Consider the following 288358-nt stretch of genomic DNA (forward strand, 5'->3'; position numbering starts at 1 on the left):
CTGAATGCACTGTAATGTCGCTCTTGGTATAAAAAGCGTCTGCTAAATACGTAAATGTGAACAGAAAAGACCATCACATTTACTGACATTCCCTCAAGTCCCCACTAAGCAGATAATGTAGCTGTCAAAATCCAGCTCCATGGGTTTGTTGCGTATATCGCATGCAAATAATAACATACAGCTGGTTGTTGAGTTGACAACCTGAGGGACAGAGAAATATCTCAGGGCTCAGCCCAGTAAGAGCATTCCTCATCTCAAAACTGCTGATCGTACTGATTTGTCTGTGTCAAAACGTGTGAACACCAGCTGAAAATATTGTACAGAGAAACCGTATGACTTTGGCTTTATCATTTGTTGTAATAGGTATTTACAAACTGAACATGAACTGGACATGCTTTATAAAGGCGAAAACAGTGGCATACCTTCCACTTTTTTTTAATCTTGTTCCATAAGTGTTTAAACTCTTGCAGGTTTAGGTGGCCTGTTCCATCAGTCTAATGTGTCGTGGTTAAGTTACATTGCTGAGCCTTTGTACAGCTGTGCCATTGTGCATGTGACAAATTTTGAACTTGAAATAACAAAACTATTTGTGACAAATTATCCAGGCAACAAGGGGCACCATTCACATGCTTGAAAAAAGTAATTTCAATCTACAGAGAGGAAGATGGGAGAGGGATGTGTAGCGGTGCGTTCCAAATGGGCCCTTCAGAGTGAAAACAATCATGGCCGTCATATTGAAGGGTCATTCCAAACTGAAGTGCTCAAAACTGCGCCACTTCAAAGGGCCCTTCGGAATAGAAGGATTTCGAAGGGTACAGCTGATGGACACTTTCGGCGTCCCCATGATCCTTTGCACAGGGAAGTTATGTTTGGCATCACAGTTTTCAACTTCACCTATAAATGTATGTACTGTATAGTATTTTTTCTGTACTACTGTAATATATTATACGAGTTAGATTTTGGTACATTATTATGGTCAAAACGACATTGTACTTCAACAAAAATACTTTTTCTGCTACCTTTTATCAGTCCATTCAAATGTTTCAAATATATAGACACCCAATATACATTACAAATAACATATACATTACATATACAAACTATACACTGGGGGTCAACCAGCATTATAGGATTAAATGAGTTGCACTCAATGTCCACACATATATTTTTGGACCATTATAAATGCCTGTTACTTCTTTTCCAAATAGTGCATTATTATGGGAGTGATTTTGGGCATGATCATAGTTTGTTTATTCATTTGCTGGTTTAGGCTGAGTAATGATTTTTTCTTCCATGTTCTTACCTAAATTTTTTAGTAGGCAACCATTTTACAAACCCATTTTTTTTGGTTGCCAGATTTCAGTCTTTTTTCATACTACCACTGATCATCTAGTGGCTCTTGTTTTCTTTGCTTTAGAAACTGTTAAGGTGCAGTCCACATTAACCATTGTTCAGTGAATTTTCGAGGTGGTCAGTATCCAATAATTTCAAAGTTATCTATGCGATTATGAATTTCATTTGAAGGCAAAAGTTTTTCCCATGCAGATTTCCCAACAGGTTAAAGTGGTCCATGTGAAAGTCGCTGTGATTGTGAATTCGCACTGACCAACAGAAAGCTGCTGTTGTCTCTATGCTATTCGCCAATAGCACAGAGTGTATTGAAGCACTAATCACATGGAATGGATAGATAACCAAAAACCCTACAGACATGAGAGAATACAAAAGAGAATCACTAGCAGCGCAATAGATTTTACTCACGTTTGGCAACCACTCTATTAGGGATATGCCGTTATCAAATTTTCCTGTTGCGATTAATTGATAATGTTTTGTCACGGTATGCGATATTATTACGGTATGAAATTAAGCTTTTAAAAAAAGTGGTCATAATACCAGTATAACAGGTTAACTAACTTTTTTTTTATAACAAAAATAACTACACATTTGAATACAATAACAGCAATACCAAAAAATATATTTAAAATAAAAAGTTTTACACCGATTAAAGTGCAAAAGCAGTATAAAGACCCCATAGGTACCACTTTCCAATAAGACGTCATTATTAACCGTAGTTAACCTGCAGTAACAGTCACAATGAGCAATCGCTACCTTTGCTACAGAAGTTATTAATCTTTGTTGTAAAAAAATTCAAGTCTTAGCTTATGTTAGCTCATTTAATAGCAAAGTTGCAACTTCGAATTACAAATGTGTTATTAAATACTGGAATAACCTAAGATGAAATGTCAGCAGAATTTCTCTTTTTGGCAGTTTTTTTGTTAATAATGAAAGCCCTAATGTAAAGTGTTAATGGACAATAGAGAATCAAAACACTTTCAAACAATTTCTAGGCATGTTGTAGTCCATATTAAAATGGAAAAAATTTTATGGCAAATATATAAATATTAATTTTATATTATTTAAATGTTTAGAAAGTAGCAGCTGCTTTTATTTATGGGGGTTTCCAGGGTCAGGGCTGCATTTTCTGCAGTTTTAGCGCCATCTCTGTCAGAGAGTGCATGTGCTTTTCATTCAGGCGCGTCTCCAGTGTTGTTCCCCCATGTGCTTCTCATCCCGTGCTGTTTACCATCAGAGCGCACCACGCATCTTTAAGCAGCATGACAGCGGTGTTGTGCATTTTTTGACCACTTGATGGGAAAAGTAGACTTAAAATGCATTCCAACCTTCGGAATAATTTGTAATATAATGAATTATTCTCGGTATTTAGGAAGTGCCCACGATAACAATACCGTGCATATTCATTACCGCGATGTATCGCATTACCGAATATCGGCACATGTCTACACTCTATTAAGGACAGTTCTGAGTTCATTGGCGTTAATCTGCATGTCCTCGCAAGCGAAAGGGTGTCACAATGAATGTGAAGTGAAAAATGGTATTCAACATGTATTTCCATTTCAATCTCACGTCTCCAGCTAACTGCTGAAAGATGGCTCGACACTGCTTTTCCTCTTCAGTCTCCTCCTCCTCAAATGGCTGAACATGAGTAATGAGAATTATATATATAAAGAGCAAATCCACTTTACTCTTTGCTTATAAATGGTTTTCTAGATTAGAGTTTTAAAAATTGTCCTTTTGCTGTGGCCGTTGGCAATAAAAATACATCTCACCAAGGGAGTTTTGTGGGGATTATTATGATTTGGAGTGTCATTACTGAATTATAGTTTTGACACATACTGTACCAGCTCATGCTGTGCACATGCTGGTTGTATTACGTGAAGCACGACTGAAAAATAAAAACAGAGCTGCATATATACAGAAGGGCAGCAAATTAACAACAATCACAATGATTCCTTTCCATCTTTTAATCTTGTTTTATCATTGACAGGGCGGACATCGAATATCAAACAAGAAAGGAAAGAAACTGATTGAACCATCTCCACATACCATATTTACGCTGAGTTTTTCTTGAATTCATCCTTGATATCGTTGTTGGGATAAAGGAAAGTGACCCATTAGTTGGATAGAAAGTAATTTATCGTCTTTTTTATTTCTCGCTTGTTTCGCTTATGCAGATGAAGGAGGCAGAGAAGAAGTAATCTGGGTTTGTTAATTGCTTTGTTCGTTGATTGTTATTTCTAATTATACTTATATAATGATTGATCTTATGAGACTGTATTCAATAGACCTAAACTACTTGGATCAGTGAGTTTTTCCAATAGACAAGCATTGCATGGATGAAGTTTTTTAGTATGATGTGCCGTTTTAGAATCATGACAGACAGAGACAGGTGTGGATTTCTCATCACAAGCGTTCCGCCTCAATCTTCTGCATATATAACCATGCTTGACAGAAAATCCATGCAGCTGTCAGCCAAATGCAGGAGCATTAGCAGGTCAAGAGGTTCTTTCAGAAACATAGCTGACTGTAAAAAGAGCTTAAATATGAAAATTAATTAATAGATAGATAGATAGATAGATAGATATTAAGGTTGTCAATCAATTAAAAGTGGTAATATAATTAATTACATATTACCCACAACAGATAATTTAAAGTCATTATTGTGTTACATGAGAAAAGCATGAAATATATACTACAAAAATTAGATTTAGAAAGATTTTTTTTATTATTATTTTAAATGAAATTGAAATTGTGAATATTTTTTTATGAAATATTGTTTTATTTTTTATGAATATTTTTCTTTTTCTAGATTTTTAATTTTTTTTATTATAAGTTTTTGTTTTTTTTTTTTTTAATGAAATGATTACCAGTAGGTTGCAGTAAATAACTTTATGAATAAGTCATTCATTCTATGTTCCTTTCTTTCGATTTTCGGCTGATTTATTCAGGAATGAAGTAAATGGCTCTGTCTTTATGAGGAACAGGCAGATTCAAATCATTGGTTCACACCCCCATCCATTTAAAAACACAGATTCATTCATAAATAGTTGTTGCTTGGTGACACACAAAATTTCTGCTGTGGCTTTAAGATTCACTCTGAGGTGCTCCTGTTCTCAGAGAGAAGACTGGTGAGCAGAAACTTACTCTCCTGGATCAAAGGGGGATGGAATATTGACATACTCGCCTCGGTTTCAGGCAAAAACGCTCCGTACCTCACACATGTTGACGTTAGGACTTTGCAGCAAGCTGTAGAAGCATTATAAAATGAAGAAGTTCTCTTGGCAAGCTGCTGTTGATTGCCCTTCATCTAAAATCAGGATAGCAGATAGAACATTTCAAAACAAAGACATACATGTGTACTTTTGTGTTTTATTATAGACTATAATTAGAGTGAAATGGTTTTATTGAATATGGATGAGAATTTCATAATGCTTATTTATTTATTTTACTAGCTGTTATTATTATTCGTTGTTGGTTGAATGTTTATAGTTTGGTTTTGAACAGATTTAAGGACTTAAATTTAATGAAATACGTGTAAACAACAAAGATATGTCTGTTTATATGCAGTCACACTGACATATGATATCATCACTGCTGTCTCTTCATGATGTAGTCATACCTCGTTAGGAAACTAGGAAACAGTGGTTGAGAAATCAGCACCATGGTAATTAATTGAAAACGAAGTAAGTTAAAACTGCTAACAAATACAGGTCATTTAGCTTTGCACATTTAGTCCAAAAATAAAGGGTCAGCCAATGCTACGTGAACAGTTCTTTTTAATAATTCTTTTTTTTTAGTGTGAAGAACATAATCTTTTGAAGAACCTTTTTTCCACTATAAAGAACAGTTTGTGCATGCAAAAGGTTACACGGAACCCTAACAGAGTGTTGATTAGCATATGTAGGCTACAGTTCTATGTAATGAGGGTGTGTTTAATTGAGCGCACCTCATAGATGGGGAAGCCAATGTTTGTGAAGCGCGGCAGCACCTGAGCAGCGCTCTTTTCTTCTGCATTAAAGTGCCCCCACCACCGTCACAGGTGGTTTCTTGGCGGCCGCACTTCCAGAAGAACCAGACGCAGAACTGAGGGTTCGTACAGTATGTTATGTGACATGTAAAATGGACACAAAGAGCTTTGATTTGTGGTTTTGTTACTTTTGTGGGATTATGTGAAATTATATTTAAACTTTTTTTTTTTTTTCTTTAAACTCTTCTCAAAGCACAATCATCTGAGTGAAGAAAAAATTGCCAAAAATGAGGGACTGGCTTCCATTTATGAGTTATTAAATGAAGTGCATAGACTGTTTTGAGACTTTCTGGAAGCCGGATGGTCTTGTAAAAAGCAATGAAAACTATCCAGAACTAAACTGCTCTGTAGGCCGGCGTCTCTCTCCCTTGTCCCTTCTCAGATGTGGCTAGTGCAGCCTCCAGTCAACTCCCCAGGGGTCCTCTGCACACATTGAACCAGACAGATAATAAGGTCTTTACCAGCTTTACCTTTACCCTGGGAACAAGGTTTTTGCAATTGCATTGAAAGGTGTGTATTGTAGATATGCGAGGACCAAAAAAAAAATTACTTGGAAATAAAGTAAAAATGAAAAAAAATAAAATAATAATAATTTCATAGTAGGTGACATTTCTCTCTTGAAAGTCCTTGGAGATGCTCAGCATCTTTAACAGCAGCGTTGTTGACTAAAAACTGGCTGAATAAATTTTGTTCTGGGGCAGGAAAAACAATGCCCACAGTCTGTGGACGTTTCAGTCCGAACTTCTGTTCTTCTGCGATGTATTTGGTGACAGATGTCACAAAAGAAGGGATGAATGGATACCCGGGCTAGTCTTATCAATTATCTTTGAGGGGGTAGCTCAGTTTTCGCTTAGTCCTTATTCACTTAAGTTCCTTTATTTCTGGTGGTAATGTAAACAATAAACACTTTAGGCAAATCTCTAACAGGTGCAAACAGACATGCACGCAGGATCACTTTGCTTTGAAACTTCTCCCCGCTCCTCTTAGAAAGTAACTCTAGTTATAGGCCTCCTAAAGTGACGTGAGGGGTTCTCATCTTTGCCGTCTAGTAGGGACGAGGCATGAGTTCCCAGATGGTGACCTCAGGAATGTCAAGTGCAGTTAATTGACATTTACAGAGGTCCCAGTCAAAGATTAGAAAAGTAAAACCCTGGATAGCACTATACCACAAAGCAATTGGCCGAATATCTATTTCTACAAATCTTCAGATGTACATGCAGGTGTTAAAAAGTAAATTCTACTTAATGGATATTTTTGTTCAGTTCATGGATACTTAAAAACTTCTAGTCAACGTGCTAATATCATTACTATACCTAATACACATGCTGTAATATTTTGTGTGTGAAATTTTTTTTTTTTTTTAATGGAAAAAAGTAACGGCAGTATAGACTTACCCTTATGAGCCAATCTTAAGTTTCTTTTGTTTTCTAAAGAACTTTTATTTTAACAGGGGGGGCTATCCCTTCTGCCGGGGGGGCACATAAGCGTGTGAGTGTCAGTGGGCGTTTGGTATCGATATAATTTAACTTTGCCTATGAAACAAAGTGAGTTATTACTAATCATCGTCACTATTCACTAAAAGAAGAAAAATGTATTATGATTTTCACTGGCCCGATGCACATCAGAACTGGTTCAAACTTTACGTAAACATTTCTTTAAAAAGTCACAATTAAAGTAAGACGACGTTATAAACAAATTACGTATTCTATAATAAATAAAATAACACCAACCTGCTAGAACAGCTGGAGTCTGCAGTGCTTACACTCGTTGAACCTTCTCAGAAGAGCATCTTTCCATTCATCCCAAAATTTTCTTGTTAAGTCTCTTTCAAAAGCCAGTTGCACTAAATGGGCCTTTCGCTGATGTAGCATGCTCCTTCGATTGTCCGTGAACACATTTTTCAGAGTAGAAAATGAGTTTTCGCAAGTAGCTGTAGAAGCTCCAAATGTCAGCGCACATTTCATTGCATGCTTAGTACACTAGGCATAGCTACAAGCCAGGTATAACCAACCCTGATCATTTCTATAAACGTTAATTTCTTGCCACTAGAAATCAATCTAGCCAGTACTTTCAGGAATTGTCGGACCACAACAAATTCTGAATGAATCACTTCTGAATTAGTTAAGTTCATCATATCTTGTACGAGTTGGCATCGAAAGAAAGTGCTGTAACACACTGTGGATCAAAAGCTGAAAGAGCTTCCAATTAACTTGCTATTTCTTTCTCGAAAGCGCTCGAGATTTCTGCAAGCACTGCGTCAAAAAGTACTGTAGAATAATCGTCCTGAGCTCTTCTTGATTTCCCAAATCACCTTGAGCCTGGCCAATGCTTTCCTCCAGCAGATATTCTTGAAGGCCTTTGTTGATGGTCAGCTTTTTAGTTTGGGAGGTCTTGGCATTTCAGTGTCGTTGGCCTTCTCCCACAGCTCTAAGTAGTCAGATTCACTGCGCAATTTCATAAGGCATTCTGAAGCACATGTAACTAATTTGACTGCACTTAGAAGGTCCATGTCCTCTGACTGCATCAGTTTGTTTGGAGCATCAAGCAGCTGTAGAATCTTATACACCATGTGAGCAATGAACTTGAAGCTTGTCTCTGATAGTTCCCTAATCAGGCCAGCTGCTTCCATGCACACCTCTGTCTCGTATCTGCGGTTTCCATTAATCTCGGCTAACAACTCAGTAATGTCTTGAAAAGAATTCAGATTTGTTTTGATTATTTGAAGATGCCCTGTCCATCGCTGTTCAAGTAGTCTCTTAAGCTGCTGCCCTCAGCAACGGTTGGCTTCTTTATGAATTTATAAAGCAAGTTACACACATTAAAGAAGTCTTCAACTGCAGGCTCTGTGGATATGGCATTAACTACCACAAGATGGAGCTGATGGATTGAAGCAATACGCGTCTTGGAATCACTCTTCCTAATTTGTCCTGCAAAATTTTCTGTACTCCTCCATTTTTTCGGACATGAGAAGCCCGTCATACACCTGGCTCAATATTTTAGAAGTACTGAGCCCATTCTTTTTCAAGCTCTGTAATTATTGTGTTGGTAAGGGTCTGGGCATCCCCTTTTTCCAGTTGTTGTCATGGGAAAGAAGTGGCTCTGTGACTTGATGGTGATCCTTAACAAAGCGAGCGATTATGGAAATATTTTTCCATTCCAGTTGGGTCACATGTGCCATCTACTTTGATTGTGTACCACGAGTCTGCAACCTTTTCGGAACTATTTCTTCAGTCACCAGACTGCTCATGTTCTGTCGATGTCATTTTGAATTTCGTGAGAACTGTATGTTGCATTGCGTGGTATTGACTTCATAACCTCCTTAATTCTGGGTCTTTTCGGAGGGTATATTCAGAATAATGAGAAGGAAAAAGTCCACTTCCATCCTCTGTTAGACTATCAAAGCATCTGTGCTTCCCCTTAGCGGCAAATGATTCACAACAAAGAAACTCAATCATGTCCACTACAGAGGGAGGTAGTAGCGATTCCTAGCTAATTGGTTACTGTTAACCATCGTCGAAATTTCAAGTCCACTTTCAGCCCGTTTTTCTCTGTCTTTCCAGAGTGTCATGCTTGTAATGTGTTCTTTTGGCGCTGCATGTTTGTTAAGGCCTTTTCCATGCTCTACAGCGTGCTTCCAATCACTGAAGCCCCTTACAGTGGCGGAGTCTGATGGAGAAATTAAGTATTTCCTGCATGGAAAACAAAAATGCAGGCATCTGCTTCCCGCGGTATTCCAACCACTCCGTGGCGGTATGCCATGGCGCAACAACAGATCGATGCTGGTTTGTAGCAAAGGCGAAGAAGGAAAGCGTCTTAATTTAACCTGATTTGGTTTTATCCTCACACCAAGGTGAAAGGCACTCTTTGGCGGTCCAGGGCGTGCATGAGCTGGAGCATGAGGGCAGAGGGACCAATCGGTGTTGGTGTCTTGTCGACTAGCATGTCTACTGAATTGCTGTTGGATGCTTGCAGTGCGATTAGCATCTGGCAAACTATGAGACCGATTTATCATATATTTTCGTATATCCATTTTTTATACTGCCGTACGGTAATCTATCTAGCCATTACTGATGAATCACGCTTAGTGTAAGAAGCTCCCTGATAGGCTAAGCGTTACTAGGGAGACAAATCCTCATGCCGCCTACAAGTCTAGCCGGTCATGTCAGATTTTGCCTGATATTTTTAGTGGTTATGGTATGATTAAATCTCGATTCAATTTAAAATTAGTAACATTTTGTTTTTAAACTTTTTATTGAAATTACACATCACATTTTATATCACATTGTACTTATTTAATTACGTTTTTATGTTCTCTTGTGCCAGGCTTGGGAGGGGGGGGCTTGAGATCATCGCAGTTTGCTTATTTTATTTAACATTTACCATCGTGCCCAGGGAACTCTCATTATTATAGACTGCGAGTCTGGAGGCTGAGCTGTGAAAAGTAGGGTCCAACAGTCATTTTGTATCCGGATTTCAGGGACTAAACTTCCCCTCGGGAGGTTAAGCACCCCTTACACACGGACTCCATTGTTTTGAGGATTTATCTTTTTTCCTCATCGTCTGAGGATTTTCCTCTGTGTCCCCTAAATAACGCCGCCGACTAGCTGCTTCCGGCGAGTCACCCTCAGGACAGATGGTAGTATGTTGTGTTGTAACGTTATTTGTTTCTTATCCCCCCCCATGTGAGGTGGGATAGTCGCTCATGGTCTGTTTTGAAATGCTTGAGCATAAACTGAGGCCTTGGTGAACAACAGGAAGGGACTGTGAGAGAGAGAAACAATGTCACGTAAACATAACTAAGCAGCGGTCTGCTCATGCCTCAGTCGCAATTTTACGGTCTGTACAGTTTTGGAGGTTTGCTGTTCAGAGTGAATGGGTTTTGCTGTTTTCTTTTGTTTAAGATTTGGGCACGTGCAAAACCCTAATTTTACATGGAATCTCATTAACAGGTAATCTGAAAAGGTAATGTAAGTTACATGGATCACTTGTATGTTGTTTACAATAATCTTCATCAATTTTCAAGGCTCATAATACAGTCCATAGAAGCACAATCAGGGAGGAAATCAACAACACAATAAAAAGTAACAGGCAAATTCCCAAGAATTAAATAAGATTATAATAGGTGTCTTTGTAAATGGCAGTCTTCTACCAAAAGATATATATATTTTTTCCAATCCGTAGTCGTTGAAAAATAATTAGTCAAAAGTTGCAGAAACCCTGAATTTTGATTGTAAAATAAAAAACAATTCTTGAATGAATTAACTATTTGAAGCTGTATCAATGTAACTCTATGTGTTAAAGGGCAAATATTTTATGTTTCTACTGCTTTTGCCGCTCTCTGAACTCCTGCCCTTGAGTAGTGAGTCAGCCAGATTGTCATTTCCGTGGGCTGTTCAGGACGGCCATGTCCAGTTATCAGTCAGTGATGTCAGAGAAGGAAAAGCAGAGCGCCGCACCTGCTCCTGCATCCCACTATATGGACACTGAAGTCTGAGTACACAGCCGCCTCGCCACCTACCGGCCAGGGGGCTTTTCACGGATGTTTTGCTCCTCCGGGTTCCACAGTAAACACAGCCTGCACCACCTGCAATGAGGATGAGGAGGGAGGAGAGCGAAGATGAATCTGAGATTCTGGAGGAAAAGCCCCTGTGGCGTTGGCAGAAAACGGAGAGAGGAGGTACATTCCGAGGTCTATCAGTAGCTTTGTGTAAAAGAATGCACCAAAATTTAAGCCATTTATTCACCGATAATGTTCCCCTCTGCTAAATGAAGGCCTGTGTTCATTTTTGATGAATGACAGGTTAAACCAGCGCAACGTTCCCAGGTATCGACAATGCTTATCTTGCCATGGGACACGGAGGAAGGTTTTGGAGGGTGGTGTGGAATGAGGTCCATGTTTTCTGAACGATGAAAGGAACTTCAAACTACAAGAGGGTAGAACTATTAACTGTGTGTTGCCTGCTTTGTTGTTTCTATGAAGAAAGATTTGCAGTGATGTGGGTAGTTGTGAAGTCTACTGACTTCTATCTGAAATAATGGCTGAAACGTCAATGATATTCAACAAAGGAAAGAAATGTGGAGCATGACTTAAATTTTGGCTGCGTCCAGAATGGAAGTATGCTAAAAACATACCTTCATATCTGTTTTAACAATTCTCCAATAGCTGGCATTAGTGCCTAAATACTTACCCTAAATGTCATTGAGATGGAAAGTTGTTTCAGATGAAGATTACATAAATTGTAATGTTTCACATATGACACGCTCGTTAGTGGTTTGTGTTTTGATCAAATATCCAAAGCTTTGGTGAGAGTTCTTTCAAAAAACTTTTATAAGGAACACGCAGGGTCCGTTGTGATTTCATGTTGACTTTAAGGGATCTGATATGTATGAAATTGAGAGTTTGCTGTTAGGATACACGAAACAGTTTATTTCAAATATCCCCTGCTAAACCTTTATTTATTTTAAATGTGATGGAAGCATATAGGTGAAATTCACCGCCTGAATTATTATCTCCATGCCAACAGATTCGACTGTACTGCTTCCTGTGTTCTTGCTTAGTAGCATGTTGAGCTGTGAATAGCAACACCACATGGAGTATTTAAATATGAGTGTTAGGACAGTTGATTGCTTCACAGAATGAATGTGCTTGCCTTCAATTCTTGGGTGTAAGCTCCTTACATAAAGTAGTCTGACCTCTTTGCTGCCAAACCTTTATGGAAACAGCATTATCTCTCTCTGAGCTTTCAGCTACTTATGAAAAGTATTGTTAGAAAAGCATTGTCTTATGGTTTTATCTCTTAAGTGTTGAAATATTAAAAATGTCACTCTGCTCTTTTTAATATTGCATACTTCACTCTGTTATTGCCTTTAAGCGCTTTAATCAAACCTGATTCATTAATGCCTGGCATAGAGTCGTGGACAGCCATCTGTTTGGGCCCGTCCACATAACTGCGCTCCGCTCTGTTTGGCAGGACAATCATCTGGAATTCAATAAGTCGTTTTAGAAGTTGTGTTTTGGACAGGGCTTTGCTGTCTACGCTGCTGATTGCATTTCCCATAAGCACATGTGACTAGTTTTTCCCTTGATCATTTAAATAAATTTGTTCTGGCATAATAAAATAATAAATAAAGTAAGAGTTCAGTATTTTATTATAATATCCCTATTCCTCTCTAAAAATCTAAATGTCATGTTACATATTTCTGTCAAACATCATCTGCCTCGAGGTTAAATTAATCTACTTTTCTTTTTTATATTTCTTAGGAAAAAGTGAAAGCGGTGTTTGATAACCTCATCCAGCTGGAACATTTGAATATTGTAAAGTTTCACAAGTACTGGGCAGATGTGAAGGAGAACAGAGCCAGGGTAATGAAACGCAACAACAAAAATATTTAAAAAGTGTTAAATTGTTGGAGTTTGTTTTTTAATCTTTATTTTATTTTTTTGGTCACTGCCTTCAGGTTATTTTCATCACAGAGTACATGTCTTCTGGAAGCCTGAAGCAGTTCTAAAGAAGACCAAAGAAGAATCACAAGACCATGAATGAAAAGGTAAGATTGCTGCTCTTTGTCTTGCCCCCCTCCCCCCCCCCGGTTCAGACAAACAGACAAAAAGAACTGTTTAAACATAATGAATTGCAGACTAATACATATCTCTTTAAAAGTAGAGTAATTTTGTCTTAAATTACTTGCCTAAATGTTAGTCTTGGTTGACTTTGCTTATTAATATGGCCCAGATCAGAGTGATATTTTTTTTAGAGAGCGAGTACTAGTTGCTAGTTGCTTTTTGGAGCAATATTAATAATGTCAAATATAGGACATCATTAAAACAAATGCATTATTTACTTTATTTTAACATGCAGTGGGGTGCATATCGGTTAGCTTCAGTTGTTTTATACTTTTAAGTGTTTTAATTTTTTGTTGCAAATCCATGCTCTGTTTTCTGATTGGTGCATCCCTGGATATTAGTAATCCTATTACTCATGTTTAAGTTTCACTGAGTGTAGTATTAGCTGGGATCAATGAAATAACCTGCTGTAGTATAATATCAGACGCAGACTTGTCTCCTCAGATGCCGTTAACTCTTTCTGGGAACTCTTCTAGGCATGGAAAACGCTGGTGCAGCACTTTTAGGTTATTTCAAAAGACTAACAGTATGAAAAATTACATGGAGGGAAAATTTAGTTTGTAATTTGACTGTTGTGTGTGTGTTCAAATACATGTTTACCAGTAATGTGGAGATATAATTGGAAATGTTGAAAAAAAATTCCTCATTGGCACCTGGAATGTTTTCTGTGACTGTTATAGCTGTCCATTTCTTTTTGTTTTGATGTTCCAGTATTAGTCTTGTGGAGAGCTCCTATTACACTCACATTTCTCACCATTCTTCCTTCAGCTATCTGCATTCATGTGAACTGCCATTATCCACGGGGAACCTGACCTGTGACACCATTTTCATTACAGCACAATGGGACTCATCAAAATCGGCTCAGGTGGGCTAAAAGCACATTGAGTGTGACTGTTTAAATGTTACACATTGTATTATTGTTGCTGATGTTTCTGTGTTTGGTTTTGTAGTGGCCCCAGACACCATTAATAACCATGTGAAAACATATCGGGAGGAACAGAAGAGTTTGCACTTCTTTGCTCCAGAGTATGGAGGTAAAACTAGGTTTTAAAACACATTCTACAGTCTTGTTTCAGTGTGTGTGTGTTACGTAAAAATTTACCGGTTGTACAATATGTCCTCCTTCCCTCATCTACTTCAGCTGTTGTCAGTGTCACTACAGCTGTGGACATCTATTCCTTGGAATGTGCGCCTTAGAGGTGAGTGTTGTTTGTTTTGAGCTGAGGATCATTCTTCAGGGTATCAGACTGACCAGACCGTGATTCAGTTTTTCTCCCACTGTTTTAGATGGCTGGTTTGGAAATCCAAAGTAACGGAGAGTCCTCATATGTATCACAAGAAGCCATTAATAGTGCCATCCAGTCTCTGGAGGACCCACTGCAGAGAGTGAGTATAGGATTTTCAGGACTTACATTTGTTGCATTCAAAGATGCACTACCGTTTAAATGGGTCCAGTAAGATTTTGAAAATAGGTCTCTTATGCTCAGCAAGGCTGCATTTATTTGATCAAAGATAAATTAAAAATAGTAATATTGTCTAATATTATAAAATGTAAAACAACTAATTTTCAGCAGCCATTACTACAGTCTTCAGTGTCACATGATCCTTTAGAAATCATTCTAATATGCTGATTTGCTACTCAAGAAACAATTATTATTGTTTTTGAAAACAGTTATGCAGCTGAATGTTTTTATGAAAACTCTAGAATTTTATAGAAATATTTTTTGCCAAACTTTTCAGGATTTTTGATTAATAGAAAGTTCAAAAGAACTCTATTTATTTGAAAAGTTAATCTTTTGTAACATCATAATTGTCTTTTATTTTATTTTATCCATTTAATGCATTCTTCCTGAATAAAAGCTTTCATTTCTTAAAAAAAAAAAAAAATCTTACGGACTCAAACCTTTGAATGGTACTGTAAGTTGTACAGTTATTTTATGTTTTTATTTACAATTGAATAATTGAAAAATTTGGTAAGATGAGATGCATGTGGAATCTGAATATGCATATCTGCAACAGGCTTTTCTGATAAAATAAAATATAATGCAAATAAAATAAATAATTTGTAAAAATTCAGTTGGTTTCCCCCAACACTAGTATATGATGTGTTGCATGTTCCCAAATAAATGTAAATAATAATCATAAATATCAATCAGAGATTCGGAGTGTTGCAGTATAGCTGAAATATGAAGAATTATGCATATAGTAGCACTAAAAACACAACACCTGGCCACCTGAAAAGGTTGGAATTTCCCCCAAAAAAATACCATCCAAAAAAAAAACTGTAAACACTTTTTTTAATAGTTAGATACATTGGATATTTCTTTTTTTTCTCCTCCCTTTAAGAATTTATGGTTAAATTATGGGTAACTGTTATTTGTTCACCACACCCCCCACTGGTGGACTGCCTATAAGAGCCAATCAACTTTCTCAGCATAATAATGTTATTGTGATGTGAAGTGTCATGTTTCTCTGTGTGTGTGTTTTAGGAGTTTATTCAGAAGTGTCTGGAGGTGGACCCCAGTAAGAGGCCCACAGCCAGAGAGCTGCTTTTCCATCAAGCTCTGTTTGAAGTGCCTCTTTTGAAACTATTGGCTGCACACTGTATCGTCAGTCACCAGCGTGAGTCATGAGCTAATCTCATTATCATTCAGACATTTCATTTCATGTCAGCTTCATGAATGGAATACAATGAAACTAAACACATTGAAACCATTTTCCTTTGGCTTCTAGGACATGATCCCTGAAAATGGCTTTAGAGGAAACTACGTTTACCAAGAATATGGACCCCAACCAGGGTCATATTGGAAAGGAAAGAGGTCCAACTAAAGTGAGTCTCTTCAAGTGATTCATTTGTTGCCTTCTTCTTGGTTTTTGGACTCAAATAAGCTGTCATTCCACCTGTAAATGGCTTCTTTAATCCTGTCTCTTTTCCCATCAGACTCTCACACAGTTCCTGCTTTGGAGCTTGACAAGTTTCTTGAAGATGTGAGGGTGAGCTAAAAAAATAATAATCATCTAAAGAAGCAGTCACAAATGTGCAAACAAGCTTGAAATGTGATCTCAACATTCTCCTGATGTAGGAATGGGATCTATCCACTGACTGCCTTCGGCATGCCCTGCCCACAGCAGCCTCAGCAAGAGTCTGTCAAGTCCCCTATCGTGCCACCCTCTGTCAAAAAACACCTACGCCTGAGCCTGCAGAGCTGGAGACCAGGAAGGTGAGAAATGGACTGATTTGGAGGAGACCCCTGTAGAATCAGACTGTTCTCTGTGTGGCGTATTGCTGCTTCCCTCTCAGACAAATCTAGATGGGTGGTTACAGTCAAAGTCAACAGGATTTGCAGTCATTTAGCAACACATGTTTGTGTTAAAGATAATTGTTCTCCTTTAAGGTTGTACAAATGCAGTGCAACATCGAGCCTGTGGAGGAAGGAGCAAAAACATCATGTAAGGATTCATCCTGTTATTGCTGTAATGACGGTGAAGTTAGATGATAATTCTGTGTTTATAAAACTCCTCTCTGCTCTTTGTATAGGCTGACCCTTACTGCTAAAAACTGGAAGATCAACTGAACCGACACTTGAGTTGTGATTTGGCACCAAGTGAGTACTTCATCAGGCCCCAAACACACTCTCCACAAGCATGTAAATGGCTTCTAGCTACACAGCTTGATTTCACATGCCGTTGTGTTCTGTAATGTGTCAGAATGAAGCACAAGTATGTGTTGCATTCTCCGCTCCGAGACGCAGCTATAATGGGCATCAGCAAAGACGGTTTTGTCTTTCAAGTCAAGTTGTTCAGAATCAAGGAGCTTCAGAGTTAGTTCAACTGTCACACATGTTTATAACCTGGCTACCTGAATGCACATCCAGTTTAATCCAACACAGATGTTTGTACCACCACATGAATGCAAGAATCTGTTAAGAAAAAATAAGCAATTTACAATGTCCATGTGCATTCAACCGAATTTGTGTACCTGCGTAATGTTTCTGGTCTAGTGTTTTCCCGTTTCTGTTTCTTATTTGTGAATTTTAAAATAATTGTGTGTTACAAAAACATGCAGATTCTCTAAAGTGCATCAAATTTGAGAAAATATAGAAAAGTGAACCCTGTTAACATATGGCACTTTTTGACCTATTGCAACAACGGAGTATTGCTGAAAACGTAAGAATGGTGTTCTCTGTGTGTTTTAGATGAGAATGTACAAGAGTTGGCCGTGGAAAACTGGTCCAGCTTGGCTTCATTAATGAGGTAAGATGGTTCACTCAAGTTTTAATATACACTATCATTCTTTTTTGAAAAGAAATTACTTTCCTTTCTTTCTATCATAAAAAAAAAGTATCACTGTTTCATATTACCACAATAAACGTTAAGGTGCACAACTGTTTTGTCAACAGTAATAATAAGAAGAAATATTTTTTTGAGTACCAAATCAGCATATTAGAATGATTTCTGAAGCTTCATGTGGACCATTACGTTTTTAAAAATTATATTCAAATAAAAAAGCTAAATTGAAAACTTTCATACTGTACTGTACTTTTGATCAATAATAGAATTAAGATAAAGGAGTATCTGTCACAGGACAGATTTAAAGATAAAGGAGTACGAGAATAGATATGTCAATCAAGCGACCCCCCCCCCTTCCCCAGTTTTATTGTTGTCGTGGTTACTGTGTTAGTTAGGATTGGTGAGATCACGCAATGTTCTGGACTTTTTTTTAAAAAAAACATTTGTCACCAGGTTCAAATGTGCAAAGCACTAGTGCCAGCCATTCATAATAAAATGTTTCCAATCAATAATTCGGTTGCTTGAGGAATGTTTGGATCAGCTTTGGGCTGATTCTTGGAAGAGAGTAAGAAAGGAGCAAAGGACAAACAGTGTGAGCTAATCGAAAGAAAGAGTAGAGTCCATGGATCAGATGTTACCAAGGGAAAAACCGACATGAAATTTTCTCCATTAATGCACAAACCAGGGCCAGACCTCTCACAGAGAATACCACAATAGAGCTTGGCACTATAGCACTATACGGCAGCTTTTCCATCTGTACTACCATGGTTTTTTGTTAGGTAGTAACCATTAAAAACTATTTGCTGCTGTTCACAGGCAGTTTTCTTCATTTAAAGTCCCCAAGTCGTAATGAGAATCAGTGCTCGTTCTTGACTATAATCAAGGAATTCTCTCAGTTCATCTCATTGGTAATGTCATCTAATTTGTCACTTTTGTAAGGAATGCCGCTGTACCATCTGTGTAACTCCAGCATTTTTCCCTTTTCTTCTCTTTCTGCCTTTAATACCTGACCCTGCACAATAGTTAATTCAGCTTTTTACATTCACTTTCTTTGCTGCTGTTCCTTTTGTTTACATTATTTGTTTGATTTATATATAATTCCAATTCCATTTGATTCTGATTTCAGTGAGCTTTGCTGCAACCCTTTTTAGTTTCCTGTTAAGGATGAAGTTTTTTTATTTTATTTTTCCTTCAGTTCCTGGTGCCACTTTGTTTGAAATGTTTTTTTTTTCTCTCTTCTGGCTCTGTCAAGGGGGATCAGCCACGTCTCACTACTGTGCTGGAAGAATGAAGCGTTCTCTAAATTCTACAGCCGTAAACGGCTCTCTGAATCCTGTAACTGTTTCCTCATAGCAGAGAGGAAGCCAATCGCCAGCTCCTCTCCACCATCTTTTAGCTTCACGCACGGGACGGGACTCATCACTCGGAGGATTGTGTGCGAGCTTTGTGGAGAGGGATCAGAACGCCTCGAACTGAACCTCAAAAAGAAAAGCACCCTGCGCTCTGTTCTTCACACTGCTTTTTTTTTTAGGTGGTGGACAGAAAGTTGTTGGCGATGGTTCCTGTGTACATTTATTCCATCAGTGTAGCAGTCTGCTTCTCTGTTTTAAAAAGAAGAAAAAAAATGACTCGTTGGCGTATTTAAATCAGTATTACGAGCTGTATTTTGGAGTGGTGTTTGCTTACAGTATGTGGTGGGATCAGTTAATTCTCGTTTGCTCTTTAGCAAATCTTTATTGTTGTCTTTTTAGGCATCATCACATGCATAATTTCATGATTTTTTTTTTTTTTTTTTTTTTTGTTTTTGTATTCACCCTTTCAATCATTCATTTATTCTTTTTTTTATTGTAAGAGGAATGCGTTACTGTGTTCTTTTGAAATTACCAAATAACATTGTCTTTGTACTTTTTAAGGCACACATGAATTGTGCTTAACTTTGGTCTGCAATGCAAGATCTACGACGACTGTGAAAGGAAAGGGGTTCTCGAAGCAATTGAAAAAAGCAAAACATTATTTATCTATATCTGCATATGCTCTATCTCGAAGCGTGTTTCACTTTCATCATTGTGGCGGCTTCGTTTTTTTTTTTCTTTTCTTTATTACCTTTGAATGTATGCTGTAAGTTTTAATTTTTATGGCTTTTAAGAGAAGGGACTTGATTTGACTGTTTTCCCTGTATGTGAATACAGATATGAGTTTCAGTGTAAAGAAATGATCGCCAGTGCACCTGACGTGTTAAAATGTGCCTTCAACAGACAAAGTCCGTGTTCAGAAGACCCATAGACTGACAAACACATTGTATTATTCCTTTATTGTGCAGATCCTGTAGTGTTGTTTTCTTTCTCAACTGGTCTGCATGCTAGTAAACTGTAACAATTTTTTGGCATATTTGCAGTATATTTAAAAACTCCTAGGGTTTCTGGTGGTGCATTTGTGGGCAGCATCATTTGGAGGGAGTATGCACTGATTTGTTTTGATGTTGATGGCAATTAAATTTCATTTTGGTACATCAACAATCATCATTTCAAGTGGCTAGTTTGAAATTATACATGAAAAGTGGTTTAACAGGAGCTGAAATATTCTGCAATTTGACTGGAGTGGAAACATGATTTTGGAAATATTGAAATGCGACAAAACAAACAATGCTTTTTTTGTCTTAATGCAGACCAAGTAGTGACAAATTGGAACAATTTTTTTATAAATGGATGATTCATTCTGTGATTATTTTGGGGAAAGAAAAGACAACAGGCTTTGTGTCGATCCCCCTCTCAGTTTGGTCTGTTTTAACGGGCTGAAATATGGCTCAGAGATCATTTTGACAGTGTCTATTTTATCTCATGCACCAAAACATTCAAGAAACTGCTTTTACTTGTGGACCCTCTATCTTTTCAAAATTTGCACCATTTACTGATATAAAGATGAGAATCCGGAAGAGTACAATAGTTCCATTCTTTTGTCTGGTTTCTTCCTTCATATCTCCTAAGTACAATATTAAAAGGAACAGTTCACCTAAAAAGCAAAAATTCTGACGTTATTTATTCACCATTGTGTCATTCTAAACACCCCATATGACTTTTTTTTCTCTGGGGAAATACATATATTTTATATAATGTATTAGGAAATTGTTTACAGTTTATACAGTTAGTGGGGTCCAAAAATGACACTGAACACACACTGGCTTTCACTTCATAGGTTTGGTTAAAAAAAGAAAAAAAAAAAAAAACAAAAATAGGGTGTGAGTAGTAAATGATGGCAGAACTTAAATTTTGGGGTTGAATGCTTGCCTTTAAGTGTCTTGTGTCAGAAATGTGGGAAGAATACAAGATTATCATTGAAAATGACTTTATTATTCACTTCCAGAATTATTGGAAGAAAACCAAGCCCTTGCACAAATGCACAATTAGACATCAAACTCTTTTTTTTCTTTTTCTTTTTTTTTTCAAGCAATCATTGTACATAAATTGGCATGCAGACCAACAAGAAGAATTACAAAATTAAACCATTATTTCATCTTGGTTTAGGAAAAAAAAAAAAAAAAAAGAATGTCAAGCCAGAAAAATAAACTTCTCATAAAAATTATCCCATTGATACATAAAAAAGTCAACAATTCAGAAACATGAAAACCTACAAACATTTTTTTGGGGTGTTGATCAATTTCTGTTTATAACTTGTGTAATGTAAAAAGAATACAAAACGGTACCCAAAGCACTCAAATAGTCACATACTGACTTACGTTTGATATTGGCTTGTTTATATAAATTGAATTCACATTAAATAATGAGGCACAGAATGACCAAGTGAGGCATTGGCCTGTTTATTGTCATGGCTGAAGAAAAGCCTCTTCGTTTTAAACCCAACACAGGATATCTTGTCCTCACAATGAACTGTTTTCCTCATCAGAGTTCACACTTTTCATTATACTGCTATTTTGCCATGATGCAGTTTGCAGTGGTTTGCTCAGCATTCGATGGTCATCCGCTGGTCAACAATATATTTACAGTCAACTTGATTTCATCTGGAATGAATCTCAAAGCAAGGTCACCTATAAGCGGCCTCAGTGTCTCTGCTGAAATCAGTAAACACAGCTGAAGGACTCACCAGAGGCTGTTGGCATTGTCAAAAGGCAAAGTTTTCAGGCAAAACCTTGAAGCAGAGATGCCCTCGTGTTCAGAATGTCGAGTCAAAACAATCCTCTTTGTCCTCGCTGGTCTTATTTCTTGAGACACTGGTACATGAGCGCTCTGGGACCCTTAGCATGTAGCGCTCAGAGTTGAAGAACTTGAGGTACTGAGGGCATAGAGGACCTAGGGGCCATGTACGAAATACCTGGAGCCACGGCCATCGCTTCAGCAAGCTTCTGCTTCATTTCTTTGACCTCGTGGTCTTGTTCAGAATTTTAACTGTTTAAAGAAAGGACATTTGAGATATTAATATTGTGGCCAATACTGAAGAAGATGATTTTGTATTCATTTTTAGTTAAAAAACAGATATTAACTTGTAAAATCTGCTAAACATTTAACAGTGTTGTTAGTAAATTATTAGTGTTTATTGAATTCTAACATTAAGTGAGGTTCAGATGAAAGCAAATGTAATCTTAATGTAAAAAAATATTGTATTGATAACTGGCATAATATGAAATAAGATTAACCTTTTCAGCTGTGCAATCTCCAGCTGTGCGTTGCGGATGCATCTCCGCGAGGCGCTGAGAAGAGGTCTAGCTTGAGAACGGGTTTCTGCTGCACTCACGGTTGTAGCTCTAGATGCTGAGCCTTGTCCAAATGCAAGGAGGAGGAAGAGCTGAGAGCAAAGCGTCTGCTTCCTGCTCCGTGCATCTGTTCCTCATAGAGGGTCTGGGAGGAGCAGGAGAATATTGCACGCATGAGACAGGAACAGAGCAGCAACAGTACAAAATAATGTGATCGGAAGATCTGAGGGATTATAAATTGATTCAGGGTGAACATTTTGAATCCATTTGTCTAGTTCCAAATAACTGGGCTTTCAACCTTATAATGTTTAAGGGATAGTTCAGCCATAAAATGAAAATTCTGTCATTATTTACTCACATTGTTGAGGCTCGAAATGTGGGCATTTTTTGTAATATTAAAATAGTTACTTTACTTGTCAGTCAGACTATGTTCGTTAATTGATGAAGTACATTTTTTATGCACACAGACATTCTGCTAACACAATTTTGTCGAAAAGTCTGACAGTGCTCCTGCTCCAGCGGTATTATGGGATAGCAAAAGTGTCCATGTGTTTGTAAGAATTTTCTGTGAATGCAGTATGTTATTGCCGTTTTTTTTCACAAACTATTGCCATATAATTCTGGACAGTTTGGGCATCCACTCATTTGGTATTTGATATTATAGTACCCAGGGATTTATTACTTATTATTTTTGCAATGTCCTTTTAGTTGCTACTAGAGTAAAGATAGAAACTACCCACACTGTCAATCTTTACAGCCATCTGTTCACTGTAGTTCTGTGTATTTTTTCCCACTTTTGCGCCCACTACCAGTAAGTGGGGTGGAGTTGTACTGTATAGTCATAATTATAGCCTGAACATTTGTTGCTGTCATATAATGTCCACCGGCTTTCGTTCACGAAATTTGCGTATCCCCGCTCCTACTCTCCCAAACAAAACTTTTCAAGGTAAAAAAAGAAAAACTTACATACAGTTTATTTAAATGTTTGTTATTCAGCTTAAGCCGGATGTCAGTAAAGGCATAATACAACTGGTGTAAATTGTACCATTTTTGATGGCCCACTATAACAAAAAGAGAGAGTCTACGTTTTTTCTAAATAATTACCTAATTTGGGATAGAACAAATTTAAGTTGAATACAAGATCTGAGTCCAAGTAAGAGTTTAATTCTCTTGGGTCTGCACTTGCATAAGTCAATTCCAAAACAAAAAAATCTTCACAATCGGAAAGAGCAAAAATGTTCAAAAGCTTGACTGATTTTAAATTCATCATGATACAAACATTCGCAGCTTGCATAATATTTTCTGGAAGAATCTGGTGTCTGTTTTGGCATGGTTTATGTAGCGATAGTAATAACAGCATTTAAACTGGCAAGGAACACGAAAATAATGAAAAAACAAAAAACAAAACATTAAAAACACAGAATCAGCATTCGGACCCAGAAACTTAAAAAAAAACAAGCCACTGGCTTCACACACACGACAGCAAGCTACCGGATCCAACTGTTTCATAAACATGAAGATTAAAAACTCTGAAAGCCACACACATCCAGCACATTCACAGCTATTCAATGCAGTATGTTAACTGAACAGGATCTACGACCGCGTTCTTTTACGCTTCCCTCCACGTCATTCTCTAGACTAGCATTCATTAGATTGTCTTTCTCCTGATATTCCAGCGGTAGTTTTTTTGTACTCTGATTGTCTCGATCTTGTAGCTTTTTCCTCAACATTTGAGTTTCACTGTGTTCTTGCCTATAGTGGATGGAAAAAAAATAAAACATTTTACAGGTTTATTTTGTCATTGCTATTCTGCATTGAGAATTCTATGGCCAATTAGTACCCATAATTAAAAAGCAGGACATTGACCTAGTCTCAAAGACAGATTTAGCCTCATCAGTGATGGAAAAATGAAAATTCCAAACGTTGACAAGATCAGTGTAGGTATGCATTTGAATGTGTTCACACTATTGCTTTATTTTACAATTACCTGAGAGCTGCGCTTCGAAGTTAAACTCGTTGCTTCATCAAATTTTTGGGTTCTGACTTCTGTGAGTTGTTTTTTCTACTGCACCTCGAGCCTCTGTATCCATTCTGATTTTCTTTTTCCAGCAAGGAACAGTTTTTTGTGTTGTCCTTCTGTCTGGCTTTGGTAAAGACCACTGAATCCTGCACAGGCAGCGCAGTTTAAATGACAGTGTTAGATTACAGTTCAAATAGTTTTAAGTATACACTCCCATTCAAGAGATGCTTTTATATGTTGTTTGAAAGAAGTCTCTTTGCCTTCAGCAAGGGCTTGCATTTATTTTTCTGTTTCTGTTTTAATATTTTGAACGTTTATTTCCTATGATAGCAAAGCTGAATGTTCAGCAGCCATTAATCCAGTCTTTCAGTGTCGAATGATCCTTCAGAAATCCTTATAAGAGCGCGGATTTGCTGCTCGAGAAACATTTCTTACTTTCGTCATGTTAACAACAGTGTGCTGCTTAATAATTTTTTGTCAAAACTGTGATTTGTTTTTATAGAATTAAGTTCAAAATAACAGCATTTGTTTGAAATCGATTTTTTTCGGTAGCATTATAAATGTCTTTGCTGTCTGTTTTGATCAATTATTATATTGATCTATTTATTCTATTTCTATATATATGTTTTTTTCCTTTGTTTACCTTGATTCTTCTTCATTTCTATCATAAACACTAAAATATTTTATTTATTATTTATAAATAGTGATTCAATTGATAATAAATAATACTTTTATGATGGGTTTGCATAGTTTAAGAGACATAAGTTCAAACAATACAGTTTATACATTAAACAAATAGTAAAAACTATTAAAGTGTTTAGTCGTTATCATATAACATCCAAAAACAACTGCCAATCAACGTATCTTTTTTGATGTTAAATCAAAACGTCAGTCCAACATACAAGCAGAATGACCCTAACCATCAACCCAGAGAACTAATGCGCAAGACCACCAGGAAGCGATCAGAGGACTCGACTTGTTTTGCAGCCGTTCATTTGCATGTCTGAGCAGAGAGACCTTCAGCGCGCGACTGTGTGTTCACTGGTTGGTTCAGCATTACAAATGTGACTGCGCAGCTCCTTCTCGCTCGGTGGGTCTGCTAACCCTGCAGCTCTCCCTTCACCTATCTCATTTCTTGCTCCAGCTGGTGAGCAGAACGGAGAGCACAGTGCAAATGTCCTTGAAAATTAACCATACTCCAAAGTCCATTAACTTTTTGCACACATAAGAATTTTGAGTCTGCATCATTCAGTACTTATAAAAATGAAATCCACATTAACATACTTCAGCATCTGCTCAGCATGTGGGGTTCAGAGGAATCGGGGAGATGTTTGACGAGCACCTTTCAACAGAGTCCCCTATTGTGTTGATGGCTTTGGGGGTTTTCTGCCCTCTTCTTCCCCTTTGCTGTTAGGGATATTCACAATGAACCTCGATGCACTTGCAGGCAAGGAGCTCTTGGAGGGTCTTTGAGCTTTGGCTGCTCTGATCCGTCCTGAGGTAGGTTTTAGTCATTCTCTAGCATGGATTGTAGAGTCCAAATGAACGTTCCCCTCCACGTCTGCTTGAGTCCTGGGGTTTGTGTGGATTGCATCTCTTTCGGGTCTCGCATCGGACCAGTCTGTGGCTTTGAAGGAGAGGTTCACCTATCCATTAGCATTCACATCTGTTTGTCCTCTTGTGGGACTGATGGAATTGGAAGTTACGTGGACACTGGTATGTGCATCGGGATCTCCTGGAATTTGGACACCTTAGATCTGGGATCTGTACAAAGAACATTTGTCCACAATTTTACATTTTGTGAGCTTCATCACTTTTTTTTAAATGTACTTCATAATTTGAATTAGATTAGATTACTAAATTGAATTCCAAAGTATGTGTCATGACTTTTTATGAGCAATATTTTAAACTGTTTGAACTTTACATAAAGACATCTTAAAAACAGCTACATATTATATGGGCTACTGTAAAAGAAATTAAAACAACTACCTTCCACCCATAATTTTGGGTTAGAGAGTTTTTGAGATGCATGGAAGGAGGTAGGGATTGTGCTGCAGGAGATCCATGTGGAGGTCGTGTCTCGGCTCTGAGCTGATTTGGGAGGGCGCATCTTAAACATACTGGGGAAGTAAGAATTAGCATGTTGCATCAAATCCCATGTACACTAATCGGATAACCAATGCTTGGAAGAGAAATACAGAAATGTGTGTAAATTACAGTACGAAACACTGCTGGTAAAATTGTTGTTTATTTAAAACCCCCTATTACATTCAGCTCTAAATAAATTACCAGTCAGCGAACCTACCAGTGTGCAGCAAATAGACATGGGGAAGATTTGCATGAGGGCTTTTCAGGTCCCCAAGGTCCAACCGTAGAGAGGCCTCCATATACACTAAGAGTATCCATAATGTCACAGATGACATACAGATTCCCTTTTCTGCAAATAAATAAATACATAATGTGTGTATAAAATGGAAAGCAACACATTGTATTTAGCTGACATACTATGCACACTATGTATAGTAAATAAATATATAATTGGTTTATATCCATCATAGCTCTTCCAAAAAAAAAAAAAAATACAGACTCTGTAAGTGTTAATGAAATTACAATTTGATTATAGGGCTCACCCACCTGTATGCCACATATAGTTTTGAGTAAGACAATATGTGCTGTCTGCAAACAAAAAACCAGCCAGTGTAAGGGTACAAAAATGAACCAGAAACCTAAGTCCAGGGTACATGCCTAAAAAAATGCCGCACACACAAAAAAACCACCACAGATGGCCTGTTAAAGAAAAGGCGGAGGTTAGGTTTGTTTAAGATCTATTTTTTTAAATGGTCCATTTGAAATTTAAATAAACACAGGAAACAAAACATAATATAAATAAAAAAGAAAACAGAACAACAAGAAAATTCATTTGTAATTATAGATCAGGTTTTGTTATTATTTTAAAAAGTAAACAATACAATTGCATTTGCCTACCAGTCGTCCATGACAGTGGAATGTGGTGTAGACGGTCCCTAGAAGAGCCAACATGGCCACAGGTATTCCTATGGTCTGAACTCACCAGATCAGGAACTAAAGTCAGCTAACAGCACTCAGCATCCAGACGATCATGATCTTCAGAACAGAGTAAGCGTGCTGAAAAACAGGACAGTTCAAATCACTTTACCATTAGAATGTTCATCAGTGTTACAGATACAGGGTTGTTATTTGAATTAATGGGAAGTTCTTTTTAATTGAGTAGGGAAAATATATGAAATATTTGATGATACTGCATTTTTCAAAAGTCAAATCAGACTGGTCCAAACGGAAGATCCTTGTACAACTACAAAACGCGGCGTTCTCTGTTTCCTAGCTTTTTTATGACTTCGATGTTGACAGAAAGGACAAAAATAATTTTCTGAATTTCACAAGAAAATTAACCAGGCATATACTCAAAAAAATGTAAAGGCACAGAAAAATAAGCTCTCTTGAAGACGTGAACAATCCATGTTGGTCGCACAGGTCTGTTGTGTTCCATTCCTTTGTTCGGGCTTCTCTGCCTTCCACATCCCTTTGTGTGTTTGGTAACCACGGCAACATTTCATCTTCTGCATGCAGCACCAACCTAAACGTCGAATCTAGGGCAGTGTTGGCCATGGCTATTGAAAGAACAAGAAAACCGTTTCGGGAGAAATCTGCGCACGTTCGTTCACTATCAATGCGTGTAAAACTACAAGCAGGCTTATGTCCAGATCACACTACACTAAATAAGAGACGCGGTTTCGTTCATAGTACACTGTTGTGTGTGTGTTCCCCCCCCCTAGAAAACAGTAGTCTGGATCAGACGAAGTCCTGATCAAATTGCAAAATGCACCAACAACTTACGAACACAGCTCTGAATCCTATCAAATATTATATTAATATGAATAATGATAATTCATATTGATATTGGCCAGCAAAATAAACCGCTGAGAAAAACGTACTGTTACATAAACGACATTCCCTGTCGGCGCATATTGTCTAGTCAGAGGCCCTTGTTAATTTGTCTGTGTTTTCAGACAGTCTGTTTTTCAGACATCGTATTGTCATGAAGTAAATAACATGACTATGTAAGGCTGACGCTACATGAATAAAAGCTAGTGTTTACTAATAGCCAGAGCATGAAATCAGTAAAAAGTGGGGGAGGTTGGCTGTAGCATTCTTAATATGCAGCGCTAAATTCAATCGGAGGATATTGTTCGTTATCAAAATATTTTGTTAGAGGCAACATGGGCGCCGCTGCCACTGTTTTAACAAGAAAAATATTTAAGATATTCGGCCTTGTATGGCATCCATTTAAATCATCCAGCGCGAGCATTAGCTCTGAACTGAGCCCTGATTTGTCATCATATAAGGAGATGCTGTTTGTTTATTGTTTGCGTCAATCCGTTCAGCGCGCTATGAATAGCCGAGCGCCGAGCCGTTAGCGTGGTGTGAAAACGAATAAGAGCACTAACAAAACCAACAAAGCAGCGCGCGGCGTCATACCTTTCGAGAAATTTATCTCTGTGAGCTTAATCTTTTTTTTCATTTTTCCGTAGGTTCCTGCCTATATCCATGTATGCGTTTCTTTCGTTTCTTCTTCATATTATGGCTTCTGGTCCCCCTGGCTATTTAGTCCATTAACAGGTAATTGTAGTAAGACTGTGAGGTCTCATTTACAGTAAACCTGCGGCAGAGGGCGCTTTGTGCGTTAGTGGAGGTGGATGATGTGCGTCAGCGCTCGAGAACTTCACACACAGCCAAGCGCCCCACGATGAGGTGCGTGTAAAGTACATCTTCGCTGTCTGGACACCAAGGGACTCTGAAATGTTGCAAAGACATCGTGGCCACTAAGCCATAGATAGATAGATGCGGTATAATCGCGCGAGTTCACACAAACCAAATCAATATATATATATCGCAAAAACGTCTGTTAGTGAGAGCCTGTCCAATTCATAGTGAACTATTTTAGATAATAAAAAGCTGCATCTCTATTTGCTTTGCTTTGGCTCACAATGGACCTGAGGACAGACAGAAAGACATTATTTTTAACTACAGTCATGGCCAAAAACATCGGCACCCTTGGTAAATATGATCAAAGAATGCTGTGAAAATTAATCTGCATTGTTAATCCTTTTGATCTTTTATTTTAAAAATTCACAAAAATCTAACCTTTCATTGGATAATAAGAATTTAAAATGGGGGGAAATATCATTATGAAATAAATGTTTTTCTGAAATACACGGACACAATTATTGGCACCCTAGAAATTCTTATAAGTAAAATATCTCTGAAGTATATTCCCATTCATATTCACAATTTTGAACACATGAAAATTATCCAGCCATGGCTTCCTTATTTAACAAAAATATAAATAGTAGGGAAAACAAAGCCCAAATTTCCCTTAATCATCCATCACAATGAGAAAAAATTGACCAAAGAATATATTTCTGATGTGCAGCAAAAGATAACTGAGCTTCACAAATTGGTGAAGTGACTTTAAGAAGAAAGGAGCTAGAGCAGTGAAAATTCCACTAATTCCAATAATTAAGAATTTCCAATCAACAGAAAATGTTACGAAACTGCCTGGAAGAGGACGTGTGTCTATATTGTCCTAATGCATGGTGAGGAGGTCAGTTTGAGTGGCTAATGACTCTCCAAGGACCACAGCTGGAGAATTGCAGAAAATAGTTGAGTCTCAGGGTCAGAAAACCTTAAAAACAGCACCTACATCACCACATGCTGTTTAGGTGGGTCTCAAGAAAAATTCTCCTAGCTCATCCAAAAACAAACTCCAGCATATTCAGTATCAGACACGACTGGAACTTCAAATGGGACTGGCTTACACTATGGTCAGATGAAACTAAAAATTTAGCTTTTTAGCAGCAAAACACTCAAGATGGGTTTGGTGAAAACAGGGATAAAAAGTACCCCCATGTGTACAATGAAATATACTGCTGTGTTTTTGATGTTGTGGGACCTATATTTCTGCTGGAGGTCCTGGACATCTTGTTTAGATACATGGCATCTTTGATTCTATCAAATACCAACAGATAAAAAATCGATAAGTGACTGACTCTGTCAGAAATCTTATAATGGGCCATTTATGGATCTTCCAACCGTACAATAATCCAAACTCAAACCTCAAAAACATCAAAGAAATGGGCCACTGAGCACAAAACCAAGCTTCCGCTATGGTCATTCCAGTCCTCTGACTCGAACCCTATAGAAAATGAGAGTGGTGAAGAGAAGCATCAACATGGAGCTGGGAATCTAAAGGGTCTGAAGTGATTCAGGATGAAGGAATGGTCTCTGATCTCTTGTCATGTGATCTCTAACCTCATCAGGCATTATAGGAGAAGATTTAGAGCTGTTAAACTGGCAAATGGAGGTTTCAAAAAATATTGAATAAAAGGGTGCCGTTAATTGTGGCCAATGTGTATTAGAGAAAAACATTTATTTCATAAAGATATTTCCCCTCATTTTAAATTCTTATTATCCAATGAAAGGTTAGATTTTTGAGAATTTTTAAAATAAAAGATCAAAAGGATTAACAATGCAGATTAATTTTCACAGCCGCCTTTGATCATATTTACCCAGGGTGCCGATATTTTTGGCCATGACTGTATATCATAGCCGTAGTGTTAAGAAACTAAATACACTGGATGTAACACTACAAAAAGCTACATGTCTGACGCAAAATAACACTTCCTCTTACTTCCACACGACTGTCTTCTTAGGAAACAAAAATAGAGGAAACATCACCTCTTTTTTTTAGAAAGTGGTGTTGCATAGCCAGTCCAGTTTTATACTAGGTGAACTCCTAGGTACTTCCAAGAGGTTCACCGCACCACTTTCCCTTTCCTTAATCAAGGCATGCCTGGATATTTTGGAAATCTAATGCTGTTCACTACTTTGATTTTGTGGCTTCTTCTCCTCACTCCACAAGGTAAAGTCTTTCACCAATATTCTGATTACAGACACATCTCATTGTCTAAACTCCCCATCATACCCGTGTGCAGGTGGCTTGAGCTGGTTTTCACTAGAAAAAGAATCAACAGACAAGAGAGCTTGGAATTTTTACAAACAGGCACCATATCATACAGCAGTCCTTCTAATGTTAAGACCAATCACAATGTATCCAGGAAACAAATTAAGGACATTTTGAGAACGTTTTTTAAAGGTTTTTTATTTGATGCTTGTATATTATGCACGAATATAAATCACACTGTCATCAACCACCTGCTTTCAGTTGGTATACAATCCTGAAGCATTGAAAAAAAAAGAAAATTGTTTCTTTCTGCAGCTACTGCCATTTTCCATGCAAAACACATTTCATTGACCATACTGTCAGAACACAGCAAAGATTCAAGTAGCTGTCTTTGAAAGATAAGCAACATAAAGCACTTGAAAATTATAATTCTCTCAGATGAAAAATATATGCATCACACACACACACACACACACACACACAAAAAAAAGGCAACAGGCATCATCCTGGTACCCAGTTTTCTATACATTTCAGTTACATCTGTTTGTGCAATTGTACTGAAGGAATCTCCAGATCCATCTGCTCCCACAGATTGTAGGGTCTGCTGTCAGATTCAGACATTTATTTCTGGGTGATGGGGAATGAATTCTGGTCCATCAGTTCACCTACTCGCTCCTGGAGAATCTGCACGACTTCAGCTAGGATGAAAACGTGTGTGTCGTCCAAATCCTGGATGATGAATTTCTTCCCTAATGCCGAGGTTTCATCCAGATATAGAAGAAATTGCTTCATAGCTGGGTCACTGTTTGATATTTTAAAAGGAGAATCATAAATGATTGTGCACTGCAGCATGACTTTATTTTAAAGGAGCACTCAGAATTTATTTAATTTTTTTGTTAAACTTGGACTTCATAGGTTCAAGCTTTCAGTCACAGATGACACTTAAAAAATACTATAGTCAGTCAACCACGATTATTTTTTTTAATTCTTTCCACAAGCATGTAATACTTGTTCCAAGATCAAGACAATGGTTCTGTTGGTCACCATGTGGCGACCCGCTCCATGTAAAATAAAACGCCTATTGACTACCGACCTCTTCATCTTCTGTAAGTGTATATAGTTTGCATGTAGATTTTTCAAAATTCATGTTTATTTCTAAGTTTTTAAAATTTGAATCACAGAGAAAAAAATACTGAATACACCTTTAAATCGTTGTATGTTAAACTTACCATTCAACGAGAACTCCTTTTAAGACATTAACCATTTTGGACAGGATGGGTTAACAGTTCAGTTTCTTCAGTTACAGCCTAAGTATCTACAAAAGGCAAAATTGTTCTGAACAATTAGAAATGATAACAAAAAGTTAGCAGGTTGGGTTACCGTGAATGTTTGTAATCGTTACAAACTTTTCACGTACTGTAACGTAACTCCAAAACATATATACGCAAAATCCTATAAAGATAGAAACCAGCAGTTTCAAAGAAAATGAAAATAAATCACTCTTACATTTTTGCTTGTTTTAATCCAAGTGTCAACCGTCTACTAACAATGGTCTTCCTCTACTACTGACTAACGTTTGATCTGTGCGCTCTACTGCACTCCTTCTGGCCTGAAAGCGCACTCTTACTCTGAAAAGACCACCCCCCCCCCCCCCCAAAAGCTAAGTATATGATTTAATATAATATCAAGTTAGATAACACATCGTGATTAAGTGTGATAAAGGTCTGGCAATAATTGTGTCTTGCACATACTCAGCATCAATATAAAAGTAGTATGGTCCTATGCAAGTCCTACAATTAATCCATTAGTACAAAAATAGTGGCATATTACAGCCAACATGAGAACCAATCTATGTGTCTGAGGTAGGGATACAAAGAAGGCTGGCGAGTTTAAGAAAAATAAGCAAGTTTTCAGTTTCATCAAAGGAAAATAAATAATGAAAATAAAACGGACTTTCTATAAATGATTGGCATTTTAAATATAATAGACTTGATGCTCATTTCTATTTGTTATAGCTTCCAGTTAAAATAAATGTCAAAAAAGTGCTCATTCCAAATTTACTGAAATGAAATACAGTACAAAGCAACGGTGAAGTGGGGCATTAAAAGTTAAACCCCGAGGTTTTAACAAAAAGCATATTCATATTGGCAAGAATTAAAAAAAACATGAAAAGAAATATCCAGTTGCAATTTTTAGAACTTCTTTTCATTTATAATTAACACTATCCTATAGAATGTAATGGTGAATCCTCAAGAGGCAATGAAATGAAATGGCAAGAGTGTGGACTTTAGAGTTCACTTAATTCTTTGTCCTCCAAGAGCATCTTGAATAAACTGTAAAGTACGTTTATAGAGAAATGAGTCCTTTTTTTCTGGCTTGCAGATGTTGAGGTGATCGACGTCCACCTGGATGAGGTCCCCAATACCCAAATCTGAAAGAGAAAAAGGAGAATTCATGTTTTTTTGATACCGGGTACCTAAGAATGATACATCAGGATGCTGCTTGTTGTTCAATTTTTCTGACCTACCTGCTGACTGAGACGGAACTACCAACATTTTGAGCATCGGCCCAATGGAGGTTGGCAGAGTTTCTGCCCAAGCTAAGGACCTTAACTCTTGTTCCTTTGTAATGTTCAGGAAATTTTCATTCAAGTCCCGTAACGCTGGAGAGTCTGAGTCGAAACAGATGAACAGAAAAATGATGTGTTAAATGAGATTAAGGATCAAGCTGAATCTTATCAGGAGAAATTAATATATTAATATTTAGGGGGGAAAAAGAAATCATATTATACCTCTACATAGTTCTTTTACTTCGATGGAGGGAAAAAGGAGATATCGGACATTTACAGAATACCCCGCCATAAACGTGCCGTGATGAGGAACGCTGTAGAACAGAATTCCCTTCGTGTTCTTGATCAGCGGACTGAGATCAGGATCTTTAGAGGCATCTAAGAGCATCTTTTTCACAAGTAAACCTGTGACACAAGTTATGATTAAGAGTTACTACCAAATTACAAATGGCTTTTTTAGCTACAAACAGGGCTGCACAAATAATTAAAATACTGAAATCACAATATGGCCTTGTGAGATAATTAAACCTCTAAAATTAATATTAAACTCCCTGCTGAAAATGTCATTTTAGTTTTTTTTTATATATAAGCGGTCACATTATAAATTGTTATGTGTTCATCAGTTCAAATAGCAATTGCAATATGAATTGTAAAAAACTACTCCATCACAAATAATTCAGACAGGTACACAAATATGATGGAAGACGATTTTAGGGAGAAAATGACTCTCATAGTTGGGTGCTGGTTATTCTAAGACCCACCATGGACTAACCTCCCATACTGTGGGCTACCCAGACCACAGGCCTTTCCCCTACACCTGCATCCTTCAATTTCCTCAGCAGTTCCTGACTCCTGTAGGCCAAGGACTTCCTGTATAGCACAAAAAGCAAAGAAAAACTGGATATCGGGTATGCTAAATTGTGTTAATCAGATCATTTAGGAATGCACATCACTGAAAAATTGACTGTTTACCTTTGGTTTTCAGCAGGACACTTTGCTTTCCAATCACTTAAATGGGTGTCATACTCAACAGACAGGATTCTGAGGTTTGGACAGTCTGCAGCCAACCACGACTGTTGAAAATACAAAAAAAAAAAAAAAAAAAAAGGAAAGTTGTATTGCTGACTTGAGACTTCGCCAAGACTTTTCAAAATAGATCTGAGGCCCTGTAATGCCATTGTATTGCAAAATAATATTTGGGTAACTGTGAACTACTCATAAAGCTTTCTTTAAAAAAAAAAATCTGACCTTGGGCCAACATTCAGTGTAGTCCTCTCGAACCCCTTCCACCTTGTCATCATCCGTCTCGTCAAGATCCTTTTGACGCCATGTTTTAAAAGCTGCTCCAAGGCCGTGTACGAAGAGAACATCAGCTTTGATTGGCTGCCTGAATATGAAGAATGGAAAAACATGATTAATCCCCACTAAACAAAAGACATTTTCAGACATATTCGGAAAAGATGCATTAAATGATCAAAAATGACAATAAGAGATTTATGATGTTACAACAGATTTCTATTTCAAATAAATGCTGTTTTTTAAAGTTTCTATTCATCAAAGAATCTAAAGTAAAAATGTATCAGGGTTTCCCCAAAATATTAAGTAGCACAATTGTTTTGAACATCGATAATTGGATGTTTCTTAAGCAGCAAATCAGTATATCAGAATGATTTCTGAAGGATCATGTGACCACTGAAGACTGGAGTAATGATGCTGAAAATTCAGCTTTGCCATCACAGGAATAAATTAAATTTAAAATATATATTTAAAAAAACATTTATTTTTAATATTTCAGAATAGTACAGTTTTTACTGTATTTTTGTTCAAATAAATGCAGACTTGGTGAGCATAAGACGAAGTTCAAATAAGCATGCATACTTTGTGCGGCATTGTGGGTGTAATATGTAAACACCATCCTGGTACTTCTGTCGTACAGCTTCTCTGTCCAAATTGGCTAAAGCACGGGCAGCAAGAGATGCCTGCATGATGTATGGTGACTGGATCATCTCAGCCAGGACAGACACCCAACCTAAAGGTCAACCACAAAAGAGAATAAAGAACTACTCTTTTTCAACACAAAATCTAATTCATGAATCAGTTATTCTAGAGTACAAAGCTAACCTGACTGCACTATGGCTGTGTGCAATCGCTCATTCAGGGCAAGATTTCCAATAATTCGCACAATGTTGCACTGAATTTTTGGAGAGTCTCTGCGAAGCTGGTAGACTCTCTGCAAGAGCTGCAGTCCTCCATTAGCAACAATGTGATCACAATGACTGTGGACCTGTGAACAAAGAACACTCGTTTATTACTAACAATGAATACATTCTTGATTAAAACTGATCAACTGAAGGTACACATCAAGAATATTAACAAAACATCACTCAACACACCCAAGCATCCTGTCTTCTTTGATCATTGCTTACTTCCTTGCTACAAAAATACATGTCACTTTGCAGAGTTTGTAAATCTTCACCTTTGAGTGCTGCACCAGGGCCTGCAGGCAGAACGTCTCCACCTTCTCAGAGGGGGTGGAAGTCAGACTTTGGGCATACGGCAACCCATTTCCTCCGAAACACCACAGCCCTCCCTATAATCACAGATCAAAATGCACAGCTAACACAGTGATTTTACACTATTTGTTATTCGATGACGTTATTCACAGTGCTTCATAGGAGTGGGTGGGTGCTAAAGTGTTCTTTTGGCATGATTTGCTTGTTTTGATTTTCTAATTGGTGGAGATTTCTCTGCATAATCATGGGTAATGCAATTTTTCACCAGTAATTCTGTGCTGAATGTTTATTTAAAATAAATAAGTTGAAAAATAAGCTGGGTCGATGACTTCAACAGAAGCATATTCCACTGATTAACAACCTTGTAGATTTTTAAGGAATTGTTAAACAAACTATGGAGAAAAAGAAAATGATTTTTATTTCTGGAACTCAACTTTTGCACTCTATAGCTTGAGTGTGTGTGTCTCACCCGTTGAGAGGCTAGTGATTGGCTGCTCTCTCTTAGTGCCAGAGAGGTGAAGTACTGCACACACTGATCCACCTCCGACTGGGGCAGAGATGCCAGTAACTGCCTAAGCCCATCTTCTATTGATATATCCTGTACACGCACAAAACATTAGCAAAAGTAACTGACATTAAACAACAATTCAATTTGGCTATAGTCTGAACGATATCTACCCACATCTTCAGAGTGCGGCAGTGGAGGAGGAGGGAGAAAGAAGCGCAGGTCCACGTTAGGTATGCGGGCAAGAGCCACAGCTGTGCGCTGATCTATCACCTGTGCTGCAGTCTGGTACTGATAATCTGTGATGGACAGGGCAAAAGACCATTCAGAGCTCATAAAGTAATAGTGCTGTGCTTTTTCTCTAGTGGGCAAAGGGGTCTGCGGAATAGAAATAGGTTTTGCTGAGCAAGAACAACAAGAGTTTTCAGTAAAGTCAGTAAATCTTGACATTTTATAATAATGAGAAAAGTTTGAATAAGATTGAAGTGTGCTGCCATCTCTCACCCTGCCAGTGGTGATTCTGGGCCAGCTCCTGCACCGCCTGCTGTCTCACGGCCCGGTCGGCAGAGCAGGTTTTCTTCAGCAGCACCCATAGCGCACATTCATGAGGGTCTGCGTCTAGATGACTGAGATGCTCTGATATAAACAATCATTAACACCTGCTTATTATTTCACATCATTGCAAACACAGAGACATAATAGAAATGATCAATCAATGTTTATTTATAGAGCACATTTAAACACAACCGAGGTTTAGCAACAATGTAGCAAAAATGAGGTTCTGCTGTACAATGAATAAAAGTATACCACTGAATTAAAAGGGAACAAGATAGAGAAATGACTGAGAAAAACAAAATAAACAAGCAATAGACAATCAGATTGTTTTTTTTGGCCAAAGTCAAGTGGAAACAGACCATAAGCTTTTTAACAGTAGTGTATATTATAAACTACTCTTCCGCTTCAAACCTGTTGCCAAGTATACTGCGATTAAAAAAAAATAGATTCCACATTATGCATAAGTACAGAACAGACACCTAGTAATAGTAAGATACCCTGCCCTATTTTAAAACAGAACAACATTCCATGTCAGTTCCTGTTTGTGCAGCTACAGATGACATCTAGTCTAAAAATACTGTCAAGTTATGCAATAAACCATACTGTCCCCAAGTGGTTTTTCTAAGCATGTTCTTTATTATAACTATGCTGTTTGTTTCACATAGTGCCTACTGTCAACAAATATTTTTTTTCAGTATTTTAAAACAAGCTCCAAGACTTTTCAATGCCATCAAATAGAACTACTCACCATCCAATGGGTGAAGAAGAACTCTTGATGAAATTTCAAGAAACTTTCTAGCTGCTTTATGAAGTTCCTTCCTGGTCTTGAGAGTGAAGCCTGGAAAAGGAATAATGTCTGTTGTGGACAATTAATAAGTTCCAAGATTAACTGTAAAACATAATAAATTAATGGGCTGTTTTAATATCTAATTGTGTTAAATATCAAACAATACACCTAAAGTATTCTATATCTACTATATTCAATAATACAACGCCCATGCAAAAACTTGACAATTTATGCATTGATGTCTGGTCAAATAACTCTATGTACTATTCTTTTAGTTCTGTTTCAAAGCGTCTTGTTTATATCTCTAGCAAGTACGTTCCTGAGCCTTCTGGGAACCACCACTGAGTTCTCAAGTTACTAACACTTTTAGGATGAATCGTTTATGGTATAGTATTCCTCGTTTGCAAGTTGCTTTTGAGAAATAAATGTAAATGCAAATGCAACTGAATCTTTTGGCTCACTGATATTTACACACTCTTTCAAGCACGAACAAACACACACACAAGTGTATAAACCTTCAAGAATGTACCAGAAGCAAGGCTCTCCTGTTCTCTATTAGTGGTGTGAGTCAAGTAGATGTAGGACTTGTGCTTCTCCTGGAGGATTGCACTGGTGTCGATAGTGATGGCCTGGTTCAGAGTAACCATCTCGTATGTGATGAAAACACAGCCTCTGTGTAAGCAAAACTTGATAGAGTCAGAATATGTTCAAACTTGGCTTAAAAGATATATCACTTTTAACAACTGCTTCCACTGACATTCCCTTTGTTTGTGCTGTATGATATTGTATTATATAATTTTCTTGATGGTTTGTTGAATGAATGCAAAACAGCACAAATAATAAACTTACCCCAGTACTATTGCTCCTGTCACTTTTGCTATTTTTCCTAAAGACAAAAAAGCGATGAAGACCAGCATTCAGAATTATTCAGTTAAGCATTCAGTCAGAATAAATGTTAGTTTATCTAAACAAATGAAGTGTGAACTGTATAAGAACACATATAAATGTAGTAGCACAAAAAATACATACATTTTTAATTTATGATAAATATACACTACCATTCAAGAGTTTGGGGTCAACTGAAATCTTTTGTAACAATATACAGTACATGTTTTACTGTCACTTTTAATGCATCCTTGCTAAATAAAATTATCTCTTTTGAAAGGTAAGTTTTGCAATAAATACAAAATCTATTATTTATTAAATTATTTTGGTTTTTATTTTACGTTTATCTTTATAAAGTTGCAATCAGTGGTTAAAATGTATTTAGACATCCCAAAGTTACAAACAATTAAAAAAACATTAGGCCCTGTTTGGTAAGTATTCTTGGCCAAATGCATCAAAGTTGTTTCAAATCCAAATGACTGCATTTTGGGGCATCATAAACATCATATATGCTGTGTAGGCAGACATGTAAGAAGGTTCAGAGTCTCACTAAGGTCTCTCCATGGCAGTGCTCTCTTCACAGCAGGTCCGGTGCTGCTCAACCTCCGGACGCGGATCAGTCGCAGGGCGGACGCAGACATTGGCGGCTTCACGCGCAGAAATCCGACGATAGCACACATTAATGTTGGCCAGAGGGCCGGTGACACATATATGCCCACGGTTTATGACTGCTGGCGATTTAAGGTTATCTTCTAACGTCGATTATAACCTAAATACTTAAAATTTAAGAAGAGAGGAGGTGGAGTCATGACATGCCAGCAGAGTCACTGTAAGCTGATCTCCCCACTAACGCACTTCTTTACCTTTAGAGAATTCTGATATTGATACTGCTCTAAAACATCTTAATTTGATATTAATTCGTCATTTGATTTGGTGTAAGCCCAGTCGGCTTGCACGTAAAAAGTCAGTTGGCTAGTATTCTGTCGAAATTCAATCTCTCTGTCCAAGATTAACATTTAACGACTGTAACTGTACGTTAAATGGGCAGTTTACCTATAAAACAGAAGTTCCTTCCAATAAACGCGGTATAAAAGATCGCTTGACAGCAAATATAAACAGGAACTGTTTCAGTTTGAACGCACATTAACGAAGAGCGTCATTACCGTAAGTTACACGTGTGTCACGTGTCAAAAATGTCCAACCGTAATACTGTAATGCGCACACACATTGTTTAGCAGGAAATTAAATCAATCTTCTCCAAACTGCTATACAATTAGATGCGCTAATATGGCATTCCAAAACATTAGAAGGACGTAAACACATTAGTCTTTAATTTAATGATATGTTTTAAACTCCTGCAAATTAACATAGACATGCCAACTTCCATCAAAAAAAAAAAAACATTTATATATATAAAAAAAAAAAATATATATATATATATATATATATCACATGATAAACAGCAATACCTATAGGAAACCTATCTATCAAATTGCAGTTGGCACAGTATGTCAAAAAAAAAAAAAAAAAAAAAAAAAAAAATATATATATATATATATATATATATATATATATATATATATATAATATAATAATAATAATACTAATAATAATAATATATAATAATATATTTAGCGTACATTTCAACCCTTTGGATAATTCCTTCCTTTTGTCAGGTAAATTCCTGGTTGTGAAGGTCACTTCCAGGATGTGTGTGCTCTAAACCCTGTTTAAAACACCTTTGTCCTTGGTCTGTTCATTCCTCATAACAGTTTTCAATGATAGATAATGGATGTGTAACTCTAAAATGGACATACTAAAAAGAATTCACCCAAAAATGAAAATACTGCATTATTAAGGTTTCACACCTGTGTGATATTTTCCAAAATATCTTCTTTTGTGAAAGTGATGGTGACATAAGTTGGTTAAGTAATGACAGAATTTAATTTTTGGGTGAACTCTATTCTTTTTATGGTTAGTGTATATAGCTTTCTATGAGGATGCAGGAATTTTGTTCAGGTAATACATGCAGATGCAAAAAGCTATTGCAAAATGCATTGTTTCACTTTATTTTTATGAGATCAGTTGCATTGAGAAATATTTACAATGATTCCAAAAGACTAGATTTCACAGAAAACCAATAAATACACAATTTACTGAGTTTGGTGCTAAATGATTTTAAATTAGTGTTTGCAATAACTGTTTGTCTAGGAATTTGCTTTTTAAGACCTTCAGTATCTCTTACTTTCTCTCTCTCACTCTACACAAACATATTATCTCCTTGCAAAAATATGGGTCTTTTGTCCTTATACTAAACCAATAAAGCAGACCCGTAGAAACCAAAAAGTCATCTCACTCTCTCTTTCACACATTCTCTGATATAAGTATTTCAGATTGACCTCACACACTATACACTCTTAAAAATAAAGATTTCCAAAAATAAGTTTTTGCAGTGATGCCATAGAAGAATTCTTTTTGGTTCCCCAAAGAACCTTTCATGGAATAGTTTTTAAAAGAACCATTTTTTTTTGTAGTGAGAAGACCATTTTAATAATCTAAAAAAAAAAAAAAAAACTTTTTCCACTATAACTTTATGGTTCAATGGAAAGTTCCATGGATATGGTTCCTCATGGAACCAGATGCTAATAAAGAACCTTTATTTTTAAGAGAGTACAAAAAACAGAACTATTCACATATACACAGTGAAAAACTGGCCATGTCAGTTTAAGGTGTAGGACATCCATATTTCAGTGGTCCAATTGTTCTAGTCCAAGTCTATTAATACATTTATTTTCCCCCATCACTGTAGCATCTCCCCTTCCTTCACGTGGTCGTCTCTTGGTAGGCTCGTATGATGCTCTCATAGGCAGGTGGTGGAGTCTGGCCAGCATTTAAGGCCCTTAGATTGCTGTTGCCCCAGAAGGAATCCGGTCTGGTTCTGGCCCGGGGTGGAGTGACCATGGAACTGACAGTGCTGGTGGATCCGGCTGCCCCGGGGTTGGTAGTGAGAATGGGGGTCCGTGGCAGGCTGCCTTGGGCACCCTCTTCTGCCTCACGAGCAATCTGGCTACACTGGAGAAGAGGATGAAAAGTAGAGGCCCGGAAGCTCGACTTGCGTCCTGGTGAGTCACCATAGTCTATCAGTGAGGGTGAGGTTTGCCGATGGAAGGAGAAGGCGGCGCTGGCCAGATTGTTATTGCTGCGTTGGTCATAGCCACTGCTGTGTCGACTGTAACCTGGCCGAGAGCGTGGCGAGGATGAACGAGTGGTGGAGCGGGATTGGTGAATGGGTACACGTGTGATGGTGGCTGATGCCCGTCGACGAGACATCCAGATCAACATCACATAGACCAGAGCTCCCAGCAGAAGACCAACAACCATAGAAAGACAGAAGGCCAGAATTACATCCCCTGGAGAAATGAAAGAAATAAAATTGGTAGAAACATGTTTTTTAAGCAACTCTTTGGCCACCGGGTAGCTTATAATAGCTAAGTGGACTAGATAACACTTTCAATTATAAACAAAACATGAAGGCTCTGTCTATGGTGGTTTAGTTAAATTTGCTGAACATAAAGAGTCTTGTAATCGTTACTGTAATATTACTTTTGTCAAAAACAGAGGATAACAAAGCGTGAAATGCTGCTATGGTAATCCGGTGTCAGTTATCGCAATTTCCAGAGTGAGTCCTGTTCCGTACACGCAGGAAACTGTAATTTAGGGGATGCACTCTGGTATTTAAACGAGGTTGTCCCGAAAGTTTACAATATGTAGGCTACTGTAAGCCTGTAAGGCGGGAGCGACCAGCCAGTGTTATGCCCAATTCTGACCCCCTGCTAGATTATTACCCCCTAGTATTGGTTGGTTTAGGAGTAGGTTTGGGGGAGTGGTTAGGATTAGGCAATCAGGTAGCGATTTGAACGAGGGGGGTAATAATTTGGCAGGGGGTCAAAATTGGGCACAACACCGGGCCAGGAGAGGGAGAAACATCCTCATCAGGTGTAATGTAGTCCATCAAATTGAGTTTTTTTACTGAAGAAATTAAGCAGGGACCTCTGCAACAAATTAAAGCTTGCAAGGTTTTTAGTCAGATTCTCTACTGTTTTGAATTTGCGGCAAACGTCTCCAAGATGCTGGGGTCACACGTCACAGTTAGCGGCTGTTTGCGGATTGGTTGGCAGTCCAAATGTCGGCAGAATTTTTTTTAATGAAAATCATTTAAAATTTAAACTACATTTTAAATGAACAAATATTGTAAGTAAACAACAATAGACTGTCCTGAGTTTGCCATTTTTAAAGGAACGTTGGCGAATGTTCATTTTAGGAAGTAACCATAGCAACAGTAGCTGTAGGAACCTCATCAAGATTAGTTTAGGATGTTTATTACATGGACAAAACCTAAATACTGTCGTTGTTTGTCACTTTATTCTGCAGTTTCAGGTAGTTCACAGAAACATCACGTAAACCTTTAGTGATATATCTAAATTTTTTAAGATGCTTGAAGCTGTTTGGCAAACTGCGCTAGGGGCGCCAAATACAGTTTGCATTGAGGGAGACGAACTTATCAGAAAATTACTGACAAGTTCCCTGTAATTCCTGAACAAGGTTCCTATATATTTCAGATGGTTAATGAAGTGTTGACGGCCTTCTACTCCCAGGACAGGATCATTTGAAAGAAACTATAAGGGGATCGAAGGTCAGTGAGGAGCGCCTATCCTGACAAATCACAGGGGGCTGGGCCAAATTCCACAATAGAAGGCACGCCCAATGTTTTCTTATCATTTACGGTTAAAATTAATGAAATAGTTTGCATTTTAGGAAGCTTCCTGTTATGGCATTCCATTGTCTACAGAAATACCAGTTTCATTAGCACACAGGGCTTCTGTCTGGCACAGGCCATTTAAGGTCCTTTGAAACGAACAATACTTTGAGTAAGAATTTTGTCTTTAAATTTGAATTCTTCAATTAAAAATAGTAAAAACAAAAACCAGTGTTGTTTTAGTAATATATTTGATTGACAAATTGTAGCCATTTTTAACCACAACACACAACTATTCTACATATTATTATTATTATTAGTATTATAAAATATGACATCAAAAGTCTTTAGAAACTTGTGTGTAAAAGAATGTTGATGTTTATATGCAATTTTCTCCCTGAGTGGAAGGAATCACAGCCCAGAGTGAAAGATCATCTGGAAATGACATTTGGAAAAACCAAATGGAAAAAACTGCACACTGGCTGTGTGTGTGTGTTTTTTATTTTTTTTATTAACCACTTTTGCCAATATCTTTTGCCGCTAGTTACTACTGTTTGCATTTCTGTTGAGAAATAAGTTCTCTTAAAAGACTCGACACAGCATTTTCTACACTTTCCATATTTTTTTTTAGAAGTAGAAAAGCTGACATTTGTAATATTGTAAGCTCATTTGTGTGTATGCAAGAGATAACCCTTTATAAAGTGTGCAAAAATGGTAAAATATCTTACTCAATCCGAAGGACTCCAGTATTTCCACAATAGGATGAGTGCTGTTATCCGCCATAGCTTCCTATAGAGATACAGGGGAGACGAGAGAGGACACAGTCTCTCCCCTCCAAATCTTTCGTCCTCTCACTCTTCCTTTTAACTTTTTCTTGTGTCTTTCTCTGTGTCTATCCAACTCCCCAATTCCAGGGACCCTCCTCTCTCACTTTCTCTCTGTCTGTCTCTTTTTCAGTTCCAGACTGCTCAGTACTGTGGCACACAGGATCCTCTCCAAGGCTTGGGTTGCTACTCTGTTGTTTGTGGAAAAGTAAAGTCTTCACTTCACATTTCCTGCCATTCCTGTGTAAAATTAGCAGCAGGCTGGCCTTATCTACACAGACCAGGGTTCCTGTGGGATGGAGAGGAAAGGGAGGAGTGTACAGAGAAGGAGGAGAGTCAAGGTGTGTGTGAAATCATTTTCTCCTGTCATTTGTCCCCTTTCCCCTGGCCAAAATTCATCATATTTTACTTTATTTCCCTTTCTCTTCCAGACACTTGGCATAAACAGTGAGGACTGTCCTGTGACATATTTTATTAATTTCTGTGATAGAAAATTAGAATCACATAACATCACATAACATCAAAAGATCCAAAAAAAACCACAAAAATAATCCGATTTAAAAAAAAAAAAAAAAAAAAAAAAAAAAATTATCAATAATGAAAACATTTATTTTACTTAATATTTTACTGGAAAGCATAATAAAAAAAATCTGGATTCTTAGTAAAAGAACAGCATTTATTTGAAAATGAGAAATCTTTTTTTTAACAATATGAATGTCTTTACTTGTCAATTTTGATGAATTTTATCTGTACTTGCTAAATAGAAGTGTTAATTTCTTAAAAAAAATGTACTGGCCCCATTATTACTGTAGTGTATTGATTATAATATAATATGCAATGTGATATTAAAATAGGATTATTATTTATTTTTAATATGGCTGTCCAAAACATTAGAGTAGAGGGACATGAACACATTCTTTTGTGGGATCTTTTCCACATTTAACCACCGTGTGAATCAACATAGCCATGACAACTGACAAAATCACATAAAAGCATCCAGAATTCTTCCATGATTCAAGTCCAAACAGATGAAACCCCAGCATTTTTCTATGTATTTCATAACAAAAGATTTCATAACACAATTTCCCAGATTTTTGTGCTTTTACTGATCAACTTTGTCTGCTGTAGTCATGCTGTTCATCACAATGCTTCAGATTTTCCATGTAGAGTGCCAGCTCTGTGCTGGGTTATCCTGACCAGACTAGCTTTTGCAAAAACAGAATCCTGATAAAATCCTACAAAGAAAGCAGGATTTTGCCCCGAACCAGACCACTTTCACCTCTGTGCGAACTGTGTTCTTTCCCTTCATAGTGTTCATTAAGGGTATCTGGGGGTTAATGATTAAGAACAGTAGATAGCATGGGGTTTTAGGACAGAGCCGCTGGTCTGGGAAGAGTGGGACAGGCCCCATTCTGACATTTCCTCTCATTGTTGCTTTGTGTTGTGGAGTGCAGATATCAGCTGTTGCCATAACACAGATCTGAAGTATACATTACACTTCTTTGTCTAGCCTATTGTGTATTTTTCATTAAAAAGCCCCCAAGAACATGCTAGTTCATGTTTGGGAACTCTGTTTGTTTGTTTATTTATTTATTTATGGATGATTTATTTAGTTATTCATTTATTTATTTATTGCAATTGAAGACTAATTATATAACTTGAAATCTCTCTTAAAAAATAACATTTATAACTAAAATTTAGTATTTATAAATAAAATACATTAAAATAAAATATATATTTTTGTTATTTTTCCCCCCATGTGGTTCAGTGTATATTTTTGCACATTGTATAATATATTTCATTATTTTATTTTATTTTATTTTTTTCTATTTGTATTGTGTATTCTGTGATTTATGGCTGCTGTAACTCCTCTGTCCTGTCCTATCATATCCTATTCTATCCTGTCTTCTCTTGATGAACAGCAGATGGCTCTGTTACTCTTTAGAGAACATGTCGCAGCATAAAAGCATTTCAGGCTGAATTCTGATTTTTATCTGATTTAAATTTCAAATAATTCCCTGGACATCACAATTCTTGATCTTATTTGCTAATTGGTTTGTTTGTTTTCTTGTCAGTGTGAAACCCTCTCTTGTCTTTCTTCTCTATTCCCAGGAAAACATTTAGCAATATGTTGATGTGCGATGATGAACAGTTTGTCACCTAATGGGCTCTTCAGAAGGTTGGAGGATACAGAGGCTTCATGCTGTCTTCTTGGAGAAGGAGAGTGAACGAGAATGACATAATATCCTCTGCGCACAAGGACTTGTGCCAATAACTTCACGCTGTGCTCTCTCCCTCTCATCCATCTGCAGTGAATGTGTAGAGGTCATTGCTAAGCAATGCTGTTTAAAAACCAGCAGAGTCAGCAGAATGGTCTCTGAATCCCGAGCTTAATGCTCCAGTCAGGCATTTCACTTTGCTTTTTTTTAAATGACATGCATGTGTGTGATTGAACTGGTAATGGAAGTGAAAAGCATAACAGTGCATCTCTGGTAGTGTTTTCCACCCCTCTCGTATTTCACTTAATGGAATCCCATGCTTGAGATATGCCATATTCCAATATCTTTTGCATTTTCCATGAACGGAAGCTCAGACGTGTAACACATTTTAATTCAATCCCTTAGTTTAATGCTGTCTGGCTTTGCTAAAGTAACACACTCAAACATAGTAGGACTCGATTCGGGGGCCTCACTATTGGACTGCACTTGAGATCTGCACTCTGATTGGACACCAGGTGGCAGTGAAAACTTATGCTGATGCCTACCGTAGTGTGTGATAGGCAGAAAGAGAGAGAGTGCAAAGGGAAGAGACTGCTTCCTGCAGAAGCCACAGAACTTAAAGGGGAGGAAAGAAACCATATGTGTGCATGGCATGGACGCTTTTCATGTAGACTTCAGCCTGATCACTGGAGAATTCTCGGGTGGAGCCGCATCCACTGACCTGCATCAGCACCACTGATTTTGAATCAGTGGAATGGCATCTGCTCAGCACTATGGCTGCTCAGACAGGGAGATTGCCAATGAGATGCAGAGGCTGCAGGGTAGGTGCTTACGCATGCTTTCTCTTAAAGGTGACCTCGGCACTGTGTAGGATGACACAGCATATACGAACTCAAGATATCAATTTCTTTTAAAGGCTGAAATGACTTCTGAATGGATTCTAACTTGGATTGTGATGTCTTGTTGCATGTTTCGTTTGATGACTGCACCTATGATTCTTCTACTGTTATTCAGTACATCGTTCTGCAGCTGTGTGTTGTGAGACGTGTGATGCTATTGCCAGAATTGTCACAGCCGCATGCAAAGTTTACGCTTGATTTCCAATTGATGCTTTGCGGTGCTTATGACGTCTCCTGCTGCAAAGTCGTCCTTGGGGAGACTTTCTGTCCTGGCACTTGAGGAGAGTTTGTTTGTGTTTATGTGGATACACTTTCAATCTCATTTTTCAGAAGTTTAAATAGTTTAAAAATATAGTTGCTCTTTAGATTTAGCACTGAAAGCTGGTGCATTAGAGCGTCTTTGGTCAGTTTCTTATTGACCTGGATTGTAGTGCTTGTGTGCCCTTTGTGTAGACCACTTTTAAGTTTGAATCAGAGGCAGAGAAAGAGAGAGTGAATGAAATTTATTTTGTTGTTCACATTCAGACAAACAAGCATTTGCCTCAACCCTCCTTTGTTGCTGCTGAATTGATATTCGATTAATAAACAAATTGTTCATTTGAGTCGAATTTTTTCAATGAATCCTCTGATTTGGTTCACACAACTGATCTGGATGATTCATTCAGACTAAATCTATAGTTCACTGTTTTTTTGTATAATATTTATTAACACTTTGAATCAGTTTTAATTTTAGTTTAAATTTGAGTAATTTTGTCATTTTCTGTTTAGCTTTAATTCATTTTTTATTTCAGTTTAATTTTAGTAATTTTATTACTTTAGCTTCCTTTTCAATTTGTTGCTGAGGCAACATTTCAGTTTTTTTGTCAATAGTTAATATGAAGTAATTTAATTTAATTTAAAATAATATTTATATATTTTATTATTTGTTTCAATTAACAAATTTTTTTAAAGTTAACAGCTCAGAAGTTTTTTTTCACAGAAGAAAAAGGATATTATATATATATATATATATTATATATATATATATATTATATTATATCTATATATATATATATATATATATATGAGGGTGAGGAAATTATGACTTCTGAATTAAAATTTTAGGTGAACCGTCCCTTTAAGAACTTTCTGTTCCAGAGATGCAGAGCTCTGAGAGATAAATTACTGCATTATATATAATTTTTTGACCACTTATTATTACTACATAATATGGTGGTCTTCACTTTCATAATTAATGTAAAATGATTGATAAATTGTTTCACCCACTATCAGTCTGACTATGATCATGATGTTCATCTGCTGTTTAAACTGTTGCACAGGCACACACTATACTGTATGTTCTTTAGGTCGCCCTAGAAACCAGAAGTAGAGCAGTGTGTTGAGTGTCAGGCTAGATTGATGGTGTGTAAAGATGCTTGAGGGGGGAATGAATCATGTGATGCTAACTTTGTTATTCAGTATGCCGTTACTTTCTTACACCTCATTGGTTGCAAAATTAAGGCAGAGCAGGAAACACAGCCCTAATGACATGCTTATGTGTATGTGTTTATGCCTAATATGAAACAGCAGTGGTAAAGCGGTCACATCATGATTCTGCTTTAAGAAAAAAAAGGTCACCTCTTTAAATTAACTTTATTTTATAGAAAATCAAATAATATAACTAAAATATCATAATACAACACTCCATACACTAAAACAACACATAATCTACTTAAGACAAAAAAAAAACAATTCAAGTAAAAAAAAAAAAAAGAACAAAAACTGAGTTTAGTACTTGACACTGTATATGTGAAGATTAGGTAGACATAGAAGAGAAATCCCTGTTTGTTTGACTGAATATGAAAATTAATTATTTTTGGTCAAACTGGAATCAAATCTAATGTATACATAATTTATAACAATTTTGTTGTCTTTATTTTTGTGCATAAATGTATCATTCAACGTTCATTTTGTACTTGAGTTGAGTGAGCAGATTAGAGCTGCTAATGAGACCAATTTGATCCCCTGCTTTGATCAGATTAGATTACCATTTCTGTGTGTGCAAGTGTGACAATAAGAGCTTCCCTTTCTGCCTTAACAAAGAGCTCATCAGCAGCAATATTCATTGGGTTCAAACGTTTTAAAGCATTGTTCAAATTTCTTGTTTTATTTCTGAAAACAGAGAAGGAACGTCTTGCTAATGAGTGTAATGGGAGAGCATGCAGGCACTGAATGCTTGCACACAGGCCACATTAGATATCCTTGAGATCTTGTTTATATATTGATCATGGCACGTCATGAGTCTACTTAGATGAAGGTGTACTGACAGAGAAAACAGGCAATAAAACTGATCATTTAACTATTTATTTAACTCTGCTCCAAATTAACAGACATAACAATATAAAAAATATAATAACTTTGTAATATAAAATTATATATATATTTAAATATATTAACCATCTATTAAAATTTGTATTACTTATATTTAATATAAAATATTATTATATAATTAAATAATATTATACAAATTATTTGTGAATTCAAATTGTAAATTATATAAATTACTGTAATTTATTTTCTATGATGTATTGTAAAGCATTTAGACATTTGCATGTACTTGTATTCAAATGAGCCTATACAGTATGTCACAGTAACAGGCACATATAATGTCTATGCCTTGTTTCTTCCTTTGTCTTCTTTTTTTTTTGATACAATATCTCAAATCCAAACAGTGGCAGGTTGTTAAAATAATAGTAATTAGTGGCAAAATATGGCAGAAAACGGCAAGTCTGCTTTGAAGCTCTTCCAGGATAAAAATCTTTCCATATGCTGAGGAATTTTGCTATTTATTGTCTCTCGTTATCCAGACAGAAACTCCTCTTCTCTGCATATGTCTTATATTTTTCAGTGGTCGTCCATGTAGCCGGTTGTAAGATCACTTCTCCATCTACAGTCTGGTGGGCTGAAATGAGCCTCACAAACATCTGGGGAATGGGTCACACTCTCCTGGTTTTGTTTTTTTCCCCCTCTATGACTGATGTGTACAGTGACGGGGAAGGCAGTTTGGAACTGAAGTAACTACAAGTTACTCACACTTTACCTATCTATCTATCTATCTATCTATCTATCTATCTATCTATCTATCTATCTATCTATCTATCTATCTAAAAATACATCAATATATATATCTATCTATATATATATCAATCCAACTATACTTCTTAAATACATAAAATTACCTGATTAGTGAAATATTTGTTCACATACTGTATATGATTGCTCCAATTCTTGATAAAGTCACTATAATTTAAAAGACTATATAAACTGCATGTTGCTTAGTGTTAAAAGCAATATTTGTGTTTCTGTTGCAGAGAGTTTCTTTGTTAGTTATGTTAGAATGGTGGATTTCTAGGGTGAGTATGTGCCAATGTTAAGTGCACTTATAGGTGAACTACACTTCTAAAAGACTGCATTCTCCACATGCACAGAGAACAGACATAAAGAGCCACATGGAGGTCATCTCATGTGCTAAAGCTTTCTCTAAGTCTACTCACACCACTACTGGCACAGTGCCACACAGAAATGGAGCAGGACAGAAAGAGAGAGAGAGAAATGGGTCAGTTCTGGCACTTCTCCACAATGGCTGTGTAATGATGTGCCAGATATGGCAGAAACCAGACCATTCTCTACTGACCAACACGAGACGGTCACCTTTAACACTGTGGAGCTGTGAGCATACACATGCATACACATGCAGTCCTACTCTACCAGTGTCTCCCTCATCTCTGTCTCTCCCCATTCCACCACATAGTCTCAGCATTTTAATTCAGCTCTGAGCTGCACAAAGACATAATACAAAAGAGGTGCCAACACAAAACAAGGTGCTGTAGGTCAGCAAAGAACAATACAGATACTGTGTGCAATAAAATTAAAGGTATAGTTTACCCAAAAATTAAATTTTTGTCATGATTTACTCACCCTCAAATGCTTTTCAAACTTGTTTTTCAATACAACTCTTTGTTTTGTCGAACATAAAATGAGAAATTCTGAGGAATGTGCCAGTCACTATTTTTCATGCAATTGCAATGAATGTAAACTGAATTTGTCAGGTAAAAGATCATTTAAATATAAATAAAGTGTTTTTATGCAAATTATTGACACGGAGGGTTGTCTCTTTTTAAAAAATAATTATGTGAATAATACAGAGATCAGGCTTTTGGTCTTTTCCAGGAAGCTCTCAGGAAACTGTTGTTACCCATGACATTGTAATCTTGACTCAGCTGCCAGTCAGAGTGATGGATCACAATCACTGGGGCGGCACCCATACAATACAAGGGGAGTGTCCATTTGACATGAGCACATGATGAGCCTTACTAGAGCCAGAGCCTTTTTGTGGTCAAGTGTGAATACACTACATGACTTTTTAAATCTCAACATATGTGACACTGAGGACTGCAGTAATGACTGCTGAAAATTCAGCTTTGCCACAGTTGCCGGCACAGGAATGTATTATATTTTAAAAATATTCAAATAGAAAATAGTTATTTAAATTGTAATAATAATTTAGTGAGCATCAAATACTTCCTTTAAAAACGTTAACATGGATGTTTCTGACCCCAGTGTTTTGAATGGCAGTGGAATTGTGATTTCTGTTGTGTGCACATGTTCTAGTATGGGGCATACACAACTTGTTTTAGGTTCAAGGGTGCTCATGTTGTCTTTGCCGCTGCTATGGGTTATGGCCATACTGGGACGAGGCATATATATATATACATATACAGGTGCTGGTCATATAATTACAAAAAGTTGATTTATTTCATTAATTCCATTCAAAAAGTGAAACTTGTATATTATATTCATTCATTACACACAGACTGATATATTTCAAATGTCTGTTTCTTTTAATTTTGATGATTATAACTGACAACTAAGGAAAATCCCAAATTCAGTATCTCAGAAAATTTGAATATAACTTAAGACCAATACAAAGAAAGGATTTTTAGAAATCTTGGCCAACTAAAAAGTATAAAAATGAAAAGCATGAGAATGTACAGCACTCAATACTTAGTTCGGGCTCCTTTTGCCTGAATTACTGCAGCAATGCGGCGTGGCATGGAGTTGATCAGTCTGTGGCACTGCTCAGGTGTTATGAGAGCCCAGGTTGCTCTGATAGTGGCCTTCAGCTCTTCTGCATTGTTGGGTCTGGCATATCGCATCTTCCTCTTCCCAATACCCCATAGATTTCTATTTCTATTTGCTGGCCAATTAAGAACAGGGATACCATGGTCCTTAAACCAGGTACTGGAAGCTTTGGCACTGTGTGCAGGTGCCAAGTCCTGTTGGAAAATAAAATCTGCATCTCCATAAAGTTGGTCAGCAGCAGGAAGCATGAAAGGAAATGCAAAATTTACTTTCATCAGAGCACATAGCTTTGGACTACTCAGCAGCAGTCCAGTCCTTTTTGAAGCGAGACGCTTCTGACGCTGTCTGTTGTTCAAGAGTGGCTTGACACAAGGAATGCAACAGCTGAAACCTATGTCTTGCATACGTCTTTGTGTAGTGGTTCTTGAAGCACTGACTCCAGCTGCAGTCCACTCTTTGTGAATCTCCCCCACATTTTTGAATGGGTTTTGTTTCACAATCCTCTCCAAGGTGTGGTTATCCCTATTGCATGTACACTTTTTTCTACCACATCTTTTCCTTCCCTTCGCCTCTCTATTAATGTGCTTGGACACAGAGCTCTGTGAACAGCCAGCCTCTTTTGCAATGACCTTTTGTGTCTTGCCCTCCTTGTGCAAGGTGTCAATGGTCATCTTTTGGACAACTGTCAATTCAGCAGTCTTCTCCATGATTGTGTAGCCTACAGAACTAGACTGAGAGATCATTTAAAGGCTTTGCAGGTGTTTTGAGTTAATTAACTGATTAGAGTGTGGCACCAGGTGTCTTCAATATTGAACCTTTTCACAATACTCTAATTTTCTGAGATACTGAATTTGGGATTTTCCTTAGTTGTCAGTTATAAACATCAAAATTAAAAGAAATAAACATTTGAAATATATCAGTCTGTGTGTAATGAATAAATATAATATACAAGTTTCACTTTTTGAATGGAATTAGTGAAATAAATCAACTTTTTGATGATATTCTAATTATTTGACCAGCACCTGTACATATACATATACATGCATCGAAGAATGAATCATTCGGGTAGTTTCATTTGTAAATGAAAACACAACATGCTGATTTATCTTATTTATTGTCACATACAGGTGTAAATACGGGGATGGAATACATTTACCTCATGATTGATTGACGGTGATGGTGATATTGCATTGGCACGTGTATGACCAATACAGACATTAACTGATTAGATATGTTGTTAGATTGTGCTTAAATTCTCATTTAGCTACAAACAGCCATGAAGAATCCTCACAATACGTCACTGTCTTATCTTTCAGCTGCAGGTTGACCTTGGCTGCTTTATTCAGCCAGTATCACAACTGGTCACTAAAAGCCAATGGGACACCTTGCCTCAAGCAAGCTGTGTCTAATATCTGATTTGTGGCCTGTGAGTACACCTTTGATCGCTTCAGTGTAATCTAAGACAGAATGTGGGCTCTTTTGATAACCTGAGTATGCAAATCCTGAGCCATTATATATGTGCATATATAACAATCTAACACCGACAATGTACAACAAAACAGAATGATTTTCTATCTACCACATAATGTGGGTAGTATATATGGGCATGGTTCAGAATTTCTCAACGTGGATGAAAAGCTTAGACTGTCTGACCTACTTCTGCCCTGTTCCTGACCACAACATCATTTCATTACACAAGCCAATAGGAGATCTTTTAATGCTCTTCAGATAGCAAGATTGGCATCTGCTGAGAGCTAGTGGTCACTAAAGCCCTGTATCACAGTCTTTCTTATTCATTCATTCATTCTTTCTTTTTTTGCTGTTGATTTTTTTTGTTTACTTATTAGTATTTTTTATCTTCATTTTATTTTATTTGTTGTATTTAAAAAAAATCTTTAATTGTTTTTAAAAATGATTTTAATTTGTTTGTGTTGTATTTTTTATTTATCTTTACAACAAACAGTCATGATAAAACCACTTGACTTAACATAAAAATAAAATAAGCTATAAACAATTGACTTAAAATATTCAAGTCTATGTTAAAATACATTTTTAAAACAACCAAATAAATAAATACACATGACCCGTATAAAGTAAATTTGCTAAGCCTTGAAAAAGTGATTGATTTTTGAAGTGATTTTTCTTTATTTCACTGAATGCAAAATGTGTAATATTCAGAACTTTTCAGTCTTTCAGCTCATGCATTACGTTTTGGAATTTGAATGGAAATCACAATATATAGGAAGTGGAATGTACATAAATTCAGCAGGTTCTAAAAAAATGTTCTTCCACTAGTCCATCAAATTAAAGTTATTTCATGAAACATATTGACATAATAAAATAATGATTAAAATAACTAAATTCAATCTAAGTCATATAAAATATTCAAATTACATTTTAAAACTTTCAAACAAGGCTTTGTGATCAATTGAATTTATCTTGACAAACTTTCTTTGTCTTGAGGAACATTTTAATTTCTTTGAATTAGTTAAGAAATAAAATTGCATCCTGTTCAAGTTTAAAAATAGATTTTCAATTAAAAGCAGAATGCAGCTAAATCTGAGACACAGGTTTTCTTTAGTTAAATAATATGTGTACTTTCATAAATAACAAAAAATTAAATTAATTGGCAAGCACTTGGGAAATCACCAGGTAGAGAGTGCTACATTTACAGCTTCATCTACAGCCTAAACAACAATGTAAGTGGTTTTTTTTTTTTAGTTCTTGATTATACCACTAGGTGGTGGAATGCCCTTCTTTCTTTCTTCCTTTCATTCTTTCTTTCTGTAACTGGAGTCCTGTCTTTTTCGAGCATTAGAGGGGAGACCCATGAGGTTAGTTGTATAACCTCAGGCATTAGACACACTAAACCAGCATCTGTTTGTACTCTAACCTTTGACTCAAAATCTCATGTTTAGAATGAATGCCTTTCCAAAATGCTGTCTTTTTTCTTTCTCATGTGGATTGTTCTTTAGCCTGAAGGGGCTCCTAGAGTGTCACCTCCAAAACTGATTTGCCCGTATAATCTATAAATCTAGAAAAAGGTTTTATTTTCAGTTGTGCAGTATTAAAATGTGTAATTCTTATTTTGGGGGCTTGTTTTCTTTTGTTTAAATGGGGAGATGATGGTGTTTTTGCTTAATGCATTACCCAGAGTTTAGTTCAGGACCATGGACAGAGACTAGTCACTTCCACAGCAAAGTATTTCTGGCTGTGCTTATATGTAAATATGTACAATAAATATATACGCATATATATGAATCATTAAAACATCAAATCTTCTGTCAACAAAGAACATTATCCACTAAAACTATATAAATAAATGTAGCAGACCACACATATACTGACATCTTTACTGCAACTCTGTCTTTGTCTAATAAACACCCTTTTACTAAATACATACAATTAATACATGCATGCATATACTTGTCAGAGAGAGATTTTCATTAAAGATTTTGTAGGACAGATTCCAGGCTTGAGAAGTGAAGATAAGTGAAGACTGATAGCATACGACAGGAGCCATTTGATATTAATGACTTCAATCATTAAAAACCCTTTTGGGAGGAGATGAATAAAGAAGAAAATTATACCCATGATTAATGAAACTATCATAATTCTAAAGATTATCATTTTCCCCAGGCTTTTCATTTTCTCGTATCTTTATTTTCAAATCCTGCAACAATGGAGTGGGGTTAATTTTCGCTGTTCTATAAAATATTTCTTTCATTCATCTCAGGCCATAATACAACCTGTATTTCATTCTAAAATGTTAATTTCATATATACTACAAACCCAGCAATACAGCTTGTTTGTTCATAGCACAATATAACATTAAAGGCCCCGTTGCCTTTCAATAATGCATCCAGCAGTGGAGGGCTGTTTGTTTTGTTATACTGATCTAAGAGCTTTATAAAGCCGCTGGGAGCGGTAAATCAGATCGAGCAGTGTTTTCTGGCAAAGTTAATCAGCTCAGGCCAGCGGCTTTTCCTAAATCGTAGAATCCAATACATTTAGTGGGAGGGGAGAGAGAGAATTCAGCTGATCTTAGGGAATTTCAGGGCTGAGCACGTCTTGCCCGGTTCGGTCTGTAACGAGTGTGCATACCGGCAGGCTATGTGACTCTCAACACATACACACACACACCACTCCCCCTTCCATCATACACTCAGATCTGTGATGACATCACACATTCCCATACAAACGATGGCTAGAGGCACAAGGGGAATGGTTCCTGCAGAGAGAGTAAAGACAGAGGGATGTTGAGACTGGTGCTGCACACATGCACACATTCCCACTTCTTTCAGTTACGTTGGAAGGACATGGACGGTTTTACATTTTGATAACTTACATTGTATGGTGAGAAGGAACCAGGGAACCTAAAGAAGAGGTACATGAAGGTCTTTCTCTCTATCAACAAGCAAAATCAAAAGCTCCACAAGAGGAAGGTCAGAGTAGTTGACCTCTGACCATCACAGGTGGATGTGCTCTTCGTGAACTTAGGATCACAAAGGCATTCCGGGAATGGATGTCAAGGGCAAGGTGGCAAGACGATGGGAGGATATAGCTGCCAAAAAGAAGTCTGGCACATCCCTCAACTTAGTGCAAGGGGTTTTCTTCTCGACACCTACGTGGTAAGAGATTGACTCCATATCTGACTGTTTTGTGCTTCTATGCACTGAAAAAAATATAAACAATTTTCACTTAGGAAAATGTCACAATTAATTACAAAGAAACAGCTATTAACACATTGAATTAAACGTGAAATTTTGAGTTAGAAAGACTGAAATACCTTTTTATGCAAAACATATTCCAGCAATTTTTGTTGTATTTACTTAACTTTGAAAAAAAAAATTTTTTTACAGGATACATGTTTATGTTGTGTTGTTGAGGATTTTTGGCAATGAAAGGGTCAGCTGTAGGGGAGCTCAGCAGGTTCTTGGATGTGCTGTGAATAATTTCTGAGAGATGCAAGAGAGACAGTCAAGTGTTGATTAATCATGGTGGTTATTTTAGAAATTTAATTAGGAATTCAAAAAAAGAAATCTGGTTATTTTTATATAGGTGCAGTGGGGATGTTTTGTGGGTATATGTGTCAAATGCGCATACAGTGAGTTTGCATCTGCGTTTCTTGCTCAAAGTCACCCTGTCCTTATGATTTTGGGCCAAGCACACTCTCTCTCTCTCTCTCTCTCACACACACACACACACACACACACACACCACACACACACACACACACACACAGACACACACACACACACACACACACACATACACACACACTGTAATACACTCTGCATTCTGTTGACATCTATCATACTCCTCTTGTCATCAATATTTGATTGCTTTAGCTTGCTTGATCAAACTATTAATTCACAAAATACAAGATTTTGAGCACAAATAACAGTGGCACATGTGGTCTGCATTATGCATGAGCCTGGTCCCATTTTTACACACACACACACACACACACACACACACACACACACACACACACACACACACACAGACAGACAGTGTGTGACACAGTGACCGGCTTCAGTGTAATCCATCAGACTATGCATTCATTAAAGACGGTGGCTCTGCGTCAGTTGTCATCTCTTGCTGATATAACTGTTAGGAGAAAAAGGATATTACTGTCACCTTGCAGTTCAAAATCAGGGCTGGATCTTTTGTTTCGAGATTGAGATGTTTATCCTGCTTTCATTTGCTTGCTGGATACAGTAGGAAATACTGTTGTAAGTGAGCTTGTAAAAATTGGGTAAAAGCTTTACAATATCTCCTCAGATAAATGGTTAATTTTGTTGTATCTGTTCTTTAAAAAAAATTACAAAACTAATTTCTGTGTTTCTTAATTATTCAAAAGATTTGAGTAAATGTCACAGCAACCCTCAAATTCAGTGTTTTCCTGTTTTGATAAGTGCCAATATGCATAACCAATATTCATAACCCATGACAAAATTTGATGGATTCCAAAAACCATCATACATTATGAATGTATTATTATTATTATTATTTATTCAATGGTCTAAAATTAGTTTTAACTTTAAAAGATATGTTAAAATTAATTATTTTTTTGTGTTGACATTTTAAATCTTATATGTTGCTCACATGAAAATGAAAAAGTTATGTTTATTAAGAGTATAAGTAAGGTTCTTATAGAGAAACAGACCAAATGGTGTTATTGATCAGAGCACTCTACTAAAGAACCCACAACTAAATATTTATAAAAGTGTAAATATAAGTCAAAAATATTTGTCAAAACTATAATCGTTGTATTTCTAAAGAAATGATACATGTATTTTGGTCAAAAATGTACAGTAGCTAACCAACATCTATTTGTAATTTTTGATGGGTCATGAAATGTCTCATGTTTTGTTTAAGATTTAAGATCAGTTTTATTACTCAGGATTCTGATATGTTTTGTCTTTCCTTTAGATGAGCAGGAAGCTGTGCAGAAGCGAACTTTCACAAAATGGATCAACTCTCATCTAGCAAAGGTGAGCCGAGTCATGTGTGAGATTTCTGAACCAACATACATCCATTCATGTGTGAGAGAAAAAAAGCACCTTTGTTGGTGTTACAGCCACTTCTCTCCACAGTGCAGAATTAATCTGTCACAAGACAGGTGGCACCAGTCCAGGTCCAACATGAACATACACTTTAATCTCCTCTTTAAATTACTGTGCCTCATTTTACCAGGGTACGGTCAGTCTGCTGACAGGATTTACCTATAGACAACTATGCAACAGTACAACATTAATTTATTAAATATTATTATTATTATTATATTTTTTATATATATATTAACCACATAACTTAGGAGGAAGTATAAAAACACAGGAGGGACAATTTGCATTTTTTAAATTTTTTGTCATCAGCATTTTGCCACAAGTATTGAAATATTCACCTGAAATATTCCTTTAATTCATTTGAATTTCTATTATCACAATAGGGACATTATTAAAAGCTTACCCGATAACAGGTGCTTGTATAAATTTACATAAAAAAAAACAGGACACAAGTATTTGACCCCATGATATGCGTGTAATAATAGCTTGATGGCTTATTGATTTGTGTGTGAAGAGGACTGGGACAGCGACAGCCATTTTTTTAAAGTAGCCGGCACTCTAGATATATTCCAGTGTGGTCACCAAGACTTGACTGTGTTAATCTTCTGTGACGAGGAGCAGGGAAATTCATTTGAAGTATCAATCTGTGGGGGAAAGCGTCTTGATGTGGCATTTTGTATTAGGTTGCACATCAGCGTCCTCTCCAGCGTTAAATGTTAACCACAGAAAATCTGATGTTCATACACTCTCTAGCTGTTATTTATTTATCTGTTTGCTCATTACCATCTGTCATGGACATATTGGACCTGTCAGTTAGAGTTGTCAGTGAGATTCAAAGCATCAGTGTGCTACAAGATGACAGTGTTATGAATGGTTTCTGCGGGTTATGCTTCTGATTATTTCTCTGACAGGAGATTCCTCAAGTTTTAACATGTTGTTCCACTTCCCTTTAAACAGCTACTGCATGGATAGATGCTTTCTGACGTATAAACTCTGTGGATTATAAAGCACATTTACGAGCAGATTCTGTAAAGGCATAGCTTTTCTTTTTATGCTGTAGAGTTATTTTAGTATTATTTGTCTCGTATTTACAGAAACATTTATATATATATATATATATATATAATATATAGGTCAGTATATTATTATAGATTATATTTATATATAGTATATAAATACTTTTTCTTTAAAAAAAGAAATACTATAATACTAAATCAATAATTAGTAAAAGAAATACTTTTTATGTTAGCCTTGTAAGCTATTTTATTTTTTTAAAACATTTTTGTTGCAATTTTAATACTTATACTTATGTATTTCAGTTAATTGCTATTTTTTATTTTATTTATAATTGTTAGTTTAGTTTCATTTTAAATTGAGATGAATTTGTGAATAAACATTTTTATTTTAAGTTTTTAAATAACACTGCTGTGTCATGGTGTGATAGTTTATTAAAGGCAAAATTATAAAGGAAAATTTAAGCTGGATCAGATCAAGATTTTGCTTTCAGTGGACTGCACTGAAGAGAGAGAGAGAAGAAAATCCACCCTGCCGTATATATTTAACTTGGACCTGCAATCCTATTGTATGAAAGAGATGTGACATGGTCATATTGCTTCAATAGACATGATATTTGTTTTTTCATGAAATGATTATGCAGGAATGACAGAAATGGAGAGATCGTCTCATTAAAATTGCAAATAGAGAACTATTTCAACTGGTTCTAGAAACTGTCAGAATCAATTACATTCATTGTATCTTGTAAATCCAACCAAATTTTACTCAATAGCTGAACACCACCATGCCATCCCTGGAACCCCGCTGTTCCCACTTCTTTGCTGTTGCCCTTTAACCTCATCCTACTGCTGAATGATGTTGCCTTGGCGACAGCACTCTCAAGTGTTTGAGGGAGAAGTTTGAGAATGCATGTGCCAGATAGGAGGAAATGTGACTCTTATATTGTTGACAGGATGATTTTAAACACAGACTGATAGACTGAGGAAAAACTGTCGGTGCATTTCTGGTCAAAATGTCTGTCTCTAGCCCTGGACCAAATTGCTAATGCAAATCATCTGCAGTGATTTTCCAGCTCCATAATTCATACCCTAAAGGTGTCGGATTAATTCTTAGCATGTGTAAGATAACACAGAATGAGAATTACACACCGTTTCTTTTCGCTCCTCTCATTCACTTTATAGAAGTATCAATAGACTATTAGAAGATGCACCCACAGGTCCATGATAGATAATGATGTACATGTAATTAGGTGTAAAATGAGTAAATTAGGTCCGTTAGTTCCACGTTTCACTAGTGAGTGATGGGAGATGTTTGGCATTGAAGCCTCAAAGCCCTTTGTATGTTGACAGAACTGAAATGCCGACTGGAAGGTTTTCATATTACTGTCATTTGCAGATGTTGCAGTATTCAGTGAAGCATTAACCTTTGAACATGTTCCTGCACTAGAGTTATGGCTGCATCTCACACTACTCATATATAGGAATAGCTGCTTATTATTATCATTGTCCGTGTTGATTAAACGGGATCAGTAGTGATATTTATATTAAAGGTGACACTTTTATAAGATAATATAATAAAATACAATAAGTCATTTATAAAGGTAATCATTTATCCAAAATGAAAATTCTGTCATTCATTTTCACTTTCATCTCATTTCAAACTAGTTTGATTTTTTGGAACTGTGGAACACAAAAGAGAAAATGAATGGATAGCCAGATCTTTTTAATAGTTCAGTTGATCCAGTTTAGTTCTGAATGATTTATATATGAATCAGACTTTTTATGTTTGAAGTTTTATGGAGAGGAAGATTGTTAGTGAATAATTTCTCATCTGAAGGTGTGATATGACTTTTATAGACTTGGAACATAGCACGCTCAAATATATTATAAAGGTGTATGGACCACTTTTTATAATAAAGTTTTTTTTTTGTTTTTTTTTTTTTTTTTCTTTTTTTTTTTTTTTTTTTTTTTTGTAAGTTAGTCTGTTTCTAAAAATGTAAGTTTTCTGTGTCTTTTTTTGAAGCTTGAAACCTCCTCTCCTTTTTCAGTGTAATTGTATGGACAAGGGCGTCAATTTCTTTTATGTTCCACATGCAAAATCAATTCAAAGTGATTCAGAACAACATGATGGCTGAATTTTCATTTTAGGGGGAACTGTTTTTAAACTCTGTGCACATCTTGTAAAATTGAAAAGGTGTAAACTTCCAAAAAAATAGTCAACTGCTCAGCTTTAAACCAAGATCTTGGTTCTATCCAATAATCAATTCCTACAGAATTTGATCAGCATTGCATTAAAAGATTTAACAAAATCCTCATACTCCAAACCATTCATTAAAAGATACCATCATAGGACGCAAAGTGCCTCAGGTCTCTTTACTCATGCATGTGCTTGCAAATTTGAAGGACATCAGAGAGGCAGGACTGAAGTACTAATCTGCCTAAGAGCCTCAACTTGATTAGCCACTAGAGACAGAGAGAGAGAGAGAGAGAGAGAGAGGTTGGGGGGGGGGGAGCGAATGAAAGAAAGTGAATGCGTAAGAGGCCACCCTGCATTTCAATTTTGACAAATCCTCTCAGAGAGGGTTGGGCTTAATTATAGCATGCCCAATATTGTGGATGAGCTCATTTCTCATGTGTTTGACAGATAGCATGGGTGAGCAGCCACACAGCAGCCACACACACGCACCCTGCTGCCTGCACCTGCTTTATCACTAGACATATATCAACGCCCCATCAGGTTTCTCTCTGAATTATGAAATTCAGTAATCAGTGCCCACAGATTCACAAACTGTACCCTCAATTTAACAATCAGTGCTCACAGATTTGTAAGCAGTAACCTCAATTTTGTCATTTGTACCCACGGGTTCATAAACTGCACCCACTGCTTTCTAGACGGGTCACTGAGTTAAGGAATCTGTGTGGTTCAGAAATCTTCTCCTTAGTTGCTCTAGAAGAGCTCTGTACTTTCATAATAATGACATTATTTTTAATGGGATTGGGAATGCAGAGATGTGCTAGAGGGTCCATGGAAGGTTTGAGTGAAAAAGAAACACAAATATAAAATGTATTTTTAATTTTAAATATATTCTTTGATGTTATTGCATATAAAAACTATTTAGTGGACAAATTGCAGTTGAATAGTAAGCCGTGACCTACTCTCACCTTAATTGAACTCGTCTCTGCCCCCAGTGTCTCTCTCATCTCTGACTGATATTGAAAACAGTTGAGTGGCCCTCAGGCATTTTGTATGTTTACGTAACTTTGATTGGGTTTTTCGGAGAACATGCCAGCTACCGTAGCTAAACACTGTCTCTCTGCTGAATACATCAGCAGCTCCTGCCCATGACAATCTATTTCCATCAGTAATAACCAGACACAGATAATTAGTTTGTTAAGGCCTGCTGGTTGTGCCTTTGTGTTTTTTTTTTTTGTTCCTCTTATTTTTCATTAGTTGCATAATTACTCAAAGTGCCTCTTTTTAATGTAATATCCTATAAGGTGATTTTATCCAATTAGCTTTTGAATTATTTAGAGCTAATTAGAATATCTTAGCAATTCCTCCCCCTGCTGTCTCAAAAATGCTTCAAGAATTAATCTTTTAAAAATTTCACTCACTTCCCCTTTCTGCCTCTAATTAAGGTCATCCCACTCTCGTTTCTCTTGAAATTCATGTTCATTTTCACTCTTAAACTACCTTTTTTTCTCTCGCTATTTTGCCGTTATTTTGAAATATAACTCCCCACCCCCTCTACATCTCTCTCTCTCTCTCTCTCTCTCTCTCTCTTTCACACACACACACCACACACACACACACACACACACACACACACACACACACACACACACACACATACACTCTCACTCACTTTCACTGTTTCATATTAATCTTCTCATGAATGACTTTGCCACCCGGCTGCTTTCCACTCCAAATCCCAGTCATGTGACTGCTGTCTTGAGAGAAATCCTGAATGTGTTGTCCGGGTAAAGAGGGACTGTGTAGGATGGATTAGTGGAGGGGCTTCACGGGGTCAGACAGTCTGTCATCTCTAGAATCAGCAGCTTTTACTCAGGCTTTTTAGATGCTTCTTAAGCTCATGACTGTCACTGCCTAACAATACATTCACTGGTTTAATCTATAAAACTCATTCAAACTCACATCACAACTATGTACAGAATGCCACAACACATATCTATCTATCTATCTATCTATCTATCTATCTATCTATCTATCTATCTATCTATCTATCTATCTATCTATCTATCTATCTATCTATCTATCTATCTATCTATCTATCTATCTATCTATCTATCTATCTATCTATCTATCTATCTATAATCCTTCTATAGTTCTATCTCGGTTCTATCTATCTGTTTTTATCTATTGTTCTGTCATTCTATCTTCTATATTCTATAATTCTGTAGTTCTGTCTATCATTGTATCTATCTGTTTTTCTGTCTGTCATTCTGTCACTTTATTTAACATTCTTTCATTCTATCTATTGTTCTATCTTTCATTTTGTCATTCTATCTTTTGTTCTGTCTTTCGATCTTTCAGTCATTCTATTGTTCTATCTGTCTGTCATTCTAATTATCTTTCTGTTTATTGTTCTGTCTTGTTCTATCTTCTATCATTCTATCATTCTTTCATTCTGTCTCACATTTTATCTGTAATTCTATCTTTCTATCATCCAAATTTTTTCACTCTATCTTTCATTCTTTCTGTTGTTCAGTCCTTCTATCTGTCATTTGATCTGTCTATCATTCTATCTGTCTGTCTTGCATAGATGTTTAAATAGTTTGAAGTAAAATGGATTGTTTTCCCTCCTCAGTGCAATCCTCCTTTAGTGGTCTCTGATCTCTTTGAAGATTGTTAAAGATGGAGTGATGCTGCTAGCTCTTCTTGAAGTCCTGTCCGGTCACAAACTGTTAAGCTAAATGTACTTTTTGTTGTTTGTGGTATTTGATTTTCCTTTGTTATTCCAATTTAATTAACAGCTGTACAAATGACTTTTATTGTATCAAGCATCATTGTCCCAGTTAGCCTTAAATATCTGTAATATAGAATGAATTTTTTTTAAACATTGTGATATTGTTTTAAAATGATAGCAAACATGATGTAATATACAAGACATATGAACAAAAACAATGTATTCACTACACATTATTAGCACTCACAGATGGATACCCACACTCTCAGTGAACAATCCCATAAGGCTAGTGGTGCTTCAGGTCTTTGCAGTGCTGTAACAATCAATATACCAAGTGGCACATGGCCCTTTGATTTTATTTTTCTTTTTTCTTTTTTTTACTCTCTCTCTTGCAATCTATTGGGTGTCATCTTTGTATTCTCTGTCTCTCTGTAACATGAATAACTATACTGCTTGTCTGCTTTCTTCTTGCTGTCTCTTTAAAAAAAATCAAATCTTTCTCTTTCCCCATTTTTTTGCTGGATATTTCATGTTCCTCTGTTTATCACTGTTTTCCTTTTGTCTGCTGTGCTATCTACTCCCATCTGACAGCCATGTGAACAGGGCCGCAAGCTGAGGAGGATCCACTGGGTTGCTAACGTGGGAAGAGCGCTGAAGTTTCTGGAGGGCAGGAGGGTAATGCTATCCATTCCCAGAGTGCTTTGCTCAGGTGTACAGCTCCAGGTCATAACCACTCAGTCTGACCTACACAACCTTTTCCTGCTCAGCTCTGATACTGCTTTACAGCACTGTCTCACAAGAGACAAAAAGAAGGAAATCATTGTTCTTCATTTCATGTTTAAATCTCATTCTGAACAAGAAGAAATTGTTTTATTAAAATCACCAGCAAATGAAGGATTTATGGATTAATAACTTGCTACATGGCTCAGAATAGATTTATGAGGTTGATGTTGACACGTCAGACTGAAATCAGTCTCTTTATTGAGGTTTGTGTTTAGTTCTGAGGTCAGCTTATTGTAAATCTGTCTCTGGTGCCTCACATGTGCGATGAGCTTCCATCATAGAGTCCTTTCTGTCTGTCTGTGGTTGCCAAAGCTGGACAAGTGGACCAAATAATATACAGTCAGTAGGAGTGTAAAGGTACACGTATTTGTACCGAAATACAGCATCGTTTTAACAACTGCACGAGTGGAACCTCATTTGGTAACTTCCAGTTTTTGTATATTGTACTTTTTTCATAAGAAACAAAGTTTCATCTTCCAAAATGTAATTTTTTATTTTTATTATAAATGCCTGTATAAGCATGAGTCAGTGTTATCATCCCTTCCTCTTTACTACTAGTTTTAATGTGAAATAAACATGAATGAACATCTCATCAGTTTTTCTTTCACTAAATATTAGAATAAAAACAGCTTGTAAACAAAATGTCAGATAGCATTTCATTTACCTCCTTAGGCAAGTCATCCCTATACAACAACTCTATAGAATACCATACAAAAAATCAAAATAATACAATTTAACTAAATATTAGACTATATGCTCATTATATTTTACCTGTTAGTGATGACTTAATTATTAAATGTATGTTTAAATATATCTGTTATGAAACAAGTTATGACAGCCACTGTGTAAAAAAAAAAATATTTCAACAACAAATAGAAATTTTATAATTTAGAAATGCTACATTATGTTCAATTTACAATTTTTTGACCAAACATTTGACCAGTGTTTTTAAGGATCAAGGCACTAACTTCTGTCTCCCATCTCTTTCTCTCGCTCTCAAAACATTTAAACATTTTTTTAAATTATCAAGGCACTAACCTCAGTTCTTACCAACCCTAAACCTTTGAAAGGCAGTGCAAACAGTTTAATGGTCATTATTAGAAAAATATTTGACCCCTCAATGCCGTAATGCCAAGTGTTCCAGAGAGTTGAGTTCAATGAAAGTTCATTTTAGTGTAGTGTAGCTCTGTTTTAAAATAGATTAAAGGAAGAGGTATACTGTCATCGTCTATTGTTTTATAGTAACGCCATGGAGATTTGAAATGGAAAACATTTTTCCCCCTTTATAATCAGAGTATTTTTTCATATCATCTCTCTGGGGAGAAGCACATAGATATTTCACGTATAGCTGTGCTTCAGACTGTAATTATACAGTCTGTCAGCGAATGAAGCTGAGCTAAGCCTCCCACTCTTGAGGTGGTCTGTCTGTCTGTGTATCTGATCTCTCAAGAAGCTGAGGATTCATTTCGTAAGCTACAGTCTTTCACCATCTTATCTGTCTCTGTCATCCCTCTCTCATCTCTCTCTATTCCCTGTGGAGCACAGTGGGAGAAACCAGAGTACAGAACTCTTTTATATTATGCTGTGTGCTGTACTTTTACAATCCAGTGTGGGACACAATATTTTAATCGGTAATAGTTAATGGACGTTTTTGTTTTAATGGACGTTTGACTGTGTTTGTAGTGTGGTAAGTGTGTTGGTGTGTGTGTGTGTGTGTGTGGTGTTTGTGTGTGTGTGTGTGGTTTTGTGGGTGTGACTGTGTGTGTGTGTGTGTGTTTGTGTGTGTGTGTATTTTTGTGTGAATTTTTAATTCTTTCTACTTAATCTATGTGTGATTATAACAATGGGTGCATGTGTGCAGTGCACACCTTGTCTGTCACTGAAGGGTTTTAGGTTATCTCAGAGCTGAGGTTTCTTATCACCTGTCCTTCAGTTGATGGGACACACTTTTGTTAACAGCATGTAATGACCTCTATTCTTCTTTCTCTGTCTTTCGCCCCTTTGGTTTTGGTCACCATGTCAGTCGGCCTACAGAGGATCTCCGGTTAGTGTGACCTTTCTTTTGACTGTCTATAATGTCTATGATTGACATTCTCACTTTCTGAAACAGGACTCTCTTCAAATGTAACTGTGAATTAAAAAATCAACTTGATAAAAGTGATAGCAATATAAGCATCCTAAAAATAAAATCTAAAAAATCTTATCATTCAAGGAATACAAAAAAGCTGCTCTCTTCAATGAAAGTGATCGTGATCAGTGTTTTATATTAGTATCATTAATCATTTTATATACTATTTTAGTATGTATTAATTTTTGAATTAGCTTTTTATTGTTATATTTACAGTTTTTCATTTTTAATGTAAACTGTGTAAATGGTAACACAGTTTTTCATTTTTGTTAATTTATTTATGTTTGCTTAACAGATTAAACTAGTTAACATCAACACAACAGATGTGGTAGACGGCAGAACCCTCGATTGTGCTGTGGTTGATATGGACCCATCATCTTATCTTTCCAGGTAAAAATAGTAGAGAGGAAACATTTATAAATTCCATAATATTTCATTTTTCCACAAAAATGTCTTTAGTTTCTTCGTAATTTCCCTAAATCATATAGTAACATTTTTCAACACTTGTTGTTCAGATAGAGGAGCTCACCAGTCATCTACCAGCCGCCTACAACCTCAGTCTAGCAGCAATTCATCAGTGGAAAAGCTCCCAACAGCACGGAGACCAGCAGCCCACCTGTCAAACGCAAGCCCCGCCTTTCTTTTCAGGGTGGGGCCAAGAGAGCCCTGCTCAAATGGGTCCAGACCACAGCAACAAAAGTAAGAAACTGTATTGTTAATACATGCCAGTGCAACGTCTTGGTTGAATATATGGTTCTTTGCCCTTGTAATCCCATTTTTCCTAACTAAAGCATGTGACTGCATTCTTTCTGGGTTTTTACATAATGTTCATACACAGTGTTTACAGGAGATTGGGTCTGGATGTGAAAGAACTTTGGGCCCAAGCTGGCGCACAGGGGTGGCTTTTCATGCTGTCCATCTTTGCTTTGCGACCCATCTGGTTAATATGGAACGTGTTTGGAGGAGACCCACAGACAACCTAGAAGACGCCTTCTCATTGGCTGAGAGAGAACTGGGCATCCCACAATTGCTTGACCCTGAAGGTGATACCAATCATAAAGAATAACAGAATTACTTTTTAAACTAAGAGAAAATGTAGTGTTTCAAGTTTGCAATTTTTGATCCAATTAATGACTAGAGATTTTGATGCAGAGTCTGTTTTCGATGTTAATTCAAAAATATGCTGGTTTATACATATTAACAGACAGTTTTTTTTCTTTGATGTGTACTTTTAAATTAAACCAAATGGTTAAATTCTAAATTAGCTGCATGCCACTCACAGAAGATATGATTGATGAATTATTAATGGAGGGGTTAACGTCTTCAACCTCCTAGATGCTATCTGAGCATCCTCATGCTTCCTACAGACAAATGAAGTTTGACATTTAAACGATAAGTGACCCATTAGCCACGGTAGAGCTGACTGAACAAATAGTAAATGGTAAGTCAATGGTAAGGAACATTGTCAGCCATGGTTCTTTTGTAAAGGTAACCATCAGTGAAGCCTTTGTCAGGCTATAAACTTCCGGTCCCTGTTTTTTTAGACAATGCATCCTGATATTAAGCCCAAATGCTTAAAATTGCACAAATTGTATTAAGCAGCACAACATTTTTTATTTTATTTTTATTTTATTTTAACCAAATAAATGCAGTTTTTGGTGAGCAGAAGACATTTTCTTTCAAAAAAAACATTATAAAATCTTATCAACCCCAAACTTTTGAATTGTAGTGTAGGTTTAACAAAATGAGGTGTGTGGAAAGTGTGTGGAGTTTTGAGGCCAAACATTTAAAGCAAAGAATGTGTGAAATGCATAAGAAATGTTTAAAGTTTCTTGGTATAGCATCATCAAAAGTTGCAATTACCGCCTGGTGTAATTTTCAAAATACACCAAAAAACATATTGTGCATACAGTCATTGAAATTTGAGTAGGTAATTTCATGGTGTGTTATGGCTAAATGATACTGCATGGATGCACAAAAACAGGAGACAGGAGGTAAAGCTAAAAGGAAATGACTGTGAAAAAATCAGTTAAATCAAATTCGCCACAGAACAATGAACCACAATGAGTGGGTAAAAAATTAGACAAAAGAGGATGACAAATCACCTTTTTGGGAAGAAAGGAAGCTTTTGAATAGGGTTAGTTATTATGGGCCTCATCTGAAACACAGGGTTCCATTGCAGAACCTATATTTTATTTAAATTTTGTTTTAATCTTTTTTAATGTGATTTAGATGTGGATGTGGATAAGCCAGACGAGAAGTCCATCATGACATATGTGGCACAGTTTCTGAAAGCATCACCCAGACAGCCAAGAGACAGAGATTGGGCAGCATCAAGAGGAGGTACTATAAATATTTCTCATCCTACAACCAAACATTAACCAGCTCTCCATTCACTGTATGTCTCATGGTCTGAAGCCTAGACTCTTTACTCTGTTTGTGTAAATGACCACTATCAACAATCTGTTTATTTGTGGATTCATTTCTCTCTACTGACCATTTTCTTACACTATTTATACTCTTTATACTCCTCCCTCTGTTTTGTCCACTAATGTCTTGTTGTTTATGTGCATCCCTTTTCTGTCTCAAGTTTTATCTTGCTCCTCGAGCCATTGAGGAAATATGTTAGAGGTACGTTTGCGTGTATATAACCACATTATGCCTGCTTTGACTGCTCCGCCACTATTTTCCACCTGCTGCTGCTGTTCCATGCAGTTTTCAAATCCTTTCAGCAGTATATTGCCTTTCTTTTCACCATGAGTAGCACGGATGCTGTGTGGATCAGGTTTAATAATCTTGAGCATTGTACGTCTTTGATATGCCCGTTATAATTTTACTCCCTTTACTATTATATTTGCATTACAACTGGGGCTTTGGGTGACATTTACATGACAATAACGACCTTTGGCTTTGCGTTGATACCAATAGCCTGATGATTAGCATTAATAGCAGTCTTTAAAGAATAATAATAGTTCATAACCAAGTTGAAGTGCTGAATTGATCCTGTCACCACCTGGTCCTTTTGTAGAAGCCATTAGTTCCCTCATGCCAAGGTCTGCGTGTGTTTCAAAGTCACTGCAATTTGAACCATTTTCACCTCTTTGTTATACATTTAAACTAAGACAGTGTAGTTTTTTAATATTGCAGGGCATTGAATGCCTGTGACGGTATTCGTTTCTGGGAGGTGGGGAGGAGAACATGCGGCAGACGCTGGCAAGGTCATGATATAATCATTTTGATGACCCAAAGGCATCCTCATGGAGGATGCCAAAATGTCTGATGAGCACCAGAGGAATAGGCTTAATTACATTAGAATTAGCTGAACACTGCTCGCTCAACTTTCGTTGTTCTTGATCCTAATTCATAATAGGGAGGGTAAATGTGTGTAAAATGATTAAGTATCTCCCCTGCAGAGCTGATTTCTTGCTCCCCCATGGAGAGGTTTGGGGCAGATCCACACAATGGAGGAGAAGAACTCTGCAAACAGCAGGAGCGCAAAGTCTGCATTGGATTTATAAATGCGGCATTAGTGATGCATGTTTTGAACTGCAAAATTGTATTGAGTAGGGGGTTTAAAGTGCATTAAATTACTTTAGGTAAGGAAATGATGAGTGTAGAGCTCCCTAAGGGCCTTAAATCTGTGCAAATGTTTTGCTTTTTGTCTTGTTTCTACAATCTTAACTAAGTCAGCGCTCTTTTTTTCTCTCTCAGAGGGAGCAGCGTAAGACACTGAGGGAGCTGAGAGCGTGGGCAGATCAGTTGGAGAGAGACTGTGCTCAAGGCCAGAGGAATGGAGGAAGTCCTGTTGCGCAGTACCAGGTGAGCTCAGGGTCTCAGTCAGAGCCTGTAGGGCTGGCAGTGTTGTGTAGATAACATATGATATCAATTGGATGCCTGAGTAAAACTTATAGAGCGGTCAAACGGCCACTGTTAATACAACTATCCAAGAAAGCAGAAATACTGATATACAGTAGGGTTCAAAAATCTAGACTGTTAGTATAAATGCTTCTATTTTTTTATTTATGTCATTTAATACAACTGTTTTTATTATAAATCATGTTATTAATAGCTGGAAGTTGACTAACATGAAATTCTGATTTTCTTACAAAATGACTCTTTCTTGCAAAGAAGAAATGACTATTATGAAACCGAATCAGACTCATTCAGTCAGCCATTACTGAGTTTACCCAATATATCCTCCACTAATGCAAATCATTTTTTGGTTAAGTCTGAACTTATTTGAACTTAAGTGTTTTTGAATAACCATCTATATCAAGCTATGCTGTACTGTATTATCTGAAAGGTTTATAAAATTATAAGAATTGTTTCTTAATCATCCTATCATCAGCATATTAGAAAAATTTCAGACAAATCATGTGACACTGAAGACTGGAGTAATAGCTGCTTGAATTCAGCTTTGCAATATTATTATTATTTTTTTTTTTTCAGATAGAAAACAATTGTTAAATTGTGATATAATTTTACAATATTGCTGTTTTACTTGTTTGAAAAAGATAAACTTTTAACCAGTAGTAAATGTTGCCAGTCATGATTTGAGATTTGAAATTTTCACTGTGGTCTCAGATTTTGGACACCACTGTGTGTATACTCATCATAATTCATATGACAATGTGTAATAAAAATGGAAAAATGTGAAACATATCCCAGACAAAACACTGGTTGCTTTAAACTCAGCACACTCCCACATACGCATGCAGACAATGCTAATATACATTAGAGCTGAGAGCTCTCGTTGCTCTCATAATCCTGGGCACTACACTAGTGTGCGGTTGTCTGTTGCTTTCTCTGTAGCGCCCACGGACATGTTCCATATTCAGAAGAACCAGAGCTCTAGCAGGGACCGCACGGGTAGAGAGAAAGTGGAAAATTGGAGGCCATTATTGCATGAATACATGCATGTGCAATTTGGCTGTTTAAATTATTTTTCAGCTTTTGGCATGTCTCTCTTTCTCTTGCTTTGTCATTTTTTTGTACAGGTTGTGTTATCTTGAGGTCTTTCTCCTATTAGCAATACATGTTATTTGAATATTCAGAATTTCAGTAATTCCATTTCCTGTAGTACTCTCTTTCTTTATTTCTTTCACACTCACTCTCTCTCTCTCTCTTTTAGACATTCAAGCATTATCGTGTACAGTTTGAGGTGCAGAGAAGACAAGTGGAAAAATGCATTCAGTCCAGTCAGAAGGATGGCAAGCTGACCGCAGATCAGGCTCTGGTCAAACAGGCCTGGGAGAGACTGTCTGCAAGGGTAAGATACACCATAGATTTTTATTATTTTATATGAAGCTAATTATTATACATAGACTAGCCCTAATCCTAGTCCATTTACTTTATTTATGAATCATTGAATAAATTTCACCTTTGAGGATATTCACAGATTATTTTTTTGTGACAAATTTTGGGTTATTTTTCTTGCTGCAGCTTTTGGATTGGCATCTACAGCTGGATAGTTTTGCCTCATCCTCTGGGGCAGTGGAGTTGGAGTGTTTACATCAGGCAGAGAAGATCCTACGAGAGGAGCTGGTCCCTCAGCAAGTCCATGATGAGCCTGCCAAAGCCATTCACAAAAAGCGACTACAGACCAGGTAAAATAGGATGTATAGGATGTATGCTAACTAAAATAGGATTAATGGAGAATGGATGAATGAGAATCCATTAATGAATATTACCAAAACTACAAAAACCTTCACATTATTACTTTAACATGAATCCTGAGTTTTGCATTTATCTGTTTTGTTGTGCAGGAGATCTTAAGGCTTCTTGAAAGACATAAGCAGACCTTGCAGTTAATACACAGAGACAGATGTGTTAATAATGTCCCCATTCCCATGGAACAACTGCAAGATATGGCAGAGAGGTAAACATCATAACAGATAACCTCAAAAATGAATAAAGAGATATATTATATTATATTATATTATATTATATTATATTATATTATATTATATTATATTATATTATATTATATTATATTATATTATATTATATTATATTATATTATTAATCTGTTTTTATTTAACTGCTTTCAGATTAAATTACATATCTACCTCCTCCCACGTTCACTTGAGCAAACTGGAATTCTGGGAGTCAAAATACTCTATGCTGGCATTTTTGACACTAACCGAGTCCAAGCTAAAATCCTGGATCATTAAATATGACCGACTGGAATCAATGGAGCTTTTGCTTCAAAGCTATTGTGTAAGTTTACAAGCCAGAGGGATTCTATAAAAGTTTTTTTTTTCTTTTTTTTCCTTCTTCTCTCAGCTCCTCCATTGCCCAACCATACAAATAACTTTTGTATTTCATACATAGAGATGCCCTTTCTATCACATTTAGTAGAGCCTGAGATATGTTAAAGATGCTTATTTCTTTATGCTTTGACTCAGCAGTTAAATGATCTGATATTCACTTTTGTTCATTCTCTGCTTCTCTAGGATTTTGTGGAGGGGCAGCAGTTTCTTTGAGAAGTATGAATCCAGCCACCAGGCTCTTATAAATGCTGCAGAGCTCTACATTAAAACAGACAGCTCAGGTATGCTTCATATGCTAAATAATTATGTGTTTTATATGTACAGTATATACTGTATGTCCATGGTTTTGCTTAATTGTAGTATGGTACTTTTTAGCAATGATTTTGCAGGTTTATCCTGGTTTCACTGTGCAATTACTTCTTTTTCTCATCACTTTATATGAGAATCATCAAATATAGCGAAATATGTTTTCCCTGATTTATAAAAGAAGGCACACAGGGAAGGAGGGGCCCACACAAGATTTTATAATGGGCCTCAACTGAATTTTAGCAGTAGTGGCGGCCTTGGGGGAATCAAAAAATATATTTGTAATGTACAAAATCAGATCATGGCTGTGCAGATAAAGGCACAGTTTTTTAGAGAAAATGCTTCACATTTCACCATCTCAGTGTCCAGAGGGCAGAATGGTAGCAGCTCACCTCGTTTCACCGTTTAATCCTTGTGGACTCAGTAGTCAATCAGTCTGTGCCTGTAGCATCTTCCTGCTTTCTCTGTCTCTCTCTCTCTGTGTTTCATTCTTGCTCTTTTCCTTTTGGTTTTTCTTTTTCCTTCTACGCTCATGCCCCTCTCCTCGGGCCACTGGTAAATGAGGTTTTCCCAGGCACAGAGCTCAAAAGGGAATTCCAGTCCATTATTGCAGATACTGTATTCTAATTGGGTTTCTCTGGGCAATAGACTGCCAACATGTTGCTTTGTTCGTGCCTAAGGCAATCTCAAAATAGAGGTGGTCTTTGTGTTATATATCTGAAGTGTGATTGGAAGATCACAAAATACATCTCCCAGAAGCCAATCACATCTTATCCTTGTGATTTAGTGCAGTGGTTCTCAACTGGTGGGTCGCAACACAAAACTGGGTCATGGGTCTGTTCTAAAAGCATCTAAGACAAGGAGACGTTAGGTTCTGTAATAATATAGAAATAAATAAAATATAATATAAATATTAGTTTAATATTATTTCAGATTTAAACTCAAATAATCTCATTAAAATTAGAAATGTTGCTCTTGCAACTAACTGAAATAACAATTTTTGGTTGAAGCATTAAAATGACTAATAAAAAATGTAACTAATTAACTTTTAAAATGGAAGGATAAATGCTTGTTGTTGACACTAAGGACTGTATTTATTAGTGCTTTCTTGGATCTGCTTTTGTATGTGCATATTTTGACGTTTTAGTTGAGGGAGGGGTAAAGCTCTTTCTGCGAGAGGTGTCTGATCAGTGGAGGAGTTTGTCGGTGGAGGTGCGAAGCGTAAGGTCTATGCTGGAGGAGGTGCAGTGTAACTGGCTGAGGTACAACAGCTGCGTGGCCTCATTGCAGGCCTGGCTGGAGGACGCTCAGGGGGCTCTCAGACAACCCGAGAACACCAAACGGGTGAGACATCCACATACTGTAAATGTGGGCAAGCCTTTGAAAATACCTAGTAGGGTTATTTTTATAATACATTCACATTCTCTCTTGTTCTTCTAGGAGTTTTTTCGTAATCTTGCGCACTGGATGGACCAGCATGCTGCTATGAATGATGCAGGAAACTTTCTGATTGAGACTTGTGATGAAACAGTGACATGTGACATAAAACATCAGCTCCTGCTTCTTAATGGAAGATGGAGGGAACTATTTCTGATGGTCAAACAGGTAAACAAGCTTGTGCAGTTCTTAAAGACAAGAAATTTGTCAGGTTAAAGAGAGGGTTCACCCAAAAATCTAAATACTTGAAATAAAAATGTACACCTTTGTTTCTTTCTTTATTGTCAGAACCACTATGAATAATTATTTTTTTGTTTCACATAGGAAAGTCATATGGAGTTCATTTTTTAAGTTAACTCTTCTTTTAATTATAAAGTCTGTTTTGCTCTCTCCAAAGTATGCTCGTCTTCCTGAGACTCATAAGGTGAGGATGCAACAGGATGTCAGTTTAGACATACAAGAGTTTCTGGACACGTCCATTTCCAAACTTTCCTCACCACTTCAAGTGTCATTATCGGATGTTAAAGACTTTATGCAGGATGTTAAGGTAAAGAGGTTTCAACATTCACTTTATTGGGAGTGTATTGTTAATACTTTTTTCTGTATGTGAGCTTGGCCATACAGAAAATATAAATATAAGACTATAATGCCAGTTCGTTCATTTGAGTTTCACCTAAGCTTTCTGATATCATTTCACATGCATTGTAGGACATTAAGCACAGGCTGCCTGGTTTGGAAGCACAATATAAGGCGGCTCCTCGCTCGGCACAGCTTCTGGCCAAAGACTCTGTTCATGGTAGTGGAACTAAAGCACTTTCTTCTGTAACAGCCACCGAAGCACAGCTCCATCAGGTTTGTGCTATGTTTGCACAATATTATGTTATTATTTCCATCTGAAAAATGAAAAATTCTAAGGTAATTTTTATTTGGTGGAACACAGAATCAGACATTTAGCAGGAATGTTCACACTAGTCTTTTCAGTATAATTAAAGTGATGGTGACCAAGGAGAAGATGCTCCAGAAGAACATCATAAACATGATAAAGAAATCGGAAATGGCTGCAGAAATTAAATGCAAGAACCTTAAATGCAAAATGTCTTTTGGAGCACTTTATGGTACTTTCTATCAGTGTTAGAGCTAGACAGCCTCTGGTCACCATTCACTTTCATTATATGGAAAATAATAGCAGAACATCCTGCTAAATATCTAATTCTGTGTTCCACCAAATAAAAACATAATCACATACGTTTGCAACAATATGAGGGTGAATAAATCAAAGAATTTTCATTTTCAGTGACATGTCTGAGAATAAATGTTGTGTCATTGTGTGTTTGTATCCTCACAGCTGAAAGAAAAGTGTCCTTTAATTTTGAGGGAGTGCCAGGCTCTATGTCCTCTGTTAGAGGAGTTAGAGAAACAAATCTCAGCTTTCTACCAGACAGCGGAGCATGCTGGACACATCATCACACAGCAACACAACCAGGAAATGTGCCAGGTCAGTACAGACCACTGGGAGAAAAAGATGATTAGACCATGAAGGATACTGTATGGTGAAATAGTAATGATGTGGCAAATAATAAGTGCCTGTCTTCTGTAAACCCACAAGGATTCAGAAAAGGTCCCTGGCTGTATCTGTGTGAACTAGAATTGATCTCTGTGTTTATATCTGTTTTATTCATTTTTGGCAGGAGCTGCAAACTCAACAGCAGACCTGTAAGCATTGTGTTTGCGCTGTGGAGTGCAGTTACATGTCCCTACAGAGGGCACTGTGCTGTACGAAATCTCTACACAATTTTGACATGTCTCTTCTGCAGAACAGAGTTACCGAGATTCAGACCACTGCACAGGTCGGACTACATTATAGATTTACAATACTATTTTCATACACTACCATTCAAATGTTTGGAGTCAGCAAGATTTTTATTTCTTTTATTCAGCAAGTTGTTTTAAAAAATAGTAAATACATTTGTAATGTTTTAAAATATTTCTATTTTGAGAAATGTTTCTTGAGTCCAAATCAGCTGATTTGATTTCTGATGGGTTTGAACTGTTGTTTCATAGTATGTTTTATAGAAATAGTCAGAATAATGCTGGCTTCAACATTTGCACTTTTTACAGTTTTTGCATTTTTCATGTTGTTTTGTATTTCTCATTATGATTGTCAAGGAATAATTTACCCAAAAATGTAAAATTCTGTCATTTACTCATATGTCAAGCCTATATACTGTTATTTTTTTCTGGGGAAATCACAGACAAAAAAATTACAAAAATAAATAAGAATTCTTTAAAATTTGCAGAGAGTCATTATATATATATATATATATATATATATATATATATATATATATATATATATATATATATATATATATATATATATATATATATATATATATATGTATGAATGTTGTATGATATATATATATATATATATATATATATATATGTATATATATATATATATATATATGCCATATATATATATATATATAGTATATATATATATATATACTATATATTATATATATATATATATAAAAACACAACATGGAGAACATGGACTGCCAAACTCAATAAATAAATAAATAAAGTGCCATAAAAGTAGTCCATATGACTCTTGTGCTGTAATCCAAGTCTTTTGAAGTCATACAAAATTGACATCATCTCTAAGTGGAGATTCTCTAACTCTTGCTTTTGTTTCACGGAAAAAAATCACTAGTTTGCATTAATCCATCAACTACAGAGCTGATGGAGTAACTGTGTTCTACTCTGATCAGGCTCTGATGCAGGAGGCTTTAGAATGGAGGCAGGTGGCAGAGACTAATGGCAGCCTCATGCAGAGGTATGAAGAGTCTCGTGCTGACCTGGAGAAGGTGCTGCGTGTGGGCCAGGCCTGTTTAAAGGAAAGGGGAGACCCAGATGAGCTGTTCCGCAAACATAATGTATGTCAATAATGGCTTAATCGGCGAACCCTTCAAACATATTTAACTTGTCTTGTTTTTCTAATTATGTCTGCAATTATTTTGCTCAGGAGTTCTTTGGGCGACTGGACCAGCATATTTTAAGTGCTTATTTAAAGGCGTGTGATGACCTCACTGATATCATCTCTGAGGAAGACCAACAGAGTCTGCGGGAGACAGTCAGACGACTGCACAAGCAATGGAAGGTCAGTTGAAAGTTTAAAAAGATGAACATTTAGACAGCTTAAAATCTCCTAAAGGATTCATCTTAATGCAATTTTTCTACCAGGACATTCAAGCCGAGGCCCCATCCCATCTGCTCAGACTCCGGGTCGAAACAGAGAGGCGTTTGGTGATGACCATCCTACAGGAGTGTTGGGTAGAGCTGAAAAGGGAGGACAAGGCCCTGCTCATAGACGGCAGTGAAAAAATTATCAAAGAACACCGGGTGAGACAGAACAGATGAAGAAAAGATCATGCAAGTTACATTTCATGAAAAATTTTAACATTTATTTATGTGTCTTTATAGGCCTTTTTCAAACAGAAAAACCCACTTTCTGTTTGTGAGAAGCGACTAAAGACAATGGAGCATCTCTGTCAGGATCTTCTAGAGAATGACAAAGGCTATCAAATGCTGGAGGAGACCAGAGATCATCTTTCAGAGGTCAGGGGTTTAGTAGAACGAACACACTTGAGACTACAACAGGACCCGGATAAATGGAGAGAGTGGCATGCCAGGTGAGATGCAAATGTTACATTTAAAAATAGGACACATTATAGGATGAAATCTGTCTATGTTGCTTGTTAATTGCAATTAAATTAAAAATATTGTATTAAATGCACTTAGCTGAACTTTTGACCTACTTAAGCAAGGCCCTTTTTTAAAAAAAAAACTTTTTATATGCAATTTTTATATGCAATTATAGAATTACTTAAATTACACTATACTGCCCAATATAGCATTTATTATAAAATAAAATGTATTTAACGTAAGTTCTATTAAAACTTGTATTTAATGTATTTAAATTTTAATTCTTATTTTTAAATACAAATGATGAACATGCAATTTAGTACTTATATAATATACTTATAAAATGTTTTAACTTTGAATATCATATTATATAAAATAACACACTATAGTTAAAATTATAATCAAGTACTTTTAATGTGCTTTTGTATTAGTCAACATCAAAATAAGTGTACTTTTAAAGCACAGCAAAAGATTATTAAAACAATTATTTAAAATGTACTTTAAAGTAAAATTTCCAATTTGACATTATTATGAAATTAACTAATAAGTGTACTAAAGTGTGTAATAATAGTACTTAAGTGTGCTAAGAAGCAGTCATTAAAGTGTACTTTCTTTTAATTAAGGTCTTTTATTTCTCCTGCAAGTACTTAAAAAACTGTTAAAATTTTAATTAAGCACACTTTCTCACAAGGGACAATAAATGCTGGTGATCAAGTTGGGTGAAATTTTCAGGATTTTTTTTATTTTATTTTTTTGTGCTGTGCTCCAGGTTCAGTGAGCTGTCTGGATGGCTTCTTTTCCAGCAGACGACTCAGAGTGGTGCTGAAATCTCCTCTGTCCAGGTGAGCTCACCCCAAATCAACATGATTAATGCTCATCTGCATACTGTATATGTGTATGCAGACCACTGTCTGTTATGTGACTCCAGCTGACCTCTCTCTTCCTCCCTCTGCAGACGGTAAAGGCTCAGGGTGAGTCTCTGGACTGGCTCAAAGCTCGTCTTGCTGTCCTGGAGGACATAAGTCCTGAGAGTGAGGGCCACACACAGAGAGCTGCTCTTGATAAACTCTCACAACAGTTTTCTGCACTGCTGCTATCTCTGTCTGAGGTGAAGGATCCTTTTTATGTCTTCATGTTTGCTCATGCCCACTTAGTTCTGGGCCATAAATGCCTTGTTCACTTTGGAAAGGAAATGTATGCAAAAGAAAATGTTATGCAAATGTTAATATATGGCTATTGGAGTAAAATTCTCCATATTTGCATATCATTTACAGGAACTTTGCATTGTACAGATATCTGTGGCATTACTGTTTATGACATTTTGCTCTGATGATATTTTGCATGGTTTAACTCTTTTACTGTTTTCTCAGGATGTTCCTGTTGCAGGGGCCAGTGATGGGAACATAGAGGCTGGAGAGCAGTTGAAGGAGGAGGTGATCCAGACACAGGAGCACAGAAGAATACTGAACGCAGTGAATGTAACAGAGGCCAAACAGCTGCTCCTCATTTACCAGGTAGAATTAATTTTGCTGACACACATAATGAAATAGACATGATGAATCTGCTCATCGATTTTATTTGCTAATCTGATTGCTGTGAATCATGCATGATATTACAAGGGGGAAATCTCAGAATCATTTATTTTATTTTTGTGTTCCCTTTCCTTTTTCCTTTTACACTCGTGTCTGTCTTACCCTTTCATGGTGTGTGTACATAGCAAAATATGAAAACTCAGCAAAAAAAAGAGACAGATCTCCGTTCTCAAAGTAATTTCTGTAAAGAAGACCGGGCAGCTCAGGAGAAACACCTGCAGGTAACGCTTTCAGTCCAAAAATGATATTTACAAATAGGCCATATTATAATTGGTTTTAAATTAGATTAACATCAATAACTTGAAGGTATCTGTAAGTGTTCTCTAATTTTGATCGGTGTATGCATGTGTGTGTGTGTGTGTGTATATATATATATATATATATGTATATATATATATATATACATACAGGTGATGGTAATATAATTAGAATATCATCAGAAAGTTGATTTATTTCACTAATTCCATTCAAAGAGTGAAAATTGTATATTATATTCATTCATTACACACAGACTGATATATTTCAAATGTTTATTTCTTTTAATTTTGATGATTATAACTGACAACTAAGAAAAATACAAAATTCAGTATCTCAGAAATTAGAATATTGTGAAAAGGTTCAATATTGAAGAGACCTGGTGCCACACTCTAATCAGCTAATTAACTCAAAACACCTGCAAAGGCCTTTAAATTGTCTCTCAGTCTAGTTCTGTAGGCTACACAATCATGAGGAAGACTGCTGACTTGACAGTTGTCCAAAAGACGACCTTTGACACCTTGCACAAGGAGGGCAAGACACAAAAGGTCATTGCAAAAGAGGCTGGCTGTTCACAGAGATCTGTGTCCAAGCACATTAATAGAGAGGCGAAGGGAAGGAAAAGATGTGGTAGAAAAAAGTGTACAAGCAATAGGGATTACCGCACCCTGGAAAGGATAGTGAAACAAAACACATTCAAAAATGTGGGGGAGATTCACAAAGAGTGGACCGCAGCTGGAGTCAGTGCTTCAAGAACCGCTACGTACAGACGTATGCAAGACATGGGTTTCAGCCGTCGCATTCCTTGTGTCAAGCCACTCTTGAACAACAGACAACGTCAGAAGCGCATCGCTTCAAAAATGACTGGACTGCTGCTGAGTAGTCCAAAGTTATGTTCTTTGACGAAAGTAAATTTTGCATTTCCTTTGGATATCAGGGTCCCAGAGTCTGGAGGAAGAGAGGAGAGGCACACAATCCACGTTGCTTGAGGTCCAGTGTAAAGTTTCCACAGTCAATGATGGTTTGGGGTGCCATGTCATCTGCTGGTGTTAGTCCACTGTGTTTTCTGAGGTCCAAGGTCAACGCAGCCGTATACCAAGAAGTTTTAGAGCACTTCATGCTTCCCTGCTGCTGACCAACTTTATGGAGATGCAGATTTCATTTTCCAACAGGACTTGGCACCTGCACACAGTGCCAAAGCTATCAGTACCTGGTTTAAGGACCATGGTATCCCTGTTCTTAATTGGCCAGCAAACTCGCCTGACCTTAACCCCATAGAAAATCTATGGGGTATTGTGAAGAGGAAGATGCGATATGCCAGACCCAAGAATGTAGAAGAGCTGAAGGCCACTATCAGAGCAACCTGGGCTCTCATAGCACCTAAGCAGTGCCACAGACTGATCAACTCCATGCCACGCCGCATTGCTGCAGTAATTCAGGCAAAAGGAGCCCCAAACTAAGTATTGAGTGCTGCACATGCTCATACTTTTCATGTTCATACTTTTCAGTTGGCCAAGATTTCTAAAAATCCTTTCTTTGTATTGGTCTTAAGAAGAAATAAATTCTGAGATACTGAATTTGGGATTTTCCTTAGCTGTCAGTTATAATCATCAAAATTAAAGAAATAAACATTTGAAATATATCAGTCTGTGTGTAATGAATAAATATAATATACAAGTTTCACTTTTTGAATGGAATTAATGAAATAAATCAACTTTTTGATGAGCACCTAAACACAATACCATCAACTTCATACACAACACACACACACACACACACACACCAAAAATGATTATTATTAAAAACTAAAAACAAATCATTATTATTTTTTTTATATTAGATATCTTATAATTAACGCTCTCATTCAAAAAAAATTTGTTATGCCAAGCTCTAAACAATTTTTTTTTATTAATTAGAAATTGTACAAAATAAATGAATAAATAAATAAATAAATAATAAGTAAAAAAAAATCTTTATAATTAATCCTTATCCAGTAATCACAAACAACTGGAAAAGTCATGGGGACTTGGAATGTTGTTGTGGACAATGGGGCTCCTTGGAATCAAAAAGACCTTAAAATGCTCCTCTCTTCAGAGGGCCGAGCAGACAATCATTACTGTTTGGCTATTGTTTGAGTGCATACTTACTGTTTGTGCATAAAGTGTAAACCTGTAATGGAACGTGAACAACTGCAAGAAATGAAATCACTCAGATTACTTGCAGTTGGTTTCACCTTTACAACAATTAGTGGTGAAATGGTAGAGTAATGTGTGATTCTCATTGGTCATTAGGTCACTGTGAGTGCATGGCAGGAGTTTGACGTGGAGAGAGAGGCCATCTGGCAGTTTGTGTGTCTTGTGAGTCCTGTCCTGCAGAGGGAGCTCATCTTCAGCAGCCTGGACAACTTCAAGATTGAAAGGAAAAATGTTAAAGTGAGAACACAGACAAAAATATAGTAGCCTAGTTTGTTTAATGATCTTTTGGCTGAGAATAATACTCATATCTGTGTGTGTGTTTGTTTAGGAGCTTCATGAGCAGGGTAACATGTTTGCTTTTAGAGCTGAGTCCCTGGTGAAGAAGGCAGCAGATATTAAACTTGGTCCTCAGAATCAGTCTTTACTACAGGATCAGGCACAGTCCACAAAAGAGAGACTTCAGGAGATACAGGCCAGCCTCAGGAAAATGTAAGACAGGTTTAAGTCATACATGTAATGTACAATTTAAGAGAATTTCATTTTCAATTATGTCAGATTGCAGTAATCTTTAACAACCTCACTCAGAATTGCCCTGTTATATTTTTGGCCATTTTTATTTTAAAGTACAATCATTATGTTTACTAAAGCACATGTAAAGTACTTGATTATAATGTCAGCTGTAGTATATTAATTAATTGATACATTTAAAGTTAATATATTTTTTAGATTTTAGTAGTAAATTGCAGCCTCATTACAACTGTGTAATAACAAATATATTTAAATACATGACATGACATTACTTACAAGTTTCAATAAAAGTGACATTAAAGTATATTTTAGATTGCCATAAAGGCTTATCAGTACATTTGGCAGTACACTTCAACCATATTTCATGAAATTCCATACAAACATTGCATGCATTTCATAAGTGGTGCTTCTTTCCTGTTTGTCTCTGTTCCAACAGCATGTCAGATCTGGAGATGATGCACAGATGGTGGCAAGGTTTCAGCCATGAGTCTGAGGCTTTCTTCTCTTGGGTCGGTGAAAGTAAGAAGGAGCTTGAAGCTTTCAGCAGAACCTCTGCCAACCTGGATGAGCAGATAAACACTGTGGAGGTAAACAGAGATGATGGATGTTGTAAACCTGGTTCAGAAGACTGTAACTTAATAAACATAACCAAATGAACCAGACAACAAGATAGGTTTCATTTAGCACTCAATGAATGATGGCTCTGCATTGTTTTCGCTCCTTCTTAGATGCTGAAGAAGGGCTTAGAGGAGAAGATGGACGTCTTTAGTCGATTGGAGACAGAGTTTCAGATCTTAATTCATTTCATCACACCGAATGAGGCAGGGCGAATTAAAGCACGGCTGACACAGATTGGGAGATACCGGGAGGAGTTTAAGAACAGTGTGGAGCAACGGGAAGCAGAGCTTCATTCTAGCTTGAAAAATACAAAACAGTTTATCCAAGATCTCAATGAGGTGACATAACATACAGTACATGACTCTCCTCTGATCTGATATATTATTTAAGCCATTTTAGATGTGTGTTACTCAATGTTTTCACGCATCTTAGGTGGAAGGTTTCCTGAATGGACTACAAGAAAAACTGAACGCACCAGTTACTTCCTGTACATCAGCATCAACAACATATAAAACTCTCCATGAACATATGGTTAGTATTACATATGTTTGGGAACAGGCGACATAAAACTGAAATAAAACAGTCCCCATACCATATATACTGTACCATCTTGACCAGGGGTGTCAAACTCAAATTTGGGGTCACTAGCCAACAGCTTCAACAAATACCATTATTTATACAATCAATGCAATCTATTTTTGATGTAACGGTTAGAAATTGTTTAAATGGAAAATGACTTAAAATGTATAATAATCAGTTCACATGTACAGCATGATATTTGTGAAAATTAATTAATTTTAAAGTCAGAAAAATAAAATGAAGTATTAGTCGCAGCATGTCTGTTTGTTGATGTCTCCTAGGATACAACTTCTGTTCATTTTTGTTTTAGGGCTATAATAAGCCATGTAGAAAAAAAATTGACTGCTGTTTAATAATCCTTAAGAGAGTAACGAAGACCAAACCAAAATGCAGAAAGTAAAAATCAATTTGCAGACTGGATTAAAGGATAAACTATTTATACTTGAATGGTTGTAAGTAATAATCCCCATATTCTGCCTGAGGGCCATTAGTATGAGACCCCTATTCAAGGTCATATACATATGTAAAAATCTGTTTATTTAAAGGCATTTCAGCAAGAGTAACAAACATTTATACAACACAAACTGTGTTTCCTTCATTCTCAGGATGTAGTACAGCGTCTACAGCAGCTGGGGCCCAGGTTGATGTCTCTGAGTCTGGGCTTGAGGAGGCTCCATGATGCCGGACAGCTGGAGAAAGCTGTGGTTGACCTTCAGCAAGCTCACAAATTACATACCCAGCAAGCCACTGAAAAACAATCAAAACTGGAGAACCTGTTGACTCTGTGGCAAAGGCATGTGTTTAAATGTATATTTGTCACATAATCTTTGTTACACAAATTAAAACTGTAATGTAAAATGCAATGTTTTGACTCTTTGGTTTTTAGATATGAGAGAGATCTCTCACTTTTGCAGTCCTGGTTGAACAGGTGCGAATCTCTATGCAGTTCAGATTCTCCCTACCTGACCGCAGACAATGTGAAGCTACACAGCCAGATTCAGATGCTGCAGGTGAAGTCAGAGGGCATTTTAGGGATTTTAGGGAACCAACACTCTTGGTATTCCTTTTTTAAATTCCTGTTGTGTAAAAATGTGGGACTGTGTCTTTAATAGCAAATAACCCATTTTTTCCCCCTATAATGTACAAGGACATGCAGTCAGAAGTTCCCTCTCAGGAGTCTTTGTTGGAAAGTTTGGAGATCCGTGCAAAGTCTCTGTACTCTTCAGCTTCAGAGGAAAGGACCGCAGAGCTTAGAGATCTTCACTGTAACCTGGAAGAAAGGTGGTGTTCTCTCAGTACCAGTATACCACTCAGGTAAATTTGATTTATTTATTTATTTTTGGCTTTTTAGTCCTTGTCATTTGGCTTTAAGTCTATATGTTTGCAGATGTGCTTCTAAAATATACAGTACATGAGGCCATATGCAAAATCTGTCCATAATGAGGATGTTTCCTCATGCATTATCAAGTAGTAAAACATGGTGCAATGGTCAAAAGTTTGGAAGAAGTCTCTCATGCTGATCAAGGCTGCATTTATTTGATCAAAAATTCTTTATAAAATACTCACTGCATGTAATACAAAGTTTCATTTGCATTATCAAATATTCCTTTAATATGGATGGTGAGACCTGACCTTTAATTTTGTATTTTCAGGATTCAGGAACTTCAGTCCCATCTTTCTAAGTTGGAGCAGTTCAATCAGGTCTCGTTTGCTCTGACTCAGTGGAGTGAGAACTTCCTCAGGCACATCCAAAGCACCTGCAAAGTCAGCATAACTGATCCACAGTCTGCTGATTCCAAAACCAAGGTACATTATGTCTTTATAGTAGGCCTAAATCATCCAATCATCATCCTTTCATGTCTAAAGTGAAAAATATATAAATATCTGTTTTCTCCAATGGTTTAAAGGAGGACAAGATATCCCTTCAGACCCAGGGAAAGTCTCTGGAGGCCTTACAGCCACATCTAGATGCTCTCAGCCCGTCTTTAGCCTCAAAAGACCTGCAACACCTCCAGACCAGGAAGGAGGATTGCCTTCAACTCTTCAGTGAAGCTCAGAGTTTAGTAGCACATCGAGATGAAGCTCTACTCAAATTAAAAGACTTCTGTGAGACTTACAATAAAGCCAGAACCACTCTACAGACATTCCAGGATGCTGTGAAGGAAGAGGGAGCTGGGATGACTCCAAAGTCAGGGAAATAAATCAGGAACTTGGGGACCTTGCCAAGGAGTTAGCATGTCTGGAGGTGCAGGCTATTAGCCTGGATATCATCCTGAACAAAGCACATTTTCATTTGCAGGGGTCAGAGGAGGAAACAACATCCTGCAGAGGGCTGGTGGATGATGGTTGCATTGAGCGTGCAGGTGCTTCAGAGAAGCATTGGGACAAAAGCAGAGTGAGGCAGAGGCACTAGCTGCCCATGTGGAGTTCCTTTAGGGGACGGAAGGAGCTGCTGCTTGGGAGCCTGGCAAAGCTGGAGGACAGAGTCAATATACCGTGGCCTACAGAAGCCAGCACACATGCCTTTCAACAGAGGTATAGGCACTTATGTTTTCTCTGCCACTACTGTCTTTAGGGCCTTTTCATACCAATTCTTATGTGGCTGGTATTTTGTATCTGGTATTAAAATCTTTTTTGAGGAAGTAAACAGGAAAAACAGTGCTAAATACATAAATAGAGGTGTAAACAGTGTTCAAAATGTTTTCCAATCACTCAAACCACATTCCACGTAGAAGACATCGCATCATGTCGACATCACATTTTCAAAACTAATCCATCCTGACATCAGCAAAAGACCTTGACCAAAATAAGCACCTAAAACATCAGTTAAAATGTATAATACTATTTTTAGTATAATTTCTAAAATATCTTAAATTCGAACTCTGGCATTTCACGTAGTTATTTTAGTTTAATGTAAATATATATATATATAATGATACTGTGCAATTAAATAATTTTTTTTCTATAAATTATAGATTATTAATAAAAAATTATATTTTCCATTTCCATTTTAATTTTAGTTAAAATTTTAGTAATTTTGTTGTGTTTGTCATTTTTTGTATTTTTTTATTATATGTCTATATTGGTTTTATTCATAATTATTTAATTATTATATTACATAAAACAAAAATACATGATAAGATTAAAAATGAGAATTATTTTATTTCTAGTAATGAAAAAGTTTTTGTATGGTTTTAATTTTTTTTTAAATGTAATGGTGTATATATACATAATAAAGTAATAAATAATAAAATATCAATAGAATTATAATAATTAATGTATAAATTTTTAATAATATGTATATTTAGAAGCATGCATATACAATATAAACTGTGCTTTACTGTTGTAAAATTGCATTTTACTGTACATTCCAAAAAACGTGGACTGCATATTGAGCCATTTAGTTGTTTACTGTAAGCAAATGTATGAGTTTTGTAATTTTACTCTAACAATGGCAAAGTTTGTTCTATGCTTTTTTAAAAATAACTCTTTTTTTCAGGTTGTGGTTGCTGAAGCAGTTGGAGGAAGAGATCCAAGCCCTACAGCACAGTCAGCTGTGGTTGGGAGAAAGAGGAGAACAACTGGCACACAAAGACTCTGAGCTTGCAGGAGATGCCCAACGGGACGTAGCCTTGGGTCCAGTCCACCTGGGAGAGGACTAGGGCAATTATTGTGGAGGAGTGAGTATTTCGTTATCCAAGCCTTATACACTAACCTTCCCATTGAAACTTAGTATGTTTAGATAAAAGAATGGTTTGTCAAATTGAACTTGATATGGATGATTTATGGGAGGGAGAGGAGGGAGAGGCTGGAGTGGGCCAGTGGGTTGATGGATGGGTGTTTTGACAGGTTGCGACTGTTGCCATGTTTAAATGCAGTTTAGGTGTGGTTTATTGTGTGTGCGTTGTTTGATGGATATGTGGGTGAATCTCTAAATAGATTATCCTTTAGATTAAAGAAACTGAAGAAAGGGAGAGTGTTTTGAGCTATTGCCAAGACTGCAGTGTGTGTTTACATAGCTCTATTGATGTTCCCCTCACTTCGTGCCTAAAATCTGAGACTTGGCTGCTTGTGTTTGTCCCCATACAGCCATGACCTTTGTGCAAACCTTCTGGAGCTCTGTAGGGAATATCAGACCCTGAGAACCAGGATCAGCTCGGTCGTAGAGAGAGCTCATGCCGTCACAATGGCCCAGTCGGACCCACACAACCCTGAGGATATCCACAGAGCTCTGTCACGGGTTAGTGCCTCAGTGTGTGCCACCTATTAAACAAATGATTTAGATTATGATAACAAGCACACAGGTAATAAGGTTATCTCTGTTTGCTCAGCTGGAAGCGGTGAGGCCAGAGTTGGCGGCCACTAAGGAGGACCTGAATAAGCTCATTGGTTCAGGCAAACGCCTGACCAGCGTACTGAAGAAGCTTCCAGAGGAAAGCATTCAGAGTGAAAATGTCACAATGGAGATGGATGCCATTGTTGATCAGTGGCTGGATGTGAGTGCATTTAATGCTTTTCATTAGACATCATTTAGCATGCTCGGTTTAGTTCCGATATCGACCAGTTATTGGTTGTCATACAGTTATTGTCTTTTTGAAATAGGCCAGATTTTAAGTATACCATTGCATCCTTTATTCTTTATATTTATCATTTATATATTTTTATGATACAAAAAAACAAAAACAAATAACAGTTCAGATAAAAGGGAAGTATTTATACCATGAAAGAAAGAAAGAAAGAAAAAAGAAAAAGAAAGAAAAAGGTAAAGGTAAGTACAAACAAAATTCTATACATATGGATGGTGATGTAGAAGTGAAATGTATACATCCCTTATGCTGGGGAAATGAGTGTGTCTACTTTCTTATTATTTACATCACATTATGTACAGGATGCACTAATGGCCAGTGTTCATTTTTTGTGCAGATCTCTGAGAGGACGGATACAGACATCAGTCTTTACACTTGCTCCCTTGAGCTGTGGAATGACATTAATAAAATGGCTAATGACATTGAGTGTTGGAGTGCCATCTCTGTCAGTGAGCTCAGTGAAGGAGCTGCCAGTCTACTCTCTGCTCATGACATGGAAGAACGCCTCTCTGAATTCAAGGTGAGATTTAACCAAGGCGATTTTAACCTTGTAAAATAAACTTTTAATAAAACACATAAAATCAAAACCAAAACATGGTACAAATAAGAACCATAATTTCTGTGTTTGTACAGCTGGAGTTGGATAATAAGGAGGATGAACTGAAGACCTTGCAGGAAAAGATGACACAGCTACAGGAACTGATAAAAACCCAGCACATACACACTGAACTGCAGGTATTCATCAGCAGTGGTTGTGACATGTTTCATCATCTACTGTAGTATGTAAAGAGAACAAAAAAACACACTGCCAGTCATGGCCATTGGTAAACACAGCACGTGTTCTTGTTCTTTTGAGGTGATGGCTGCAGATCTGAGGAAGCGGATTTCCCATGCTGCAGAAGTGTATGAACAGACCAAAGGCATGTATAAAGACTTCAACTCCCAGAGGCAGCAGCTTCTAGAACTAATTTCCCCAGATTTCAGAGCAGCTGAAGACCTCGGAGGACTCACTCTCAAAGTTTTCAACATCCTCTGACCCAGAGAATTTTGTTAAGATCAAGGTTAGTGAAGTGACTGAATTTTATTTAAATATAGAGGCAGAATTCTGCTATGTCAGCATGTAACATTCAGTTAAAAATGATATACCCTGTAATTTTGTTAGGAGGTTGAGAGGTCACAGAAGCATTTAGAAGTGAGTCTGGATGTAGCAAATGAGTCTCTCAGAGCACTGTGTAGAACATACCCAACTAAGGACCTGACCCTGCTGGTGATGCTGTCTCCCACCTGGTCAAGAGGAATGAGGAAGTGACACAACGCCGCAGCCAGATCCTGGGGTCTCTTCAGGACACTCTACTGCAGATCTTCAGTGGTGAGTGTAACACTAAAAAATAATACATGAATTAAATGATAAAATGTACACTACGATTCAAATGTTAAATTTTTTTTGAAAGAAGTCTCTTATACTCACCTAGGCTGTATATATTTGATTGAAAACACAATGAAACTGTAATATGAAGTATAATTACAGTTTAAAATAGGTGCTTTGTATTTTAATGTATTTTAAAATGTATTTTACAATATTCCTGTAATGGCAAAGCTGAATTTTAATTACTCCAGTCTTCAGTGTAACAGGATCCTTCGGAAATTGTATTATTTATTACAGCATTTACCATCACTTTTGATCAGTTTAGTGTGTATTTGCTGAATAAAGTTAATTTCTTAATTTATTTGTTTGAAAAAAAAAGAGTCTGACTCCAGACTTTTGAACAATAGTGTACGTCTGAGTTATAAGTAAACTAAGATGGGACTTTAGATGGGATTTTAAAACCACATACCATTAAATTGGCTCATGAATAGTTTATTATAGGTATTTTATTTATTTATGTTTGATTGAAATGGTTCTGCATGGCACTCCCTAAAAACATGACAGCCACACACCTGTGCCTCAGATGCTGCCTCTCCCACTGACATTATGATTGCTCCCGGTGGAATTGGTCGAGGCTGGTTACTAAGACAACAGAGAGCTGTTCCATCCATACACACCTACACAGTCCATCTGTCCGCATGCAGCAACAGCTCACATATACTTCTTCTTATGGACTGTCGTTCTCTTTCTGTCTTTCCTTCTGCTAGAGAAAGCACATGCTTTTCACCGTTGGCTGTCTGAGTTGAGGGCTGGAATGGAGGACTGCTTTGAGCAAACAGGAGATGCTGTTGCTATTTCAGCCAAGCAACAAAAGCTCCAGGTAGCATCATACAACAAATAAAATGACTCAGTCATGTAATGGAACATTGCACCAGAGCAAAGCAATAAGGCAACTACCAATCAGAAGTGAAACATTGAAGAAGCATTTCAGACCTCCAACTAATAGGGGATTATGTCGGATTAGAAATTTGGGATTAGGAGCCATTTACCATTATTAATAACAATGGTTCATTCTGTCCCTTATATAATTGGATTCATTTATCCCATCATTTTCAGACTGCAGTAAAGGAAGTCATGGAGGGTGAGGAGCGCTTGGCTCGGGTTTGTGAGGATGGAGAGAGACTCCTCTTGCATCTCACCAAATGTGGGACTGGAAGCATACAGGAGCAACTGGACTCTTGTCAATATGCCTTGGATTTATTTGTTATGGAATGCGGGCAGCGCATACGGGCTCTGGAAGAAAGTGCCAACCTATTAAATGGGTAAGTTGTGCTCTCTGAGCCTACAGTCTAAGCTCAGGTGCTTGAAATAAAACTTTATTCATTATATTTTGATTATTTACAAAATGTCAAGACAATTAACAGCATGCAAAACAGGACGGACCCTATGGACAATAAAAGTGAGATAACATTGCACAATGAAATTGATGCATGTGATCCCCTGTATTTTTGGCCATTTTTAGAATTTGAAGACTCATTAGGCCCCCCTTGTTGAGAACCACTATTTTAGATAATATGTTAAGACATATGATGGGGACTTGAAAATGTTCTTTTTCTGTTGAAGGAATGATTCTATTACATAACATCATGATATTTACATTTTACAACTACGCTAGCCCTTTCACAATACCATAGCCTATGATGTGGTACAATGTGACAATGACCTATTTAACCATCCATGTACTATACTGTGAATGGAAATTAAATCCAGTGTGTCAGATTTTATATATTTTTTTTTTTAGGTAAATCCAGTGTATTTGGTCTTATTAAGGTATGAAATGCGTGTGGTGGAGCTGAGCAACTGGCTGCAACAGCTGGAGGCAAGACTGAAGACAGATGCTCCTCTGTGGGGTGAGAGTCAGTCTGCAGCCCCCAACTGCTCAGAAGAGCTGAGAAGAGTGGAGGAAATCCACAGAGTGCTGCTGATGAGGAGGTACATATGGACAGTCTGTGTGCATGTGTGTGAGGCAGCATGTGTAAATGAAAATGTGCATGTAAGTACATATACTTGTGTATTTTTCACACTACAATCCATCACGAATAAATCTGAGCTGGCTTTATCTTTTTTTTTCACAGGGCATCTCTTGAACGCCTGTGTCAGTCCTCTCTCACTATAACAGAGAGAGGATCTACTTCAGAGAATAGTGTGGCAGCAGAGTTGCTCTCAAACCATGAGGCTTTGCTGCAGGAGGCCAGGAGTCGACTCCGCAACCTGCAAGAGTACCAGGCATTTGAGGAAGCACTAAAGGCAGTGGAAACCTGGCTGAAGGACGTTGAGAGGAACTTAGAGAAACTAGAGAACATGGAGGGGAATAAAAAGGAGGTGGAAGAGAAAAACTTGAGCGAGCACGGGTACATGCAGAAGAATTGTAGGAAATGAACAACTTGAAAAATCCACACATTTTGTGATCTAGAACAGTGGTTTTTGAAGAAAAGACTTCATTTTTGTACAAAGTCATAAAATATTATTTGTATTTTATTATTATTTTTTCATCTAAAATAAGCTGTATTTTTGTACCACTCCTTATCCTCTGAATTTTTGGCCATTTTTGTCCTGTCATCCATGAAATATGGTGTACATGCAACACTCAACTGACATTTCCCCAATACTGTTTAAGGAGAAGCAATATTTTTAGAATGGCTGGTCTGTATCTGTGCAGTAGCTGTAACTTGTGTTTGTTTCCTCTCATCCAGGATATCCTGCTTATGAAGGGAGAGGGCGAGGTAAAGCTCAACATGGCAGCCGGGAAGGCAGAGATGGTCGTCAGGGACAGTGGAGAAGTGGAACGAGGAGTGATTTGCTCTAAGCTTCAGGAAATTGAAGACGCATGGGCAGCACTGCTTTTGAGTGCAATGAGTTGCCATAGGTAACCTATTGACTTTAATGAGCTGAGTGATCTGGTTATAAAAGATTAACTTGACCATAATTGCAGAAGTTTAGGTCAACTGATAGTTGGATTTAAATGAAAATAAAATCATGACAATGGAAACATCAATATTAATATAATTACCGGAGCCATTAAGGTATTTTTGGGTCAAGAGTGAAAAGAGTGGCCCCCCCCCCCCCCCCCCCCGGAGCATAGTGATCTGTTTTTAAATTGGCATGCGTGCTTGACTGCAGGTGCCAGGCACCTGGGCTTTTATTCAATTATACTCATCATCACTATGGTAACCAAGTTATATCTGGCTCTATCAGTTTCAATTAACACCATGGGTGTAATGGAGCTGTTTTTTCTAATTATCTGCTAAATAATTCTGTCTGGGTTTGATAATGGGATCTATCTATCTATCTATCTATCTATCTATCTATCTATCTATCTATCTATCTATCTATCTATCTATCTATCTATCTATCTATATATCTATCTATCTATCTATCTATCTATCTATCTATCTATCTATCTATCTATCTATCCTATTTTTCTATCTGTCTGTCTGTCTGTCTGTCTATCTATCTATCAGTCTGTTTTTCTGTTGGTTTATCATTCTATCTAGATAAATATGCTGAATAATACTGTAAAAATTGTAAGAATGTAAAATATAAAAATATTTAAAAAAATCAATATACCTTTTTCCTCTTATCTGTCCTATGTGTTTTAGCCGATTGGAATGGACCGTTAATCCGTGGGATTTGTTCGTGGAGTCTCGTGCACAGCTGCAGAGATGGCTGGAGGGAGTAGGGCTGGAGGTTAAAGGTCCTCTTGAGCCCCAGCTTGGACTCAGGGAGAAACGAAAGCAGTTGGAGAGACTGCGCTTGCTGTCATCAGATGTGGAGGACCACCAGGGAGCTCTGTGCTATCTGGAGGAGAGTGCGGCTGAACTTTACAAACGCACTGGTGACCCCGTCTTTAAGGAAGATGAAATGGTTCTCCTTAGGGCACAGTTTGAGGATGTCAAAGCTGCAGCAGAGGTGAAGTAATTGTTATTTGTTAATGCTAGTTGATAGTTGTAGTGTAATCGTGAACGAGAGTGTTTATGTTAAAACTGAAATGAGTTAATTAATATTTTATCTTAATTAGGAGAGAGTCCGATTGTCAGAGGACGTTGTCCTCGAACATAAGAAGTACATGGAAACAAACAGGGAGCTCACTGACTGGCTAATGGTGGTAGGGGAGGAGCTTCAGCAACACTCTGACCCATCCTAAGACCCAACAGTCTTAAATCAGAAACTGACTAAAGTCCGGGTAAGAGTATTAAATTAAAAAATATTAAAGAATTGGTCAGTTTTATCCTACATCTTTTTATAGCATGCCATACCACAGAGTATACCACTAGTATTATTTTGTGTCAGACTCTCATTTATATTATGTTTAATAAAGTCCACATCTGTATAAAATAAGCATGCAATTTAAATATATTTCATTCCATTCTCATAATTCTGAAGCTTTGACACGTTAATTAGACATTCCTCTTTCTGTGTGTTTTACAACCTTGTCTTCTCTCTAAGGGTCTCATAACAACCTCTGTGGAAAATGATAGAAATAACCTTCATATTGTTTTTCTCATTTACAAACATCATCTTTTCACTCTGAATGTTGTGAAATAAAAAGAACAAATTCATTCTTTGAAGCAGATGAGATGGTGTGAGACTGCACGTCAAATTATGTGGGACACTGATAATATGAATGCATAATTGCATTTCATCTGCACATATGATTATGTGAGTTTGGGTGTATAAATAGAGAGATATGAGTTTTTATTAACCCCACGAGAGACATTGTAATGCATCAGCTGCCAATCAACATAGTGCAGGACAGAATACAACAGCATTATACACGTACACAATTTGCAGTTTAAATTATTCAGTTAGCAGAAACTTTCATCTAAAATGCCTTTCAGAAGAAGATTATAATACCATGATGAAGTGTTTGCAATACCAAATTCCCCAAAATAGTGAAATCAGTGGGAAAAAAAGCTTAAGAGTGTTTCTTTTCTGAAAGTGCACATTACCAGTTGTGGGTCAAGAGCACACAGATGTTTCTTGACAGTAGTGAGGCACTCAGCTTGATTTGTACAATTTACAATAAAATTAAATTAAATTAAAATCTGTTAAAATTATTATATAATGATTATATAGATTATATAATGTTGAATATTTTAAGTAAAGAATGTTGAGTGAACTCAAATATTTAAGTTCGGATAACAAAGATTTTCTTGTTTATTTTAAGTAAAATTGTTCCAAGTTGGGTTTACTTAAAAAGTGTGTTGCAAAAATGGTGCATATATATTTTAAGTAAATCCAACACATAATTTTTACCAGTGTACAAGGAAATACAAAATGCTAAATCTACAAAAAAAGTAATGCACAGAAAAAAAAAAAAAAAAAAACAACTGAGTGTATTACAAGATTTAAATGGAGCATTTGTTTGTTAAAGGGGACATCGGATGCCCATTTTCCACAAGTTGGCATGATTCTTTAGGGTCTTCATGAAATTTCTGCAACATACTTTTGGTTAAAATTCCTCAGTGGTCATTTAAAACAACACCTTTTTTACCCCGTCAAAAACAGCTCTGTTCACAGCGACCCGTTTCGGTGCATATCTCTTTTAATGCTAATGAGCTCTGCTCACCCCGCCCCTCTCTCCCATGGAAGAGGAAAGCATTTTGCAAATAATCATAAAAAATATAAAGTGTGAGATTTACTTTTTTTGGAGATGCAGCTGGATCACGAGCAGTGGCTACTGGTCCATCCTTGAGTGTTAACTTTTTAGAAAAACCTGCCTTGAATTGTCCCTCGTTCAGAAAGCAGTCTGGAGTAAAATGATATGGGCAGACATAAACGAATTTAGGTGTATTCGGTAGCGCACTACCATCAAAAACAAAACTAATCTACTGAGTCTTCTGTGGCTCTGATGTTGGGAGAAAATGAAGACTGTTATGTTCATTTTTACATCCAACTACAAAACACCTGCATTGCTTACGAGGTGGAAACTGGATGAGGGCGGAGATATGTTAATACGGGACAGTCTGTCAGCTGTAGTGGGTGGGGCCAGAGCAATATGACGTCATATTGATCAGAAAATCAACATGGCTTGATTATTGAAACTGTTTAGTATTTTGGGGGGGATTAAAATATTTATATCATCGTAAGGTGGTTGTGTCCACTCACTGTTAAGACACATTATATGCAAACACCATTTAAAAGTGAATTTTGCATCCAGTGTCCCCTTTAAACTGTGAGTGTATGTGTGTCATCAAATGTTTGAACATTTAGGCTGTGTAAGTGCGGGAACAGAACTGTGTGCTTCATTTCAAGGTCAGAGTTTCTGTACTACATGCTCTCACAGGACTACAAATCAATGGATGCACATGCTTAGATTTTACTGTTGTTATGGATCTGCAATATTTTTGTGCTGATTAGCTCACTATACTCTCTGCTTATCTCCATAACACTTAGTGTGCGTGTTTGATGAGAAGGAAAATCTCCATAAAACGGGATGTGTGTTTGATGAGAAAGAAAAAATGAGAGAAAAGTACCAGAGGCACTGGGGGGGGATTTTGGTGGGAAATTTCTATGCTGTTTGCACATTTCTCCCTGGATAATCAATGCCAGTCAGGGAGAATGAGAGAGTGGTATATGCCATAAAGGATAATAAGACTACACAGCAGCACTTTAAATAAATTATATTCAAATAAACCCTTCCATCTCTTTACCTTTAAAGCTGCGGTTTATTTGTCAGGGATCATCACCTTAAAATGTCATCTGTTTATTACTGAACATAAATGCATTTTGCATGGAAAGCTGTTATGATGGAAATGCTTTATTTATTTATTTATTTATTTTTTTAATCTATCTTGATATTGTATGGTTGATGACAAAATAAATAAAAAAATATAGGCTATTATATAGAGAACACTTTAGTTCTCTTTTAATGACTTTATTTTAATATTACAGTTTTATTCATTTTTTTATTTTATATATATATATATATATATATATATATATATATATATATATAAATAAAACATTTCACTGCACAATTTATGTGTATTTTACATGGGATAATTCTCACTGCTGAACGAATGACTGAATGAATTAAATTATAATTTCATTCATTAGTTCAGTCATTCCTTCAGCAATGAGAATTATCCCATGTAAAATACACCTAAATTGTGCAATGAAATATTTTTGACTGAGAAAGTAAACAAGTAGATATTCGTGTATAAAAATAATGGAAATTGAGATTATTAAAAAAGGTGGGAGGTGGCAGAGAGGAGCGTTCATGCTCTGAAGCGTGAGGGAAAGATCCGATGTGAGAGTTTTTAGCGCGCTTGAACAGCAGTCTCACCGCCGAGAGAATCACGAGCGGCGGCGGCAGTAGTTGGATAACAAGCAGCCACCGATGCCGCAGTTTCCGTAGCAACTTTACCCTCCCTCTCTTCATCTCCCTCTCTCCCTCCTTTAGGAGCTGCTGGAGCGCGGCGCGTGCGAGGGGCGTGAGCGGCTGCGGCGCGTGCGGCTGAGCGCGGAGAGAGCCGGAAGGCACACAGCGGCGGCGGGCTGTGAGCTGATGGATGGAGAAGTGGCGGCACTGGCTCGAGCGCTGCACCAGTGGGAGGGAGCTTCACTACGAGCTCGCGACGCCCTCGAGACGGCCGTGGCCGCGGCGACAGGGGCCGAGCGAGAGCAGACACGGCTGACAGCGCAGTTGGAGGAAGAAATGCAGAAGCTGGGGGGCCAGCTGAAGGAGTGGAGCGAGGGACTGAGCAGCGCCGAGCGGAGGAATAGCGGAGCTGCGGCGGTGGAGGGATGGACGGTCGCCAAGGTAATTGAGAGATGAAGGGGAGTGTATAAGGTAAAATGCTATCTAATTACAGTGTATAATATGTAAGCTCTCACACGTACTGTTTGGAAAGTGACAGTTTGGTGAAGAATTAAATAATTTTTTTGAAACATCAAACTCTTACAAGGTTATAGCCAGAAAGTAATATTTAAATAGTATAGAGCTTCTCTTTTCCCCTTTCCTCTCTTGATTTTGTTTTCTTTCTGTAGTAATATGTTTTCATGCTGCTGAGGTTGTTTATACTTAGGCTACATCTGCTTCTTGCTTCTCAGATAATTGAAAAAAAGGATTGCAGATTTTTCTTCCTCTTCCTCAAGTCCCTCAGTGTTTCCTTCTTTTCTTGTATAGTACTTTCTCTCATCCCGTGTTTCTGGTGTCCGGACTTGTTTGTGTTACATGCTTGTTTGCACAGCTCAAGCTCCTCAACATCTGACAGCTGACTCTCACCAGGATCGAGGGAATGAGAGAGAGAGAGAGAGAGAGAGAGAGAGGGGAGAGGAGGCGGGGAGGGAGGAAGGAGGAGAGAATGTAAAATGGAGGGGGAGAGAAAGAGTGTGAACGAAAATGAGAGAACATGTCAAAAGGCGAGGAAGAGGGAATGAGAGCCGCCAAAGTGTGTGAAAGAGAGGGAGAACTGCGGCGTGCGAAGTGGAAGACAGGGAGGAGTGAGGAGAAGAAAGAGGAGGAGAGAGATTGAGGGAGGAAGTGTTCTATAGGGGGAAGTCAGGGAAGCATTTCCCTCTTGTTTTTAAAGAGAGGGGTCGGGGGAGGGTGCAAGAACATAGAGAGAGAGAGAGTATGGCCTCTGTATAATCTCAGGCATGTTCAGAGAGAGAGAGAGAGAGAGAGAGAGAGAGAGAGAGGCACCACTATGGCCTCTGTATAATCTCAGGCATGTTCAGAGAAGTGGGAAGGCTTCCTGGAGTCGCTGAAGAACAGAAATGCTTTTGTAAGAAGCCCTGCTCTTGGAGTTGAATAGAGCTGTGTGTTAATGCTCAATTGTGTATGTGTGCACAGCTGTACATGAAGAAGCATCAAGCTGATAAATGAGGTTTTAGGTGTCAAGTTTGGCCTGTGCATTGACACTCACCCCTGCTGTGTGTGTGTTCGTCAGGGTGTTCTGGAGGGGCTTCAGACAGCTGAAGTTATGGAGGAGAAGCTAAAGGCGCAGCTCAATTCACTGTGTGGGTTTTCCAGTGATCTGGGTCCACAGTCGGACAGAGTCAGCGCTCTCATTAAGCTACACAACAGGTGAGTGTGCTGCAGACATGAATGCATATGCATGAGATTAAAGGTTTTTGAAGTCAAATGGTCACCACCTGGTTTTGTTTAACGGGCCGTATTCTAATATTTAATATGATTTAATATTTATGTCATATAAACATAATTTATAAAAAATACATTTGGTGGTTTTTAGTTCTGAAAATAAACATATGAAAAGAGTAAAAAAAAATCTGGGTTATACATTAATAAATTTTATATATAGCAGTTAATGAATAGAATAAATTAAGTAAAAATAAATAAATTTGAGGCCTAAATTTGGTGAAAATGTGAGATATTTATTCAGCAATTTTATTTGCAGTGTTTATTGACCTTAAAGTTTTTGAACAATGTAAAAACTGTATTTACTGGCAAAACATATTTAAAATTATAAAACTATAACATTGAAAATAAATGTAAGAATAATGTATAAAATTAATAGAGAAATTAATAAAAAATGAGTAAATAAAAAAAGATTATTTATTCATTCATTCATGATTTATTTATTCATTCATAAATAAATAAATAAATAACAATGTCATTGTTTGTTTTGTAGGTTAAATACACATGCTCTATTTAATTAACAGAATACATTTACACATATAAATTTAATGCACTGCGGTGAATGAAGGGTTGTGATATATTGCACCTCATAGCGCTGCATCTAAAAGTGAGCATTTCAGCTGAGAGCACCTGTCATGACAGCAGACTTTGCCTCGTTAGCATGCTTTTCAGGTATAGCAGCCAAAAAACATGCTTATCTTCCCTCCACTGTCCACTTTAACCTCATCCGCATTCGTGTATGTGAGTGTGTATCTGTGTGCAGACATGCTAGTGCATTTTTTTGTGCGCAGGTTCTGCAGCGTTTTCACTTTCTGATACCCCAACTCTCCCTCTGAGAGAGCCTGTCATTGAAACAGATGTCTGTGCTCACCTTGTGCTATCAGCTCCCCCTACACTCACCCATTTTAACCCCCACCCCCCTTTTTCACCCTTTCCTTTTCAAATTCTGCTCTGTGCATCTTCCTCATTAGCCTAAGCCTACGAGCCTCCCGGGAATGTCAGAATAAAGAGAAACTGCTGGAACAACGCTTCCGTTCTTCTCTGCATGACTTCCGGCAGTGGATGGTCAATGCCAACATCTCTACCGCTAAATGCTTTGACTCCCCTCATAGCATCCGGGAAGCCTCCATCGCTCTCCAGCGGATCCAGGTGAGTGCAATGGTTGTGGACAGTACTCTGTCCAGGAGGGCAACTGGGCAAAATTCAAGATTCTTGGAACATAGCCATAGCCAGGCCACAGCAGTTTGTCTCTGTCCCTGTCATGTAAAAGTAGCCAGAATTTGATAAAGTGATCTCAGATCCCATGGGCCAGTTTATGAGGCCACCATTCAGCCAAAGGATGTGCCAGACTGGTCTATTTATGACTTCAATTAGCACTGAAAAAACCTGTGAGAGCACAGGGAAAATGCACAGTAATGATGTATAGCTTGATGAAAGAGACATAGAATAGACCAGGAGGGAAATCACCTGAGAGTTATCTAAAATATCTCAAATTTCATTCATTAAATAATTTGGCTTTGTATTTCTGTCTTCTCATAATACTGTTTATTGTCAGCGGCTCTTAATTGTTCTGGTAAATAAAAATATAATAATGCAAATAACAAAATGCAATTTACCATATTAGCCATATTAATGTTAACCCCCCTGTTCACTTTACATCAGAAATACTGCATAGTGTCCTGCGTGAACTGCATGTATCCTAACCGGCGTTTAAATAAGTAAAATATTTCTTCTTATTTCTATGTTGCTATTTTATGTTGTTTTGTATTAATATTGTATATATTTATGTATTTCAAATCCTAAAACTTGATTTTGAGCAGTTACAGATTAAACTGTAATTTATTTTTTCTAAGTTTCTATTAATTTATTTAAAAAAAAAGGAATTTAATTTTTTTGGGGAAAAAAAAGACATTCATTATGTATGTAGAGACATTCATTATTCAGCCTTAAAAAGAAAGGATAAAACACTTACTGTCTCTTTTGTTATGGACATAAAAATATTTAACAGTCCAATCAGTATTTTGCTACAAATTCAATCTGTCACAGATAGCTGGTCATATTAGGAAGATGCCAACATGCACAGGTTACATGACATGTCCTCACCAACCAAGACTACATTAAATAAAAGTACCCTTGCAATGAGGGTAAACATGATTTATTTTTGACCACGGTCTATGACTTATGAAAACACATGTTTAGCTGCTGAGACAATGAAACAATTGAAACGGTTAAATTTTGTACACTAATTTTGGCACTGTATTGGGTCACCACTTGCCATCCAATAAAAAAATCTGGGTCCTGAAGCAAAATCAGTTCAAGCTCCTTATAGCATTTGTCTCCAATTATGAATGTATTCCACAGAATACTGCAGATATTTTTTTCCACAATCAGCAGAGAAAAAAAGCTCAGATCAGCACAGATTCCATGTGGGTCTAGATGTAGCATAGGTCATGTACAATAAAGAGGGAGAGATATGAAGAAAGAAGAGGAATAGGGTTACTCAGAATGAAAGATTGAAGCAATGCTTCTCATTTTTTATTTACCATCAAATACATTTCAGATGTGGAACAATGTTTCCACATGGCTTACTGCCCTGAACCACCAACACAGCGTCAGACATGCTTTGGGTCATACATAATTGCATCGTATCATTTGAGTGGAGAAAGACGGAAAAAAGATGGACGTGCAACGCCTCACAGATGGTAGGAGATCCCAGCTGGGGTCCCGGTCAATGTCTGGACGTGACTCATTGCACTTGCTGCCCTCTGCTCTGTGATAGTATACTTTATGTCTGTGTGGGCTGATGTCTTGCTCATTCTGCACAACAGGAGTTCAGAAGTGACAAGGAGCAGGGTCAGACCAGACTGAACACTGTCCTGACCTGTGGAAAGCAGCTTAGTAGCGTGGTGCCTGCCGACAGAGTGGAGGGCGATCAGGACCAAAGCAAGTGCAGCCAAAGATGACTGGAAGAGCCTGATGGACAGCTTACAGAGAAGAGAGACGGCCTTACAGGTACGTTTCTGCGTATTTTATGTATATTTTAAAGATATTTCTGCATATTTTGTATATATTTTTTTATTTCATTTTATTAGTAGAGTTATCTGAGTAGAGATGAGTGTGAATTTTTTAAAGACATCGCATATTACTATTTTATTTTTATTTTTTATAACCCTGCTCATTTTTATTTTTTTATTTTTATTATTATTAGTTTTTTAGTTTATTATGAAAGAGTGTTTTTATATTAAAAACCATATACAGCTTAAGTTACATGTGAAACTTTCCATGAATATGTACTTTCAGGTCTTGCAGTCTCAGATGCAGGACTTTGAGGCAAGTGTGGAACCACTTCAAGACTGGCTGAACAGGACTGAGATCAGTGTGCAAGAGAGCAGCGCTCGCCTCCATGACCTGCCCTGCCAAGAGAGACTAAGATCTCCAAACTTCAGGTGAGCCCAGATAGTCTTAATGACTTATTTTATAGTTAATTAGAAGAGCTTGGATCTACCATAACAGCCCATTTCAGTCCTCACTGACTGTACCTTGAAAATCAGTGTAATGTAATTCAATGACAGAAGAACATTTGATTTATCATAGATTATGCATTAACATTTGGAGAGTATAAAAAAAAAATCTTTTTTTTTTCATGTCTTTTAAACATAATCTGTTTGTTTAAACATGTAAGTCAACTAACTGTGGCAGTGGCTTTTGCAGTACTTAGCCTCAATTCAAATGAGTTGTCAGAAGTAGGATCTGCTGGAGATAATGAAATAAACCATGTCTGTCTACGATGATTCCGCTGAGTCAAGCTTTTTGCCACAATTGTGGATTAAAGCTGACATGCAATAATTTTTTTTCTCCGACTGCACTCAAAGAACAAAACCCCTAATATACAATCTGACAATAATATGAATGTAGAATAGAGGTTGGAAAGATAAACATTTCTATTTTTGCCTTATCACAAGATCTTTCATCTCTATTTTTGTATTGCTTTGTTTGCTCCCCTTTTGTCTGCTCTGTTGGCAATTGCATTTCCAACACTGGTCTGTACAGTGTGTAGAGGTCCTCTGAGTGATTATCCATCCCCTCCCATCTCCCCTTCCCCCTGCTTTTACCCACTTTCCCTCTTATATCCCTTTATCCCCAGAGTGCCCCCAACATGATAGACTCCATTATCATGAACTGTGTCCTTCCTAACTGACAATTTCACAGTCTGCTCTTTTTTCATTTTGAGAAAAGAAGCAAGAAATTTGCTCGTGGTGGTCTTTTGTGCCCTGATGTATTAATTGTGTTAAGTAAAAGTTTTTTGTTGAATGTCATCTCAGTGGATGTGCCCAAAAGCTCATCTAGTTTTTTAGTGTGGTTTTTCATGGCATGAACATTCGTCTTTATTCTTCTCTGTGACCCCTGCTTGTCTCGTGACCCCTAATTGCACACCCTCAGACATTGCTGGAGGAGATGCACGCTCCAGAGAATCTGAATTGGCAGAGTTGAGAGGGCGAGCACAATGGACTCTGGGAGGGTCAGGGGCGCGGGAAGAGCTTTGTGCATCGAGTCTGCCAGCTAGCTGCATGCTACCTTGGCCCTGAGCAACCTGATTAAGGTAACCTCCTCTACCTATCTGTTTACCTCATCATTCCTGTGTTAGCTCTTCTTTCATCGTTACCACTGATTGTGTTATAGGAGCATGAGCTCATTATTATTGACTCATGTTTAGATCTACAGTATTAGGAGGATTTACTATAAGCTTTACATTTTCCTCAATGTTTATTTAACTCTGAGAGACCAGGTTTTGTTCTGAATCTGTTCAGTTTGATTGTCTACACTACCGTAACCATTTAAAGTTTTTTTTATTCAGCAAGAAGGCATAAATTGATCAAAAATGACAGTAAAGTGATTTATAATTGTTACACACTATTTATTTATAAATCAATGCTGTTCTTTTAAAATTTCAGTTTATCATAGAATCCTGGTTTCCACCAAACATTCGTTAAGCAGCATGTCTACATTTTCAATTGTATTAATATAGAAAGTAGTCATTTCAAATGATATGATAATAATTATATTTCACAATATTAGACTACTGTTTTTACTCTATTTTTGATCAAATTAATGTAGCATTGGTGAGCATTTTTCTTTTAAAAAAAAAAAGTTTTCTTTTAAACTTTAAAAATCTTACCAGCCCCAAATTTTGAAAGGGTATTTACCTACTTTATAAAAATGCTAATTCTATAACTAATTTACTTGGGGATGCATTGATATTACATTTTAGACAAAACAGATAATAATTTTCATGTTTAGGCCAAATAACCAATAAATGTCTTATATTAAACACGCTATATTATTTTATTAAAATATATTAAATGAAACACTAAAAACTACACTGAGTCATTTTAAGTGCTAACAAGTGCATTAGACTGCAACATTATAATATACTGTATGAAAAATTAATATTTATTTTGACATGCTAAATATTACTATAGATACATTTACAATTAATGCACAATCAAATACCAATAAACCTACAAATCTCTAATATCAGCTGATAAACCAATTATCCCATTAATATGCATCCTTACAGACACCTGTAAAAAAATTCGACTTCATTTGTCTCAGTCAACCAGTCTTTTTAATCTAGTATTTGACTTCTCTCTCTCATCCACCTTCTGCAGGAGAAAGTGTCAAGGGTAGAACGAGTGGTGGGGGAGCATCAGCTTTTTTCAAAGGGCCTTCAGGAACTTCAGAACTGGGTTTTCAGAAGTCCCAACAGGTCCTTCAAGACCTGCAGATGCCCCACATCTGACAAGAGTGTGCTTATCACCAAGAATGGGCCAGCTCGAGGGTACACATTTGGTTGTTAAACTGTTTTACAGGATGTTGATAAATCCTAAGGACAACGCTTGAAGGAATTTTTGTCATAAATTAGATTTGTTAAGTTTCATTTGTACTGTTACATGTTGGTGTTGTATAACAGGTTTTCTGATTGATTACAGACTTTACGGCGGCTTGTTCTGGGGAGAGAAATCCAACTGAAGATGCTCATCGACCAGAGGGGAGTCTGTCCATAGGAACACCTCGCTGAGGGTGTACCAGTGGTTCGCAAGCAGATCCAGGACCTCAAAGACTCCTGGGAATCACTCTTGTCAACATCCATACAGTGCAAGAGGTTCAGAGCAACATCTCTGCTTCTCTCATTCTGAGTTTATTTTATCCTCTCTTTGTTAGGCTTTTCTGTCCTCAGCATTTCCTCACATACGTGCTCATCAGGGTGTCTGTGTGGAATTAATAGATGTCTTGTTCATGTGTTGCATTTACAGCCAGCTGGAAGGTGCCTTGTCACACTGGACAAGTTACCAGGAAGATTGTCAGCACATCAGTTTGAGTGCTGGATGGAGCAAGTAGAAGAGAGCTTAGGAAACACAGACAAACACTACGCTGAAATGAGGGACAAGACCCAGCCAATCTAGGCCGTGCCAAAGTAATTAATACTTTTCAAATGCGTAACATAATAACATAAACATAACTAATAATTTTATACAGGATTTTATTATTTAGATAACAGTTGTATATTCTTACAGTTCTATTAGAAGTTGCAACCTCATGTATTATTTACTTTAATTGCTATGCTCTGTACAGCTCCTCTATGAGGAAGTTCTTAGCCACTCTAGCCCCTTTAGAGACCATTGCGACCAAGGGTTCCAACGTGACTGAACATACAGCCACCCAATGGGAGACCAGAAAGTCAGGGAGAGATATACAGCCATTAAAGTTTTAAAGCCAAGGTAAGCCAAGGATGTCAAACTGTAGGCTGCAGATCAGTGCTTAAATTTGTTTTGGGAGGTCAAGAAGAATTATTCAGCACAAACTAATATGATGAATCCAACCAAACTTCCAGTGGCTATAGAGTCCTATTCACAGGGGAATTGATTTTTAATTGATTTTACTTTCAAGACAGAACTACAATGAGCTTTGAACGTTGCTGAGCAATGTGGTTTTTTTGAGAAACTGTAAATCAGTAATGAATTTCACTATCATTTATTTTTTAAAAAATAATACATTTAATAACAAAATTCCCAGTGAAGAGCGGTGGAGACTACACCACACTATTACCCTGAAAAGATCATTCAGCAATCAGAGGAGTTTCTGTTACCATGGAAACAGATTTTTTGCGGCCAAAGAGCTCGGCAGTGACCTCCCAGCACTGCACATGACTATTTATCTATCTATCCTATATTAGATCTAGTTTGGTGTGGTTTGTGGCTCAGATTTTTTTTATCTCTATGGAGAAAAAGAATGGGGAAAAACGTCTTCTGGAACCAAGCAGACTAAAAAGTGGTTTTGCTCTGCTTTTACTCTATTTCCACTTTTTGTAGAATAAATTTAAAATAATATTCTCTGCTGGTTTTTCAGGCTGCTGTCAGTAAGGCAGAAGAATTGGTTTCTACAATGTTGGACGTCTACTGTCACTCTCATCAAGAATACCAGCGAGGGCTGCACATGTTTTGAAGACTGGCTGGAGCAGGAGCAGAACAGTTTGACCCGCCTCAAACCTCTGGATGTAGATGTAAATGCTCTGGAGAAACACGGTTAAAAGAACGGCAGGTTAAATATAATATGATCTTTTTTTTTTTTTAGGGCTTTAATATTATAGGCAAGAATATTTCTGCACTGCCTAATCTTTTACTCTTTCTGTCTAATAATGTCCTCCAGATGCTCCAGTCACATTGCCCTAAGGGCACATAACTTGCTCAGCTCAGTTTCTTGGCCATTCGAGAAAGAGTAATTCCATGGGGTCCCCCTCAAATTGAGGATCGGGCTCTGGAAACCAGCACAGCACAGAGTGGCAGGGTTACCAAGACCCGGCTCTTCGGCAGAGACCAAAGTCCAGGTAGAGCAGGCCCCTTGCAACGGGTTTCAGCAACTAGAAGGTTTATTCCAAAAGCTTAGACCAGTGGCTGGTTGACATGGAGCTTTAAAGTTAAGGTGAGAAGCCATCGTTTGCTCTGATGTCACTGCGAAGGAGGCCCAGCTACAACACCTGAAGGTAAAATGCATTATACCTTATGCTTGATGATTTCAGAAATACAGTACTCTCGTCTTCATGTAGATAAATGTTGACATTTTCCTGTTATTCTCTTATAACAGCGGTGGCAGATTGAGGCTGCTCAACGTCAGGGCCGAAGTGGAAGGCCTTAGTACTCTTGCACAGCAAGTCGTAGAGGATGCTCATTGTCAGTGGTCGGATCAGTACCAGGGTTACCCACGCTCACAATGCCCGCTACCATTTTGCCTTGCTCCTACAGATACAGGCAAGTCAGCCTTGTACAAACTTAGCATTTTTTTTTGCACTTGATTATTTCAGGAAAGTATGCGCATCATTTAGTAAGCTGCCAGTGTCCCTTTTACACTCATTTTTTCACAAATAATGTGCATAGAATAAATAATTTTTCCCTCACTGTTTTTTTTCTGTCTGTTGGCATTTGAATTGTCCTGTGTAATTATAGAGACACATGACATTCATATTCACATTTCAGGTTCTTGAATTTTTCATTTTGTTTTTTTAAATTTGTCCTGCAATGTGAAAAATACAACAGACGCTGTGGTTTTACAATCTGGGCACCTTATTTCCCATGAATTGAACAATCTCCCACTAATTATTTCCTCTGGTTTACTCTTGGGTCTCTCCGATTTTCCTCCCCAAATCCTTGCTCAGGGTCTCTTTCCCAGTGTTATTGTTTAACTACAGCAAATACTGTTAAAAATTTTATATAATTTAATTGAAGCGCAAAATAAAATAAATGTAACATGAAACTTAAAAAAAACTTAAATGAATATTAGAAATATTGTCTTTGCAACTACCCAAGTCCAATAGTTTAAATAAAGTTTTAAAATGAGTAAACACTGATATAAAAATAAATGGAAATATTATATAACAAAAAACCATGGTATACACAAATACACATAACAAAATGACTAAAACTTAAAATTAAAACTTAAAATAGCTATCCAAAATATTGCTAAATACTATAAATTTGTGTAAATAATGAATAATAATAAAAAAAAAAACACTCTATCTCTTGGTATATTTTTCGCAAAGGCAGTTTAAAAACTGTATTTCCCACTCCTTTTCTTTTACCCTTATAATTCCTATTCCTATGTTTCTGAAGTACAGAAATGCAATAGACCAGTTGTTTTATTTTTAAAATTATTGCAGTCATTATTATTTATCATTATTATTAAATTGTCTGTTTTTAAATTCACTAAATAATTAAACCTTTTTTGAGTTTAATTAAATTTACAGTTTTACTTGATATTCTGTTTCTACAAAGACGTTTCTTTTAATAGAACCTTGTATCATTGACTCACCTCACATCACTCTTTGCTGCCAAAGCACACTGATGAGTCTAATTTCTCAGCCATCTAAAATACATTGGAAGTTTATCCAAAACCTGTTAAACCCAGCTCCTTGTGACCCCACTGTGATGACAAAAAAAAAAAAAAAACCTACACACTGGAAAAATCAATGTCCTCGCCCAAATTAGAGACCTTAGCTTGTAATTAAAACACTATAGAGATCCAATCTTGCCCATCAAGTCGGTTGCTGCTGCTTTTGTGGCAAGCAGCAGAATTGTTTTTAACAACTTGCTGTAACACCCTCTAACTGCTCTCTTTCTGCCCATCATTTCTCTCTAACATGCACACACACCCTGAGTGCGACACAGAAATAGAGCGTGTAATTATTCTGTGAGAAACCAACAGGCCGCCACATGCACTGCAGTCAAGAGCTATTACGTTCTCCAGCAGATAGGTGTGCACACTGTGCAGCAGGCACAGCGCAAAAACGTTTAATTGGGATGCCACTTTACGTGCGTGAGGGGATTTCTGCATGTCAAGTGAAGAATGCGGCAAAATAGCTTAGCCTCAAGCCTCCAAGTGGTGAATGCTAGTGAGTGTGCGGCATTGGATCAATCAAAACCCGTCCATGCTGATGAGATGGAATTCTGAGCATTATTGATTTATTCTTCACATCATTCAGGACAACCCTCAAAACAGCTCCAAGAAGAGAATGCAGAAAATCACAGAGGCTCAAAATGCACTCAGGACCTTCTCTGATTGGTTGAGCACAGCGAGGAAGAATTTTAAAATCGTTACTGACAGGACAGAGCTCTCGATCGCACATTACAATGGAAAAGAAGATGAAGAGGGCTAGAGGTATGGCCCAGTGAAAACCTAATGGTTACTGCGTACATAGCATGTTTATGTTAACTTTGTACATACAAACGAGAATAATAAAAAAACACTTCTACGTGGTTTTATTTTTTTCCTTTTAGAGTTGAAGGATCAGACTGAACAGATGAGACTGCGTTCACCCCTTTTTATCTTGTGGTTTAACAGCTATGAACTGGCCGTGATTAAATTCACTCTCACACCACACAGACTTAAGACATCTCCAGGGCATGGCACGACAGTTTTTGCGCTCATATTTGAATCGTAAGAGCCGGTGTGTCGCTGTGTGGTTGTGCACCATGTACGAGTCTCTTATGACCTCTTTAGCGGATATAGCATCAAATATTCTACTACACAAACAAAAGAAAGCTTTCACACGATTGCCACTCTACTTGCACACGCGCACACAGCCACTTCACACACTCCCCCACTGCGATAGCTGAGATTAAGGGAAACAGTCTGTCTGTGGAACCTGCTGGAACATACTGTGTAATTGAGGCAATGCCCTTGCAGCTTCAAACGTCACATAACACTCTTTTCCTATATCCATATACTACTCATTTGGTGCATATCATTCTTGTGAAGATCAATAGTGCCACACAGATGCTAATAGCAATGTCCACATAGAGATCGTTGTACACCCACCTCCATTAAGCGGTAATGTTAGGGGTATAGATGCATGTATTTGTGAATCAATAAACAGCCAATTAAGTATACATTTCTCTTCCGCCAGGATATCATATTTCTGTGCCCAGTTTTATCCTTTCGGATCCTAAACCTCTTCGCATCTCTAACTTCTCATTTCCTTATTTGTGTGTGGAGATGATCATAAAAACACTGGGGCTGCTTTCCCTGTCAGTACCACACAGCAGCATACTCCGAATCCAGCTGTCCAGCTCCAACTCATGTACTGCTCTTTATAGAGACAAGAGGTTGATATCCTATAGAGAAGCTTCCCGCTTAAAAGTAAAGGAGTAGGAGGGGCCGGTAGTGCAGTCGTTGCCGGGGAAACACTGCTGCGGCAGCCCCATAATAAGGCCTGGGTAATTGGGTCTTCCTCTTGTATCTCATGACTGGGGCCTCACAGAGGTCTCCGCACACAGGTGTTCAGGAGCCTAGCATGCTTCAAAGTACCCATCCAATAACATTCACTTCATAGGGCGACTCTTAGAAACTGAAACTCCATGTTAATTGGGAGAAGGATCAAAAGTTGTCATAGAAACAGAGAATTCTGTACTTGTCTTTAGGTTGACACTGGGGAAGGGCAATACATAATCTTTCCTATGGCTCATTAAATTATTTATTTTTGTTTGTTTCGTTATTGTTTGTTCTTTTTTGTAACCCCTTCGTTTGTTGTGTTCCGAAAGATTCTTCTCACACTGCCAGTCTCTACAGGGGACTGGATCAAGGTCATAGCATGCTTAAACACTTTTCGAAGACAATGTCATCCTGCCAGAGCAGGAGCGTTTCTTTCTTGGATGACCCTGGGAGCATCCAGACTAGAGAAGGACGTGCTTAAAAACAAAGGTCTTGATACGGACAAGATCGAAGGAGGCATTCAGCAGAGCGTTATTCTTCGCTAATTCGTGGTGAATAGTGAACATGGGCAACAACTGGAAAGATGCTTGTGCTCATAAGATAGATTTCCAACAGCGTCTACCAGAGCCAAATAGGTCATTGGCTTACGGATGAGAACTCGAAGCCCATTCTCTCCGGATGTCCACGGTTTAACCCAAAGTAACCTATATCACGAGGAAAGCCCAGCTGAACAAAGTACAAGGGTAGGTAATATGGGATTTTTGTTTTAAACTGTCTCTAACTGACTAAGTTGAAAATCATATGTACACTTGTGAGGCTAGCTTATGTCAAACAAAATGACGTGGTCGCCCCCCCTTCTAAGGCTCTAGTTTATTTAAGAATTACAGTATCATTGGCATCAAAGATCTTTTTGCAAAGCATTAATATATATATACTATATAATATCATCATCATATATATATATATATATATATATTATATATATATAAAAATCATATATGAATATAAATATAAATAAATAAATATATAACTATAGATAAATATAATATAAATATAGATAATATATATATAATATATATAGATATATATACTACTATATATATATAGATATAGATATTATATATTATACGGAATTCATTTTTTATTTTATGAATTAGGCGCTTTTATATTACGTCCTCTTTTGGTTATGAATGGCTGCAAAATACCGAAAAACACAGTATTTTAGTGAGAATATTAGTTGACACATATTTAAATATCTTTATAGATTTAAAATAACTTTTTACTACATTATATAATATACTTTAAAATGTAATTTATTCCTGTGATGGCAAATTAGATTATCAGCAGCTTGATCTTTAATGATCAGAAAAATCATTCTAACTAAGATGCTAAGATCTTGTGCTTAAGTGACAAGTTTCTTATTATTTTCAATGTTGAAAACAATGCATTCCTATATTTTTGTGGAATACATTAAGTATTTAGTTCTTTGTATTTCTTTGATGAATTTAAAGCAAGGGCGTAAAGAACAGCATTTTCTTAGAAATAAAACATCTTTTTAAACAATGCAAAAAGGCTTTTACTGTCACTTTTTGATAATTATAACAATGTCGTCCTTGGGATCTGAGAAATTATCCGTTTATGTCTCCTCTGTATCGGTATTCATTGATCTGTTGTGTCCAGGCTGTTGAGCAGAGTTTGCTATCACGTGATTCTGCCGTGAGCTTTGTGCTAGAGAAAGGAGAAACTGCTGGTGACCCTCCTCCACTCCCCTTCCATCACGACACATGATCAGACGACACAGGCAGACTACCAGAGCTGTGTTGGCTCAGCACGGGTGAGGGAAAAAAATTCACAAAGATTACAAAAACAATGATCATTTAAAGTGCAAAGACATAACTTGAAATAGTTTAAATGAATCGTTGCCAGCTACGCTAATGTACAATAATAAGCTCCCTGCCCGGTCCCCCGCCCAGACACGTTTATCAACAATAAGCAGCAAAAAATTGTCATTCAGAACATGCCGTGATATCAGAACATTACTGCATGACCTCCATCATTTCATATCAATGTTTGTTTTTTAGCAATTGGAAAGGGTAACAGTCGATATCATGTAAAGTCTTATTTATAAACTAAATAGCAAATTAATAAATAGTGGGGAAAACAAATTGATATGGAATGTTAGATTATTTAACTTTTGAGCTTTTGAATATTAATTTGGAAGCTTTATGTGCTATTTCCTCCAAGATGGCATCCATTAATCCTGCAATCAGTGCAATGAATACTCACTTTCAAATAATTTAATCTCAGGGCTGCCGGGAGCAGCTGTCAGAAGTAGTTTTTTGATGGAATGAGAGTTTCCACTGTTTGTTTTATATAGGTTTCTTTAGTTTGAGTGATTGTGCAAATGTCTTGATCATTTCTGTACTGAAATATATATTTCCTTAGTACCCCGTTCACAGATTGGAGCCCAGGTGAAGACACAGGAAGCTTACCACAAAGATGTACAGGAAATTGAACGTTGGTTGTTGAAGAATGTCCACCAAGATGGTGACTCCTGACCCATCATCAGCGGTGGCCTGGAAGCTGCCACTCAGCAGTCTAAGCCAGACATAAGGTGACAAAATCACAAAGCTTAACAGAAAGGCAGAACCCTACAAATAACCAAACACACATCTGCATTTTGTTTTATACCCAGATAACAAATGTTTTCATAACAGGTTTTGGTTAATAATGGTATTCACAAGAATATTTAAAGCTATTGCTAGGGGAAACTTTTGTGTTTAAAATTTATTTGCACATCTTTGTCTCATCTCAGGCCATTATGGAGGAGATAGCAGGTTTTGAAAGCGTTTGGATACAATAAAGGAAAAGGGAGAGGAGGCTGTTGTCCGTAACCTGCAGCGAGCTCCCTCCATGCTCGGCTTCGCCAGCAAATCTTCAGAACATACCACCAGCAGGGAGGCAAGAGACAGCTACTCTGCCATCTGCAGCACTGCCCAGCGTGTGGGTTTACCTTGCCGTTCACACCAGCATAAGACCAGCTATCTGCCAATGTTTACTGTGCATATAGACCTGCGATAGTATATAAAGAACCACAATTAATATTAGCAGGTGTGTGATTAACGATGGACACAATGGGGCATCCGTTATTTGTAAAAATATCTGCAAACATAAAATAGTTGTGTAATGCAGTCAATTATGTACCTATCAACCACATGGGGCGGAGGTCTTGGACAATTAACAACTCATGAAATTTTTTAAAAATTACTCTGGCTTGGTTGAAAATGATGAGAGCGTTTTAATGCAATGCGTTTTATTTAAATTTTGAACAAACTGTTCAAAAAACAGCATAATAATATTGAATAAATAATTAATAATAAAAGGATTGATTGATTTATACGTTATTTTCAGTAAATTCTCCTATATTTGCCATTTTTAAGTTTTAGTGCTCATTAATTGTATGATTTCTAGTCATTGTGCTGGTGTCATTGTTTATTGTCCCTCTGCTCACATCAAGCTTTGTTCCAGCAGTAAGCTCACGTGTGTGCCAACTTTCTGCCACTCTTCCAGAACCTCCTGATTATTTTAATCCACCCTGCCTGGCTTCCTAGTTGCACTAGGACTAAATTGGCTGACAAAAATTCTCCTTTTAGTGTATTTGTCTAAATCAGATTAACAACCCTTACCAGCAGTCAATAAATGTCTGGCATAGTAATGTGCTTGATATTTTGAACTTCTGCATGCCAGTGTCATTACAAGAAGACCCATCAGGAGGCACTAAGAAAATAATTTGTCAATGGAAAGCATATCATTACAGCCCATGGTAATAAAAGGTAGCAGATATACCCCCCCCTTTGCAAAATCTCTATTTCCCCCCTACTCCAACTCTTGCAGTATCGTACCAAAAGCTTACCACCTGCTTTCCTCTTAAGAACCCTAAACACACGCACCCCTAATATGGCAACTACTCTTCGCCATCTGACACCCTGCTGCGTGCTCTCTGAGCAAACCATCAAGTCTATTAATACATCGCCCCCTTCCCCGTGCCAGTTTTTATTTTACCCAAGTCCATTTCTGTGAAAACCAAGCGAGACATTGATAGAACCCCCCCATTCTGGTTTGCCTGGTTTTATACCCTGTACCAACATCTTGTGCCAACCTTGCCCAGAACAATGCCATCCGGTAATCCCACCCACCTGGCAGTCTGGTCAATGAGTTCCTCGGTCTACATGTGCTCTGCCACCTCTGCAGTCTGCCAAAGCAAGCCTGTCGTTGCTGCCCCCCACGGGGCTCGTGAAGTAAGAATGTCAATCAGCGTCAGCTTTTTTTGTTTCTGCTCATGGGATTAGGGGAATGCCAAAGCAACTGAACACCTGTCAGGTGGGCTTTTGCTTTACGTTGACCCGATTTAGCATGGTCAACCGTATGCCACTCATGTCATTTTCTGTTTTGCTCCTCAAATATTCAGATGTCATGCTGTTCCAGGTTTATACAGCTAAGGACTACTTAAAATTACTATTTGAGGGTACATCATTGAAATGTTACATTATGAATTGGCTCAGTTATGACTTCTATAACTGGTATTTTTCAAATTTTAGCTAATTAAGTTTGGCCACTACATGCAGTGTGGTTATTTTAAGTCTTGAGGCAAATTGTTATGTCTGTTTGTGCAGGTGTATCAGAGTCTGGATCGGGAAACTGCAGACAGCATGTAAGCCTGCGTGATACATTGCAACAGTGGTCAGACGTGGCTTTCAAATGTACAAGAGGAGAGATACAGATTTTCTCCACCATGCACCACACTGCCTACAGGAGGCGCTAGCACAGGTATACTTTTTTTATGTTGCTTTGTGCATGTACACAAAAGTGGCACAATGAAGTATAAGAAAGCCAGTCTCTATCATCAATTATTCTGGGGGTCTCTTAAATATTCCATCAGATGAAGCAGGATCGAACTCTGCAGGAACAGGCTAGTACCTATTTGCAGCTGGTGTGCTCCACCTGTGATCTTTCTGATGAGAAAGTACGAGAGACAGCTGCTGAGATACAGCAGGTCAAACTTCAGGTGAGTGACTAATAGAATTTTTAAGAATACATTCATTCTTCAGGTTTTAGTTGCTTCTTCAACTACAGGCACTTTTATATGGAGGAAAAACTTTGCATTCGCTTGCAGAAACATTTCTCCACTTGCAGCCAATCGCAAAATTGTTGATAGAAATATATTCATCAGTGATTTTATGAGCGATCACAAAGCTTTCCAGGGGAGCACAACACTTTTTGCAAGAAAGCGCAAAGTTTTCTATGCCCCAGGGTTTGATTTTTATTTAGCCTAACAAATCTTTTTTTTTTTTCTCACATAAAACCTGTAAATCTTTTCACAATTTCTACTTTTCAAAAGATGTTTGTGTAGGTTTTATTGATTTAAGATTGTCCCATACTTTTCAATTTTAAAATATGATAATACATCACACCAGCCCATATTATTATATTAGGTTGGAAAATGTTTAGAGACACTTATTCTACCCAATGCAGATTGAGGAGAAGATGCTGGAATCTCAAGAACTAGCAGATAACTGGAGAGAGATCAAAGACTTGCGTTCCAACCTTGAGTGTCGTCTTCTTGAGGCTGAACAACTCCTCCAGAGCATGTTAAGGAGGCCAGCTGAGCTCGAGCCAAAGGTTGCTCAGAACCAGCTGGACCAGGCTCAGGTAAGCGACAGCTTTGTGTCCAGATGACAGCCATTTGAAGACAGCCAAAATGATTACCAATTTTTATGAAACATGGGTTATATGAGATTTTTGAGAAATACTACAGCAAATTTGTAATTACATCAATACCTTGTGCACAAGTTTTGTACAGTATCTGTTTATTAGTTAATCAAATGCAGTCTATTATGTATTGCTGAAAGCTCTGGTGAGCTTTGCCCTCGCTTACATTTCCTGGCAGGAAGCTTCATTCATTAATAAAGATTTCTCCCCAGATTACTCGTCTGGGTGTAATTATGGATGTGTGAATTGATTTGTCAGTGCCTGTAATAACAGTGTCCAGGCAGACCCCTTCATTGTGTGTGAAAAATAGCACATATTACCATCCCTGGATGTGCTGACAATTGTCAACAATAGATTGAATGAAAACCCCAATTACCTCAAAGCTCACTCTCTGCCAGTGACAGAGGGTGTCATCCAGAGCTGTCCATTTGGTGGGATATCAAATAAAAGATACAGGCAGCATTTATTAATAACACCCCATATTTCATGCCACAAAGGACTTTATCCAGGAGATGCGAGCCAGGCAGGTTGATCTGACCCAGCTGAGAGAGAGCATTAATAGGCTAACGGCTGGTCAGGAGTCCCCTGAGCTTATGGAAGTTGGGCGCCTGCGCTGTGCTTGGCTGGATCTGGGCAGAGAGGCTGCACAGCTGCTGGAACAGAAAGAGGACGGATCTACAGAGGAGCGGGGACTATCATGACTGCATTTGTATGGTGGAGGAGTTATTTGACCAGCTGTCCAAGAAATGGGATCAGTTGGCCAGGCATGCACCATTTCCTTTCAAATTTTGCACAACATATTTATGTTTGATAGTTGCCATGTGTTAATCTTCAGTCATTCTTCTCTTTGTTCACAAAAACACTGAATCTTTTCTAGAGGAGATATTGAAAGCACATCTGAGTGTCTGGATGCCTTAAAGAAGTTATCCACAGACCTGCAGGACCAGAGATGTGTGCTCGATGACCTTAGAAATAATAGGCACGGGATCCTGCCTCGTCTGAGCTTAGAAGAGAGAGACCTGGTTAAGGAGCAGGTGGGTTACCTGGAGCAACGTTGGACCCAGGTGGAATCCCTTGTCCAGCAGAAAATCCAAGATTCAGTGCAGACACTGGAAGAATTGAGTCAAATTGAGGACAATTTGCATGAGTCTCAAGAGTGGGCTGAGCTGCAGAAGCCATCCCTGTCTGAGGTTCTCAAGACCAGCCCCCCTCCAGATTTGGCACAAAGCTTTCTGTTTGATCACTTGAGCTTTTGTGCAGAATTAGAGGCCAAACAGAAGCTTCTGGCAGAAGCTGTGAAAGATGCCAATAGCCTTTCCTCTCGCCTCGGTCTTAATGAAAGGAGGATGCTGCAGACTTTGGTCCAGGAGGCACAGACAGAAGTAGAATCACTTGGAACTAAGGCGGTTCAGTATCGTAAAAGCCTCAGAAAAGTGTTTACAGAACGAACACAGTTTCCTACAAGCCCTTGACAGAGCAGCTGAATGGATCAGGAAGCAAGAGCAGAGGGCTCTTGCAGATGATCATGTGGCGCTCCTACCAAATGTACTGCACAAGCAGGTGTCAACTTGTAAGAATTTTACAAGCAGCCTAAGAGCGTATCAGGTGGAGCTTACATCTCTTTGGGTACAGGGAAGAGGATTAGTGAAGGATGCAACTGATGAGGAGAAGAAGGAGACCCTTCAGAAGCTGGAGGAGTTGCAAGTTACCTTCGAGGCTTCCTTGCAGAAGAGCATGGAGCATCTGCAGCATCTGGAGAAAGCACTAGTCATTCGGAAGTACTTTAAAGTGGACCTTGACAGGATCTGCGAGTGGCTAAAACAAGCAGAGGTAGCTACATTTCCAATTATTGACTTGAGTGGGAATGATGAGGAGCTTCAGAACCAGCTGACTGAATACCAACAGCTTCTTGATCATGCTTCAGAGTATGAAAACCTTTCGCTCATCGTCCAAAGGGCAGGACAGGAGATTCTTCCAAACTTAAATGAGGTAGACCACTGCTACCTAGATGAAAAAACTCAATGGCCTTCCTCAACAATATAATGACATGCTGTTGTTGATCAGAGAGAAACGCGACAAGATCCAACAAGTGCTTTTGGACCGCAGGGAGTTTAAGTCCCTCATCGATGTCACACGCGCTAAAGGCTTTTGAAGGAACTTCAGGAGAAATGTGATGGTTTAGAGAAGTCACCCAACCAAAGTCTAGAAGATGGAGAAAGATTGCACAGCAGTTATGAAGATCTCATGAAAGGTCTGGCAAATCTCTTTCAGGGAATGAAAGATCTTAGGGGTAAAACTCAGGATTTCCTTGTCATGGGGTCAGCCATACGCTCCTGAAGTCATTGACCAGCTGGTTTATCTCCATGGCAGTCTTTACCAGCAGATTGAATGTAAGATGAAAGAAATAAGGAGAACATTAAAGTTATTAAATGACCATCGAACAGTTATTGAGAAAATGGGGACTATAGCATTTCTAGATTAAAGGGACAGCTTGGCAAACTAGACTCCAAAGGAGATGAGGAGACAGATGCCATGGAGAGATTATCTACACTACACAACCTAGCAAAATTACTTGAAGAGGTTAGTTCCTATCTAGAGGGTCTCGAAACACAAAATGATGACCTCAACCGGCACTTTGACTCAAAGACCCTTAAGACTCAGGTTATCTTCAGGGAGGAACAACTTCTTACTTTAAAGCAAAAGATTAATACACACATAGAAGAATGTGAGAGAGGTTTTATGGGAAATAAGGATTTTCAAACTGATATTAAAGTATCAATAGACTGGCTCAAGAGTCTTTGGGATCGATTAAGATGTCCATTAATGTTTGAAGAAGCAAAAATTGAGATTGTGGAGGAGGAGGTCAGGTCACTGTCAGCACTTCAAGAAGAAATGAAATCTAGGTTTAGAGTATTAGAATATGTAATTAATGAAAAGAAACAGAAGTACATCAACGATAAAAAGCCATTTCCAAAAATCTTTGAAACCACTTTAATGGATATTCCAGAACTAAAGGATGATCTTCAACAAGCTGTCAACACCAAACAGGTAAGCTATTATTAATTCCTGACAGTTCTCCTATGTTTTCTGACTGAGTAATAAAAAACTAAAGGTTAGCTTAATAATGTTTCTTTAAATTGAGATGTGCATCCTCAGGTGGCCTTGCAGTCTATTCTGTCTCTACTCCAAAGATACCACCATTCCTTCCAAACTGTCCAGCAGTGGTTTGAGGACACTGGTGCTCTACTTAAGCAGGCCCTACAAGATGTAGACCTAGAGAAAATTTCAGATTGCCTCAAGGACTTAGAAAATATAACAGGCCGGGAACATTCAGTCAAGGGTACAATGCAAGAAATGCAAGATCTAGTTCCTCAAATGGGTGACTTTTTGAGCCCTACTGCAATGAAGCAAATCCAGCAACATTGTGAGGAGTCTTATCATAAGGGCACAGAGGTCTTTGAGCAGCTAAAACAACATCAAGACAACTTGCAACGGTAATGCTAATGAGGTTTTGATATTTAAATAGATTTACATAAGGCGCACAAGACCCAAACTTGAATCTGCCTGTTGCACTCTTTATTCATCACTGTATTTCTTTGTTAGAAGCATAACTCAGTGGAGATCCTTCCAAGATGAAACAGATAAAGTTATCAGGCAGATGAATGAAGTAGAGAAAAGGATGATGGAGTTCACAACTGCCAGAGCAAACTCTGAACAAGAAGCTGAAGACAAGCTCTGCTTATACCAGGTTTATGACTAAGCATGCGTTTTATTGCCTACTTCTTATACATTGACTTTAAATTGGGTGCTGCAGCTCTTCTTAATATTTCTTATTTCTTCCCTTTTTTCTACAGAATATTGTGTCAGAAGTTCAGGGTCTTGAAGATGCACTTAATGGACTGAAAGTAAAAGCAGCACAGTTTGTTCAGCCTGCCATAAAAGACACTTCTTCTCGGTCAGTTTGTTCATTGAGCCATCGGTGGACTCGGTTGTTTGGTGTTGCTGCTCGAGCTCAGGTGAAAGCCCTCCAGGACTCTGCATGTAAACTGGAGACGCACCAGGGAGAAGGTAGGGAAGCTTCATGGATAGACACTCTCAATTCATTATACTAAGATACTCTTTATATGATTCTCCATTTCTGAGAGTGTAATCAAACGGATGCAATAGTGCAATCAGATACAAAAGTTGATTGAATAAGCAGACAAAATGACATAAAATGATTGATTGTTGCCCGAAATAGTATATTTTTAAGAAAATAAACCGAAGAAAAAAACAAAAAGAGTAAAAGCAGTCATTCATTAAGCAATCAGACACACAATTAAATATAAATAAATAAATCCTGTCTTTGGCTCTATGATCAGACAAGAGCATCAGTTGCCGGCAATGGCCTGAGAATGATGTAATGGTTGGCAATGACAGTATATACAAAAATACCCCAACATGGAAGTTGCCAGCTCACCACTTTACTCCCATAAATCTCTGCTGCTGTCACAGAAAATGACATCATTGATGGAGGCATATGCTGTGTAACACACTCTATGTACCTTTCATGTATCAGATTATACAACATGAATACTTCAATATACAAAAGATTATTGAAGAGACATTGCTATCCAGACATCCATATCAGTAGACTGTTAGCAGTAACTGTTTCTTGTTATTTTTTGGCAGTGCCACATATTCTGTGTAGTTTCTTTTGTGACCTAAGCCTGTTTCATTATTCAGCTGAGGATATGACAGGTACCTTCATTCATACTTGGAGTTGCTTGCAAAGCAGTATGTAGCACAGAGAGAGTAGAGTTTGTCTTGCTTTTTTAATCTGTTTCATTAATTCATTATTAAGAGTTCCTTGGTGTCCTGATAGCTGATCTTTTGTGACCGCAGTTACTGATGTCTGAACTTATTAGCACATATTACCAGTAGTAGAATCTGTTGGAGTAACCAATTCCACATCTCTCTGTGATTAGCTGGAGAAAATGCGAGCTGTCTGTGAGGACCTGCACAGTCGTGTTCCTGACAACATGGTGGAAAAAGCCTCTAGTATGGCAGCCCTACACAGCCTTCTAGAGTACCATGATTCCTTTAGTCGAGAGGTGGAGAGAGAGAGCAGCGCCCTGACCCTCCTCAGACACCATGTGCTCAACCTGTTCCTCCATCCTCATGCAGCTGCATCCACCACAGACAGAAAACACAACCAAGACAATCCATGTCTGCTGGAAATTCAGAGCATTCAGGAGAAATATGACGAGTATGAATTTCTGTCTGTCTATCTTATCTCTCTGTTCTGTTCGTTCTGTCATTCTGTCTTTTTTGAAAAATGTCCAACCCTACTTTTCTGTCATTTGCTTTTACATTTTCTATCATTTGCATAATAATAATAATAATTTTGTGCCCTTTTTCTCCCTCAGTCTGTTGCAGCAGGTGTGTGCTACTAGACAGCAGGTGCAGGTTGAGCTGCGGGAGAGAGAGGAAGTGGTGAGGGAGTTGGGCCTGCTGAAAGGCTGGATTCAGGACACCCAGGGGCTGCTGCTGAGCCCCACTGCAGACCTGGATAACCTGCTCACTGACCTGGAGGTAATGCAAACCACCTTATACAGTGTAAGAGATGCAGATAGTGCTGGCATTCTAACATCCTACAACCCAGTTTACTTTGCTGATGATAAATATGGTATGTTTTTGTGGTTTCTGCTAGACGGCTCATGGAGGCATGCAGTCTCACCGCCAGAACCTTGAGCAGATTGCAGATTGCCAGCAGATGAAATACCAGGTCCACAATGCCACCCTTCCTTCAGAGATCAGCACCCAGCTGGCAGAGGTTACACTGGCTCTGAGTTCTACAGTAGATCAGGTACCTTCATTCATACTAGGAATGTCACGAATACAAGTACCAAGTGAATTCTGGTGAGAGATTAATGTAGACATGTAAAAGTTTGATTTGTGTCAAAATGTAAGATCTGTGCAGTAGGCATTCCAATGTAAATGCAGCCAAATAGACCACTCTAATTAGGTTTAAAAGAAAAGGAGATTAGATAATGTTTCTTTATCACTTCCCTATTTATTTCTTTTGTGCTCAGGTGCAGGCACGGGAAAGAGAGGTCCAACATAGCAGAGATATTAAAGAAGACTTTAACTCCAGACTTCAAGCTATCTCACAGAAAGTCAAACTCATCTCTTTGAAACTCAAGCAGAAGGCTGTGGATGTTGAGGAGGCTAAAGAGGAGACAGGGGTATGAATACAGCACAGTCTTTGGAAGCTGTGGTACTGACTCTGCCCTGATTACTGAAATGCACAGTGTAAATGATGACAGAAGTGTACTTTAGAATGACTTCTGTGCAACCTGATTTCTAAATATATCACGTTGAGTGGAATTAATAACAAGGCAGTGTTATTTTAGGTGTTATGTATTGTATGATTATAGTCTTTATTTATAGCTTAAGTAATTTTGTTTTTGTCTTTTTTTAATGTTTTTTATATATTTATATTTAGCTTTATTTTAGTTTGTCATTTTAGTACTTCAGCTTATTTAAATTAGTTGCCAAGGCATTTTTCATTTAAGTATTTTAAGTTTTTTCATCTAATATTTAAATTATTTCAGCTTATTTCAATTGCCAAAAAAGGCAACTTGTAATTTTTTACAACACTTTGATCTTTGCATATTTACAACTTTAAACATATTTTTCCTCTGCCATCTTTTCTATTTTTCTTTCTCTATTCAGACTCTTTTTGAGGAGCTAGAGGAATGTGGTCGTGCTCTGTCTGAGCTAGATGTGGCAGTGCAGGAGTTTGGTGAGCAAAATCCTCTCCTAGCCAAACAGCTGTGCTCCAGCCTGAGTAAACTGACTGAGCTTCATGCTCAGACCAGCAGACTGGCAGAGGGAAGGACAACATGCCTTCAGAAGGTCAGCATTTGGGGAAACCATTTGGGTGAAAGCAATGATTGTTTTTGCAGTCCTGTTTGTTGACACTTCATCTTCAAATGTGATTATTTTTTTAATTAAAATGCATTCAACAAATTGACCTTTTTCTCTATTTTAGGCAGAAAAGAACTTTGAAGAATTTAATGAAATGCTGATGTTAACTCTCAACTGGACAGAAAAAGCAGAGACTGTGGTCTCAGCCAACATCATGTGGAGTCCAGCCTTTCAGATGCAAGAGCAAATCCAACACCATCAGGTGGTGACACTCACTTTAGCCAGATCAGATCACAGTTTCTCAGAATTTTCAGTGGCTGTTGGGGTAGAAATGTAATGTTGTTTTGTGATATATCTCAATCAGGCCTTATTGCAAGAGTGGCAAGATCTCCAAGGAGAGTTTGAGGGGCTGGTGGAGAGGGTGGGACTGCTGGGGGAGGTGGTCCAGACAGATGCTCTCCACCAGCAGGTGGCAGAACTGAGCAGACATGCTGAAGAGCTGCAGCAGAGAGCCAAAACAAGACTCCTGATGCTACAGGACGCATCCAAGGTTATACACAGCAGCATGTCACAAGTATTATAATGAAAAAATAAGAGTATTGCGGTGGGCTGTGCATGTGCCCATGGTCTTTTTGGCTGTAGTTAATATTTTTCTGTGAAGTGTCATTCTAAATAGAATTGCGGTAAAGTGTCAGTGTCTCATTTTCAGTTTTGTAAATACATTTATGATGATTTTTCCATTGTATTCTAATGTCATCTCAGCAAATTAAAAAAAAAAAACATTGCACTATCACTGCTTCAGTCTGGTCAAGCTTCAAGTGTGCTGTATATTTAGGAAGACACTGCCATCTAGTGGCCAGTTAGATTAGCAATGTAATTCTTCATAGTTCTGTATCTTCTTTGCTGGAATTAATTCATTAAATAAATTTATGCACACCAAACACACTTAACTCTAAACATTGTTTTATAGTTTTATCTTAAACCATACAATCAGAAATGTGCATAAAATGTGTGCCCATGAATTAATCCTCATAAAATGTCTGGCTTAGTGCATGCCATATCTACAGTATATAACTGGCATCTTGCCATGAAGAAACTGGATTAATCATGTGCTTCCATTTTTTATTAGAGAGCAGATTTATAACTTTTCATTTTAAAATGTAAAGGTTTCAGCAAATGTTTAAATGAGTAATAATATGACTCACTTTTCAGTTTTTGTGTGTGTAATGGTATAGAGATTTCGCAAGATGACTTGTGTATTTTACTTACTATATGTCTCTGAAATTCTGCAGTCAAATATTTTTGTATAATCTGTAGTTATCTATATGTATATAATCAACTGATGTCCCAGGAAACCAAATTCCTATATATTTGTGCATGTTAGTATTTTTTTTGTTTGTTTGTTTTTGTTTTTTTGGATTCCTCATCCTTTCCCCCCTCACTTCTCAAAAACTTAGCAAAACTAAGACCACTAAACACAGTTAAAATTTTGCCAAATAGTGCCTGTACTCTGTACTTTATTCACTGTTCGCTGGAGAATTAAATTGATTTGGTTTAAAGCACCACTTTATACAATTTTAGGCCCACTTGAGCTGCTTGTATTTTGTGGGCTTAAGTCTTGTCATTTAGCAGACATTCTCTGAAGTTAAAGGGCTTTAGTGTCTTGCTCAGGGGCACTGTGGGGATTTAGCAGGGTTATGATCTCAGTAATTCCTCTTGTTCTGGGTCTCCACATGATTTAACCTGCAGTCTGACTGTTGAATTAGTGGTGCTGTGGACTGAAATGGGTTTTTCAATACCCGAAGCTAAAATCATGATAGCCACACTACCAGTCAAAAATTGCACCAATGCAGGCTTTGTGAGCAGAAGAGAATTATTTAAAAAAAATATAAAAAATCTTACTGTTCAAAAACTTTTAACTGATAGTGTATATCCAAATAGCACAAGGGGGAGCTAGTGTTTCTGTTAATCAACCAGGAGCTTTTATTCTGACAAATGCTGATATATCAATCCCCTGTGTATCATAGCATCACTCTTACAGGCTCCTTTATCATTCCTGCTTTTTTTTTTTAGAATTTAGAATTTTTCATTGTTAAAATGCTAATATTGGGACTATCTATTTGTTGAACAGCAACCTGAAAGAATGTTTTGAATTCTTTTAAAAAATTATTATAATTTTTGCACTTGAGTTTGATGCTACTTGAAATTACACACCATGAAAGCATACCCAATGGAATATTTAATAAAATATACAGATATTTGTCTCTGTAAAGCCAAATTGACATTGAGCTGAACGTAATGATCTTACTGTGTGTTTCTCTGTTTAGGACCTGGGGAGACTGGAGAGTGACGTGAAGAGCCTCCATCAGTCCATAGAGAGAGTACAGGAGACTCTGGCCTCCCCTGATCTGGCACGTCTCAGTCTCAGAGAACAGCTGACTCGAAGACAGGTGCACCGCTCACTCTTAATAACTTCTACTAACACATTTCTTCATTCCTCTGATTTATCTTATACTGTCAGATACAAATGCAGTCATAACATCCTGTACTATTATACACTGAAAAAAGAATGGTCTCAATTATTAGTTACTTTTCCCAATATTTTTGTTTTTCTTGTTTCCAGTAAAAAAAATATTGTTTAAAGCATAAGTATAACAAATAAAACATAAGTTTAAGGGTTATTCATAAAAAAGAAAGGAAACAAGGTAAGAAAAATAAACTTAATTCAAGATCTTTTTTAAAAAACAAGTATATTCTTAGATAGTTTTGCTGAATGTATATTGTTTTAAGAATGTTTCAATATTTTTCAAGACCAGAAATCAAGACAAAATACTGATTAGTAATAAAAACAATTTTAAAAAATTCTATGTACAGAAAAGAAAATCACCAGTGATTGTATCACTGGTACCATCAAACTAATGTTGAATATTTGTTGCTCAGCTCCTGTTGTCAGAGATGGAGGGTCTCAAGCAGCAGGTGCAGGCTATGCAGATGTGTCAGAGTGCCCTCCGGCTGCCAGAGGATGTAATTGCAGCATTACCACTATGTGTTACTGCACAAAGTCTGCAACAAGAGAGCAGCCACCTCCAACACAATACCATTCAGCAGTGCAATATATTACAGGTATCTGCACACAGATTAGAACATATTCTTACGTAAAGGTATTGATATTGATTTTTCAGTTCAAGCTTTCATTTAAACTTTTATGCTGATATGAGCTAACCTTTAAGCTATTAACATTATAAATGGAAAAAATATCCCCTTCAGTGTATCTACATAGTTTATATAGCACGGACATGGTGCTGTGCACTTGTGGTTTTAATGGCTCATTTAGCACCTCTTCACATTCCCCCAGGAGGCCTTGGTGCAGTATGAGCAATACGAACAGGAAGTCAAGAACCTACAGAGACTTATTGAAGAAGCACACCGTGTTATTCAGGACCGCCCTGTTGCCACAGGAAACATACAGGAGCTTCAGACACAGATACAACATCATGAGGTGAGGAAGGACATCCTTCTTTCATACTTTTATATTTTCACAAATAGGGCTGTGACGATAACCACATTACCGCATAACCGCGGTAATTAGATGCCGACTGCGGTGTTGAGGTCATCACCGTCATCACCGCACTTTTTTATTTGGGAGGGGGCTAGTGAAAGTTATATAAATGCTTATATCAAAAGCATGGTCACACAAAACAACAGAGAACAAAACAGTGTTGGATGAAGTAGATTAGACCCCTGCACGGGTCTCAAATATAGACCCTAGCCAGTCTTTTTTCCCCTTTTCAAAAACATTTTTTTGTTTGTTAAATTTAAGTTTTATGTTTTTTAAAGTAATGATCAAGCGGCCAGTGGCAGACAATGAGTTGATCATAGCCTATGATTTGATCAGTTTAGCCTTTTAAAATCATCACGACTTGCCTAAAATAGAATCTAAAGATATAAAACAGACCAAGCATATCACAATGTTAGTTTAAAGGTTTAACCTAGATAAATGTGCGCTGTTAGATGCATATCCAATCGTTTGTGCAGAGAGTGGAAGCTGCAGGACAGGCAGGCCCAGGGCTATCACTTGCATTTTTTTCCAACAGTGGAAACAACTTAAAATAAGCAGTCATTTTTGCTCATAAAGGTTAGAGTAATACGTCATTCCAAACTGTAAAGGTCTACTTTTGTTTGTGTACACTCACAATATCAACAAAAGGTAGTGCTTTTATAAAATAAAGAAAACAAACGCTTTCTGCCGTCTCATCTTGAACAGGAGCACTTCACTGTGATGAACCTAATCTCAGGGAATTGCCTCACATGCATGATGAAAATATATAGAAATCTTTAAATTACTACTTTAAAACAAAATAATTCAAATCGAAAATATACAGTAAACTCTTTCATTGTGCAATCCGTGCATTTCTCTCTAAAGGCACATCCAATGAGGAGATGGCGAGTGTTTTTTTTTTCATCACCATAACTGATGGATGTCTAAAATATAAAAATATGGATAGGTGGCCCGATTAAAATTTGTGTTTTATTTTATAATTCTGTACAATTAAAAAATAAACAAATTATAATGGCATATATGTAAAAAAAAGCAATTTTGTCTGATATGTGAATATATTTATTAGCCTATTTTTTTTTTTAATCCATACAGCAAATGCTTTAAAAACAGCTTTTATATATAGCCTGTATCTCAGGTCAGTCTGAGCGCTCATGTACAACGCACAGTGCGTACAGCCATACATCTGCAGATGCCACTGTTCCATCCTATGTTCAAGGGGCTGCTGGAGAAAAAATAAATAAATAAATAAACGGCTTCCTACGCAAGGGAGAGGGACAGTCCATTAAACATATGGGGGGGGTATTTTGTGTGTGTGTCTGATTATTATTAATTACCAGGCTAGGTTTCAGTATGTCTTATAAGAATTACTGGCCCGAGCCCATCTTTTTCCCCCTTCTCCCTAAACAGCTTATACTACTGTTTCAGCTATTAAAATAGTTCAGTTTTGTATGTAATAGCAAAGTGATTGTATTTTGTTTTGTTTTTTTTAAGTTAATTTAGAAAAACGTTTGAAGCATTTTTTGTTCGTTAAATATAAGTTTTAGGTTTTTTTTAAAGTAACGACCAAACAACCAGCAGCAGACAGTGAGCCTATTTGATCAATTTAGCCTTCTCAAATCATCAGGACTAGCGTTAAATAAAATCTATAGATATAAAACAGTTCAAGCATATAACAATGTTTAAACGTTAAATCTAGATAAATATGCACTATATCAATAGTTTGTGCAGAGACACTTTGCAGGATATAGAGCCAGCGCGATCACTTGCATTTTTTTCAGTGGATACACTGTCATTTTTGCTCATAAAGGTAAGAGTAGTACATCATTCGTAACTGTAAAGGGTCTACTTTTATTTGTGTGCACTCACAATATCAACAAAACGTTGTGCTTTTATTAAATAAAGAAAACATACATGATGTGCTTTCTTCTGTCTTGTCTTTAACAGGAGTACAAAAATGAACCGAAAAATCTGCGAATAGATGCCTCACAGACATGATAAATATATCTATAGAAAGCTTTAAATGACTACTTAATGAAATAAAACAAATTGAAAACAAAAACTCTTTCATTATAATCGTAATCTGTAAGGATGCACTTCTCTCTAAAGGCGCGTTTAATGAGATGGCGAGTCAGGATCGGCCACTCTTTTAGACACAGACTCAGAAAACACTAGTTTATTAGTGAATAATTCAAATATCTCCTTACTATTTCCCCCATCACATTGAACTGTTCAGCTGTGCTGAGGCACACACCAAATCCGTCGAGCTGCTCTTGACAGTCGCTGTAGCACGGTCTCGTGTTGTTTCCACCAGCGCGGCATTTTTTTTTCATCACTGATTAATGGATGTCTAAAATATAAAAATAAGGAGAAGCCTAAAACTGGCCCAGCCTGAGGGGTGTAAAAAAGTCGGGGCCTGTCGGTCCCGGGCTGAAATGCAGGGCTCAGGCTCGATTCCCTCTTCTTTCGAAAGTTGCCAGAAAATATATGACTATATGCGCTACGAGCCCTCCCTCGGAGAGTGTAGTCAGTGCGGCTGGCAACATCACTCCATTAAGATCTTCGCTGAAACCAGACAAAGTGAACATGTTGGTTTTTCTGGCAAGAAAATTCAAAACCGAAAAATAAAGCAGCAGGACTTCACTTAAGCGGCCCAGTAGTTTATCAATTATTTTCCTGATGTTCCCTTATGTTGCGTTTTGAAAAACCCGAAATCAGAAAAAAGCATCTTTTATGTTCCACTTTAAAAATGTTGTTATAAATGTAGCCTTGTTAAGTTAAATAATATTAATGGTAATTTGCTGTTAAATGATGAAAAACTGTTTCATAATTCCTATTAAACTCAAAAGATATTGAAAAAACAAAGTTGAAATAAATTTAATTTAATTTTATTATTGTTAATATAATTTGCTGTTTTAATAATAAAGAAGACAGACTGCTTTATTATTATTAATTTCCATGTTCATTTACAAGCTGCATGCATTCTTAAGTCATTATATTTCCGCTGTGTTAGGGGAGGGGGGTTGTGATTAACCGACAAACTGTGGTGATTTGTTGTGTCTTCACCGAGGTAAGAAAAATCCCATACTGTCACAGCCCTATTCACAAATATAGATGCTTAAGGCGTCATTTTTAATTTTTAAACACTGGTTCTGTAAATAAGCAGTGGTATCTGTAATGATCATTCTTGCTTGGTGCATCAGTCAGTCAGTCTCACAATTCATTGCAGGCGTGTTGTCTAAGCTATCACTCACCATATTGCTTTGCTAGTCAACCTACATTCAGTTGGAATGAGTCAGGCCATAAATTCCTACCGTTTTCTCAATGGGTGTAAAAGTAGTTCTTTGACCTCAATCTGTTTTGTCCTGAGTAGCATCAAATTCTTTCTTTCTCTCACGCCCTTTTGCTCTGTTTCTTTACATTTGCACACACAAAAACATTCACACACATGAAGGCGAGTAGGGCTGCACAGTTCACCACAATGGTTTATCGTTTGAATGAAGGAATTGAAACAGCCATACGTATTAATATTATAATTTTACAGTTGTTCTGTAAAATATATTTTTCCTTTCTTAAATACTTTTTTTTTTACAGTGAAATATTACTATAGTAATATTTCTTATTTTGTTTAATATTTCTATTTAGTAGTAATAACAATAATTATTATTATTCTTTTCCTCTGTAGGGTTGTGGAGATAATAATACCAACAGTTATTGTTTTTAGCATTTAATAGTAATATTAATATATAACCACACATTTTTTGGCCAGTTGTGCAGCCCTACATACAAGCACAGTAAATGTGGAGTTTTTTAAATATCCCATTTTTAATCACAATCACAATTCTTTTCAGAAAAATTGCAAATAGATTTTTAGGGCTGCCCAAATCGAGCAGCCCTAAAGCCAAGAGCCAGTTTTAAACAAACAAAATAAAAATAAACCTAAACCTGTACAGAATCTAACATCCTCGTGTTTTATTAGTGGTTGAGTTAGTTCAGTTGGGGTGGCAGCTGTGGCTTTATCACCCAGGGATATTTTATTCTGCAGAGCAGAGCGCTGCAGCTGCAGCTTTCTCCCACATGACCTCATTACCAGAGACTGGACTGTCTGTGTGTGTTTGTGAAAGAATGACAGTTAAAGAGAGAGAAATCTGAGAGGGGACTCCGCAGGCCATACAAAATCTGTAATGTGAGCCCCCTTCCTCCCCTCTGTCTCACGCTTGCGCCCAGTTCTTTTGTTTGTCAGAAAAAACAGCTTCGGGATTGGTGGAAGGAGAGGAAGTGAAGGGAAGGAAGGAAAAGAAGTAAACAGGAGGAGGGAATAGCCCCTCTCACTGAGCTCATATCCTGTTCCCGAGGTCTTTGTGTTTGTATGAGTGTGAGTTGGCCAGTTTGGGGGAGGGAGTGTTCTTCCGCTCTCTTCTCCCCTCCCACTGTCTCCAGTTGGCCGAGGTCTGTGCCAATCACATTCGCCGTTGCCTGAAGGCTTGGCTTGTCGTCCTTCTCCCACGGTGCTCTGATTGGCTACAAGCTCAAAATGCCTCTGACTGAGTGATTTCTCATCTGTACTGTTTTTTATTCTAGTGCAGGACAGACAGAGAGGGGAATTTCTCAGCTCAGCTCGCCGGTGCCGCTCTCTGCATTAAACAACCCCTTTTTCACTCCTCATCAATGGGACTTAATCCAGGACGTATATATTTGGACTTAAACCCAACTGCGTGGACCTTGGTGGAATAATAATGTAATGTGTCATTGTGACAGGAACTGGCCCTGAAGATAAAAAGGATACCAGGAGCAGATCTCGGCCTTGAACTCCAAGTGTAAGATGTTGACTGTGAAAGCCAAACATGCTACCATGCTTCTGACAGTCAGCGAGGTTGATGGACTCTCCGATGGGTTAGAGGAGCTGGAGGATGAGGAGGAAGAGATGCCCAAACACCCACCAGCACACTCCTCTGTTGTCATGGTGAGTGATTTACACTTACACATGTTAGGGGTGGGCGCGGTGTGCTCTTTTTCCTTTCACTGTCAGACAAGCATCCCATGGATCTCTTATTTCTCCCACAGTGTTGTATGTGCCTCTACATTGTGCATCCCTGCTGTTGTTTGTTGCCGAAAAAGGAAAGGGATGAGGGTGTTAGATGGCCTTGACTTTGTCAACATTAGTTGTCTTTAGTTGGGCCGTACGGTTTCCCTACATTGCATCAGTCATGATCAGGGCTGGATTCCACATTAACCGCCAACAGTTCAGCTCCAGCTGCGTCGCTCAGTCTTTACTGACTTACAGAGAAAGGGTGTAGCTTTGCAGTAGTTCAGCAGTCATTGTATCTAGATCTAAATTTAGCCTAATGGTGGAGAGCTCCAATGGTTCAGATTACTTAAGTTTATGCAGGCAAGCACAATTCATTATTGTATGCCATCTTAATTGTATTTTTACAGTGAGTCTGTGCATAAACTCTGACCTATTTTCTGACCAGTTTCATTCCTTTATCATGATGAGAGGTCTGTGAAGGGCTTAGTCATGGCTACTCATAACAAATGTAGTCTGTCTGTAATTCTGGGTGCTGCTTTGCAGGCTCTTATTCAGCTTTTCTGCTTGATCACTACTTCCTGTCAGAATCAAATGGAAATATACGCTATTGGAAGTTTGGGGTCAAAAAATGAAATCTTTTAATGTGCATTCAACTAATCAAAAGTGACAGTAAAGACAATTTTAATTTTACAAAAGATTTCTATTTCTAATAAATGCTGTTCTTTTGAACCTTATATTCATCAAAGAATCCTGAAAAATGTGTCACGGTTTCCACAAAAAAGATTAAGCATTTGTTATGAAGCATTTGTTTTTAAACTTTTGATAATAGAAGAAATGTTTCTTGAACACAATTTAGAATATTACAATAATTTCTGAAGGATCATGTGACAGTGTAGACTGGAGTAATGACTGCTGAAAATTCAGCTTTGCGATCACAGGAATACATTACATTTTAAATTGCAATGATATTTATAATATTACTGTTTACTGTATAAATTGCAAGCCTTGATGAGTATGAGAGATTTTTAAAAATTATAACCAGCCCCAAACTTGAATGGTAGTGTTCTTTTTCCAGCACTCTTTATATTCTTCCTCTGATTTGCTTTTTCTTTTGGTGCTTTACTCCTGTTTCACTCTTTATGTACCTTTCTCTTTTCTTCGTCTGCCTCTTTGGCTCTTTAATGGTCAGATGACGGCAGGCCCGTTTTGCCATACTCTCCTCTCCCCGCGGTCACAGAGGAGTCTGGTGAGGAGGGCACCAACAGCGAGGTCTCCTCTCCACCCGCCTGCAGATCGCCCTCACCCGGGCCTAACGCTGTAACTGAAAACCCTCTCAGGTACCCTGTGGCTCTAACCCATACCTTGCTAGCACCTGCCAACCTTATCACATTTAAATCACTTATCCCTGATCAGCCACTAACCTATTTTAACCTCAGTTTAAAATTAATCAATCACTTTCATACAGTAGCCACTGCTCTGTTCTTGATTTGGATACAAATATTAGTCTGAGGGTTTTCCACTGATGGAAATATCTGAAAGAAATGATTCCCTGGAAATGTAGAGGTGTTGTTTGTATTTTTTATATATATATATTTATTTTCAATTTTAACATACTTTCTTCTATCTCATCTTAATATGCAGATACAATTCTAAGTAAGATATCTGTAGGTTGATTTCCTTGAAAAGTGTAAACACTGTGGCTCTTCAGTGAATTTCAGCATTTAAAAATTAATAAAATTTATTCAGACATTTAAATTAATTACTAGCAAAAAAAGACATTTGTTAAATACACACTGATGTTTGTGAATTTGTTAAAATACACTGGTGTCTAAGGAAATTAATGTGTTTTATTCATATAGGTACACGTTTTGTAGCACTCTATTCTTCTCCTAGTTTAACAGTGACTTACTTTTGGAGAAATGGGTGAATTTATGTGATGTTAAACCAAAGATCCAAAACATCCCCCCCTCCTCCACCCCGCTGTGGGGCCTCTTTTTTTAGAATCATACGTGTCCCCCAGTTTCTGTGTCCTGGCACTGGGACTGATTCTGCCGTGAACTTCTTTTTCTTTCATAATGTTCATATACACATGTAAATGAGCTGTAGTTGACACAGATTTGAACATGGCCTGAGGGGGAGTGACAAAAGGATGTTTTGGTTAGCACAGATTCTTTATGTGTTTTAAGCTTCTGGAAAAAAAAACCATGGTTAACCATTTGGTGTAATCATGTTACTGAAAACCCACATAAGTATCACTACTGTTTTATTGTATTTTAAAAGGACCAGAACAATTTAGTTCATATAGATGCATGCATGAACCACGCTTTCATGATGTAACTTCTTTTGTAGTGTTCAGGGCGAGCTCCTTTAAGCAGAAGCTCCACTCCAAGAGCTGTATGACCCCTCCATTGAGTCCGTCAGCCGCCTCAGCTAACCTGGGACGACCTACAGCGCTCATGGGAGACTTTGAAGAACGTGGTACATATCCATAGATGCTTCTCACATTACCAAATCCAAATTACGTTTTCTGTTGGTTAATATACATTTATTTACAGATCAGTGAGAAACAGAAGAGCCTATATGAAGCTCTGGAGAGGCAGCATTACTATCAGGAGACCCTGCAATCTGTTCTCCACAAAGATGGAGTCCATTGAGACCGCCGCACTAAACGAAGGCTTGGAGCCAAGCAAGAGTCCAGAGAGCCAGATGGCCGCCCCCCACCAGGTGAGAGAGACAGAGGATCAGATGAAGCAAGATGACCGCATTAAAGCTAGATCACACAAAAACTCAAGCCTACAGCCGGACTAGTTTTACAAGCCAGGGGACAGGGTTACCCTCTAGAGTACCAACTTCTCCTGTGTCTAAAACTAATCTCTTACCTAGAAGTATCTCCCTCTCTGTAGCATTTAGCCTTTAATGTAGCTTTACTGTTTACAACTAGAGCAAACTTACTAATTAAACCAGAATTGAATTAAAAAAGCAGTTCCCCCTGACTGGTGGTTTGTTCTTCAGGCTCTGATGGGGTGAGGATCCTAATGCCTCTTTCCAGGATGAAATCAGTGCACTGCAGGCCTGCTTCTCCCGAGAGCTACAGTTGGATGAGGACAGTTTGGAGGCAGATTCCGGAGACCAGCTGGCCCGATGCAGTCAACCCTCACTGTGCTAGGAGAGCGCATGGCCACCATCCACATGAAGGCTTCCGGAAAGCGCCAACTTCTGGAGGTGAGCAGGAATAATAGCATGCAGAGAACTGGAGATGGCTGATAAATAGTAGCAAAAAAAGATTTTGGCATGTTATTTTGATTACTCCTCCTTATACAGACACATGATCACTTAGCATCTTGTCCACGCAAATCATCTATCAGCTTTATCATTGGCTTAATCTTGTCAAGTTTCATTACAGACCTGTATCACTTCTGCATGGAATTTTATTATCTGTTGCATATAAATAATTATGGTAATTGCATTAGGCTTGGGGGTTTCAAACCCTTAGTGAGGTTTGCTTGTGGACAGCTCAGAATCTGAACCCTTCAGAGCAAAACCTTGCTAAAATAATGTTCAGGACCTCTACGATAGTCTTAATCAAACAGAGTGGTCCGGACTGAACTGTTGTTTAGCAGATGCTGGTTCGTTTCAAATTGTTATGTGTGGCCTAGTAATTATTTTAGTCTTTTGGTTTAACTATCAGGACATCTCTCTGCTTAAAACCACTAATTACAGATTATAAACCAAATGACACTCGACAAGCTTAAACTAATTCTCTGTCTTGCAGGAGCGATTAAGTGAGCAGTTAGAAGAAGAACAGAGGCAGGAACAAGCGCTACAGCGTTACCATAGTGAGGCAGAGGAGCTTGACAACTGGCTGTTCAGCACACGTGCCACACTGAGCTCCACTCTCCAGCCACACCCACAGGACATGGACATGGAGGAACAGCTGACTGACTGCCAGGTAAAAGCCTAGGGCTGGGAAAATGTAAGAAAATATTCATGCCACAATATTCTTAAAAATATTGGTCCATAACATGTACCAACATATTTTTATGGGAAGCTGATTCAAAAACTACTGAAATTATTGTTTTTCAGATAGTTTCCAATGGTGGACATGTCACACTTTTTGAAACGAACAACTTAACAATCATGTTCATTTTAAAGAAACAACTTTATCAATAAACAAATAATTCATAAAATACTGATTTATTTGGTTAATCTGCACTGGTGATTTTTAAATGTAAATTTTTATTTTATTTCATTTTATTGTATATGACCAATTTCATAGTTTCTGAGCACTTGTATAGTTTCTGAAAAGTCAGTCCTTTATTGTAGATGATAAAGTGACGTGACATTTGTCCCGTTCTATTGGTCATTAGGATTAGGGGCTTCTTCTCATTTAACCCATCCAAAGTGCACACACAACAGCAGCAGTGAACACACCAACACACACACATGTACAACGCAACTGGAGCAGTGGGCAGCCATTTATGCTGCGGCACCCGGGGGAGAAGTATTTAAAACCATGATAGATTTTCAGTGGCATATTCATACGGATTCTGGTTAGCTGATAATGTTCTGAGACACTAGAGTGGGGCCGCAAGTAAATCAGATTAGATGTTGTGTGTTTGTCGTTCTATTGGTCATTAGGGGATTAGGGGCTTCTTCTTCCTGCAGTCATGGGACGTGCCACAGTGATGTCTGCAATTCTTAAAGGAGACACACGCATACACACACGTGTGTGTCTTTTGTGTTTTGATGAAAAGGCTGTAGGTATCAAAGTTAACCTTTAACCTGAAAGTTAGATTCTTTGTGAGAAGTCAGGGAGCCCTGGCCCTGACCTTTAGCTTACTGCTGTTTAATTTTTTGCTCATTCCTCATTGAATGCCACCTGCTGCTCTAACACTATTAACCCAAATATTCCGTTCCAGCTACCCTGCAGGTCCACACACAAACTATTCTATTATTTTTTTCTTAGAATTATGCTAACTTCTCTGGACTAGTGCTGCATGTAGTACGGTAAAGGATCAAGCAAATGTCTAAAGACTAGGTGTTAAGCAGCTTAAGAAGATTATCAGTCAGCTGCATAACACATCTCACAACTCCTTCTGCTGTTTTTTTTCATGTATTCGAATATCCGAAGCAAACAAATCCATTTAGTTTTTAACAGTGAACTTAGTTTTTTTTATCTTTACAAATTTATCTTTATGGTTAAACCCATCTAAAAGATTTATTGTTTATTTAAGTTGTTAAGAGTTTTGTTCCTTAAGATGAGAAGAACATATAATTTTTCAGAAATTAAACAACCTGAAAAGAATAGGTTAACCAAACCCAAATACTGATTATGTTTTAGTTTAATGTCATTAACTGTTTCATTTAATGTAATTAAATGTTATTTAAAAAAAAATTTTAATTTGTTGTTAGTAGCACCTAAAATATGGTTTCACACTGCTGAATCATTTCTAAATGGATCAAAAACAATTTAGTTTTTTCTGATCTTATGTTTCCCTGGTCTAGAGAAACATGTTATTGGAGACTCGAGCAGAAAGTGCTGTGTGTCTCTCTGTCTGAGCTGTCAGTGGCCACAACAGTGAGAGTTTGCTGACTGGAGGGAAAGGCTGGGCACAACGGGGTGACGCTGAGCAGCTCTCCTCCACAAACGCTGCACAGGCCTCAAATCCAGTCTCTGCTGGAGCATTACAGTCGCATTCTCCAAAGACAAACCAGACCCAATCCAGGTGAGGGATACTGGTTTTCAACCTTCTCAAAGAAACACATACAGTGGACAGAAGAGTCACGAGAGGAGCTATAATTTAGTAGTAGAATGACAGGAAAAGGCCAAAGGTCTGAATACTTTTATTAAAAAACACATTGGAGGTTTACTGACGAACAGTTGTACAATACATTTGGCACAACACACCACTAGACCAACAGCTCAAAACCTCTTAACCATACTCGCCTCAAATGGTTGCTTTGTGGACAGCAGGAAAAAGAAGAATGCCCAAAGCGCCTGTTGGTCAATTGTTGTGAAGGATGTTCCAATTGCCTTTCCTTCTCCACGAAACATCCATAAATCTGAAAACAAAGACCTTTTAGAAATTGTGGGGAAGTCGGGCAATTTTCGGCCAAACTACTTTTAAATGAGACATGTGCGTAAAAAGCCTTAAATGCACAGCTGATTTGGGTCCATCTCCTGTTGTCAGTCATGATTGAACTTTTAACCTCTAATTTACTGAAAGGAGTGTTTTTATGTTTTGGTTATGTGTGTGGTGTGTGTGTTGTGTATGTTTCCCAAGAAATTATATGTATCTATTCTAGGTTCATTGTGAGGATACCTTCTATAAAAAATAATTTCACCAAACATACATTTTTTACCTTATATATATATATATATATATTTTAAAAGATTATAAGCATACCTTTATAAAATGATAGATTTATAATTTTTTTTAATAGTTTTTTACTTATTTTAACTTTCCTATCTCTTTATTTTATTTAGGGCTCCACACTTCCAGGAAGGCAGGAGGGGATACTGGAAATCAGGGGGGGCGGGACTCGTCTCTCTCTCCTCAGAGCCCAATATGATGGATGATGGCTCAGTCAGGCGCGATCCCCCACACCACGCAACCAACAGCATCAAAGACACAGTGCACAGACCAAGAGGGGTATGACAGAAGGGGTGGGGGGACAATCAAAAACTACTATTGACGCAATAACATGATATAAACTCCAGCTTAAAACTAGAATCAAATAATGCTGATACTGACACCATCTTTAGATTAAAAAATATTCCTGTTATTCTATGAGCTAGACAAAACTACTTAGATTTTTCGTTCACACTCATTACATATAATGCCGGAATAGAGCGGAGCAAGCTTGGTGAAAAACAGAAGACCAGTTTAACTGGCAAATCTTGTAGCATCTAGAGGAGCAGGGGGGAAATTATTCTCACAGAGGAAAACAAAAACCCCACTAATGGAGAGAGGCTAGCGTTCTGCTCACCTTGTACGTTACTTTTCTGTATAGCCCCTTTCACACTGCACGTTCGACACGGAAAAATTGCCGAAACCATTGTCGGATCACCTTCTGTGTGAATGCACACACGTCCCGGGATTGATTACGGACTCGCTTTTTCACCCCCGGGGGTGGGGGACCTAGTAACATTCGGCCGGGTTTCGTCCCCGGAACGAGCTCTTGTGTGAACAAAAGCCACGAAACCCAATGCCGTCGTTAATAGTGATGACGTCCCCATGATCGGTCCCCCCCGTGACTCGTTTACCCCCCTTGCGGGTTGTTGAACGGCAGGGAATAAAACGTCGGCCGATCGAAAAAATTATGTGCAAACTCGTACTGAAAAAAGCATAGATCAAGTAGTTTCCTCACCTAATTCCGGCGCTGGAAGATGAGATCGGGTCGCCCAGTCTTTAAAGTAAAGTTGACGTGTCCTAGCGTTTTCGACATCGTGCATTAACACGTTACATATGATGTCATCCGGTCATTACGGGACCGTTAAAGTTTGTGTGTGAACGCAACGCACATATTCCAGGAAATCACTGGCAGTGTGAAAGGGGCAAAATCTAGCGACCCGGGAGCCACAACAATTGCCGGGACACATTACCCGTGTATTTTCCCGGAATCACAGTGTGAAAGGGGCTTATGTTTGCATGTAGAGTATGGTACAAGCAGACTGCTGGTTATCATTTGTGAAAAGAACAAGGATAAGTGTGTTCAGCACAGACTCAAAAGAGCCTTCTTTCTTTCATTATGTAGGTTTTCCTGCAGACTTTCCTGAAGGGAATGATCGGTCAGTGGCCTGAGGAACATGATCACAAATGATCAGATGAGAGTCAATGGCAGAATCTGAGCAAGAGACCTTAACAACAAACTGCAGCCAGCTGTCAACTGAACACAATGGAGCAGACCGCCATGTAACCACGGTACATAATCAACTACAACACTATTCCCTAGCTTTGTTTTTGACGTTTGAGGTTTGAGGATGAGACTGTTATATCTGATCCATTCCTCCCCTAATAGAGGGCTGCAGTGATGGTATATTTTTGTAGTGCAAACCCCTGAAGTTAGCATCACCCATGGTTCCCTTGGACAAAAAACCCAAAAGGCATTTTTCCACTGGCTTTTGGATAATAGCAGAAAATAAGTTCTGTGACCACCAACAAGTTTGATTATGATTCTTACACGTTTTTGTTTCATGATTAGAAAATGTAACAAAATGTAGGGCTGTAAACTTCACCACAATTAAGCTTCCACGCAACTCTCTTTATTTAAAAAAACCTTATCTCTCAAAGTTGAGCTAGAATAGTTTGCAAGAGCACACTTATAATGATTACTGTCTCTTAGCCAATACCCCAGCCATTATCCAGTCCGTGTGGAGTTTTCAGAGGAGAGCAAGCTCTGAGTCAGGATATCCTGTCACCCCGAAGTCTCTGTTTGAAGCTTTAGCCAAGATTTGGAGGACTTGCCTCAGGTACTGCCACTGAATATTTTATTTATTTACATATTCTTTAAGACGGTTTTGTTAAACTACAACGGCATTGTTTATAACTATAAGTAGTATCAAGGATTTATTTGCAGACCTTGTCATTTTTTTTATGTCCTCCCCACAGACAGGTGGTTGCTGACAGTAAGCGTAGCTCATGCTCTGAAGAGAGCTCTCTATGAGGCAGTTTCATCAGCTTTCCTCCGTGTGGGGGTGGGAGCGGGGCGAATGCTGGAAAATGACCTTGTATCTGGTGGCCCAGTATTACTATCTGAGTGACTCAGAGACTCACCGGGGCCACCTAGAGGTCCCGACTAATCGGATTTTACCAGAGTCTTAAAATATTTTTTATAACAAACATGACGCTCTGTGACACTATCTCTGCTCTCGTCTCTTCACGAGTTTGAGTAAGGAGGTAAAGAATGTCAACGACAGGAGGTGTGTAAATGTCGGGATGTGCTCGGAGGAACAGAGCAGCTATGGGATGGAGAAAGTGGGAGTAAAAAAACAAGTGTGTATCGGTTGGACGGAAGGTTAGATGGTTTGGGAGGGGAGACTGAAGAGCGGCGGACACAGTGCTGGAACAGAGATGGTGAACACCATGAAAGCCAAGCTGCAGGAACTCTCTGTTTTCCAGGTACAGTTTATTGTTGCTTTGTGTCTGTGTTTTTTTTAGTCACCATATGTGTTTTTTTTTTTATCTCTCTTGCTCTTTCTCTCACATATACATTTTCCTCTGTCTAACCCTCAGACTCAGTTTAGCACTGTTGCCTTACGGCAGTCAGCGACCTCAAAGTACCAGCTTTTACAGAAATGATGAATTGCAGTTATGGATCGCCCTGTCTTCTAAACAGATGGAGGTCAGACACACATTCATGATTGTTAAAAAGAATCATAGGACCCCCCAATAAGCAAATCAAACCAGCAGTACAATCAAACGGATTAATAAAATCGTCAACAATGTAAACAGATTCTGGCAGAAGCAGCAGGACAAGTTTGAGGGAATTTGAACAGAAGTTTCTGGAAGATGAGGAGCAGAGGAGAGACACTGCAGCCCAACCAGCTCTGCACTCAAGACCTTCTGAAAACTACAGGTTCACACATCTGTCTCTCCCGCTGCTGTGTACTTTAATAACAGCAAGCAAAGTTACTGATTTCATGTCTTCCGTTTGACTTCCCACTTGACCTTGGGTTTTGCTGTGCAGGATGCTTATGAAGATGCTGGTGGAGATGGCTGGGCTCCAAGCGGAGTGAGCTGAACCAGAGTTTTAGTTCTGAAGGCTCAATATGAGAGAGCTTTACAAGAACTGGTAGACTTCTTCTGGACACCGTCAGGATAAAATGGCTTTGCTGATCAGAAGATGTGAACAGTGGGATCAGTGATGGAGGTTCAGATCCTTCTTGATAAAACACAAGGTACAGCAGATGTTGTGTCGGACATTTGTTGGAAAATATTCTACTGACAACAACTATACGTGACTCTTGTATCAATATGTCTAATCTACTACACTCATTGTTCAAAATTCAGAATCTAAGATTTCTGATTTATACCCCGGTTTATTAGGCAAAATAGACAAGACTGACACTACCATTCAAAAGTTCAGTACAATTTTTTTTTAAAGAAATCAGTACTTTTATTCAGCAAGACTGCTGCAAAAATGACAGTAAAGGCATTGTTACAGAGGATTCTATTTAAAATAAATGCTGTACTTTTGGAAATTACTATTCATCAAACGAATACTAAAATACAAATGTGTCCATAAGCAGCACAACTGTTGTCACATCGATAATAATAAGATTGTTTCTTGAGCATCAACTCAGCGTATTATTAAGGATTTCTAAAGGAGTCATGTTGACACTGAAGACTGGAGTCAGTATGGTTACCTCATGTCAGTTTTTGCCATCACAGGAATAAATTACATTTTAAAAATATATTAATCTATATCAAAAGAGTTATTTAAATGGTAACAATTTTTCAAAATGTTACTATTTTTTATGTATTTTTGATCAAATGGAGCCTTGGTGAGCATAAGAGACTTTTAAAAAAACATTAGAAAATATTACTGACCCCAAACCTTTGAATGGTAGTTTACACATATAAAATATGTAGTCTTTCTTTTCACGGATATATATGATAATATATAGATATATATAGTATATATCTATATATATATATATATATATATAGTATATATATATATCATATATACATACAGGTCAAAAGTTGGAAACATTACTATTTTTAATGTTTTTGAAGTTTTCTTCTGCTCATCAAGCCTGCACTTTATTTGATCCCCAAAAATACAGAAAAAACAGTAATATTGTGAAATATTATTACAACTTAAACTAATAGTTTTCTATTTGAATATACTTTAAAAAAATAATTTATTCCTGTGATGCAAAGCTGAATTTTCAGCAATCATTACTCCAGCCTTCAGTGTCACATGTAAAATAAAGTCTATCACAATGATCATTTAGAAATCACTCTAATATTCTGATTTATTATGAGTGTTGGAAACAGTTCTGCTGTCTAATATATTTGATGAATAAAAGGTTAAAAAGACGACTGCATTTATTCAAAATAAAAAAAAATTCCTAATAATTATATTCTAATAATATATTTTCTTTACTATCACTTTTTATCAATTTAACACATCCTTGCTGAATAAAAGTATTGATTTTATTTTAAAAAAAAAAGAAAAAAAAAAATTACTGACCCAAATTACTGACCAGTAGTGTATATTGTTATTACAAAATATTGTATATTTTAAAAACATAGCTACTTTTTCTTTTCTTTTTTTTTTTTTTTTACATTTTATTCATCAAAGTAATCCTAAAAAAGTATCACATGTTCGAAAAAAATATTAAAGCAGCAGAACTGTTTCCAACTTTGATAAATGAATCATCATATTAGAATGATTTCTAAAGGATCAATGTGATAATGATCCTAAAATTCAGCTTTGCATCACAGAAATAAAATGATAATTTACAGTATAATAAATTTAAAAACAATTACTTTAAATTGTAATAATATATCACAATATTACATGTTTTTTTCTGTATTTTTGATCAAATAAATGCAGGCTTGATGAGAGAACTTCTTTCAAAAACATTAAAAAATAGTAATTGTTTCCAAACTTTTGACCTGTACTGTATATATATATATATATATATATATATATATGATGATTCTGGTCTCATGCAGTCAAATACTCTCAAGTTGATGAGTGTGGACCATGTTGTCTGTCTTCTCTTCCGGCAGGAGTTTTTCCAGGGGCTAGAGACGCATGTTGTCCTTACACAGGCCTTCTTCAGGCAGGTCAGTGGGTTGGTGGTGCAGCGGGAGGTCCAGAGCTTGGAAGAGACTGTGGCTCAGGCCCAGGCTGTACTTAAACAGGCTCACAAACGAGGAGTGGAGCTGGAGGGCATCCTGGAGGTGTGTGTGGATTTTTGTGTTTCGTTATTTGTATACATGATGCAAATTATAAACACTGATGAGTGCAGTGCATATGAAGTAAATAACTTGTGCTTTGTGGCATCAGTGGTTGGAGCAGGTTGTGGGGTGACTATCAGGCCCTGTACAGACAGCTGGAGGCAGTGGAAAGCAACATCCCCAGTGTAGGCCTGGTGGAGGAGACGGAGGACAGATTGAGCGATAGAATTGCTTTGTATCAGGTACAGCTCCATCACACAAAAGATCACTATATACGGTTTACACCATAAAATTCATTACAACATAATTTTACATTATAAAAATTACATACTATATCTGTATTGCGGGTTTGTGCGTTAGAAAATCGAACGAATGCCTATTAAATTACTCACATTCAGGAATTTGAAGTTACTATGAATTAGCAAACAGGATGCATAATTGTAATGTGAAATTTAAAGAACTAAACTGAAACTTCATTTTATCTTTATGTGTTGTTACATATTGTTTGGGTTGGTAAGGGTTTTTTAAAACAAGTCTGAAACATTATGTCTAGTTTTACTAGCACTTGACAGTATTGATCAGTTGAATGTGTCTTTGCTGAATGCAATTATTAATTCTTTAAAAAAAAATGTCTTACTGACCACAAAATTTGGAATGGTAGTAGACATTGGGAATGCTAGAAAACTCTACAATCTAAATCTAATTTTAAATCTCACTCTCTCTCTCTGTTAGCGTCTGAAGGCCAGTCTCTCTGAGCGGCAGCAGCAGTTGTAAAGTTGTTGGAGGATGGAAAGAGGCGCTTTTTACATGTGTCCTGCTCAGAGCTGGAGACTCAGCTCACTCAGCTGGGGGCCCAGCACTGGCTCAGCACCACTCACCAAGATCAGATAAAGAGCTACACCGCCTGGATTCCACTTCCTCAAAACACTGGAATCAGGTCTGTGATCTGGTCACTTACTGTGTGATTCTGTCTACTTTGCCTTAAAGAGAGAAGAAACACGTGTGTGTGGTTGTGTCTCCATGTATGCACATTTTTATTGACATCACATTGGTGTCTTCATATTTTATTGTAGGTATCAGAGTGAGTCAGCTGAGCTTAGTCAATGGCGTGAGTTCAGCACTAGACCGCACTGGAGTTCTGGAGCACTCAGTCTGTTACGGTACCGTCAAGAGCTAGAGACTGTCAGAGACCATCTTCATGCCTTCCTGGTAAGACCGGCCATTACATATCCAGCTAAAAGAGCCTTAGGTCTCACATTGACTTTTACAGACACACTCTACATTGGTTCTGTATTTGCAGGAGTTCTCTAAAGAGGTCGACGCCAAGTCTTCTTTGCGTGCCTCAGTTCAGAGCCAGGGAATCAGCTGCTCCGGTTGAAGAAAGTGGACACCGGCAGCACTCAGGGCAAACTTGGCCCAGGTAGACACACAGTGGGCTGATCTTCTCACTCGTATCCCTGTGGTCCAGGAGAAACTACATCAGGTATGATGACTAGGACAGATTGCACTGCCTCATCTCAGTTACAGGACAGTATGCAGATAATGAACAGGCTCACATGGCTATGCTGATTGTAGCATTAATATTGTGATCAACAGCTGCAGATGGAGAAGCTGCCATCCCGTCATGCAATAACTGAACTAATGAGCTGGATATCCCTCATGGGAGAATGTTATCCAAGAGGACCAGCAGAAGATCATGGGGGCAGTGGGATCCGAGGCTCTGCAAATGTACCTTCAGAAATACAAGGTAGCAAAAAGGACTTTTGAAATAATAAAGAAACATATCATTAGTCATTTTGTACTCCATTGTCAAGACACCAAATCTCTCTTTTTTTTTTTATTTACCCCTCTCAACAGGGTTTTCGGATCGACCTGTCCTGTAAGCAGCTGACGGTGGACTTTGTGAATCAGTCAGTTCTGCAAATCAGCAGTCAGGACGTGGAGGGGAAACGCAGTGACAAAACAGACTTTGCTGAGCGTCTTGGGGCCATGAACCGCCGCTGGCAGATACTGCAGGCGACTGGTTACAGAGAAGGTTAGACATAAATGCAGAAAAATTCTCAAATTGGCTGCAAAAAATTAGGTTTTGTGCAGTTCATTGCAGCTGCCCAGTGCTGCTGTTGTTAGAGCAAAAAAAAAGTGGTAATGGTAAAATAATTTGTAATTGAAAAAAACAACAAGTAATTAAAATAAGTACATAAAAAACCTCGAAGTAATGCTAAACAACCAAGCGTTTTAACAAGTGGACTGTGACTTTTGGACCCATTGTATGCAATTTAGCTTTATTTTTATTATCATACTGGTGTCTTTTGGTTTCACAGATTTTCAGATTTAGAGGGTCTGCTTGAAAGCAGTTGGAGTTTAGTAGAAAGCGGTTCAGACCTTGAAGACCTGGTTTAGTGTACAGGAAGAGAGACTCAAAAAGCAAGCACAGGATTGAGGATGTTTTTCCTCAGCCTCAGAAGTCGCGCTCAAGATTGTCAGAGGTAGGTACTGCACCCTAGTTTTTAGGCTCTACACAATACACAGTACAAACTATGTGTATCACGAGTGAAGATTACATGGATAATCTGGAAATATTCTATGTGATTTGATTCGAAAGATTGATCTGACTGTGACTGTGTATGCTAGGAAATGGAAGTGTTGGTGGTAAAGGAGAAAGAGAATGATCCTGGCGAAGGCTCGAAGAGAAAGGATGCTATTAATGCAGGATAGAGGAAAGGCTTGAGGATGGCTCTGTTATTATGGACACTCTAAAAGGTCTAAACCCAGTCCTTGGGCCAATCTGGATCACATGGTATGTTTTACCTGGACGAATTTGGTTTAAAGATTCTCAGTTTGTAAGCTTCATTACAGGATTGTTCACATGTTTTTTATAGACACTCATAGACATGTACTATCACTGAAATTTCGTATTTTTTACTGAAACACTGATTATGTCCTAAATGATGTTTGTGTGTAATTGCAGATTTAGGCGGCAGCAGATGGTCAGTTCTTCCGGTCATTGCTTGAGCAGTCGGAGCCCTGATATACACGCATATGATGATATTCAGGGCTTACCGTATGGAAGGGAACGTTACGCCATTTCTCTTCTTTGGTCCTTCCTCACTGGCTCCCCAGAAGCTGTGCAGGTTCACGTGGAGAACCTTGCTGTGCTAGTCTCCACAAACTGCAACATGATGGCTTTTATCGCATTATATATTATATATGACAAACTTAAATCACCAGGGCTTTCTGTGTGTTTTGTCAGACTTTCAAGAGGAGCTGGAGACACATGGAGTGCATTTTACGGAAACTTGGCTCCATAAACAACAGCTGCTGAGGTGACTCTCATCCCTCATGAGCGATTCACTCAACACAGCACTGGGTGATGTAAATCTCAGGTGAGTTTCAAAAACGTCTAGTAACTAACAAAGACACTGATCAGTACAAAGTGATCAGAAATCATTGACTTACTGATCTGCTGTCAGGTGGAACATGCTGCTGGAACAGATCTCAGATCAGCTGAGGAGGAGTAAGAGCCTGCTGCAGCTGTGGCAGCATTACAAAGCACTACACACAAAAAACAACACCAACATCAACAAACAATAAAAACAGCCACAAAAACTAACCAAAAACAACACCAACAGAAACATCACATAAAACAAAGCATGATGGGTTATGTTACAAACCAAAATGGGTTTGGAAGCCTGTGCTTGGGTTATGTTAGCAACCCAAAAGTATGCAGGCAATTGTGTGCAGTTGTGAAAGCCTTGTAGCAAGGGCCACAGTATTCCTCTTTGTAAAACTGGTATTTCTGCAGGGTCTTATGGCATCTGAGGGATCCGTAGAGTCTGTCCTGCAGCAGCTGGATGAGTTTTCAGAGCAGCTGAGGCAACAAGTGGACCCCTCTGCCATGACAACCTTCCATACAGACCACCTGTCACTTACTCAGCGATTAGCAACAGTTGGACATGCCCTCCAAAGACAGCATGCTCTGCTAGAGGTTCAGATGATTTAGAATTTGCCTTGTGCACACAGACATTGAAACAGAGCATTTATACAGTCTTCACGCATTTATTTTAATAAAATATAGACTGCTGTTTAAAAGTTTGGGTAAGATTATTTGATGTTTTGATCCCTTATGCTCACCAAGGCTGCAATTATTTAATGAAAAATACATTAAAAACAGTAATAATATGAAATATTTTTACAATTTAAAATAACTGCTTTCTATTTTTATATATATTATGCTGCCTTGCTAAATAAAAATATTTATTTCCTTTCATAAATAAATAAATTAAATCCCAAATCTTCAAATATGGTAGTATATATTTTAAATTGAATAATATAATGTTTTTAATAAAATAACTTTCATACTATCCTTACATAGTTCAGACTATCGTTTTGTCACTTTCACAGATGCCAGACTGTAGAACATATCAAGTGTAAATGTGTTTTTTTCTCTCCTTCCTTTCCTCAAGGCTGGTGTGAGGAAATATGAGAGGTTTAGTAATGAGTTACATTCTCTGAGCCACTGGTCAGAAGAAGCTGAGAAGGTTCTGAAGGAACCAGACCCAATCGGTTCTCCAGATATCTCATCTGTGCAGGAACACATGGAAAAACTTAAGGTGAAATTTGTTGACCATTTGCCTTTAAAATTATAGTGTTGTATAAACACTTCTGAACTTTCTCATATGTATGTGTGCGTATAGACCCAAATGTTAAAGCTGAGCAGTCTTTCTCCTGATCTGGAACGTTTGAATGAGTTGGGTTATCAGCTTCCCCTCAACGATAATGAAATCAAGCATCTGCAGAACCTTAACAGGAGTTGGTCATCTAACTCTGCTCATACAATTGAGAGATTCAGGTATGTGTGGTTACTGTTAATCTATGGTAGATTTTCAATTTCTTCCTAGAAGCGTGTAATATTCAGTTGTCTGCATCTCTGTGTATGTGCAGTAAACTGCAAAGCCTGGTATTGCAAAGACAGAGCTTCTTGGAGAAGTGTGATGCTTGGATGACATTTCTTACCCAAATAGAGGAGAAACTGGCCGCTGATATCTCTGGAAACTACCAGAGCCTGCTAGACCAGCAGAGAGAGCATGAGGTACTGATACATTAAAAAAATATATGGAAAATACTTTTTTAGAATCTACAACTAAAGCATTTACATTACTATTCAAAAGTTTGGGGTCAGCAAGATTTTTTAGTGTTTTTGAAAAAAAGTATCTAATCCTAGGTTCACACATACTCCGTGCGTATGCAGTTCATATGCGGTGCATAAGCAGCACTGACTTTCATAAAGGATGCGTTTGAAGTCTGCTAATGATCCACGGCTGTTTACTGCAAACACATCTATCCATTATTTTGATTTCAAATCCAAATGTTGTTACTGAAAATGCCTTTTCAGCATTGCGATTCTCTTTTTACACAGTACAGAAATACAATCTTTCATAGAAATAAAAATGTTTAACCGTACTAAATATAAGCAACGTGTTATTCATTGTTTTACTTCTAGATTTATATATTAAGTTGTAGGGGTGTAAATCAGACATTTCATCACAATACGATATGATATTGATTCTTATATACAGCAATATGATATTTGCCGATACCTCAAAAAATTCTACGATACTTAAACGTTATGATTCGATTCAGTAGTATATTGATCGATTTATCGATATTATGATATTATATACCTATTTTACACAATAAGTTAAATTTTCACAAAAATACAAACAAAACAAAAAAAAACAACATAACATGAACATTTATCTGAAATTTGCACATCCTGTACCCCATATTCACAACAAAAAATACACATTTTTAAATGATAAAGAATAATAAATAATTGTCTAAAAGTAATGAGATCAGTAATCTTATGACATGACAACAGTCAAGAAAGTCTTTCAGGCTGTGCTAAAATGTTCAATATGTAAAATCTAGGAATTTCCTCATTAGGAAACAACAAAAATTCGGTAGTTGTAGGAAAAAAAAAAATGTTTAAGACTATCTCATTCCTGCTACAAAACACTAAAACTAAACTCTTAATACTACTATTACTTTAAGACTTTTTTTGGCTGCTACTATACATCGCAGTCTGGGTCTCATGCAAACATGCAGGGCTAAATCAAGATTAAGAATGTTTTCCAAATAACAAGCAATAGCAGAAAATAAATACACAAATGAAGTCAGCAGTGCTTTTTAGGTTTTTCAGATAGCCTAGGTATAAAACGTTTTCAGGTACAGAAATTAATAAAGTAATAAAATATAAAATATTCTTCATAGTCTTCACTGTTTAAATGAAATATTCGTAGATTAATACTTATTTATGTTACAAAAGTCATTCAGTCAAAAGGAGTGAGATAGTGTTTTCTTTAACAGCATTATGTTTATTATTAGTCCACATACACAATAAACACGAAACACACAGATCCAATATTCTTTTTATGTTAAGACATAAGCTTAACGGACTATGTTTACATTTAATTATATTTATTAGTTTGATTGCATTTATAGTTTAATTACTACATTTTCATGTCAATCCATTTTTACCACAATCAATGCGCTGTCACTTTAATTCAGCGTGTGCAGCGCAGCAGCAAAAATAGACTCGGTGCAGAAACGATCACTGCACTGCTGCAGACGTACCGCTCCTGGAACGCACTGCTGGACCGTAATCGTATGCATTGCGAACGCTCTAATCCGTATTATAATAATAATAAAAATATGCAGCATAAAATGTATAGGGGCATAGTTTAATTACCTACTTTATGGAACCGCTCTACTTTTTTGTGTGTGGATAGCTATTCCAAGCGGAGATGTTTAGCAGACATCAAATTCTATACTCTATCATCAATGATGGACATCAGCTCCTAAATCAGGGACAAGTGGAAGAAAGGTATCATTTGTTTATTTCCTTATTCTTGTTCTTTCATTCATGCATATAGTGACAGTCTCTTTTTCGTCCTCTTGCCCAAAAGGGATGATTTTGGTATGAAACTAGCACTGCTTAGTAACCAGTGGCAAGGTGTGGTGAGGCGTGCCCAGCAAAGACGGGGGATTATTGACAGTTTGGTTCGGCAATGGCAGCGGTACACAGAGCTGATAGAGAAACTGCATCATTGGCTGCAAGAAGTGTCAATAGAACCAGAAGAACAACAACAAGGGGCAAGAGTGGCACTACAGCAGATTCGTGGAATGTTAGACCACATACAGGTAAAGGTATAGCCATATTTACATTAAAGTAGAAATAATTGCCACCTGTAAATAGCCTAAAGTACCCTGCATGTCCACTTTTCTCCACCCAGCTGAAGGAGCGTGTGCTCCAGAGGCAACAGGGCAGCTACATTCTCACAGTGGAGGCCGGGAGGCAACTCCTCCTGTGGGCTGATGCCAGAACGGAGGCCTCGCTTCACACTGAGCTGACTGATTTGCAGGATCACTGGAGAACAATTAACATCCGTCTTGATGAGAAGAAGAAAGAACTGCTTTCTTGGTTAAGGGTGAGTTAAGAGTAAATATTAATAAAACATTTTTGGGTGCACTTAATGGTTGCTTATTTGCTAGATTTAATAGTTTGTATCGCTGACAAAGTACAAACACTAAATGACTTTTGCTGTTTGGAGGAAGCTCATTATTTCCAGATGGTAGCAAATCTTTGTTGAGTAGTTTTGGCTGATTATTTGCTATTGTTGGTTAATTTCTTTAGACAACCTGTGTCTTTTAGACGGATGTGTTTACCTGTAAGTTGGTTGGTTTTTGCATCGGAGTCTCCAACCACTGGAACAAAGCTTCTATTTTGCAGTTATTTTCCTAATTTAATTGAAGTTTTTTTTTGGTTTCCTATTATATTATCACGCAACTGTGTAAAATAAATTGAAAATTGTAAGTAATTTCAGAGCTTGTAATTTGGTATTTGATTTGAGTTAACGCTATAAAATAGAGTAACCTAAACTATGTGTTTAAATGAATTGTTTTCAATCTAAAATATATATAGTCAGGCGTTTGGTTTTCAGGTTTAAAATAAGTTTTCAATGTAAGTCCTCGACTTTTGGGTAGCCTACTGTATATATATGAACCAGCTGTTTGCATGGTTTGAGATTCTACTTGTTGCAGTGCTTGTGTTTTGGGTTGGTTTGTACGATGAGGTAACTGGTAGGATTTTCATAGTAACATCTAAAGGTTTTTACGGGCTTCATCTATAGTCCAAGATTTTTAGGGTATGATTGTTTTTGGTGTTTAAATATAGTTTTGGTTAATTTGTTTCAGTGAAATCAAGGGATTGGACATTACTACTTTGAATTCAAACTACCAAAAAACTATCAGAAATTAAAAATAGCTGAATTGTTGTATAAATCCAAAAACTAAAATGATAATATATGAAGCAAGGAACATTCTGGCAAAACCTATAAATGGATCTCATGTTTTCAAAGTTCTTTTGCTTACAAGAAATAGAGAGACAGTGAACGGAACTTGGTAATCTGACCTACAGAGCAAAATAGAGGGCGACGCTAGCATAAACGAGAGTTGAGAGAGTGTGTGATGTGTTTTGTGTGTTTGCGTGTGAGGGGGGATGAAAAGAGAGGGTGAGAGCCAGGGAGAAGAAAGAGGGAGCTGACAGGCGAGAGTTCTGTAGGAGGCAGGATGCGGGAGGGGTGTCTGAGCGGGCAAACAAAAACAAAAACCGGTGCTGCGCTCCCAACACAGGGCGCAGGGACAGGCAGTTATCTGACTCCATTTTTGACGACAGCATCACTGGGACACAGACAACAATTTTGGATTTGCAAAAGGAAAAATAGGCTCCTCTTTCCTTCCAGCCTCTGTCTCTCTCTTCATCTCTCTTCCACCTCCCAATGTTTTCCCCAGATGACATGATAGAAGGTACTCACTGCTTTATCTCTGCCATGAAATCTGTCTCCTCTTGCTGGTCTCCGGCGACCCTGGCCTTTTGCACTGCACCAGATTTTTAATATAGAATTAATAGATATGACATTCTCTATACTGTTCCTGATTTAAAAATGTGGTGATCACCAAACAGTCTTTCTGACTTTTCCTCGAATATTGTAATAAATATATTGCATTAGAGCTTAAAAATTGCTAAGTTAAATTGTTTTACAAGATATGTGATTGTATATATTATTTGTGCAGATTATACTGTGGCTGCAGAGTAGCATAAACACTGCTATCTCTTTATCATGCCTGCTCTTTCTCATGATTTTCCCCTTTTTTTTTTCTGGCTATGTGTGCAGGACTGGGAATCATGTGTGAAAAAAGGGAATTTCTGCATCACCACTCGAGAAGCTGAGGGACTTTAAGCAAAAGCTCTCTGTGCCCGTTACCCCGACCACCATGAGGAGCTGCAAACAGAAAACAGATTTTGTGCTGCATAGGTACACAAACAAATCTGACTCATCTTGGATCCTATGACCTTCTACAGGCGTATTGCTTCAGCAACATCTGACGATCTTTCTTATTATGTGAGCTAAACGCATTGAACAACTATTTCCTGACCAGATTTTGCAGTGATAAAGCAACAATATCTCAATAGTCCAGATAATTATTGGTTGGCAGTCTGCCTGCTATAAATCACTGCATTAATTATACCCTTGCATTCTTCTAGCAGAATGTGTGTGTGTGTGCATGTGGTGCCCTGACACTTATGAATGCAAAAGGTGTGTAAAAGTAAAATCAACACCTGCTCTGGTCTCTATAGGCCGGCCCCTGTCCAGCAAGAATGTCTTTTGACTTTGCCTGACGGGAAGGAAGTTGAGATGCATGCTAATCATGCTAAACCCGTACATGGTTAGCAGAGAGCTGAGGTTTAATAAGAAAATGCCTATGCAGCAGCAAAAAATAATAAATGAAAAAACAGCTAGCAGAGTACTGGCGGCTTTTATTGTGTAACTTCACTTTCTTGGCAACACATACCGATCTGTATATTAGATTATACAGTGGTAACTCACGTGTGATGCTAGCAGAGATCTCCAGTATCAACAAACAATCAATACAAATGCAATTAAGGTCCTTGGGTTGTTACTGTGTGTGAGGGGAAGAATATGTGCAGTCAATATTCTCTGTTTTAGATAAATGTAACCAGCTTGTCTTAGTTAATTCTTTTATTGTTTGTTTATTTTGTTTATTTAGTAGGTGGTAAAGGAGAGGATTTATTGTATTTTAAACATATAGTTCAGACTTACAGTCTTTAAATGATAAAATATTTTGTTCCTTTCCTTCCTTTCTTTTTTTTTTTTTTTTTTTAAGAATGTTTTACATAATATTCTACCATTTTTGTGTTTATGAGCGTATTTATTTTACACCCAAACCAATTATTTTCAGTAGTTACCTTTGAAACTAAATTTTTAACCTTTATTTAAACTTCAGAAGTGAATACAGGCTCGAATTATCGGTCTCATCTCTATTGAATATTGTAGCTTTTTTTCTTATCTTTGTTTTTTTTTACATTGACCATGGTTTTGTAGGTTTAGGTAAAATCCAAAAACTTTGTCAAAAATTACATTGTCAACTAGCGTACAGTTGAACTGCTATTCTTACGTGTAATTTCATTGTATTTTATTTTATTTTATAAATCTTAAATTGAGTAGTTTATTGTGCATTTCAGTTTGATGTGGGTCAATGAAAAAGGTATGTGTGTGTGTTGCTGTGATGAGCGAATTGGGAGAGAGCAGTGTTTGAAGGCGGACTGATGATGCCTAGACGGGCTGTGTATTCTGAGGGCAGTTCTCTCTCCAGCGGCCTCAGTGCTGATGACTCACAGTCTTCGCAGGAGAGACATATGACTACGTCCACGAGCCGTGTGGTTGAGGAGACCTGGTCACCTAGGTACAGTACACATACGCCAGTCCTGTCCCATAGCATTTGTTTTGCACCATAACACATTCTATGCACAGCTGTCTATCATTACATTATTGAGTATATAAACAACTGCAAATGTTTTTCAGTCACGTTCAGAGTAATGAAATATATAAAGAGGATGAATGGATTTGAATCTTTTAGCACATCGATAACTCCAATATAATTAGGTAAACGTCAATAGCGTAAAGATTGATTTTGTTATTTGCGTTGCCAAATAACTATACAGAGAAGTTCTATGATATTGTAGAATCACAACCTCAAGGAGGGCTACTCTGTTTGGGTGACTGGCTGGGCAAACGTACGAGCTGCAATGATCTGGCCGCGTAATCCCTGATGCTCTAAGATAAGAGAAAAACCATGGGGAAACGGACAGATGGTGCATGGTCTGTTGAATCTTACGTTTCTCATTTGCTCACCAATCTTTTTGCAACTTCTCTAGAACCCTATGTGGGTAAGTAATCAGGCTGTCATCACTGTAGCTGTCCCTGCGCCGGCAGCAATAGTGGCGCGTGACGCGAGAGCGCAAACGGCCGAACGAGTGGGTCGTGAGGTCAATGCGACGACACGACAGCACTGCCACATAGTGTGTCGTTAGCTCACACAGACTGCGAGGGCACAAGTCTCCCAGAACGGCCAGAGCGTCAGGCATTGACGGAGATGATGAGAAACTCAGGAAGGGTGAAAATAACACACAACTCACAAACTTGGTTCTCTGAAATCCAGACATTGTATAAATAACGTACCATTCCCGTTTGCAACTCTGCTGACCAGATAAACATATTATTTCATTGTTTCAGTTGATTCTAGCATTTTTTTAAAACTGCAAAATATGGTCGCGATAGTAAAACGAGTTGTGACCATGTGAAATACAATCTATGAATATTCAGCGACCACAAACGTGCACACATCTCGTTTGTTATCAGGACTATCGAGGAGACGATCTCAGTTGGCAAAAGAGAACAAGCGTAATCGCTGGAACAGCTATGGGGTTGAGATTGGCTCAGTGGGCCGCGCCATGGGAAAGCTAACAATGCTGCTAGAACTCCAATACAAACTTAGCCCGTCCAATGAGCGTTGGCGGCATCTGCGTGACCTAATAGAACGCACAACGGACGAGTGAGGCTCCCGATCAACATGATATGCCTATGACCATATGTACATCATGTGGCTCTACGCTGCTTTAACAAAAAAGTTAGTGGTCAGGTCAAGAGGGTATAAGGCTGCGTTGATTATGTAGAACAAACGGGTGGAAGCCTAGGTCGAGACACTAGACGCCAACATAGATATTTTAATTCACCGAAATACAAAAACTAAAAAAAAATTTGAAAGATCAGTCCAGTTCTTTTGCAAGCAGGGTCGTCCGATGGTCCTTAAGAAGTCTTAACATGTCTTACATAAAGTTTCCTAATAAAATGGCCTTAAAAAAGTCTTAAATATTTGGGTTTACGTGCAATATTTCTTCCGGTCTGACAAACCCAATGTCTATTTTACAATCATTGGACGAAGGCTGAAGATTTTTTTCCCGCGGGTCAATTACTGAATCATCGGATTCGAGAGAGAAATGCACCGGTCTGTACTGTATATCTACATACATACATACATATATATATTACATAATATATATATATATATATACTATATCTAGCCATCTAACTATATATTCTAGGCATATCTAGTCTACTGTATATACATATCGTATGCACAGCGTAGCTTTGTTTGAGCAGGGGACACGCTATATTGCAGAGAAGCGTTCCAAGAAGCTGTTTCAACCTGCAACAAGAGTGAATTTTTCATTTTCCTTGCAGTCCGTCGCTGTTCATGTTTCGCGCAGAGTGTCTTATGTAGCAAATTGACACATCTACCTAGAACATTCTGTTTTGCTTAAATCTAAGATTAATTATATCAAAAACAAACAATGCTTCTTTGATAGGTGTTGTGAGTATTTTTTTAGATCATGATTTTATAAAGGCAGTGGTTTTGCTGAACAAAAAAAAAAAAAAGTAAAAAAATAAAGTGGTCTAAATTTCTAGTGCTTTTTTGATTAAAAAAGTCTTAAATAAATCCCACCCCTTCCCCTCAGGGCATGGCTCCAGTTGTATAGGTAAAAACCGCATAGTTTAATCAGTGATCAGTTTGAGCGATTGAGAAGGCGCGGATCTTATTGAAGCGGATCGTGCAGAACCTGTTGCAAGCACAGCTTTTAATGATAGGCCTATGTTTTTTTTGTTGTTGTTGTCTCCTACTTTTAAAATGCTTTATTTGTAAATGCTACTGCTGATGTTAGCTTTTAATATACGGTTTATCCTAATGGAAGCTTTAATACAGTACGTCAACTGCACGGCGGTCCATGTTTAACGCTTCTCAACAGCTATGTGAAAATACGTGTATAATTGGAACCAGTTCATTGTTGGAGCTGAAGCTGGAAGAGAGAGAAAAGCCAGAGCAGGGGCGCCGTGATACTGTGCACAGTATTAAAACCGCTGCTTTAGACAATATTGATTTTGAAACTTGTGTGAATCCATTAGAATCATTAGAAGACAGTATATATATGAATGGATTTTTATGTGCACCTCTAGTTTTCTCTTCCTCTTCTCTAAAGCAGCTGCAGCAAGGCCTCGCCCCTCTTTGCTGCCTTCCTGAGGTGGGGTTTATCATGGGTGTTGTTACATCAAAACCCGGGAACTAACTTGTTATAGTCCCTACAAGCTGTTTTTTTAGGCATACTTTTTTAAACTGTTGTTAGTTCACCCAAAAAAAAATGGAAAATTAGGCTGCATTTTACCAGGCTCTTAAGACAAGTCATGTCACTCGGCGGCCATCTTTGAAACACCTTTCGGGCATTCCAAGTGCAAAGCTCCTATCTCTTTGAATGGGGAGAGAGACATCAATTCTACAAAACTGTTCACTAGGCTTGCGATTAAATTTCATATTTGAAATCACCAAAGAAATTGATTAACAACTGTGTCATAAATGTTGTTTATTTTGCTCAAATAGTGTTATAAAAAAAATTTTTTTCAGGCTAGATCATGTTTACAAATTTCTATAAAATGGGTTGCATATCCGGGGACGCTTCTACCGGCAGCTGCAGTGATGCGCTGACTTTACGGATTAGCGATTGGCTCCTTTCATTCAGAAGGCGGAGCTTCCTGCGATTGAGTAGCCATATGAGCGGTGGGGCGTTTTTTCCCCATTCAAAACTATAGCGAGTGACATGTTTTGGGTATTTTATAGTCTTTGGTTCAACTCACCCCCTAGGCATCCTAGTTCTATATCCTAGAGTAAAAACGCAGCCTAATTTTTCATTTTTTAGGGAACTAACCCTTTAAACTGCAAGAATTTTAAAAGACGGTATCTCCGTTTGCATTGAACTTCAGCTTCGAACTTTGCAGATATTGTTTTATGCTCAAACAGCACAGATACCCCACTTACTAAAGTTAAAAAAAGTGAATCAACCACCCCTTTAAATTGAACTTGTTTATATCTGTAGACACCCTGTGCAGAGTGTCATCTTTGGAAATAGGGCATGAACTGAGCATGTTCCTTGTGCTAATGGCCTGTGGGTGGAAAGGAAGTATTTTTGCACCAGCATCTTAAACATGACACCATGGTGTCTCTGGATATGAAGTGGTAAAAGTGAATTGCATGCAGTCAGGACTGAAAGCCTTTTACATGTGTGGTGTTGATTCACTGTGGCCAATGTGTGAGAGGGTCATCCTCTTTCACACTCATGTGCATAAGCTCTGTGTGACTGTCTTGATTTTTCGGGGGGCCCTAAAAGGTTATAGAAAAGGGTAGTATATGAATATACTTTTATTTGGATTCAGTTAAAGTTACTGGAGAGATTTCGCTCAAGAAAAAGTATCCACCCCTGTTCACAGTGTGGTAAATGAAAAGTAGTAAATGAGTTTAAATGAATACAATTAATGTTGAATACTTAACTGGAACTGGTTGTATTAGATTTTGCTGTATTTGGGTTGGGGGCTCGCCAATATAATAAATTTCTCTAATACATAAAATAAGTAAGGCTAAACCAGAGTTCTTGTGGGGAGAAGAATTTATTGAAAGGTAGTAGTAAAGGTGTAGTGTAAGCACAGATCTTCAGCAGCAACATCAGCGTGTCGGCCTTCAAAATATCTTGAAAACCCTGTAAGAGTCCTAGCTTCTCCCTGAGTTCTGTCTTTGAAACAGAACTTTAGAGCTGGTAGCAAATGGCCCTTTAAACAATAAACTGATTACCATTAAGGACCTCCTACACTCCAGAAAAAAAAGGTACAGAAGCTGTCACGGGGCAGTACCTTTTCAAAAGGCACAACTTGTACCTAAACAGTCCATATTGGTACCTTAAATATACATATAAGTACCTAAAGTGTAAATATAAGTACCTAAAAGGTTCAAAATGTTACTTTTGAAAAGGTACTGACCCAGTGAAAGCTTTTGTACCTTTTTCTCTGAGATTGTACTGAAGGGAGACAGGATAGAAGGGCCATCCTGTGTATTTGGTTTACACCTTTACAGATAACATCAGAAAAGATTCACAAGGTGACATATCAGAAGATGATTAAACAAGAAAGAACTATACACAAATTCACAAAATCCTTCAGTTGGCGTTTCAAATTTGGTGTTTGGTTATTGGTTTTCAAAAAGGTTAGAAACAATGCCATAAATAAGAATCTGAACACCGATTTAACAAAAAATCGTCAGCAATAATAGACTACTGTAAAAAAACCTGCAAAACAACTGTTTTTAAGGTTATATTTAGTTTTTAAATTTTTCTTAATATTCTAATGAATCAGATATAAAATAAAAATATCAGTTTTTGTTTATGTGAATAATGACAGACACAGATATTCCAGTCCTCTGATCAGCACATGCTAATGACTTGTGTCGTCTATATTTTAGCCACAGGCATTATTGTCACTTCCAGCTGCTCATGCCTGCACTTGAGAGCGGTTCACACACACATGCTCAGGACACCCCACACACTAATCCAGGGGACTAGAGAAATCCTGGTCACTTGTTGTGCTTCAGACGAAAGAGAAGGGGAATTTTGACAGGGTGGAAGTTTTTCTTTCTTTTGTGGGACAGTTGATGGAGAGGATTAGGCCCAATGGTGCTGGATATGGGGCATTGATACATGGCAGGAAGCCCTGTACAGGACTCAGATCTGCCATAGTGTGACTGCGGACATTAACAGGCAGGAAAACATTTATCCACTTATCATTTACATATTATACAGATTCTCTTTTGCCATGTATTGTAGTATTTTCTGTCATACTTAGACATGTATTAATGCGAAGTGTTCTGAAATGTAAATTATTTAGATTATATGGGTGAAATATGTAGTGTGAGATGCTTAAGTGAAGCTATCGTTGCTTTTCTCCACATATGTGATTGCCCAAATAGACCAGATAGTTTTACTGGAAATCTTTGTTAAATGGAGAAAACACTACACCATGCTGTATTTGTTGACCTTCTGTTGTTGTGTGCGGTGGTTTTCTGTGCTTTAGGAATGTAGTTGGAAGCACAGTCACACTGAACTGTTCACCATACCAGGGTTTAATGAGGGCTTAATCTCACCAGATCAAAACAATGTCTGTGTTTTGGCTAACTGCCTACAGCATACACCAAAGTTGCAATCAAAGTTCAAGGCTGAAGTTGAAACATGTCCACTCTGCATCTGTGCTCTTTGCTTCATATCCAGTCTGAGATAAAAAGACATTTTTCTGAGATCTAGATCTGGAATGGTGGCACAGCTGAAACATGCTATGCTGGTATGCGTGACTGTGTCAGTGGCACTGCGTTGAGCATGTAATTCTGTATTTTTAGGCACATTTAGGATTTCTAGGAAACTCAAACACCACTGGATTGCATTCTACCTCTGCTTATATTGTCATATATGCAAGACACCATGACCTTACATCAGTTAACAAGTGACAAAGTAACTTCATAAATCTACCATTAAAATTGGAAAATGTAATGCATTTGCATTGTACTTGCATATGTAAACTATATGTTTATATATTTAACACTGAAATGAGACAAACTGATATTGTGTTTCCATGTCTCTTGCAATACTAATTACTTTTCTTTAAATTTATTGTTGACAAAAATAAATGGAATAAACAAATAATTATTGAACTATTATAATATTAACTTAATATACATTATTATTACTATTAATGAATATTTTATTATATACATTTTTAATTCAAATGTATATTTATATGTATAATAATAAACATATTTTCTCTATTTTATCTTTGTTTTGGGCTATGTATAACTTTAAAACTTAAAATGCTGACATCCTATACTGCTTCCACAATACTATAAAGGTCTTTCCAATCAAACTATGACTGTTCACAAATGACATTCATTAAATGAAAATTTATGATGAATGTATATCCCATATTTACTGATTCTTTAAAGGCAAATTTTTTATTCCAATCTCAAGTTTCTTTCTTCGACCCAGATTAAACATAAAAAGAATAGTTGCACTGCACAGGTCCTGGTTTGTAGCCTAATTGCACTAACAGCTTTAATTTACACTTTTTGCAGAATGTTATCTTATACAGTCTCTTTACTCTGTCTCTGGGTCTGTAGGGCGAAAGAAGTTGCGGGGAGACACTGGATGGCCGTTGGCAGCAGCTAGATAAGAACATGAGCAGTTTGCGCTCCTGGCTGTCTCACATCGAGACTGAACTCTCACGACCCATCGTGTATGAAACCTGTGACTCACATGAGATCCAAAGAAAAACTTAACCAGCAACAGGTAGCGCACAACACAGAAAAGGCATTAATTCACATATGGTCGCAAATAAAAAAGTCTGTCAGTATAGTACGTCTTACGAAAAACTAGTTTATTAAATCTCTGCAAGTAAAAAAGAGTTGAAAAGCCCCTGCGTCAAAAGTCAAAATAAGAACTTGACTTCATCTGGCTTAGTCACTCACTGACCCACTTACTGTTTTAGTGTCATAATGTATCCTCATTTACCCAGCAAAACAGTCAGCACATATCAACCTCTTTCTGCATCAGAGACAAATTATCAGTGTGTAAAGAAGCAATTTTAGTCAAACATTTTTAGAACTGATGATGCCACAAGATTAAACAGCACATTTATAGAGAAATGCATGACCTCTCCCGCTTATAACTGAAATGAAATGCCTAGATAAACTGTCCCCCCCTTTTTGGTTCAAAAAATGATCAAAATGTCAGATGTCGTGAGAAGCTCAGTAGAGTCTACTATCTCTGTGCAGGATCTGCAGCATCATGACATTGAGAAGCACAGCACGGGTGTGGCAATCAGTGCTGAACCTGTGTGAGGTGCTGCTGCATGACCTGTGATGCCTGCTGCCACAGAGACCGAGTGCGAATCCATCCAGCAGGCCACACGCGGCCTGATCGCCGTTGGAGAAACATCTGTGCTTGTTGCCATGGAGAGGAGGCTGAAGTGAGTGTGTTTGTGTGTGATTTATTATCTGCAGAGATTAACTACCTGTACAATAAGCTGTTTTAAAAACGTGATTTCACACCCAATCAGTATTGAGTATCCACATGCTATAAACAAACGTCATGCCTGAGAAATAACCTTCTTCACTCGTCCATCAGCGTCATTATAACCTCCTTCTTTCTGATTTGACTGATCCACATTTGTGAAGCTAGCTAATGATGTTTTAATGCATGAATTCTTGATAAAATGCAGTTCACATATGCCTTTGGGGACTGTTTGCACTGGGCGAATTGAGGAGTGGTGGACTCGTGCTCTTGCGCTCTGGGAGGAGTGAGTGAAAACCGCAATTGCTCCGACTTTCAAAAAATCCACTCCACGCTCAGTCAAAAATTCATGACTGCTCCGCTCCACCAACTCCGACTCTGCTCACACATTACTCTGTTGGGGTCACAGTCAGTAAGATTTTTAATTTGCTAGATGACAGACTGCAATTCATCGAAAGTGAAGTTCTGAAAGAGTGAAAAATGAGCTATTTAGTATAGTTTAAAGTTGATGACTCGGTGTATGTATACAGGTTTAACTCAGGGTTGACTTCAGCAACAATGAACTGTTAAACAGCTGTCTTTTTAAAATGAGGCATTTTTAGTAAGCCCCGTGAATGATATTGTACAGTTGTACTTCCAGTAAGATTTTCAGTGTTTACTATGTATGTGTTTGAAACTCACTGTATGTGGTTGTTTTTGCAGGATTGAGGAGACTGGAGGTTGTGGCAGAAGTTTCTGATGATTACTCCGTTTTGAAGATGTCGGCTGAAAGTGTCAGAGAGGACAGCAGCTCTGCCCAACTCTTCTGGAGTGCTGTACCACTGTCGCTAAAGCGGCAGCTGAAGAAGTTAATAGAGGTACTCAGAGATCCACAGAGAGAGTTGAAGGCAGGGTGAGGTCAAGGAGGCAAATTATGAATAGGGCCTGAATACAAAAAAGAACAAAGTAACAAGGAATAACTGTTGGGAAATTCTCCTCCCACTAAAAAAGGATCACTGCTGAGCTATCTATTGGCAAAAAGCTACAGTCTACTTCAACCTTTAGTCTTTTCAGTTTGTAAACGTGTCGTTGCGTTGATTGAAGCAAATGCTAAACCATGATTTCTTCTTTTAAATGTGCACTTAACTAAGTGTTCCAGTTTGGGAAGTTTAAGATTTTTGTGGCATCACAGGCCTTTCAGAGTGTGACAGGTATACAAGGAGTGGTCTGGAGCGCCGAACTAGAGGGCTGATCAATAGCAGTATCGAAAGGCTAGCCCGTGAGAACCGCACAGACTCCTCCTGCCATCTACGATCTATGAAAGGTCGTGCATGATGGTAACCGGCGAGGGATGGTACAAAGAGGGAGAGTAGCTGCCATTCTGCGCAGTACTTAAGGGATATATTTAATATTATATCCAATACGTACCATTCAAGGGTTTGGGGAGGTCCCCCCCCCCCCGTAAGATTTTTTTAAGAAAAAAAAAAAAAGGCAACTATTTCAGCCTGGACACATTAAATTGATCAAAAAAGTGACAGTTTTAAAGCCCATTCATTGTTACAAAAGATTTCTATTTCAAAAATGCTGTTCTTTAGAATTTTTATTCATCCAGATAAAAACACATACATTACGGTTTTCACAAAAATAATTAAGCAGCACAAGTATATTTCAACACTGATGATAATAATAGGAAACATCATGTGAGACTGAAGACTGAAGTAATAACTACCATTTATCTCACTTATATATTCAGAACCTCTGTAGGAATCACTACTGATTGCAGAACCTAAACTACATAAAGCAGTAGCATGATTAATTTTTCTGGATTTCTTCTCTTTTGTCCTTCGCATTTCATGGTCAGAGAGAGGAGTTTGAAACAGCCCGGGATGGTATTCTGGTATGGCTGACTGAGATGGACCTGCAGGGTCTCACCAACAATCGCCGCATTTCTCAGAGTGTGACATTCAGGCCAAGATCCAACAGCTAAAGGTCGCAGGGCTGTGTAAGATACAGCAATAATTAACATGTTTAAAAATATGAACATGTAAGAGCTATAGCCTTGTGGGCAGAACTCCAACATATGGATCACAGGCAATCTGCTTCAGGGAAACTTGAGTTTGAGTCCCAGGCCTGATCCTGATTATTTACTGTCTGTTCTTATAAAAATAAATGCAAGAACATGCATTTCTTAAACCAGACAGGCAGATGTTTAAGAATATGTGGTGACTTTGAATATTCATTATAGTCAAAAAATTATTTTAACTATAGCTTTATACGGTTGACAATTCACGAACATGCGTGATACAGTATATGTTTTAGACATGGGTTTAATGCCTGACGCGCAAAATTATTTTTACTTGTTCTGCTAGATCATTTACTTTTAAATTTATTTCAAACATTACTTTTCACTTTACTTGTGAACACAAACTTGTGCATTCCAGGCATTCAGAGCAGGAGATCAGTCTGAAATGGGGAAGATGGAGAGTGTGTTTCGGGCAGGGCGGAGGTGCTGATGAAGAAGAGCTGAACCTCTGGAGGCTGCTGTGTCATAGAGGAGGAGCTGGATAGAGCTGCAGAGATACTGTAGGGAGGTGTTTGGTTCGGGTGGAGCGCTACCCACAGGAGAATCAACGACATGCGCGGTAAGACACAGGATTCAGGACATTCATGCATGCATTCTGACAGATCGGTCTATTGCATGCACACATTGTTAATATCTCAGATTTTGCTTCTTGTGTAAATGTGGTTCTTACTTTTGTGGTACCTGTCACGTCACTTCGCAGCTAACCGATGATGAAGTTTGAAGGGCTCAGATCGTGAATTCGAGTCAGGTGACCTCTCAGACCTTCAGTGGGGTGAGGATGGTGCCATGCTCCCAGACATCTAGTAGACCACCGTTACAGCAGCGGGCACTGTTCCTGTTCTCACACAAGACGGATCTGGCCGGGAACCCCCCCTGCCAGTGTAGACTCCATCCCTCTGGGAATGGGACCACGACTATCTGATCTGGACCCCATGGGCCATTCCATGTCTACACAATCAGGCAGACAAAAAAGCATGAGGAAATGAGGAGTTACGTGTGTCTTGGGCTACTGCAGCACTTACAGGTGAGGGTGCTTGACCTGAAGGATGTTCATGAGATACTGCTCAGCTGAGTGTCCACCACCCTGAGTAAAGTCATTCTCTGTAAGACGCTGTTGTATGCTTTGTGTGTATCTCTTTTCCACGACGTAGTGTATTTCCTGAGAGCCTGACGCTTATAATATCAACCTAACATAGAAACCCAAATTGAGGTCCGGTTCCCTCTGGTAGGCAAAAAGTTGGGCCTGCTAAATTAATGCTAACTCTTCACTGAATGCTATCATATTGCATGAACCCTGCACGATCGACGTGGCAGTGAATTCCACTAAAAGCAAAAGCGAAAGGGCGCCAAAACCGGCATGGCAAACATTCTGCCAGATCTGGTCTATTGCGTTTTCCAACTTTAAAATCGTTCTCAAATCAAACAATGCTAATCGACATTAGAGAAAATAAAGTTTTAAAGCACCTCCATGAAAATAACCAGAAGAGAATTGAGTTGAGAATTTGATGAGAAAAACAAGAGATTTCAAGTGTAGTCCAATGGAAATATTCTGGTGACCAGATCCCAAGGGTGTATACTAGATCCCAGGGTATGTTTTATTTCATGTAGAGCAGAATAAAGACAACAACTTCAGTAAAGAAGCTAAAACCCAGTCCGTGAAAGAAAAATACACCTACACTATGTTTGGTGTTGGTTCCCTTTTTTTTTTTATGTTTTTGAGTCTCTCATAGAGTCTTGTGCTCACCAAGGATGCATTTATTTGATCAAAAGGACAGTAATACTTTAAAGCATTATTACAATAACCTTTTTCTATTTTATTATATTTTAAAATGTAACTGAATAAACCAAACTGAACTGTTAGTAGCTTATACTCCAGTCTTGTCAGTGTCACAAAGAATTCTTCAGATACAAATTTAAAATGCTTGATTTGGTTCCTAAGAACATTGATTCTCAGTGTTGAAACAAGGTTGTCGCTGCTTAAATTTTAATGGAAACCAAAATACTTTTTTCAGGATTCTTTGATGATATGAAGCGGTTGTAAACCGAACAGCATATTTTCAGAAATCTAAGTGTCCAAATTTTAAATGTTTTCACTGTCACTTTAAACCAAATAGATCATCTCTCTGACTAGACGTGTATTTCGTACAAAACAATTAGAAGGTGACTGTAACTTCTGAAAAGCAGGAATCATCAGGTCATGTTGCCCTCATTGTTGTAACCACATTGTATGCCACAAGTTACGCTGTTTGGACAGGACCACTGCATGGATCAGTTTTTACAAGTGCCATTTTTATGTCCCCATACATATGACAGTCAACACAATGACATTGAATACTTTTGATCATTTGTTATACTTTGGTTATACTACTGTCGCTAAAAATGATTACAGATAAAACAAATGAGGTTGTCTGCATAATATATTATATTCCATTTTTAGCGAATCATGGTGATTCAAAACACTTTTAAATGATTCACATTTTAAAGCTTTACCAACAGTTCCTAATGACACTCCCAGATGGGTTTCAAAAATGACTGTCTTTTCCTAGAATTATCTTTTTTTAAAGGTGGTCATGTGACATCCCATGTTAATCTATACATTCATTCCTGCAGGTGAAAGCAGTTCGAATTAATTAGACAATATAATGTACCACCAGCCCACTCACAGCCTCCAGCAAGACAGATGGCACTATGGGTTGGCCAGAATCTTCTACATGGGCTATGTAAGTACAGATTCAGTATGCCGCTCAGTCAGTTTAGTCTATAGTGGTGGTATGTTGCCATGAAATGATCAGCTTTGATTAGTTTCTTTGCTGTGCACAGATGCGAGCTAATGGATGGATGCCATGGCCAGTCTGAAAGCAGTCAAACGAGGGTTTGAGGGGGGAGCTGGAGGAGGAACAAGACAAAACCCCTTGTCCAGGACTGAGCAAATCCTGATAACACAGAGACACAGAGCACCGTTTAGTCCAGCAAAGAAACCCTGGGACTGCGGAGTTACACGTGTATAGTTGAAGTTGATGCTATTATGGTAATGATCATATTTTCAGGTGTCATTGAGCGTTGGGAGCTGATCTCAAGGCCCCGGTCTGCCTGATTCAGATCAGCAAAGAGAGAGCAAAACCTGGCGTGCTATGGCAAAGAGATGAACCTCTGACATGGAACAGCCAGGGAGGCGTGGCTCTGTCACAGGCTGAGGCGGGAGGTTAGAAGAAACTGAGACGGGAAGAAGATCTCAGTGCAGATGATATAAGCACTATTGAAGCAGAGAATTAGAAAACTCAAGCGTTTGTATATTACCTTTACGTAACATATTTATACATTGAATTGTGTGTTTGTGCCATTATTCGCTGAGTGATTTAATAAGTGTTTCATTTCTAGTGCTGTTGAATGGTTTTATATCTGACCATAGCTTTTGAAAATCATCCAGCTAATAGAGTGTAGCAGAGCTGTCCTGTTTGTAGTCCGACAACCCAGATGACATGAAAAGTATTTGAACCATGGATGATAAACATTTCTCAAATAACCACCAACATTATTGTCACATGAGCTTGTTCTCACATCTAATAAGGCTGTTTAGGTCATGGAACCCAACCAAAAGTGCTATTTTCGCCATGGGGTTCCCTATTGGAGATTAGTTAACAAAACAAATCTAACTGGGGCGTTGAAACAAACCCAAAAAAAACGTTTTTCCGAAAGTTATGGGTGATGGTCTGTGCCTCCGGACGGGGTGCGACACGTCCACAGGCTTGACTGCTTGCTGCACTAGTCACCCGTCCCTAAGGCCAATAGTCACACGCGCTGCGTGAGCGCTGGCCTTCTTATACGGACATAAATTCACAAGCGCGTCTCTATGTCGTGCTGTTTCCCTATAGCGCGACCATAGATAGGCCACGTCAGAAAACAACGGTGGCTAGCGCTGAATAGGTAGGGGGGGGCCGCAGTATGTAGGCGCAGAGGGGACATGGCAGGGCTCATAGCATGTTGCGGAGTGTCTCTGGAGCCGTGCGTGGGAGGGAGAGGGACCGTCAAGTGAGCGTCACAGAGGAAGTGATGGAGTGAGCTGCGATACTGGAGACGGCGCCGTCTGCTGCGAGCCAAGAGACCTCATATGGTTGCTGGCGATAATGAAGGGCGGAAAGTGCAAAGGGTCGGGAGGGTCAGATGGTCGATAAAGGAAGAGGAACAGGGCCCAGCAGTACAGACCTACATGAGCCGGGCAGGTCCAGGTTGCTCCACAGGGCGACACTGTAAAAACAAGTCGTTGCGCACACACACACCACAACGACCACTTCAAGGGGGGGGGGGGGCAGGAGGGCCACAACAGAATAAAACCAGAGGGAAAATCACAGAATCCCGCTGACCCACAGACAGAGCGAGTCTGGCAGCATCTGATTTCACTCATGGTATTGTTACTTGCACACCGTAAAAACCTAAAACACGGTATTACAGTCACAGGGCTGTAAGTGAACCTGCCCTTCAGACGAATTTACACAACAGAAGGGAAACGAAAAGGCAGACACCTAACTACACATGATTTCTGGGTAACATATACTAAAAGTCTCTAAAATAGCCACACACGCATTCAAAACACCTGGGCCCGATCCGCTGGCTCAATGGGCTTCCCAAAAGGCAGCCGGGATCCAGAAGTCGCAAAGTACGGTCCGGTCAAACCTTGAACATACCTGACATGACGCCGGTAAGCCGCACATACCTACAGTCAGGAGGTCCAGTCTGAGAGTCGAATGCTTGGAGCCGAGGGACTCACAATAGGCGCGACACGGAACACCTCTTAAGCGAAGAGAGCGCCAGATACAAGGCACGTTACAGGCAGACTCGCTGCCATGTCCCAGGGTGTCACCGGGTGTGTAAAGATACCCACATGGACAGCGCCTGACCTCACCGAGTTCCATCGTACTGTTCCACAAAGACCGTCTTTGGAGTGTCCGTAATAGGAGGTTTTTTGTTTCTTTGTTTTTGTGTGGTGCCAAAGCCCGCACTCTGTGTTTATTTATCGGCCCCCGTTGTGAGCTGCGAGGCGCGGCATTAGTCATTTTATTCTGACACCCCCCCCGTGCACACATACAGACGCTATTAGGTTCGGTCCGCATCTGCTGCCCCACCCTTTTTTTTCTTGTGGTTTTTGGCACCCCATTCACGTAAAGGTGCCCCGTCCGGGGTGTGCCCCAACGCTTTCCTGGGCCAGTAGCTGCGTTCAGCCCCAGACACGAGCGATGGGTCGACAAGCCACGCGCCTAGATGCTAAGACATGAACCCACGGTAGAGAATTGGTTATCTTGCCGCCGCGATGTACCACACACGGATCGCGCATTATCGGAATAAGGAGTTTGTCTAGACAAGAGGAGCGTCAGGTGACAGCTGAAGACAGGAGAAGCAAGTGAGACTGACGTGGGAAAGAGAAGCTGTTAATTAAGTTTTGTGAAGAATAGCGGCACCCACATCGTACGGCCGGGACGGGACAGGCGAAGGCGAATTCAATTTGAAACTATATAGACAACGATAGAAACAGATAACACAACGAGATATGTGTCAATTGTGAAGAAGTTTTACATGGCATACAATAGTTTTAATCACAGAAATACAGTACTTGGTGACGCAATAGGGACTTTCTTGTCGCAAACAACATGACGAAACATCCCTTTTTGTCGACCAGCTGGTATTTAGCTACATCTAAAATGAAACACCGACGTCAGCGTGCAGGGTAGCTGTCCTTTCTCTACACACTTTTTGCTTTTTTCTACAGGAGAGTTCCATGAGATGCGTCACGTGGCTCTGGTTGTCTTCTCCTATGGCGTGTGCGGAAAACAGTGCGGACCGAACGGAGAACATGCGGAGTTATCTCTCAGCAATAGCATCAGGCGCTAGATCGGGGTCCTACACGTTCCAAGCTCCAGTACAAGAGCACTGAACGGGGACACTATGAGACAGATCACTGCTTGTATATGGGGTGAATACATTATTTGGTCTACTGTTCAACCCTATACTGTATGCAGAATAAGAGAGAAAGACAGAGCAAGCCATGTCTCACAGTATGTTGAAAAACAGTATGTAAAAAGGTGTCTGGATGGGAAAATTTTCTTTGTTTGTTTGGTCAAGAGTCAAGTCTTACTTTTTTAAGCCATCTACTGGTACTTAAAGTATGTTTTTTTCATCATTGCATTATGCACCTTTAAGAGTCATCCATTGTCAAAAAAGTTCTTAAAATTCTCCAAATGTGGGAAAAATGTATTCGAAACACCACTTTTGTTATTTGATCAAGTGAAACATTGACACGCTTTTGTCTGCAGCAATCCAGAGCGGGAGCTGTTGGGAGACGAGCAGAAGGTGGACAGTCCCTGCATCAGCTCTCAGGGCAGCTTTGCTGGTGCAGACACATGGCGGCGGATTATGTCTGGATGCGGCCAGGAGAGGGTGCACGTCATCGGGAAAACCGTCTGCAACTGCTCCTGAAAGCTGTAGGCCACTGACATGGAACTGCTAGAAAAGAGCTCCAGGCTGTCTGGGAACAGACCGGTGCAGTCTACAAGCACATTCAATATTTATTCATCTCTTTACTGACCATTTGTTCGGCTTTTAACAGATAAAAAAGCAACATTACCCAGACATTGTCCTTTATAATATCAGAATTTCTTGGGGGATCTCCATTTCAAGCAGCTAAAACTCAGAAATCTTCACCCAGAACTTACAGGAATGCATCCCTCTGGTCTGTTTACGGATAACGCAGGCGGATACTTCTGGATTGGTCAGTCCTGGTAGTCAGAGCGTCAGTCGTTTACACTAAACGACAATCGGTAATGCATCTCCTCTCCCTTTTTTGATATTACTTCAGTCACTGTCCTGCTAAAGTGAGGCGTTAGTGAGCTTGTAAACAGGGGAAGATTTTGCAAAATGTTGGTTCCCAGTATAAATTCCTCACTGACAAAAATCCCCGTGGAATATTTGCTCCACGTTCCTCATATCCCCTGTAAAGATTGTTGATTCAGATGTTTTAGTCTGTGGCTCTGGAAGAGTACTTTGCTTACTCTATGAAATTTTTTATACAGAAACACTGACTTAACCTTTCAGACATGCTTAAAATCAAATCACGCATGCTAATTTTAGTGGATTTGTTTTGAAGGTGTTTGTGTGGAAAGCCAGGTTTCTTACACACCTGGCAAAGATTTGGTTTTGTGTTTGTCATTGCCACCTATTTTTGCGCCGGCTGCCTTTTGTTTGTGATTATACTGAAATCGGCCTGCAAAATTTGTTCTCTGCTTGTCACCGACAAGCTTGGTCCTTATATTGTGCTGGACTGAAACATTCTTTCTTTCTTTTACCACCCCTCCCTCCCTTTTGCTCATTGCACAACAGCTACGGAGGCAATGTAGTGTGTCAGAACCCGGATCCTCAGCCAGACTTCCACGTCCACAGGTACCTGTCTCTCCACGCTTTAGAGAATGCAGGTGGGATGATGGAACTCATTTCAGATCCATACCATCAGAAGCATTCAGATCAGAGGCCAGATCCTCTGTGGTGGGAGTCCACACAAGTTGTTCAGTTCTAGGAAAGGAATTTGTTTTGGTTCCTAGTCAAGGATTCTTAGTAATCGTATGTGTTATTTTCCCCAAGAAAAATAATATTGTGTCTGACAATGTAATCTTGTTGTGTCACTGTTGAACATAAAAGGTTTGACCAAAGAAACTATGTTCAAATCCCATCCTCCATCTCCCGAGCTTCAATCTCTTTCTCTCCATTTTTGATGCCATGTGAAAATTACTGAATGTATGATAGTGTGATTTTCAAAACCATGTATTTTTTGGTTGCTGTCATTGTTTTTTGCAGTTTTATTTTTTTTTTGTGCAAACACATTCTTTGTGAGGCATACAACACTCCTGCTCTGCCTTATAGCAAAAATTAGCAAAATAACAGAAAGCAGCCAGTATTGTGTGAAACCTTCTGATACACATTCATTAACAAAAATAAACTTTATGTATGGCTTAACACACAGTATTGTTAATTTACATTAAAAGATAGATAGAAAGGACATGAAACTTTTAATTGATATATTTTCATATTTAATGCACTTGACCTGCTGCTTTGTAAGCATCATATCGTGTTTGTTTTGTGTCGTTTTAATGAAATATAATAAGAAGTATTACAAAATACTCACTATGATTGTAAATACACAATAAGAGTCACAAATATGGAAGTGAAATCTGTCCAAGAACAAAAGATTTAATGTGTGCAGTTTGTCCATAAAACATGCACTTCTGTGAGATTAGTGACTAAATGTATCGTCATAAGCAAACACAAAAACAGTGTGACAGATGTTAAAACTGTTGTTTTGCTTTGTTTAAGATGGATGGAAACTGAGTTATCAATGCAAGTGTGTCCTTGGATGGAAAAAAAGTCAAAAATCATGTTTGTGAAATTTGAAGCAGTTTTATTCTTAAGTATTACTTATATATTATTGTATTCATTCAAATGTTTAATTAGCATTTACTTTTATTTTTTAGTTGGAGGTTTTGTTTTGGTTGTCATCATTTCTATATATCTTTAATTTTTATTTCAGATTTAGCTTTAGTTCATTTTAGTACATCAACTCAAACTTTATTTGAGTTAGTTACCAAGGCAACATTTCTTCATTTTCTTTTAATGTTTTTTAATTTTTTTACTTTTATTCACAACAGTTGTTGAATAGTTTTTAGTTTGTAGTTGTAGTTAACGAAAACAACACTAATTTAAAAGGATACTTTTTAATACAAATCCCCCTTTCACATGATAAACTGAATAGAAGAAAGTTCTGTGCTACTCACAACATTTCCGTTGTGAAATTGAGTATTTATCAGTTTATTCTAATCTATTATTATAGGTTTTTGTAGGTTGCCCAGCGGTTCTGGCTGCGTTTCGTCTCTCTCTGGTTCCTCCGGGTCACAAGGTGGCGCTGCTGTGGCTCGCTGCCAGCCCTTTCTTTTCTGCGGGTGCTCAGGGCAGCTCTGCCACTTGCAGCTCCTGCTGCTTTTCATAGTGGGCCTGAACCTGTCTGGTGCCCATGACTGAGCAGGATTACAGTTGTGGCCCATCGCGAACAATTTTTGCCCGGTCTTTTCATCCCATGCTCAGCTACAATGAAACGGCCCACCGCCTGTATGAGCAGGAGGACAATTTAGCAATGCCTTCTTCTGGTTCATATTTAAACTGCAGGACACAGAATGGACTAGTGTTATCCAAAGCCTGATTGTTCCTGTTCCTGTACCGTTACTGCTGCTAATTTCATTTTTCACTAAACAGAGTACAATTGAACTCCTTGCAATGTAGAGTAGTGTTGGACAGCCAAACTGGTTAACCTTTTCTGTCCCAAGGAAACAGAAGAAAAAACTATGAAACTGTATATAATTATGTACTTAATAGCACTGACATAAGCTAAGGTACTGGCACTTATACCGTCCAAGAAAATGGCCCATAATTATTTGCTTAGGGCTAAGGAAAGTGTTTTATTTTTTATTTTTGTATTATTTAAAATTGTAGAAAAAAGGTTATTTTTGAATTATTTTAAATAATATTTGGCATGCCAAATCAAATTTTCATTTTTATTTTATGGCATGGAGTTCACGTTTTTTAATTGTTCAATTTAAATGTAAAACAGTCACTTATGTAGCTCTATGAGAGAAGTGTGCTTTTTATTACCGTTATCTACTTACTGTATCTTACTTTGTGTGTTAATGACAATTACAGGGTGACAAAAACATTTTATGAATCGCGATGTCTATTTCTGTATGTACAGTTTGCTAATACTGACAATAAAGACACATCTTTTCATTTAATATATATATACATTTTGCTAGTCTGGCTATTATGTTTAGGTAAATGTATTTTTTTAAACTCTATCCTTTATAATTATTTTTCACCCAAAGTGTTAACATTTCCACAGTTAGGTCCTCCTACAAATTAAAACACACTGTACAAATCATAACCATTCAAGTATCAAATGTAAATAGCTGATAAAATGAAAGTCTACTGGACTATGACTAAACTATTAGACACAGATTTGAGGAAAAAATATGACAATCTAGTGCAAGGCAGACAGTGTCAGTTCCTGCATTAAATGTGTACATGTGATTATAGGCCGTTATGTAGCCTTCACAAATGCTTAGAAAAATCAGCATTTATATGTCTGTTAACATGGCCATAAAACCACCAAGACAGCACTTTAATACAGTAAAAATAGTGTTTTAACATTTTGTCATATTAACCGACCAATAACGTCTTTGCACAAAAAAGATTTTGCCACTAATATCACCCTAATCACAGAGCATTTTCCCCCATTGAGTTAAAATTACATACTAACATATTTAAAATAAAGCAGATATATATATATATATATATATATTATATATATATATATATATTTACATAAATTGACTTTTTCTTTGTTCCAAGGGCCGTTCAACATTTCTCCTGTTTTCAGTTTTGTCAGTTTTTTTCCACACTTTATATTATAGTGTAAATGTTTACTTTATATTAAGCATTGCTTTGTAATTATACCTAACTATTATTATTGCCATAATGCAATATAGAATTAGTACATGAAAAAAAATTTAACACATGCTGCAAAAATGAGTCTTTTAGTCTAACAGTTATGGTAACATTCCACTTCTGACTGACAGCTCAGATTTGACAGTGGAATGTCAAGTAATACCTCACCTGTTTTTTTAAGAAAATTAGCAGCTTCTACACTAAATCTGTCTCAGTGCGCCACAAAGGCCTAAGAGCCCTTTTTCACACAAGTTTGACCCCACTTTTTCAAACATGTCTTACAGAACTAATGAATCAAGTGACCCATAGCTGTATAGGTTTAATTTGAAGACTGACAACCTGCCACGCCATTCTTCAAATATGTTTTTACGGTTTTAAAAATGTGTTCATTTCTATAAATCGATGGGTCTTTCCAGAATCGGGTAAAGTGTTCTCTGATAAGGCACAAGGAGAGAGAGAAAGGAGAACTTCAGTTTCCATCTTCACCAGATCGCATTAGACAGCACTGACTGGTTCACAGTCTTCACATTCCTCAGTTGTTGGATTGAAATACAGTAGATCAGGGGTTCTGGACTCTGGCCGTGTTGGGCGCCAGGGCTCCAGGAACCTCTGGAGGAGCTGCGCTGCTGTGGCGACTGTGGTGTAGACGAAGAGTCCTTTTCTTCACTCTGTGCCCACAGTCGCTGCACTTGTAACTGAAGAAATGGAATTGTTGGGACGTCCAGCATCTCTATAAAAAGGTCATACAGTGGGAACTCGATTCGTACATTGCATTCGGTATAAGTGCTCCATTCTTTGTGTGCTTTCAAAAAAAATAAAAAAAGAAAAACAAATGTAAAGGAGCAATGACAGTAAGCAGTAATAATTCAAAAAAATATTTAATGATTGACTTATGAATGTAAGAAGGTCCCATCAAACGGGTAAAGCCTCTTCAAACCCTCTTTTTTTCTATATAAAAAACATGGGAGCTGTGATACAAAAGTATTAATTTCTTTAAAGAATGATTATCTTTTTGACCACCAAAACTTTTCAATGGTAGTGTGTATGAAATGATGTTTGTTAATCTTCTTATCTGTTCTTACCTCATGTGTCTGATGTGTGAGAGCAGCAGCAGGAAGCTGGGCCTGACGTCGATTGACACTGCAGCTGTAGGGAGGCACCTGATTACTGATGCAGTAAATGAGGGGCATCAGTGATGTTTGTTCCAGGCATGCACTGTACCATGAAGCTGTCCCTGATCAGGGGCTCCACTGAACTGATTAACAGAATGAAAATGCCACCATGATCAGACTAGAAAAGATAAACAAAAACCATTTAAACATTTCATATCAACTGACACCTAAGACATGTTTAGGGTTTTACACCTAGAGACATGTTTATACAGAGAGTGCCGAATAAAATCCTATCATAGGTGTCCACACTCTAAAAGAAAATCTGTTAAACCAGGCCACTGTATTTTTGATCGAGAATAAAGGCCACCTTGGTCAGCATAAGAGACTCTGGAAGATTACCTGAAGTACTCAAATCACAAAGTTCCTTCACTCTCTGTGACTTGCAGACTCACCAGAATTGGAGAAGTACGATGGCTTTGAGACATAGGAATTCCTCCAGCTTGAGTTTGAGACTACGGAAGCGTTACAGTCCGCCAAGATCATGTCGAAAATCTCAGTCATCCCCCTCGACACATTCTCCTTCGCTCCTGTAAAGAGGTAGACCAGCTCTTTACCAATGCCAAGAGATTGTTTATCTCATTTATTGCAATAGGTCCTTAAAATCGCCGCTGTTGTTTTCTTTCCACGGGCTTCCACCTCCTCTAGTGAAGCTGACAAACATTGTACATGCTGTTTTACTGTTTACTTTGCTCTAGAGCAAAGACGGACTCTAATGGACTCTCTTTAGATCATCTGTCTTTTCTTTAGCTCCTTATCCTATCTTAGCAGTTCTTCCTTTCTCTCATTCAGCCATCTTATCTTTTTTTTATCAAATTTTTACTCACCCTTTCTCCTCCGTCATCCAGGATTCTTTATTAACGCTATCAATCCGTCATCTTTTTAACGGGATGCTGGTTTTTGATTAGATTCCGTATTCCCTTAGTGATGACGCTGTTCTTCAGAACCCTTTAAGGAGCCTGTTTCCCAACCGGGTCTTCTTTAATTACAATCTACTTGTGACATGGTTCTTCTGAATAGCGAGCACTAGGCACTCTGGTAAATAGTTCACATCCTTTTTAACAATTAGTTTTCATTTCTTACTCATTCATTTATTTTGTGAGGCATGCCCCTCTGCTGGGCCAAATCCCTTCTGCATGGGGAAAAAAAAAATCTACATTGCAACTCAATGTTCTTTATGAAATTGAAGCAAAAAATAAGCAATATAGCGAGAATGTATCAGGTCAATATGGGGGGGGGGGGATCATCTTCCAAAAGCCCACGATCACACTAACAGCAAAATTGCCTGAGACTAAAAAAAAAATAAAGCCCTGAGTTTCATTCGAAGTCCCCGCAGGTTTCTGTCACGGCATGTTAGTGCTTTTCCATTATATCTTCTACAGTTAATTGAAAACTAAATGAATTCAAAACAATTTAATTAATGTGCTTTCAAAGCTTCTCAAATGTGATTATTTGCACAGTTTTCCATGTCTGGACTAGATGAAGTAGATTTGGTAACAGCGAGAGTGAGTCATTTAGCTTGGATTCAAGTTTTAGATTTTTTATTATAGCCTTAACTAAATGAGTTGTTCCAAATAGGGATCCAGACAAAAAAAATGGAAATACTGATTGTACTGTGGCCTACTACAAGAGGAGGTGCAGAATATCCAGTACCTATACAGGATGAGATCCTGAGCAAGATGAGTTTCCCAGGTGAATGAATAGACCTCCATATGAGGCCGATGCCGATCACAAACCTCCAGCCAAGAGCTCTCCAACAACTGAATCTGATCATGCAGAGAGAGATCCTGGACCCCTGTTGACAAGCTTGAGGTCAGTCAATACTGAAAAATTCAGCTTTGCCATCACAGGAGTAAATACATTATAAAATATATAAAAATGTAGTTAACATTAGTTGTAAGTAAGATTTCTCAATATTTCTGTTTACATTTAACAACCCCCAATTTTTTTAATGGAAGTGTAAGTTGTGTAGTCATGTCCCTCCTTAGTGTGAATTTAATGGGACTGGGGTGTGAAAGTGAAGTGTGGCCAAGTATGGTGACCCGTAGTCGGAATTTGTGCTCTGCATTTAACCCATCCAAGTGCACACACACAACAGTGAACACACACACACCGTGAACACACACCCGGAGCAGTGGGCAGCCAATGCTGTGGGGTTTGTAGTAGTTGGGATTTTGGTGCCTTGCTCAAGGGTCTCACCTCAGTCGTGGTTTTTAAAGTGGAGAGACGTGTGGGACATTCACTCCCCCCACTACAACCTCCTGCCGGACCTGAGACTGACCCGCAACCTTTGGGGTTACAAAGTCGCGACTCTCATTCATTAGGCTACAACTGCCCCCATGATTTGAGGTAAACACCTAGAATGGGTTGCAAATCAAATGTAAAGACTACTACTATTACTTAAAGTTGGGATGCTTGCACCACTTCACGGGGCATATTTCCTTGCCTATAATTGAAATGATCTTCTTTGGTGCTGTATAAGAGAAACAAAATTCCACCTTGCAAGTAACATAATTATGGAACCAGGACATTTTAGGGTTGTGCACCCCTCATACAACATTTAAGTTGGTCCGCGTATCTCATAAGATAAATTGTTTATTCTCTGAGGAGGACTTATTAAGACAATGTACTGAACATCAAATATACATGAGCAAAGTCTTTGAATGTGTGCAAACTCAGCTGGAGGCCAAATCAAAACTGCGGCGCAGCACAGATCCCTGTAATAAAACACCATGTTCTTTGATCTTCAACACCTGGACCTTGTCATTTGAATCTCTGCCACCTGTGCTGTCGAAACCTGCTGCCACGGTTACAAAAACTGGCAAAATAAAGCTGGTCACTGGGGGTTCATTTTCCTAGAAGTGCTTCCTTCAGATTTAAAAAACTCTCTCCCTTGTTGTTTGCACTTTAATTGATCTTTGAAAGGAGGTTACCTGGACTGGTTCTTAGCCCAGGCAAATCATGTGGGACGAGTTCTTGTCAGCCAGGGTTTGTGAGCAGGGGACATCATGGTGACCTCGGTGTACTCATGGGCGGCTGTGTTTCTGTCGTGAGCAGACTGCGGGGGGCTCTGCCCCAGAAGCAGCACCAGCACATGGTCAGGAGGCATGCATAAAGCACTGACCACACGCCGCTGCTCTTCGTCCTCTTGTCCGCGCGGGGAGCTGTTCTCAAACTGGTACGGTTTGGATCCTGCTCACTGTAGCTACTTGTTATGGATCTTCATGTACTGCTCCTCTTTCCTCTCACGACCTGATAGCGCGGCCCTCCGCGTCCTGTACGAATACCTAGCAATGGATAACATGTCGATTATACTTTTAGTCTATCCTAAACTAGTTGACTAAAAGTTTGGCATGGCCTGATTTTTTGCACCCATTCAGAAATCAAAAGAAAAACCTTTTAAATCTAATTTCAGTTAAAACTAACAGGATGCAGCATTATTTTTTTTTTCCATGTGAATTATCCAAAGCAATTTATATTTTTTTATTTATAATTTTATTTATTAATAATACAATGATTACATATAAAAAGTGAAATTAATATAATGCAATACATTAAATATAAAATTACTATTTCTCTCTCACACACATGCCACACATTAAAGAACTGTAATTGTATTAACACGGGGGGGTTTTTTTTTATTTTTTTTAGGGAAAAGTTAAGAACTAAACCTGAAAATTCTGAATGTTGCAGATTCCTAGATAGAAGTAGGGGAAAATCGTCTCTAGTATCATAACAGATGGTGCATATAGGTGTATGTGGGAAATAAAGAGAGAAGAATGGAGATAAATCCTCGGAATCTCTTTTATGTACTCCCTTTCACCATCCTACTTCATAACACTTGCGTAGTCTTCATGCTTGGCATCTCTCCTCTTTCCTGCTGTTTCTGGCACTAGTGCACATGGTTGGTCGCTGGACACCATAGGCAATTGTTACCTAAAGGCAGCCGATGAATGTGTATGGCCTTGTTTTTGATCATTCATTTTTACCCTCAAATTCTTACTTAACAGTAAAATGATTATGACTTTTTTTTAAGATCAGTGTTTTCAGAGATGTTCCCTCTTTTTAACATTGTATTAGCGATATGTCCAGATATTGTTTCCCGTCAGAGCCACCAAGAGTGCATCGCAGCGCATCAACAGGTGCATATCTTATTAAGGCGCTGAGAGCAGGTACATGCTGTTCCAGCGCTCCAAATGAAATTTTAAATAGAGATTATTGTCTCTCAGCCCGAAAATATCACACAAACACATACACTCTGACATCCAAACCACTGTATAAAACCATGCATGGACACTCATAATGATGACTGTCATTCTACAACAGAGAATCCAAACAGTATGAAAATAAAGAATAGATTAAATGTTGGTAAAACGCAGGTTACTAAGCTATCTTGGGTGGCCAGAAACCACTTAACCTGTAAACTGGTAAAGAGCAGATCACCACCGTCCCCTTGTTAAACACTGGCCTACTCCCTGAAACTATTGCCCAACACTATATCCTTCACTCATGACTTGACTGAAAAACGCTGTGTAGATCAGGATCTGATTGTGTAACATTTTGTTGGCCGGGATCTTATTATAGTAAACATTTACATATAGGCTATAACATTATAGGGGATTTTTTTACCAAATCTTTTTAAGAAACCCAATCCACATTGCTGCAAGTAATAATGTATCTACTCTGTACTTGCATTCCCCTCTGCTGTCCGGTCGCTTGAACTGGTCTGTCTCCCCTAAACATCCTTAGTCCCTCATATCATGTCTGCACTCCATGTGACTTACTGTACTTCCCCTCACACCAGTGGGTCCTAACACCCAGTTGTCAGGTACTACACGTCCGTCATTTTCCTCCAGTTTCCTTGCGTCAGTTTGCCTCACCAGACTGGGCAGTTAACGTCAGCAGCAGTAACCTGCTCCAGGAACGAGCTCATCAGGAGCTGTCAGGTAAGGGTCAAGCTCCAAACACGACTTACCGGGCCTCTCCTTTTACCAAATCCACCCGGAAGCGCCACCCCCCTTCCAATGCATACAGACCGGCAAAATAAGGTGCAGGCAGAAACATCTGTGCTTCATTTGTACATAATCAGGCAGCCTTTCATCAGGGCTGCCCCTGTGAGACTTTTCAGTTGCACCTCTTGCTAACAGCTTTAAAAGGAAGGACAGTAAGAGAACAGGCAAGGATGAGTATCTGTGCCACATATTCCCACAGTTGAAATGGTTATTCTGAAAGCATAAGGCTTTGACTTGAAAAGTTGTTTAAAAAAATCAAAGTGACATCTAATTAAGGAAAAAATGTTCCCGCACAGAACTTAAGTCTGACCCAATAGCAGAGCGCGTTTTTGTTGTGAATGAATGGGCATCCACCTGCGAACAGAGAGGATTGTGCTCAACGGCATTTTAGATGGGTTCGCTTGCATAGGCTATATAAATGCACTCTGAACATTTTGTTACTTAAATAACTCCATAGAAAACTTCCTTCAAACTACTATACCAATGAGAAAAAGTACGGTGGTCTTAAAGCTGCATTGATTTTGTTGTAATTTTGGTTACATGAATGGATACTCCGTGTTTTCCATGTGTGCTGCTTGCCATTTCCGCAAGGTGCTCGAGCATTGATGAGGTCCCATTATTCCGTAGTGTAGCCATCACGCAGTCATCAACGGAAACCTCACACCCCTAATCCTAACCATTGCGGATCAAATATAAAGCACACCAAAGTCAATTCTGTGTATAAATCGAAATGCCAAGAAACATAAATTTTTGGTATTGATCGCACTTCCATTTTTTGATTTTTAAAATTGATTACTTAGTTTTTTTATTTTAGATTTTTAGTTTAAAGACATCTATGCTCTCGCGGGCCACATTAAATGAGTGGCGGGCCAAGAATTAGGCCTGTGGTCCTGTGGGCATTGAGTTTGACATGTTTCCTATAGTAAAATCTCTGTGTTCATGTCGTTTCACATCACACCCAAAAATCTTTGGCGTTTGCCCATTGTAAATGCAAACCCATGCGCTGCAATTCCAAATAGCATAAGTCCCCCGACTATATAGTAAGGGAAAACAGTAATGTCAGCCAGTAGTAGGGCACATGCATAGTAGTCGAAAAACAGTTCTTTGGATATATTTACATTGGTGTAGAGAAAAAACAGACCAAATGACTGCATAAATGTACAACCTGATTCCAAAAAGCTGGGGCACTGTACAAATTGTGATAAAACCAGACTGCATATAATTTGAGTTTTCCAATTTCATATTTTATTCAGAATACAACATAGATGACTATCCAATGTTTAAACGGAAAATGTATCATGTTCAGGGAAAATAGTTGATTTTAATTTCATGGCATCAAACATCTCAAAAAAGTTGGGATAAGGCCATGGTGTCCCTGTGTGGCATCTCCTCTTCGTTTTAGAACAGTCGCAAAGTCGGGGACGGAGGAGACAATTTGCTCAAGTTTAGGAATAGGAAGGTTGTCCCATTCGTGTCTAATGACAGGCTTCTAGTTGCTCAAACTGGCTTAGAGTCTTCTTGGTCGCTCTTCCCTTTGTGATGCGCCAAATGTTTTTATCTAGGGTGAAAGATGGGACTTGCAGGCTGGCCATGTCAGTACCCAGAAGCCTGCTTCTACGCCAGCAGATTTGTAATTGAGGCAGATGTGGTCTGGCATCGTCATGTTGGAAAATGCAAGGTCTTCCCTGAAAGAGACGACGTCTGATGGGAGCATATGGTGTTCTAGAACTGTATATCATTTCAGCATTGATGGTGCCTTTTCCATATGTGGAAGACTGCCCATGCCACAATCTCATGCCCCCGCATCCCTCAGAATGCAGGCTCTGGAACTAGCGCTAATAACAACTTGTGTTTCCTTGTCCTTCTTTATCCGATGACATGGCGTCCCAGTTTTTCCAAAAAGAACCTCAAATTCTGTTTGTTTTTGAACCACAGAACAGTTTTTCCACTGTGCCACAGTCCAGTTTAAATGATCTTGGCCCAGAGAAAACACCTGCCACTCTGGATCTGTTTGGATATGGCTTCTGTCTTTTTTTGACCTATAGAGATTTTTAGCCGCCCCCCCCCCCCCAACGGCGAATGGCAACGTGTATTGTGTTTCACCCGACAATGTTTCTGAAGCTATTCCTGAGCCCTGTTGTGATTTCCATTACAGTAGCTTCCTGTATGTGATGCAGTGCGTCTAAGGGCCCGAAGATCACGGGCAGCCGTAGGTTTTTCCGGCCTGGACCCTTACGCACAGACGATTGTTCCAGAGTCCTCTGAATCTCTGATGATATTATGCAACGTAGATGCTGAGAACTTCAAACTCTTATGCAATTTTTGTCCCTAGAAACTCCTTCTGGATATTGTTCCACTATTTTTTCCGCAGCAGCATTGGGTGGGGAATTGTGCATCCTCGGGCCCTCTTTGACTTTGAGAGACACGCCCACTCTGAGAGGCTCTTTTTTACCCACTCATGTTACCAATTGACCTAATAAGTGGCAAATGTCCTCCGCTGTTCCTGAATGGACATTTAAGCCCCCGGCCTCTTATTGCTACTTTCCCCAATAGCTTAAAATGTGAAGCTCTCATAAATCCACAATGTTTTTGGCATGAAACACTGTACAAACATTTGAATGTCTATAGGACATGTGAATGAAAGATACGTCAGAACCCAGCCTTTTTTACTCAAGGACGTGCCGAGTGCATGACATGTAACCATGACCTCACTTTTCAACATTGATGTGTTATTCTCTTTTGAAGAAATATAAATTTTATGAGATTTTTAATGACAGTTCCCTCCACCAGGGACCAATTTTTTTGACTCCAGTAATGCTTTATAGCCAGAGGCAATGAGTCATGCACAATCTGGCACTTACCAGATCATAGCGCTGTCGCCTTCTCAAGACTGTGAATCCAAATACCCGTTCCTGATGCCTCTTGAGAAAGCTGTACATCCGCACAGGACCAGACTCCATACTGATGCCCAAGGCGAGTCACTGCACCTGCACATAATCGGTCTCCTTCTCTGTCACGCCTGTGCCTCTTGCTTCCAGCTCCTGTCTGTCCACTGCAACCAACACCATTGCAACACCCTGCCTGAGGAGATACCACAACACACTGGGACCTACAGACAGAAAAGGATAGAGCAATATACGAGCACAGTGAATGAGATAGCAACCAGGCTAAGCACCAAGACAGCTCGCTACTGCAGAGGAAAACTGACTTTGTTGTTGTACCATAACGTCACTAGTAATAAAGCTTCATGTGCGGCAAATTAAGGACCCTCAAGTTTGGCACCATTAGGTCAAAGGTCCGGGCACAAATATCGATAAGTGGATAAGGATTGGCCAGTCGTAGCGAGATTTTTTTAAAAGCAATGAGGTGTAGTCGAAGGACATCTAAAAATAAAACATACAGGCTCAAAGTCAGTAGGGGGTTTTTTAAGTTTATTGTTAAAGGTGACAAGTGAATTAGGACTCACAGCATTATTTATTATAATAGAGGGACGAGGGAAAAAAAAGAGGTAATGCCTAATAACTTATCCTAACACTGGTTCAATATGCGGGGAAAAAAAAATTCCCAATACTTATTGTGCAATAACCAATATGGTACCATACCATTGTGCATCCCTTATAAATAAATAAAACTCTATATATAAATTATACAAAAGGAAACTTTGTAAATATACCAGCGAGAATATGTCACGTGACTTGCAAAACACTCTGGCGGACCAAGTGTGGACCCTCCCATTTCCTACTGGGCCTATTGTCAGTATGTGTTGTAAATATTTATGTTATCTTTACGTCTGATGTCCAACAGATTTCAGTGCATAACTAAAATAAAGGACCTGCAGGTGCTGGTGCATGACATTTGGGGTGCCCCAAGCAGCCTCCACAGCAAAAAAATGGATGAACTGGCCACATTTTAAAGTGAACCCGTAATATTCTCATCCATTGTCAGAAGGGAGACAAACCAATTAAAACAATAGGCTTTTACTTAATAATAGTCTTTTAAAACATGCCGCCATTAGGTTTTATTAATCTATTAACTTTCCCCTAGATACCTCATCTCAGTTCTTCTGAAAGTGAAAAATGTTCGTCCCCTGTTTGGTGTAGTGGTTTTCACTAAACGTACTTTCATAAAGGTCTAGAGACAGAAATTGGACCAGAGACTCTTTCAAATGTACATTTATTTCTGTGCCGGGTGTTTAATTCACGTGACCCATGTCATATTGGTGGTGTTTACAATACTTAACCTATTTTTTACAAGGAAGTCAAGAAATACTAATAATTAACCAGCACAAACCTCGAACATTAACAATAAACTCTAATTTAGTCAGAGAGGCACGTGAGGATGACATGCAAGGAAGAAATGTGTGAACCACCAGAATTAAAAACAATGCCCAAAGGCCATTCTAGCATTAACTGCGGGGTCATCCACAAACCTACAATCCTATAGCCACAACCTATAGTCACATAAAAAAAAGATGATGTTACTGCAACTGCAGGGATTCTAAGGTTCATGAAATATCATGAAAACCGTTGTTTGTGTCAAATAGCCATTTACACTTTAACTATTGTTCAGACGCGCATAATGGCTATTAAAATATAATAGGAATAACTAATAATCAATAATATTTAAATGGGGAAATGAGTGGGTGAATAATTGGACACTCTATGGATTAAAAATGGAATGGTTTGTGAAGCCAATTTGTGAAAACATGTTCAGACAAATGGGGATAAATGTGTGGAAGAAAGGGTTTAACATGCGAGGTGTTGTGTTATGTTAGGTGCTGAAAAAAGTAACAAGTAGGTGGAAGAAGGTATACAAAACAGGAGGTGGAGGTGCTAAACAAACATTTGTAAGGAGACATGTCCCCGCCAAAGAAGCCCGAACAAAAGAGGCTGATTAAATGGTAGAACGTGCGAAAAATTTACAAATGTTTTATAGAAGTTAGTAAAGAAAAAAATATAGCAATCCTAAAGGTGGTGATATGGAAAATTAAATGAAGTGTGGTAAAGATTATTTTTGTCTTTGGAAGAAAGGTTGTTTGATATGTTCAACGATAAAAACAATCCCCCCACATACCAAAAAAACATTGAAACAGAACGACAGGAGCTACAGTTAATGTAGACAGCAGACCTGTAGCCGGTGTGCTGACAATGTTTGATAGTACCGGCGGGTATAGGTAGAACGCGGTGTGGATCCAGGTAGTAGGAACACCGGGGTGGCTCAGTGAAAAGAGCCCAGAGGAGTGGATGCGGCGATACAAGGGAAGAAAGAATGAGACATGGTAGGGATCAAGGCTACCCCTGGGACGACGACTTTATGTTCTATAACAGCGGCGGAGTCAGGGAGTGGTACGGGGTCAGACGAGGTTGGGAGGATCCAACCGATGCATAGGGACATCACGATGGGGGGATGAGGTGCAGCTGAGGAGGGGTTTGTGGGGTGGGGTTGGGGGAACGACTAAGGAGACCTATCACAGATAGCGGGAACATGGAGAGGGCTTGATACCCCCCAAAAGGTTTGCTGCATGACTTTGAGAGGTACAAAAGGGTCGAGAGGGGTGTGGGAAGTGGTGACAGGAGGGGGGACAAAAAGAAAAAAAAAAAGGGAAAGGAAAATATATGGACAAAAGGGGAAGGGGGGAGGGGAGAAGGGGGGGGGACTCGGAGGGAGGCAGGCGGAAGTCCGGGGAGACTCGGAATGAAAAGAATATACAGGAAATGCAGGGGGGAAGGGGAAAAAAAGAAAATAAGCAGAAGGAAAGAGAAAAAAACGAATTACGGGGGAAAAGGGAAAGAAGGGGGAATTGGAGGAAGAAGAAAATCAAAAAAAAAGACCCCCCTCCTAGGGTTATCTCTTCTGGGACTCGTGCTGGGGTCCTGCGTACGCTGACTGGGCACAGCAAGCCTCTCAGCTGTTGTTGGAGGTCTGACCTTCAGACAAACCATGGAAAAAACCCATTCAAGCAACCGCGGAGAGAATGAGCTCCTCTTTTTTTAAAGTACATGCTGTCAAAAAAGAGCAAAACATATAGAATACACAAAAAAAAGACCCACATTTCTTTCTATTTTTTTTTCCAGTCTCATGTTTTTTTTTTACCTTTTTCTTTCTCAAAAGTCCCTCCTCCGAACGTCTTTGTCTCTGCTTTTGTATTCCCAACCCACCACCCTGCCCTTCCCCCTAATCCTCCTTAACAAAATACAGTCCCCCCTTTACCCCCCCCCCCGGCCCCCCCCCCACCCCCACAAGTTGTGACCCGTTTTTCTCAAGATAGACTTGCGAGTTCTGTTCATGCTCTCATTTTTCCTCTCTTTCATTTCTCTTTATTAAAAGACCTCTTTACTTACTTTTTCTTGTTTTCCAATTTTTCTTATTCTCTTTAGTTCTTCCGTATTTTTTTTAAAAAACTGATAAATTTTATTCGAACAAAAAACAAAAAAACACAAAAAAAAAAAAATCCTTTTGTCCGTGTGGCCCCTTAAATATTACACTCTTAGAACCCCCCCCAGGCCCACCACAAAGCACCCCCCCCCTCCCCAAATGAGCAAAACCTGTAAAGTTCGAGGAAAGACTGGAGATATAGTTTCAGTCAAGACGTATGATGCCCCCACACGAGTGCCCCCACCCACCCTTTCTATTACTCACCACACAACCAGGATCATTACGCCCCCCCCCCCCCCCCCCCCCCCCCCCCCCCTGAGGAGACCACTTTAGACCCACATGCCCCCCAAGGGACCCCCACACTATTATTTCTGTGGAAACTCACAAAAGAAATGAATCAGTTGTTTAGATTATCAGTTATATAAGTCCCTCTGATCTCATAAGATTTTAGCACCACCCCCACAAAGTATAGCTGGATGGGCATTTCCCCTCACTGATGTAGTTCTGTCGACCTTTCTGTGGTCCTTTTACCTCTTTACATGTGGGTCTGGGTGGGACCTTAAAAAAAAAAATGAGGGTAAACAAATTAGTGGTATTAAACAAATCATTAAGACAGACAGGTGCGATACTGGCGGGGTCTGTCACCGCGAGGTGTCGAGTGAGGTGGGGAGTGCGGGTGTAATAGTGGGTGGGGGGAGTCACTCGGTAGGTGGCTTCAGTTCAGAGCTGCATGTCACTCTTCAGAGAAGGTCACATGCGAAACACCAATGTGGTTTTAGGTTGTTAAAGGGACAAACAAGAGGGGATAGGAAGGTGTTGGGTCCACCCAACTGATGTTTTTTTTACTTGCCACACAAAGACCTTTGGATTGTACAGGTGATGTTGTGTTTTTTGTTTAAAACTCACTTTATCTGTGGCCCCCAAGTGGGAAACTTTTACTTCAAAGAAATTGATTGCATTTGTTGAGGAGATTTTTGCAAAAAGGTTAATTAAGGGAAATACCAATATTGCAGCTCAGCTACAGAAGGGAAAAATAAAATCTGTTGTTTGTCGTAATAATTTCTTTGTGGTACTTTACTATATAAGCTCGAAATGGAAAGTGTGTGTAGGTGTCCGTGCGTTTCTCATGAAATTGGCTGTCTTGGTTTGGAACATTTGGCTAAATTTGAGTTTTGATTTATCTTTAAAAAGGAAAACTATTAGTATTTTAAATTTCCTGGTAATACTTTCTGTGTTGCTGCGCAAAATAAACACTATGTTCACAAGGTTTGGGCGTCATGGTGTCAGAAGGAAAAAGAAGAAGAAAGAAAGTTAATACACGCGCAAGGAAAATTAGTCTAAAACAAATTTTAAAATAGTAGCAAGAAAAAATAGTTACAAATTGCAAGTAGTAATATCACAATGTTTACAGTATTATTGTAGTCTATTTGCTGATCCAATATAAATGACGAGACTTGGTAGGGAAAAAACTTACGAATTTAGGACAATCCCAAGATGTGATTATAATTGTCTTTTTTTTTGATAATTTGTTTTAATTACAAAATACTACAGCACTGTCTCCAAAAACAATGGCCGAGACTGCTAATGTTATTAAAATTAAAGCATGTTGATGGCTATTGCTAGCAATTATTAGTTCTTTTACAAAATAGAGCTGCAAAAAATAAAAGACAAACTTGTATTGCTGAAACCTTTATGGTGACACAGTGTGTATGAGAGTACGCAAAAAAGGAATGTATACAATCTGCCTGCCTGCAGGTTTCTGAGGAGGAGAAAAACACTAAAAGGAAAACGGGGGGAACAAACTAAGAATATTCACCATCATGCTTTCAAGATTAAGTCAGCTGGTGTCAGTGGCCCAGCTGAAATCTTTCTAGTCCAGGCTCTAGCTTCTTGCCCAGGTTAAGGGAACTGGAAAACAGTTCAAAGACCCAAAAAACCCATGGCCTCTTGTATTTTTAGTGAAAAAACAGCATTGAACGAAAACTGACCCCACCTAAAACACCCAAAAAGATAGTCGTTCACGTGATTTACATCATTCATGCAGTTAAATCTTTGGGTTTTGCTTTATTTTTTTATCTCTTTTCTTTGTGCTCTTGTAGAATGGAAGCAAAGGCTCCTTGGACTACAAAGCCAAGGACCAGCATCCACCACACACCAAATAACACTAAAAAAAACACCTTGTAACAACGTTAACAAGATTGCACGCTCTCAAAAGGTGGAAAGGTCAGAGAGGAAATGAGAAAAATGCAAATCTAAATCGAATTGTTAAATACACCATCTACATTAAGGTGTAGAGTTTTCATTTAAAAAAATAATATAATATATTTTTTTTGCTCTGGAAACTTTCACATTCAGTTGCATGTTCAGGTGGTCAAAAACTCGCTTGGCATTTATGTTTAACATGTTCGTCGATGCAGTACAATACGCCTAGGTATCTCTGACTAGAATCTGGTTCCAGCAGGCTCCAGAAAATTAAGCTGTAAAAAATCTAAATCAATCATGGGTGCAACTTTTCACACAACCTGGTAAACTCTATCTTCAAAAATCTGCTAGTCAATACAAAAGGTTGTAAACCAGTAAAAAAACTCTCTGAGATGGCTGTGACTAATATATATTATATATATAGATATATATATATATATGGATATATATATATATAATGGCACAGTATTTTTCAGCTAAACCATACAATTCCACAATGCAAAACAAAAAAGATCATAGAATGGGTAAAACTCATGATCAAAAGAGTGTCTAGGTTTCAAATAAAATGCCATGATGCCAATTTACCCAATGGACATTAGGTCTAGGTTTAAAGATTATTTTCAGGTGTCTTGATATGCAGAAATCGGGAGGATTCATTACGGGATTTGGCTTCCAAATGAAACAACTGTTGCATATTAAAAACTTCCAAGCCAACAGACTTTAAAACAACAACACATTTGTTGGCCCATGTCTAGTAACTGAACCAGCGCTTAGTGCATTTTAGGTCCTTCATCTGCTTGCTGCCTGGTACTTGCCTTCTTCAGGTGAGGGACTCTACTTTCTTTAAAACACAGACCTGCTCGACGGTCACTCCTGTGGTGCGATCCGCCAAAAACTGTAAACCACATGACCTATATTTGCTAGTGTAGTCATCCCAGTCTGCTGGGACCATGCCGAGCGAGCTGAGCTTCTCCAGCATGGTCCTGGCTGTAAGCCCACAATATGAAACATCAGACTTCAGTGTCATGAGGAGCTGCAAGAGAGGGGCAGGTTGGAACCCCCCTCAATTGCATTGATCAAAACGGAACGACCCGTGTGCTCCCCTTTCCTTATCTCAAGGTAAGCGTCCTGTAGTTCTACGGTCCACCTCTTGCAATTCTCGAGAGATCAGATTCAGCAGCCCTGGAGAATGACGGCGTGCTGTAGACGATCAGCCGCCATCCACCCGCCACTGTCCAGCCGAAACCCCATGGGATGGCAAGGGTTCCAAAAACGATCCGTGGTCTATGTTGAGGAACACCATGTACCCCTCATTCATGAAATTGCTTCCACACGGCCGCCAGCTGGGCTGACATCACAACTGGTGCGTGTATCGGGCTGGAGGTGTTGGATGCCTACCGGTCCTGCCATGATGGTCCACACACTAAAAAGTCTGTCTTAGGTGACGACTCTGAGACGAACCACCGGGATGCGATCCTGGCACATGAAATAGGATGTTGCTTGGCCTAATCCCGGCGAAGGGGGGGGGGGGGGGGGGAACACAAGACAAGCTAGCAGGGGACCTAGCTCAGCATAACAACAAAAGGCTCAAAACACAGCGTCGTCCCTATCCTTAACAACAATGTCCACTCTGGCATATCTCTTTATCCACTGAACGATCTGGATCCTTGCAAGCATGCAACCAGCAACTATGATACCAGAACCTATTGCTTGGAGTATCCACTAGGAGTGATTGTAAGCGCTGGGATGATCAGGAAAGGAATCGATGGGACTTTGGACCCTTTTGAGCGTGAGTTCTGTCCTGACCGCCAGAGATGGACAGAGTCCAACACTTGTTCCCCAACAGATGAGGACTTCAACCAATACCACCCAATACACCAGATTATTTGACAATTATTGTCTCACCAACACGCGGTACTATATCCATTAAGTCTACAAAAAGTGCAGCTGGGAAAAACTCTAGCGCACGCTAGGACATGTTAGCTTCAACCACCCACAAACTGGACTGTCATTGTGCGTTAAAAAGGATTTCTTTCTTCTAACATTAATAGATGTGACCTCTTTTAAAGCTTGTGAGTTATGGCTAACTGAACTCAGATATAGAATATTTTTTTTCCATCCTTCACGCAAAACAAAGGACAGGGATGATTTTCATAGTATTTTAGGGCTGGGTTGTAGTTCGAGAACACTAGCCTGCACATAAACAATCGTTTTGAAAAGGCAGGGATCCTTATATGCTTTGAGACCCCGCAAACTAGGAAAGGTAAACTCCGGAGACAATGACCCTGGGAGGTAACTTGAGCGGGAATAGCTGTCGTATCGGCATGCGGCGCACTCAGGTCAGTCCTTCTCCATGTTCCGGGCGTGACGACGGGCCTCCATGCAAGGTATCGTACACGAGGGATTTTATCCGCAGCCTGTTGAGATTCAAAGAACGCTTTGCCGTCTTTCCCTCTTTAAAACCAGTCCAAACCTTTCCATTGGTGGGTAGTGGAAAACAAAGTAATGAGCACACCCGTCAGTAACAATTTCAACTATACCGAAAGTGCAACATGGAGCGAGAGTACAATTTAACACTTGGTTAATTATAATGTAGCGCACCAAACACATACCTTAAAGACCCTTTAAGATTCGGCACTTTCAAACTGAACGTTAGCCTTTCGCCTTGATGCATGTCACATCAAGTGGTCTGGTATATAGTAATGATGGAACCCGATTTCACGGATTACTACACTATTGCTTCTAAGACAAGTCATACTTTAACATTCATTAGACCTGTCCATATTTAGGTTCTCCCTTGGATTTATCTATATAGATATCATAATATAATCATCCATCCAGCCAGCCATCCATCCATTTTATCCGCTTATTGCTAAACTAACATGTCAAATTGTGTACACATGAATTTTTTTTACTTGTTTTAAATTAAATTAAAACCATTTTATTTGGAAATTTAATTGCTATATGGTCATGTGAAGAGACATCTTACTAACCACTCCTCTTAAAACATTTTGTTATATAATTCTAATAATATAAAAAACATTAAAATAACACTAATATAATAAAAAACACTAAATTTACAATAATATAAATAAAAAAACATTTTTTAAATAATTAAATTAATAAAAAAAAATCATAAATAATTCAATTGTTAAATTGAATTCAAGTTTAAGATGCTTTGACTTTTGAGTAAAACTTTGACAGTAATAATTATTAATTAACTGATGACTTTTTGATGATTGAGTATATCGTTAATTAAATATATTGGAGAAAATTTTACTTTTTACTATTAAAATGCTAAAGTTCAATTAAACTTTAAGATATGTTAACTTTTAATTGAGTAAATTGTGACACTAACCACAGTATTTTTAGTAATTTCACTTGAGTATAATATCTAGTGAAATTTTGACTGCTCATAATGTACGGAGTAAGCTGATTTGCCTTACTTCATATACAGAGCCTCCTGGATCCTCCGGTACATGTAACACTCCACATAGAGCCATGGAGACTTGAACCAGCTCACAGGCCTCCCATCCCTCCATCAGGTCCTGCTGTCTTCGCATGTATTCATTCCAGGCCTCTCTGTGTCCTCAGCATTATCAGTCAGAGCCAGAACAGGTTTGTCTGTCTGCAGCTCATTCCTCAGCCTGGACAGGAAGGAGATAGCCCTCTTCTGCCTGGATCCCCTCCCTGAGAAAAACATTATATAGAAGCAAATCTGGGAAAACAAGCACAGGCAGGTCGGTTTTATTTTTAATGACATCTGAAAATACTGAAGATGGTAAACAAAAAAAGCAAAAAGATCATAAAAAATACCTCGCCATATTCTTTACAAGAAACTGTCTTATTATTGCGTAATGTGTCTATCACTTTTTTGTGAGTATGGTTGGTAGTCTGTCTCTCACAGTCAGATAGGCAAAGGACTCCAGTAGAAATGGGAAATAATTAAATAATTTAGGTGAAATTGTTAATTACTTAAAAATCGGGGTCTGTGATCCGTCAGAAAAAAAATAGCTAGATTTTATTATGGGAAACCAAGCTACCGCTGAGACAACATAAGGTTTCAATAGCACTAGTAATTTGAGGAATAAGGCGTAGAAATACATCTAAAAGTGAATAAATAAAGCCCATTTACTAGATGATAATAAGCAGTGGTTGGTTATGGTCACTGCTCACTTCATCCATATCCAGCACCAGCACTGCCTTTGAAATAAAATGTGTCTCCAAAGCTGTATAGACTAAAATCTCTAGAGACGCATTATAAGCGCGTTTCGACCATGTATGACTTTGGAACCGCCAATGTTGCCCAAAAATGCTGTTTTAGGTTGGCGGCTGTTTTGAATCCCAGACACGGCAGACTGCATCGTCACCCAGTCATCTGAATGAACGACCGTGAACAGACGAAGACATTTCGCGCAGCAGCCTAATTACATATCAAACACGTCACGGTGAAGCTCCTCAAAGCATATCTATGATCAATGAAGACATACCCCTCAACTGAGCATATAGTGGACTGCGGGGCCCAAGTCCCCTCTGCCCTCCATCTTTGCAAACAGGCAATGACTTTCAACAAACTGTATTTGCGAACGATCGGGGACCAATTCACAAAGTAAAGTGAAAAATGAGCAAATGATTTAATCCACGCCTGGGTCCTTTAAATGGACTCCGCATATCGTAGGAATACTTGCAATCACAAACACGGGGCAGGTTAATTTATTGTATCTTTGAGTGCTTTGGGCTGTCGATATCGTCTTCGTTTGACACGACACTGTCCTCTAGTGCCATGCAAGAGAAACTGCGGTCTGAGACGTCCACTCACAAACACAGCAGTGCTATTAATTCATATTAACCTATTTTCATTATTATTCATTCAGTCAGTCATTCCAACCATGTCATGGATCACGCGTCTCTACAAGTAAGCTATAAACAATTTAAACACAAATGAATGTTTTATCATGTTTCATTTATCTGACAAAATATGTTTGTATTGGTAGTGTCAGGGGTAGGGGGACACGATTGCAAGAGGTTGGTTCGTCATAGTCACTGTATAACTTGATATAGGCTTTTTATTTCGGAAACATTCCCAAATGTTGAATCTATATCATGACATATCTGATTCTCATTATGTGTAAGTAAATGTCATTTTGCACCTTTATGTAACAGATATGTACGCCAAAAATATTTTCTCTTTTAATACAACTGACTATTTTGTATTTAATGCGAATTTTAATAAACACATCCTGTCAAGCTATCAAACCACCTGTTCAGTTGTACAGAAAGGAGAGCAAGGAACTATTTAGATGTATAAAAGGACATTATCACTGACTCTCTGCTCTACCTGAGTCTCAAGCACTCTCAAAAACTCTGAAGCTGCTTTCTACAGCTCTGAAAAGAATATCTGACTTACATTCGTGCCAGAACATCTATCATTATATGATTACTATCTCAGATAGGTTTAAATTACAAGTATCACAGCTGCCTCAAATTATATTAATTTAATACCAATTCAGTTTTGAATAAACCGGCACTGGTGAAAAAAAAAGAGAAGAAAAACATCTTAAACTAGATTTGGTAGCTGGGTCCTCAGCCTGGTGCTTCTTTGGCTCCGAGTGTGTGTAGGGATTTCGTGTGGCACGGTGTTGTCAGCTAATCAAGCTGGGTGACCAGCCGCCACAAAGCGAAGCAAGAAGCTTATTCCATGAAAAGACCAAGAGAATATCAGTTAGCTGTAGTGCTTGTGTCTTTTTGTTATTTAGTATTTATTTGTAAGTGTATGGATTGAGTTTTGTTTGTTCCTTGTATGTTATATGTTGTATGGTGGGATTGGGTGGCCCCCTTCCGGAAAAAGCTTTCAATAGCTCTGGTTGGGGTTGCCCCGGTTTTTCACACATTAACCTTCTCTGGTAAACTAGTTGTAATTTTGTCTTTTAAAATGAGAGACGTGTGGGAAAAATAAAATAAAAAATCAGCTTAGTATGATATTTTAAAACTAGACCTGTAATGTCTCTCAAGCATAAACTTTTCACAACGACCTCTAGAAGGACTAATGGCTGTGACGGATGACGGTCATTGGATTTAAAACAGAGAATGTCGGTTTGTTGTATAGTGTACGCTACAGGTACAGGAAATGGTGGCTTGCTTGAGATGTATAGCCTACTAGACTAATGGCTAAAACCATTCACATGTGTATTATTCGTCTACAACAACAGCAGCAATAAGCTAAACCATATTTGATGTTCTAAGTGATTTTCAGAAATTGGAAACAGAACCATAAGGTCCAATGCCGGTTCGCCCACAGACCACAGGCCCGAACACGACACGTCGAGGCGCGGTAGGAGGACACCACACCCCACTTCCCTGTCCTTGTTCTTTTTTGTTTGGTGGTGTGGTGTGTTTTTTTGCAAACACCCATCAAAAGTTGCATCCAGCCATCTTAAGCATGCTTAAACGTCCCAGGCGGTGGTAAGACTAGCGGTTTAGAGGGTGGGCCTCACAATCGTGGAGGGAGGGGGTCAGGTGAAAGTCAGGATCTGAGGAGTGCCGACACGCTCAGGCGGGGCAGGCCACGCAACTGTGCCTCTTAGTGTTAGTGGCATGGCATGGGGTCCATGCGCGACGGCTGTCAAGTGAAGCTAACAGAGTGCAAAACAACAATAAAACACCATAATTTTATAGAGCAAGGTCAGAATAGTAGATTGTCCTCACAGCTATACATGTATGGGATGCTCATGTTAGGGATTATCTTACCATTTCCGGACATCTCTAGCAGCTTGGTCCAGCCACTCACACCTGTTCCTCTTAGTGTAGTGTCATTGCATTGGTTACATTCTGAACGATTGTGTGTGTTTCCAGGCCTCCTCGCGTGCGAGAGCGATCCACTGCAATCTCTACAAGTAAGCTTAACAAGGTTCAACACAAATGAAGTTTTAACATGTTTCATTTATCTGACAAAATATGTTGTATTGTAGTGTCAGGGTGACAGGGGACACGAGTGAAGGGGGGTGGTCGTCATAAGCACTGTATAACTGATATTAGGCGTTTTTACTTTCGAAACATTCCCAAATGTGTAATCTATATCATGACCATATCTTGATTCTCAATTATGTGTAAGTAAAATGGCATTTTGCACGTGTATGTAACAGATATGGCCCATAAAAATATTTTAATACAACTGACTTTGTATGTTAATGTGACTTTAAGAAATAAAACTATGCAACGCTATCAAACACTTCATTGTACAGAAAGAGAGCAAGGAATATTTAGACTTATAAAAGGACATTTATCACGACTTCTGTCTAGACAGAGTTCAAGCACTCTCAAAAAACTCTGAAGCTGTTTACACTCTGAAAAGAATATCTGACTTACATTCGTGCAGACATCTATCAGACATATATAACAATATTTCAGATAGTGTTGAACTTACTATCGTATTCAAAAGCAGCATCAAATATATTAATTTAATACCAAAAGATTCAGTTTGAATTCAACCTGCACTGGTGAGAAAAAAGAAAGCCCACATCTTAACTACGATTGTAGCTGGTCTCAGCCATGCTTTGGGCTGATTTTCGGGATTTGGGGCACTTTTCAGCTAATCATAGATGGGGAACCAGCCGGCCACAGCTAAGCAAGAGCTTATCCAGAAAAAGACCAGAGAGAATATCCATTTCGCGTGAGTTTTTTTGCTGTGTGTTTTTGTGATTTATATTTAGTTTGTGTTTATGGATTTGAGTTTTTTGTTTTCTTGTATGTTATCGGTTGTATGGTGTTATGGGCCCCTTTCCTAAAAGCTTTCAATAGCTTCTTTGGGGCTTCCCATTTTTTTCCACACATTAACCTTTCTGGTAACTATTGTAATTTTGTGTCTTTAAATGATGACGTGTGTGGAAAACTAAAAATAAAAATCAGCTTAGTATTTATAATTTTAACTATACCTAGTAATGTCTCAAGATAACTTTTCAACGGACCCTCTATAAGGATCTAATGGGCTGTTACTAGATTACTGTCATTGATTTAAAAAAGATAATTTCAGGTTTGTTTTATATATGTAATCTACAATGTACAGAAAAATGTTGCTTGCTGATATGGATAGGCCTTACTATACCTATTTCTAAACCATTAAACATTGTATTATTCTATCTACAGACAACAGCAGCAATAAGCTAAACCATCTTTGATGATGCTAATGTGATTTTCAGAAATTGGAAACAGAAACCATAGTCCCAGATGCCTTTTTCTCCCCACCAGACCAACATGTCCCTAACACACAGCTTGTATTCTCTGTATGGAGACCAACCACCACCCCAACTTTCCCTTTCCTGTTCTTTTTTTTTTTTTTTTTTTTTTTTTTTTTTGCAAACCCACAAAAAGTTGCATCCTCATTTTGCATTCTTACAACTTCCAGGCTGTTGTTAGACTAGTCTTTTATATTTTTACCTCCAATTCGTGTATGTTTTTGTTCATGTTATTCATATTCTTATCTTATTTCCTGACATCTCTAGCAGGCTTGGGTCACAAGCCAGCTCACATCCTGTTCCTCTTAGTGTAGTGTCAGCTGCATTGGTTCCATGCTGAAACGATTCAGTGAAGCTAGACATAGTAAAAAAAAAAAAAAAATAATTTTATTAGAATATATAATATATATATATACACACACACACACACACACACATATACATATTTTTTTAAACCATGTCCAGCTTCACTTAAAATCGTTCAGAATGGAACCAATGCAATGCAGATTTTCACAGAGTAATGATGATAATGAACAGACTCGTAGGGAAAACTGAATTCATTTTACAACAAAATATCGCTATTATAAAGGCTAGATTCCATTAAATCACTGCCACTAAATATAGCTAATGAAAGACACATGGAAAAGGGCCATGTTAATTCTTCACATTAAAATAAATGAATTAGTGAGACCATTACACAAGGATAGTCTTCTCTGGGACCTAAAGGAAATATTTTTTTTATTTGGCATATAAAAAGCACATTTATAATGTATTTATTGTATAAAGATTTTAAAACAACTTTCTTTAAAGGACTTCAGAAAAAAAGTATTTAAAAAAGGGATATAAAAAAAGGTTAAAAATACAAAACCAAAAAAAAAAAACACGGTACGTAAAACACGGGTAAACCTAAACCTGCAAAAATTTAAATAAATAAAAAAAACTAAACAAATAACACCCGCCCAATAACCCAATCAGTCATAATTGATTTATTTTGGTTTTTATTTTGTTCTTTATTTAAGATTTTAAATAATTTTAGTCATATATATATATTGTGTGCGTATGGTATTTTTTTTCAATATATAATTTATTTAATATTTAATATAATGCATGTCGTTTTTACCCCAAAGGAGTATGTAAATAATATATATTTTGTGAAATACGTGTAATACTGATATATATATTTAAACAATCGGAAGACTACGTTTATTGCAAGCCGCTCCAAAATTTCAATACGCGCATTTCTCTTGACTGTAGAAGTGCACCAGTCTGGTCAACTGAAATGCAAAATAGCCATTCTGCGTGTATCTGTCGCGATACGTTTCTCTTCATGTGGGGGTGGATAGCGTGACCTACGGCTATCCAGCTCCACTAAAAATCCCGTTTATGTGTAACGTTCACCAACGATCGTCCGCCCTGGATGATGCTGCAACATTCATCTCCGCCGCACGTGAACACACGAGGAGAACGACACGCGGAACGTTCACCAGTGCACTCGTCTGGCGGCTGCTTAGCGCCAAAAGACCGTTTGTTTTGGATCCCCAGGGAAGGTGGGTTTTCACGAACCGGGGGCGGGGTTTTAAGCCCGCCTTTTAGGACAGTCATGTGATTGTAACGTAACCCGACCGGAACAACACCGACGACGACCCTCGCCGCCGCAATGCTGCGTTTGAGGAGGAACAGAGCAGCTGCGAGCCCACCGGACGAGTCCCCCGGGAACAGACAACAACCTCACCGAAAATCCACACACTCGAGCGGAGGAAAGGTACGTGTGTGTTTTACACACCCATCAACCTTTACACATTTAGTGCATTCATTTCTGTATTTGTGGTATTTCGTTTAGTTTATTTATTCGGTGACCATCCTCCCCCCCGTGTGTGTGTGTGTCCGTTTCACGAAGCTCCGTTTATCTGCTTCCCCTCGTCTTGATGCTTCGTTCGGGGGTTTTATATCGCTGTTATTTTGTGAATTTTCGGCTATATTCACGGTAAGGCCGCGGCGAATCGTGTGCTGATAGCGAGCATGAGAGTGTTTGCGCGTGATCGTATCAGTCAGTCACGTTTCAGTTTTTGAACGGTTTATTTTCTAGTTGCGAAGAAAAACAGATTGCGGGAAGTGGTCGGTCTCTGCGGGAGATCTGTCCGTTCCAAGTGTCTCCGTAGTGGGAGGAGCTAGTTTACAAAACCCATGATGAACAGCTCGAAGCTAGCGATTGTTTGGAACTGAAAGTTAGACGTGTAATCTGTGTGTGTGGAACTTGCAAAGCTATATATTATATTTAGGTAGCAGGAAAACCCTGTAAAACCGTTCATAAATGTACAAAAAATCTGTCATGTCACTGTTTATATTTCCAAATAAATTTCGATGGTGCTGAATTGCCGGGTGACTTGCTTGAGTGAAGCTTCACTCAGTATGTTTAGCTAATTAAAATAGTTTTGCACAAAAATAATTTAACAGACTTTTATGAATTGTCTTAGAAATTCGGACATATCCGTCATCTAGAAAAGGCTGTTTTATTCCACCACAACCCCCCTTGGGACGCTGCCTGTTGACATCACATGTGACACATTGCACATGAACAGTTGTGGGCAACACTCTGGAACTAAAAAAATTCATGTTTTCCATAGGGGAATTACTCATTAACAATAACTTCTAATATCTCTACTGTGAGCTACAGGATTATTTAGTAGATGGTGCGTGCTTTTGTTGAAGCCGTCAGTACACATTATTTCAGCTTATCTTTAAAATAATCATCGTGTATAAATAATCATCAGTTCAACACAGCGGAAATCTCTCTCCACCAATCAGAGAATTGCAACGAGCTTGTTAGTGCCCGCCTCCTCCCATGAAGCACCGCAAATGGTGTAGAAGTCACCCTGTGTCCGAAAATGCCTACTTAACTTCCCTACTATATAGTAGGTGAAACACAATAGTTGAGATGAGTTATATGTCAGGATGTGAAAAGTTACCTGGATAAACTACTACTCAGCTAGAACCAGCTGCAGTATCTACTGGACAGGATGTGGTTTCGGACACAAAGTCAGTCAGTCTGTGCTCTCAAAATACTAATGTATTTTGCATTTTGCAATAAACAAAATATTTTTATTTTTATTATATTTCAATATTTTTATTTATATATCATGGGTTTTTATAATTATAATTATTTATATATAATAGTTGTCATTTTCAGTGGGTCATGGGATTGTAGTTTCTTTCGGTGTGAGTCCAGTATATTCCAAAATCACTGGTGCGATTGCACGATTGACAGGAGCCAGCTTAATGTAGACTTAAACTACTGTTAAGAAATGTTTTGCAGTCTTTACACACCGCTCTGTGACATTACAGCACATGGCAGTGACTCTGTAGGCTCTGTGGACTTGTCTGTTCTCCACTAAAGAGGAGTTGAGAGGAAGTAACCTCAGGAATGCTGCCTGAAGAGCGAGTCATGTGACACACAAAGCCTGTGATTGACCGTTTAGGGTAATGGGACATTCAAGGCATAGAGGCTGCAGAGCTGGTTCTGGTAGATGAGGGTTAATAACCTCAGGGATCAGGGTTCAGTGTTCAAAGGTTTCATCAGATGTGTGGCCCATGGCTGGATCTGACTGCTCTGTTGGGACCATGTTGTCAGGGTAAAAATGTGGAGATCTCATGGTAGTCTGACTGTTTTTATACTGTCTAACAAGTTAGCTGCCTTAAATAAAAATCTCTAATGGATATTATGTTAGAATCAAGTCTTCAGATAATATACTTGTGTTTTCTGTCTTGTTTTTTCCCTCCAGAATAATGATTAAAAAAAAGATTTATAACTAGAGGTCTCAAATATTTTAATTGTATATCTTGGGAGAATATGAAAAGTTTAAAATGGGGTGAATATGATAAACTTCACATTCCATTTAGAGTATTTCTGTTTAAAAATGTCTTGAGAATGCAATAATCAACAAAACCTTCCTTCAGCTTGATCAATAGGAATCACCAAGAACAATAACTATAAAGATAAACTTCATTAGCGTCCTTACCGGTGGATGATATCATCTGTTTTATTCCAAGCACACGTTCTGAAAGTGATTCCCTGCCTTTAAATTCTCAAGCTCGTTATAGCAGGATTGATTCTGATTGACTGTCAATGTTTTTTTCGTTCATCAGTTGGAAAACAAATTGTTCTGAAAGTGATTCCAATGATATCATGTCTCTGTGCCTTTATCGTTATAGCTGTGGTGTGGACTCTGCTATTCTTTAATATTGAGAACAATTTTTAGAACTATATCTTTATCGTTTACAGGGATAATTCTGGGGGGAAAAATATATTTAGGTGAACTATCCCTTTAAATGTTAATGAGAAGTAGATTTGCCAATATTAAGAAAGTAACAAAACAAATAATGTTTAGGTTTTAGGCTTTAGTAAATGAACTGCTGTGCCTTGAAAGCACTGTAATGAAATCCTATCGCTTAAAGTAACAGCATACCTCACAAACAAGCAATACAGTTTAAAGTTGATGTTATTTCATTTTTAGTTGCACAAATCATGGGGGAAGAGTTGTGTTCCCCAAGTGTTATACTTAGGGTTAAGGATTTAAAACAAACCCTTAAAACTCTAGTCTACTAGTTGTAATATTCATATTCCAAGTGTACCTTAGAGTTTAGCTTATTGTTTGGTTTTACAGTGTTGGATTCATTTTTATGGCTGTTCACTGCTGATTAAGTCCATATCAACAGACAACCAACAGCCTTCTTTTACTCAAGACTTTTTTTTTTTGTTTTTTTTTGAGGCATTGTGGTCTGTAGTACACAGGAAGTTGACTGTCATCTCTGGCCCTTTCTGTGGTAGGAGGAAGTATGGAGCTGGCCAATCATGGTCTTATATCCTTCTGCAGCAGCTCAACGCGCAGAGGGAGTTTGGCTTCCTGTGTGACTGGCACGGTCGCCATCGGCGATGTCTTTTTCAAAGCACACAAGGCCGTATTGGCCGCATTCTCGAACTACTTCAGAATGCTATTTATACCACCAGGACAGGTAACAGCTTTATGTGTGATTTTGAAGTCCATTTTGTGCCTAAATTAGGAATATGTTGATATGGTAAGCTGATAATTGTTCTCATGTTAAAACATCAAAATCAAAAACTAAAATCAAAAATCATTCATTTTAAATGCTACAAGTAAATTTAGGCATCACAACATTATAATGTGCAATCTGAAAAAGGCTTGAATACACTACATGACTTTTCAAATCTGAACAGATTTGGGCATCATACTGATTAAACACACTACCAGACTTTCATATCATCCTGAAGACAGCAAACACATGCAGTATAATGTGGCTCATTGCTAAGAGATGCATGGCAAACAAATCAAACATGTTTAATGTTCTCTGACTGGACACAATCAGAGTGCGAAGCTGAAAAAAAAATGTACACTACATGATTTTTTTGCTAAATTTGTCAAATCCAACTGCCAAGAAACTGCACATTGGCTCTTACTTTTGGCAACTAGCGTCAACTAGTCTAGACCGTAATGAGGCAAAAATCTGGGTAAAAGCCATGTAGTGTATTCCAACCTTAAAAGATTAAAGTAACATTAACATTAGATAATCTACATGTAAACTGTAAATAGGAGAAAAATGCACAATTATCAACTGGACAAATATTGATCATTGATACCAGCAGATTGTGCATGTTAGTCTAATCATTTTATTGAGATTGGTGTTGTTTTTTTTTGATGGGTAATGTGCAATAAATGCCTTATTTAGGGATAAACATTTGTGCTAAAATTTAAGGTATTAAAGAACTTTTGTAGCAGCATAAGATTGGTGTTTTTTTTTTTCAACATTGAATCTTTGTTTTCTTATCCTCCCAACCAGTGACTGTGTTCGCTTGAAGCCTGCTGACATTCAGCCCGACATCTTCAGCTACCTCCTCAATCTGATGTACACCGGAAAAAACTGGCGACACAGCTTATAGACCCAGCTCGCCTGGAGCAGGGCGTCAAGTTCCTCCATGCGTACCCTCTCATTCAGGAGGCAAGTCTGGCTAGCCATGCGACTCAGGCACACCCTGAGTTCAGCTTTCCCCTGTCGTCCCTATCTTTATGGCATTCAGATATCAGACCAACAGGCCACGCTCACGAACCGCCTCTCAGCGAGAACGCATCTCTCTTCGCCATTCGACTCGGAAGGTGGCGGTTTGCTTGATGGGAAGTGCATTACCACAAACAAAGCTACCTCACTGACGCAGCCTGTATCCAAAGCACAGGCAAGCTCTGTCAGAAGCGGAGATGGAAGCGTCTGTGAGCATCAGTCAGTTTGTGAGGGGAAGGCGGCGAGACGGAAACATCTGCAAGTGAGGCCCGTCTTGCTCCCTGAGCGCTAACACCATTCTGCATGTGAAGCCCAGCATCATGAGAAGAAGTTCCTCTATGAGGAGAAAGCATTATACATGCCATGTATGTAGGGGTCGCTTCACCCAGCGAGGAGCCTTACGAGAGCACCTGCTTCTACACACTCAGGCTATGCTCCCCCTGGTGTTAGAGTCCGTCGGTGCGGCTTCCCCCATGTTGACTGGAGGTGCCGCCACACCAGAGGTGGAGGAAGTTCTCAGAGGCAGCGAAGCCGCTGCAGCCACTCCCATCATCGTGGACGGTGCCAGTGACAGCGAGCAACATGTGTACTCAAAAGACTCGCCTCATCCTGAAACAGCTATGCCTGTCCCAACAACAACTGCAGTCAGCCTGTGCATGGCGCAGCCCCAGGCTGACACTCCACCTCCATCCGATATTGCTGATATTGACAACCTAGAGGGTGCGGCTGACATGGAGCGAGAAGTGAAGCGGAGGAAATATGAGTGCTCCACTTGTGGCCGCAAGTTCATCCAGAAGAGCCACTGGAGAGAGCACATGTACATCCATACGGGAAAGCCGTACCGCTGCAGTGCCTGCGGCAAGAGCTTCTGTCGGGCCAACCAAGCGGCCCGGCACGTTTGCATGAATCTGGGCTCGGAGCCAGCATACACCATGGTAGACCGACAGAGCATGGAGCTGTGTGCCGCGGATGACTCCAGCCAAAATGGAGGCACTGTTTCTCGGCTCTTCTGGGAGACCGTACAAATGTAATGTGTTGTGAAATGACCTTCTCCAGCCCCAATGAGGTGATCAAGCACCTGTGCTTCAACCAGAGTGCGCTCTCAGTTGGAGCAGCTGGAGAAATGGCCATCAGTGGGCTGAACAATGACAGCCTTGCCAAAGACGAAGGCTCGGATTCATCCAGTGGTGGGCCGTTGATGACGCCTATCAAAACTGAGGAAGTCTTTGTGGAATAGCTTTGCATTCATCCACTTCAAAGTATTGTTTCTTTTAATGTATTGTGTTTCAATTGTGGGTAAATTATGATCAGAAGTTAAGCTACAGATGGAAAATTCTGTTATATTGTTTATTTTTTCTGGGGTTTTTACTTCTGGAAAGTACTTCTACTTTCTGCTTTTTTAACACTCATTAATTTGGTTACTATATTTATAACAGATTTACAGCATCTTTAGTCCGACAAGTCAAATTCCTGCTTCATTCTGTATTTTTTAAGGGAGTTTATTAGTTACTTGGGCCATTTGTTTGGGTAGTTTGTGTTTCTTCCTGTCTAACAGCATACAGAAAAAAGGATGTAGTGAACTGCTGTAATCCTGCATGCAGATCCGCCGTAGACCTCATTAGGTTGGATTGGTAACTCTATCGAATATTAAAAAAAATTAAAGCCACAAAATTATTAGTTTTTTGGTACAGCACCAAAATTTCTTTTGAAAATAAAATGAAATTTTCTGAGCAGCTAAATGTGGGTCTTGGTTTAGGATGAGCATTCACTACCTCAACTGGTTTCAACTAACCTTAAATTTGCATCAAAGGGTCGAGGATCAAAGTCAACTTTATCTTCCATTGCCTCTGGGAAGTGTTGCACAGATCTCAAAGTTTTTCTTTCTCACACTGTTTCTAATTTCTCATTACATGCGTTGGGTTAGCAAGAGCAAGGTGGATTTGTAGATAACCTTCATGCAGTGCCAGATTACCTGTCCAACGTCATCATTTATATTGTTAACATGACCCACAATATATTTGCCTAATTATTCCACTTTTGTAATTTCACATTTGTTTGTTACAGTGCTTTTTTGTGCCATTGCCGCCTAAATGATTAAACATCCCCGCTGTGAAACTGGTTGGCGGCAGCTCATCAGCAGTCTGGTTGTGTTGCTCTCACTGTGGTTCAACATGTTTACAGTTGTGCTGTGTGTTAATCAAAGTTGTTACTGTGTGTGAATTTTAAAAACACTGTGGCCAATCGTACACATGTAACATAACGTTGCTTGAAGGGAGATATTTCTGTCACTGTTTGCCGATTTAATTTTGCCATGAAATTATTTGCTTGAATATGCTCATAAATTCCTTATTTTTGAGTTTTATATACATTTTCTAATTTTATGTACAGTGCTTTATTTACGAAGAATTTTATAATCTCAGAGGTTGTATATTGTTCAATGCATTTACTGTTGATTATTATTTATTATAGTGTCTATGTATTTGTCATCTCTGCATTGGCTGTCTTTGTTTTAATGAAACTGACAGTGAGGTCGTGCTGTAAAAGCACTGATATCTACTAAAGATCCCTGACTACTCTCGTCAATATACTTGTGATACATCAGGAAACTTAAAACCAGGGCAATTTACATTCAGTGCTAAATATTTCTTCCATCTTTCTCTTTGTAAAGACCTTGTAGGAATTTATTGTAAGAGCACTGTGAGTTAAGTTACTACTGAAAAGCTAATTAGAACCCAGGAATGACCATTTGCTTCATTTTGTTACAAGGATTTAATTTTTTATTTTAATTTTTTTTTATTGTAGTTAATTTTGAAGAGGCCTCCTGTTTCTTAAATGTTATCATACATTAGGCAGTGTCATGCCTTATTTTTCTGTAGTATTGTTACAATTCTTTATTATTTGTACAAATGCAAGTTGTTACTCTTTGAGACAGTTATAGGGAGGGGAGGGGTGAAGGTGCCCCTTGACAAACCCCAAAGCTAAGGCAAACATACTGTGATCTCTCGCTCCTCAGGAACATGAACGGTTGTCTCTGGAAAAAAAACAAAAACCTTTGCATTTTCATTGTGAATAATGGTAATAAATCCTTATGTTTTTGAAATGAGTATTTATTTCCTTAATATACAATACTGTTCAAAAGTTTGGGTACTTTTTTTTTTCTAAGAAATTAATACTTATTTTCGGCATATAAAAACATAAAATGTAAAAATAATGTAATTTTAAAATATTAATATTGAAAATGTATTTTAAATATTTCACAACATTCCTGTGTTTACTGTATTTTTATCAAATAATGCAGCCTTTGTGAGCATAAAAAAACAAAAAAATGATAAACCCCAAACTTTTTAATGGTACTAAAAGTAATCCATTCTCTGCTAGAGGCAATTATGTACAGCCATGTTTAACAGGTATTAGAAAACCTTTCTAGATTAAACTTTTCTTAAATATCCTTTGTATCCTCCACTTATGCGAAACAAACACTACTATAACATGAAATAGCACTGCTGCTTATTTTTTAAAATAATTTATGTAAACAGCAATTTTATTCAAGTCTGGTTGTATGAGCCACAAGATGGCACCACTGGGTTTTTATATGAGGTGCCACAACACCAGAACTTGCAAAAACTTTGTAACTCTGCTTAAACATTACCAGCAGTTAGCTTATGCCAATTCAATTATATATATTTTGAATACTTAGATTGCTTTTTCTGTGTCATCCCAACACCTAGCAATACACACAAACAGAGCAAAGGGCAATGAAAAGAAACGGCAAGCTTGATTTACACTAGCTTTATTTAAATGAAATATAGACATGATTTGGTAACCATACTATTAACAGCTTGAAGAATACAAAAAGAATTGAGACTCATGCTACTGGTATATAACATTCCTTAATGGTTTCATTGGTTATTTGTTAATATTACAATATGACAAGGTACATAGGTATACAGTTTGTACAAATGTTAAAGAGCTTCACAGTAGACTGTATTATAAAAAGCTAAGAAAAGAATGTGAGTGGGCTGTTCATTCAAAGCGTGACAGTAGTAGCAAAGCTGTTTTTCTATTCAAGATAATGCACCGCTGTGCAGACTCTGAATGCAGACTTTCTGAATGTTGACCAGCACATACATTTCGAGAATCACATATTAAAAAATAGACCTGAAATTACTACAATTTACTTTGCTTTACATTTTGCCATCATCATCATCCAAATACACAACAACTGTCACTCATTTACATTTGATTTTGAAATGCTTTCCTCATCTTCCCATCTGCATGTATGGCTATAATATACTCACTTCAAAGAGACTGACAATAAGGCATCTATGACGTCTTTCAAAGAAATAGTCCTTGATCCAGAGATTAGGAATGTGAAAAATATTCTACACTATATTACTGAATACCCACATATCTGAGAATTAAAACCATGTGTAACCTGTGTTGGAGAGTTTACCAATACATGATGTTACTTCAATTCTCCTTGCACAATTATCTCACAATCTTCTTTTAACCTCAGGTGCATTTTTGGTGTTGAAACATGCATTCGCTAAGGCCGTTAAACAGTGAAGTGCACATGTATTTTGAGGACAATACTACTCATGCAGGCATTTATCATCATGATCATCAATTTTCACAGGGTACCACTAAAAGCAAATCAAACTGAACATCTGTTTCTTAAAATCTTTCATTAATCACACATTAATGGTGAAACTGTTCATTGTGATTGTATATGATAAATACACATAATAAAAAGACAACATTTCACAGTAAGGGACGAAGAAGTAGTATATCTATACAGTGAGAATGTAGATGATAATGGCTGGATATTGTGTTTCAGAGTTAACTGAATTTTACTTAATTTTCACATTACATCCACAGCATATTAAGCACTTTTTCATTTGCTGTAGCGGGTGTATCTGTACCATGTTTGTTAAAATTACCTGTCTAAATAATATTTTGTAGTTTTACACCAGCATGATGCCGATTTCAATGTTTTTTTTTTAGAATGTTAGAACATGTTTGAGAGACTTGAGAGAATATTTTAGATTTAAATACAATATACAAAATAACAACTCACCAACTTCAACACCACAGACACACATACGCTCATACAAGAACAACACATACATATTCTCTCCATTCGACAGGCTGCTGACAACTAATAAAAAAGAAAATGTCATCACAAAATTTGCAGGTGGGAAAATGGCATCTGATGCAATTTGGCAAAATACAGGAAAGTGGGAGTAGGGGGGATCCCTCGATGAGTCCAGTGAGGTGCAAGACCTCGTGATATGGCAGCTGAGTTATAAGTAATTTGGAAAAAGGAAAAGGGATGAGTGGATGGATTTAAGAAGAGAGAGAAGGGAGATTGGCCTCGAGTCTCCTGCTCTGGGAGTTGCTACAGAGCACTGTCTCTTAGTATCCTCCATGGCTGCCACTCACTTTCTGCTTTCCGGAAAGCTCTGTGCCCCAGTCATGTGACCGCTTTCTACATGCAAGACTGCAAGACAAAAAGAATAAGGAGAAAATGGTGAGAAAAACAATTCTAGCACATTAGAATTTTGTTTGCAATACATTTTAAGCTTGCTTACAATGCTAATTCTGCTAATTCAAATGCTATCCCTGCTGAAAAATCCAGCATAAACCAAGATGAATTGCTGGTTAGTACTGGTACAGTGCTGCTTTAGCTGGTAGACCAGGCAGCATAGTCATGCTGCTCTCAAGCAAAATGGAGCTGGTGAAGCTGGATCATAAGCAGGGTTGAGTGTGAGCAGGCCAGCTGTCTGTATGCAAGCAGTTTGTTTGGGAACAAGCATTGCTTCTATTTGCAAACCAAAGCATTGTTTAATAATTTCAAAAACAAAAACAATAAAAAATCAAAATAAAAATAAGATAAATTACATTTCAATCAAAACATGATTTATTGTAATAAATTAATTTTGCTCCCTCTGTTGATGGCAGAACTGAATTTGAGTTGTTTTAGATATGATTATATTATTAATCAGTGTTACCTGAAGTTTTGAATAACAAAAAAAAAAAGAAGTCAAACTGGTGAAAAAAATGTTTCAAATGATTTTTTCATCAATTTCAAAGGATCTTTACACAAATAATTTAAAAACAGTTATAAAGAGCTTGTGTACATTGCAAAACACAAACATTTACAGATATGAAAACAAAGAAAGCTGGTCCCTGCATGCAAAATATACACTTACTTCCCATGCTGGGAACCAGCAAACCAGCGTCCCATACTTGTCCCAGCATTCAAAACATACCTTATATGCTGGTGACCAGCAATGCTGGAATTTTCAGCAGGGATTTCAAAACTGCATTATGCTTTGTACTCTTTTCCTCTTTTCTTTTCTCATAGCTCTTTAATCAATTAACATGACAAGTTACTATTCTATTATGTTCCTTTGTCACCCATTATTTCACACGAATGCACATTTTGCTCTTTCCATCTGCACTGTATCTTCTGTGCCACAACTGTCTCACTCTGTTTGTATGACTCAGCACAAGGAACCAAGGCAAAGGGGGCAGTGAGAGAGAAAAGAGAATGAGCAGTGCACCAAAGCTCATGCTGCGAAGCTATAGTTCACCAGCCTCTGCTGTATGCAGTGCTGAATTAGCACTCATCTAATATTTATCAGACACACCCAGGTCTCTTCTCGCATCCCTTTTCTTTTTACCACACTTTACACTAGGGCTCATTGTACAGTATAATTATGTTAATAGCTGCAGGGTAAAACTAATGATAAATTTTTAATATGTATTTATTTTATGGAGTTGCCACTGATTTCACTTTTTTTTTTTTTTTGCAAATGCAAGTAAACATAATATGTGTAATAATGATAGTATGTTTACATGTCTTTTAATAGTTTGATTTGAGTCAGACTAAAACAATAATTCATCTTTTTAAAATATCATGTAAATGTAGACATACTAATAATGCAATTGTAGCTTGGCTTCATTAAGCATGTAAAAATATTATTCTGACTACAATAGGCCTCAGCACTCCCCGAACGAAAGATGGGTGGCGTGCAACATGCATTCAACCCTTCAAATATTTCATTATGCATTTTAATCAAATATTTTAAGGAGAGATGAAGACCAGCTGTAGCTCAATTATTACTGAACATGTCAATCTGCTTACTGTAATGTAGTATTACCCTTCGAGTGTTAGAAGCCAGCATTCCATAATAATTTCTTGGGAAAACTGACGTGAAGTACTACATGAAGAATACCACTATTCAACTCTCCAAGGCTTTATCCATTGAGAAAAAGTAATCATGAAATTAAGTTTTATTCTCTCTACTTATATACTGAATTTGACAACTAAGGGTTGTATTTGATCATACAGTGTATCTTATCAGATGAATTGGTTCTCTAACTACATATTGAAGGCTTTGATGTGTGTAAGAGAATAAGTGCATTAGGGAGGGGGTGGGGAATTATACTCTGTCTCTCATCACATGTTCATCTCTCTTCCCACAGCTTCCCTTTAAGACCCAGCATATAAAGTGAAGGGTCAGGCAGCGGCATTCCTGCTTTGATATCGAAGGTCCCTTGGTTACTCGTACATGGAACAAAAGCTTTTTCATCTTACCAAATGGAAATCTACCCCTAATAAAACTAAGAACCATTGAGGTTTTTAAAAAGGCACCATGCAAAAACTGTGACAAGGAATGTGGCCATTTTTTTGATGAACAAAACTACCTTTGAAAAATGCAATATTTTTAATATAATTGTTTTGATTTACATTTGAAATGAAAAATAAAATGATCAATTTCAATAAGTTAATAAAGACTAACCTGCTCATGACACTGTGACAACCTCTGTGGAGACAGGCTCGATCTCATTCCTGACCTCCTCCATTCCCTCCTCCACTGTAATGGCATTTTCTGTCTTCTCAGTAGCAGTCTCCAGTTTGGCAGGTACATTTTCAGCATCTGTCTTTTGACAATCTGGATCTCTGGACTCTCCCTGGTTTGTCGTGTCCTGTGCTGAAACCTCTGATTGAGGTTCTTCCAAGTCTTTTTGAGGCTTGTCTTCTACTGATTCCTGACCCTCTGAACTTTCTTCTTTCATGTTTGTACCCGGGTCTTGAACAGGTTCATCATCTGCATTTATGACATTTATAACACCAACTTTAAATTCCTGTGCAGTCTCAATCTGTACCTCCTGTGCCATTTGACACTGCTCAGCCACAATCTGGTCTTGACTTGCACCTGTAACAGATGTTTCTGTCATCTTTTCCTCTTTTATGGCTTCTGAAACCTCTGAAGCTTGTGTCTCTTGCTGGATTTCTTTTGGCACTTCCTTTGGATCTGATTCAGCTTGACTTTTTCCTTCTTCACGTTCTGTGGTTCCACTAAACTTTTTCTCTTCTGCTTTCTTAAGTTCAACTTCACCTTTTGTTACTTCTATTTCTTGATGCACATCTTCCACAGAGACAGTGGCAACCTCCTCATTTTGAGGTTGGATTTCATCTGTGATAGAAACCGTAACTGTTTCTGTAATCAGAATGGTGTCGTTAACTGTTTTCACTGGTTTCTCAGTGACCATGTGAGTTTGTTCATCATCATCTTTGCAGATATCGTTAGATGCTTTTGGCTTCTCTGGGCTTGTTTCTACAGGAGCTTTTTCCTCCGAAACAACATCTGTTGAAGGGTTTTCCTCAATCATTCCAGAAACTGCTGGGGCCTCTTCAAATTTGACATCTACTGATGTGGTACAGGGTTCTACCTCCTCACTAGTCTTCTCAGGCACTTTTTGTTCTGCATGTGCCTCAGCAAGATTCTCTACAACATTTTGAATGACCTCTTGCACAATAACACTGCCCTGTTTCTCAATGATTTCTTCTTCTGTCACTTGGGTTGCTTGGATCACTTCAGTTTCTTCTTTCACATTTTCAGTAACTTCCTCAACCACAATACTAACTTTTGTTGAGGTTACTTCTAAGTTTCCCTCAACAATTTCTTGAGCAGAGTCAACCTCAGCATCATTCGCTATAACCTGGATTTTGTGGTCAGGTGTGGGAAGAACAAGAGGAACCTTTTCCATAACAGTTTCATGAGCTAGATCTGCTGAATGGGATTCTGGCATCTCAGATGCTGAGCTTATAACACAAACAGTCTCTTTCATGACTGCAAATTCTTCAGTGGCAGCTATAACAGAAATGGGATCTTCTGTAGACCCAGCAGTTTGAGAAGCAGGCACCTCTGGAAGGTTTGCCATGACCTCCTCTGTTACAGCAATGGCAACTCCCTCCACAGACGATACCTCAACTGTGACTTTAACTTCTTTAACATCCTCCAGTTCTTGCACTTTCTCACCTTCAGCAACAGCAACTTCAGTGACTTCTACAGTTTGAGTACAGATTGAATCTTCAACAGTTGGTTCAACAGGACCTGCAGCCTCAACCTGAGGGGATTTTTCTGCCACCACTGGCTCTTCAAGAAACTCTGGTTCCTGTTGTACAGAATTAATGAGTGCTACTTTGACTGCTGCTACTTCTTGGAGATCAGTCACAGACTCAGGTTCAGGTGTCTCCTTTATCTCTTCAAACTGTGTTTTCTCATCAATAGCATTTTCTGTGAGCTCTGTCTGACCTCCACTCATCTGAGCCTCATGAACCTCATCCTCAGTCACACTGGACTTTTCAGGCTCTTGTGTTTTGTCTTCAACAGCCAACTCTGTGACAAGCACCTGGCTAACAACTGTTATCGACTCTACTGAAGGCTTCTGAGTGAGGCTTTCTTCCTCCACTGCCTTTATTTCACTAGTGACAAGGCCAGTGCAAACAGCAATTGCCTCTGTTTTCTCATGTGCAACCAAGACTGTTTTCTCGTCCTTGATAGCTGACTCGACCAAAAGAGCATCAGTGGTGACTGCAACTATGTTTTCCTGTTCCTTAGTCATGGTGACAGCCATGGCATTTGTGGTGACGCTGAAAGTTTCCACAGCTTCTTGTAGTACTACATCGGTCTTCTTCTCTACACAATCACCTGGGACAGGAGTTGTCTCACCTGATGTAACTGGTGATGTTGTAACACATGATACAGCAGAAATCATTTCAGTGTCCTCTACTTGTTCAAGGGCCGTAACTGCTTCTGATGTAAGCTCAACAATGTCCTCTGCAATAGTGTTATCAGTTGATTTGGGTGTGGCAGCTGTGTCTCCTTCTTCGGGTATGTCACTCAATTGCTTTCCCTCTGTGTCATCCTCAACATTTTCCACAGTGGTTGAGATCCAAGACGGTGATCTATCCTCATCTGAGGCTTTTGCCTGAGTGACTGGTGCAGATTCTTGCTTCACTTCCTCTGCCTTAACAGCAACTTCTGCAGTTGGTTCATTTTCATATTCTGAAAGAGGCACCACAGCTGGAGTGTCAGAATCATCCTCTGCAGAGCCAATGTCAGAAGAGATCTGCTCTTGTTTACCATCAGACTTCTTCTTCCTGCGTGGAATCAATTTCCTCAAAGAGAAAGAGGATTCTTCTTTGGGGGCTTCACTGTCAGAGGTTGTATGCTCCGGGCCTGAGGCATCATCAGACTTGTCTTCTGCTTTAGGTTTCTTTCTGTGGGTTACCAGCCTCTTGAAAGATTCCCAGGTAGACACGAGTTCTTCCTCTGGTTCAGGTGAAGAAGCCGAATTCTCATGGTCAGCTTCACCAGAGCTTACAAGAGGTGACTCAGTGGCCTTTGTCTGCTCTTCTCCTGACTGCTGCACTTCTTCCTCAATCTTAGGTTCTTCATCATCAGAATCAGAACTCTTTCTGGCCCTTTTTTTAGATGACCCCACACAAATAAGGGCTTCCCAGGACACAGATGTATCCATTTTTCTTTTTGGTTCCTCTGCAACTGGTTCAGGCTTCTCAACTTTTGGCTCAGCCTTTGATTCTGTCTGTGACTCTTCTTTAGACTCAGATGGTACCTCTTCAGAAGGTTTAGGCTCATCGGTTTTCTCATCAAAGATGGCACTTTCAGTTGAAGATAGGGTAGAAGATTTGGGTTTGTCTCCAGGTGCTTCATCTTCACTCTCAGAGGGCCTTTTGACACGTTTTTTTGGAGTGACTAGTTTTTTGAAAGAAGACCAAGGTAAAATTCCATCTTTCTTCTTCTCACTATCAGAAGTGACTGGCTCACCATTAGTCTCCACAGCTTGAGCTACCTCAGCTTGAGCTACCTCAGCTTGAGTTACCTCCCCTACAAGATGCTCACCAGATTCTTCTGGAGATGATGCTCCACTGTCAGGTTTCTGGGGCTCAGCTGACTCACTGGATGACTGAATGTTTTCAGCAACTTGTTCACTTGATTCTGTTTGCTTTAACTCTGCTTCTTTCTTACTCTTCTGCTTTTTGGATGAGAGCTTTTTAAGTCCTGCTCCTGTAAATAGCTTCTTTAGTGGGCTTCCCTGAGGCTTGGATTTCTCCTGAGATGACAGGATTTCAGCTTCAGTTGTCACCACTTCTGAAACATCTGGCTTGTCAATTGTTGGTTTTGAATCATCAGTGGTTTGAGCTTCAGCTTCACTTGCAGCCTCAGCTTCTACTTTAAGATCTTGTGGCTCTTCTGTCTCAGTGGAAGTTGTTTCAGTTGTCATTTCAGCTTTAGTTTCAACCTTTTCAGAAGGTTTCTCTATCTGCTCACCCTCAGCTGGTTCTTTCTCTGCATCCACTTTAACTTCCTCTGTACCCTCAATAGCACCCTCTGCTGTCTCTTCAGTTTCTTGAATGTCCTCCTCTGCAGACTTTTCCTTGACTTGTTCCTCATCTTTGGGCTTTTTGAAGCTTGCCTTCTTCCGAAGGTTAGAAAAGATTCCCTGAGTGAAAAACCTCTTAAAGGGACTCTGTGTCTCTTGAGAGAGTGGACTTGTAGGCGATTCAGTTGGCACTTCTGACTCAGGTTCTTTCTCTGATAATGACTCCATTTCTTCAGCAGATTTTTCAGTCACCTCCTCACTGGCCTTTTCAGTCTCTGATGGGACATCAACTAAAGTTTGGTCTGCTGGTTCTTCTGCCTTATCAATCACTTCTTCAGTTGTGGCCTTTTTGTCTTTTTCTGTAGTCTCTGGTGATTTGTCTTCCACAGATTTGTCTTCCTCTGTTGCAGGTTCCTCTTTCTTTTCCTCAGAAGTTGCATCTGCACCACTCTCTGCTTCCTTCACTGTCAGCAGTTGCACAGGCTCAGTCTTCTCATTCTTGTCTTTCTTCAGTGTGAACTTGAATCCAACAAAACGGAAGATCTTCTTGAAGCCCACCTCATTGGCCTCCTCTTGTTTTTCCTCTTCTGCCTTCTCTTCTGTAGCTGTAATTTCATCTACATTTGCAGAATTGTCTCCTTTGTCTCCATTAACCTGAGGGGCAACCTCTTCTTGATGCACCTCAGTTGTTTCAGGGCTGTCTTCTTTTTGGGTAATGGTGTCCGTCTGTCCAACTGTAATGTAAAATATGCAAAGTTTTAGTAAAGTTTCTAGTATATTTATTTCAGTTACAGTATTTCAAGTTACCTAAGTTCACACATAATAGCATAAATCAAATCATTATCATTGGAATCATCAAGGAATGAGATTAACAGATCTCAAATATCAAATTATTAATTAAATATCATAACACTCATGAAGTCTTATAAAACTCATTTGTCTCTTATGAATAGCCAGTTCTCAAAAGGTCTAAGTGTAGAAAAACAAGTTTAGAGTTTTAAAAGCATAATACGTGATCTAGTAATATAATTAATTCAAGGTGGAGGGCTGTGGCATTTGAAGGAAATCAGAGCCACATTGCTAAAAAACCTGCAAAAAAAATGTATCCCCTGTACGTATTTAATCAGGCATATGATGGCAATTTGATATTAAGTTTACATTTTCTGGTCTCTTTCTTGTGACCACCAAAAAAAAAAAAAAACTGGGGAATGATGACATCATTTAACATCAATGCAACCAGGGGAAATTTCCATGTTGTAAGCTTCACAGTTATGCAGGCTATGTTGCCAGACGTTTGGACTGTGAAATTGGCCTTATTTAATAAAACACAATGACATCACTTTATTAAACTTCTTTAAGCCTGTATATGTGCCCAGTACTTAAGCTTCCAAGACAAAATGTAACAACTAAAATTGCAACAGGTGAGATAAACAAGAGAACACACACACACACGCACAAACTCATAATGTCTTGAATTCCTTCCTTGCCTATCTGTGTTTTGACAAGAGTGGGTTGGTTTTGAGGGTGTGGGGCTAGGAAGAGGGAGTCGGGTTCGCATGAAGTGTGAGCCTCCTAGAGGCCCAGTTTCCCTTTGACATCCAACCTAGCAAGGGACTGTTCACATCTGGCTCTGCTTGCTCTTGCTCTAGGGTCTGAAACCCACCCAGTGACTTTAAAAACAAATTCCAAGCATTTTTAATGCATGGATATCACATTACTTGGCTTCCTAAACACTTGCATGACACAGGCCAAGATAAAGAGGCAGCAAAGCATTTATCTATAAAAACAACTTAAGCCAGAGATCAAAATGATTTATAAATTGTTCTAGAAGGATTTATTTTTTATGTGACTGGTAAAGTCTTGGACTGGTTACCCTATCCTTGAAAATCTTACAGCTAAACAACAGGGACAGCTTATATCTGCTGTCTGCCATCATATCAGATTCTTAGGACAACATACAATCATTAAAATAAAATACTGATGCTCTTTATGCTGTAGGGGTCACTCAGTGAAAAATTATTCTTATATAGTCCATTTTCTGTTGATTAAAAAGAAGCTCTGTGTTTTCAATGTATGCTTTAAATTTAGTGAAGGACAAACCTAAACCCACAATTCAACAGGGATGCAATGGCATCCCCATCCCCCTACAATACAACAAACCACCCCCCCCACAGACAAAACCAAATTCTAAACTTCAGTTTAGGAAGACTGTATTGTGTTGTCCTCTTTGTCTCACAATGGGCCTGTTTTTCCCCTGCTTTGGCTAAAAGGGGTGGGGGGCCCACACTATTGTCCATCCTGGAACTTAAACTACCACAATGAATATCCTTGTTGTAAAATGAGAAAAAGGCATTATGGGAAGCCATATAGAATGGCAGATAGAAATTTCTAAATAGTCTTGGTGATATGGAAGACTAATTAGCAAAACAATTAGCAAGTCTTTTAGTTTAAACATTCCTGGTTGTGTAGAAGTGTTCGGAAAAGTAGGAAAGTTGGGTGGGATCAAAATGTCAGATTAGTACAGTAATTAGGCAAACATAAGAAAGCGGCCCTCAAATATAAATAATCTAGATACCAGCCTTAAACATGCAGTCATTTTTTTTTTTTTTTTTTTGTGGTTGTTTACATTATACAGGATTTGAGAGATCTGAAACTACGGATTATATGCTCTTAATTCATCTTTACATTATTTTACAAACATCTCCTTTGGATGTATTCCAGGAGGTTTCTTCTTACACTGTTGTAATGTTTTAACTAATGACACACATTTTCATGTAAAAAGACACACACTGCTGTTGCCTCACACTAGAGACATGGAGGCGCTGTTTATGTGCAAATTGAACACGAAAGACAAAATGGGTCAAACCACCAGTTGCCTTACATTTGCCTTTGTCTTAATGGTGGCTCATACTGGGGAAACTCGAGCCAAGGAATTTGATAGCGTGTCTGTTGTGGTTGTTAAAGTAAGGAACTGTTGGTGAGCATTTTGGAATGGGTGGGGGGAAATGCCATCTGAAATCACAGTGGTGTGATAGTCTAGAAAGACAGGGGAGGGGTGGATGTTTGTTGAGATGGGTCTGAGGTAATGGTCAACAACCCTCTACCCCTTGCTGTTACATGCAAATACAGGCTGTTCATTAGTGGAGTCGGTGAGTTTAGGGAAGTTACAGAAAGACTCAGCAGTAGACTGATTTTCAGACCCCTACCAGGCCAACAACCCCACCTCCCACACTAAATAACTACACTTCAGTGACTCCGATTCCCTTTAACATAGATATGAATCATGAAACCATCAAGATTCCATTATTGATACTATCAGGATCCACTTTTCGAAGTGGGTAGAGGTGAATAATAACATGAAGTAAACAGAAAAGTAATAAACTTCCAATATTCTACATATATAAAATTTAAGCCCATTAAAATAAAATGAAATGGTCAATTTTGGGAAAAAAGCTGATTAAATATCATGATAAGAACATCCACACAAAATCCTAATAAACAGTCCCAGCTAAACAAAACACTCTCTGAAGTCATGTGCAACAGGTAATCAATTCCATACACCCACACCACCTCTAGAGAACCATGACTAAGATCTTGAGGGGCTTAAAAACTCATTAAAATACTTTAAAAAGAAGGACATCTGAGACCACTGAAGCCCATCAGAACTGAACATTTCCAAGAATGTTTTACAGTACATGTATAAACCCACCAACTGTACTGATTCCTCACACTTAAATGATAATGCTTCACATTAACATACTGTAAATGTGACTTTACCACTCTAAGTATCACTGTCAGTATATACAGGAATTTTGGAATTTAATGGGAAAAAATACCCATTAAATACCCAATGTATTTGTACACACTGAACACTGAACACCTTTAAGGACTCCTTGGTGTTTCATATCTTCTATATTCAATCTAAGACCAAGGCTTAATGACATGCAAAATAATTAAACATAGACACAAGAACCTTGAGATATGTAATTGAAAGCAATTAATTACTCAAATGAAAAATCAATCCAGTGTTTTCTGATTAAAAAAAAAAAAAACAGATACTGAACAGTATTTAACAACATTACACTCTATACAATGATGCCAAAAGCTACAGACCAGGCAGGCTGTATTAGAATTTGTACACAATTTTAATTAATTACTGAATAACATAAATTTGCAATTTGTAATAATTTTGTAATTATTAATAATAATAATAAAAATACACCCGAAAATGAAACATCAAGATGTCAAGAAATTCCTAATTATTACTGCCCCCTACTAATAACCTTTATGGACCCCAAGAATCATATATTTCAGATGCCTCTTACCTGTCAGAGTTATTGTCCCAAGCATTTTAAAAATGTTTGGAATTACTTTTCAGGAAAAAAAAGAAAGAAAAATAATTGCTGTTTAACAGTTGCTGACGAAGATGCTTTTTGAACTCGCTTGTAAAAGTCCTGCTTCCTCTCAGACTACGATCAGCTGGTAGGCTTTAAGGCTACACTCTTGTTTCCCTCTCTTTCTCTGTCCTGTGAGCTTGTCTTGAAGCCAGATGTCTCCTCTTCTGAGTTTCTGGGTGAGAATGAGGAGAGCGGGTGGGTAACATACATTTCAACAGACAATGACACATGTCCTATGTGGGACAACCCCACCCATGCACCCCCTCCCCTCCCCTCCCCCCATTACCCCCCACTCCTCCTCAGCTTTTCAGCTGTTCTCTGCGCCTCTCTACTGAATGAGTTTCCCTCTTCCTTCCCCTTCCACTCCTCTTTACAGTACACACTCCCTCCACCCACTCACTCAAACTCTAACATTCCTTTTCCCAACTTTTTCTTTCCCTGTTCAAAATGACAGAAATTTTCAAGCTATAGTTAAAATACGTGTGTGTGTGTGTGTGTGTGTGTGTGTGTGTGTGTGTGTGTGTGTGTGTGTGTGAAAGGAGGGAAGATTACTCAAGTTATCAAAGGCATTTCTGTGCATGATGTTTCACAGAGCTCCATCTGCCCTTCCTGTCTCTTGTCCTAGGCATTGGAATCCATATGACACATAAAATGGACAAGCTTTACCAAGCTCACTCTTTATGTCACTCTATGTCCATGGGCCTTTGCTGTAGTATATATATGTATGCAGGGCCCAAAATATTTTTTTTTTGCCACACCAACGATGGAGAGTTAAAAAAAACTACCAGCCATAAGTATGACATAAATACCAGACATAAATACTTCCAATCAAAACTGTTTTACATTTTTTTAATCGTATTTATTTATTTTATTGACATTGCCTTAACAAACCCGTCACAATAAAGTGAAGACAACACACCATGATTTTATTATTATTTACATTTTAGTGGCTTACTGTGATGAATATTCCACAAATAATTTGGCACATAGAGTTTTGGAGAATTTACACCATATATTGTGTTGCATTATCTTGGCTACCAGCCATCCAGAGAAACTATAAAACTGCTCATTATTTACAAAAGACAGTTTTACCTACATTAGTGAATTTTGGACCCTGAACATACATCAACATATGCTAACCTTCTGCTACTTTAAAATATTTCAGGAAAAATACTATGTGTGTAATAAAAATGTCTCCCTTAAAGTTGATATGATTCTTTAGGGTCTAAATGAAAAGTCTGTAACATAGTTTGGTTAAAATTTCTCAATGGTAGTGTAAAAAAACACCTTTTTTACCCAGTCAAAAACAGCTCTTTTTTAGAGCAAGCCGTTTTGTAGCATTTTCCTTTAAATGCCAACCACCCCCGATCACCCCGCCCCTTTCTGTCAGCTGCTCTCTGAGGGACTGTTTACTTTAGCCCCATTCATCGTGAAGCTTGCTAATTAGCACATTATTAGGAAAGGCAATTTACAAAGGTTCATTAAAAAACCTTAGACTCACTTTTTCTGTAGGTGAAACTGGATCACGAATGAGTCACGCGACCATAGACGCATTTATGTAGATCGGGGGCACATTCCCTTCAGAAACCAATGTAATCCACTGCATCTTCAGCAGCTCAGATGTCAGGAGTAAATGACGACTGCTATGTTCATTATAACATCCAACAACAGAACACCTCAATCGCTTAGAAGTCATTCTTGTCTACATCTGCTCCGGAGGTGAAACAATGACAGACTGATGACAGCTCACTCAGGGCAGGTCTAAGGTAAGTAGCCAGTCCAGTCTGTGCTGAAACGCTACTGTCAATCAAACTATCATGGGAGGGGCCTGTCTGTGTGACGTCACACAGACAGGCATCTGAGATCGGCTCGATTCGTGAAAGGGGTAAAGATTTTAGTAGATTCAAAAAAAACAAAAAAAACACTGGGTGGATTTTATCATTATAGGGTGGTTGTGTACACACACTGCCAACACACATTTGAGTTTAAACAACTTGTAAAAGTGCATGTAGCATCCGATGACCCCTTTAATAGAATGATCTTTTTCTTAAGTGAGAACTTAACAAATAAAGTGACTTTCAAATTTGCTTCCCAGCCTGCTAGTGGAGTGCTAATGTAATGAGGCTGCCACTCAACATTGCTAATGGTTCATCCAAGTGTAAACTGAGGCAGCTTATTTCATTCAACTTTCATTAAAGGAGGATGGCTGAAAAATACCAGTGAGATCCCTCAGCATACAAGGGTCTAATCAGACATCTCACACCTTGCTATTGTTCCCATGGAATGTGCGAATTCCAGCTAAAATCTTCTTCTAAATAGGTGATAACAACTCTAATCCAGTTTGGTCTGGTTTGGTCTGGACTATGCGGAAACTCATCTGGTTAAGATTGGTATTTTATCACAATTTCTTTCTGTATCAATCACTTTACCTGACATTATTTGTATTCAAATGATTTGATTGCTATGTTATTGTAATGTTTTAGGTTACTGAAATGGGCTATAGCACTAGACATTAACTCAAGTGTTTGGGTGCAAAGCTAGAAGGGATAAGTAGTAAATTCGTCTCAGACTTTATTGGGATGTATAGCAACAGACAGAGCCATGGGGCTCAGATCAGAGGGATTTGACATATGGGAAAGGCTTTTTGTCCCCAATGACTCCGTAGGAGTGGAATTCAATAAGCACAGACTCTCTCACACTAAAGACAGTGTGAGTCGTTCCCTTTCTACTGTAATGGACATTCCTCAAAAGAGGAAGCTTGTACTCTACTACTTCCTGAATGTATCACTTATAAGCTGAGTCATATTTGAGGATTTGGTGATAAAGACACAACTAACATAGATGGTCTATTCCAGCCTGATGCAGAAAGATGTGATAAAATACCAACAGCTAATCACAGTCATGGTCTGTCATGGGGAATCTGATACCCAGAATGACATCCATGTTATCTCTTGCATCAGAGAAACGTGATCAAACACAGAAGCGTGAGCAGTCGGCGGTCTGTTTTGGCTGGGAACATGAAGTGGGCTTCCTGGTGGCCTGGGGGCTTGCAGGGGATGCTGCGACGTCATTGCAGACCCCAACTCACACACGTACACACATACTTCCACATACAAACGCCCTCATCTGTGCACGCATTCCTTGAGCCAGGAAGATGATGTCGAAATAATGGGAGGAAAAGGAAATGAGAGCTGTGTGAAGATCTGGCCAGGATCAGAGAACTGTCTCTAACTCTCCAGCAGTCTCCCGCTTTATACTTTCACCTGATTTCGCTCACTACATCTTTAAAACGACATCTCTGGATTTCACATCTTCCTCTGACTCTACGTCTCTATATCAAGCCTTCCTTATTTTATTCTTCCCATTTCGTTTGTTTTCTATGGATAAAGGAATCTGAGGAATGCTGTGCAGGAAGCACACTCATTCTTTTGCACCATTGCTTCCTCTTCCCTCACCAGTTTCCTTCACTATTCAGTCATTTTATATCCCTGGGCTAATTTGTCACTTTTCAGAAAGGACACTATGAGCATGACTCAGATTACGGATAGTGCATAACTACTCCATGAGCTGTCACAGTGCTAGGTACAACTTGTACCCGTGACATCATAATTCACCTCATGGTTGTAGACTATTTGGTGTACTTACCTACATAAATGATACTGTGATATATATACTACCATTCAAACGGTTTGATCAGGTTTTTATTTATTTATTTTTTTGGCTCACCAAAGCTGTCTTTATTTGATCAAAAATACAATAAAACAGTAATATTTAAAAATATCTATTTTCTATATTAATATATTCAAATGTAATTTATTCCTGTGATGGCAAAGCTGAATTTTCAGTAGTCATTACTTCAGCCTTCAGTGTGTCACATGATCCTTCAGAAATCATTGTGTTGTGTTGATTTAATGTTGAAAACAGTGGTGCTTCTAACTATTTTTGTTATACATTTTTAATGATTTTTCTGATAAATATTAAGTTCAGAAGAACACCATTTATTAGAAACAGATTGTTTTTGTAATATTACACATTTCTTTACTGTCACTTTTGATAAATTATATAAATATGTTTGGCAAGCTATTAGGTCATGACGTGACTTATCTCAATCTCACAATATGAGACATTCACATTTGTTATTAATCACCTAATGGTAATAAGTATGAGAGATTCTATGTGAACATTGTAATGTAAAACATCAAGCCAAAATTTGATTGTCTGAACTATGTATTCCCTGTCGACCCATACCAAATCTCACTTTCAATATCCTTTTGTCAATATCCACAGAATGAATGTTTAACAACCAAACAATAAAAAAATACTATTTTTCTGCTTTCACAGGGAAAACTCTTATATCTTTTCATTCATGCACTCTTTCTCTGTTCATTTATAAAATTTTATTGCTGCAAATGAAAGGAATTAATTTACTCTTAATCAAACACATATTCACACTCTGCCTGTGGTTTTCTCTTTCTGCCAAACCCTTCATCGCTCCACACTTCTCACATTCCATTCTCATGCCATCTCAACTTTCCTCATCTATGTGTTTCTCTGATCAACAGCATGACTATTACTAAAATATACTTGTAGTATCAAATCTTTACTCAGTTAAGAAAATCCCAAGTTATTAATAAATCTCAATGCAAGAAATCAGTGTATTTTGTATGTGGTTTCGAAAGATCCTGACCTGAATAGTTTCTATTTCAAACTAGAAAACAAGCATTTAATCAAAATAAAAATATGTTCATAATTTTCCAGGAATCTGACCTCAAATCTTACTGCAGCTCTGGAAAAGTGATTCTCAGAAGTGAAAAATTCACCACACACACATTGTCAAATTCAAATCACTCAGATTTGGATTCAAATTCTAAACACAAAAAAAAAAACTGAAGCAATTATCAACACTCTTAGAGGTGGCGCTCTCCTTGGACACAATTCCACAGAGAAAGGTCAAATGCACAAAAACACAGACTAAACGGACAGCTTATGCCAGCAAGACTCAATTCTGGAGATAAACAGATAATCACATACAGCCTGTTAAAACATGTTTGATATGGAACACCGACTCTTATGCTATCAGAGTAAACACACACACACACGGCTCTGTAGGGGAGGACTGCATATGAGATAATGGTTGAGCTCACTCTCTGGACTCACTCAGGTCGCCGCCTCCTAAATACCTGTCAAACATAATGTGTGTGTGTGTGTGTGTGTGTGTGTTTGAGCATGTGTGAGTGAGTGGTTGAACTTAATTAATTTGCAAACTTTTGTATACAGTATCTTATGCATGTCTGTAAATGTAGTTCAGGCAAGGAAATCTGTATTTGTAATTTCTTGTTGACATAAGCGAATCAGTTCAGTCAGGTGTATGTGAATGAGTGAGCTTGTGTGTATTCGTGATTCATTTGAAAAGCCAGGTGTAGTCAAAATCAATAAGATGCTGATTAAAGGGAATGGTTAAAATGTATGTGTTTTTAATATAGAGAGTACAACTTTCTTCTTTGTTGATTTTGGCAGGGGAGACATTGCATAATACCAGAGATATTTTTGGCAGCGTGGACACCAAAGTAATCATACTTCTCTCTCATCTGTCTTTATCTGACTCTGTGTACATGGTTTCAATTGTAAAGTTGCACTAAAACCCAACAGCGTGATATTTTGGGAGGTTTCTTAACTATGAAGAACAGACAGATATATCAACACATTCATTTTATTTTCTCAGTACATTTCTATAAAATGTTCCAGGGGTTTTTCTGGTACTCTGGGGATGCTGGAGAAAATAAATAGTTGCACTGAGCATGCTAGAAAATTATGGCTAAATACTCTTGGCTGGCATTACAGCATTAATCATGCAGATTAAATAAAGCCATTATTGAGGCATTTTTGGAGTGTTTCAAGGGTTTGTCCTGGTATTGTCATGCTTGAGTCTTTTATACATAATGTCTCACTGCATTTACAACCACAACAAGGAACAGGTTTTATTTGAGCGTAAATGTGTCTACAATGTCAGATGTGGAACAGAAGAGAGACTATTTGGCCTTGTTTTTGCTTTCTTTCCTTGCCTAAGTGGTAAAAACCCAGTAATTTCCAGTAAATCTTTCTTTTGTTCTTGCTTTGATACACTTTTATACAAAAAGACAATGTTTATGAGATAAATAACAATGTCAGATCTGTGAACAAACTTTGTTTTTTTTAGGTTTGATATTTTCTGAATCATTCAGTCATGTATCAGGCATTGCTACTTCAGTAATGAACTTCAATGTGTCAGTGACAGATAGGGTGGATGTCAAAAATGTACATAAATAATGAATAAAACAATACTGATTACATTATAAGCTTGAGAATTTACTACTTGAATCAATATTTGACATACTAACCTTTAAAAGCTATATGATACACTACTAGAACCATAACTCATCTTATATTCATGATTATTAATGCAAATTGCATTCTGCTCTGCACAGATTCATGGCTCTCTATATACAATCATTTTGTTATTCTTCAGCATGCCTTCCTTTCTTTTTTTTTGGTTTGATTCATGATGAAATTCCTCCAGCTGAGCACAACAAAGCATGTTATTTGACTTCCAAATTTAAAAACACCTAAGATTTCTATACATGCTATAAGGCTAGCTTATTACAAACATACACCTTTTTAAGGGGCAGCTAGGTCATGGCCTGCTAAATATTATTGGGGGGAAGCATCTCGGTGGTCTCTCTGAGTTGAAAAGCAAGAAAGGAACACAAAAAATAAATAAAAAATAAACATGGTATGCATTATTGCTCTAGGGTCTTCTCACAGACTATGGTTAGGGGACTAAAGGGGTCTATGTTGAGGTCCACTCACTGTAGACTCTATGTAGGTGTTCTCGCTTTTAGGATAGCTGGGGATTATGAGAAGGATCAGTTGGGGAACGAGGACACACAGATAAAAAAAGATAAAGATCACATCTTAAGCCTCACACTCACACACAGAGAGACCCCTGATGCTGGGAGGCGGCCCACTATTAGTGTTAGTCATTGTCATACCACGCACACAGACATGGTGATAAAGATATGAGAGTGATATATACATACAATGTTCAAGCACATGTGGTTACGAGCACATACCCTCAGCTGGTGGGTTCTCCTCTGTGTGGCCATTATACTCTGTTTGAACATCTGTCTTCCCATTAAGACTGGAAATGGAGATCTGTCCGTTCTTCTGAAGAGGCTAAAAAAGAAAAAAGAGAGAGATGAAGAGTCAGAATTGTAACAATCTTTTCAGCCAAAGGTATGGCAATACAATTTAGTGTCGATCTATTCAAAATGGTGATATATTGCAATTATTTCTGACATATTTTCCCTCTCTCTGCACCAGACTTTGCTCAGTTGTACCCTTAGCTTGTTCTGAGTTTGGATTTTGGTCATATATGTATAATCAAATGTGTTTTATAATGTATACTATTTTTGAAAAGTTTGGAGTTAGTAAGATTTTTAAAAAATGTTTTTGAAAGAAGTCTCATATTTAGGGAGGCACTTCTTGTGAAGATCCAGTAAAGGGGCTGTGCACTATTCAAACGGTTTGGCACTTCTCTTGTGTACTAAACTGAAGTGTTAAAACAGGTGCAGGAAAAGAACTCAGTTGAAGACAAAGATTTGAGAGAGGATTTGACAGTTCATGGTTTTAATTTCAGCGTCTGCTTCCATATTGAGTGCATTAAAATTTAAAACGTCATTGATGTCATACAATAAGACAGATTAGAAAGATTCAAACATAAATTACCCATCTCAGTGGCTCAGGAATTTGGACAGTGTAATCACATAACCAAGCATTCACAATTTCCTCGGACACATTAAATATTTCAGTGATGGCAGAATGTCCCGATTCTCAAATGTACTCTGTTGATCACATTTTGTATTCAGTCAGCATTGCATAACACCAATATAATCCAAAAACCACACAAACACAAAAGTAACTCCAAAAAGCTAAAATGAAATAATGTAATAATATCAGCAATATAGATATACTATTTAAACTTGTCTAAAGCCCAACTGACATTTAACTAAATAGTACTGTGCAAAGTGGAAAGGCTTTCCTACATAATATTTAAAAAACTCAAAATCCAAACATATACTAAAAAATTAAAAAGAATAAAAAAACACTAAATCTAAACACAAAGGAAACAACACATTTACTTCTGAAAACATTTCAAAATGCAATTATTAATAATAGAACAGTAATGGGAATCACAAAGGACACTCTTGTGGGACTTTGGAAAATATGTGAAAATGCAATTACGTTAAGGAAATTTCTGTTTAAAAAAAAAAAAAAACAAAAAAAGACACAAAAAACACACACATCTTACACAGTTCCACAACATGTCCCCTAAAACACCAATCACTCCTACCACCAGCAGGTCTATCTCATGACAGTCATTCTCCACATTCCGAGACCCCTTCACAGAATTCCAGCCTGATGGGGCAACCCCACCCAAATTCCCCTGCCATAGCTCTGTTTCATCCCCTCCTTCATCTGACATGACGTCACTTGCCATTTACAGATCCATAACTTTTAAGGTCTCGAAAAACACTGCTGCTTAAAATTTGGGGTCAGCAATATAATTTCCTTTTTTAAGAAATTAATGCTTTTACTCAGCATGGATGCATCAAAATTTTTAAAAGTAAATGCTAAGACTTTTACAATGTCACAAAAAAGAACTTTATTTCAAACAAATGCTAAAAATGCTATCACCATTTCAACAAAAATATTGACCAGCACAACTGTTTTCAACACTGATAATAAGAAATGTTATTTGCGCACTTAAAATAATTTCTGAATGATGATGCGACACTAAAGACTGGAGCAATGGCTGCTGTGAATTAAATTTTACCAGCACATAAATAAATTACATTTTAAAATAACTTTAAAAATATAAAGTTATTTCAAATTGCAATAATATTTCACAATTTTATTGTTTTACTGTATTTTTGATCAAATAAATGCAGACTTGGTGAAATAAAGAGACTTCTTTCATTTTCTTGACCAAATTGATGCAGAGCTTTTAGACAATTGGCATCTGAAACTTACTTAAAAAAAAAAAAAATGAAAATAAGATCACCATACTGATCCAAAGAAGTTTTTATGCCAGTTATAACAGTGAAGATGGAACATTTACATGAAAATGACTGTTGATAAATTAAAGCTAAAAGATTCTTGCCATTTTTAAATGCATTCAGTTCATATTGGCCAGCTGAGTGGTTTCTGCAAAAGGTACAAAATTTGAGCCCGCTGGTGACACACTTGACCCTTTTCTAAGATCGTAACTCACCGGGACATTTAACAACTGCCAACAAATAAACTGACAATGTGAGTGTGTTTAAGTGTGACAGTTGTTTATCTGAAATAACTAAAGGTAAACACATTTTGTCTTTATGGTACCACACACTTGTCGATGGAAGGTTTGCACAGAGGTATGACATCAGATGTTATTGTGCTGTTATGAATGTGAATTGTGACTGGCCTTGTGCTCTGCTGTTTTCAGTATATTTATGCTGTACATTAATAGAGCAAAATTAATGTTTTCCTTTGTCCTTCCTTAATCTTCATTATCTGGAAATGCACCTTTTTGCAATCTTGCAATCTTTTTCATGCTTCCATCTGTTCTGCTGCCCTGTGTTGCACTGATCTGTCAGATTCCTTTTCTCTCCTCTTCCTCCCCTCCTCTTTTGCAGTCTCAATGCTCAATTCTGCAGATCAGAGGTTCAGGGATGGCCGTTCATCCCACAAATCACTCTGCAGAGAGGTTGCAAATCTCTTTTCTTTAGGACAGAGAAAGACAGCAAAGCAGAGGAGAATTCATGCCGTCTTAAACAACTATCCAATTGTCGAATACTCCAAATGGTAGTCATCTTTCAGATGTGACCTTCTAAAGTTTTCAAGACTCGCTTGGTGATCATAACATTTAGGACTGTTAAAGTTTACAAAACTGACATACTTATGGATTTAAAATGCCCATCGACAGATGGAGCCCATATAAGTGATCAGTGTATAAAAATAAGATATATATGTGACCCTGGACCACAAAACCAGTCATAAGGGTAAATTTCTCGAAATTTAGATTTATACATCCTTTGAAAGCTGAATAAATAAGCTTTCCTTTGATGTATGGTTTATTAGGATCGGACAATATGTGGCCAAAATACCACTATTTGAATATCTGGAATCTGAGGGTGCAAAAACATCAAAATACTGAGAAAATCACCTTTAAATTTGTCCAAATGAAGTTCTTAGCAATGCATATTACTCATCAAAAATTAGGTTTTGATAAATTTTATGGTAGGAAATTTACAAAATGGAGCATGGTCTTTACTTAGTATCCTAATGATTTTTGGCAAAAAGAAAAATAGAAAAAAATCGATAAATTTTGACCCATACAAGTTTTTTTTTCCCCCTGGCTATTGCTAAAAATATACCCCAGCGACTTGAGACTGGTTTTATGGTCCAGGGTCACATATAAAAGTGTGTGTGTATGTTTGTGTGTTTGTCTCTTATTTCTTGCTAAATAATGAATAATGAATCATCAATGGACAAACCTTGGTCTCATGGTATGAATAGTTCATTAAGATTTTGCAGAACACTTGAACTTGTGGCCTCAGTCACTTAAACACCAATTTAAACACCTTAAGATGAATTATAATGTAAAAATGGCCTTCAACAGGGTGTAATCTACTGTATATCAAATCCTCATAAAGCTCATAAAACTGAAAGCCCAGGCTAGAAAATATATGTCAGCAACATTCATAACATTACTGAAACCATGTTATATGTCTCCAAATTTTAAATGCATGCATAACACGCATTGCCATATAGACTGTGAAAGGTCCAGAGAGGATATATGTGAAAAATACGCAAAGCTACAAGTTCGAGTTTAAGGTAATAAAAATCCTCCTGGGGGTCATGCTTTATCCGTGCCTGTTGACCTCTGCCCTTTGACCCCTTGCTGATGAGGACTGTATCACAGAGAGAAAACAGGAGATGACAGATGGATATCTCTTCACCATTTGATTTACATCAAGAACCTTACAGCAACATAGAATATTATAGAATATCTGTTTTGGTTAGTTGTAATGGTATATTTTAATTTTTAAAGTATTTGTCAGAAGGACTGTTCTATAGACTTGTCACAAAGTTCATAAACCGGAGGTAGAGCATAACTGTATTTATGGGGTGCCATTTCAACACTGGAAGACAAGAACAGAGAAATTTCCTAACTTAGATGGACACATAGAGGACTCCACAATGATGTATGTGCCTGATGTATGGTTCTGTTGCTGCCTGTATCTAAAAGGAGGCCAGCACTTTCCTGTATTGTAGGCTAGAAATAAAGAGTTTAAATCCAATTCTGCCAATTCTAAGAATGAAGAAAGGAGAGCAGCAGCAGATGAGTTATTTATGAGAAACCTTCCAAGTTCAGAGTGGTCAGAGATGCAGACTGAGATCACTTCTGCAGACAAAATGGGAATATTAGATGTTAAACTGTGAATCATCTTTATAGAAGTGATAAGGAAAAACATGTGATCTACTAATCAACCTGTAGACAGACAAAAACAGAGGTCAGAACAGCGAACCCTGTGGTACTCCGCTGGTGAGTTTGGAATGTGTGGAAAAGAAACATGATAGAATATGTTATCAAAGGAGTCTATAGAAAAGTAAGATTTTAGGTCCAAAATCAGCAGCTGATGGTCACAGCAGAAAGGTTGAAATTGAGGAGCTAAGTACTCTTATTTCAAGGGATAGTCCACCCAAATATTCTGCCTTCATTTATCTCATCCTTGTGTCATTCCAAACCAGCATGACTTACTTTCTTCTGTGGACACAGAGGAAGGTCATTTGAAAAATGTCTCAAAAGTTTTTTCCCCCTCCATAAAATTCTTCAAAATATCTTCTTTTATGTTGCACAGAAATAAAGTCGTACAGATTTGGAACAATGTGAGGGTGAGTAAATGATGACATAATTTTTACTTTTGGTTGAACTGTCCCTCTAAGCAATTTGATTACCACAAGGAAAGCTATTACAATTACAGTACATGAAACCTAATTACTATGGGTGAAACAATGAATTTTGTGTAATGAGGTTTGACATTTAGCTGAATATTGACTCTATAACTTTGGACATTACTACAAATTCTGATGTCAGAGGGATGATAAACATTTTAGGCACATTAAGGACCACAGGGAATCATAATGGACCACAGTCAGTGAATTGAATACATATTGTTTAATTGTCCTAGCTGGGATATGATTTCCACTCTGAAGCTCTGTTAGTGACTGTTAACCTCATTGCTTGCTTTTGCTGTATTGTAATCTGCTTGCAGAGAAACTGTAATTGAGGTGGCATTTGAGATCTCACGATGGATTCATGATTATACACTGTTTATGCTCCAAACACAAACCTCCCAGTTGAGAAAATAAACCTCCCTCATCAACAAACTATAAGCCACCCAACTGTTTTTTCACTGTATCCTCCTGCTTTCACCTATTGCTTAGCACACTGCTTCATTATTAAAGGCATAGGCTAGTTCACCCCAAAAAGAAAAATTCAGCAGGACACAAAAGTTTTTTTTTTTTTCTTCTATTTTTCTATTAGTATTTTGAAGAACTGCCTGTAACACAGTTCTTAGAACGGGTAACAAAGAGGCGGGAACCGGCGAACATTTAAACAAAAACTTTAATAATAAAATAAACATAAAGTAGCGCGACAGCCCCTCGCGGGCGACTGTCGCGCACAAACAGAACCAAAACACAAAATAAAGTCCAGGCCTGGTCCTATCATCTTTCACTGTTGTCGCTCCTCCTTTTATCCTTCCGGAGCTCCTCCGTGGGACTCGAGACCTGCGAGTGGTGCAGGTGTCGCTCATTATCAATTACTCCACCAGCCTCGCTCCGTTCCCACGGCTCTCGGCCCCGCCCCACTCATCACATACCCCCATCGCCCCTCACAGGCCGGGGGGTACTCCTGAGACTGCGCTCTACTCCCCCCTTCCCCCTCCAGGGGAGCCGATCACGGCGGCCATGGCGTAGGCTACCTGGGGGTAAGGATAGACAGACGAGGCGAGAGAAAAGGAGACGGAAGGATGAGGAGAGACAGAGACGAGAGAGGGGAGAGAGGTAAAAAAAATAAAAAATAATAATTCTCGGTCCGGTTCCCAGACACACTGACGCCTGGTCCTCAACCAGCTGAGAGGCTCTCACTCGCGGTGCCATGCGATAATACTGGACATCTTTGGCGTACGGCCCGCCGACGCTCCTCCGCCTCCTCGCGGACGGCGATGGCTCTTCCTGTCGAGGGCAGCCGGTAGCTAGTCCCCCATTCCTGGTGAAACAGGGCCGACTCCTCCACTCCCTCTCAGACGGCAGCCACCCTCCTCGACCCAGGAGCGCGGCAGTGAGCTCTCCATCCCACCTCATTTTCCATCGTTCCAGCACCACCGCCTCGGGCAGCCACTGGCGGTCTCTGCGCCTTCCTGCTGCCCGATCTCCTCAGCACCACGACCCCCCTCTGCAGCGAGGGCTATCTGACAGCATGTCCCTCCTTCCTCCCAGGTTTTGGCACCAATGTAAGACAGTTCTTAGATCAGGAAGAAGGAGGCAGGAACTGGTGAACAGTTAAACAAAAACGTTAATAATAAAATAAACACAAAGTAGCGCGACAGTCTTCTGCAAACCCACAAACAGAACCAAAACACAAAATAAAGTCCAGGCCTGGTCCTCTCATCTTTCACTGTTTTCGCTCCTCCTTTTATCCTTCCGGAGCTCCTCCGTGGGACTCGAGACCGGTGAGTGGTGCAGTTGTCGCTCATTATCAATTACTCCACCGACCTCGCTCCGTTCCCACGGCTCTCGCCCCGCCCCACTCATCTCACTGCCATTCAATAAAAGGATCCAAAACACCATGCTTTCATTTGCTATTGGTTTAGGGGAAATTGTTTCCAAATAATTTCCATACTCTTTTTAGGCATTTAAATTTAATTTATATCAATGATTGTCAGCAGCTTTTTGGTGAAGATTTACTTGTCATTGAGACAACACAATTTAGCTGTTTTTGATGTACACACATTGCAGATATTCATCTTATTTAACTTAATCTGCTCAAAATTCCATATGAATTTAAAAAAAACAGTAAACTACTCATCCAGCATGAGAGAAAAAATACATGCTTTGTGTAGGGAGTTATGCACACAGACACACTTGGGTAAACACTCAGTACTGGAGAGGCCACCAATTGCATACATCATCTCTTTGACACAAACACATATGTGAAACGATCAGCCTCTGGCAACACACAGCAAACCTCAGTCTCTCTTAGTTCAGTCACTTCACAAACAATCTACACTAGTGTAGTATTACTGTGGTAAACTGGCCCAGTGTTTTAACAGGCTAGTGCTTACAACTTGATCCTGACAAATAGGCCACCGAAATATACTGCATCCTTGCATGCCTAATCATATCAAATGTACATGTAAGTTGATTTGAATCAGTAACACTGCTCGAGATCACAACAGTCTTTAAGGTCCACAAATCATCAGCCTTCTAAAAGTCTGAATCAGAACCAGAGCGCCACACTCCAAACCGACCATTTCTCACTCACTGAAGGGGAAAATCTGTGGTTTTAAAGGCAGACAAACACATCATCTGCCTAAACTTATTAGACTGTGGCAAATTTATGGCATTTAAGCTCCACATTTACAAATAGCATAGTGACAGCTCTGAATTTCTTCACCCTGACTCGATAAACCACATATCTGCAAGGCAGCTAGGGATTAAGTGCTCGCTTTGCTAAAACTTCCTTCATGTTGGCTTCAGATTTGTTTGTTTCATGGAAACATATGCAGTGAATTCTTTACTTCTTGTTTGATGGAGGAGGAATTTATTTTTTGGAACTGACCCGCAGCTATATACAAAAAAGGAGCGATTTTGTTACAAATTCCAGGAACTTGTACATATAAATGTCCGTGCAGAAAGTCTTCCAAGCTGTGAGCCATCCCACTGTGCGTTTTCCTGATTTTCCTAACCCCCTATTTGTCTCCTGCCTCCTGTCTTCTGTTTCCTTCCACTCCCCAAACCAGCTGTCACTAAGGCCCACCCTCATGAGCAAACATCAATGTGATAGGACAGGACCTCCCCTGTGTCCTCTGGCAGATCGAACGGACCATCACAGATTCAGCCCCCCCAACAGTCCGTCTGAAACAATAAACCTCCTGTGATTCAGATCATAAGGAGAAAGGAAGAGTTCAGATGTGACTCTCCTGTTATTTTGAAGAAACAACAGTCCAGAGTTTAAGGCTAGGGATCTGGTGGAGAAAACTTGAAACTGGATTGGTTAAAAATCTCACTGCAGGAAAAAAGGGATAGTTCACCTAATATACGAACAATGTTATCAATAAAAAAATCTGCACTAAAAACCTATTTATAGGGTCTATCAAAACCTGTATTTAACTCATCTGTCAACTTGCCACCATCCTAACCAACTGGCAAACTACTTGTCAGTGATACAGGGTTTTTAATACACTTTCGCAAACTGTGATTGCTTACACTTTCAAATGACATTTCCCGTCTGTTGTTGGCAGACACAAAGTGCTTTTTCTCAGGAGACCTGAGAAGATAAGATACAACACCAGAAAAACTAGTTCACACACTGCTGCCACCAGCCACATGATGTTGTTATCCAACCAAAGAAGATACAGAAATGTTTCAGACAAAGGAACTGAGCTTATAGAGATTATCACATGCTGCCTGATTTTATTTCGTGCCTTAACAATGTTAACATGGTAGAGGCATATGACCAGATTTGGTGGAGACATGCACATTCACAATTGCTTTTAAAAAATCTTAAAGGTGATAGTTCAACCAAAAATGAAAACCGTATCATCACTTTTGACTTTTTTTCTTCTGTGGAACATAAAAAAAGAGATAATTTGAGAAATGTGTCCTGTTTTTTGTCCATACAATTAGATAATCATCAAACGGTTTGGTTGCCACCATTTTTTTCAAAATATATTCTTTTGTGTTGCACAAGTAGTCATACAGGTTTGAAATAACATGAGGGTGAGTAAATAATGACAGAATTAATTTAGGTGAAATATGGCCTTAAAGTTATTTACTGTACATCTAAAAAAAAATGTACCTGAACTAATATGAGCTATATCTTTTTATATACATCTTTTTATAAACATGAATCATGAATAATTCATGAATCTTGCATATCTTCTTCTTACTCAGCCAGTGATAACAGTCCATAACTACCATCTCTAATAAAGCCAGAAAATTAAACCAGTGTTTACTACAGTGCATTCTAAGACTTTCTGTGTACTCTAAATCTCTGTATAGGTCTGAAGATAACATTTCTAAATGCCCTGATATGGCGGTAAACCAGAGCGATATATGACCTTTCAATCAATACATGATTGTTCTGAGATTTTACAGCTCTCCCTGAACACTTACAAATTTGAAATGTGCTTTCTAACTTCAACTCCCAACACTCGGATATACAGAAACTTTACCACCTTTACCAGAAACAGGGATCACAGCAGTTTTGTCAAGAGGCATGAGTCATGATTTGTCTTTCAAAGATGAAGGAGGATTATTTTTTCCTCTGAGAGAAAGAAAGAGAGAGAGTGTATGTATGTGTGTGTGTGTGTGTGTGTGTGTATGTGTGTGTGTGTGAGAGAGAGAGAGAGAGAGAGAGAGAGAGAGAGAGAGAGACAGAGACAGAGACAGAGAGAGAGGACAGCAGCTGGCTATTTTAGGTACAGCACTAAGTTGATGTGAAGGAGAAACAGCACATGTGCATGAAACAGGAAGTCCTTAACTCCTCCTCTTGCTTCCATCTTTGTTTAGCTGTTCTGCAAAGCCTAAGCCACAAACAACATAGGAAACTGGATGGCATGTGAACTGTGCCTAGGTTACAATAGCAAGCAATGTGATGTCTTGTGGTGTCACCCCAGGCTCGATTCTATGTCCTTTTATTGTTTAAACCCATTAATCATCAACAGCTGCACATATACCAAGATGGTTCACTCATATTACTATGAATGGGAGAAAGAGTAACACACAATATGGTGGAGTAAATCCACATTAATTGGTAAAGTCATTGCATCACTGCAGCTGCCGTTAGAAGCTCCAGATACTACAGAAAACAACACGCTGAGATGTGCGCTTGGGTCTGCAAATGCACAATGGCCAGATCAACCTGAAATGTGCGCTTTTTAAATGCTGAGTGTAAGAAAAAACAGTTAATTTCAGATTTAGTTGCTGATTTAAAATATGTAATTTAAATGTGATTTTAAAAGTCCACTAAAGTGCAAAACAGGAACACGGGGTGGAACATAAAGAGCAGCTCCGCCCCTTTTTTAAAATAGCCAATAGTGTTCCTGTTTACTTTATATCACAGCTGATAAAAATCATTGATCCATATTGGTGGAAGTGAGAGACTATGTTTTGAATGCTTATATCTTCTAAATGCGAATTTTGTCATTGTTTTGGAGCACACTAGCTTAGATAACCTTAAAGAGCAGGTCATATGGGTTTTCGAAAAATATCTTATTTGCAGTTTGTAATGTAGCTGTCCTTCAATGTAAGCACTCTGCAAAGTTCTTAATCAAAAAAAAAAGTGTATGATAAATAAAGATATTATCTCTCAAAAGAAAGAGTCAGCTCTGAATTTTCGAATCTTTTGCCTGTTACGATCTACGTCACTAGCTAACACATTTGCATATTTGCCTGCCCGCAAAATGCAAACACTCTAAATCTGCCCACAAACACTTCCACTAGTTAGTGTATTTATACCATGTCGAGAATGACGCTGTGTTCTGTGCTGTGAAAGCAAGTGTGTTTGTTTTCATTGCCTAAGGACATGATTCTTAAACAGTTCCCCACACGTGCACCTCAAATAAGTGTAGCGTGAACCAGACAAATTAAAAGATTCGATCGGGAGCCTGGTTGAAACCATGAGCCGAATTCCACAGAAAGGCAGGATGTTGTAAATCAACTCCCCAGCACCACAGTCTGATAACCGACTCTTTCACAGAACAGCTTTCAACATTAACACCATTAGAACAATTATTGACCAATTTCAATTCGAAGAAGAGATTGTCTAATTTGGGGCAAGTAATCGAAGAGATGGACACCCGTCTGAGCCTAACATGGTAAAGCCATGAGAGATCAGTGGATTGACTTCCCCCCACCTAGCAGAACCAGACTGAAATTCCTAAGGAGACCTGTTAACCCTCTGGTCTTCACAGGACGTATCCTTACTTCCCCAGAATGGCACAGAGAATGCCTTCCAATGCATATATGCACCAAAATGAACTTCAAAAAAGACTTCTAAATGGATATCAGTCCATTGCTTAACTCCATTTTATACCTGTAACCCACACATTTGATTTTATAATGTTTTAATCACTTATGTGTATGTCTTTTTAAATAACTCTTGAATAGCTTAAGGGATCATATTCATGTTTAGTATGTGTGTGTTCAAATATTCTTGCTTGAAAACGTTTCTGACCATCAGTTATTGTCAAATGTATCATATTCTTGTTATAGGAATCATGTCCAAATATATACCCTGCAAGAGCGGGAAAATTCGGACCACGAGCTTGATAAGATTACCATATGATTTATGAATGGGTGGGACAGACAATGCAACACCCTGAGAAAAAGACAGTATCTAATTGGTCAAGACAACATTTGAGGTGTGGCCAAAAGGCCAGTTTAAATACTCAGGACACCATCAAGTTTAGCTTTTTAGCTTTTAGCTTTTGTCAAGCTTTTGCTATCAGTCATGCCGGCTTTTAGCCTGCTTTTAGTCATGCTTTGTCATCACTTTTAGCGTTCTTCGAGCGCGTTCCAGCGTGCTTCGGCCTGCACGCCTGCTGCTACTTAGCCACAATGAGAAGAAACACCACCTAGTCTTATCAAACTTTACTTCTGTTCTTTTCTTTAGTTTCTTTTCTTTTACCTGTTTGAGAGTTCGTGTTCTGAGTTAAGTTTATGTAACGCCTTGTCTCCGAGTCTGACCTCGCGTGCCCGTCAAAAACTACAACCAGCCCACAACTCCGCATCTTCAGCCTACGCCCAACCCGGGGGACGTTTGCTTCCCCCAAGACGTCACTTCAACGACTACTGAACTTCCAGCAATCAGCAACTTCGGGAAACCCCCTTTTCAGCGACAACAAAGGGAACCCCGTTAAACAGGCAACGCAAGTACCTCCAGACTCACATCTGTACTGGGTTATCTAATATAATTTTAACCTCATTGAGGAACTCAGTGCGAGGGTTAATTAAGTGATTAAATGGTTGTTCATGTCTATGCAATTTCACGTATTGCTGTAAACTTGGGATTTCATATTTTCATTCTCTTAAACTCACTCTTTCCTAACGTTCTATCCTCCTGCAACTTGTGTGAATGTGTGAGTGCGTGTGCTTATGTGTTAGTAGATTAGTTTATATGTCTTAGATTATCTAAATAAAGCTTATTTATATTGAAAAGAGAAGTATCTTGTGTTTTGTGCTCACAAGTTAATGTCTTAAACTGCCGATCTTTGTTACTGTGCTAATTAATAGTGTTTTCACTATACTTTGGAATTAATATCCAGCGCAGATTTGATGTAATAAACGGCTCGTTCAGTGAATCGCTGGCCCGTTTCAGTGACAGCCGTGAAACACGTGATTCTGTTCAATTTCCCTTAAAATCTAAATGATTACCTTTGAGCTAAATTGACCTGTTTCACCTTTACATAAGTAAATAATAATATAATGAATGCAATAAAAATGCTGTCACATCACCAGGCACGGATTAACGCACAGGCTTGGCCTAGGCTGAAGCTAGGGGCCCCACCTGTGCAGGGACCTCGGATTAGCCAGACTGTTTTTTTTTTTATTATTTTAAATTATTATTATTTTTTTTTTTTTAAAAACCCTCATTGGCCCATAAGAAACATTAAAAGAAGATTTTTTGCTGAGCCTCTGACAAAATGAATGTCTTGTATTGTAGAATGCACACTCAGCACTGCAGAGAGTTTCACGGGATTGTGTTAAAGCGAAATGGAAAAGTAAAACGCACATGCGGCATTCAAAAGCGATTTTATACCCCCGTGTTTTGAAACCGACTCTCTGATGCAGTGCAAATTAAGATTACATGACATATTTAGGCTGGTTGCTGGTATGTAGGCTATAATATGTGTGTAGCCGATTTCTAGTCACTTGATTTCTGATTCTTTTTTCTTGACTGGTTTTTTGATCTGCTTCCCCTAATGTCTATTGTAACCGTTTATGTATGTTTCTTCTGTAGGGTAACATAGTAAAACACAGTTCTTAAGTTGACCCATGTATATAAAAATTTACATACCAAAAATAATAATTAAAACTACATCTCTAAATTGATTCCACAAAAGTATATTTTCGCATAAAGAAATAGTACACTGTCTAAACAAACCAATTCATCATGTTTGGTCTGAGCCATTTACACACCAAACCACTGGTCTATTTATTGTTCAATAGGCGATGCTTCTTCGTTCTGACTTAAATGGACGCCAATGTCCAGATTGATTTTATTTACTCAGTCACAGCCCAGCACACGCTTACCCACACTCGTAGCCAAACGTCCTGTACTTATCCAGTTTTCATTCCGTAATTAGAAATTGGTTAAGGGATCTTGATGAGACTGCACAAACAGCTGGTACAAATTATCTCACTCACGTCTTAACTGCACCACAGCCGACGTTTTGTTCTTTAAATGTGAATTAAAAAGGATGTATAAGGAAGCTTTTTACATCTGCACGAGTGTCAGGACATATTGAATTTTTGGACAGATTTTAAGGGCATGTCTAGTAGATTAGGAAGACAAATCTGACTAAGCCTTATGACTCCCTGGCACAATGGAATCCACACTTTAATTACTACATCTCATTGAACTCATTGCAACTAATCCCTAAGGGTCACAGTCTAAAAGCACCCACAACACTGTTAAAATGGAATACATTCATAAATGAGGAAACTGCTACATTAAGGGGGAATTCACAACAAAAACTGGAAATGTGTCCTTATCTAACATTGTTTTTATTATTTGAACATAATGCCTGCATTTTGTGCACTAGATTTCAATAAAGGTATTATGCAAAATAAGGCATAAGCACAAACTGCCAAAAACACATTTTCCACTGTCACAATACTCATGTTACTCGACTTCACGGATATGTCCTGGATCTACATGCAGTATTAATGCTCATATCCATGAATTTGATGCATTATTGTCTGTCAATCGTCATAAGACAATGCTTTTCACAAGAAGGTAAAAGCAATGTTAAAAATTGCTGAATGAAAGTAACAGAGCTAGTCAAAATGTTTTGGCAAAAATCTCAGCTGAAGCTCAGTAGCCATCTCTTCTTGTCCAGGAACAAAACACATCTGTTTTGGGGTTTCAATTTTAATGGGAGTGGATTCACTGTCTGTTGATGACAGTACCCATCCACTGAATTGTGGGCTTTCTGACTCAGGTTTTGTTGACAAGCATCATCCATCCACCCTGTGTAGGAGTGTTTGGTATTTGCATAAAATCTCCTGATCCCCAAAGGCCTGATTGGCTACAAGCATAACACAACACTGGCACAGAATAGAGGATCTTATGACTGTTCTAACACCCAGTTTAAAAGAATTTGGCCATTGTAAAACAATTGTTTTTTTTTTTTTTTTCTGTTTTTTATTTTTTTTCTTTTCTACAGCAAACACAAACCAGGTTTATTGACAGTCATCTAAAAACGAAGCAGCATTACTACGCAATTAAACTAGCATGCAAACGCACAGGACCCAGCTGTGACAACATCTGTGACCCGACCAATCTAATTTCAAAGAAAAGAACATCATTACACCTAGTTTTTATAGCATCTTCCGTGGTTTGCGTATTTAAAATTAACTGGAAACAATGATGCTGATAGATTTAAAAACCCACATTTTAAGTCTTTTAAAAAAGCCTAAATATATTCAAAAAAGCAGTCAGTCCACCTGTGGGTGAGGATTCACATTCACAATCCAAAAGACTTCTAGAATCATCCATCCTAGTGAAGCTTCCGTGATGATGGTTGTCTTCAAATTTTAGCTAAATATAAGTCGAGAGTCTCCATACATTGTAATAAGTCTGTGAAGGCCTGTCCATCTAGGGATCCTTTAAGTTGTTGTTCAGCCGCACAATAGGTTTCTTGAGCTGTGACGTGAGACCCGACAAAAGTAAACCTGTTGACAGGGATTGTCTATTTTCTGGCAGGGCAGTAATGAAACGTTATTGATGCTGGCTCCCTGATTAAAGCACGTAGGCCATGGATCTCCAACAAGGAGAGTGCTTTACTTTTAAGCATCACAAGCCCCACTGCCAGTGAAGAGTAGCCTCAGAAGATGAGGAAATAAGAGGGAATTGCTTGTTTACTTGGAGAAGACAAGGAATGAAACTAAGGAAAACAGAAATATTTCTTTGCTCCAAGTTGTTAATTAAAGAAGATATGTCAATGGATGCCTCAGTCTCTTTTTTCTACCTTTGTCCTCACTGGCCTCTATTCTCTATTCTAGAGGTGTGTTTTTTGTAACTGGCATATTAGCATTTTATGAGGCCAACTTCACTTCTAAAAAGAGGAAGAGAGAGGAGGAGGGTAGTGGAAACAAAAAAAAGAGGGTGAATGTGATGGAGGAGGACAGTGGGGAGTTGGCTGATGAAATAAACCCTTCTATTTTTGACCCATGTAAACAGGTCCTTTCTAATAAAGAGAGAGGCAATGAGGAAACAAATTAAGAGTCAAAGAGAGAGAGGGAAAGTGAGGTGGCAATTCAGCAGAGTCAGAATCAGTGAAAAAGACTGTTTGTATTTCTAAGCCTAAATTTGGTTCAAAGGTTCACTGATTATTTTTCTGCATCGCAGCAAACTAAAAGCAGAAAACATTAGCAAAAGAATTCAGTGAATACACACCAAGATTTTTTATTGTTTAAGAAGTCTCCTTATACTCACTAAGGCCAAGCTTTTTGTATGATCAAAAGAAATTCTGTAAAACAACAATATTGTGAGAAATATAGATTTACAATTTGAAATTATTGTTTTTCCATTTGAATATATTTTGAGGGATGTAATGTATTCCTGCAGTGTAAGCTGAATTTCCTTGATCATTAAACAAGTCTTCAGTGTCACATAATGCCTCAGAAATAAAAATTAATATATATAGATCTGATGCTCAAGAAGCATTTTGTATTATTATCAATGTTGAAAACAGTTGTCCTGCCTTTTTTTTTTTTTTTTTTTTTTTGGTGGAAAAAATTATATAAAAAATTATGATAAGGAATTCTCTGATGAATATGAGTTCAGGAACAGCATTTGGTGATATAAGTATTTTGTATTTTTCATTCCTTTCTGAATTAAAGTATTGATTTATTTTAATTATAGTACATCAACTCAAAGACTACATGAAATATATTTACTATTATTACGCCCCGCGCCTAGGGGTAGTAGAAAAGACTCTTAACAGGGCATAATAAGACTGGGACCCTGAGAAAGACAGTATCTAATTGGTCAAGACAACATTGAGGTGTGGCCAAAAGGCCAGTTTAAATACTCACAGGACAACCATCAACGTTCAAGTTTGAGCTTTTTAGATTTTAGCTTTTGTCAAGCTTTGATAATCAGTATGCGGCTTTTAGCTGCTTTTCGGCATGCTTTGTCATCAATGTTAGGCGTTCTTTCGAGCGCCGTTCCAGAGTGATGCGGCCTTGCACGCCTGCTGCTACTTAGCCACGTGAGAAGAAACACACCTGAGTCGCTGTCAAACTTACTTCTGTTCTTTTACTTAGGTTCTTTTCTTTATCCGTTTGAGAGTTTCGTGTTCTGAGTTAAGTTTTGTAAAGCCGTGTCTCCAGTCTGACCTCGCGTGCCCGCTGAAAACTGACAACCAGCCCACAACTCCCGCATCTTAGCCTACGCCAACACGGGCTTCCAAGACGTCACTTCAACGACTACTGAACTTCCAGCCAATCAGCAATCGGGAAAACCCTTTCAGCGAAAACAAAGGGAACCCCGTTAAACAGGCAACGCAAGTAACTCCAGACTCACATCTGTACTGGTGTTATCTAATATATTTTAACATCATTGAGGACCTCAGTGCGAGGGTTAAGTAAGTGATAAATGTTGTTCATGTCTATGCAATTTCGTATTGCTGTTAACTTGGGATTTCATATTTTCATTCTCTTTAAAATCGCACTCTTTCCAAGTTCATCCGCCTGGCAAATTGTGTGAATTGTGAGTGCGTCTGTGTGCTATGTGTTAGATTAGTTTTATGTCTAGATGTTATCTAATAAAGCCTTATTTATATTGAAAGAGAAGTATCTTGTGTTTTGTGCTCACAAGGTTAATGTTCTTAAAACTGCGTTTGTTACTGTGCTAAGTAATAGTGTTTTCACTAATACTGGGATATTAATATCCCAGCGCAGATTTGATGTTTTAAACCTTGCCTCGTTCCAGTGAACGCTGGCCGTTTCAGTGATCAGCCGTGAAAACAGTGTTCTTTTCAAATTCACTGTAAAATCTTAAAATGATTCCTTTGAGCCTAAATTGAACCTGTTTCCCTTACATAAGTAATAATAATATAATGAAATGACATACAAAATGCTGTACATCACCAGGCACGGCATTAACGGAACAGGCTTGCATAGGCTGCAGCCTAGGGGAAACCCCATGTGTGCAGGGACCTCGGATTAAGCCAGGGGACTGTTTTTTTTTTTATTATTTAAATTACTTATTAATTGTATTATTTTTTAAAAACCCTCATTGGCCCATAAGAAACATTAAAAGAAGATTTTTTGGCTGCGGCGTCTGACAAAAGAAGTTGGTATTGTGATGCACACTCCGCACTTGCAGAGAGTGGCACGCGATTTCGTTAACTCGAAATGGAAAAAGTAAAACGCAAATGCGCATTTTCAAAAGCGATTTGGAAGACCCCGTGTTTTTGGAACCGAATCTCTGATTGCGTGGCAAATTAGGCTACTTAACAGCAAATTTCGGCTGTTGCTGGTATGTAGGCTAAATAGGTTGTGTAGTCGATCTAGTCACTTGATTCTGCTTCTTTTTCTTACGGTTTGAGTCTGCTTCCCTTGTATATGTAAAGTTTATGTATGTGTTTCTGTAAGACATGTAAACCAGTTTAACTGTGACCGTATTTTATTAAAGTTTTACATACCAAAAAAATAATCAACTCAATCTACATGTTCTTCAAAAAGTAGCTTTATCATATAAAGAAATAGTCCACTGTCCAACAAACCACTTCATCATGTTGGTTGAGCCTTTACACACAAACACTTGTAGTCATATTTATTTGTTCAAATTAGCGATGCTATCGTCTATGACGTCGGTTTATATGGAGCCAAGTTTCCAATATTGATTTTACTCAAGTCCCGGCCATGTCACAGTTACACTCTGCTAAGCAAAAACGTCCTGTATTATCCATTTCCTATCAGTAATTAGAAAGATGGTTACAGGGATCTTGATGAGATGCCAAACAGGCTGGTACAATGATATATCACTCACTCTTAAACTCACCACAGCAAGAAGTTTGTTCTTTACATGTGAATAAAAGGATTTAGATAAGGAATGTCGTTTTTACATTCTGGGCCACGATGTCCATGACAGATGAATTTTTGGTCGAGTCTGTGTAGGGCGTGTTTCAGGGAGAGTAGTAGGAAGACAAATCTGACTAAGCCTTTATGACTCCCTGTGCAAATTTGTAATGGGGGGAAGTAGATCCATGCGACTCAGCTGTTTACTACATCTGTGTACATTCGCCTAGCACATCATGTAGTGAAACTACTCCCTAAGGGGCACAAGCTAAAGCCCACCAACACTGTTAAAATGGAAATACATTCAGAAATGAGGAAAATGCTACATTAAGGGAAAGCACGTGGGAGGAAAAGGACAAGGCCGCGGGGTGAAATTGAGGTGTGGTCTCTTTATCTACAAGGGAGGTCATTGTTTAAGAATTATGGCACCATAATGCACTGCATTTTTTGCACTAGATGAGGCTTAACAATAGGATAAAGAGGTATCTGAAAAGTGCAAATAAGGCTAAGCAGCAACTGCCACAAAATCACATTTACGGCAGGCAACAATTACTTCATGTACTCGACTTCAACGGATATGTTCTGGATATACATGCAGTATAAGTGCTCTATATCCATGAATTTTGTCTGCATTTATTGCTGTCATCTTCATAAAGAAATGCTTTTCACAAGAGCGTGAAAAGCCAATGTTAAACTTGCTGAAAATAAAGAGCAGTCAAAGATGTATTTTGACACAAAATCCTCAGCTGAAGCTCAGTTAGCCATCTCTTCTTTTTTTCCAGGAACAACAAAACATCTGTTTTGGTTTGGTTCATTTGAATGGGAGTGGGTCCTGTCTGTGATGGACAGTACCATCCACTGATTGTGGCTTTGCTCAGTTGTTGTTGACATCATCTCCATCACACCGCCTGTGTAGGAGTGTTTTGTATTTGCATAATCCTCCTTCTGATCCAAAGCTGATTGCTACAAGCAATAAACAAAACACTGGCACAGGAAATAGAGGATTCTAATGACTGTTATACCCCAGTTTAAAAAACATTTGCCTTGTAAAAAAATTGTACAGAGAAACAACAGTTATGACATCATCTAAACACTAATCAGCATTAACTAAGCAATTTTAAACTAGCATGCAAACAGCCCGGACCCAGATGGACAACATCTGGCCAGACCAATCCAATTTCAAGAGGAAAAGACACATCATTTAAACTAGTTTTTATGGCCTCTATCCTTCCTTTGTTTGCGGATTTAAATTAACTGGAAAAACAATGATGCTGATAGATTTAAACCCCACATTTTTAAGTCTTTTTAAAAAAGCCTAAATATATTTCCCCCCCCCCCCCCCAAAAGCATTCCAGTCACCTGTTGGTTGAGGATTCACATTTCAAATCCAAAAGACTTCTAGAATTCCATCCTAGATGAAGCTTTCCGGATGATGGTTATCTTCAAATTAGCTAAATATAAGTCAGTAGTCTCCACTACATTTTGTAATAAGCTGCTGAAGCCTGCTACATCTAGGAGCCCCTTTAGGTTGTTGTTTCAGCAGGCACAATATGTTTCTTGAGCTGTGAAGTGCAGACAAAGTAAACGTTGACAGGGTTGTCTTTTTCTGGCAGGGCAGTAATGAAACGTTTTATTGATGCTGGCTCCTGATTATGAAAGCACTTAGCCAGGGATCTTCACACAAGGAGAGTTGCTTTACGTTTTGATCATCCACAAGCCCACTGCCAGTGAAAAGAGTAGCTCAGAAGATGAGGAAATAAGAGAGGAATTGCTTGTTTAGCTTGAGGAAAAGGAATGAAAACTAAGGAAAACAGAAAATATTTTTTGACTCAACACGTTTGTTAATTATATAGAAGATTATTGGTCAATGGATTGCCTCAGTCTCTTGTGTTTCTACTTTGTCTCTCACTGGGCCTCTTATTCTCTATTCTCTAGGAAGATTGTGTTTTTATGTGAACTGGCACTTAGTAACATGTTGTTAGTGAGGCCTGAACGCTTCTACTAGTCTACAACTAAGTGAGAAGGTGGAAAGAGATATGAAGAGGGAGATGGAAGTGAAACAAAAGTCATTGGTGAGGTGATGATAATGTTATGGGAGGAGGACAGTGGGAGTATGGCTAGATGAATAATAAGAACCCTTCTATTGTTGACCCATGTAAAAGCGGTCCTTAGTTCTAATAAGAGAGCCGGCAATGAGACAAAGCAAATTTAAGAGTCAAAGAGAGAGAACCGGGGATGAATTGTGAGGCGATGGCACCAGCTAACAAGGTGTCCAGAATCAGTGAAAAGACTGTTTGTATTTCTAAACGACAAATTTGGTTCAAAAATAGGAGGCGTATTCATCTGAGCGGGCTGAGGTATTGGGTTCTGAGTAGAGCAACAACAAACTAAAAAGAAAACGCCAAAGTTAAAGCAAAACTAAGTTCACGATGGAATACACACCAAGGTAGGTTTTAGTTGTGTTAAGAAGTCTCTTATAACTCACCAAGGGCTGCTTTTGTGGGAGTGCATTGCAAAATATGGGCGTAAAAACAAAACAGAGTATGGTGTACGTGAAATATGCTGATAGTTACAAAGAGTTGAAATGATTGTTTTCCATTTGAATCTATTTATGAAGGCTGTTTAATGTATTCCTGTGATGGCAAAGCTGAATTTTCAGCAGTCGATTGAAACCAAGTCTTCAGTGTCACATGAATTGCCAATCAGAAATACAAATTAATATAAGAGATCGATGCATCAAGAAACAGTTAGATTAGTGATAGGTGACTGATCAATGTTGAAAACAGTTGTACTGCCTTTTTTTTTTTTTTTTTTGTTTTATTGTTGTTTGGTGGAAAAAATATAATATAAAAAAAATTATTTATGATAAAGAATTCTCTGATGAATATCGAGTTCAGGAACAGCGATTTAATTGATATAGAATATTATTGGTAATCCTTTTTCATTCCTTTCTGAATTTAAAGTAAATGATTTATTTTAATGTATAGTACAGAGTGTCAACCGCAAAGAATACATGAAATATATTTACTATATATATGATATTTATATTTCTGGAGTCCTCTAGCTAGGTTTTTAGGGAGTGAAATATTTATAGCAAAGTGATTCAGTTGTGTCTTTAATTCCACAAAACAGACGTTCGATTTAAAAGAAGACGTGCGAAGAATATTGGACGTTTTAGTTTGCGGATCCCTGGCCCTTCTGCCCACCAGCCATCGTGTGCTCCTGAGAAAGGACCTGTCCCCTCGGTCTAGACAAACAGGACAAGACAATATGATGTAACTTGATTACAATGATTTAAAAATAGCTTCAATTTTGCTGCTATAGGAAATATAAACATAATCAGGAGAATAACTGGAGTCTTTAAAACACCGGAAGTAACTTCATTTGAGCTAATCATTGCCTCCTCCTTAATTTGCGCTTTTCTGGATAGGAAGTGGCCTAGCTATGAAACAGGTGTGTCGGTCGCTTTAACTAACTGAGGTAATTACTCCAACAGAGAAAATATTACAACACCTCACTAAACAACTCTCCATAACACAGATTTATAACTACTAAAAAAAAGAATCAAGTAACAAAATCAGAATTTCTGAATTGTTCATCTTAGGTAATTACTTTAAAGCGCCTTGTAAGGAACTAATGGTCTTGTCATTACTTTCCTTTTCGTCCCTGACGCTGACATGGAATTTCAAAACTGTCATTTGGGACCAAGCGCATAAGTGAATGTATACCATCCAAGTGGTCAAACGGTAACTAAGCATTCATACCTCATTTAGATGGATTTAACCTTAAGTGGCCGAGGAAATAGTTAGTAATAGAGTATATAATAACAACCCAAAGACTAACCTGTATCTCTGTCTTCAACACATACCTGTATTCAGTGTGACCTGCACAAGAATCAGCATGCCATCTAATGTTTCTTACCTTTTGACACAAACAGGTTTCTCATTTCTTTTTAACTTGGCAAAAAGAAAAATTATCCCTCTCTCTCTCGTTTTCTCAATTCTTTAACAGTGTACTCGATCACCCCCAGTAGCAAAGCACACTGCATAATCCATCTAGTGGTTTTCCCTCGCCTCAGTGGCCCTCTCTTTCAACTCTTTCTACGGTGATATGTTCCCATTCAAAACCAACCAACGCTTCCACCCACGTCCCCTCCTCCTTGCATCACATCCTCTCTCGCCCTCTCTCTAGTTTACCTTTGACTTTCGAGTGTAATCCGAAGCACAAACAGCCACCTGCCTCCTCCGCCGGGAAGCCTGTCCTCCAAAACCAATCCTAAATTGGGCCCTCTGTTCTCTTCGTTCTCCATCCTCCACTCCTCTTTCTCGGTATGAGGTCCCTATCCGAGTTATAAAGGCTCTTATCTGCATTGCAAACGCTCCCACACCACCCCTCTCTCATTACCCCTCTGACAGTGTAAAGGTTTTATATACCATCCTTCATAAGTTAAACAAGTTAATGCAAGCCAATCGCGGGTTTTGAGTGTTTTGTATCCGAGACTTTGAAAAGTTTGAAGAATCTACTCCAGAATAACTAATAGGGTGTTAATGAACACCTGTCAAATCAGTGCTGTTGTTGGTTTGGAAAAAGGCCCAAGTGTGGTATCTCATAGTAAGGGAAACATAGGCATTATTGTGAGTTTATATGTTTGCAATTAGAGTCTTGGGGCTTAGCCATTGAATCCACAGCAAAGAGTCTGAAAAGAGTCGAGAGTCGAGTTCAGCCCCTGGTTGTTTTTAAACAAAGTGAGTGTTTTGAGAGCGTTTCAAGAAAGGGGGAAATGTTTCAAATGGGTAGGAGAATCGTGCTCATCATCATCCTATGTTTTGTGTTGAACCCATTTTTAGATAGTGCAGGGTGGGGCAAAAGAGAGAGAGAAACGATAACTTTTACTAAATTACTAAACATTTCCTATGCATGCCAGAGAGAGAATGTTTAATCAACCACATCTCTAGTAGAGGCGCCTCACACAAATCGTCCCCTTGGCATTATAAGGTTCTATCTGACATATTGTTGTCAAAATTTAGTTATTCAGGATATTCTTATTCTCGTGACCACTTCTTTAACATTAGATGTGATGTTGTTTTTTAAGTTGTGTACATTTTGGAACTTTTTATTTAGAAAATAAAAAAGGTTCTTTCTACACCCACCCCACCCACCGTCTAATGGAATGCAAAAAACTTTTAAAAGCTCAAATATCTCACAAAACCTGCTCAGAACGCAGATAGAACCTTATAATTCCAAGGGGACGAAATGCTGTAGTCACAGTATGTAGCTGTATCGCTAAAGTGCATGCACACATACATTGTCTTGCCAGACCACACCTGTTCAAGGGTCCTTATCTAATAAAAAAACAAACATTCGAGTTTTGAATATTCCTTCTCTTAGACTAAACAAAATTCAGTCAAGTCACCAAAACTGGATGGGTTTAACAGGGTTTTTTCTGTATCTAAGGTCTTGTTCCAACAACTACATGTTTATTCTCTTAGACTCGCCTGTTAAAAAAGGCACATATTGTAGGCTATACAAGCTCAGCTGGTCAGACGATCATCATGCACTTCACCGAAAACTAAACAGCTGAAGAAGAAGAATGGAATGCTGGGAGAAAACAAAATGCAAGGTCATTGTCTTGTTTGTACGTTCTTTGAAAAGAATTGTAACTCTTTTCTGGAACACAATGAAGCATACTTCTGCACATTTCACTCCTAAACAAAAGCTATGGTCTGTTGGGTATAGTTTCATAATTAACATAATAAATTAACAACCTACAAAAGTTAACATTTTCTCAGCCCCAGACTGAATCTGGTGAATATGCTTTCCACTTCCGAATATGCAAAATTAATACACTGGGATCATCTCTGTAATGCCTTTGTCAATTTTTTTCTATGGTTTTGTGTTAAAGCAATTTTTTACAATAATAAAATGTAATCAATATAGGATTTTTGACTGTGGTTAACATCAGATGAAATTGTCTTAAGTTTTATGCCCAAATATTAAAAAAAAATTAGATTACTGGTATAGTAGTACTTATACTGAGTAGACTCACTCAAGCAACTCTTTAAATAATGTAACTGTATAATAAATATCATAATAATATAAGATGGTCAATTTCCCTTTATCCCATCAAAAAATCATCATCCTCCGATCTTGGTAAACCCCTGAGTTTTTGCATGGCTTCTGCTTGCTACATTATCCCCTCATTTTGATACATAGCGCTTTGAAGGAATATAACGGCAAGGTGCAAGTTATGCACCCCGTGATTTGGCACATGACAAGAAATAACAGCACAGTGCAAATTTGTGTCTCTAAATTAAGTAAGGGATCACGCAAGAGTGAAAAAGTCCCAGAATGGTTGGAGCCAACACAATCTCATGATGACATAACTATTTTATGAGGTGGCGAACTAATATGTACAATCTGATTTGTACAAAAACACAATTTTTACAAAAAAGTAAAATCTCAATTTTTTTTTTCTAAGGTCCATTAGAAACTCACAAAGCATTCAGGGGGACATGTACGGAATATATGAAAAGTTATACTGCCCAAATTTTTAGTCTATATCCTCAATAACTCTGTTTAGAACTCCTTTATAAAAGTACTACTATCGCACTTGTAGTCGTGTTTTTGTGATAATATGAACATATGACTATGATTAATTTTGCAGCTTCATGCTAATATTCAGTATGAAAGCACTGCTGTTTTTGAATGATATATTCAGAACCTACTTGAATGATAATTCTAGTATGTTGTCAAGGCAAACACATTTAAACACCAAAGAGCCCACCCAGGAGGATATATCTGACTCACGATGTCATAAAATATGCACCTTCATCATGGGGAATTGGGAACGGGATAGAAAGGTGCAGTCATATCTCAATTTTCTTTTTCCCAGACGACCCATGTTGTCTGGACAAAAAACTGGTGGAGTCAAATCTGAACACCTCAATAACTGCATTACTGCAAATCTACTCATTAAACTTAAGAAAAGCTTTAAGAATATAGACATAAGCAAACCCGTTTCAACGTTTTCTCGAATACCTGCTAAAGCGAATCACAAAAGCGCACAGCGCAGTCACAGCTGTCAGGAGGGAGCCTATCAGGTGTTTACATTAAGCAAAGCTCAATAACTAGCTGCGCCACACATCTGACTCAAGGGGTCCCGAAAGGGGATACTTAGGTGAGCACGTTGAGCGTTTTATTCCTATAATATCCCCACACACATCCAAAACGTCATCTCAGAGCGACAATATTACTTTTCAACCGTAGTGTTACCTTGCCGTCTCCGTTTTCTCCATCCTGAGTGTTGCTGAGCTCCGCGCTGATGTCCTCTGGCGCATCTTCAGGGCTCTTCGCATCCCGCTGCACGGATGGTGTCGCTCCCATGATGAATAACGTCGCTGTTTCTCCACTCTTAGTCAAATAACGAGCGTGCAAAAGGAAGTAGGTATCCAACAGCCTGTGTAAATGCGCCCTGCAGTCCGTCCCGAGGGTTGTCTGCTTTGGAAATTGTCGAAACGGGTCTGTAGGAAACTCACTTTTAGGAGCCCTCCTCCTCCCATCAGTATCACATGGAGAGCAGCCAGACACGCCTTACAGCATCAAACCAGAGAGACCTGGGAGTGCAAACACCATCAGCCTGCACAATTACGCATTTAATAAATATGGCCAACAACCTCTAAGATGATAGTATAAGTTATAGAAGGTTTAGATAGACAAAATACAGTTTTGAGGCATGAACTTACAGTACATATGCTATCTAGTTTAGTTTATAGTTATTGATGTAATTCTTAATTAAAATCAAACTATGGTTTTATTGATGGGATGTGGTTTTTCGTGATTTTTTCTTTTGTCCTTGTGGTAGCAATAAAAGCAATCTTATTTTGCGAGAGCTCATGACACAAAATTTAAAACATGAATGTTTTCTGTTAGTGTTATAACTTAGTTACAGTAACAGAATATCTTACAACACTGCCCAGTTTCCCCAATAAAACATTTTTGAGAACAAAAAGTGCTCATAAACTACACTTTGTTTTTCATTTTAAACAGCTGATGAAATTCACAGAATATTAAGATTTTTATTTCAGCACCTGCCTCCCTTAGTAAAGTTAAATGTATGCAGAACCAATAATTTTACAATGGCATGTAGCTGCAGTAATAAAAATATTAAAGCTCAAGCTTTAGCCCTGGTTTTATTTACAGACAGTGGGAATGTCAACACTGGGTGCCGGATGAGCCGCCACAGAAAAAAAGCCCAATGGAACGTGTCCTGCAGGAAATCTCAAATTAAGAGAGCACTGTAGTTTGAGTCCACATGGATGCATCTAAACCAACCCATGCAGTTAGAGGTCCCTCTCGGCTCTCTATCTCTCTGTTAATTGCGGAGTTTGGCTGGGTGCTCTAAGGCATTTTGTTTAGAATCTTTGAATGCATAAATTACAGGCCACTTGCGTATCACAACCAATTTTTGCACAAGCCACCTCGTGGTGGCATGATACATTGGCTCTGTGTTTAGAGAAGTAAACAACACCTAAGGCTTAAAGTTAAAATTCATATTGCATTCAGTTTTCTTAAGCAGTTTATGAGGGATCAGGTTTGGGTAATTTGGTTATATATTTAATTTATGCAAAGACCATTCCTGTAGATGCCTTTTTTTTTGCTGGGCTGGGCGAAAGTTTGGGCATTGTTATAGGAAAACTTTAAGCTATAAAGAAGAAAAAACTATAAAAAGAAGAGGGGAAAAACATTTAAAAAATGAACTGAAGACATGTTTGCATTTCAGAAATACCCAGACCATATTTAGAGGCAGTAGTTTTGTGGTGGTAAGAGAAGTGGTATGTTTTGACACACATTGTTAAAGTCCATAATTTAAAAAGGCATAAGCAAAAAAGCTTAAGTCATTATGACCTGTATTGAAAATGTAGGGAGTGGCTTCATAATCTTTTTTTTTTTTTTTTGTCCTAAAAAAACTTTCTCTTATTACTTAGAGCAGTGATTTACTGACATCAATCATTGTGTAGGTGTGGGTTTGACTCTTGTTCTTCAGACATTTTAATTGAATTTAATAATATTGACTTTGCCCAGCGTGACCCCTCACACATGCACTCCCATGTTCAAGTGTTTCAAAACCATAATTTTGATGTTCAGTTACCTTTAGGGATCACTTGGTGCAGAGTGAGGCCCAATGACAAACAAGCCGAAATCCAAAGTAAAAATCAATTACAGTTATAAGTAAATACTTTTTTTTTTAGCTGATTCTAAATGAGGCAAATAAAAAATAATCCAAATAATTGGTGTCTGAATTGCCAAGGACTTTGTCTAAATGTCACAAAAGAACAGCCTCAAAATATTATTAAATCAGCATCTCTGTGCCAGACAACAGCTTATCCTAATTGAAACATAATGACTGATTTGAGATTCTTGACATGGACAATGAACTTTATGAAATGACTTTCAAAGAACTGACATTAAAGACTGGGTACAGCTAATTCAGATAGTTGCCTGTATTTGTTAAGCTAGCAGGCTGATGCTGTAATAACCACATTGATACACAGAATGTTATTATTTTATTACAGTACAGAATACCATTCAAAAGTTTGGGGCCACTAGGATTTTTTTTTAACAAATGAAAGTTGTGACATTTGCCAAGTATGGTAAACACTTACTTGGAATTGGTGCTCTGGATTTAACCCATCCAAATGCACACACACATCAGTGAGAAGTGAACACACTGTGAACACACACCCAGACCATATCCAACCAACAACCAACACCCATCTCGGAGCAACTGGGGGTTCAGTGCCTTGCTCAAGGGCACTTCAGCCATGGGTACTGAGGGTGGAAGAGAGCGCTGTTTATTCACTCCCCACCCACCTACAACTCCTGCCACCACCGAGACTCGAACCTGGTTACAAGTCCAACTCTCTAACCATTAGGCCAAAGCTGACCCAAGGATGAATAAGGATGTATAAAATTGATCTAAAGTGAAAGCAAAGACATTGATATTGTTACGGAATATTACTATTTCCTGTTACTAAATGCTGTTCTTTTTACATTTCTATTCATAAGAGAATCCTTAAAAAAATGATCATGTTTTCCACAATACAGCACAACTGTTTGTTAACATTGATAAGAAATTTTTAATCAGCATATCTGATAATGTGACACTGAAGACTAGAGTAATGGCTGCTGAAAATTCAGCTTTGCCTTCAAAGGAATAAACAACATTTTAAAATACTGAAAGTAATTTTTAATTGTAATATTTTACATTATTACTGTTTTTATTTTTTTAAGTTAAATGCAGCATTGATTAGTATAAGAAACATTCAAAAACATTACAAAATCTTACCAACCCCGAACTTTTGAACTATAGTGTATTAAGTGAAACGAATTACATAAAAGCAGTAAGAGCTCCATATGTGCACCTGACATGGTGACCTCAATAAAACCCCAACAAAAGGTGAAGAGTGCAACAGTCATTATAGCAGCAACAGAAACCTATTCAATAAATAATAAAATAATTACTTCCCCGTATTTTAAATTTGCCCCACCCCTCACCCCACGAAAGGCAAGAGATTAAAAGTACAAGAGAATAACAGTTTTTGTGTGTGTGAGTATTTGAGTAAATGTCAAGCTGAGCTGGTCAGCTAATTATGGGTGTCTTCAATGACAGGAGCAAAGGGCCTCTCTTTAAGTACTGCTGCCCTCACGGGGGGTCTCTGATTGGACTGCGTCCTGTAGAGGCAAAAGAATGGAAAGACCCTTTGGGGGCCAGTCGACTGCTACTGTTTGATGCACCATAGCTCTTTATCCTAATAAAAGACCAAAAATCTAATCTAGAGGAATTTCATCTTTGTGGACCAACAGTCTGACTTCACAATACAGATTAGTGATTCATTAACTCACTCATACATGTGCACACATCACTAATGCATTCTCTCACACTCTCATTCACACACAAAACACAAAAAGTGTTTGGTAAAAGTGGCACATTAATAAACAAATATAAAATGAATGAATGAAAATGTTCACCATCCAATTCAATGTCCAGTATTCACACTGAAATACAATTTTATTTTTGTCTGGCCAGTCATCTTGTTCTCTGACTGCCTTTTTCACTGTAGAATCTATCATCACTGGAAAAATACAGGTTTTCAGGCATACATAACTGTTGCAACAGTCAATGGAATTCTTTTTTACTCATATAGCACACTGTACTTTAAGACTCAGAATAACAGATAACAGTGGAATGTCTAAAACAAGATTTTCTGGCATGTACCCACATGCATGCTGAAAAGGTGCATACACAGGTAGTGAGATCTATGCAACACTTGTACATTTATGTCATTTGTATCAGAGAGAGAGAGAGAGAGAGAGAGAGAGAGAGAGAGAGAGAGAGAACAGGTGTCAAACCACTAACCCCACTTGTAATTTTGTATTGTGTAGTGTCTAAATAAAAGCACCTTAGACTTAAAGGGATACTCCACCCCAAAATGAAAATTTTGTCATTAATCACTTACACCAATGTCGTTCCAAACCCGTAAAAGCTCAGTTCGAACACAATTTAAGATATTTTGGATGAAAACCTGGAGGCCTGGGACTGCCAAATAAATAACAGTGTCAAGGTCCATAAAAGGTATGAAAGTCATCATCACAATACTCCATCTGCCATCAGACATGCAATCATCCGCGCCACAAGGATGCACTGTTTTCTTTCAAATCAAAGCTAAATACATGTAGAAACAGTGCATCCCTGTGGCGTGGATGATACAGAAGAGCATACGCAGCATATGGTGATATGGAGAGACACAGAGGAGACTGTTGACAAAGGAATTGTTGAATAAAGTCGTTATTTTTGTTTTCTTCACTTACAAAAAGTGTTCCCGTCCATACCTTTTATGGACCTTGACAATGTTATTTACTTGGCACTCTATGGGACAGTCACAGGCCACCTGGTTTTCATCCAAAATATCTTAAATTGTGTTCCGAAGACGAATGAAGCTTTCACGGGTTTGGAGCGACATGGGCTATAAGTGATTAATGACAACATTTTCATTTTGGGGTGGAGTATCCCTTTAAGATTTATGTCATATTTGGCTGTAACACTGAAACTGTTAAACAAGATTTAATGTTATAGAATAAAATAAAAAGAAAAGAAATTGAGTTTGCTTGAATATTGTTACCATATTCCATAGGTAATCTGAAACATTTAAAACAGATATATTAAAGCATTAATGGAATTTTTAGCTATATAAAATGTTGTGCATCATTAGGTTGTAAACACAAAATCACTATGTAAACAGAAGGGTTTACAGCAACAAAATGTAAAGCTTAAAACTTCACACTTCAAGTCTTCAAACCATCAACTAAAAATTAAATTAAAATATGAGGGAAAACAAGAAGTTACTGCTAAATACAAAAATCATAAAGCTAGCTAACATTTAGGAGTTAAACGTGGTTTTAAAAAAAACCTGTGCAAACCAAAGGAGGAGGAATGTTTGTTAATCTAACACTTAGTAGTTTCATTGCTAGAAGGCAGTGGATGAGCTGTAATCAGTGGCATATGAATGGAGGCCTACACAGAAACTGGGGAACACCTGAGAATGGAGGAAAGCAAGAAAGAGGAGAAAGAAAGTTAAGGAGAAAGTTTAAAGTAAATTCAATCAAATCTGATCTTTTTGTTGTGAGGCATAAACAAAGCACAAAAATAAAGTTATTGTTCTGGTACTGTTAATTGTGTTCTTACTGGTCAAAAGCATGTATGGGACTGCAGAAATGTCCTCAGAAGAGTCCTTTTATCTCCTCCGTCACAGGATCAAGGTCAATGTCATAGAAACAGGGTCGCGTAGGCAAGCCTGGCATGGTGCTCATCTGAAAGAAAAAGAAACTTTATGATAGCCAATAAATATTTTTGATGTGCAAAACATTTTTTGTGCACACAAAACATTACTGCACACAGTAATTGAGGCAGAAATTGAACTGAAGGTTTGTTGAATTAAGTTTAGGTACTTAAAGGACTATAACTGATACATAAACGAGTGTTTAAATTAGCCTGTGTGCTTTAGATTTACTTAGCTTCAAGATCATAAATTCAGTCTTTCAAAGATGTTGCTAAACCTTGCTAAACATCTATTCTAGGCAAATCTTGTTACCTCCAAATTACTTCCGTGGGATATAAATCTCATTTACAAACAGAGGCTAATGCTGGAGCCACTAAAACTTGCAGTTTTTTAAAGAGACAATTGTGGTCTTTAGTAGCCCCCAGTTTTGCCATCATTTACAAACTGTTGCATCTATTACTATTGTGATAAAACATGAAGATGCCTAAATATTTGAATGTTTTAGAATATTAATTAAACATGGAAATGTTGACAGGTCAGTGTATATAAGCAATCAATATTCACTCAGTTTTAAAAAGTATGCAGACTTAGGATTGATTTATTGATTGAGGAAATCTTCAAAGGTCATCATTTTAATTCCCTAACAACAAAATCTATAGCCAGTGGTCAAACCAATTGATTATATAAAAGAAAAATGAACAACCTTAAAAATACCACAGATTAAAATCAAGTGACTGGCATACATGTGAGACCCAGGCAAAAGAAATGAATTATCTTAATTAAATTATCATTTAACAACAAAAAAAAGAGACAGAAAAAGAGACAGGAAATTTATCCAGCAATTTCACCTTGCCCAGAGAATATAAAACTATACTTTTCACAGAGGTCTCAAATATAAAGATCCTGCCTTTTTTCTCTTTGTACACGTGCACTTCTGAGAATGTTGAAAGACATCATCCATCCCAACCTTTTATTGAGACCTCCGGTCCCCATCTTTTCTTAGAAAAAAACTTTATCACAGCAAGCAGAGCTTTAAATATTTTAAGGAAGGATTCCTCTCATGCATGACAACCCAGGAGCTGTTTAATGTCTTATTAGAATAAATTAGATTCCTTGTAGAAAGATAAGGTGAATCAGTTGACTGATCTGAACAGTTTTTTATTTTTACATGTTTTTTGTAATAAAAAAGAAAAACAAGATGGCAAACTGACGAAAGGTATGATCCAGAGCATGACATCACCCTGTGGCTCAACTAATAGGTAAATCTCCAAAAATTGGATAAATCAGTTCCATACGATCCAAAGAATTTAAAACAGACCTGGTTTGGGACTTAAGTCCAAATGATTCAAATTTTGGGCATTTTCAGCAACTGTACAACTTTCTTTCCAATTAACTGCACTTTCTTCCAATTTGCTTAAGTACCATTATGGCACAGGGTCAAAAATACATAGCAATTTGAACTGTTGTTAAAAGCACATGAGACTGAACCTAGATTGGTCAGGTTGAAGCGCCGACCCTCCCCTATCTCTGAGACAGATGCAACACTGTCTCAGCAAATTCACTTAAAAGGTCATCCGCTTGGCTGTGTGGTGTTGAGATGTCTTCTGTGCTAAAAAAACATACAAGGGATCCAGTTATTGAACAGGATACAAATCTGCACTCATAAAGTGAACCTTCAGCAGTTTTTTTCCCTTCGGTTAAAGAGTTCACTTTGTGCCGTCATATGAGCATTGCTATGCAAATAAACTGAAAATCTAGTTGCTATTTTAAATTAAGCCAAGAAATTCCCACAATTATTTCCATACACAATACTCCATTATGTAGTCAATGTACAAGAACAAATGGCAACTTAATTCATTTGAACACTTGGTTCAAATGGGCCATGTTTTCCTCACCGCAGACCATTGTGTCTGTTTATACTTTCTACTGAACATGCTCTTTGCAGCAGTCTGCTATTGACGTGTGCTCATGTCAGCGTGGTGGTCAGGTTGCCAAAACACCATAAGCCTTCCAGCAGTATCATCAGGAATTCATTGTACGGCTTACACCAGACACGGATTTGGGCAATAAATTTCCTGAGCTAAATGGAAGCTAATATCCACTGAGTCCCATTGTTCTCTGGCTGACCCCTCCCTTGCATATCTGGTGCATGACATCAGTTACTTCCTCCTGTAGCCCCCCATGAGTGCTTTGTCCCTCAGGGTCTCCCACTGAAAGTAACAGGCATAATAACACACACCTGTCTTGTAGCCTGAGCCCCACAGTTAACTATGACTATGACTGAAAGACAGAAAACATTGTGTTTATAAAATTATGCAATCTTTTTAATATCTGTAAAAATGGACTTAAAACACTAATGTTTTAAACAAGACTGGAGAACTGTTTGCTAATAAATTTGAGCTTTGCCATCATATAATAAATTACAGGTAACACTTTAGTATAGGGACCAATTCTCACTATTAACTAGTTGCTTATTAGCATGCCTATTATTAACATATTGGCTGTTTATTAGTACTTATAAAGCACATATTGTACATGACTTTATTCTACATTCCTAATCCTCCCCAAAACCTAAACTTAACAACTAACTTACTAACTATTAATAAGCAGCAAATTAGGGGTTTATTGAGGCAAAAGTCGTAGTTAATGGTTTGTTAATAGCGAAAATTGGACCTTGTAAAATATATTAAAATAAAAAACATTAAACATTATTTAAAATTTATTTGTAATACTTCACAAATTACAATTACTGTTTACAACATTACAGTTTTTACTGTACCTTGCCAAATGAATGCTAGAGGTTTCTTTAAGAGGCTTCTTTCAAAAGCAATTTAAAAATCTTACCGACCCTGAACATTTAACAAGTATTTATTCAAGTAGTTCAAAAATAAAAAGTAATTATCATAATTATTAATCTCATTCCAGACTTTCTTGCATGGTAAATGATTTATCACAATGTCTAAGTTGCTCTTTTTTTCTTAAACACAACAGGATCATTTTTGTTTTATTACTTAACCTTTTTTAAATGGGCCATGGAATAAATTTTCAAAACTTTATATTTTATTTTGAAAAAAACGTCAGTAAAAAAAAAACTGCCATGTGTTTTAATTGTAGAGTAACTTTCCATTTCATGACCTCTGCAATGGTAAAGTCTGTCAGTGTATATGCACCTTGAGATTTAAGCACTAACTCCTTAACATCTGACTGTATTACAATCAAGCAAGCGAAAGAACTAAACAAGGGTAGATTTAAGGAAAGAAATAAGGAAAATAAAGAAAACCAGAAGAGCTGTTAGAGAAGAAGAGATTACACTGAAGTTCAAAGCACTGGCAGTAAATTCTGAGTCGGCTGAAGGTGAGAGGTCATGAGCGCTGGCCGTGTGTCCCGCAGCAGGCCCATGGAGATGAAAGGGGACAGAGCGGTGGTCAGACCGGAGGGGCTGGGTCACAGTCACCCATCTCCCAGCATGCCACACAACGGACACCTCACCCCGACCCTGACCCCACACTGCAGCCAGGACCTCACTCTCAACCCAGAAATGAGCTTCCTTCCCTAAGCCTCACCCAGCCAACAAAACACACAATGCCAGAAAGACACAAAAATACTGGCTCGATCAAACTGGGGCACAAAATCCAGTTGGTCAGGATGCTCAAACAAAGCAATATATTGAAAACACCACACAATATGATCAAATCAAAATAATCACATTTAACCTTTTTTAACCAGTCAAACCAACAGATTTTAAACTTTGACATTCATCTCCATGCATGTTTATAAATGTATTTAATTGATAGCTTTAAAATGTACAAACAGAACAGGAGAATAAAGAGTCTTGTTTTATATATCCCTATGTGGGAAGTCTGATTGGAATGGAGGTTCCTAAGGTGAACCAGCTGGGTTTAGGAAGAAAGAAGAGAAAACATTGGGAAAAATCCAGGGACGGAGTATCTTAATGAAAACCAAAAATATGCATACACACACACACACACACAGACACACACACACAGAAAAGCATGGGTCATTCAAAAGTTGACCTGCTCTTGCTCAAAAAACCCCCACACATGCTCTAAGCTCTGTTTTCACAGGGCTTAATCAAACTGTCTCACAGATTTCATCATGAATCCAAACTGAGAATCCAATAGACTTCTCATTAAATGAAAACTACCTTGACCAAACATTTTATATCTGCCTTAGGCCAGGCAATATTGGCTTTTAAAGAGTAAAAACATGAAGGCAGGGGAATTTGGCATGAGTGCTGTTTTTAAAAGCCCTAACAAGGTCACAGATCACAGGTTCAACCGTAATCCCGGATCCTATCAGTAACTGAAACATTCACCTACAAGCAAAGGAAGTAATAAAAGAAAGTAATATGAAGACGTAGTGGATGGCATCAAATAGGTGAAAGCCATCAAATATATCAGGAAGGAAATTGTGGACATGTAGATAGAAAGGAAAAGAATGTAATAAGATGAGCTTCCATCAGATTTTGAGGATAATCACTTACAGTTCCAACTAAAGGGTAGATAAACCCTGCCCCGATGCTGGCACGAATGTCTCTGATTGGCAGGATAAAACCGGTGGGAACACCTTTTTTCTCAGGCATATGAGAGAGAGACAGGTGGGTCTTGGCCATGCAGATGGGAAGAGCACTAAAACCCTGTGAGAGATTTACAGTCAGTTAATATCCACAAGAGACATGCACATCATTGGCTCTGGGCTCTTGACATTCGTTAAGTGTTATGTTGGGAGATACAGTGCTTCACAGAATTCAATTCAAACACATTGGGCCAAGCATATTTTCTACCAACATCAAACATTAGAAGATGGTGAAACATAACACTGGTGAACAAATACAAGCATTAAAATTCATCAACACTGTAAGATAGAGTTGGCAGATTTCAATGAATCAGTTCAGATTACCGGTTTAATGAATCCATTCAAAACTATCTTATTTTATATAAAGATATAGGATTTTTTTAATGTTGTATTGCTGCATGTAAATTAAAATAAGCAATAAATAATTGATATTAAAAGGTTAAAATATTGATATAACATTTAAGATTAAAATAAGAAAGCTCAAATATCAAAATTGTACATGCATTTGTTAAGTTCAGTTGCAATGTACAGCCATTCTCACCTGTTGATTGTAGTAGTCTATCTTAGCTTGAGCCTCAGGTGAAAGCTCAATATCATCAGCACCATAAACCTTCTGTGCAATAGTCCGAATTTTCTCTACAATAGAATCCTATTAAAAAAACAACACACAGGGCTTACTTAACAGGTCAAGAGAGTAAAAGATATATGGAAAAAGAAAAAAAAGTCATTTCATATTCAAACAATTTAACTTTTTTTTTTTTTAAGCAATAAAACTTAGTTTCTGCCTATCTGTAGATGCTTGGGATAGCAAGGGTCCAGACCTCTAATATGATAATAGAGGCCAGCCAGAGCCAAGAGCAGAGATTACCACACCTTTCATAGCATCACTTAATCAAAGTCACAACCTCTAAGCTCACTAAGGTTAATTCAAACCAGCAGATGGCCTTACAGGACCCCACCCCACCCCCACCTCAACCTGACATATACACACTAGGAGCAACACTTAGCTCATTGTACAAGATACGATCATGTTTAAACAATCCATTTGCTCTGTCTTAGTATGGATTCATGTGTTCCCTAAGCTCAATGTTTGTTTTATAATGTTTAAAGTATTTTTTTCCACAAATAATTGACCTCACCTGGAGATTGTACAGGAACTGGAAATGGTTCTTCTGAGATGCAACTTTCTTCACAGCATGTGCCAGCTCCACAGAGCCCCGTCCACCTCTGGACCAATGATGACACTGCACAGCAGCTGAAGCCCCAGAAGCCTCTGCGATGCGGCACACCATGTCGATCTCTGCTTGAGTGTCAGTCCTTCACAGAAAGAGAAATGTCACAGTGCAAACACAATACTTTGGCTAAATACGGTCATTAATCAAAAAGTGGAGAAAAAAACCTTCCAGACATACTGGAAAGACACACTTACAAATAAGCTCAATTTGGACACCATCTGTTGCCGTTTTTGATCACACACTCTCTCACACACAAACTCTTGTTACTCTGGTTTAAATCAACCATTGCTATTTATAAATATTTATACATTGTTTAATGAGCCACAATTTCAAACATCATGTTTTGGGAAGAAAATGCATGTTGGAGAATGAGTTTTTCAGATAGACCTATTCTTACTTGAAGACATTCAGAGCAACAATCACAGGGACTCCAAAGAGATGAGTGATCTGAATCTGCTTCTTAAGGTTACTGCAGCCATCTGCAACCAGCTGCAAATTCTGACAGAAAAAAGTAAACATTTCATTAATTTAAAAAAACTGTCTCTAAATTTCAGGCTTGAATGTAATTAATGTTTAATAAAGATTTTATATAAAAACATTTGAGAAAAATTAACCAGACAAAAAAAATTGAAAGCTTTAAAATCTAATAAAAAAAAAGTTGAATCTGAATGGTTAATCAGGGTCTTCATTAAAAGGACAAGTCGGTTTGTCTTGTAGAATCTCATCCCACAAGCTAAGCTTTCCAGAGGAAACTTCTTGCTCTTTTTTTCCTACTAAATTGTCGCTCATGGAGCAGAACCAGTCTCAGAGAATAGCTATCCAAAGCTCAGGAGACATGCTTTGGTGCTTTCTGTTTCTCATTACAGAACCGCACAATTAGCTTAAGCACTTGAGTTATTTTCTCAGCTGGGGTTGCTTTAGAGAGACTGATGAAAAGCAGGTATGGTATTTCTTAGACAACAACTCCCATTATGCCTCTGTGTATTTAGCTTCAACAACACAGATTGTATTTACCCTGTTAACTAAATAACACAAACCACATTAGGGAGGAAGAAGGGAACTGGAGGGGGTGGAGAAGATGTGTTCTGGGCCTTTGCCTGAGTGAGGTGGGGCAGACACTCATTCAATTACTTCCCTACCTCCTTCCAACCCTCTTTATTTTCATCCTGTCTTTGGGGAGCAACATCGCCTCTTATTGTTGGAGTAGGATAGTACATAAGTAAAAAATAAAAAAAATATTTCGCTCTACAAATATGGTCATTTGAAGTAAGACATTGCTTACCTCATTGATATATTCTTTAGGCAGTGGTACACCAGCTGTAACCTTAAAAAAATACAGTATATGCAGAAAGTTGTAAATACATGAAATGTACTTTAATGCAGTCAGGCATATAAAGAGATTATGTGAATATATGCACAGCAGCACACACACTTACATTTGGTCCACCTCCATGCATCTTCAGAGCCCGAACAGTAGCTACCAGCACCACAACATCAGGTGTGAGCCCAGACGTCCGACACTTAATGTTGAAGAACTTCTCCATGCCAATGTCAGCACCAAAGCCAGCCTCTGTCACTGAGCAGGGAAGGAGAAGGAAGTTAATAAATTGTTAAGAGCTTTTGCAAATAAGATTTTGATATAAAAAGCTGGATAAGAGTACGTCACTTACACATGCTTTCTCACAAGTATGAATAAAAGCAACCCACAGTTACACGATAATCAAATTGTCCCCGCATTCCAGGGTGAGTTATTCACATTCATTCAATTAGGATATAATCACAACCATTTTAAGAGTGAGCATGTAAATCCTCCATATGTGTTACTGCTGTCATGAATGAGTGATCAATGGAACATTTCACTGTTCAAGTGCTGACAGTGGTGTACAAAACATGATCATCTCAAATGGTTTTGTTAAGATGTTTTCAACCGTTTTCCTTTCTCCTTGAAGTTTCAGTTGTTTTGTGAATGAGAGATATTAACTGTTTGTGTTTGAACTAGTCAGTATTAAAATGTGTATGTGTCACTGAACAGTAAGCATGGTTGGAGTATTTCCATGTAGCCATTTTTCCCAGAACCCTGCAAGCTTCCTGTGCTACTTCCCAGGCTTTTGGAGCAGGAGGGAATGGGAAGGGTAATGTTATTCTTTCCACCAGAGAGGTCTGGCATATTTTCTGAGGCTCTACATGTTTGTGTGTGTGTGTGTGGGGGGGGGGGGGTGGTCTGGCATTTGGTTTTGAACGGAAGTAATCTTCTGAAGGTAAGCCTTTTGTTCTGTCTCACATGCATCAGGTCTTGGTCACTTACAGTTAACTTTATGTAATTCAATTACCATATGATGGAAAGATTTAAGCGTTTAAACAGAATTTAAGAAATCTCATGCTTTTGTATCGATAGTATGTCCAGGGTGTCAACAGTGCTGCAGCTCTGGGAGACGAAGGAGACTGATTAAGTTTAGGAAGGAAGCGAGAAAGGAGAGAATCTGTTGAGAGTTGAGAGTATGTTTAGAGTATGATTAGTAAATAAGGAAGAAAGGAAGGAAGGAAGGAATGTTTTGGAAGGAAGACATGCATGTACAGGAGGAAGAAAGTTATGTTTAGGAAGGAAAGAAGAAAGGAAGGCAGGACGAATAGACAGGAAAGAGGAAAGGAAGGATGGACTGTTTAGAAGAAAGGAAGGCAGAAGGAAGAAAGGCAGGCTGCAGAGGAAGGAAAGAAGGAAGGAAGGAAAGTGAAAGTGAGTGAGTGAAGTAATGTGTGGCCAAGTATGGTGACCCATACTAAGAATTTGTGCTCTGCATTTAACCCATCCAAGTGCACACACACACGGGGAGCAGTTGGGGGTTTGTGCCTTGCTCAAGGGTCTCACTTCAGTCGTGGTATTAAGGGTGGAAGAGAACCCTGTACATTCACTCCACCCACCGACAATTCCTGCCGGACCTGAGACTCAAACCCACAACCTTTGGGTTACAAGTCCAACTCTCTAGCCATTAGGCCAAGACTGCCCCCGGAAAGTAGAAAGGAAAGTAGAAAGGCAAGTAATAAGGAAAGAGTGCCTAGAAAGGAAAAAAGATAAGAAAAACTTTAAAGGGAAAGTTTAAGGAAGGAAAAACAAGCCTGCTGATGCAGTTATTTCACTTATGCATGTGTGTGAAACAGGCCAAAAACCACAGAATCAGAGTGTTATCCTGGAGGCAGTACTCATGACCTTGAGACGACCAGGTGCTGTAATAAACTGCACCACCCGTATATGAGACTCCCTCTAAACGAGTGTACATCACCAGGCCTTGTGTCACCCACACACCAGTCAGGTACAGATTTACAAAGGGAATGTGAGGTGGGGAGTATGTTATTACCCTTCAGGAACTTTCTATCAGTCAGGTTTGTGTGCAGTGATTTTTGTTTGAGTAGACTAAAGGTAACTACCATGCTGCTCTGGTTTTCCTGAGTACTGTGGTGGTTCTGTGAAGTGGATCTGTTGTGTATAATCAGCTGATAGCCAGCGTCCTCCCTCTCACCCACAGCAAAAACACTACATAACACACATACCTTGGCATCAGGTAACGCATACAAATGTCGCCCTCCTTCATTGATATTTTGCAAAAGTCAGCAACTCCCAGCATTCCTGCTGTTAGTTGAGGCTGATGCTCCAAGTCTAATATGGACTTCTCTGAATTCAAGAACAAGACCCATCTGCTTGTCTTTCACAGTGCGATAAAACAAACAATTCATTTCTTGCTGTGCTCCACAGAGGGGCCTCTAGTAAAGTTTCTAGGGCTGTACAATTTGAGGGGTAAAAAAAACCTAACTATCTTTTAAAAAATAAAATAAAAAATTACAATTGTAAAGGATGCAAAACTTGTAAAAAAAAAAAAAAAAAAAAAAAAAAAAAAAAAAAAAAAGAGCTCCATCATTTGGAAAAAGACCACCTTCCTTTATCTAAACTTTTATCATTGCACACTATTTACACACTGGCAGAAACTCAGCCATAACAAAAAGTAACTGAAATTCTAGAGGCGGTAACTCGACACAGCTTTGCCTGGTTTGGTAGGCAGTGTTTTCATTGGGCTTACACATTTCAGCTTGTCCTTAAATGAGGGGGTGAAGCTTACACTGTTCTTAGTGTGGACCACAGGGCCTCCGCCATTCCCAGCATTCTTTTAGTGTCTGGGGCATGTTGCTGAGCAGGGGAGGGATAGAGAATAAAAAGGATAGAGAGGAGCAAAGGAATGAGTGACAAATGGAGAGAGGAAGTGATAAAGTAAAGGAGAGATGGCAAGATAGTGAGTGTGTGTGTTTTGCAAGGCACGTATGGATTAGTTGGGTTCAGCTGTAAAACAAATAAACAAACAAAAAACAAACAAACATAGATCTGGGTTTTAAGATAAAGAATTTGGTGTTGAGACAAATTCTACATCCTTGTAGAATATTCTTCCCCTTGGATTCCAAAGTCGTCGTCATAAATATGCAAAGATGGTCAATTAATGCATTTTAAATGGTTACATGTTACATAACCAAAGCTATAAATGGTTAAATTAAGCCAGCCTTTTCCCCCTCCAGAGTTTAGCATAATAGCAGTTCATACCACTAGGCAATTAGCCACTTAGTATAACATTAACTGATTAGACTTTGTCTAGAAATTACCCTAATGCAAGTTGCTACATGTAAGTCAAAACTGGACACCATTTAAAACATATTCTTTAACATTTTCAATGATATATACACACTACAACATAAAAATCATGTAATTATATTAAATTGAATGTTTATTGATTTTAGTTGTTTTAGAAAAACAGGATTGCATTGGGTAAAATAAGTTTATAGATGCAATCTAAATTTTAAAAGGCTAATTTACTAGAACAAGATGTATTTTAAACAGACATTACAAACAGCTACATTTTGGGGTTCAAGCCTTACAGGATTCTGTGGTGGGGGGGGGGGGGGGGGCATCAAAATTTCTTTGTGAACAGGAGTCTTGTTGTTGTTTTAACTTTAACCCCCAACATAGCCTTTGTCTCTGGTCAATGAATGTGTTTGACTATAAAAAGATGCAGTGGTGTGCGACTGAATATGTTTGTTTGTGTGTGTGGATATACTGTATGTGTGTGCACTCACCAACATAGCCCTCTTCTCCAACTAGTTTAAGAGCCAACTTGTCTGCCAAGACAGAGGAGTTTCCATGGGCGATGTTAGCGAAAGGTCCAGCATGCACAAACACCGGAGTGCCCTGACATGACAAAGACATAAACAATATCAGTAAAACCATTCGGGTCACACCTGCATTTCAAAATATCACACATTAGCAGGTGTGCCTCAAGATTACCTGAAAATTACTGTAGAAATTTTTAATTAAGAGCTGGTGACTAATAATACAAGATGTAGGGTTTAAGTAGTCAATCTACATGTATTTTGCGTAAACCTTATATGGTTAAGATTTTATATGTTAGCACCATTGTATATTCAACAACAATAAATGTTAAATGGGTCTGGAAAGTCTGTTTCAACATCATAAGCCAGTAAGAATTTAAAGCTCTGTGAAAATATGAGGTTTGAACGGATGACCCTGAGGTCCCTTGTAACTTCCCAAACACTGAAAAGTGACACTAGCAGCTTAAGGGACAGGAAGGAGAGAGTGCAGGAAAATGGAAAAGGGAGAACATACAAAACAAAGAATGGAGTGATGGTGAAGTCATTTAAATTCAGGAAAAGGATGCAAAACTTGTAAAAAAAAAAAAAAAAGAAAAAAAAAGTGCTCCATCATTTGGAAAAAGACCACCTTCCTTTATTTATCTGAACTTTTATCATTGCATCCCATCATCCTACTTTTACTGCCTTATACAGGTGCTGATATAAACTAAATAGTCTACATTAACATCACCTTTAAGACTCAAAAGGCCAAAAAAAAAATGCTAAGAGGTAAGTGAAGTGAACCAAGCTCATTTTGAGAGATGACCATATTAGCTACACAAGCCTGCCAGAGGTTTATTGAGTGTTTTATTTAATCAAACAGATTAGTTTGTATTTTGGTATTTAGTTTGTAAGAGTCTACATTTTTTATATCACTATATTTTTATTTTATGCTGTTGGACAAATAAATAGTAAGTTATGCATTTACTTGATCTAGAGGCCTTTAAGAAGCATCATATAAAAGTGATGAAATGTGATAAATATTAACAGTACACTGATTTTGACAATGTGCAGCTCATTATAACCTAAATATGTTTCACAGGTTTAAAATTTCAGACCAAATCAATCAGTTCTGAAGGTCAATTTACAGCATCAAATTTGCTCACAATGTGGACATATCTGGCAGCCTGTCAACAAGCCAATATGAAAGCACGAGTGATGGTCTTTATGCGTGACTGCGAATGGAAAGAGAGTGCATGGTTTTCCAGTGAACTGTCCTCAGTAAAAGTTTTACAGAAATAAAAAACTATAATATATTTTTTTTTTAATTGAATAGGAAAGATTGGAGCCTTTTGCCCTGTGGGTCTGGAAAGAGAAGAGATTTGACATGCCAATGCCAGGAAAGTTAGAAAACAGGAAAACCAAGTGTGCACAGTAGATGGCAACAGGGTACTTATGCTTATTTTACAGGCAAAATCTTCAACTTATTTAGATGTTTGTCCTGATTATCTAGTTATTGACTCAATATGACATCCAATTTTTTTTAACTAGTACATGAGCTACAAATTGATTTGATTATTCATATAGTTATAATAACTTTATTTATAGTTTTGTAAATGTATCACAAAGCCAATGCATAGATGTAATAATATTTTGGGTCAATACACTCTTTTAAAGGCTTTTTATGCTAACCAAGGGTACATTTATTTGATCAAAAATACAGTCAAACAGTAATATTGTGAAATATAAAATACCAGTTTTGTATCTTAACATGTTTTAAAATTTAATTTATTACTGTGATGACAAAGCTGACTATGACACATTTAAAGACTCTTTGATTAATAAAAAAAAAACAGATTTTATTTGAAAAAGAAACTTCATGCAACAATCTAAAAGTCTTTACTGTTCCTTTTAATAAATGTAATGCATCATCCCTGAATAAAAGTACTAATTTCTTAAAAAAAACATACTGATCCCAAGATTTTGAACATTATATGATCAACATATATACAGTTGACTTATTTATTTATTTATTTGTCGCATGACACAAACAAGTGGTTTACTTAGCCAAGCAAATCTAAATAAGAGCATTATTTTTCATATATAAAATTGTGGATATTAAAGATGAACCCTACCCATGAAAGAATACTCTTCACATTTTTATAGAAGTGAAAAAATATTTGGGAATGTCTAAAGGAAGGTTGTTACGATCATACTACTTCTGGGTACAATTTTGTCCCTGAATTGCAGCTAACGTCAAACACACACACACTGGAGAAATATTTTCTCCTAACACTCTTGACAAATCTCACATCTTTAGTCTATATCAAAGAGGTTTGCATATCTTCTTGTTCAGACATTCACACACTTCCTCGCTCACTCTTTCACACACATACTCACATACATCCCAATCCCATCAGGGACATTATAGCACCATGCAAACAGAATGCAGTATTCCCACAACCCTTTGCTGCCTTGTTCGTTCTGATACAATTCCTCCTCACAAGAGAAACAGGAAACCAGGCAGGAAAGGTTTCACAAATCAATTCTGTGGCCCTCTCTACAAACATGCAACTTCTATGCATCTCACACCCAAAAACATACGCCTGTACACACCAAACATCCAAACACTAGTCATTAGCATGTTTTAAAGTCAGAGATGAAAGGCATTCCAACAATCAGGCTTTTCACCACTGTCAAATTCTCATTTCCAGTTTTCTCATGGTGTTCAGGGTGTGACAGTGAAAGACAGAGACACACTCCCACTGAGCCAAAACCAAAACCAGATGTGCATGTGTTACTGTATGAGTGTGTGTTTTCGGTGTCATGCCTCGAATATCCTATCACTTCACCAACGCTGAGACTATCAAGTTTGGGAGTTTCCATCAAGATAGGGCAGTTATGTTTGCATGTGTGGGAGACAGAATAAGAAAAATAGCACACAAGCGAACAACAGTGTAAAAGATACTGAGTGTTTGGGGTACAGGAAAAGGGAAGAGGTCTCACCTCCAGCGTCTGCATCAGTGTGGGTTTGATAGCATCTTTCATGAGGACTGCCAAAGCCCCGGTTACACCCTGAGAAAAGAGCAAAGAAATGTCCAAATATATTGTTTATAGCAGTTGTTTAATGTTTCTATGATAGGGCTGTGTACATTCATGAAATTTTGGCTGGTGATTTGTGATAAATATCCTGTTTTCTTCACATTGCTTACAGTGTAAGTTTAATACACATCATTTACATTTAACTTTATATATTTATATATAGAATTATATATTGCATAGGGTTAAAATTACGTGAATGAAAACACTATATGTTCACAATATTTAAAATATTTCACAGTCAATTCACAGTGCTGTTTTTGAAATCCATGAATATTATGATTATATTTTAATTTTACTTACTAATCATTGTTTATATACACACACACAGTAAGATTTTTAAAATGTTTTTGAAATAAGTCTCTTAAGCTCACACACTGATCAAAAATACAGTAAAAATGTTAATATAATTAAACATTACAGTTTAAAGTAATTGTTTTCTATTTCAACATTTCAAAATGCAATTTATTCCTTTGATGGCCAAGTTGATTTTTAAGCAGTGATTGCTCAATTTGAGCTGAAAACAGTGTTTCTTGATTTTTTTTTTTATTTTTTTTTTTGGAAACAAAAATGCATTTTTTTAGGATTCTTTGATGAATAGAAATTTCAAAGGAACAGCATTAACTTCTGTGATTTTGATCAATTTATGGGTAGTTAACCGTGCTCTCTCTCTCTCTCTCTCTCTCTCTTTCACACACACACACACCAAGTCATCTGCAGTGATCGGCTGGCCGTTTCTGCTGCTGCCCACAACCATGCGTCCCAGCCTGGCCCGCATATCACCAAGTCCATCTGTTAGAGCAAGGATAGCCATGATCTCACTGGCCACCGCAATATCAAACTGGGTCTGTAAGAACGAGAGGGGATAGATCAAATATTGACCAGCACACAAACACATCACAGTAAAGATTTAGGCAATTTTTATCAAAATTAGTCATCATGATAAAGAGAGTGGAGAGATTTGTCAGAGACACACACACGCAACATCTGCCAAGTCTGGTTCTTTATCACATACAGTAAACTGCTACCACATGTGTCCAAGACAACCCCAGCTGGAGTAAAAAACCGAGCTGTCCTGGTTTAACTCTCAGCTAATAAATACTCCCCCAATAAAACAGCTGGGAGTGGTGGCCAGATGCCCTATCAGCAGAGATGGGCTGCTTAATACACACCACTTGTGTCATTATTATTTTCCATTTAACTGCATTTACAGCACCCTAATGCTGAGATGATCTACCAAGTCAAGGTTTGCAACGCCTGAAGTAACATGCTTAAGTGCTTTTTCAACATTTCAAACACACACACACACGCACACACTTACTGTCTTTCCAAAATGCACATACTGTATATTATACTGTATGTTACTCAAGAACAAAGTACTAGGCTGTAATGGACATTTCAGTGGTTTTGGTAAAGTGGGAGGGAGATTAACATAAGCACATGATTGACCAGCTCAAAGGGTTTGCTACTGTATGTGCCCAGTAACGCCTTTTTTGAAACATCTGCTTTTACAAAGACTATTTCACATTAAGGTGCACACTGTTATCTGCCCGATTTGGTATAAAAGTCATTATTTCTGACAGCCGCTGACATACTCCAAGACTTAACAGATTCCAGCTAAGGGAAATAGACAGAAAAGTGAGAGAGGGAATAGAGAAACAGTGATATATAATCATCGAGGAAAAGTGACAAAACTTCTACACTTCACATTTGACTGTTGGTTAACTGAATCAGAAATATGAAGCACATACCTGGCGAGCATGGCCTTTTTCGGTGTTGGCCTGACCAACAGTGATCTTGCGCAGAAATCTGTCATTGGTATCAACAACTATTTGAAACAGGAAAACATATGTTAAGAGTGAAACCAGAATGAAGCCTCTGCTTCTACCTTAGGATAGTTCACCCAAAAATAAACTGTGTGCTCATTTACTCATTCTCATGTCATTCCAAACCTGTATGACTTTCTTTCTTCCATTAAAACATATAAGAAGAAATTAAGGATGTAATTATCATTCATTTACATAAAATTACAATAAATGAGGAGAAAAGCTTTCAAACTATAAATTGAAATACAGTGAAAGACCCATACAAGTAGTCAACATGACTGGTGCACTACATTCCAAGTTGCTTGAACCACTATGATTTGTTTCACTATTCACTGATCATCTTCAATGTACGGAGGACTGAGGGTGATACTCAAAAATAAGAAGGACTAAGTTATCAATTCAAACATAAAAGGGAAATGACTTTAAATTGAAAAATTAATAGACATTCAAAACTTACATTTTCTCTTTTTTTTTTGTTTTCAAAATATATATTAATAAAAGAGTAAAAAAAGTAAATTAATAAATAATTTTTATAAGCACATTTTAAATGATATTTTAAAGACAAAAAAATGCAAATTCCTTATTTTGTCCATCTGTCAAATGTTTTTATTTTTTATTTTTGTCAATCAAATTCTAAAAAAAAGTTATCGGACAGCTCAGTTATTAGGGAAATTTTGCCTTTATTTTAAGTGTATTTTAGTTTATTTTATTCTCAGTCATTCATGCAAATTAACTTTTAACTATTGCATCCAGATCATAAAGTTAGTTGACCTCTACAACCAGATTAGTATGATTAGTGAACAAATTATCCAGACCTGTTTTGTGAACAAGATCAACAGAGCAATTGAACAGTTTCGACAAAATAATGACAATTTTCATATATGGGTGGATTTTTACTTTAACCTTACTAATAATGATAGAAACATAAAACATTAAAAACCTATTGCCATTAATAGATTTCAATATTTTGGATTTTTTTTTTTTTTTTTTTTAATAAAAGCAATTTTTTTTCAGATGTTGCAATAAAAACACATTGGTTGGCTTGTTCTATCTGCTCAAGCGTCACAGCACTGTTTGAAGACAACTTCTGGAGAGAATCACGTCTTGAGAAACTCATGGATGCTGAATGCTGCAAGCTGGACAGAATTTGCAGTCACTGCTGAGGAGATGTATGAGGCAATCTAATGAATCCCAAAAACCAATGACCTAAAGAGACCCAGAGGGATGGGTGCCAAGCAAAACCATAACCTTGCAATAAGCATGCATTCCTCTAAGACTTTTTTGGAATGTTTTTTTTTTTTTTTTTTTTGCAGCAAAGCTGAATGTAGAAGGGTGCAGTATGAGACACAAACACAACTCCCTAAGGACCAAGAAGTTGCAGGGGAAAGAATTCAAAACCTCTGGTATTTTCTCATGGAAAAGCAGAACAATTATTATAAGTCTCATTTTAAAAATGTCACAGGCAACAAAAATTACAACACTGGTTTAGTCTGCTTTCTGGCTGTCTCTCGCATTCCTCTTGTGTATCTGTTTCAATTCATCCATCTGTGACAACACAGCGTACATGAACTGCAGCATAACATACGTCACAGCCAAAATGTTTCATCTGAAGAGTGATTAATAAACTAAGAAAAGACCATAATAATGTAGTCCGAGGATCATTATTCACAATCATATCTTGCCATAATGGACCATGCAAAACCCTAATGGTTAAAACATAAGATTTATGAATGTCAACTTTGAGAAAATTGTACGGAATTGTCAAACCTTCTCAGACACACACACACACACACACACACAGATTATGATTCGCAGCGGGAGAGAGATGTAAAGGCGTTCTTAATATTCCAGGCTCCTCATCTTAATGTGCACTTTTGAACCGACAGAGTAAATATCCCATCAGTCATTGCAGCACTCTTCTGAATGTAGGGCTAAAGGCAGCAGATGTTCCCAGGTGGCCACGAGTAAAACGGGAAACACCCCAATCCAGCTGAATCTTGTCCCCTGAATCGGCACTGCACCATAACCAAAAGCAGAAGGTCTACATTTTGCCTCCCTTCCAGGTGTGAAGAGTAGACTCGTTATTGCATCAATTCAAAAATTGCTCTCAGATGTAACGACATGGCTAGTTTATGGTGCTGTCCCACTAGCCATTTTAAAACAGAAGAGTCAAATGTGGCAAAAGCCGGCCACATATTGTGTCATACTGCATGCTTCAGCTCCCTGTCTTATGCATCATATATCCTGTACCACAATCTCTAAATCTCTTTCTGTGACTTATCGAGCACTGAGTAATTATTTTAAGAACATGCCATATGCAGAACAGTAAAGCAATCTACATTGCACAAGCTCCTACCTCTCTGCCATGTGACCTTCTCAGGGTCAAGGTCAAGACGGACAAATGCCCTGATCTCTTCTGGTGTGAGGTCACTGGGGTCAGATTTGTTTATTCCAAGACGCTGAAAACATAGGTGAGGAAGAGACAAACACAAGTGCAATGATTATTATGATGAAAAAGTGGTTCATTCATATTTATTTGGTTCATTCATACTTTTAAAGCATTTTCATTTCTGCAGTAAGTTTTGGCCTTTACTAGGTACTGTACAGACATAAATGTCTTTCAGACTATCTTTTTAATTAGATTTCTCTCCGAATCACTGTCTGTCTCTTGTAAATTTACTGACTTTGCCTTTTTCAGCTTATCTGTGTCACATTCAACATAACACAACACTTGACTTGTTTACTTAAAAGAAAAAAAAGAAAAGAAGTGAAGGGTGAAACTTGTGAATGATGAGACTTGCTGTGAATTACAGCCTTATGAGAAAGAATGGCTAGTTTTCGCAGTAGCTGCATGAGGACCCCTGTTGGTTATCTGATGTACTGCTTCCAAATTTCTACAAGTTCTAGTGCAGTTCTCAACATTTATTTTAAAACCTCCCCATTGTCCACAATGTGTATTCCAGAAGTCTTAAGAGTTGAATGTTCTTCAAAGTTCCCATTTATCAGAAAAGGATTAAAGATAACGATATATATTTTTTTAATATAGTTTTAACCAGATAAATTATTTTATTTGGCATAACAAATATATATTTAAAATTAGGCTTTTCAAGACCATAGAAGCCCTGTCTCTTCAATGAAAAAAGGGATTCTTGTATGTGTGTGAAAAAAGGGGATGCATTAAAATAAGAAAGTGATGGAATGTAGTAGTTCTGATTTATTTCTTTTAATGCTTATTTTGTCTTAAGTCATCTTGAGGCCCCCTTGGAAGTTTGTTGAGAACCACTGCTGTAATAACTTGTGTCAAATGATGATGGCATTAACAAACAATAAAAGTTAAAAAGGTCAGAGGTACAAAGATCTTGTCCAGACTCACCTGTAGGCGAGCCATCTGTATAGGAGAGAAGCATCTCACACCGTTAACAGATGGCACTAGTCTGCTGTACAGGGCCTAAAAGAGACAAAAACAACTTGAAGCTGAATAAAGCATTAGGAAGTGATAATTTTGCAATTACAGACTTGTATAGAACCAGAAACAATCCTCTTTAATGACACAGCTACTGACTAACTGTTGATGAATCATAATATTAAATCCCAGGGAGACTGTCCTGTGTGAATTTAAAAACATTATGATTGCAGTTGTTTACCCTGTCTGATTGAGTAGCTTCATGGAGAATGCGGGCATCGATAGCTGCTGCCACTAGATTATTGGCTGCTGTTATAGCGTGGATGTCTCCTGTGAGGTGGAGATTAAACTGAGGGGGAAAAAACAATAAAGTGAGAGTGAGTAAGCTGTTTTCTGAAGCTTCTGATAAAGACAGTATCTGCTCTCACACACACACACAAACACATTCAGTGTTGTCCAAAAGTCTGAGATAACAGAGAAAATATGAGATTCAAACATAATATAAAACTACAAATAAAAAGTCTTATTTTTCCATGCATGCTGTTATTAAAGCAAAACATGGACTTACCATAAAACAACAAATTCTGAATTACGTTATTTTTCCATTTACACATTGAAATTAATATGCTGATATTTGCAGGTAATAATAAGAAAAACTCAATTGGAAAAAATCAATTTTCACTGGTCTCAGAGTTTTAGACATTGCGCTTTATTTTACTTGGTCTCAATGGCTGTGCGAGTTTCTTTTAAGGGCTGTCATCACTTGTGGCATACTAAGGGAAAGGGCTTTGTGATAACAGGAGACAGGATGTCTGTAGTCACTCACCTCCTCCATAGGAATGACCTGTGCATATCCCCCACCCGCTGCTCCTCCTGCAGGGAGACAAAATAAAGAAGCAGGCTGACAAACACAGTAATGAAAACACAAGACAATATGTCTGACGTAGCCAGACATGAGCTCTGATTCAAAATCTAGCGAACTGCCCTGCTGTGTACTAAATGGGCAGCAACTTCGAGCACCACACAAATAGCAGTTTGCACAACAAACTATTGCAATTCATTTAAATAGAGTTTTGCATTAGCATGTTACTTAACTAATGACATGATATTCAATGATATTCCACATATATATAATAAATAAATATGTAGAATTTAAATAAAATTACATCAATTACCTTGATTTGATTCCATTTTTAAAATACTTTATATAAATACACAGACGTGTATTTTTTGTTTGTATATTTACAATAAATTCTAATTAAATTTTATTTCCATAATTAACTTTGTTTGTTTAATTTTATTTAACCATCTTGAATTTATTTTACTGAACTCAATGCAGGGCATTCTGGGATTGCCTACTGTACAAAGGACAAGATACAGTGCCTTACAATCAGTGCATCTTAGAAAGCTGCATAATTATAATACCTACATTTTAGTGCAACCTTCAGGAAGTGCATCTGTGATACCTTGAAATGTTATGGTAGTTACTATTATCCATGTACTACAATATCAAACTAAAGTAAAGCAAGCACACAAAAACACACCTTTGACACCAAATGTTGGGCCCTGGGAAGGCTGTCGCAGGCAAGCAAAAGAGTTGAGCTTAAGATGAGCAGAGAGGGCCTGGACAAGACCTATGGTCACTGTACTCTTCCCTTCACCCAGAGGAGTGGGAGTTATACTGAAAAACACAGACCGAAAACATTATCAACACATGCTTTCCCACATTCAAAGGGAGTGACTATACATCTATTCATCTTTCTGCTTTCCTAATTTTCGTTTTCCCTCTGATCTCACTACATTAGACTGCTGGCAAACCCTCTCCCCATCAGCATCCTCCCTCCCTCTCTCTCAGTCTTTGTGGAGCAACTCTTTTGGCAGAGCAGTAAAGGCATGCCAGTGGCTGACAGTAATTGAGTAGGCTGGGTGGGGAGGGCAGTGCTGCTTCACAGCATCTGTAGGCAGAACAAAGAGTGGGACTTAAAGAAGGAGAGTTAAGGAATAGGGAAGGGGCTGCTGATAAAGCCAGGGGGCTGCGCATTCCCCACACACATGAAAGAGACCCTGGGCCCCCATTTGGAGCTGACCGAGCCACGCTTCACACACATGGATGAAAGGGAGGCTCCTGGTGGGCTCAAGAGCCAGTGGTAGATAAGATCCTTGGGCCCACCATTCACTCTCTCTAGGAATTTAGAGGCTGAGTACAAATGTGCACACGGATGTGAGCGTGAAACACAAACCATGGACTGAAGTTTTCCTTAAATGCTTTATGCTTATGCATGTGTGTACATATGGTGGTATTTTTTACCAGCTTAAAACTCAATAAGAGTTTATGAAATATGCAAAGGAGTCAAAACAGTGTCAGGAACTCCCACACATACAAACGAGACCTGCTGGTTCTGACAGCGGTTCCAACACCTGTACCGAACTTTAATGGGTAACATAGCTCCAGTGACAAGATGAGATTGCTTTTGGTTCGTTTAGATGTCTTTGGGTTGTATTGTGTTCATTTTTCTGTCTGCTTGATTGGTGCACACAAAGGTTCAGATGGCAGTGTTCACATATATCCAAATGAACTGTGCTAACAGAACAATCAATTTAATCAAACAAAAACTTCCAAGTGTAAACACACACTTAGATAAATAATATGATATGAATTAAACTTCAATGACAGAAATAAAAATTGATGTCATACCCTGCCACCAGGACATATTTGCCATTAGGCTGATGTTGGAGGCGGTTGAGAAGGGACAAATGGACTTTGGCTTTGGTGTTTCCGTAGGCCTCCAGCTCCGCTGGAAGCAGCCCAATCTCCTGAGCCAGCTGGGATATGGGTTTGGGAGTCTGTGCCCTGGAGATCTCTATATCACTGAGGGTTACAGAAACAAGTAAACGGAAAGATGGAGAGACCAATTAGTTCTGTGCACAAATAAATAAGCTTACAGTCTGAGTGATGCATATTCTGTAGAAAGTACAAGGCAAGGCTACTCGTACCTAGCACAGGTGACAGTGGTTGAAGTTTAAAGGGGCGGAGCCTCCATGGCTGGTACTGCTGTTCTTGTATCCACCTCCTGCTGCTCCTCACTACATGCTGGCAGATCACAACAGCAGCCACAAAACATCTTGGTGAAACACTTCAAAATGACTTCTTCATTCACTGCATAATTATGTACACAAATATATACTACAAAAAACATACTGGCAATAAACTACTGTGATTTGGCATAACACTATACCTTTCAAAAGTTAGTAAATTGATCAAAAGGGATATTTATATTTTTACAAAAGATTTCAATATTTAAAAAAAAATGCAGTTCTTTTGAACTTTCTATTTATTGAAGAATCCTGAAATCCTGTTTTCACAAAAATATTAAGCACCACAACTGTTTTCAATAATAATTACAATGATAATAACAATGATACTAATGATTAATTAATGATTATTCTTGAGCACTGTTGTGTAAAAGCTTTACTTTGTTAAACAGGAAATGAATGTTTCAATGATGCAAACAAAATTCAAAATGCAGATATTACGTTGATAAAGCTATTTATCCAATTTATTTAGACTTTAATAGAGGGCCTCTCACCTGCATTCTAAGCACAGCACTTAGAGGCCCAACTCCAGCACTAGATTCAGCTTCAGCCCTGTGCTCCCAACTGTCAGGTTGCTCTAGGAGATAAGATCATATGTATGAAAAGTTGGCCCGGAGGGAGCATCTAAGGAAATACAATTACATCTAAGGAAATACACAGCTGTCTTATTATGTTTCTACACTAATGGAATTTGTGGGTTATGGAGGAAATAGCATGGGCCTCTATAACCATTAAGGTCTCTTGGAGATGGCAGGTAATGAAAGGTGAAGAAAACTGCGTGCCTGACTTAATCGGTTTCAGAAGAATCACATGCTTGTCTTTCACTTCCATGATAATAAATTACAACAATTCTAAAAAAACACACCTCAAATTAGGGCTGAGCCAATATGTTTAACGTATACCAGCAACATAAAAATCAAATGTTATAATGTGTGCCACGCTTAATATCTTTAATTTGAAGAAAACTTACCTTCCATTAGGGCTGAGCTGAGGTTAATGACTGCCACCCCCGGTCTTAACCAAGTGGGTGGGAGGCCCTTGTGGCCAGTTTCTAAGAATACCACCACATCCGAATCCAGGATCTGAAAGAAAGACAGACAGACAGACAGACAGACAATTAAAGGGTTACTCCATCCCAAAATGAAAATTTTGTCATTAATCACTTATCACCATGTCGTTCCAAACCCAAAAAAGCTTTGTTCGTCTTCGGAACACAATTTAAGATATTTAGGATACAAACAGGCTTGAGACTGTCCCATAGACTGCCAAATAAATAACAGTGTCAGTAATAATGTGAAGTTTCAGAACCCACCGATTGCGTAACCGTCACAGACGGGGACCAATGGAAACTCAAAGGTGTTTAGGGGCCAAACTCCCCCCAGAAAGCTCGCTTTGGTCAGCTGTTTCGAACTGCCAAAACAACTCAAAACGAACTCCGTCTCGGCCTGATTTTTGTTCGAAATGACGTCATATCAGTTCGTTCTTCGATTTCGTTTGAAGTATATCGGGGCCTTTGAGTGTAAGCCTCATATGATTTTATCCCAATGTCCCTCCCTAAAACAAAGCAGCATTGCCCTCTGCTGCTGAAAATACCAAACTACACCTAAAAATTGACATGAAACTAAGTTATCTCCCAATTACAATCATTTTACCTGTTTTCTGCAAGTGCTTTGAGCTCCACTGGCGGGTCTGCACCATCATGCCATTGTTTTGCAGCAAAAAACTGAAGAGTTACCTTCAGGTGTCCCTCAAGACCCAGCAGCACTGCCATCTTGCCAACCAATGGGGCATCTAAAGAAGAATTACAAGAAGGAAATTCTGTATATTTAAAGTGCCTCTAACGCAATGTAACTTTAACCATAACCTTTACCTTTGTTACAATAATAATAATAAAAAAATACACTTATATTCTAACATTTTGAGTCAGTAACATGTTTTTGGAGAGAAATTGACACTTTTATTCAGCAAGCACACATTAGTTTGATCTAAAGTGACAGTAAAGACATTTATTATAATATATATTATATTTAAAATAAATGCTGTTGTTTTTAACTTTCTCTATACTGAAAAAAGTACAGTGTTTCCACAAAAATAAAAGCACAACTGTTTTCAACATTTACAGTAATAAATATTTCTTGAATAGGGTTGCAAAGGGGGACAGAAAATATCCAGTAAATTTTCTGGAAACTTTCCGTGGGAACTTAATCTGGGGAATTTTGGAAATTTTACAAGTTGGAAACTTAACAGGAATTTATGGGAATTAATTGCAATTTGAGGAAATTTACAGAAAGTGTATCACATACAAACATTTTGTTTGGTCATAAGCTGACATGCATGCAAAGTAATACAAATTTTAAAAATTAAAAAAAAATTGGATTATTATTATTATTTTTTTTTTTTATTTTTTTTTTACCTGTGATAATAATTTTTCAGGATTCATTGATGAATAAAAAACTTTATTTAAAAAAACAGTATTTATTCAAAATAGAAATCTTATTTACTTTACTATCACTTTTTAATCAATTTTAACACGTCCTTGCAAATATTTCTACTTTAAATAAATGCTTTTCTTTTTTAACATTTTATTCATCCAAGAATCCTGAAAAAGTATCACAGGTTTATAAAAAAATTAAGCAGCCACAACTGTTTTCCAAAATTGTAAAAAAAAAAAAAAAAAAAAAAAGTAACCAGCATATTAGAATGATTTCTGAAGGATCATGGCTGATGAAAATTCAGCTTTACGTCACAGAAATTCATTATATTTTAAAGTACATTAAAACGGAAACCCATTATTTAAATTATAATAATACTTCACACTATTAATGTTTTGTTCTGTATTTTTGATCAAATAAATGCAGGCTTGATGAGCGCAAGAGATTTCTTTCAAAAACATTAAAAATAGTATGTGTCACACCTTTTGACCAATACTGTGCTTCTGTTCTGTAATATAACCGAAAACTGGCTAGCAGACGGTGCAAGAAAGACCATCACAGCTTGAGCTAGCTAGCACATGATACCAAGCCTCATAAATATCACTGAAATAGTGCTAACTAGCTACATTTTTCATGTCTGATTTACTGGCTAGCTAGCTACTGTATAAAACATTTGGGTATTTGATAGTTCAACTCAAATACCATAGAACAAATATTTTTACCAAAGTAATATCAAAACTTGAATGGAAGCCTGGAAAATGAGGGGGAATTCCCCCTTTAGGTAACTAGGGGGGATTTTGTTTAGGGGAGGGTTCTTTTAAGACAGTTCTTTTAATCTCCCCACATAATGTTTTGCTCAGTCTCATTGCTCATGTTTTAACAATGCTATAATTTTGTTGCACAATAGCTTACACACAGCACAAGAAAGATTTCACACAAATTTATGTAAATTTTATGTAATTTATGTGAATGCTCACCAGATGGACAGTTTGACATCATTTGGATGTCAGGATTCAAGAAATGAATCTGTGCATATTATGAAGGAATGAATGCACAGTGCATGTAGGGGATGTGTTCTCAATAGCCCTGCAGTAAGTGTTTGCTTTGTGCATGTGATTGAGGAATATGCAGGGTAGAAATTCAACTGAAATTGCATTAAATCTGGTTGTTTTAACATCCTTGTTCCTGCAATTTTGCAAATTCCCAGTTTATTCCCACTAATTTCTGTTAATTCCCATGGAAATCTTAAAAATTCCCAGAATTTTGCAACCCAATTCTTGAAACACCAAATCGAAATATTAGAATGATTCCTGAAGGATCACGTGACACTAAAATAAAGGCTGCTGAAAATCAGCTTTACCACAACAAGAATAAATTATATTTTAAAATATAACAGAAAAACAGTGTATTTTATATTGTAATAATATTTCACAACTATTAAAGTTTTAACTGTATTTTTAATCAAATAAATGCAGTCTAATGAGAAGGAGGACTTTTATTTCCCTTTTTTTCCTATGATCCTTCTGAACAGTAGCGTAGATTAATCTTTAGAGGATATAATTAATATATGAACATATTAATATGGATATTTAATACTCTATTCAGTAGAACGAGCATCGTTTGTGAAACATTTGACCTTTTGAATGCAAATGTAATAACATATGCCAAAATGCATACAGACTACACACCATGCCTGGCAAGCATTTCCAGCAACAGCTCCAGCTACAGGTGAGGCAAAGCCATGTCTCTGATCCCCCCAACACCACACGGCCAACATTAAGATCAGAGACCCTGCAAAACGTATATACACAAACTGTAGTGTTTTTTGTGCAAAAAAATACAGTTTAAAACTACTTGGTTTTACATCTGACATTTATTAATAAATATATTCTATAATATATTTAAAGGTATCCAGCAATGAATAGTTTCCAAATAACTTCATTGTCAATAAAAAATAAATAAATTCTCAAATCACCCACCATTGGGCAGTTAAAAATTATTTTGGACTTTGGTTACGCATATAAACATAAAACATAAAAAAAAAACTCTAGCTTACCCATCCACATCTTTCTGTGGCTTGATGGCATTACGGGACTTTTGGAGAGAAAGGACTGAGAGGAAGGTGCAAAAAAAATGACCATGAACACGAGAATCCTTCATTTAATCTCAAGATCTCCTCGATCACTGTAGAATAGGAGACATTAATTCAGGAGGCTGAGAAACTGGACATACCTCTATGGAGTTTCTGTTTAATCAAAAATCTAATTATAGCTTTTCAGATTTGCAGGGCATCACCAACCTCTTCCTCTCTGCATCGGTGGGGAAGATCAAACTGCATAACGTTCAGGCCGATCTGTGTGGACACAAAATCAGGGTATATAACACTGGGCATAAGCTATCCGAAATTTGCATTCCCCCATTCCTCTTATCGATCAATAGCAAAATCATCTACTAAAATGTAAAGATTTGTGTTACTTGCACCCATTTTATTTTACTGCATGTTAGGCAGAAGGGGAAGAAAAAACAGTTATACCTTTCCAGCCATCTTCTTCATTCACCTCCAGCAAACTGTGTCATCTTCACCAGCCTATCATAAGTACAGACATGACAGCTTTCAGGGTCTAAGATTTCATCCACATAACTCTTTATCATAAACACAACTTCACAACTGTATGATGCCAGGTGTAGGTTTGAGGCCTGGGGTTGGTTGCTCTGATAGCTTTTGAGCTCCTCTCTGCCTCCTCTGAACCAATGCCCACGGTAAATGAGATGGAACACAGGAGTGCATATTATTTTAACCATTCAGCATGCCACAGCATATTTCATCCAAAAGAAAAAAAAATAACACCAGTCCACTGTCAAGTAACTTCTGCTAACAGACACACATCTTCTGCATTGAATAAACACAAAACACATCACAATGCAATAAGTACAAACATTACTTATTTGGTATTTTTCTTAAACGTATCAAGCTTACAACGCTGATATGCATTTTAAACTTGGTTATCTAATCCTGAACTGGTCTTTAGGCAAAAATCAATGTGGTGCACCCACGCATTTTGCCTGTTTCTTGTCGCAAAAAACAGACTTTAAAACTCAGAACACAAGTAGTAGTGTGTAAGCTGCAAGTTTTGTAGGCACACCAAATAACTGTTACATCATTAGTATTAAACAATAATTGTCTAATATGACCAAAGAGAACTTTTTTTCTCAGATTTATTTTACAACCCACAGCCAAGGTAGATCTTCAACCTCGCTAAAACACTTAAAGAAAGTTCTCCCTGTGCCTGCTCCGATGAAGGTTTAAACCTAGTTCATAGTTATACTGGGCATTTTCTGCCCACAACAAATAACGAGTTTATCATACAAACTAGATATGGTGTCTACGTTTTGACTATGAACATTAAGGCAATAAAAACACAATAAAATAAAATAGTAATCAGTTTGCTCAGCTGGATTATAATAACTTTAAGCAAGTTACGCCAAACACATTCTGACTACAGCCAGCAGATTAAACAATTATTCTTGTGTTATACCTGGCAGTCTATTGCCATCACTGTAAGCAATCTTTTGCACAAGGTCTGGTTGCAACAAAAGGCATCTTCTGATTATTAACCCTCCGGTAGCAGATACCTTAACCTTTTGACTCCATTTACACGACAATCAATAAAGATACATAGGGGTCACTTTAGGGTTTTGATTGAGCAATGATACACAGTTTCCATCTGTTAAAAGACTTTAGAAAGGACAGTTGTAAACACATTTCAGTGACTGTAACTCAGTTTTTTTGCAAGCTTTAATATAAACACCCATTCAAATTAAAGAAGCGTTACCTGTAAATTATTTATATTACTTTTCA

At 38.0% G+C, this 288358-nt stretch overlaps 5 protein-coding genes, 1 long non-coding RNA gene and 5 pseudogenes across 11 annotated transcripts; 4 read left to right on the forward strand and 7 right to left on the reverse strand.

Annotated features, from left to right (window-relative positions):
* The first annotated feature begins 10808 nt into the window (after positions 1–10808).
* Positions 10809–18650, forward strand: LOC122144720 (annotated as a pseudogene).
* Positions 18651–21444: 2794 nt separating this feature from the next.
* LOC122144721 lies at positions 21445–28873 on the reverse strand (annotated as a pseudogene).
* A 2327-nt stretch (positions 28874–31200) lies between these two features.
* On the reverse strand, positions 31201–32623 carry gtf2h5 (general transcription factor IIH, polypeptide 5). Of its 2 annotated transcripts, none has more exons than XM_042755883.1 (3): positions 32529–32623; positions 32252–32337; positions 31201–31824 (listed from the first exon to the last, which is right to left on the reverse strand). In XM_042755883.1, exons 2-3 carry the CDS (start codon positions 32284–32286, stop codon positions 31644–31646), a joined length of 216 nt encoding a protein of 71 aa, XP_042611817.1. In that variant the 5' UTR covers positions 32287–32337; positions 32529–32623; the 3' UTR covers positions 31201–31643. The 2 variants fall into 2 exon arrangements, with proteins under 2 accessions (XP_042611817.1, XP_042611816.1); XM_042755882.1 differs by having other exon boundaries at positions 32252–32357; positions 32529–32603.
* Positions 32624–33270: 647 nt separating this feature from the next.
* Positions 33271–39996, reverse strand: LOC109051424 (protein SERAC1). 4 transcript variants are annotated; one of them, XM_042755876.1, is made up of 17 exons: positions 39700–39996; positions 39387–39612; positions 38801–38837; positions 38481–38623; positions 37913–38020; positions 37114–37245; positions 36787–36908; positions 36574–36702; positions 36068–36181; positions 35713–35875; positions 35470–35620; positions 34840–34978; positions 34564–34664; positions 34364–34461; positions 33814–33996; positions 33550–33693; positions 33271–33453 (listed from the first exon to the last, which is right to left on the reverse strand). In XM_042755876.1, exons 2-17 carry the CDS (start codon positions 39514–39516, stop codon positions 33317–33319), a joined length of 2031 nt encoding a protein of 676 aa, XP_042611810.1. In that variant the 5' UTR covers positions 39517–39612; positions 39700–39996; the 3' UTR covers positions 33271–33316. The 4 variants fall into 4 exon arrangements, with proteins under 4 accessions (XP_042611810.1, XP_042611811.1, XP_042611809.1 ...); XM_042755877.1 differs by having other exon boundaries at positions 39890–39937; XM_042755875.1 differs by having other exon boundaries at positions 39387–39996.
* Positions 39997–40879: 883 nt separating this feature from the next.
* Positions 40880–44644, reverse strand: LOC109051406 (myc target protein 1 homolog). Its single transcript, XM_019068959.2, has 2 exons — positions 44321–44644; positions 40880–42246 (listed from the first exon to the last, which is right to left on the reverse strand). The coding sequence occupies exons 1-2, from the start codon at positions 44373–44375 to the stop codon at positions 41660–41662; spliced, it is 642 nt and encodes a 213-aa protein (XP_018924504.1). The 5' UTR covers positions 44376–44644; the 3' UTR covers positions 40880–41659.
* LOC122144699 lies at positions 43128–44758 on the forward strand. The gene is made up of 2 exons (XR_006159823.1): positions 43128–43529; positions 44550–44758. It is a non-coding gene; the product is annotated as an uncharacterized LOC122144699 (long non-coding RNA).
* Positions 44759–57124: 12366 nt separating this feature from the next.
* LOC109113050 lies at positions 57125–174732 on the forward strand (annotated as a pseudogene).
* A 1907-nt stretch (positions 174733–176639) lies between these two features.
* LOC122144722 lies at positions 176640–181172 on the reverse strand (annotated as a pseudogene).
* A 22730-nt stretch (positions 181173–203902) lies between these two features.
* On the forward strand, positions 203903–208238 carry LOC109113731 (annotated as a pseudogene).
* A 674-nt stretch (positions 208239–208912) lies between these two features.
* On the reverse strand, positions 208913–254406 carry LOC109113733 (A-kinase anchor protein 12-like). Of its 2 annotated transcripts, XM_042755884.1 has the most exons (4): positions 254128–254406; positions 228345–228447; positions 212947–217572; positions 208913–210638 (listed from the first exon to the last, which is right to left on the reverse strand). In XM_042755884.1, the coding sequence occupies exons 1-3, from the start codon at positions 254236–254238 to the stop codon at positions 212951–212953; spliced, it is 4836 nt and encodes a 1611-aa protein (XP_042611818.1). In that variant the 5' UTR covers positions 254239–254406; the 3' UTR covers positions 208913–210638; positions 212947–212950. The 2 variants fall into 2 exon arrangements, with proteins under 2 accessions (XP_042611818.1, XP_042611820.1); XM_042755886.1 differs by lacking the exons at positions 228345–228447; positions 254128–254406 and adding an exon at positions 221164–221426.
* Positions 254407–258854: 4448 nt separating this feature from the next.
* Positions 258855–287044, reverse strand: LOC122144723 (monofunctional C1-tetrahydrofolate synthase, mitochondrial-like). The gene is given in 27 exon segments (XM_042755854.1): positions 258855–259448; positions 259598–259722; positions 264196–264348; positions 264829–264936; positions 265427–265604; positions 265920–266020; positions 266805–266846; positions 266959–267098; positions 270635–270746; positions 273653–273721; positions 274452–274592; positions 275497–275573; positions 277928–278030; positions 278945–279019; positions 279216–279323; positions 279801–279847; positions 280519–280655; positions 281670–281843; positions 281974–282065; positions 282562–282644; positions 283038–283224; positions 283803–283858; positions 286226–286290; positions 286556–286590; positions 286592–286683; positions 286795–286852; positions 287033–287044. Coding segments are annotated over 26 exon segments (2535 nt in total). The 3' UTR covers positions 258855–259448; positions 259598–259632.
* Positions 287045–288358: the final 1314 nt, after the last annotated feature.

This window comes from Cyprinus carpio, unplaced genomic scaffold, assembly GCF_018340385.1.
Source record: "Cyprinus carpio isolate SPL01 unplaced genomic scaffold, ASM1834038v1 S000006753, whole genome shotgun sequence".
NCBI classification, from domain to species: domain Eukaryota; kingdom Metazoa; phylum Chordata; class Actinopteri; order Cypriniformes; family Cyprinidae; genus Cyprinus; species Cyprinus carpio.

Coding starts and splice junctions, on each gene's coding strand:
- gtf2h5 (XM_042755883.1), bottom strand. CDS start 32,286: ATGGTTAATGTCTTAAAAGGAGTTCTCGTTGAATG. Junction 31,825..32,251: donor AAAGGAGTTCTCGTTGAATG/GTAAGTTTAACA, acceptor AATATCAAACAG/TGACCCAGCTATGAAGCAAT.
- LOC109051424 (XM_042755876.1), bottom strand. CDS start 39,516: ATGTGTGCTATCGTCGGATTTCTGCGCGTGAAGCCGCCAATGTCTGCG. Junction 38,624..38,800: donor ACAGGAGCAATAGTACTGGG/GTAAGTTTATTA, acceptor TTGCTTACACAG/AGGCTGTGTTTTCATCACAT. Junction 34,665..34,839: donor ACACTGAATGTTGGCCCAAG/GTCAGATTTTTT, acceptor TATTTTCAACAG/TCGTGGTTGGCTGCAGACTG.
- LOC109051406 (XM_019068959.2), bottom strand. CDS start 44,375: ATGGCGGATAACAGCACTCATCCTATTGTGGAAATACTGGAGTCCTTC. Junction 42,247..44,320: donor ACTGGAGTCCTTCGGATTGA/GTAAGATATTTT, acceptor TCATTTCTCCAG/GGGATGTAATTCTGGCCTTC.
- LOC109113733 (XM_042755884.1), bottom strand. CDS start 254,238: ATGGGAGCGACACCATCCGTGCAGCGGGATGCGAAGAGCCCTGAAGAT. Junction 228,448..254,127: donor GAGAAAACGGAGACGGCAAG/GTAACACTACGG, acceptor TTTCTTTTTTAG/CCTCTTCAGAAGAACGGACA. Junction 217,573..228,344: donor GGAGAACCCACCAGCTGAGG/GTATGTGCTCGT, acceptor TTTACATTACAG/TTGGACAGACGGACACCATT.